Source organism: Camelus dromedarius, chromosome 30 (assembly GCF_036321535.1).
Source record: "Camelus dromedarius isolate mCamDro1 chromosome 30, mCamDro1.pat, whole genome shotgun sequence".
Taxonomy (NCBI): domain Eukaryota; kingdom Metazoa; phylum Chordata; class Mammalia; order Artiodactyla; family Camelidae; genus Camelus; species Camelus dromedarius.
Window position 1 is genome coordinate 14,460,451 of NC_087465.1, and position 288,358 is coordinate 14,748,808.

At 41.6% G+C, this 288,358-nt stretch overlaps 2 protein-coding genes and 1 long non-coding RNA gene across 11 annotated transcripts; 2 read left to right on the forward strand and 1 right to left on the reverse strand.

The window, feature by feature from the left end:
* The first annotated feature begins 257 nt into the window (after nt 1–257).
* On the forward strand, nt 258–135,695 carry LOC116149631 (uncharacterized). Of its 4 annotated transcripts, XR_010378484.1 has the most exons (8): nt 258–915; nt 1,357–1,565; nt 76,452–76,601; nt 78,076–78,156; nt 128,456–128,576; nt 128,690–128,837; nt 130,882–130,983; nt 135,555–135,695. It is a non-coding gene; the product is annotated as an uncharacterized LOC116149631 (long non-coding RNA). The 4 variants fall into 4 exon arrangements; XR_010378485.1 differs by lacking the exon at nt 78,076–78,156 and having other exon boundaries at nt 260–915; XR_010378483.1 differs by lacking the exon at nt 78,076–78,156 and having other exon boundaries at nt 128,456–128,837.
* On the reverse strand, nt 116,985–190,687 carry JPH1 (junctophilin 1). Of its 4 annotated transcripts, none has more exons than XM_064480891.1 (6): nt 190,111–190,687; nt 184,084–184,843; nt 135,657–135,775; nt 125,943–126,577; nt 119,448–119,543; nt 116,985–118,837 (listed from the first exon to the last, which is right to left on the reverse strand). In XM_064480891.1, exons 1-5 carry the CDS (start codon nt 190,487–190,489, stop codon nt 119,463–119,465), a joined length of 1,974 nt encoding a protein of 657 aa, XP_064336961.1. In that variant the 5' UTR covers nt 190,490–190,687; the 3' UTR covers nt 116,985–118,837; nt 119,448–119,462. The 4 variants fall into 4 exon arrangements, with proteins under 4 accessions (XP_064336961.1, XP_010977719.3, XP_064336960.1 ...); XM_010979417.3 differs by having other exon boundaries at nt 116,985–118,983; XM_064480890.1 differs by having other exon boundaries at nt 116,985–118,986.
* Nucleotides 190,688–210,157: 19,470 nt separating this feature from the next.
* GDAP1 (ganglioside induced differentiation associated protein 1) lies at nt 210,158–236,824 on the forward strand. 3 transcript variants are annotated; one of them, XM_010979414.3, is made up of 6 exons: nt 218,984–219,173; nt 219,873–220,065; nt 228,674–228,847; nt 230,200–230,294; nt 232,371–232,485; nt 233,509–236,824. In XM_010979414.3, the coding sequence occupies exons 1-6, from the start codon at nt 219,057–219,059 to the stop codon at nt 233,889–233,891; spliced, it is 1,077 nt and encodes a 358-aa protein (XP_010977716.1). In that variant the 5' UTR covers nt 218,984–219,056; the 3' UTR covers nt 233,892–236,824. The 3 variants fall into 3 exon arrangements, with proteins under 3 accessions (XP_031297305.1, XP_010977716.1, XP_031297304.1); XM_031441444.2 differs by having other exon boundaries at nt 219,151–219,173; nt 219,873–219,920; XM_031441445.2 differs by lacking the exons at nt 218,984–219,173; nt 219,873–220,065 and adding an exon at nt 210,158–210,228.
* Nucleotides 236,825–288,358: the final 51,534 nt, after the last annotated feature.

Genomic DNA, 288,358 nt, shown 5'->3' on the forward strand with positions numbered 1-288,358 from the left:
AAGCAACAAGTTCCGCCTTCTGCAAAACCCACCAATCAGCATTCATCCTTCAGCATACCTCATCTGCATAACAACTGCCGTCCCCCGGACCTGAGTGAGGACTATGGGCGGGGAACGTTCATCCCTGCCCCTCTCTCTTTCAGACACACCCCTTTCACGTTCAGTATACCCACCAATCAAAACTTACCTCTCAGTACCCCTCATTTGCATAAGAACCCACCAATCAGCTCCCACCCAAGGAGAGAAATAACCAAGCCGCTGGAAGGTTCTGGAACTCCAGTGTAAGTGCAGGCTTCGTCTCGCCGTTTTTCCGAAGATTGTCACGTCTTTGTGGTTGAGCTGTCTCATTTTTTTCTCTTTGACTCTGACACTTCTACGTCCAGGCTGTGGAAAATGAAGGCGGGATAAAGGGAAAGAGTAAAATCAAGGCGCGTGAGCTGCTTCTTAAAGTTCACGACTAACATCACAATAAGCAAGAAGAGATTGCGCCGGCGCACCAGAGATGAAGAAGGGAAAGTGCATTTCTGCAGAGGACGTCGGGAGTGATATTGCCGCTTGCTCCCAACCCCTGTGCCCAGCTCCAAACCGGAGCCCGCACCACCGGTCCCACTCCGGAAGGGCTTGCTGCAAGTTCTGTGCGTAAGCCGCTCTGTGGTTAGCCTGTTGCACACTGGTTTATTCCCAAGGCCTCAGCGCCTCGTCAGAAGATTTTTGTGTTTGCCCCTTACGGTCTTGGCTGGAGAACGCGTCAAGGAATCCAGGGAGGAGGCCACCAGTAACAAACTGACACAAAGTGCTTTTAGATAATTTTGCTGAGTTAGGGCGGTGCTAAGAATTCGGCTTTGAAATGCAGTTACGTGGCGGTACACATGCACTGAGAGAGAAACTGCAGTATGATCTGGAACTGAGGTTTAGGTAAGTAGGTTTTCAGGATGTTGATACGAAAATCTTTCCACATGGGATACTCTACCTTATCCCCTATCACTCTGTCGCAGTTATGTTTATTCCTTTCACATTGCTGATTTCATGCTTTTCAACATTCCTCCAAAAATCTCCTTATAGACTTTTTCTCTGCCTAGTTAAAGAGGTAAACAGTTGATGGAAAAGGCTGGAGGTTCCCAGCAGGAAGTGCTGGGGCCCCACTTTGCTGATGTGGTTTCCGCTTCTCTTAGGACGGTAGCTCTTTGCTGCCCTCTGTGGGTATAAGTGTGGTTTCCTTCAAGGTCCTTGAGTTCCGGACTCACCAGAGGGTGCCTGGCTCATGGGGTAGGAAAGAGTCAACCAGTTTAAAGTCGTAAAACACATCCCTTGGTTGCTAATTTTCTTACGTAGTTTTCTTGTGTGGTTTTCTTCCAGATTGAGCCCAAGCTGATTGGCTTCAGCTTCCTGTTCCCTGCTTCCCTCGCACTGTATCTCCGGGTTTTACCTTCTTCCTCACTTAATCATCTGTTATGTTGCTAAGTACGAGGCTTCCTGCTAGGACCCCGGAAGAGGAAAGTGAATAAAACGTGGCTCCCTGAACTTCAGCGCACAGTGAGCTGGGGGAGACAGAAATGTAACTCATGGTGAGTGACTCTTGTCTTATCTTCGTCGTCTTTTTTTTTCCATTTAGTGCGACGGCATCAGTTTCCTGGCTGGGGCATGTTCCTGAACTGGTTTTAGTCGATGTATAGATTATCTAGAAATGTTAGTCATCATCATTATTAGTTAGTATGCCCCGTGTCTGAAGCTTTTGAATGCCTCTAATTCGTAGAGCCCTTGGTTACCAGTGAAATGTGTGTGGGAAACAGTAACCTTAAGGACCATTAGAAAATTATTTTTAGATCATTCTGATTTTGAGTATGTGTAATTTTTGTGTTATTCTTAAAAAACCCTCCCATCTCAGATACTATACATATTTCACATGTGTATATGTATTTATAAATATCTATAAACAAACATGTAAGTATGTAAGTATGTCACTATATATTTCTAAAAGATAAGGACTCTTTAAAAAGTAACCATAGTACCATTATCACACCTAAAAATTGACCAGTAATTCCTTAATATTATCACATATCCAGTCAAGTTTCACTGATTTTTATCATAAGCTTTTAATTTTACAGCTGATGTGTTTGAATTAGGATCTTTTGGTAAGTCCATATGTCAAGGTGCCTCTTAAATCTTCTTTTTAATCGACAGTTTTCCCCTCGTGTTCTTTATTTTTCCTTGCAATTTATTTGTTGAAGAAACTGAGTAATTTATCCAAGAGGGTTTTTCATAGCCTGGGTTTTGCCGATTGCTTCCCCTTGATATTTGATCTGTTCCTCGGTCTTCTCTGTATTTCCATAAAACTAGTAGTTAGAGTAAAGGTCTGGACTTGAGTTTAAGGTAGAAATACCTCCTGAGTGATGGCATGTACACTGTGATCAGGAGACGCAAAATGCTTGCTTCTCTGTTACGTGAGCAGCCCTGGATGGTCGTTACCTTGACCCACTGGCTCGTAAGAGGTTGCTAATGATAATATTTAATTCCATCATAACTTCTTATGGCTTAGATAGAATACTAAAGAGAAACTTTTCTCATTAACGTTTGGTTACCATGAAATGCAGTTTGTCCTGGAAAGGCAAAGTAAAGGCTTGATTCTTTTATTTTATAAATAGTTTTTAAAGGATGTAAACACTGAAGATTTCAGAGGCTGTAGGCCCCCTCACCCATCTAGTTTTCTCTTCCTTCCTTTGGTTCCTCTGAGATCTGGAATTTCACTCATTCATATTCTCTCTCTTTCATCCAACTTTGTGGGTTTTGGAGAAAGAATTGTAAACTCATTCACACTAAAGTGCAAATGACTAATAACAATTTACAGCATGACTTTTCCAGAGAGATTTTCTGTTGAATTTGCATCAACGTCTTAAATTAGAGAAATGAAATGAAGCTTCTTGGAGAAGACTAGCATTTGTATGCACTTACTATTCTGTGTCGGCTGCCATAGTAAATGATTTACATGTGTTGTCTCGTTTAGCGCCCACAGCGGCCCTATGAGTAAGGTATTCGTTTTACCCCCATTTTACAGATGTGAAGAACAGGGCTCAGCTAAAAAGTGACAGAGGTGAACCTAAAGCCTGGGTTGTCTGGCTTCAAAGCCAGAGCTTTGAGCCTGCCTTTAGATGTAATGTCAGGCATCTTGAATAGGAGAAGAGGGGTGGGGGGAGAGGAGGGCTTCCCAAGCTTGAAATCATCAGCCTGACAGATCTGTTACTTTACTGGGTCCGTGTGTAAGGCAGAGCCTGGCAATCACCCACAAAACCAAAGATGTGCCTCCAGGGGTGTTAACTGTGGAACTGTTCCCAGCAGCAGTGATGTCTCTGCCCGTTGGGATCCTGGTTACTTTCCCGGCTTCTCTTCCCTCTCGTTCACGTGGTCCAGCCACACTGGCCTTTTTCCTGCTTCTCAAACATGCCAAGCTCCATTCATCGCCTGTTCTTTCCCTGGGTTTTTATAGCCTGGCTTCTTCTCGACATTTCGGTCTTAGCTTAAATGTCAGCCCCCCAGAGACATTTCCTCGACCATCCTGTCTAAAGTAGCTACTCCCTACCTCCCAGTCACTCTCTTTCCCAGTTCTCAGTGTCTTTTCTCTTATTACCCCTTGAAACTATCTTCTCTTTTTCCCTATCAGAACATGGGGAGAACGTGGCCAGTTTTGTCCCTAGCTGGAACCTTCTAGCCTGGCACATGATAGGCACTCAGAAAGCCTTTGTTAAATGAGTGAGTTGGTTCAGGCAGCCTGTGCTCGTGGCATCCTACGTGGCGTCCTGTCTCCCCACCCCAAATCCATCATCATTGGTTCCAGTTAACCACAGGAACTGCCATAGCTGTTACAGTCTGCTCTTCCATCTAGAAAGTCAAAGGTTTCTGCCTTTTGTATTTATAACCAACGCTTAACAAAAATGGCCAGACTTAGTTCCAGTTATAAATTCGGCTGAGGTCCAAGATGATTCATATTTTAACAAAAACCTGTTTGCTTAAGCTTTGTCTGTTTCCCCTGACACAGATTGTGCTGGGAAAAGGAAAGACGTGGGGGAACCTGTTTTTTGGCCACTTTTTTCTTTTTTTCTTTTTTTTTTTTTTTTTTTAGCAGAGAAAGGTTTATTGCAGGGCCAAGCAAGGAGAGTGTGTTGGCCACTTTTCATAGCAGATCCCCAACTCTTCAGTTTTGAAATGGGGCATCTGTCTTAGCTTGTGCTGCTATAACAAAACACCTAGACTGGTGGCTTACATTATAGACATTGATTGCTCACAGTTCTGGAGGCTGGCAAGTCCAAGATCAAGGTTCTGGCAGATTCAGTTTCCGGTGAGGGCTGTCTTGGCTTGCAGATGGCTGCCATCTTGCTGTGTCCTCACAGGGCAGAGAGACAGGGAAAGAGCTTTGGATGCCCTTTCTCTTCTCAGAAGGTAAGTAATTCTATCACGGGGGTCCTGCTTTCTTGATCTCATCTAAACCTAGTTACTTCTCAAAGACCTCACCTGCAAAGACTATCATGTTGAGGGGTTAGGACTTCAATGTTTGAATTTGGGGGTATACAAACATTCAGTTCATAATAGCATCTCTCACATTCTTCTTTCTTGATGTGAACATTGAATACCTCTAGGTGAAGATTACAACAGAAGTGGAAGCAGCTCAGGCATTATTTTTTGTTCGTTTTTTGCATTCTTTTTTTAATTGGAGTACAGTTTACAATGTTGTGTCCATTTCTGCAGTACAGCATAATGTTTCAGTCGTACAGATACATACACTCCTTTTCATAGTCTTTTTCATTACAGGTTATTACAAGATATTGAATATAGTCCCCTGTGCTCTACAGTATAAACTTGTTTATCTATTTTATATATAGTAGTTAGTATTGTATATAGTAGTTAGTATCTGCAAATTTTGAACTTCCGATTTATCCCTTCCCACCCCCTTTACCTAATAAGTTTTGTTCTCTATGTCTGTGAGTGTTTTTGTTTTATAAATAAGCTCATTTGTGTCAGACATTGTTCCAAAGCTGGATGCCAGAAGCACCCGCTGTCCTACCGAACTAAACCCGAAACTTGTGGATTTGCATCGGAGTTCACTGACGGTTTGGGAGGCAGTTTACAGGGTGCTACAGCGGGTGGTCCTAGCATCCCCTGCATCAGAACCACCTGCCTGGGGGTGGTGGTGTTTAAAATGCAGATTGTTAACCCCACCCCAATCCCCTAGTCAGGTCGCCTGAATCAGCGTCTTGAGGGGTGGGGGTGGGGCCTGCGACCGCATTTTGGAGAGTACTCAGGTATACCTTATATTCCCTAAAGTTTGAGAACCACTACCACTAAGAAGTGAGATTATCCTGTACCACAGCCTGCTTATCTCAGGGAGCCCGAGGTGAGTCGCCTGTCACTTCACCAGTTCTCCCTGGGGTTTTTGCCTCTGGCTTGCTTACTTTCTGTTTCACAGGAGTGTGAAAAGTGAGACTTCCTGACAAAAAGTGAGACTTCCTAACAAAAGATATCTCCAAACATTGCTAGAAGCCTCCCCTGTCACAAGAACTTCCTTTGCTCTTTAAAAACAAAAAATTTTTTTTTAAATGTAGGTACTGGGGATTGAACCCAGGACCTTGTCTTTTGCTCTGTTAGATGTTGCTTTTAATTTTTTTTTTTTTAAACCTGAGGAAAGGCATAGTTTATCTTCACCTTGATGTAAACATGGTTTAATATTCAAAGTTTGGGCCTCAAACATCTCTCTCCTGTGTTTTTGTTTTTGTCTCTATGGGTCTTTCTCTGAAAGATTTCCCCCACACCACTCATTTCTCTTTTTTCCTTTTCCTTTTCCTTTTCCTCATCTGAATCCTCTCCATCCTTCAAGAACAAATTCAAGTCTGTTTTCATCCGCTAAACTCCATCTACCCCAGGCTTTTTTCCCTTGAATTCTCAAAGTAGTTGTACCACATTGTTGATTATGTAATTGTGTTCTCTCTGTATTATAAATTTAAGGACAGAGTCTGAAAGGCACTTTTTTTTTAAGTTGAAGTATAGTTGATTTACAATATTGTGTTAGTTTCAGGCCTGAATTGTACTTTTGTTGAATATCTGGTAAGCACCTAATAAGGCCAGGTTGATTGATTGGATCTGTAAGTGAGCATTGCAGAAGCATTGGAAGGGATACAGCTAGATTGAATATAATCACTACAGCTCATGAAGGAGGGAAATTTAAAAGGAAACATCACAAAGTTTCTGGTGTATATTTATACTATTGATGGGAGGATGGATTTTTGGTAGGTATAGACTTGCTAGTCTACCCAATATATTTAAAAACAGGTCTTGTCCTAGAAACACAAATCTTTATGCCTTTGTTTATTAAAGTTTTTTTGGAGTGAGAAATGCCAATTTGTATTGATCAAATTGTTTTTCAGATGGAAATGAGGCAAGACTTTTTAGAAAACTTGAGGAAGGAGACAAAAATGAATCCCTGTGTTGTAGAAAAGGTTACGTACATTTTCTTGTTCCATACTAAAAAGTTTTAAACAGTTTTCTGCGGAATTCTTTTCAGATAAATCCCTTTGGATCTAATAAAGATGAAATCTAATTTTCACCTTATGTTTGATGTGGCTAGGGGCTGGTTAAAGAATTTACTAGTAACTGCTTTGAAGGTAAAAGCCTTTTTTATCTGGCTACTTCTCATGACTGCGTTCACTCAGGGAGGGAGGAGAGGAGAAAACTGAGGCAAAGTATCTTAAAAGTGCCTCTTTTTTCTCTTCAACGATTGCAAACTGCAGCCTTCTAGTCAGTACTTAAGGGATCCAAAGAGATGATGCCGTGGTACCATTCTAGCCCCCTCTAAAAATGTGAGCTGCTCTGTTCCTTTTTTATGTTTCTACTGGGATCACTAGGTAAGTACTCTGTTCAGAGGTCTGAGAGTGTTCCCTCCCCATGTCTTAACCACCTCCCCCACTCCCAGGAATCTGGCTTGTTGTGTGTGCATCCGTCATTCTGGAAAAACCCCCACTAGGTTTTGCCAGCTCTGAGCACACAGACGTTTCCTTCGGGAGCCAGCAGGGGTCAGCTGGAACGCCGGCTGCCCGGCCACGTCTCTTGCCAGGACCAGGACGGCACGAGGAGCCATTTGTTGGTTTCTTGAGCTGAGACAAAGTCTTCGGAGGCATCTTACATGCCTTCCCTATGATTACGTACCCGCTCCTGCTTCGCACCAGGTACCCCTAAGCATCTGCTCTTTCCTGGGCTCGGTACCCTTTCTCCCCTCCCATCAGCCTCTAAGCTGACACCACAAACAATCTCCTTTCCCCCCTGGAGTGGAGCTCTTCTGTTTGTTTTAAATATAAGCTCTGCAGGAGTTGCTTATCTGTGTGAACACGCTCTGGCCTCTCTTGCCAGTTGCTGACACTGACCCCGGTGGTGGGGAATTCCAGCTTGTGGCCTGGTGGGAGAGGGATCTGGGGGTGAGGAAGGTGCTGAGGAGAGAACTGCTGGGAACAGTCCCATGACTCACCGAAGGGTTTAGTTGTCCTTGTCTGAAGAGAGCGAAGATCCCGTATGTCTCAGGGACCAAGCTGATGGAAGAGCTGGTGGCCATTACCTGCCGGAAGGGTCCTGCATTGTGAGAACTGTCCACCTTTCAGTGGCTGGTCTACGTGTGCTATTTTCCTGAGACATCTCTTACCCCAGATCCTCAAAACAGGGCTGGCTACATAGTTTTGTGAGGTCCAGTGCAAGAAGAAAATGTAGGTCTCCTTGTTCAATAACTATTAGGAACTTCACGTTGGCAACTGCAGAGCGTTAAACCAAGCACAGGGCCCTCTGAGCGCAGAGCCCAGCGTGAAGCCTGGCAGGACTGCGCGAGTTCTATGCACATGACGCCAGCCCTAACCCCCAGACATATGGAGGGAAAGCTCTTCCTTGTCCCGGTCCTGAGGGTCAGTGTGAGGGCATCCCAGGCATCCCACATTTGGCGCGTTCCCCATCCTCAGGAACCGGGGTCCTGGAGAGAGAGACCCAGGAGAAGAGGGCTTTTATTCAGCAAATGTAGGACATACGCTGTTTCAGGCGCTGGAGACTCTGCAGTAAACAAAGCAAGGGCCCTGCCCTCTTGGAGCTCAGAGTCTAGTTGAGGGAGACAACAGCAAACGGGCAAATACTTGCATGTAGGGAGGGTGTCAGACAGTGACAGGTACTTCAGAGGAAGGTAAAACGGGGCAGGGAGGATGAGGGCTGCCAACCAGGAAGGGTGGGGTCTTGTAGTTTCATGAGACATGGTCGAGAGGGGCTATTTGAGTTAAGGCATTGAGGGAGTGAGTCATGTAAGTGCCTGAGGGAAGAGCATTCAGGCAGTGGGTCTAGCAAGTGCAGAGGCCCTGAGGCCTCAAGTTTGAGAATGAACAGAGAGGATGGTGTGGCTGGTGTGGCTGGTGTGGCTGACGGGTTTGGAGAGGTTAGAGATGGAGAGAGGCGATGCTGGATCTCATGCAGTAATGACTCTGGATTTTACACTGGATGAGATGGAAGCTTTGGGCGTTAAGACGAAAGTAGGCTCCTCATCTGACTCAGGTTCAGGGCTCCCTCTATACTCTGTTGTGAAGAGACGTGGGGGCAGAAGAGAGAAGGTAGGGTGACCAGGGAGGAGGCTTTTGGAATAATCCAGGTGGTTTTGACCAAGCTGCTTATGGTGGAGGTAATGAGAAACGGTCAGGTTCTAAAAATATTATAATCTTAAGAGGACAAGGAACCAGGTCGGTCTTGTTTATCACGTAATGGTAACACATGTTGGTGCCCAATAAACAGGTATTTAATGAACCAGTGAGTGAATGTAAATATTTCACAAAATTTCTTACAGTAGAGGTGATAAGAAAGAACATTACAAGAATGAAATGAGGCAAAATACCTTGCCAGTGTTTTATAATTTTTTATCCCCCTTTTTGCTTCAGTAAAATCTGGAAAAATGTTAAAGGTCAATTCGTATGAAATTATAACGCCTTAATGCCATACAGCTTGTCAGCCTGAATACGCTAAAATGGACAGTAAGACTGTATTTTTAGTGTGTGGTCAATAGGTGGCGCTGTATCTTGTTAGGGCTTCCTCCGCTACGTCACGTGTGCTGAGGCCACTGGAGTGTTAAACGCAGTTTTAACTGGAGTTCATACTTGGTTTATTGAAAAGTAGATTTGACTTCTCCAATAATTTGGTAGGACCCTCTTGGAATTACAGGTACAAAACTAACATTTGAAAATGTCATTCTTTCTTAAGGTATAACATTTAGGTGTTACTCAAATGATAGAAAATTTCGTCTCAATGTTGGAAACATAGCAGGGCCCACTTGCTGCAGAGGCCTTCACTGCTTGATGGCAATTTAATTTTATTTCCTTCTCCATGTGATTCTATTATATGTGTGTATTTCATATATATGTGTGTATATATATATGTATATGTATGGGGGGGTTGCTACTCTTTGTAAAAAGACCATATACAGTCATTAGATTTATTTTCCTTCTTGAATTTGTGCAGGGAGGAGCCATGCAGGGATGGGTGGTGGAGGGAGGGAGGATCCAGGGGGAAAAAAAGCTGCAGTAAAATTAGGAGGCTGTGAGGTTTTGTGCGAAATTCTATGGACACGTTTCAGGTGGCAAGTTTCTTCCAGCCGTGGGCCTTCTCCAGCTGCTGGGCCGTCTTTCTCCACCCAGAAAGCTCGCTGAAGCAGCCCCACCTCACACGATGGCTTCCCCTGGAAGTGTGAAGCTGGCTCGTCCTTTCTTGTCCGATGCCCACTTTCCTGCCTTTGGAGTTGGTCATCACAGACAAAACCGACCCCTAGTCAGGTATTCTGAGACTCCTGTCTTGTCAGGCTTGAAAGATCAGATGATCAAAGATCCTGATGGGTCCATGGCTTTCCTCTGAGTCAGGCTGAGTAGACATCCCCTTGCAAGATGACTTTTGTCCCCTAAAGAGTCCTGGGTGGTTTTAGAGCTGTGGGTCTCTGAAAGCGAGACTGTCCTTCACAGCGTTAGGGGTGTAGAGCTCCTGAGTCGGAAGGCCTTCAGAGCTGCTCCTGCCAGCGGACCTGGAAAAAGTGCTCAGGCCAGTAGAGTGGCTCCGATTGTTTTCTCTCCAAGCAATAGATTCAGCAAATGTGTGGTGTGTGCCCACTGTGTACCAGGCGTTGTGCTGGGGAAACAGCAGGGAACCATTTCTATCCTCAACCTTTCCTTAGAATGCGTGTCCCTCTTCTTGGCCTCATCTGTAGCCTCGTTCCCTTCTCATAATACTGCTTGTTCTTGGTTCTTGCCTAAAAGTTTTCTAAGAGTCCAGGGCTGGACAGTGTTCTGTCTTTTCACCTCCCCATCATTCATGTATTGGCTTTTTGTCATCCCATGGGTGACAGGCTGGCTCCAAGAACCTCTAGGCATCACGTCCTTGCTCAAGGCAGACAAGGGGATGCACCAAGCACTTCTGTTTCTTTGATCAGAGGAGTGGGTTTTCCCAGAGGCTCCCAGCAGAGTGCCCGTATTGCTGCACTGCTACCTCCAAAAGAGACACTGGGAAAATGAAGACCTGACTTTAGGAAGAAGAAGATTGGGAGTGGCGCCTGAGTTAGCTAACTGCAGATGCCTGCATCTGAGATCCACACTATCCAGTAGGATTAAGCTCTTCCATACAAGTAGCTGTAATATATCAACATCCAGATCATTCTGTCACATCCATTTGCTTTGGGGCCACTGTCTCTCTCTTGTCTCTATCACCTGTTTTCAGACTGGCTGACCTTAACCAGAATCACTGACACCTGGCCTTAGCGTTGCCTGACCCCCACCACCTGTTCAGCCCTGCCTCCTCCCCGACCCACCATGCTTAGGCAGCCCGCTGAACAGCCAGTGCTGAGCAGACATCCTCCCCAAAACGTGCTCCTCCTCCTGCTTTCCCACTGTTGGGTCATCTGTTGATGTCTGTCTCATCTGTCACTGTCATTGGGATCACTGGATTCATCCGTGCTCCCTTCCCTCCTTCATCTCTGACACCCAGAGGTCCCTGAGTCCTGCCCGTCTTATCTCGGGAATACCTCTTGCCTCCTCTCTCTTTGCACGTCCCCAGGTCCACTTCAGGTCCTGATTTCCTCACCCCATTTCAATGCATCCTCCAAACTACCATGATTATCTTTAGGTAACTTGATTGATTGTTCTTTCTTGACCCAAGAGCATTCATGGTTCCTTGTTGTTTCTGTATAAAATAGAAGCAAGGCATTAAGACCCTGTCCTGCCCAGCCTGTCATTCCAGCCCCATCTCCTCCAGGCTCTCTCCCTTGTTCTAGGTCTTTGCTTCCCCAAAGAGGTCTCAGGGCTTTGCTGTGTCGGGAACACTCACTCTGCCCTCCTTCGTCAGCCACCACCTCCTCATCCTTATGAACCCAGCTCAGATATCATCTCTCCAGTGTGGTTTCTCTCCAACCGGATCGTGCCACCTTCCTTTTCTCCTGTTGCACTGTTGGTATCACACTCGTGACATCATTTTTTCACATTTACATCCACCTCCTTTAAGGGAGAACGGGTCTCTGATTTAGCTTCCCATGGTTAGTAGCTGCCGCAGGGCCTGGGACACAGCAGGTGCTCAAGAGATGTTTGTTGAACAAATGGTTTTGGACTGTTGTGGATAGCAGCGGGGGAAATTTCCTGAATGTTGTGCATTTGGTACACTCTTCACATGTGGTCAGTCTGAGTCCTGAAAGTTTAGTAAAGAAAACTTCAGAGAACAAATGTTTACTGCAGTGTAGAGCTCTTCAGTTTCCAGGATTGGAGGTGGTGAGTGTGTGGTTGGTGTTTTTAGAACCAGGCAATGGCTCAGCCCCGTGGGAGCAGATTGCATGAGACAAGCACCCAGAATTGGGGAAATCATGCCAGCCAATCTGTCAGATTTCATCATCTGCTGGTCTTGGGCTGATGACATTCCTAACACACGCCTCTCAGACTTACATCTTGTGAAGGACTGCCTTCAGTTTTCATCTTTTGCCGCTTGCTTATACAACCCATCTAAAAATAATATTTTAAGAAAGCGTCTTACTTATTTTAAGTTTAGTAGATGAATCTTGATGTATTAAGCACAGAATCTGATCCTTTCTGCTCTGTGATGAAATCTTCAGGCATGGAGAAAAGGCAGATCTCTTTTATAGGTTATTTCTTAGCCAAGAAATAACATTTTTTTTCCTTTTAATTTTACACTCCTAAAATTGCAGTTATATAATTGTGAAAAAGCAGTTTGGGGAGAAGTCCATTTAAGACTCAGGGATAGAGGGAGCTGTTACTGTGGACAAAAAAAAAGTTCGGTTATTTTATTTTATCTGGGAAACCTACTTGCTGGCGGGGTGTGGGCATTGGCAGATAAAATGTGTGGGTTGGTAAGTTGTTTGTATATACTTGCGTGGTTGCAGGGGTGTGTGCGCGCGCGCACACCCGTGTGCTTATGTGCATCAGTAATTATGATAAAACCTTAAGTTGACAGAAACGGTGGGAATGATGTAGTTAACTCATGACCACATATCCATCATATGTAAGTGTATGTACTGCCGCCTTGTACCAATAGTGTACAGATAGGTCTCCTCTAACAGTTAGATAATATTTGACACACATTATGTCTTAAGCAGGTTAGATATCTTTCCTGAACACTGTTTATGTTATTAATTTTCTTTGCACTGTTCCCTTTTCAAATTGCTACAAAAGTAATCTTCAATCAAGTTTTAATTACTGTTATTTTCAAAGCAGTTGGATCTGAAATAATGAGGTTTCACTGAAATTTTCTTACTTTTTAGTCCTAGAAGTTAATGATAGTTCTTTCCATCAAGTTGAAACTAAGCAGAGGATAATGTTAATGTCTGAGGTACTTTCCTAGAAAAATATTGCATCTTCCGGTTCAACTGGTGAAGTAAGCATTTGGTCATTGCTGATGAGTTGGAATTTTTGAGGCGATCTCCCATTTTTGAGTCAACAAGACATTGTTCTGATAGGTTGAAGTATAACGTCGCTTCTCCCTTCCCCATATGGGTTTGTATGAGGAGGAAAAAGACACTTCTGAATGGGTGCCTTGGCAGGAATACAGGGATCGGGGATGATTGTACGGGAGACGGAGTGTGTGATCGTGATGAGCCAGTTTGGCCTTGAACGCAGAACTCTGGCCTCTTTGGACTGAATGTTGAGAAAGAACAGCGTGGGTTTCCCAATATTGTTCCAAAGGTGCGGCAGCAATAGTGAAAGCAAAAATCCATTGTTGGAACAATGACTCTCAAGTGGGAGGAGAATGTGGCAAGCCTCCCTTTCTTGTAATGAATTAAGTCCAGGTTTCATGTGAGCGATGGCTTAATTGCTGGTAGGTGACCTTTGATTTTTTTTCTCTTCCACTTAAAAGATTAAGCTTTATTCAGGACCAAGTTGAAGGGAGAACAAAGAGTCAGTAAGTTAGCAGCATAATCTGTTGAGTCATGAGAAAATAAAGGCTTATGCACACACAGAACAGCTCTACTTGGCTGACACACGAGTCGGTCCCTTCAATGCCAAAGGTTCTTACTTCTTCCTCTTTCCCTCCCTGAAGGCTTCGTGCCAGGCACTGAGCCCCTTTCCTTTTCTTATCATTGAGGATTTCCTATCCTTTTGGTAGATAAAGAGATTCCTCTCCTCACTCCCCTGAAACTGCTCGCAAAGGTTGCCCGTGGCCTCCACTTTGCTAAATTTAAAGCTCAGCCTCCGCCTGCATCTTACTTGACCTTTCTGCAGCGTTGACCCCCTTCATTCTTCTCTCTTCTAGCAAACACTTTCTTCTCTTGACTTCCAGGATGTCACAGTTGCCTGGTTTTCCTCCTGTGTCCCTGGCCACTTCTTCCCAGACGCTTGCTGCCTCCTCCTTTCTCCGTGGACACATGCAGGCTGGGACCTCAGAACCCCTGTTCTTCTCGACTTGACTCACTCCTCAACTTGACTCACTCCCTTGGAAGCCTCATCTGGGCTCCTGGCTTTCTACACTGACAGCTCCCACCTGGACGTCTCCGGTCCTCATCTGTCCCTGAATTCCAGCCTCACACAGCCAGCCACCTCTTCCGTGTCTCTACGTCTTCACATGTCTGAATCCGTGGATCTTTCCTTCAAGTTCATGTCTCTCAGAGTCTTCTGCGTATCAGTTAAGGACAGCTTCATCCTTTGAAGTGCAGGAAACATCCCTGACTCCTCTCTTCCCCTCCCCTTCTACATCTCACTCTTGGGGAAATCATGAGATCCAGAATTTATTACCACTTCTCACGACCTCACTGTTACCACTTTAGTCTGATCCACCACCAGCCCCTTTGCGTGGGGTAGTGTGGTGGCCTGGTAACTGGTCTCCAGGCTTCTGTCCCCGTTCTCTGCAATCATCCCTCCCGAGAGCAGCCAGCTCAGTTCTTCAGTACATCATCAGATCATGTCACTTCTCTGCTCCAAACCCTCAGTGACTCCCCATTTCCCTCCAAGTCAAGGCAGAAGTTCTTACCAAGGCCTACAGGGCACTGTAAGTCCTGCCCTTTCCCCTACCCATGACCTCTCTGACGTCCTCTCCTACTACTCCTTCACTGCAGTTCCGTGGCCTCTGATTTTCCTCAGACATTCCAGGTGGGATCTGTTTCCACCTGGGTCTTTGTACCTGATGTTTCATCTGCCTGGAACGTTCTTCCCTGGACTTGTGTGTACTTAACGGGCTTCATTTCAAGCCCTTTCTCCAGTATCGCTTCTTCCTGATGACCCTAGTTACTCCTGCAGTCTGCTGCCCCCAGCACTCCCGAGCTCCGTTTTTCCTCTGTAACACTTCTCATCTATTAACATGCTGTATATAATACGCTTATTTATTATGCTTATTTTTTTATTGTCAGCCTCTCCTACTAGAATGTAATCTTGAGGGCAGGGGCTTTTGTGTTTCATGTCCTAACACCTAGTATGGTATGAGGCACAAGTTCTCAGTAGATATGTGTTGAATGACTAAAAGAAAGTTGTGGATGCCAGGAGCCACAGGCTGGCTTCCTCCCACGTACTGTGACTTGTTCTCTCTGAAGCCTCTTTTCCCTCAAGGCCCCACTTTCTCTAGTGCTTCTTGGGGATTCGGGGCAAGAGTGAAGTCTCCCTTGAGATGGTTTTTGGGAGAGGGAAGCAAAAGAGAAGGGAAGACCTTTCCTGCTCTTGCATGAATGAGTTGGCTTGTACTTACTTGAATGATGGGGCCAGGTAATCAGAGGGCCTGGCCTAGGCTGATATATTTTGTATTCTGATATTTTTACTTAATGTTTTATCATGAGCACTTCCATCACTTTTTCTCTCCTAGTTTTTGTGATTATTATTTTAATGGCTACATATTTAAAATACAGTCCTAGGGAACTATATTGAATATCTTGTAATAACCTTTAATGAAAATGAATATGAAAATGAATATATGTATATATATGCATGACTAAGACATTATGCTGCACACTAGAAATTGACACATTGTAACTGACTATACTTCAATTAAAAAATAATAAAGTAAAATAAAATACAGTCCTAACGACTCAGCCCTCAAGGTCAACCTGTATAAGCCCGGGGATGATCTTGGGTTGCTTTTGAGAACCTCAGGGTGAGGGAGTAGTTAAGGGCACAGGCTAGAGTTTGGCCCTCTGGGTGCAGATCCTGGCTGTGGCCCTTCCCCACCATCTGACTCAAGGCAAGTCATTTAACTGCGTCTTAGTTTCCTCCTCTGTCGAATCGCAGTGGTAGCAGTACCTGTACGGTACCTGGACCTGTGACAGTAACGGGCTTATTTTGGGAAATGAGAGTTCATGTTTACAGAGCACTTGGAACCTTGCTGCTCTGTGTCATATTCAGACCAGCATGATCAGCAGGGCCTGGGGGGCTGGTCAGTAATGCAGGCCCCAGCCCAGACCTGCCGAATCCGATTCTGCATTCTGACAAGCCCCCCAGGTGCTTCCTGTGCCCCCTCAATGTGCAACAGTGACTTCAAACAATGGCTGGGACATACCCCACACTATGTGATGTTGGCTAAGTTTTTTTTTTATTATTATTACTTTTTAATTTAAATAATTAATTTGTGTATTTTTTTTTAAATAGGGTACTGGGAATTGAACCCAGGACCTTGGGCATGCTAAATAAGCATGCGCTCTACCACTGAGCTACACCCCCCTTGCACCCCTCCGGCTAAATTTTAGAGTAGTTTCAATTTTCACAGGTCGGACCTCTGAAACTTGTGTCTTGTCTGTGTCAAGTAGCATCTCAAATAAGTGCCTCTGGGAGCTCAGGCCCCTCACTGCACATCTCAGGGCTTTAGTGTCCTTGTCTGTGATGTGAAAGAGTCAAAAATGAGTGATTTTAGAAGCACCTTGCCAGCTCCGGCCCTATGGAATTCAGTGTTCCTCATCAGTTCATGTTTTACTGAGCAGGGAGTTTAAAAAGACCACGATTTCTTTTGGAAACTAGATAAGAGTAAGGCCTTGGAAAAATGTTCCCAGATATTCTTGTGGTGCAAGCCAACCATACCAGAGTTATTGGTCTTCTTTTTTTATCTCCCAGGTACGTCTTACTCTGTCTTAATGTCTGATTGACATTAAGAACTAGCAGGATCTTGGAGCTCTTGGTGGAAGCTACTCAATCATTAACCTTTTAAGAATAGAAAACAGTGGTCCTTAAAATTATCTATTTTTTGGTGACATAATTGCTTCATAGGCCATATATGAGAGAGAGCAAGATATTCTAAGAGACTAATCTTCTAAAATGCAGTCAGTAATCACGGTCTATTAGTCTGGAAGGGCTCCTAGAAAATAGCTCTTAGTTTATGGACCAGGAAAATGAAAAAGGATGGTGCCTCTCTTGAAAACGTTTTCCATAACCACTTTCAAGATACAGCGTCTTCCTACCATCGTCGGCACAGAGGTCAAACCCCTTGGGCTTGTTGGTAGTCCTGATTCATCTTGATTTGGCCTCAGATCATCTGTTGTGGGCTGAATTGTGTTCTCCTAGATTCATATGTTAAAGCCATAACCCTCAGTGTATTTGTCTTTGGTTGACAGGGCCTTTAGGGGGATAATTAAGGTTAAGTGAGGTCATACAGATGGGGCCCTAATCCAAGAGAACTCTTGTCCTTATAAGAAGAGGAAGAGACACCAGAGAGCTCTGTGCACACACAGAAGAGAGGCCATGTGAGGATACCTCGAGAGGGTGGCTGTCTGCGAGCCAGGAAGAGCAGTCTCACCAGAAGCCAACCCTGATGGCCCCTTAATCTTGGATGTCTAGACTACAGAACTCTGAGAAAATAAATGTCCCTTGTTGAAGTCACTAGTCTGGCATTTTATTAGGGCAGCCTGAGCAGACCAACACAGCATCCTTCCAACTTCCTTACAGCTCCACTTGGGTGTCTCTCTCCTCTTGGATACCCAGGACTTGCCTTCTTCCATATCTTTGATCCTGAATCCTCTTAGGATATCTTTCCTCTCTGTTGTAGATGTCAAAATCTTAACAGGGGGTCTTTGCATATGTAATTTAGTTAAATAGAGTCTTTGCAGATATATTAGTTAAGGTTTGTTTTTTAAATTGAAGCGTATTCAGCTTACAATGTGTCAATTTCTGGTGTACAACATAATGTTTCAATCATACATGTACATATGTATATTCCTTTTCATATTCTTTTTCATTGTAAGCTATTGCAAGATACTGAATATAGTTTCCTGTATACACTGGAAACTTGTCGTTTATCTATTTTGTATATGGTAGTTAGTATCTGCAAATCTTAAACAGTTAAGGGTCTTGAAATGAAATCATGCAGGAGAAAAGGCCATGTGAAGATAGAGGCGGAGATTGGAGTTGTGCTGCCATGAACCAAGGAGAGCCCGGAGCCACCAGGAGAGGGAACAGGCAAGGAAGTCGTCTCCTCTGGAACCTTCAGAGGGAGCACAGCCCTGCTGACACCAATTTTAGCCTTTGGCCTTCAAAACTGAGCGGGGAAGTTTTTGTTATTTGAAACCCCCGAGTCTGTGGAATTTTGTTCCGGCACCCCCGGGAAGCTAATACGCCTTTTCTGATACTCCCAGGGAGGAGTTCCCAGCGGCCCTGTACTTCTTTTCTAGACCCTCTACCTTCTGGTATCAGCTATTTAAGTGCATCCCTTGGTTTCACAAAGACTGGCTTCTGGAGCCTTTGAGCAAGAAAATGCTCATGACAGAGCCTCGGATATTGCAGCCTTTGTGGTCCACAAAAATGTCAGTACTGGACTGTCAGCTTTCCTAAGGGAAATAATGTTAACTTTCCAGGACACAAATCTCAGAATGATGACACCTGCATGTGATACTATCCAGATTAGTTTATAGAGAAGTGTATAGTAGAGAATGAGAATTTCTTAACAATTAATTTAGTGGCAGTTTATAGAAACTTTATGAGGAACATTACTCTGTAGTAGAAAGGGCACCAGACTGGGACTTTAAAACTAGGGTTTTGTTTTTTTTTTTTTTTAAATTGAAGTATAGTCAGTTACAGTGTGACAATTTCTGGTGTACAGCACAATGTCCCAGTCATACATATACGTACATATATTCATTTTCACGTTCTTTTCCATTAAAGGTTATTATAAGATATTGAATATAGTTCCCTGTGCTATATAGAAGAATTTTTAAATCCATTTTTATATATAGTGGCTACCGTTTGCAAATATACTCCCAAATTTATTCCTTCCTACCCCATTTCCCCCTCTAGGTTGGTTTTTGAGTCAAGGTCTTGCTTATTCATGGCTGTGATGCCTTGGGCAAGTCACTCTCTGAGGCTCAGGGCCAGTATTAGCAAAGTGAGGATAAAATTGCCAGTGCTGCCTGCCTCATGGGGGTGTTATGAAGCTTCTATGAGGTAGGTTGTAAGAGAAGGCTCTGGAAGCTGCGGAGCCTCTAAGATCATGAGCTGGGTTGATGATTATCAAGGTGTCCTTTTGGAGTCATGGTCACAATCACAGAGATGCAGGATTTAGACCCATGAAGGAAGTAAGGGACCGTGTAGTGAACTCCCTCATTTGCCACGAGGAAATTGATGCCTGAGAAACTGACTTTTCTGTCTGGTTTGAATCAAGGGGATACACAGTGGGAACCTGTGCCCCTCCTCACTAAGCTGAGAAGCTGTGTGTACAGAACCAACGGCCACAGTGAGAGGAAACCTGCAAAACTTTTGCCTTTGCAGAAACTAACCCAGCTGAGCTCACCTGACAGAATGGTTAGTGAGAACAAGTACACAGTTCCCAGAAACACAATGAAAACTTTGTAGATAATGTTCAACTTGTTTCACAAAATGATTCTTTGAAAGTCATTTTGAAGAATGTGATAAAAATTTTAGCAGTCACCATCTGGTAAGGGCACGCTTTACAATGGCATTTATTCAGGGCCTAGGTTGTAGGGTAATGTTGTGTACTAGATTATTTGACAGACAAGGGTGTGGATTTCTAAAGCAAGTGGATTAGATGGAGATGCCCAAAGAAGACACTGTCAAGTCAGCAGCTCTCAACAAAAGAGGAAAATGAATGATTGTGTCAAAGATGTGACGTAGAGATTGACAGTCTAATTCTTGGACCTGACACTTAAAATGCTAATTCTGGTAATCCTACATGCTTGCCGAGGAAGGATAGAAACATGCTATAAGGCACTGTAGTTGCAAGTGATCTGTTAACTTTAAAATATCTTTTACTGTGGGAAGGAAATAACAAAGATCAGAGCATAAATAAATGAAACAGAGATGAAAAGATGAATGAAACTAAGAGCTGGTCTTTTGAAAAGGTAAACAAAATTGGCAGACCTTTAGTTAGAATCACCAAGAAAAAAAGGACACAAATAAAACAAATGAAAGAGGAAATAATACAACAGATACTACAGAAATATAAACAATAATAAGAGAATACTGCAGACAGTCATACACCAACAAATTTGACAACCTAGAAGAAATGGATAAATTTCTAGAAACATACAACCTACCAAGACTGAATCATAAAGAAGTAGAAAATCAGAACAGACGGGTTACTAGTAAGAAGATAGTCAGTAGTCAAAACCTCTGAACAAGCAAAAGTCCAGTACCAGGTGGCTTCACTGGTGAATTCTCCCAAACATTCAAAATATATAAAGTAAAAAAGAGGAAGGAACACTTCAAAACCCATTTTATGAGGCCAGTATTACCTTGACACCAAGATCAGTCAAGGATGCCATAAGAAAATAATAATATAGGCCAATATTCTGATGAACATAGCTGCAAAAATCCTCAACACAATATTAGCAAACTGAATTCAACAATACATTTAAAGGTACCATACACCACCAAGTGGGCTTTATCCCGGGGAGGTAAGGATGGCTCAACATCTGCAAATCGATCAATGTGATACACATTAACAAAGTGAAAGATTAAAATCATATCATTTCAATAGATGCGGAGAAAGCTTTTGACAAAATTCGCTATCCATTTATGATAAAAACCCTCAGCAAAGTGGGTATAGAGGGAACATATCTGAGCACAATGAGGACCATACAGGTTAAGCCACAGCTAACTTCATATTCAATGGTGAGAAACAAACTTTTTCCTCTAAGGAACAAGACAGGGATGTCCACGCTTTTATTCAATATAGTATTGGAAGCCCTAGCTGAGCAGTAAGGCAAGAAAAAGAAATAAAAGGCATCCACATTGGAAAGGGAAAAGTAAAACTGTCACTATTTGCAGATGATGTGATATTATATATAGAAAACCCTAAAGATGCCATCAAAAAACTTAGGACTAATAAATAAGTATATTTTCAGGATACAAAACCAACATGCAAAAATCTGTGGGTTTCTATATACTAATAACAGACTATCAGAAATTAAGAACACAATGCCATTTACAGTTGTATCAAAAAGAATAAGATATCCAGGAATAACTTTAACCACTGAAAATTAAAAGACTGATGAAAGAAATTGAAGAAGATATGCATCAATGGAAAAGAAATTCCATGCTCATGGATTGGAAGAATTAATGTTGTTAAAATATCCATACTACCCAAAGCAATCTACAGATTCAATGCAATCCCTATAAAATCTGTATTTTGCAGAAATAGAACAAACAGTCGTAAAATTTGTATGGAAACACAAAAGATCCTAAATAGCCAAAGCAATTTTGAGAAAGAACAAAGCTGGCGACATGCTTCGTGATTTCAAACTATATTGCAAAGCTCTAGTAAAACAACATGGTATTGGCATAAAAAGAGGTACATGGATCAATGGAACAGAATAGAGAACTCAGAAATAAATGCATATATAGTCAATTAATTTGAGACAAAGCAGCCAAGAATACAGAATGAGGAAAGAACAGTTTTTTCAATAAATGGTGTTGGGAGAACTGACAGCCACATGTAAATGCCTGAAATTGGACCACTGTCTTACATCGTACACAAAAATTAACTCAAAATGGGTTAAAGACCTGAACTTAAAACCTTAAACCATAGAACTCCTAGAAGAAAACATAGGTGGTAATCTCCTTGACATTGATTTTTTGTAATGAATTTTTGGATTTCACACCAAAACCAAAGTCAGCAAAAGCAAAAACAAGTGGGGCTACATCAAACTAAAAAGCTTTTGCACAGCACAGGAAACCGTCAGTAAAAGAAAAGGCAACCTACAGAGTGGGAGAAAATATTTACAAATCTTATCAGGTAGGGGGCTAATAATCAACATATGTAACTCATACAACTTAATAGCAAAACCAGACAATTTGATTAAAAAATGAGCAGAGGATATAAATATTTTTCCAAAAAAGACATACAGATGACCAACAAGTACATGAAAAGATGTTCTACATTACTGATCATCGGGGAAATGCACATCAAAATCACAATGAGATATCATCTCACATCTGTTAGAATGTTGGTTGTTACCCAAATCACAAATAATGAGTGTGAGAATGTGGAGAAGAGGCAACCTTTATGTCCTCACTGCTGGTAGGAATGCAAATTGATACAGCCATTATGGGAAATATTGGAAGTTCATAAAAAAAAGTGGAACTACTGTATGGCTCAGCAATACTATATCTGGTTATTTCTCTGAAGAAAATGAAAACACTTGAAAAGATAAGTGCATCCCTGTGTTCATTGTAACATTTACAATTGCTAAGATATGGAAATAGCCCTCATCATGAATGAATATATATATCTCTACACACACTTATACATACATAGGCACGTAATAGAATATTCAGTCATTAAAAAAAGTGAAATCCCGCTATTTGCATAGACATGAATGGACCCTGAGGGCATTATGCTGAGTGACAGTGAAGACAGAAAAAGATAATACCTTATGATCTCACGTGTGGAATCTGAAAAAACAATAAAACAAACAAACAAAAGAACAAAAATCAGCTCATGGATATAGAGAACAAGTTGGTGATTGCCTGAGGCAGGGAGTGAGGTGGTGTGCGGGTGGGGGTCAAAAAGTTACAAACTTCCAGTTATAAAATGAATAAGTTGTGGGGATGTGACGTAGAGCATGAGAACTATAGTTAATACTATATTGCATGTTTGAGAGTAGCTAGGGAGTGAAGCTTGAAAGTTCTCATCACAAGAAAAAATATTTTGTAACTACGTATGATGGTGGATGTTAACTGGATTTATTGTGATCCTTCTATAATCTGTAGGAGTATTGAATCATGTTGTACATTTGAAACTATATAATGTTATGTCAATTATTAAAAAAAAAAAAAACCCTTTACTGTTGCAGAAGATTCCATGGCTCATGAGGTGAAAGAATGCTTTATTTGTTAAGGAAATAAATATGAAGGTGAAACATGGGTGATGAGAACATACTCAGAGGGGAGCTTATTTTATTTTTTAAAGAAAACATTCTGTGCAGAGGTTCTGTGACTGTGGCAAGGCATAGGTCCCAAATTAAGGTTATGCTTTGCTAGATGTATGAAGAGCTACGTCTTTAAATGACTTAACAGGACATTTTCAAGCAACTCAGCACTTGGCAGATTGAATTTTGACGAGCAGGAGCAGATGGGTGGCTCAGGCTTCTCAACTTTGAAGAGATGACCCCAAATGACTTTGTTTTTTTTCCTGATAGTTGCAAGGGAAAATAAGATTTAATTAAGGAATCAGGGAAAGGTGCCTCCATTGTTAAGGTTAAAGGGAGAGGGAGGTGTGACAAACTGAAGGAAGCAGGTGTAAGGAAGGCACAAAATGACGTAAGCCCCGGGGAGCATGCTGGTGGGGAGTCCCTGGGGTTGGTGGTAACTTATGAGAGCAGTTTCTGCTTAGACGAAGAAATGAAACCCAGCCAGCAACAGGGCTCACGCAAGCACGTGTACTTTTATAACTTCTGAGTTTGAAATCCCTTTATTGTTTTTCTGCGGTTGGGTGAGGAGCCTCAAGGCTGGGGGAAAACCCCTCCCTGTAGGCTTGTGCCTTTTCTGAGGTCTGAGGGGCTTTAAATGCTGTGAAAAATATGTTATTTTTCTAAAATGGTTTTAAATTGTAACCATTTTGACTCCATCTTTCATTTTTTCTGATGATTCTATTTTCTTCGTTCGCCCCCCTCCCTCTTCTGCTTCCTCTCATCTCTTTGCCTCTCCATCTGGGTAAAGTTTCTGGCACCTGGCTCGTTTGCCAGGAAAAAAGACAACTGCTTGCGAAGGAGAAAACCCTTTCCTGCGTGCTCCGTGCTTGGAACCGACACCCCTCGCTGGGATGGACAGCTGGGCCATGCAGTGGTTCCGGGCTCTTGCCAAGGGAAATGCCCCAGCTCGTATCCCTCTTTTCCAGAATGTGGGCAAGTCCAGGGGGCTCGTGAAAGTCTTTGAAATCTGTGAAGTCATTAGTCTCCCTGCCTGTCTTTCCAAATAAATGCTTTGGTGGGTTAATCATTAACTTGATGTCTTGTACTTGGGAGCTTGCGATTATGGGGATGGAACATGCTCAGTTTCTTCTCAGAGAAAACTCTGCACTGCAGTTTAGGGACGTACACAGAGCTGCGGTCAGGAACCTGGGAGAATCCCCACGTAGGACTGAACAGGGTTAGAGGGAGGTGTTTGGTTTGGTTTTGTTTATTTGGTATTAAAAAAACCTTTTTCTTATATTCATATCTCCCACTGAATTCATAAAAGTTTTGTAAACCAGGATAAAAGGCATATATTAATATTTGTCCACACTCACATTTGGTTTTAAAAATTATGACTCTTATTCAATTTGTACTGTTCTTTCTTCTTTCACATCACTTTCTGCCATTGAGAAGATATTTCTTCTTAGATATTTCCATGAGTCTGTCTACACCTATGAAATAGAGAATTAACACTAATTACTTGTATAACAGGAATCCCCCAAAGACTTACACATGAAAGATGATTTTTAAATTGTTACTTCAATTTTTACCTTTTATTTCATCTTTATTTTGCTTTCTCCCCTCCTCCTCTTCTTACTGCTCCCCCTCGTTCTTTCTCTTGATATATCTATAAATCTATATCCACACACATATAAATATTATATATAATATTCTTCTAAACCTTGGTCATTGATTTAAGGGGGTGTTTGCTAGGCTTCTCCACTGTAAAGTACTATTTTTCCCTCTTTGCACTGACACAGTTTGTGAGGCGATACTTCATGACTCCATAAAGATCCTGTTTCCTGTGACATTTTCACCCACTCGTGTTAGTGTCCACTGATAATTTCCTGCCTCCATCATGCCAAGTAATACATGTAGAAGAAATGATGGAGATGGAAAATCAAAACTGTTTTTGTAAAAGATAATCTGCAATAATCATTTTACCATTCTGCAATGTGTTTTGTAGATGACAGGACCTATGGACACCTAACTTCCACTGTAATATGCAGGAGAAGTTAAAGGACAATGATTTGTAGTAAAAATTAGTATGTATTTCAGTAGGTGACGGTGTGGGCACTTCTGCAAGAGAGGACATGTTGAAGGAGTCGGATGTGAGAAATCGTGGTGATGGGGCAGCTACACATGCAGAGGTGGCTCACCGATGCTTACGTTCAATCCGTGGCATTTGGTTAGGAACATGGTTTTTGAGAATAGTGAACAACTTTGATAAAATTTGGAAGAAAATAGGGCAAAATGTTCCCTCAATTTATGCCGAAGTAGTAATCCCCCCAAATCCCCAAAACACATTAAAATAGTGCAAAAGTTGAGTTTATATCTAAAACATATGCTGAGGATTTAGACCCAAAGAAATAGGGTTTTCCCCTACATGGGTGCTGGGAAAGAGTTCAGTACACTGGGGCACCAGCCCGCCCACCTCAGGACATCTGCCATCTCCGGCCTGCACCCACTGGCTGTCTCTGGCATCTCTCACCATTGAGACAATCAAATAACCCCCACAGACAATCAAAATGTCCCCTGGAAGTGGTAACATTGCTTGAGAAGCACTGTTTTAAGGTTTCTCATAAGCACAAATTGCTGCCCACCCCCGCTTCAAAAAAAAAAAGAATGAAAAGAATCAGCACATAGATTAATTTTTCTCTTGGCATTCTGTAGCACTTTCTCATCCCTCACCTGTTTGCTCTAGACTTCTCCATTGCATCTTCTAGGTCTTGGAAACACAAGACTGTTTCTGCAGATGCATAATGAGTTGATACGAGATTTTGGAGAAGAATATCAAATAGCACCATCTATGCAACTGACCACTTTGGGGGGATGAATACACAGATTAACATCCCCTTCAGTTAAGACCAGAGAGACAAGAGACACTTCGAGAACTCAAACCAAGTCTCCAAACATTCCACACATTTCTCCCTCTCACATTCTGCGGGTATCTTTAACTTCACTAGAGAAGTTATTGCCCCTCAGTGTTCCTGATTGTAGATTAACATCTGGAACAGAACAGTGATTAGATAACAGGAGGGTCTGGTTTTAGAAGACTCTTGCCATGTTGGAACAAGCAGCGTTACAAACAAGTGCTTGAGTGACCAGCAGTCCAATCATGGGGAACCAGCCTGTCCCTAATCTTCTAAGTAATTGAGAATGTTCTGACCAAGGAGAGCCTGAACCACCTGATTAATGACTGTTATAAACAGCAGTAGTGTAAACTAGTGAAAGGAATCTTACAGAGAATTCTGTTTGATCCGAGGGGTTTTTGTTGACCAAGTTTGGACGGACATATTAACAAGAATGTACCATGTCATTATTTGTCATCACTGGAGTAGCACATGAGTCCGTTTGCACTCTCTCTCCATCTTTCTCTCTCTTTTGCTTTCTCAGACCTCCCATGATTTGCTTTCTTTAACGCTTTCATGTTTCAGCTTTTCAGGCTTGAGTCTGATGTCTAACTGAGGTGACCAAATGGTTTCGTGACCTTCACGCTCTGAAATCACATGGACACGTTTTCATAGGTCAGAGAGAAGCTGGAAGTGCCTACGAAGTGGCGATGGGTTTTTAAACTTTGTGGCTTTCTCTTTGTTCTTGCTGATTGTCTTATGCAACCTTCCCTATTGAGAATCTTCTTCCCTGGGGGTGTTCCGGGTGTGTTGGTCCGGGTGGTTACTTCTTTGGCTTGTGGCAGCATGACAAAGTGACATGACAGGACAAAAGGGAGTCGATTATTTCAGCTGTATTTGCTGGGAGCTTCATTCATGATACAAGAGAGGCAGAATGTGTAGAAAACTGGAACACGTAGCTCCTCATTTATCCCTTTGTTGTACCAGCCATTCAGCAATTGTTTACAGAATTCCCTGTATGCTTTGTCATGGGAGATCACGAGGGAGAGTGGCTGGGTTCCCATAGCTACAATAGGAGGCAGGGAGGTGGTGCAAAGAATTCGGGATGAGGAGTTAGATGGCTTAGCTTCTCCTTCTGGTGCTGCCTCTTACCAGCTAATGTGTCTGAACCTTAGACTCCTTAAAAAATACCCATATTGCCCACGTCCTGTGTGATTGTGATGGTCAAGTGAAATGAGAAAATTCCAAGTAAGATTTAAAGCATTTAAAAAAATTATTTATTTTTATTTTTTTTAAGTGGAGGTACTGAGGACTGAACCCAGGACCTCATATATGCTAAGCGTGTGCTTTTACCACTGAGCTATATCCCCACCCCTAAACTTTTTTTTTGTACCAAGACCCAAGGCAGCTTTTTTGAGACCACATAGATGGGAATTACATTTTGGGGAGTGTGGGGTCCAAGTCTAACAGGCACCCAGATGGTAGCTCTGCTCTGCACTTCCCAGGGCTGCTGAGAGGACTGCGTGTTACAGAGCGAACCCTTTGAACGAGGGTGGAGGGGCCAGGGAGCAAGCTCGCTGGCCTGTTGTCTCTTCAACCTCAAAATGTCAGCATTGAACTCATCACATCTTTACCTTGGCTTGAGGCCACCCCTTGCCCTTCCCGGTCTTCTCTGGTCCTAATACCCCAGCCTTTTGAAGTTGATGGCACAGAAGACAGCCATGTCCTCCCCCGGTTTGATCCTTGGCTGCACCAGCAGGGACAGACCCAGGGCCAGAGTGGACGCGGCTCTGACAGCTCACGCCTCTCCCCATTGTAGGCTCACAGTTCTGTTTACCGAGCCTGCCAAGGATGGAGACTACTGAGAGTAGGTTCACTAAATAATTCACAGCTTGTTGAGTAAAATCAACTGGCAAGTGATAAACTTAGAGGAAAAGAACCGGGTTTAGGGTGAGGAGATCCAGCTTCTAGTGTGGGCTCTCTACTTAAGTCTTGTAAAGGTTTTGGGAAAGTTCCTTCATCTTTTTGCACCTTAGGTCCCCAACCTGCAGAGAGAGGTGGTCATGTTCCAGAGTCAGGTGGGCGTGTCCTGCCGCCGACTGCGCTGTCTCCTGTGGCAGAAGGAACCCAAAGCAGACTGGGTGGTTTTGCTGTGAAAGCAAGGAAATCAATTGGGAGGAAACTAAACTTTACTGAACATTTATTATGAACATGACAATGTTAGGCATTTTACACATACAATCACATTTAATCTTTGTAACAATCCTGTGACATAGGTATTATTAGCTCCATTTTTGTCAGAGGTTAAGTAACTTGCCCAAGATCACACACTGCCAAGTGGACTTACTGGAATTCAGAGCCAGGTTAGGCTGACTTCAAAGGGATTGTTCTTCGTGTGACACCTGCTACCTCAGTAGCAGAACAAATGTATATTTTGACCCTGGGCAGTACTTGATGGTTTCTGTGCTTGGATATACAGAGGTAAAAAACCAGGGTAAAAAACCAATCAGAAGAATCCAGTGTTTGTATCTTAATCCTACTAGGACTTTTGTATTTGAGAAAGGAAAGGCCAGGCTAACTGCATGTATTAGAGAGATTAAAAGCTGAGGGTTCTTCAAACACCACACCTAAGTGGGCGTTTAATCTGGGCGTATTCGGAGGAGAAGGCCGATTGAAGGGACTGTCATGAGATCCCACAGGGAGTGTGTATCCATTGTGATTTCCTGAAGCCAAAACACATGCTGTCTGCAGGTGGTTGAATTGACAAATCCAACTGAATGTGACTGCTGGCAAGCGTTTCCCATCATGCTTGCTGGCCAGAGCTAAAAATCGCCAGATTTAAATGAAAACCACGGACAGGACATGCAGAGATTTTGTGGAGGAATGTGTGAAGAGGAAACTCAAGTGTAAACCTCTGAATGTTTTGTTTCTGGGGATCTCTGAGGAGGTTTACGAAGCTGGGTGTTTTTGATTTGTGGCCTTAACGTTTAAAGTCACATTTTAAAACTGGGCCCCTGGATTGCAGGAAGGCAGGAAAACAATATAGCCATTTGGTATGACTTGTTATAAAATGTAGCTAGTGCTTTTTAAAAATAGTTTCAAACCAAATTAGCTCTGGGCACCTGCTGGAGCTTAGTGTGTTTTCAGATAGACTTGTTTGCTGTCAGCCAGAAAAAAAAAAATCAGCCCAACAAAACCCTCCACCCACATGGTTTGTTATAAAACCTGACACTCCTAATGCTTTTCCAAGCCGCTTCTCTTGGATCAAATCATTCAAATAAGGAAAAAAGACATTTAACATCTTGAAAGAATGGGGCAAACTATGTGTTGTTAGTCTCAGAAGGGGTCAGGGAAAGAAGAAAGGTGGGTATTAAGTAATGTGATGTATTAATCACACTGTAAAAGTTTTTCTAATGTGAAAAATTTCAACACTGATAGAATACGGCTGGAATTTTGGGATTTACAGTTCTACTGAATAGGCCCCTTAAACCATGTCTGTTTTCATTCTGTTTATACAAGATATATACATGGTTGGCTGTTTCCAGCGATGTGGACATTTTGTTTGTTTATTACACAGAGGAGATACAGATGATGTCATGATGTCTAAATGAACAATGGCAACAATTATAGCAATAAAAATGGCAAAAATCACTTTGTGGAGATTTTGCATTTTAGGAGATAGCAAAATCTGTCGATTGCTCAGAGGATGCTGAAATCCCGACTTACACTGACAAAAGAAGAACTCATTTCTGAGTTCTGAGTGCTCTGGGAGGGACTTAGGCTTTGCAGACCTCACCTCAGTTTTCACCTGCACTGGTTCTCTGACTGCAGTTGAAAAAAGATTCTGTTTGATTATACGTATGTTTTCTATAGTAGAAAGGCTGGGAGAAGCCTGTCTTACCATCACTAGGTACATATCATTGACTACAATGCAGCTGACTTCCTACTGACTCACCCTGCTTTCCTGAATGATCTTTTGTATCATTTCTTCCCTGAGCACTGCAGGTTCTTGAAGTCGAATTGGTATCTTAGAAGTCCTGATGGGGTAATTATAATAACAACATGGATAATGATGACTGCTCTGCTGCTCCCATTTATTCAATGCCTGATACTGAAATGGATACTTTTGAAAAATTCTTATTTTTTTACTGAAGAGTAGTCGATTTACAATGTTGATTTCATATGTACAGCAAAGCAGTTCAGTTATACATGCATATATATATATTTTTCAGATTCTTTTCCATTACAACTCATTACAAAAAATTGAATATAGTTCCCTGTGCTCTACAGTAGGTCCTGATTGTTTATCTATTTTATGTATAGTAATGTGTATCTATTAATCCCAAACTCCTGATCTATCCCTCCCCTTTCTTCCTGCCAGTAACCACAGTCTGTTTTCTATGTCTGTGACTTTAAGAAATGGATACTTTTATATGCATTTTTAATATACTTGATAACAACCCTATAAAACAGTTATTAGCACAATTTTAGAAATAGGGAAACTGAGCATCTTAGAGTCCACACAGTATTAAAAAAATGGGTATATTAGAATTTGAATTGAAGTCAGCATGACTTAAAACAATATTATTTCCATTATATGGGGGAAGGAGAAGGTCAAAGGAGATAATTGCTCCAGGAAGTGGCCCACAAAATAGCAAACTTATTTTACTCCTCTTGATAGGGTTCTGAAACCTGAGACATAAACTATCATGATATAGAAACACACTCCCGTTAACTGTAAATGAGATGCAGGTCTAAACTTGCAGAAGTTCTGTAGATGCCCTTCTAAACAGGTGTGGTTTAAATTAACCCAGTGTAGCAGAGTAACAAAAGCTGCCTAATTTGTTTGCTAAAAGGACTGGTCAGATATACCCACTTAAATATGTGAGTTCTCTACTGAGTAATGCACTTTTGCCATGGAAATCTTAAAATAAATTATTTTTTTTTAATGAATGGGAAGGCTCACCAATTCTCCTTTCACTAATCCCCACGCCCCATAATTTTTACTAAGTGCCTAGTCTCACAAATGCTAACACTGGAACATTTTAGTCTTTCACATAGATTTTATGTAAATTATCACCATAAAATCAGATTTGGTATTTCCTACAACTATTTGAAATGAATCTAGATACGCCAAATAAAGAAAAGTATTTTAGTGAAGTTAGTCTCTCATCTGTCCTACTGATAGCAATTGAGTTGAACCTTTGGCATTGTTAATCTGCACTGTTGTTAAAGGTTAAACAATGGTGCCGAAGCATAGCATTGTTACTTACGTATTTCAATTATTTATCTCACAGTATTTAGATACTGGTTTAGCAACCTGAAAAAAAGTGTTTGGTCTTGGACTTTTTTCTTTTCTTTTTACAGAGAGAACTCAAGTTTTGTGTAAATCCTTGTCTGTACACCTGTGGCCAAATCAGAACACGTGAGAGGCGTGGTGGCTCCGTTTGCCAGCACTTACTCACAGGGCTGAGTCGTGTGTTAAGTGTTTGGAAGCGTCTCCCACTACTAACTAGCTCTCAACTAATTGGACCAGAGTTAAAAAAAAAATCCTATTATGATTTGTCTGAGGTTACGTAGCCTTGGCTAAAAATACTCCGTTTCACCCTTATTAAAACATTGTAAGTATCATATAGGTAAATAACTGAATGGCAATGCATTTATCTCACGGTACATGTAATCATGAGACATCCCCTAGCTGAAGTCTTTCCTTACTGTCCCCTTTCTTTACTGATACAAACTTTTTCTCTTACTGTCCAGATTGCTTAGGTCATAATCTTTTTCTTACTCAAGACTACCTGCTGGGACATAGCATTTCTTCATGCACATTACCAAAAGTTACCACGTTGGTTGGACTAATTCCATAAAGGTATCACTTGCTCTGGATCAGGCTGAGGCAGCTCAGTGCCGACTCTGTGTAGACTAGATCTCAGCCCCACTTGTCTTCCCTTGTGTATGGTGGCCTATTCTTAGGCAATGTAAAGTCTGTCCTGTATTAGATACTTACATTTTATCATTCACTCAATCAACAAATGTTTAATGGGCATCTATTATGAACCAGGCAATTGTTAAGCTCTGGAGAATATGACAGTGAATAAGACTCTGCCCCTAAGGAACTCATATTTTAGTGGGAGAGAAAGATGCTTGTGTCAGTGTGACAGCAGCAAGCAGGTGGCATATCCACTGGATAAACTCAAGAGGATCTAGTAATGAGATATTCACAGGTCAGGGGGGTGTAGGGCACTTATTAGAGACAGTGTAGGATCTAGAATTTCATCATGCAGGGCTTCGGAAGGGTTGATGGGAGGAAGCAGTTCCTGGAACCTAGAGACAGACAGACAAGACAGAGACAGAGAAAGAGCCAGGGTCCCGGCTGGAGCTGAAATCTTGGAGGGACTGGGGGCTCTACAGTGGGAAACAGGTCAAGAGAATAAATACCCCATCTCACTCTACTTCTGTCCTCTGATCTTCTGAGGTTCCTCAACCAGAGGTCCGGAGGCAAGGGAGTTCACTGATACAGTCCTTAAAGATCGGCTTTCTGAGGGCAGAGAATGGAGTGAAGAAGAGGGAAGAATAGACCTGGAGGGACAGAAGATGGTCAGCATGGTCCATTCCTCTCCCCTCCCTCGATCCACTCTTGTCCTTCACTCTGGTGAATATGTCCCAGCGCAGGGAATGTAATCCCATTGGCACCATCAGTTCATCATTGATACTAATGTCATCAACCTGGTCATACTCCCAGCTGAAAACTAAAATGTTAGCAATCACCAGAGTTCTTTACATAAAGTCATGAAGATGTGGGGAGGAAGAGGGGAAATAAAGTATAGCTGCTATGTTTTCTGCTTCTACAGCTCATCACAAGACTTAGCTGGTAATCACTGTTGCCTTGTTCAGCAGCCATTCCGTGTTTCCTCTGCTGACATCTCACCTGTATGGCATTAGGATGAACTAGTGAGGTGATCCAAACCTTCATTCCTGTGAGATCTACATCCTTGGATGTCTGCCTTCATTAGTTGCCACAATTTTCCATTGACCAGGGCAACTGGGCAAAGAGTACCAAGAGATCCTCTAGTGGGTCTCTGTGTTTCAAACATAATACTTCTTACCTCCGTTACGAAGCAACAATCCAATTTCTTCCTGGTAGTTGGGATCAGTCACCCTGGCCAGTAGAGCAACCGTCTTCCTCTCTCTGTTGACTCAGAGGCATGCGAATTTCGAAAAGATGAGAGGACAGCCTCAGAATTCCTCAGAAGAGTACATGTGTTTCTTAGTAAAAGCATGCTTTCCTTAGGCTCTGAGACATCTAAATCCACTGAGCTCAAAGTCACGTGAACAGGACACAAAATTTCTTTGAGACTCAGGGACAGGATGAAAAGATTCACTAGATATAGTAGTGAGAGGAAGTACTTTTACCTCCTCCCTCTGGTTCCTGGACCCATGAATTCTCATTCTGGAAGACATAGAACCACCTAGTGGAAACTGGCTTAAGGCATATACTGCCTCCTGTAGGATGGCGCCCTAGCCTCACAGTGTTTCCCAGTGGTCTCCCAGCTGGTGCAGCAGATGACCTTTAAGCAGCCCATTCTACCATCTGTCAAGCCAGTCACCTTTGGATAGAAAGACCAATCAATGATACATATGCAAAATCATTGCTCTTTTTCCTTTGCCTTAAAATATTTCCTCTGGATGGAGCGTGTGTGTGGAACACCAATGGCAGTGATTAAAGCATTCTGATAGTCCATGTATGGAGGTGCTGGAAAAAGCACTTCAAGCAGGGAAGACAAATCAGTACCCAGAATATGAGTCTAACATGTGAGAGCAAATTTTCACTCCTTCCATCGTGGAGGAAGACCAGTGTAACTTCCGGTGATGGCTGGACCCTGGGAAATCAATTTATATCAGGGGTTCAGTGTTGGCTCCTGCTGTTGGTCAGTTGGGCACTCAGCAGATGTGGTAGCTGGATGAACTTTGGTGAGTCCACATGGCCTTTATCCCTGTTACCATGGCTACTTTTTACATGAGCAAGCACTGAGGATGCCAAGGAAGGAGGCTGCCTGTCAGAAACTGAACAGGCCCTTTTGTTCATCTAATTGAGAGCCTCCCTCAGAGTGATCCTTTTGGTGAATATCTTCATACTTCATGCCCATCCTGAGAGTCCATTTGCATATCTCTTCCCAGTTCACCCTTGCCACCAATTTCCCAATTTATTTTCTAGTCTCTGACCAGTCAGCCAACACTGTTACCCCTGCCCCTGAGTCATTGTAGAGCTAGACCTCAACGGCTTTTCCCTTCTCATGAAGCAGACAACCAGATGTACTTCCCAAAGTTCTGCCTGCTATCTTTACACTAACCACTATCTTTCAGGGATGGCCTGAAAGACATACAGTGTAGACTCCTCTGTTACCAGGACCAAACATTTTCCTACTCTCTTACCTGATCACAGGAAACTCCCGATGACCCCACAGGTGGGTCGGGGGAGAGATGTCCCTTCCAAACATGCTGAGGCTGATCCATACTGTAGCATTTCTAATGTGTAATGAAACACTGCTGTGCATAATTTTATGATTTGGTGGATCAGATAAATACCCAGTCCATGATAGATAATTCAGATTATCATACCACTTGATGCCCCATGGTCTGGCCTTTCACTCTCTACCAGGGCTTGGGAATAAGCTAGAAGCTGCATTTCAGATGGAAAATCATTGCTGGCAAAAAAAGACATAGCTTGATGAAGGCACATTTGTGGCACCAACTAGAGGACCACCTGCAAATTCTTTTACAGAAGAGGAGGTACCTGAGTCAAGTTGTGAAGGATGACTAATACTGGGTGGGTAGAAAAGCTATTGAACAGCATATACGAAGATATGAAAGAGTGAAATAACAGAATACCAATGCAGCTCGGTATTCCGGGGTCATGGGGTATAAGGAGGCATGCTCAGGGTCCTGGTCATGGAGGCTCATTGAACTCTGCAGAGAAAGTTACTGAACTCTTTTAAGCAGAGGAGTTATCTCTTTAAGAAAATGGACTATCCTTTGTACCTATTCTGGTGCCTTGTACAGTCCCTTACAATCATTGATCATACAGATTGTTTTGAATTTTAATTGGAAATATAGTTAGTTATGTATTATATCAATTATTACAGTTAAGTTCACAACTTTTTTTCTACTAGGCCTCTAAATCGCTACCCCCAAACTAAAATTTTTTCTTAATCCTGGCATCCTCTTAAATCAGTTAATTTCACATGTGACTTAGCACGTGCTCGCTCTCTATCTCCTCCCTCTTGCTCTCCATGTAAATGAGACAGCATGGAGGCACTTAAATGAGAATTGGCTCCTATTCTGCTGTTGGAGTCTCATTACAATTTCTAATTTTTTTAGGTTCTTTACCGAGTAACTTCCTAAGAAAAAAGGTTTCACCTCCTCACTTCTGTGAGTAAGATGCTCATGCAGATATATCCCATCTGTTAACCTTTTTGTATTCCCTTCCTGCATGTAAAAGTATTTTGCCTAAGCTACATGAAATATTCTATGGATAATGAGCCTTGTGTTTTCCTAAGTGCATAGTGTTTAAAACATGAGTGAATCCATTGCTAAAATATTTATAGTTTAGTGAACATACACAAACTTGAAGAATGATCAGTTGTGGTAACAGACATCCAAATCTTGGAAATATTTTGAGAAGTATATTACCTTACATAGAGGAATACCATCAATTGTGAAACATTGCTTCCATATTTGGAAATTAAAACCTTTGTTGTTCTCTGACGGCAGTGGGGCATGGCACCAATGAAAAGTGCCATTTGGACCAGGATCCCAGGAGAGAGGGAAGAGAGAACAAATGGCAGATCCAAAGTTTGGATGAGAAACTCATGCAGCAATTAGAGTCGGTCTGGGCATGATGTGCCTTTGATTTCAAAGGCAATTCCGTGCCTGGATAAGTTTTGTGGACTGTGGAACATGATGATAACTGGCCCTAAGGGAACACACGGAACACTGGGTAATAAAAGAGAAGACAGAGATCAGGTCTGCAAAGGAAGAATAAAGTAAGCATTAACTGGTATACCAGGATTTGAACTCCCTTCAGCAAGCATTCTGAAAACGCACAGATGACATTCAGTCATTGAGCAGGGCTTCTAATTTTGTGGCATTGGAGTTGAGTCTCTGGAGAGCTGGGGGTTGATAATATTGTCTCTAAAGAAGAAGAAGGTGAAAATTGAATTCTTTTCACCTTTATTTTATCCCTTCACCCTTTAGAGAATGGCATGGCTCTAAAATGACTCTCAGCCCCACTGAGGTTGTCCAAATGTTGGTATCATTCCTGAAAATATCAACGTAATGACCGCACTTTTATGTTTAAAACAAGATGTTAATTAAGAAATTTTAGTATCCCACAAGGGACATACATTAGAATTTCTGTTTTGAAAACTAAATGGGGTCGTGATAGTGATCAAACATGCGTCATTTTCTTCAAGTATCATCTAGAAATATTTAGCAAGCCTAAAATTACAAAGTCTCTTAAATAGGTGGTATGCAAAGAAATCGCCACAGACTCAGCCCCTCCCTTCTAGTATCTTACACCACTAGTTTGCTGTGAATACTTAGTTACAGAATAAAGAGGGAAAGAAAATAATAATCTTGAATTAAAGATATAGCTGTCTTGGTCAAGACCGTCAGGACGGCTATCCCTGATGGAATAACAGAATTCATCATTGTCATTCATCCCGCTACAATACTTTTATTTTTACTGTACCCAATAGAAATGTGGTTTTTGTTACTGTATCAATTTATTATCTAGCTGTAGATTTTTAAAGTTTTAAACTGTTTTTCAAGGGTTACATTTGGAGATTACAAAGCTGCATATAGCTATAACTAAATAAAAACTTGATTTTACATTAAGGTGCTTACATGTCTGGACTAAGAGTGCTTTTAGGATGAAAAGAAAGATGAAGTCCCAGAGAAGAAATTGTGAGACCCCTGTGTAGGAATGAGCAAAAGGCATCTTACTGTCATTTATAGCTTCCAGACACTGCACATTATTCGATATATAGTTTTTAACTTCTTGAATGACTCCAGGTGCCTATAACAATTAGTGGAATAAACAGCTAGAATGTTTCTTTTTTTAAATTTTAAAATTTAATTTAATTTTTTTAACTTTTTTTATTGATTTATAATCATTTTACAATGTTCTGTGAAATTCCAGTGTAGAGCACAATTTTTCAGTTATACATAAACATACATATATTCATTGTCACATTTTTTTTCTCTGTGAGCTACCATAAGATCTTGTATATATTTCCCTGTGCTTTACAGTATAATCTTGTTTATCTGTTCTACATTTTGAAATTTCAGTCTGTCCCTTCCCACCCCTCCTGCCCCTTAACAGCAAGAATGTTTCTATGTATGGTTTGTAGCAAGATTTGCTCAAGACTGTTTTTCTGTGCTTTTATCCAATAACTACAATGTACACTAGAAAACTCAGGTGTCTGGGAGAGTAAATTTTAGTTTGTCACGTGAATTGAAGAAAATGTGTTGAGCCTACTCCACCTTTCCAACAATTTAGATGCTAAATATTTAATATCTGAGCCATAAGTAATTAAGAAACCAAAATTTAAATCTCTGAAGACTCTATTGACTTTTTCACAGGTAAAGAATAATACATTTATCTTTGAGTCAAATTCAGCTAATGAATCTAGCGCTTATAAGTACTTAAAATTAAATCTATAGGTAACAATACAATTTATTTTAGATCATTTACTCCTGGCATTTATGAAATAACGCTATATGCTTGAACTGGGAAAAGATTGTTGAGGCCCATGCGTGTAGACGGGGAGACAGGGCTCTGAACAGGGCATTGCATGATTGGTGCTAAAACTGTTGAAATTTTTTAAATTTTAATTTTTTGATTTGTAATGTGTTAGTTTCTGGTGTACAGCATAGTGATTCAGTTTTACGTATACATCAACACACTCTTTTTCATATTCTTTTCCATTACAGGTTACTACAAGCCATTGTATATAGTTCCCTGTGCTATACAGTAAGATCTTTTTTTTTTTAAATTTTGTTTTATTGAGTTATAGTCAGTTTACCATGTTATGAGGACCTTCTTTAAAACTGGTGAAATTTTTGTTTCTTTAGTTACTTTTTTTTTTTTTTTACAGCAATAAATGCAACTTGAAAGTTTTTAGTTGAATGCTTTGTGTGCACATCGACAGTAGACCACTGTCAATTAAGTACCACTGGAAGTTACTAGGGGCCCTGAGAAGTGAAAAATGTGAAACAATTCACAACTTAAAAAAATATATATATATATATATACACACACACACATACTTACTTTTTAAAATTTTAATTATTTATTTATATACTTATCTTACAATATCATATTTTTAAAATTATAGTTGATGTACAATATTATGTTATAGGTATATAATATAGTGATGCACAATTTCTTTTACTTTTTTTATTGAGTAATAGTCATTTTACAGTGTTGTGTCAAATTCTAGTGTAGAGCACAATTTTTCAGTTATACATGAAAATATATATATTCATTGTCACATTTTTTATTCTCTATGAGCTACCACAAGATCTTGTATATATTTCCCTGTGCTATACAGTATAATCTTGTTTATCTGTTCTACGTTTTGAAATCCCAGCCTGTCCCTTCCCACCCCCTGCCCCCTTGGCAACCACAAGTTTGTATTCTACGTCTATGAGTCTGTTTCTGTTTTGTATTTATTTATTTACTTATTTTAGATTCTGCATATGAGCAATCTCATATGGTATTTTTCTTTCTCTTTCTGGCTTACTTCACTTAGAATGACATTCTCCAGAGACATCCATGTTGCTGCAAATGGCGTTATGTTGTCGGTTTTTATGGCTGAATAGTATTCCATTGTATAAATATACCACATCTTCTTTATCCAGTCATCTGTTGATGGACATTTAGGCTGTTTCCATGTCTTGGCTATTGTAAATAGTGCTGCTATATGAACATTGGGGTGCAGGTGTCATTTTGAAGTAGGGTTCCTTCTGGATATATGCTCAGGAGTGGGATTCCTGGGTCATGTGGTAAGTCTATTCCTAGTCTTTTGAGGAATCTCCATACTGTTTTCCACAGTGGCTTTCCTTGCTTCCCTCTCCCACTCTTAATGATCTAGATGTCTTCTTTCACGATTTTGTGTTTATTCTTTTTGTAATTCATGGCAGTTATCTCCTTTCCAGTTACGAGTTTCTCATTTTTGTAGCATCCTGCTTCTTTTCTATTTAGAGTAGACCTGTCAATATTTCTTTTAGCATGGGTTTAGTGTTGCTAAACTCTTTTTAGTTTTTGCTTGTCTGTGAAGTTCTTCTCTCTCCTCCTATTCTAAAGGATAGCCTTGCTGGATAGAGTATCCTAGGCTGCATCTTTTTTTATTCAGGACTTTGAATATATCTTGCCAACTCCCTTCTGGCCTGTAGTGTTTGTGTAGAGAAATCAGCTGAGAGCCTTATGGGGGTTCCCTTGTAACTCACTCTTTGTTGTTCTCTTGCTGCCTTTAGGATCATTTCTTTATCCTTGACTCTGGCCATCTTGATTATGATGTGTCTTGGTATGGGTCTGTTTGGGTTCTTCCTGTCTGAGACCCTCTGAGCCTCTTGTACTTGGATATCTGATTCCTTCTTTAGGTTTGGGAAGTTTTCAGTCATGATTTCTTCAAATACCTTTTCAATCCCCTTTATTCTTTCTTCCCCTTCTGGAACCCCTATTATGTGTAGCTTGGCACACTTTATATTATCCCATAGGTCCCTTATATTGTTTTCATTGATTTTTATTTGTTTTTCTCTCAGCTGTTCTGATTGGGTGCTTTCTGTTGTCCTGTCTTCTAGGTCACTTATTCATTCCTCTGCATGATCTAGCTGCTTTGTACAGCCTTTAGGTCAGCTCTCATCTCAGCAAATGAGTTTACTAATTCTACTTGGTTCTTCTTTATAGCTTCTATTTCATTTTTGACATATTTTATATCTCTAAACACTATTTCTTTTAGTTCCTTCAGTACTTTGATCACTCCTTTTTTGAAATCTTGATCTAGTAGGCCATCAGTGTCTATTTCCTTGATCGTGCTTTCAGGGGATTTCTCTTGATCTTTTAATTGGGAGTGGTTCCTCTGCTTCTTCATGTTGCTGATATCTCTCTGGCACTGTGGCTTAAGGAGTATCAGTTACCTAGTTCTCCTGGAGACGGTGTGCTCTTAATGATTTTATTGAGAGGTCTTTGTGTCTTCGCCCTGTTTTGCAAACTCAGCTTGCTGTTTCCAGAGGCCCTCTGTTGGTACCCTTGTCTGTGTTGCTCCCAGTGGCTGTTGGCTAGCAGATCGTGCTCCCTCCCACCACTGGGTCAGGTGCTGAGTTCTTACCTGGTGGGTGGGCCAGTGGGTCACTCCCCCTCCCGATGCCGCAGTTGGATGCTGCAAGCTTGGACGAAGCAGGTGGGCATATCGTGCCCCCTCCCAGCACTGTGGTCAGGTGCTGCATTCCTGCCAGGAAGGCGGGTGGCTGCCTGCCCTCTCCTGGTACCGGCACCGGCCACTCAGCTGCTCTGTGCCTCTGCCCGCTCCGCCTCGGATCGGCGCTCCAATGGCAGGCTCGGGGAAGACCACGGAACTCCCCACCCCTGCTCTGTGCCAAATCTCAGCTCCTTGTTTGTCTTGATGGCACAAGTTCTTTGAGGTGCCAGGGCAGAAAGATCCTATCTGCCTCGGGCTGTAAACAAGTCTCAGTCCTGCCTAGGAGGTTGCGGAGCCCCCAGATTCAGGAGGAGATGGCAGCTGTGGCTGCGTCCTGCCCCTCTTCTCATGAGAAGTGCTAGTAATGACGCCGCGTGTCTGTGGAGACAAAAGCTATGGCGCCCCTCTCCCCCAGGGCACACCAGCTGTGTTGCTTTGCTTTTTTTGCAATTTATGGGGGACAGAGGTGGTTCTATTCCATATCCCCTCCCAGCCACGGCCCACAGCACCCTGCAGTCCCCTGGGGCTGCCTCAGTGCAGCCACCCCAGTCCTCTTTCTGGCTTGGCTGGCCTGTCCCGGCCCCCAGCTGCCGGCTCATGTCTTGGGGCTGGGTGTCGTGGGACCCTTTGTGCCTGTTTAACTCAGTTCTGTCGGTCAGGGGGTGCTTGGGGCCAATCTGAGCCTCGGAGGCTCCCCCTCCGTCCCGTTGGCCTCTCCATTGGAGTGGGGAGACCCAGCAAACAAGTGCCAGTCATCCTTTGCCGCTCCCTCCCGGCGGGATCGGTCCTGCACTGTTTTGCTTTTTCTTGTTTCTTTTTTCCTTTTCTCCTACCAGATTTTTGGCGTCTTTGTCTTTCGGAGTTCGGCAGGTGCTCTGGTTGGCTGAGTAGGTCTGTAGACGTGAGTTTTGGTGTATTTGTGGGAGAGGGTGAGCTACCAGTGTCCTTCTACTCTGCCATCTTGCTTCTCTCTATGATTCACAATTTTTAAAGATTATACTCCATTTTAGTTATTATAAAACATTGGCTACATTCCCCATGCTGTACAATACATCTTTATAGCTTGTTTTATATCTGGTAGTTTGTACCTCTTAATCCTCCCCCTCCATCTTGCCCCTCCCTCTTCCCTCTCCCCACTGATAACCACTAGCTCCTTCTCTACATCTGCCTGTTTCTTTTCTGTGATATTCATTAGTTTGTTCTGTTTTTTTAGACTCCACATGTGATATCTTACAGTATTTGTCTTTCTCTGTGTGACTTATTTCACTTAGCATAATGCCCTCCAAGTCCATCCATGACGTACACCAAATTCACAGTTTTCTATTAGACTTTCCCTTTTGTATCTGATCATGTATGGGGTAGGCTTCTTGGTCTCAAAATTTACTACAAAATAGTAATGAAATTATTCTGTGCGATTCTGTCTCTAGAGGAATAAGAAACCTCTCTAGGTATGTCATCAAGTCCTGTTTTATTTTTTCACCTAAAAATCTATCTCCATGCTGTAAAGAAATCAGTTTCCTATCACATGAGAGACTCACTCCATTAAGCGTGGCAAGTAAATCATAAGCTGATATTATTTCTGGATTTTCATTGAGTACTCAGCAGTGTCTTATGCATATTGATCGATGAACTGATGTTATTTAAACATTTCTCTAAAACCAATTAATTAATGATTAATCCATAATACTGATTAATGATGGATTAATTAAGAATTTCTGGAATTGCATTTTTTAAATAAATTATCATTCAGCATAAGATGGGATGCAATGCAGCCATTGAAAACTGCATTCTAGAGCATTTTTAAGGATATGGGATTAATAAACATGTTATATTACTAAATGAAAATGCTATATTACTGTATGGTACAAGCTGTCTATTCTCAGTTTTGGAAAAAAAGAAATGAATGCATATGTATCAGACTAAAAGGATATATTACAACTTGTTAACAGTATTTCCTCTCGTTTCCAAATATTACATGATGTATCTTTTTACTCTTTTCTCCCCTACTTTAACTCTTAAAAAGCTTTTTGGTTATAGAAGTTTTATATCAAGAGTAGAGAAAACATAATGAATCACCATGTATCCATTTGTTGGCTTTAACAATTACCAATGTTTTGCCAATTTCTTTCAACTATCCCCTGGGTTTTTTGGGAATGTTTTAAAACAAATTTCTGACACTATGTTTTTTTCATGCAAAAATATCTTCCTTTCTTTTCTTTTTTTTTTTTTTAAACAACATTCTTGCTGACTATAGACATCTGGGCCAACAGTTTCACTTTTCGTTTTTTTAAAATGTCACTTTATTTCCTTCTGGCTTGTATCATTTCTGATGAGAAGTCTGTTGTGATTTTGGGGTTTTTTTTTGTTTGTGTTTGTCTTTTATCTTTGTTTCACTATTAGTGTCATTTCTTTTCTCTGGCTGATTTCAAGTTTTCCCCTTTATCTTAAAAAAAATTTTTTTTTTCTTACGGAGGTACTGGAGACTGAACCCAGGAACCCCTGGCGTGCGCTCTACCGCTGAGTTATACCCACTCCTCCTCTTTTATCTTTTGCTGTGAGAAGTTTGCGGCTTGTCTAGCTGTGGGTGCACGTGCATTTGTGGATGAATGGTTGGGTCTTTGTGCTTGACGTCCATGCAGCTGCTGCCGGTCCTCTCACACCTGCAGGGAGACTCATCTCCTGCCCCGCCCCTAATCTTTCTGTGAGCCCTTGGTGGGACCCGTGGAGAAGAACTTGAGAGTTAAGTGCAAACTCCCTTTTAGTGTGGTGGGCCCCAGCTATTGCAAACTGCCACACTAGCCCGCATTTGGCCTTTAGGAGTTCATTAAAGTCTACCTGATTTTTCTCACCTATCGGCATGATGGTCACCTCTTCCTCCTACACTTTGCCAGAGGTGAGACAGTTCATGAAACCGTTTTTCCTCGGACGGGATTGTTTCTCTTTCGCGTTTGGTTTACTTGCTTGTCTTGTGTTCTCAGCTTGTGATGAACTCAAGAAACGGGTTTTGTAGGTTTCTTGGCCTTTTCTCCTTGTTAGAGGAGGAGGAGTAATGTCCTTTGCAGCTTTCTACGTCCTAAGCAACACAAAGGAAGCAAAAGAAGGCTGCTTCAGCCAGAGTCACCTTTAAAATATGTAAATTCAACTGTCCTCTGCTTAAAATCTTCTGATTACTTCCTGTCTCGCTGAGAATATAATCCAAACCCCTTACTTCTGCTTACAAAACCCTGGAGGATGCGGCTCATACCGACCTTGTTGACCTCACCCTCCACTCTCCCTTTTCCCTACTGTGCGCCGGCCTATTTTCAGTTCCTGAAACACACCAAGTTACCCCTGCTTTAGGGAGTTTAGCTTAGTATATCAGTCTTCTCTTTGGATGTTTTTCTTTCTGATTTAAATGTCCAGCTTTCTTCTTTTTTAAGTCAGGCAGTGGCTTAAATGACTGTCCCTTCCCAGAGAAACCTTTTCTAACTATCTCCTCAAAGAAGCTGCCCAGTCAGTTGTTTTTCTATTGAGTTATTTTCAATCTTTGCTTTGCATTTAACACAGATTTTCACCTTTATTGATTTATTGTTTTTTTTTAAACAGCAGTAATGCTTTAAACCTGGGTAAGCAATTAAATTAAGATTGTTATCATTTATATATAAGCATATTTTGGAATCGACATCTGTAATTAGTTAATATCTGCATCCTTTCCCTAACCAGATAAGAATAGAGCCCACTTTTACGTCCACCATCCTTTCCCAAACATTCCTGTCACAGTCCCACTTTCCTCCACTTCCCTAGCCACTGTTTTCCACGTCAACATCATCTGGAATTGTCACTTAGCAGTAAAGTTTTTTAGCTTTTCTTCACCATTTTAGATGTATTACTTCTTTCTCTTGGGTTAGATTTGTTTATTTGGTTTTGCTCGGGGCTGATTTTCCTGTATTCTTTCAGATCATAAAATGTGGATGGAAAACTTCCTGAATCCTTGCATGTTTGCAAGTTTGTTGTTTCTTAATGATACTGTGACCAGATGTAGAATTTCAAAATCATGATTATTTTATCACATAAAACTGAAAATACTTCATTAGTTTTGCATTCATTATTGTCTATGAGAAAACTATAATCTGATTTTTTTTGCTCAATAAGAATATTTTAATGTAGTTTTTTCTCCATCTTGATAATTAAAAAACAACTTGAGTATATTCTGCATAATACAGCATTTGAGTATGTGAAATTGCTAAACAGTCCGCTTGTAGTAGTAAATTCGAATTCTATTGACTTTTTTTAAAATCTATTTTTATGACAATCTGATTGTTATTTCTTTGTAGATACTCTCCACCTCCAGGCATTGAACTTGGTGTATTTGTATACTTTCATTCATCCCTGACATTTGTTCTTTATTTTTATTTTATTTTTTAGTGTCTTTTGTTGTTGTTGTTGTTGTTGTTGAAGTATAGTTGCTGTACAAAATAAGTTACAGGTGTACAATATAGTGGTTCACAATTTTTAAAGGTTATGCTCCATTTATAGTTATTATAAAGCATTGACTATATTCCCTGTGTTGTACAGTATGTCCTTGTAGCTTATTTTATACTGAATAGTTTATACCTCTTAATCCCCTGGCCCTGTCCTGCCTCACCCCCTCCTCTCTCCCTACTGGTAACCACTGGTTTCTTTGTATCTGTGAGCTGCTGGACATTTGTTGAACCTGTTTACTCTGAAGATATTTTTATCTTTTCTGGGAATCTTTTTATTTCTATGAGTATTTCTTCTCTCTGTTTTCTCTTTTTGGAATTCCTATAGGCAGATGTTGGAACTCTTGAATCTTTTTTTTTTTTCATATTCACCTTTTGTTTGTCCTCTTTGAGCTGTGTTCTGGGAGGATCCTCAGTTGTATCTTCTAGCTAAGTAATCATCCTTCAGTTACATCTTTTCTGCTATTCAGCACATTTATTGAGTTTTTAAAAATTTTTCAGTAATTGCAATCTTCCTTTCCAAGGCCCCTCATCTTTGTTTATAATAATGTGCTTTTGTTAAAAGGAGACATCACCTTCTTGCTCCTCCGAGGATGTTAACTGCAGGTACCCCACATACTTCTTTTACAGTCTCATTTGTTATCTTTGTTTCTTTGGATATTAGTTTATCTGTATGGTGACCATGGTCCTTTTCATTCAGAGGATTATTTTTCCTTAAATATTTGCCAGGTTTTCATGCTCATTGGAATCTGAGCTCCTAGGTTTGTCTGTCTCTGCCTTATCTGATTACCTGGCCTGTTTCCAGGATTCCAGGCAGAGATGTGGCCGTGGCCTCCTTGGTGATGGAGAATTCCCATTCCTTCTGGGTGGCAGTGAATACTGTCCCAAGTCCTGACTATCAGGAGTGACATCTTCCTGGTTGTACATTGCTCCTATCTTGGGACAGAAGCCTCTCCTGAACCTACCTGGTACAAGCAGATGGACAAAGGGTTCAGAGTACCTCAGCCAGTCACCCTTCTGGTTGACCCTGGATCCTCTCTTGTTCTTTTCATCTATTGTCTCTCAACTTGGAGCCCAAAGATACTCTCATCAGTTCTCATTCCATCAGTTCTCTCTTTTGTCTCTTTTGGCTATTACTTCTTCCTTCAATATAAACTCATCTGCCTTTAATTTTTTAGGAATTTTAATAATTTCTGTTCTGTTGAGGGCACCACATCTTATTTTCCAGTACTGTTTTCAATTAAATATTTTTTTCTTGTCATTTATGGGGATTTGAGATGAGAAAAAGGTTTTAGGGTGCTCTTAGTTTGCAGTCTTGATCTGATCTCCTCCTGGTCTATTGTAAAGCATGTTAACCCAGTTTAAAGGAAATACACCCGTGTATCTGGCAAGTGATGTTCATTTCTGTTACCAAACCAATCTTGGATCCGCTTGCCCGTGGGCACAGTAAAGCCGATGTACTGACACTGGGTTGTGGTGAAGGAAAATGAAGCATTTATCATAAAGGCGCCAATACAAAGAGAAGGGGTGGCCCGTGCTCAAAACCTTGACCTCCTTGAAGGGTTTCAGCAAAGCAATTTTAGAAGCCAGAGGACGGACTGGTGTCTCAGGGTATGTGGATCAGCTTGTGCACAGTTCTCTGATGGGTTGATGGTGAGGTAACAGGGCAGTGTCACAGGAGTTAACATTATCAATCCTTAGGTGCCAGTAGTTCTTGGGGCTCGTGGTCATCAAATAGTTAATTTCTTCCATTTGGTGGGTGTTTTAGCATCTGCAGAACAACTCAGGAAGTGTCCATCAGATATCTAGGTATTTCACAGACTCACAGACATAGAAAATAAACTTGTTGTTACAGGGCGGGGGAAGCGGGTGGGAAGGGATGAATTGGGAGTTCGAGATTTGCAGATACTGACTACTATATATAAAATAAACAAGTTTATACTGTACAGCACAGGGAGTGATATTCAATATCTTGTAGTAACCTATAATGAAAAAGCATATGAAAATGAATATATGTATGACTGAGGCATTGTGCTGTACACCAGAGATTGACACATTGTAAACTGACTATACTTCAATTAAAAAAAAAAAAAGATATCTAGGTATTTCAGAGAGGAGCAGGGGATATGGTGGAGTGGTCTTTCCTAGGAGGGCCCCATACAGTCCTGCTCAGTTACATTTCTACCTCTGAATACTAGTGGAAATTATGCTGTGAGTTTATGTAAAGTATATTAACATTAATTTCCTGCTTGTTAATACCTTTAGTATGGCCCTCTAAAAAAAATCCTGAGAAATACCAGTTCTAAGATAGGAAAATGGAGGCTCAGAGAGGTGAAATAACTTACCCAGAGTCTGCCAGATAGCAAGAGACAGAGGCAGGATTTATACCTGTGTCTTGTCATGATGACAGCTTCCTTCCATTAAAGACAAAAGGTAAGAATAATGAAGGATGTCCTCACTGGGGGGGATGCCAACGAAACGTAATTAGCACTCATTAGAGTGGGTTCTGTTAGAAATCCTGAAATCAAGAATTATTGATTATCATGGATAACTTGTCAACAGATCACTGAGCTGACAGCATTTTTCCATTCCATTTTGTTGCCTTGTCAATAAGATTTAATCTTAGAGGAATTTGTGAACTGCTGGCGCTATTTCAGTGGGCAGCGCACATAAACGGGGTGCACATATCGGTAAACATCTCCACAGTGTTGGCAAGTTAGAGGTGCTATTTCGTATTGATATTTCTCGTAGCTTTCAGCTGAGGTTTATTTTCATATAAGCAGTAATTACAAAGAATGAGTGCCTGCGAGGGTAAATGTAGTTATGCTGGTTAAAGAGCATTATATGTATTGTGTGGCAGGCTGTAATTATTTATTTCACAGGAAGCAAGAAGTCTTTCTCAGCAGTTGTGATACACAGGGTTCAGGTCAATAAAGGCAGAGACTGTAGACGATTTAAGCTTTTGTAAGTCTATGTTGTATTGTTCAAGAGGCATTTTTGGAGAATCTACGATAATAAACATTTGGGAAATTAAAAGATAGATACAGAAATAAAAAATACTTAGTATTTTAGATTTTAGTTTTGTGTGGGACAGGGGAAGTAATTAGGTTTTTAAATTAATTAATTAATTAATTATTTTTTTTTAAAAATGGAGGCACTAGGCGTTGAACCTTGTGCATGCCAAACATGTGCTCTACCACTGAGCTATACCCTCCCCACAAAACCTTGTATTTTAGCTGAGAAGTTTTAAAGACATAAGTGCCAGAAGACTGAAAAATAAAAATGTTGTCGGAGTGCAGTGAGGTCCATCAGGAGCTGGGTGGACAGTGGTATTGAGACCCAGTGGAACAACTTTCTTTGCTGTTTGGTTTCCTTGATGTGGAGTGTAGTAAAATGTGACCTACCTCCCAAGGCTGTGAGTTAAAGATGCAAATTCTTTAGCATTCACCTTCAACCAGTTGTTTGAGACAAGTTTCTTTTTTTGTTTGTTTGTTTTGTTTTGTTTGTGGGTGGTGGTGGTGGTGGTGTAATTAGGTTTATTTTTAGAGGAGGTACTGGGGATTGAATCCAGGACCTTGTGCATGCTAAACATGTGCTCTACCACTTGAGCTATACCCTCCCCGCTGAGACAAGTTTCTTAAATCAAACACACACACTCTTCTCACTCCGCTTTCTGGTTTCCTCCCTGCCCCAAGACCAGCCTCTGTGGCCGATGTCAGGGCAGACCAAAGGAGAAGAGCCGGAAGAGCCATCTCTGAGGGACATCAGAGTCAGTTGTTGCCTTCTTTGGGGCTTTGGTCCAGATGGGACAGGACTCATGTAGATGATGCTGTGCCTAAAATTTGAAGTTCCAAAGTAGTGAGCGTGTGTCACCTTCATCACTGTTCATGCTCTTTTGCGTGGCCTTTCTCTGTTTAGGGAAACCTCTCTTATAATGACTTTTTACCTCCCCAAAATAGAAGATGCAAATTTCAAATCTTTTTGCAGGGAGGATGTAAGTACAGGACCCAGACTCTGCAGTCAGATGCATCTGCATGAGTCTGCAGTTCATATGTGAAGAACATGAGAAAACATGCTGGGAGTGGAGCCTTGATTTTTGGTGGCCCTGGTGGTTGTGGCAGCATTTCCTGCCAGTGCTTAGCGCATGCTGATTTCCTCATTTGGCCTGGTCTGTGGTTTGAAGTTGGGCTTTGTTTTTAAAAGGTGAGCCTTGCATCTCATTCTCCAGACCTCCTAGAAATTTATGTGCTACCCAGTAACTCACGAATATTTCAGAGTCGTCATAGAAAGTGAACCCAGGTGGTTGAGGACAAAGGAAAGCTTGTGTTAAACAGGATATCTCACTACAGAAGGCACAGTATAAGCTGCTCAACAAAACACCACTATTATGTACCATCTGCAGAATGTGGAGATACTTGTCGGGCAGAGTGATTTACTGTAATGATACCTGGCATTGTGAAATTTCACAATGTTACTCTGTTACTCCGCTGCTTCACTTCGGTGTATCTTCTGTAAAGTTTCCTATTTAGAATCCTCCAAGTAAACGTAGATGATCTAAGGGTTTGACTGAAGAGAGGGTAACATTGTATTGGGCACAGACATGAATCCCTATGGGATGAATCTCATAAACACATTTGGATCGAGTGGTTAAACGTTTCTATCCTGACATTCTTCCCTCCAAAATCATGTGACAGTCTCTTGTCCTCTCTTGTGCTAAGACTTCATTCTTCTTCCTGATTTTTAGGACCCCTAGCAATCCACTCCTCCCTTACTTATTGGTCATCATGCCCCTGCTCTTTATCTCAGCTTCTAAGTTTCCACATGGTCATTTTACTCTTTAACCCAGAGTGAGTCCTGTTGGGATTGATTTGAGAGGAAGCCAATGGGCAGTTAGGAATGCAAAGCAAATTTAAGTGCTGATCTAATCTGTCAGAATTCTGAGTAGCCCAAGAATTTCTTCAGTCACCTCCCAGCTCTTATTTGGTTAAGGTTTTTTCTTGATACCAAATGCCAACAGCCTTCACACTACTGCTCAGCTGGCCTAGAGGCCCACCCCCAGGCGTCCCCTACTTTTCTCTTTCTGACCTCAGTCCCATCCAGAATATCCCCAGTGCATCACTGACTTGATCACTTTGCTCCTGCTTCGGGGTTGCCCAGCTCCGGGGGCACTGCTCACACTGGAGTCCCTGGGAGTGGTGCTGGTCTGTGCACCCGGGGGGGGGGGGTGCCGGGGCCCCTGGGCCCTAGGGGTTGCTTTCCTCTCTTACTTGCACGTTCACTTAGGCCTTTTCCACGGAATTGGTCCCACAGAAGGGGTTTTAGGTTTCCTGGCTGATTGTGAAGGAAGTATTTTTTGAACAGGGCCAGTCTTCTCAGAAGCAGCAGGATTCTGCAGTTCGGAAGTATATGGGCTTAGGAGCAAACCTGTGAGTTTAAATCCTGACCACCACTTAAAACTGTGTAACAGGGACAAACGGCCTGCTCTTTGTGTCTCTGTTTCCTTTTCTGGAAAGTGGGGATAGTAATAGTACTTAGCTCACTGGGTTGCTGTGAGGATTAAGTGGTTTAATGTGACAAAGCTTTGAAAACAGTGTCTGTTTATATAGTAAGCACTCAGAAACCTTAGCTGGTATTATTTACTTGGTCCTTTTTATACCACGTGCAGCCTCCTTTCTACACCACGTGTAATTTCCTGCTTTCCAGGAGTTGCTGGCTGTTTCTTGTCCAGGTATTACTATTAATTTGGCTACAAAGAGGAGAATAACTTAGTAGCAACCTTTGGTTTAATTGTGTTCCTGAATTACACACAACTTTGGTAGTAATTCTTTGCTTTGCTCTGTTCTGTTTGGCAGACCCTGAGGAGGTTCACAGGAGGATGAAAATTAATTTCATGGAATCTGTTCCCTTTTGTTATCAGCGTTCTTTGGAACATATTCACTTAGAGGTTATAAAATGATGTTCCTAAAGTCAGTCTAGAATATTGGTGGAAAGACAAGCATCAAACCTTCCCTCTGCCCTGAAACTGGGACCCTAGACTCTAGATTGACATTGTGGGTGACCTTTTATTTTACGGTAAATGCTTTCGTTTAGGCTTGTCCTGATTGATACCTTGCCCGAGCTTAACAGTGCTTCCTTATGCGCTGATGTAAGAAGCATGGATTTGAAGAAGAAATCAGGAGCTTCCTGCACCAGATTAAACCTTAAAACCAATCAGAAGCAGACCTAGTCAGGTCTCTGCAGACTGCATCTTATTGACAGTTTGTTGCCAAGAGATCTGGCTCTGATTTTTAAGCTTATGTTAATTATGGAATGCTGTCTGATGTCAGAGGGCGCAGACCAAATATTTAACCCATTTTTAAAAAGCAGGTCAAATTCAGCATCTGGAGGATAACTTGCAATTTGGTTGAACTTAATTGAACAAGTTTAATGTGAAATTCAATAAAAGGGGTCAGGAATATTCTAAGTTTAAAATTCTGAGATAAATGGCCCAGGGCTCTTGTCAGTTGTCTATTAATGCCACGTCTGAGAAGGTTCCTGGGTTTCCTTTTTTTTTTCCCCCAGAGTGTGTCTCTCTTGTTAAAAGAAGATTGTGCCGAATCACTCTTCTTGGTACTTCTTTAGAAAAACATTAAAAAAATAAAAAAAACAAAAAAACAACCCAGTGGTCTCTCCACTATAAGAAATGAAATTTGCTGAACTGCAGTAGAAAGAATGTAGATTATAGAAGGGGTTCAAATTCACCCCTTCCAGGAAAAGAAAGAAGAGAGGCAGAGGGAGAGTGACTTAAGTCATGTACCCAGAAGCGGACCTGGAGAGAAAGTTAACGTGCAAGTGATGTAGTGAAGTTAGCAGCCAGGGAGACGGGCGAGGAGGTGGGGCATCAGTACATGGAGGGAGCCCGGAGAATAGCCTCCCCCCACCCCCTGACCTAGAGGGAGCTCTAGGGTACAGGTTGCGTTCCAGAGTTCTCCCAACCCAGAGCAAGGCTGCTGAGGCTTTCATGCTCCAGCCCTATTAGCTATTGATAAGGACCACGAGGGGGAGGGGGCTGGGCGTGGGGGACAGAAATTCTGACACTTCCACTTTCCAGGTATGCGAGCAAAGCGGGCTCTGGTAGCACTTTCAGAAAAGACCCTTCGTTGCTGGCTGTTGAAAGGAAAAGCCAGGGACCTGGCTTATGCACAAAATGATAGAAAGGGACCCAAGGGGACCTGGGCACAAGCGCTGACCTTGTCCCCTCTGGAGAAGGAAAGGTACTGGGGCGCCTGTACTTTCTCCCTGCTTCCTCCCTCCCTGGGCCACGCTTCAGTGGGAGGCGGGGGCTCTAGTAACATCTGGAGATGAGAGAGACCTGCAGGGCAGAGTCAGGGCTAGGGTTCAGTCCTGAGCCTTCTTTGTCTTCTGTAGAGCGGGAGAGATGTCTGCACATCAACACGTGCAGGTAGACTGCAGTGGGTCAGGGCCGACTGGGGGGGCAGCAGACCCCATGGTGCAGCATGGTTCCTGGGGGAGCCATGCTGAAGCAAAGGAGCCAGCCAGGTCATCAGGTCAGGGGCGTGAGATGCCGGTGAAGTTGGTCTTGGGTGGAAGGCATCAGCGGAGTATAGACAAGGCCAGCTGGAGGGGTCCCTTTCCTGTTCTCCTGCTGTTCTTGTTTGGGCTGCTGTTTGAAAGACTCCTCTCTTCCCTGGGCGGTGACAAGCTCCAGGGCAGGGCCTGGAGGAGGTGAGACAGGGAATCAAGTGCTAGTTCTAGACTTGAAATTCAAGGTGAGAGGTGAATGGGGCTTCAGAAATCGTCAGAGGAGGAGAGGCAGGCAGATGCCCAGCTGCGCACAAAGGGTGAAAGAGCTGTAGGCTGCGTCTCCTGCACGCCTTGGGGGCTGGCGGCCAGGGCGGTGAGGAATGAGGTTAGTGCATTGCCTCTCGTGTCCATTTTTGCAAAGCCTTCCTCCTCCTGTTGACCTTGGATGCCTTGATTGTAAAACTCTGGCTCCTTGACCATGGCCCGCTTCACCTGATTTTAGAACCCTTCCCACATCTCCTTTCCATGGGGCTCCGAGGTCTGCTGGCTAGCTTTCTAGCTAATTAACAATAGAGTATTAATCCCTTCGTCTCGCGCCCATAGCTTAGTGGGCTCCCCTTCCCGAGGTTATTTGTGGAGGAGATGGGTACAGGTCCTTTATCTTTGAAAAATCATTTAAACATTTTCTTGCTTGTTATAAAAACACCTCAGGCTTATTTTAGAAAATACGTACGTAGGAAAAGAAAGAAAAGAAACACCAACAATTCTACAACCCAGAGAAAACCACTGTTCACATTTTGGTGTGAGTTCTCATCTTTTTAATCAATAGGTAAATATTGAAGATATATATATCCCAAGATGTATACCAGTTTACTTGCATTTTAACAGAGGATGCTGAGGGAGCAGGCAAAGTTCTCAGCCAAAGGACTGAATGAGTGCCAGTGAGATCTGTGTTAACCCCTCTGCTTCCATCGACTCTGTCACTGAGTGGAGCCGGAGTGAGCCGGGCAACAGTGACTGTACCCCCTAGGCCTCAGCCTTAGACAGGTTAGGTTTTTGGCTCCGAGCCTCAGAAAGCAGGCATTGCAAAATAAAGATGTAGGGAAGGCAGGTGGGAGCTAAGGTTGGAGCAACTCCAGCCTGGGCTCCCAGTAGGTTTTCTTGCCTGGAAAGGAACCCGAGTTAACTTCTGTTCAGCTGGCAACTGAGGCCCTCTGAATTTGCTTTTGTTTGTATACTAAGGTGTCTAAGTCTTAAAGATCCAGAAACCCTTAAGACAATGCTTGAGCCTTTTGTAGACGTCACAATTCACTGTGTTCAAGGAACAGGCAGGTTATGTAGCACAGGCTGGGTCCTCCAGGAAGCAGACTCGGGGTTGGAGTTTAGTGAGCAAAACATTGATTGGGAAGCCCTCCAGACAGTCACACCCGTGGAAGGGAGGGAAGGAAGCAGGATTGGGAAGAAGGTGGTGAGTTGTGATGCGTGCTGACTGCCTCATTGATGCTCACTAGGGCTCTGAGGTTGGGATGGCCCCTTAGTTATCCTGTGTTGGGCCAAGATGGCCTGTCCCCTTCTTACTCCCTGAGTCACTGAATGTGAGCAGCCCCGGAAGAGGTGTGATCTTGGGGGAGGCAGCTCTCTGCAGCTGAGGCAAACCCTGAAGGAGCTGTCCTTTGGGAGCTGGACAGTTCATCTCAGTGTCCATCACCTTATGTAGGTGGAATTAAGACAAAATGGTGTGCCAGGGGAGGGTGGTGAACTTGTGGAGTGGGGTCTGGATTATGGCCAAAGCCATTCAAATTTAATTTATGAAAGTATCATGCTGGTTAAGCAAAACACATTTTTCGGGTAGATTGTAGACTTGTCCTCTTGTTTAGAACCTCTCTGCTCCAGAGACAGGCAGTGTCCCAGCTCCAGCACTTGCTGGTTGCAGGACCTAGGACAAGACAATCTCCATATTGTGCCAGTTGACTCATCTGAAAAAATGAGGATAAAAATTACACCTACTTCAAAGATGTGTTATGAGAATTACATGTAATCCATATAAAACACTATGCAGTGCCAGGCATATTGCTAGCAATAACAAGACATGTTATTTGCTTTTATAGTAGTTATGATACTGGTTGTTACTTTCAGATTATCCCAAAGTTCCTGGTGTTGATGACTCTGTGACCCTCAAGTTTTAATCTTATCGGCCACCCCTCCTGGCCTCACAACTTGTTCTCTTTGCCTAGTGGGTTTTCCCATCTGATTCCAGCTAGTCTGAAAGTCAGTGTCCCCAAACAGAACTGATGACCCGTGTCTCTTTCCTAACCCCTGGCTTTCCACACTCACCGTCTCTCAAATCAGACTCTCCATGTCTTTCCGAGTCACTCAGCTTGGAATCTCTAGAGCTATCCTTCATGTCTTCCTTCCTCTCCCTTTCTTCCCAGATTCCATTAGTCACCAAGGCCTCCCTGCCAATTCCATCTTTTCCCCAAGAGTTTCTGAAACCCTCCTCTTTTCCGTGCCTGATTTTGGGTCTCATCCTTGTAGCCATTCTTGATGGACTCAGTTCCTTTTTCCAGATGGAGCTAAGGAGATGATTTCAATGTACGACTACAACGACCCCCTCATGGCTTCTAGCAGAAGTGCTAACCTCAGGCTGCTTCTCGGGATCTGGATTTGACCTACACTCCAAGCCTTGTCTTTTGCCACCTCCCATTGCGAGTCCCAGCTGCAGTGCTGATCTGTCTGCAGTTCCATGACTGTGCCTTTGCCTCCATCCTTGTCCATCCTCCTGGGGAATTTTAATGTATCCATGAGTTCTTAGTTCATATATCACCTCCTCTGTGATGTCTCCCCTGACCCAGTTCAGACTTAGGCATTCTCTTTTTTACAACTCTTTATCATTCATCTATTTAAATTTTACTTAAAAAAATTACTGAGTTTCCATCAAATGCCAAGCAAACTGATCAGTGCAGCTTTTATATTGAGTTATTTGTTTCATGTGTAGCTAGTAAACCTTTGAGGGCTGGGCACTGGCTTTCTTGATGTGGTTTTCCTAGGATCTAGGTTAGCCCCCTGCATGTAGTACGTGCTCAATAAATGCTGACTGTATAAATCAGGATAAAATGGTAGTATTTCCTAAACAGAAAATCAGGACAGATGGTCTGGCAAAGCATTCTTTTCTTATGAGTGGATGTATTTATATAGATTCTTATTTAAAAATTACTTTTTCCCCCTTTTGGTTATGTTGAAAACAACGAAAGGACATAGAAGAGGACAATTCCCCCAAAGAGGTGTACTCTCATCATGGAGTCGCTTTCTTTAGGCGGAACTGGGGCTCCCCTGGGACCTTGGGTTTCCACAGTTCATGAGAATTAGGCTTCTTCCTCACTAGCGCCCTGTTCCTTTAAGGTCTGAAGTTCTGTCCTGGTCTGGAAGGAGTAGAGATGCTTTCTCCTGTGGCTTTCCGAGAATCCGCCTTTATGTTACAGCATTTTATCGCAAGCCAGTTCTGTAACAAGAAAGCATGTCTCTATCCTACTTCACCCTTTAATCCTTCTGTCCTTGAACTTGTTTTTTGACATGCAGGCTATTTCCAGATATGCTTTCATCCAAGGTTTGGGTTTGCTGTGGCACACGTACACTGGGCAGCCCTTTGAGGCAGAATGGCTGGAAATGAGCAGTGATGAGCTCTATTTATATTCTGAACATCTCCGGCCCCAGCCTCAGGACACAGAGCTAGAGCTAAATGGATCCTACCTGTGATCACTTTCAAGACACTATCTCATTCTTCCCTGTGGTCAAAGTCCCAGACTGAGGCCTGGGGGTGGTTTATTTCAACTGTGAGCTCTTGTGTTTCTGGAATGGAGGTGTGGCTGAAGCCGTCCCGCGGGGTAGAGAGTGGTATGCAAGGACCCAGAACTTTTTTTTTTCCCCAACAGAACTATCAGTATGGAAAGATACAGAACTTGGAAGTTGCTATTAATGTGGCATAACTAATTAGTGATTTAAAGAACTTTGAAAGCACAGGGAGTTCCATAACAAGATGATGTTTATAGTAAAAATGATCTTGGGCTGCGGAAATGTACTAGACATGCAGTTTATATAAGGAAAGAACGTCCTTCCCTCCCTGATACAGGCCTCTGCTGCTTTTAGAAAGTAGTTGGGCTTTCTTTGATGGGCAGGTGACCAGTTCATACACTATCCGTGATGCTGTAATCAAGACCCAAAGTCTCTCCCTAACTGATTTCATCGAATCATAGTGTGCACTCATCAGGGAGCTCACACCTCACAGACTAATGCGTTGACAGCTCAGTTGTTCCGGCTGAAAATGAGTAGCTGCGTCACGTGGTGACCTCATCTTTTCCATAGACAGTCACCACCGTCAGTTCATTTCAGACCAAGGTCTACTGACTTTGTCTCTGAGTTTAAAAGTGTCCCCATTTGGAAATTTTATTTCTATGCCATGATTACTATATCTTTATAAATTAAAAAATGTAAGTCATATGTAAATATATACAAATATATAAATATATACATACAATTTTTAAAAGTCTCTTCTGGGCTCACACATTCCTTCTGGGAAACTTACATCCTTTTATTCACGGGGTGGCAAACTCAGATAAATGTCTTATATTGCCCTTTATTTATGGGAGCTGGAAAACTGCCCCGTGTGCCCTGCTGGTGGGGGTCTCTGTTGTGACACTGAGATCCTCCAACTCTTTTGAGAGGGTTGGGAGTCAGAGGTGGAGTTTTGCCAAGTTCTTTCAGCCGCCTCCGACCTGAAATTTGAAGTGTTCTCTCTGAGCTACCACCTTGGGGCCAAGAGAGACGTTTCTACCGTGCAGCATGGATTCCCAGCAGAGAGACCTCTGGGCAGGAGCTGCTGGGTCAATCAAAACTTGCAACTGCTTCTTAGCCTTACAACCCCAAAGTCCACTTTACATGCACACATTTCCTAGCATTTTCAAATGCCTTTCAGCTTTCCACTAAACCTCGAGTTGAAAGCAGCTGCTTAGTTTAATATGCAGATGCATTTATTAAAAAGTTAATTCTATTTGGTCTCTATTTAAAGTGTGAGATTTGTGATTCACTGCAGAGTCCTGTTCTGCAGGACTACACGAACTGGAAGGCATATTCTTCCTCCAGCGGTGGCATGGCGTCTTCAGTCACAGCATGAGAGGAAGCAAAAATTAGCCCCTACTGTGAGAGCAAGAATGCTGCCTGTAGTACAGCTGAACCACCCTGCCCGGGGAAATGCAGCTACAACTTAATTGAACAGTTGTTTCAGCAACTGGTGTTTTACATTTTCGGAACAAGACCATCAATTACCATAAAAACAGAACATCCTGTGTTTCTCACATTTGAAGCAATATATAGCAATTAGGGGATGGGCTCCATTGTGTGCAGAGCTCAAAGAAAGTGTGAAACCTGAATTCTGATGGACTCTATGGGAACTCAGCTCATTTCCTTGCAAGGATCCTCTTTGAGGAAATTGATCACTGCTTACAGGGCTGCTTTTCTGTGCCTTCAGAGAATTTGAGGAGATGCCTTTGAATTTATGCCCTCTTACCCAGTCCCCTTTATTCTACTTGCCGCTTTTATTTCTGGCTAGCCTCTGTGCTGTCCCACACGGAGACTGCTACCCAAAGCTACGGGCTCGAGATGTTGCGTGCAGAGCCGGTGTGATGTGGATGTGAATGAGTAGATTATGGAGCAGGCGATTCTCTGAGACCAACAGCGATGGAAATCTCAATGGCTTCTAAGTTATCTGGGAATGTCAGTGCTGTCACACCTGTAGCTGGCAGCTCAAATAACATTTAGCTCGCAATTCACCAGTTAATTAAAGTATAAGTTACATGTACATAATTATTTAAGATGAAAGGCGCTGAGTGCATAACTAACCTCAAAAAGAGCTCTGTTGAACTGTCATGATGGATGGAGTTACGTTGGGCTGTTATAAGACAGCCAGATGTTTTGCTCTGTTACCATCATGGATGCCAAAATTGAATCTCACACAATGTTTCTGTTTCCATGTGTACCATCACCTTCATGCTCAAATGATAGCCAACATGTACTGACTGTTTACTATACACTTGGCACTGGCTAAGTGTTTTACAAGTGTTCGTTTAGTCCTATACCAAATCTGAGAGAGAGATACTGTTACTAACCTCATTTCACAGAAGCTGGGGCAGAGTGCTAAATAACATTCCTGAAGCCAGGCAACCGATCAGTAAGCAGGGAAGCTGGGATCTGAACGCAAGCTGCCAGCTCCAAGGGTTTCCATACTCCACCACGAGAGCACAGCCACCCTCTAGCTGACAAGCATCCCTTTTGCTGACTTTGCCTGAAACTCTTTGCTCATGTTGTTCTGGCACTGAGCTAAAGATGCCGAGGTCATGGGGATAATCCTCCTGTGTGTCTGTCCTGCTTTTCCATAGCCGTTGAGTGCATTGTTAATGCTGGATGTCTGCTCACCCCGAGAGCCCGAGTGAGAGGGTGCGGATGGTTTGAATGACTCCATCTCCATTACTGGAAAAGCAGCTCACATGATTTGCTCAATGAGAGGAGGGAGGGTTGACTTTATCTTTGTGTGGATCTCCTAATTCCCAAATTGAGCAGTCAAGTGAGACCCCCTTAAGCTCAATTCCTTCTGCGTCACAGGAAGAGGATGAACTCACAAAGGTACAATGTGAGATGAGACAGGCATGTGAGACAAATGGGTTTGGATGGAGAACACAGTGAGAGTGGATGCGGGGGCTAATAAAATTCCAGGAATTCGAGTTTTAAGACATTACAATTTAAGACTCTTTTTCACCCCCTGTGCCAGTTCCAAATTGAGTGAAGGATGGAACTAAGAGAAAGGCAGATCCCAAGAGCCACCCTTGAATTAGACAGGCACCTTCACCAGCCACTGGACCAGCAGGACAGGGCTGGCCTCACCTGCTACTTAGGCTCCTTGCCATGCCCCCAAGAGAGCAGCTTCAAGCACACCCGTCTGCGGCCAGGCTGGCTCCGAATGAGAACCCAAAGTGGGTTGAGTGGAGCATGCCCAGTTCATTTCTCCAAACTCACCAGACACACTTCACTTCTTCTCCAGGGTATGGGCTGGGTGGGGTGGGTGAAGAGAACTGTTAGTGCAGTTGACGTCCTTCTCAGGGGGGGCTAAAAGGAGGTGAGCTGTGGGAAACAAGGTCTCTGCTAACCCCAAGCCAAGTTTTATATAAATGTGGACATGTACAATCAAATAGGGATGTGATTACAGATACAATAAAATGCACATGAATGAATGACTGAGGAACAAACACTGGGAGGCTGTCAGGGCAGCAAGGCTTTTTGATGTCTTCCCCGAGGAGGTCCAGAAGTGACCCTCTGTGTTACATAAAAAGTTATGACAATAGATAGGAAGGTGCAATGGCCCAAAACTATTGCTTTGCTAGAGAAAAGTCGTATCACTTTTTTTCCCTCCTTTCCAATTATTGAAAACTGTGGAGGTACAAGCGAAAGTTTTAAAAGTAAGACCACGTACCAAATGTCCAGTGGAGGACAGGCCGTTAACAAAAAGATCCTGTGGTCCTAGATGGCCTGGCCTGGAGATGATGATCCAACTTAGATCCCGAGGAAGATGCCCCAAGAAGATGTTTGAATTCTTCTGCCTTGCGCGTGAGGTAGAGGACAGATACAGATTCGTTACCTGGGGAATTTGGGGTTCCCTTTGAAAATACTGAGATTTTAACTGTAATTTCTAAATTCTTATTGCATTTATTTCCCAAAACTATGTAGTAAGGTTGTAGATATTTTAGCTATTCCCAGGGGCACTGCAGAAGAGTGTGTTGAGAACTGACACATCCCCCAAAGCCAACCGTCTGGAGAATGCAGGTAAACTGAAATCGACACAGCTCTTTACAGCTATGCTGTTCACATGCCATTTTGTTGATCACACTGAGACGGTATAATCTTGTTTATCTATTCTGCATTTTAAAGTCCCAGCCTGTCCCTTCCCACCCCCTGCCCCCTTGGCAACCACAAGTTTGTATTCTACGTCTGTGAGTCTGTTTCTGTTTTGTATTTATTTATTTACTTATTTTAGATTCTGCATATGAGCAATCTCATATGGTATTTTTCTTTCTCTTTCTGGCTTACTTCACTTAGAATGACATTCTCCAGAGACATCCATGTTGCTGCAAATGGCGTTATGTTGTCGGTTTTTATGGCTGAATAGTATTCCATTGTATAAATATACCACATCTTCTTTATCCAGTCATCTGTTGATGGACATTTAGGCTGTTTCCATGTCTTGGCTATTGTAAATAGTGCTGCTATATGAACATTGGGGTGCAGGTGTCATTTTGAAGTAGGGTTCCTTCTGGATATATGCTCAGGAGTGGGATTCCTGGGTCATGTGGTAAGTCTATTCCTAGTCTTTTGAGGAATCTCCATACTGTTTTCCACAGTGGCTTTCCTTGCTTCCCTCTCCCACTCTTAATGATCTAGATGTCTTCTTTCACGATTTTGTGTTTATTCTTTTTGTAATTCATGGCAGTTATCTCCTTTCCAGTTACGAGTTTCTCATTTTTGTAGCATCCTGCTTCTTTTCTATTTAGAGTAGACCTGTCAATATTTCTTTTAGCATGGGTTTAGTGTTGCTAAACTCTTTTTAGTTTTTGCTTGTCTGTGAAGTTCTTCTCTCTCCTCCTATTCTAAAGGATAGCCTTGCTGGATAGAGTATCCTAGGCTGCATCTTTTTTTATTCAGGACTTTGAATATATCTTGCCAACTCCCTTCTGGCCTGTAGTGTTTGTGTAGAGAAATCAGCTGAGAGCCTTATGGGGGTTCCCTTGTAACTCACTCTTTGTTGTTCTCTTGCTGCCTTTAGGATCATTTCTTTATCCTTGACTCTGGCCATCTTGATTATGATGTGTCTTGGTATGGGTCTGTTTGGGTTCTTCCTGTCTGAGACCCTCTGAGCCTCTTGTACTTGGATATCTGATTCCTTCTTTAGGTTTGGGAAGTTTTCAGTCATGATTTCTTCAAATACCTTTTCAATCCCCTTTATTCTTTCTTCCCCTTCTGGAACCCCTATTATGTGTAGCTTGGCACACTTTATATTATCCCATAGGTCCCTTATATTGTTTTCATTGATTTTTATTTGTTTTTCTCTCAGCTGTTCTGATTGGGTGCTTTCTGTTGTCCTGTCTTCTAGGTCACTTATTCATTCCTCTGCATGATCTAGCTGCTTTGTACAGCCTTTAGGTCAGCTCTCATCTCAGCAAATGAGTTTACTAATTCTACTTGGTTCTTCTTTATAGCTTCTATTTCATTTTTGACATATTTTATATCTCTAAACACTATTTCTTTTAGTTCCTTCAGTACTTTGATCACTCCTTTTTTGAAATCTTGATCTAGTAGGCCATCAGTGTCTATTTCCTTGATCGTGCTTTCAGGGGATTTCTCTTGATCTTTTAATTGGGAGTGGTTCCTCTGCTTCTTCATGTTGCTGATATCTCTCTGGCACTGTGGCTTAAGGAGTATCAGTTACCTAGTTCTCCTGGAGACGGTGTGCTCTTAATGATTTTATTGAGAGGTCTTTGTGTCTTCGCCCTGTTTTGCAAACTCAGCTTGCTGTTTCCAGAGGCCCTCTGTTGGTACCCTTGTCTGTGTTGCTCCCAGTGGCTGTTGGCTAGCAGATCGTGCTCCCTCCCACCACTGGGTCAGATGCTGAGCTCTTACCCAGTGGGCAGGCAGGTCACTCCCCCTCCCGATGCTGCAGTCAGATGTTGCACTCGGGTGAGGCAGGTGGGCATATCGTGCTCCCTCCCAGCACTGTGGTCAGGTGCTGCATTCCTGCCAGGAAGGTGGGTGGCCACCGCCCTCTCTTGGCACAGGTCGCTCCGCTGCTCTGGGCTGCTGCCTGCTCCTCCTTGGGTCGGTGCTCCAAAGGCGGGCTCGGGGAAAACCGTGGAATGGCCCCGCCCCTCCTCTGTGCCAAATCTCAGCTCCTTGTTTGTGTTGGTGGCAGTTCTCTGAGGTGCCAGGGCAGAAAGATCCTATCTGCCTCGGGCTGTAAACAAGTCTCAGTCCTGCCTAGGAGGTTGTGGAACCCTCAGTGCGGATTCAGGTCTTGGCCCCACCCCCACCCGGGCGCTGCACACGGGAGGAGATGGCAGCTGTGGCTTCGCCCTGCCTCTCTTCTCACGAGAAGCGCCAGTAATGGCGGCTTTGCGTCTGAGGAGACAGAGGCTACGGTGCCCCTCCCCCTAGGGCACACCAGCCGTGTTGCTTTGTTTTTTTTGCAATTTATGGGGGACCGAGGTGGTTCTACTCCGTATCCCCTTCCAGCCACAGCATGCAGCCCCCTGCAGTCCCCGGGGCTGCCTCAGTGCAGCTGCCCCAGTCCTCCTCCCGGCTTGGGCAGCCCATCCCGGCCCCCAGCTGCTGGCTCGCGTCTCAGGCTGGGTGTCGTGGGCACCCTTTGTGCCCATTTAACTCAGTTCTGTTGGTCAAGGGGTGCTCGGGGAAGATCTGAGCCTCGGAGGCTCCCTCTCCATCCCACTGGCCTCTCTGTTGGAGGGGGGAGACCCAGCAAATGAGTGCCAGTCCTCCTTTGCTGCTCCCTCCCAGCGAGACCAGTCCCACACTGTTTTGCTTTTTCTTGTTTCTTTTTTCCTTTACTCCTACCAGATTTTTGGTGTTTTTGTCTTTTGAAGAGGGCGATGTTCTGTCAGAGTTCAGTAGGTGCTCTGGTTGGCTGAGTAGGTCCGTAGATGTGAGTTTTGGTGTATTTGTGGGAGAGGGTGAGCTACAAGTGTCTTTCTACTCTGCCATCTTGCTTGTCTCTCCTCTTAGTCTCATTTTGATGATTAATAATAATAGTAATAAAAATATTTGTTGGGTTTATGAACCTTTTTTCTTACGTTATTTCATCAGATCCTCTCAATGACTCTAGGAGATATTTATAATTTTGGGGGTGCGTTGGAGAAAATAATTGAGATTTAAAGAAATTAAACATCCTAAACCATATAAGCTGGTGAGTAAAGAAACCAGGACTGGAATTCAGGTTTTCTGATTCCAAATCCTTCCTTCTTTCTATGAAAATCACCCTCTCCCTTGCCAGGATAATTTGAAGTAATCGAAAGTTTTAGGTCATGTTCAGTTTCTGGGAATGGATAATGGATATGTTTTGAGCACATACCATGTGCCTGGCAGTGTGTGCTTGACCTGGATTATTTTGTGGAGTCCCCACACCCACTCTGTGAGTTATGCACCATCACCATCCCCGTCTTTCAGATGAGGAGGTAAATAACTTGGCCATAGTCACAAGGCTTATAAATGCAGAGTGGGGATTTGGAACTGGGTCTTGAGCGCCAAAGACAAGCTCTTAACTCCAGCATTATGTTGCCTCCCTGAGATCTGGTTTAATCTTGATGACATTGAGAGTGGCCTCTGAAGCCAGTAAGTGAGAAATTGGAGGGCCGAGTCCCATAGGTGCCTGGAAAACACAGTAATGGATCCTTGAAGGACGGGCAGAGCTCTCTCGCACCACGTGTAACCTGATCTGCTGATGCAGGAAAGTGTGCGATGTGCTGTCCTGGGGTGAAGCCCAGGGGTTTGGAAAGACTTGGCTTTTACTGTTGGTCCCTTTAAAGGCAATTAGAAGACAGAAGGACTGCTTAGGAAATTATAAACTCATGCACTGAGTTTAAAATGTCCAAGGTCGAACTGCTGTGTCTGAAAGGAGACATAATGTAATTTAGCCCCTCTGGTCAGCTCCTTCTTCTCATGCAGTTGTCATGCTAGAAAAAAATAACACAGTATTTTTTCTTTTTTCTAGGATTCAAAAACTTACAGTATTATCATGGGTTATGTCTTGTGTATGTGTGATTTTTCAAAAGTGAAGTGGCTTCTTCTCCAAATTTAGTCTCATTATGATAGCAACCAAGAGCTCTAGCAGTAAGATATTTTCTTTCTGTCTCTTCCCAGGGACATTGCTTTGGGAAAATTCCTAGGGAGCCCTGATTACAGTGCACCTGGGGAAAGATGATTTGCTGTTTTGTTCACCAACTTGAAAATACTGAGAAAGTGCAAATTCCACTGGTAGTCTGGCCTCTGCCCTTGTGAGTTCCTGACATTAGTGTATCGTGATGCACCTGTTTGATCAAAATTGCTGCTGCAGTGAGGTGTTGGGGTGTCATAGAATGTGGGAGAAGCACTTGGTTTAGAATATTATGTGTACAAATTTCTGTATGGAGGGTAACTATATGATTTATTGTGCAAGCCAGGATGCATTTGAGAGTAAAAGAGGGCACCATGCCTAGTTGTACCAGGACAACAGCCTAGATTACGACTGTCCCAGAGAAATGGGACATATGTTCACCCAGCTTTTCTGAGTCATGCTTTGCAAGGAAGAGGTTTCTATAAGCCGCATGCCATGTGTTGTCAGTGATTCTCCTCCCACCCGCTTTCTTTTTCCCCAGATGAGCCACACAGTTACCCAGGGACCATCTAGACACAGAAATACCACTCACTGTTTTACTAACTTGACATCCTTGCAAAGCTGTCCTGGCTTTTACTTCTTTGACACACAATACGGTGCTACCTTCGGAGTCAGAGCCCCTGGGCAGCAGGCAGCGCTGGCTCTGGGAAGTCAGAAGTCACAGGCTCACCCCTGACACTGTGCCTTTCCAGATGTGCTAGGTTAGAGAATTTACTTTTCTTCTCTGAACCTCAGTGTTCCATTCTGTGGTATGGGAATAATAATACCTATTCCAGTTTATCTTTTGGGTTTGTTACAAGGGTCAAGGAGCAGAAGGGCAAGATAAACAGTTTCACATTATACAAATGTTGGTTATTCATTAAGTATTGCTTTGACTATTAACTAGCTGGGGAATTGGGCAAGTTATTTCACCTCTCTGAACCTGTCCCCCCCTTTAATCTGTAGAAAGAGAAAGAGGGAAATTGTATCTGCTCCTCCAAGGATGAGTGCAATATATAGAACACCTAAATAAGCATGAATTAGTATCTCTTTAAATTGGGCTGTTCCTGGAACTTTGTAACTAGGTGATAAATGAATTCTTTTCTCAGCATGGTTGTCAAGGCGCTGAGCTCTTGCTGTCTTAAATATCCCCACATCAGGCAAAGGAACCCCAGTAAGCCGTGAGGACCGCTTCATCGGTTCCAAGGCAGGGGTGCAGATGATGACTGGTGCAGGAGATGGAGTGACAGGAGGATTCAGGGGACAGGCTCGGGAGTGGCAGACTGTGAGCCTGCCAAGAAGCAGCACAGGGAGCGCCTTCCCTCACACTGCTAAAAATACTGCCGGGAAAGTAATTTCTCTGGTCCTATTTTAGAAATCAGAGACAGATCTACCATATTCATGTTTGGATCCTGGTCAGACTTCTGGTTTGAGTTTTAAATTTCAAGATTTTTTTTTCTGGGGAGAATTAAAACTGTAGTCTGAGAATTAAAATTTGAAAATCCTGTTAAAGAAGGTACATGTTGGGCATTATTTATGTAATTACTAGCGATTTTTAAGAGGGGCTTTGTTGCAAATAATCAAGATGTCTTAGTGACAAAACCCTTTCAGGTGTGACTTGCCCACGTACTGTCAGTGAGTATATAGATATATAATTTCTTTTACTTAAGATAGATTTATGAAAGGATATTTTCCTCTTTCTCTTCCTTTGCTTCTTAATTTTCCCTTCTTGTTTTCTTTCCTTCCTCTTCTGAAAGCTTCCTTCCACCTCCTTCCTTCCTTCCTCCCTTCCTTCCTTTCTCAGTGACTGTATCACCAGGAGAGAGAAACCCTGACTGTCTCTGTATAACAGTATATTCCTGATGGATTCAGTCTGTCTTTGCTTCAGTGTTTCATTGTATCTTTTTTTTTCATTCCACTTTCTTTCACAAACATTTACTGAGGAGCTGTTTGTGCAAAACACTGTGTTGGGCCCTGGCAGAGGGCTGGGGAAAACACAAAGATGAGAAAGAAGCATGTGATTCTTCCCGGTAGATGATCCTACACTGTAGTGGGACAGACATTCAATTTAAACCAAAACAGCAAGGAAATGCACATGGGAGGGGGAGTACTGAGGGTGGAAGATCACTTTACCAAAAACCAACTTGCCAAAATTATTGTAGCAAATGACCAATATGCTGAAAGGCTGATTGATTGAAAATCAATTTGCCATTGGCCGCAAGCTGTGGAGTATTGCTTGGCAGAAATAATTCACCCTAAGGTTCTGCAAGTACAACCTCGGTATTAGGAGAGGGGCCCCTTTTATGTTCAGGCCTAGGGATAGAGTCACGGCGGAGATGGTGGGGAGCACCTGTCCGTGGGAGCGTGTTCTGTGTACAGCGTTGCAGTGAGTGAAAGCTTGGTTTGCTTAAATAACAGAGACTTTGTTTTAGTCTTACTCCTGTTCTATCAGTCATGGTTCCAGCAGGAAACAGATGGCAGCTGTGAACTTGGAAATGTGAAGATAGTCTAGAAAAGGGGCATTTTTCAAGGCCTGGGCAGGATTAGGGAGACCACCAAAGACTAGTGCAGTGCCCTGGGGGTAGCAAGAGCAGCTAGAAGCTGGGAAGGGGCCAGGGAGGGCCCAGCCAGCTGGAGAAGGGGTCTGTGGAGGTCAACGCTTGCCTCTCACCTCTCTCAGGTGTGTCTCATTGGCCAAATCCCACTGTGAACTGAGAAAGAGGATTTCCAAGCACAAAACAAAGGGGGAGAGTGGGTCTAGATGGCATTCGGCAGATTAGGTGACAACCCAACAATATGGCACCAAATTACCATGTTGTTCGGTTCAGGAAGAATGTGATTGTCATTGCAGACTTAAAGCTCAGTGCCCTTCCAGAAGGTCCTTAGCGGTACCAAATTTATTAATCTTAAGAGTTGAAATGCAAAACAGGGTGTTTGATACAATTATTTTTAGCAAGAGAAATCCTCAGTAATTCACTCTGTAGGTGGATGTGGCAAACAACCGTGGAATAGATCTTTGTTCAGAAAAGAGTCATTTGAGTGAAACTGTCTAGTATGCTTAATGCAAGTTCTTTTTGAAGGGTGGAACAGAACCTTTTGTTTGGCTTAACAAGGCAGCCTTGTCAGGGAAGCTCACGGAGTCTGGTGGGCCAGTTTGCATTAGGCACTCTGGACTCATCACAGAGGCTCACAGGGAGAAGTTGGAGCACAATGCGTGGCTGAGGCTGGACGCCCACTGGCTTGATTCTGGCTCTGGAGAACTGTGCCTTAATGTGTGAGTCTGAAGCAAGGGGGCTGGTTATAAAGCAGGGTTATAGGGGACCAGTTGAGTCAGAGCAACTCTGCAGTGGCAAACTGTTGTGTGCACCGCACTGCGCGGAGCCAGCATTCAGCAGAGACACCGTGTGGCGGGCGGGAGCCTGGGACCAGTGGGGACCACACTTCTCACTTTCCGCCTGGACTCACTCCCTTGGGATGACGTAAATCCTTGGATTCTTGGGAATCTCAGTGAAGAGGGAAATCTTAGAGTTCCCGGGGGGTGGGAAGGGGGAGATAAATGGGGCTTTGAGGAGTTAGAGTAATAAACAAGTGTGATTACATTTGTATCTTAAGTTGATCAAGCAGATCGTACTTGCTGCAGGAGAATATTTCAATGAACAGAGAGAGGTCTGTTCACTGCTGACTAGATGTTCCAAGTGTCTTTTTTAGGCAGAGGCAGGAGCAGTGGTTCAAGTGGGAGGAGGAAGGAATAATTTGGACTATTTATATTTTCTCCATATTCATGGTTTTTATCCCAGCACAGTCACAGCTTCAACTTAGAAGGTACAGAGATGAAGACAAAGGCAAAGTACCACTTCGGGGGTAATTTGTGGATATAAAAGGTGGCCAAATCAATTTGGGACTTTTAAAGAAATTTCTTATTAAAGTGTTACTGTATTTCCTTCTAATCTTAGCCTTGTACAGCAACTTGAAGCCCTGGAAAGGAGTTCTGAAGAAAGGGGTTAAAGTCTGAGGTGTGTTTAAGGGAGAGTATCGCAAATGTAGCTTACTTCTTCATCACTGTGAACTGGGTGGGGAGCAGTTTTCTTCCCCTCCAGTCACTGCCCCACCGTGCAGTCTCTGCTTCTGCCTGGTCCGGAACCCATAGAAACATCTTGGGCAGATTAGATGTCTTCCCAGTCGTTTTCGGTTATTTAAACTCAGGGCAGCCTAATCTAATTTAAAGCTACATCTTACAGTCAATTTAAATCTCTGCCTGCCCCATCCAGGGTTTGGTTCAGGACTTGGAGAGGGGGAGGGGTGGGTCATTTTCCATTCTTCCTCTGAATCCTGTACTTTGGAGGGGTGTGTGTGTGTGTGTGTGTGTGTATGAGCCATGGGTCTGGTTCTAGTGCCTCCCCCTCTCCCTGCTCTGTTCTAGGGTCTGCCTACTCCCTTGTATTGGGGAGGAGGAATGGAGAGATGGCTGGGCTCAGCTTCCACAGCAGGAGCCCATGTGAGGAGGGAGGCTGCCCTGATCTTGTCTGCTCAGTTGCCTTCCTGTGCTGCTGGTGGCTTCAGTCAACTAGGGTGGTGTGTGCCAAGGTCAGTTGCATCCCACTCCCCTCCAATGCTAGGGGGCCAGCTGTGTCTCTCTTTGGTCCCTGACAGTGGTCCACACTCGTAAGCATATTTCCAGGTGGGACATCCCTTCATCCACGTCCTTGGGCACATTCTGTGGCTTGTGCTCTCTCTCTTCCTCTTTATTTGAAGGCTGCAGGGATCTGGGATGGGGTGTAGGGCCCCTCTTCTTTTTTGCAGGCTCACTAACTCACTACAATTCCACGTCATCCTCTTGTAGGTAACACCTCCAAACCTCTCATCTCCAGAAGTCTCTGGATGAAAGCAGACTTTGTGAAGTTTGGGTGTGTTTTGAAATGCTAAAGACCTCATGTGATGCTCTTCTCCAAATTTATGGTGCTCTGTTTCCCTTTGATGGAAGCAGTAAGTGGTCCTGCTGATTGTTCAGGTCAGCTGATGCTCACCCAGAGAATGAAAAACCACTTTCCCCTTCTTGCAGGCACCCACGACTTTATGGGTGATTTCCCTGGATCCCCTTCCCTTGTCTCGGGGGTGAAGGGGCTTGGGAGGCACAGAGAGCAGCTTGAGATGAGGAGGACCTTTCCTCAGAATTCAGAAATGTCGGGGCAAATTGGAAGGTGTCTGTCAGACTGAGGAGCTGAGCCCCTTTGGAAATACATCATCTGAGGGAGGAGAGAATCGTTCAGGCCCAGGCTGTGGTCTGCTGACTATGCCTCAGGTGCCGAAAAGAAGGGGAGGCTTCAAGCTGGGTTTCTACCCATCAGAGTCTCCTCATTCAGCCCCCAAAGGACTTGTGCCTTAATTCCAGGGTGGGGGTGGGGGTGGGGAGATCGATTTAAATAACAAAAGAAGAGCTGTTTCTGCACAAACTCTCTTTGAAACATTGGGAGTACAAGGCAGCATTGTTTTGAGAGCCAGGCAACAGAGTAACAAAGTGGGAGAGGCATCCGCACCTGGGCACCACGAGCACCTGCAGAGTGACCTGGGGGTCGGAGCTGTGGCACTTTGGGGGATCCGGCACACCAGCAGGGCCTCCAGCTCTGAGGGTGGCCCCCAGTGCCACTGACTTCTTCCACAGTAGCAGGAGGAGTAGGGAGAGGAGGGGAAAACCTCACCAGTGTCGAGGAAGGGCATCGAAAGCTTTGGAAGCAATGGGAGATGGTACCCTTGGCCCAGGCACCAGCGACTTTGCCCTCAGGTAGGGGCAGAAGTAGCATCCAACGTCAGCTATGTTGGTGACCTGACCCAGTTCCATGGCTTTGGTCCATAGAGGAGGAAAGCTCATTTCTCCTCTATCCTTCGGAGTGCTTAGCTGATACCCCTGTAATAAAAGAGAGATTAACCAGAGAAAACCAAACGGAAGTTTATTGGCATGGATACCTCCTGTATACATGGCAGATACTCAGGGGAAGATGAGTAACTTGTGAGGTGGATTAGAATTCAGGATTCAACGCCATCTTTAAATTTTTTTTTTATTTTATGTTTTAGTTGTGATTTCTTCTTCCAAAGGATTTCTTGAGAGGTAATTGACATACAACCCTGTCTCAGTTGAAGGGGGCAGCATGATGGTTGGATGTGCACATACTGTGAAATGATGACCACAGAATCAGCACCATGTTAACAGGGGAAGGCAGCAGGGGTGTAGGCCTCTTCCGGGAGAGACAGTGATTTTTAGGAAAGATGAAAGGGCCCTGAAAAGAATAGGTGGCAGGCATGACAGTTTGTGATAGAGTTTGCCTGGGTGTGGTGTCAATTTCTGGTCTCCTCCCCCGTGATAGAGATCAGTCTCCCCTGGTTGATGAAACTCCTGTGGAGGGGCTTTATGACACCTGAGTTTCTCTTAGAGGCTCTGTCTTTGGGCAGATAAAGGGAATTCAGAGAAAGCCTTTCTCTGCATCTGCTGGTTTTCAAGTGTCTATAGTCCAAAATAATCAGTATACGAGAGCACTGTATTTTGGGGTGGTGTGTCCTGATCTCCTCTGCTCATGCTTTTGGTGGCATATTCTGCTGTCCTTCGGGTCCATCCCATCAGCACTGATGCCTGGCCAGCTGGTGTCCACTCTCTTGGCTAAGTGGGACACACACCTCAAAAGCGGAGGGGTCATGTTGCCTGAGCAGGGAAAGGGGAAATGGCTGTGAGTTGTTCTTGAAAACTCCAAGACACAGAAATAACTACAGGGAAGAAGAGCTTTGCAGGAAACTGGAGTTCCCAGTTTTTCTTGACTGGGGTTAACGGGGTCTCATCTACAGAGAACGATGATTAACAGTGGAGTTACCTGTGCACGTGAAGAGAGTAGGTATTTATGTACACATCCGTATGTCTGCGCTTGTGATTTATCAGGAGAAGAGGAGAGAAGAGAAGATAGATAAGGATTTTTTGAAAGGAGAAGTCCTGGAGATTTATCACCAATAAATATCCCAATGGGCAATAAAGGAATGGGGTGACAACTCTTGGTAGAAATTTGACGTCTAAGACACTTTCTAAGGTTATGACGCAGATGAAACCATGAGCAATGTGCCAGTGAGGCTTGTTCCCTTAAGGCAGGAACTCCGTAAGCAAACCATTTTCACCTGCCTTTGTGCGTTGGCTTGGCAAACGTTAACAACCAAAACAAAGCAACAAATCCAGAATTCACAGCTTCTCTCTCTTTTTTCAATTGAAGTATAGTTGATCTATAATGTTGTGTTAGTTTCTGGTGTACAGCACAGTGATTCAGTTACACATATATTTATCTATTCTTTTTTGTAATAGGTTATTATAAGCTATTGAATATAGTTCCCTGTGCTGTACAGTGGGACCTTGTTGTTTTTCTGTTTTTCTTATAGTAGTGTATATCTGCAAATCCCAAACTCCCAATTTATCCCTCCCCCTCCCTTTTTCCCTTTGGACACCGTAAGTTTGTTTTATATGTCTCTGAGTCTTTTTCTGTTTTGTAAATAAATTCATTTGTGTTATTTTTTAGATGCCCACATACAAGTGATATCATATGATATTTGTCTTTCTCTGACTTACTTCGTATGATAATCTCTAGGTCTGTCTGTGTTGCTGCAAATGGCATTATTTCATTCTTTTTTATTGCTGAGTAGTCAGAGTTCATAGCTTTTCTTAATTGCTATAGAAATACTGGCTACTGGAGTTCTTAGCCTGGAGTTTCTTTGGGCCCACAGTGATCCAACTCAGTGGGAAAAAATAGGATTGATCTGCAAGAAAAAAAAAAAAAGAGGTTTTGTAGATGCTTGTAAATACTGTTGTACAGTATCTGAGGAGTTTGGGAGAAATACTGTGAGGCCAGTGAGGAGGAAGAAGGCACTAACCCGGGGAATGAAAAACATGCATATTTCAAGTAGCTAGAAGGCTGTGGGAGGAGCAATAGACACAGAGATGATGGAGACTCCCCTCCCACTTACATTTTCTCTAGAAATATGGGAAAACATGGTGGATATTTTTAAAATAAAGATTAAACAGGAATAAGTGAAATAAGAAAGAAACACTCGTTTCCTGCTGTTGATTGAAAAAGATAAAAAGAAAAAAAAAGACCTAAAAGTTGAGAATTACGTTTTATTCAGTGGACATACTGAGGACTTAAGCCTGGAAGACAGCCTCTCTCAGAGCCCTGAGGGACTGTCCCTAAGGGGTAAGGGAGGAGCCAGGATACATAGGAGTTTCTGCAACATAAACCAGGTAGTTGGAACGTTGAAATGTTACTGTTAGTTAAAGAAAGCCAGACATCTCAGGTTAAGGAATTCAGTGCTTTTCTCTGTATGGGAAGATGCCAGCGTCTAGGCTCATTGAAACCATTCCTTTGATGTGCCCCTTAGCTGTCTAGGGCCAGTATCTTGTTCTTTCCCATCCGGATTCCCTCAGGATGCACAGTCAGGGAGGCTGCAGTGGCTGATGGCTTGATGACCACAACATCCTTTGTTTACTGACATGGCAGGTGACTTTCTTCATCCACAGCATTGTGCTGAAAACACATGGGAGTTGTCCATTAGTCTGGGCTGAGAGAATGATAGGGAAAAAGCAGGTTTGAGGACTAATTTCAAATTTGAAGTCCCTCTAAGTCAACAAAAATAATCAGAAAGGATGCTCAAAAACAAACTAGAAGCATACTTAGGAGATCAGATTTGGATTAAGGAAAAAATATTTGATTAAAAAATGTTTTATTTGTCTTTCCCTGGTTGTGAGGGTCTTAGAAATATTTTAGAAAAATGCAGCACTAACACTGTTCACTGTACTCCCTTGAAGTCATTTTTCTGCTTGTCTCAATACAGTATCTGCTCTTCTGCAGGTCAAAATATCTTTGATGTTAACTCATACTCTGATATCTCTAGCCATCTGGCTTTTCTAGACTCAATAAAATTGTAATGAAACATAAAGGATGAGAAGTAGTGGTCTCTGGAGATAGTCAAAATTGTCTTATTTGGGTGAAAGTTTGAGACATAAAATGCTGAAAATATTTAAGTTTCCAAACGAACAGGCACCCATCTCTGCATATTGCAAGTTAAACCTGGAACATTTGCTTTCTTCTGGCCAGAAAAAGATCCACGAATGACTATTTATAGATGTAATAGTCTGGTGTGACGGCCATCCACCACGAGATACTCATTCTCCAGCAAGAATGTTCAAGGCGTCCAGTTGCTTCCCAAAATTAGAAAGGTTCTTTGAATTTAAAATGACTGCTACTTACGAAGGAGTCATAAAATCTATAAAAAGCTATCATTCATGTATCTTAATCAACAAACCAGGAAGCCACAGCCGCAGCCTGAGTTCTAAACTTGGAAGCCCTGAGGGTTTGCAGTGTGACTGGCCAGGCTGCCTTCTCAGCATCCCACCATTTCTCTCTGAAATAACTATACTCAGAGGATCATCCAGCTCCGAGGAACATCCAGAACCCAGAGGTGATGAGACAAAGAAGTGTTCTAATTATCAGTGAGCCTAATTCTGACATACCGAAAAGGGACCATGAATGTTTAACCACATGAAAGAATTTGCAGACGCCTGTCCTTTAGGAGCTAAGCATCCCAGCAGCGGATTGTCTGTCCTACAGTTTCACTGTGCTGCCTGTTTTTTTTGTCTGTTTCCCTCAGTGCAGTTTAGAACATGGCCTTCACCTGAGGCACATTTCTTTCTCCTGGCGATGGCTTTCAGGCACCTTTCCCCCTAGTCCGTCTCTGACCGTGACCCCCCACTGATTTCACTCTCTTGCCTCTCCCTGGCTCTTCTTCCTCCTCCCCACAGCCCCCAGGTGAGTGATCCCAAAGGGAAAAGGATCCTCTAGTTACTTGTGCCGGGCTCCCTCCCCATCAGCCCTCACTGACTGCCCCATCATTCTGGCTCAGCTGGTCCTTCCTGGGGTCTCCCTGGAGCCATGCAGCTTTGCTGATCTCTCAGGGAGCCTCATGTTGGTAGCGACGCTGGTCTAGACCCCTTTTGGTGCAGTTGAAAAAGTGCAGTAATTCAGAGGGCGTTTTTACTTTAAAAATGATAAAGAGGAAAAGGTTTTAAGAAATCACTGAGTTTCTACATTCTAGATTTTCATCCCGACTTAACCACAGAATTGCTTGGTTGGCAGAATTTCTGGGCACTTCTTCCTGGATCCTTTTCCTTTGTCCATCCCGGCCTGGGGTGGATGCTAGTCTTTGATACCTGACTTTTTAGCCCTTATGGATTCCAGGTGACCCTGCGGCTGGGTCCAGAGATTTAACTATTCTTGATTTTGTTTTTTTGTTTGTTTCATCCCTCAGCTTGATTTTGGTCTGTGTTTCTCAAGAGCTCTATGAGTTTTCTTATTCAAAACAAAACAAACACAACAACTCAACACTTTTCTTGATTACCTACTTTAACCCAGGCGCTGTGCTGCATGGCGTAGGGCATACAAAGAAAAGCAAGATAATTGCTAGAGTAGCTCACAGCTTAGTGAGAAAGAGGGACAAAACCCCACATAGTTGCAAAGGAGTGGGGCAAAAGTTTTGGCAGACATTTGACTCTTTTTTTTTTTTTTTTGATACCCAACATCCAGACCTCCTCCCTATTCTTGAGAATCTGCCAAAGATGCATCTTCATGCCCATATGAATTCTTTCATGTCCCCTAGAATAAAGATGCACGCATGTGACTGTAGACTGAAAAAAAAAAGGTACAACCTACAAGTTGAGAGGTGTGTTTTATTCAGTAGACTTTCCAAGGACTCGAGCCCGGGAGGTGGCCTCTCAGATCGCTTTAAGAGGCTGCTCGAAAGAGGCAAGGGAGGAGCCGGGATATATAGGAGTTTTTGCAACAAAGACCAGGCAGTTGGAACATCAGAGATTACTGTTAATTAAAGAAAATCAGATATCTCAAGTTAAGGAATTTAGTGCTTTTCTGTTTGGGGAGGTGCAAAAGTCTGGGCTCATTGAAATCATTCCTTTGATATGTACCTTAGCTGTCTAGGGCCAGTATCTTGTTCTTTCCCATCCTGAGTTCCTTCTGGGTGCACCGTTGGGGGTGGCTGCAGAGCCCGGGCTGCCTGCTTGTCTCCATCCTGAGTTCCCTCTCTCCTTTCGGGGCGGCAGTAAGGGCTGATGACCTGATGGCTGCAGCGTCCTTTGTTTACTGATACAGCTGGCAATATTTTTCATTCACATGACCGTGCTCAGCCAATCCAATGCTCCTGCCTAGGATTTTGAATTCTAATGAAAAGAGATAAAGACACAGAGACTATTGAGAAATGTTTTTCAAGTGGTAACCTTGGCGTGGAATCCAGAAACTGCATTTGGTTTCAGCCTATTTACCAATGTCCTCTAGCGTGGCAGGCACCAAGTATTTTCTAATATTTATTTATTTTTGTGTTAAGTCATCCAGAGTTTTGTTTCTTCGTGGGTTTTTTTTTTTTTTGCGTTTTTTTGTTTTGTTTTATTTTCATTTTTCCTTGAAATCAATTGATAGAGAAACTAGTAGTGAGGAGTGCGATGCAGACATCAGATGGTCAGAGAGATGGGAAGAACTCATGTTGCGGAGCTAGGATGATGTCCCAGGGCAGTTTGGCTCCAGACTCCTATAGTCCATCGCTTGGAGGCCAGCTATGCCCAGAGGTGGATTTGCCCTGAAGCTATTGAAGCTTAACCCTCAAGGACCCTCTTCTGCATGCCCCCCTCCGCCCCCAGGCCCTGGGAGGGCCGGAGGGATGTGCTCACATGGTCGTATGTTGTAAAATTTGCAAGAGTAACTGCAGTTTGTTACGACTGCTGTCTTTTTACTCTGACTTCTGGATCTCGCGTCCCCAGCTGTCAGGTGACTTTGGAGGGGCTGTGTGCATTTTTGAGATCCAGCTAAGGGAAAGTAGAGTTGGGGATTCATGCAGGTAAGTTTACTGGGACATGTTTCTGTGGTTTACAGATGCTTTGCTGACTACCTGGTATAGTGAAACTGACACCACTGTCCTGGTTGTAAGCCTTAGGGCCAGATGCTCTGAACCTATGAACGTGCACTGCAGACCCCAAAACAGGAAGCATATGCGCTGTAGAGGTATGCGGTCAGGCCACTCTGGGTGGCTGTTCTCCCGCTCTCTGTACATCCCCTGCTGGACCAGTGCCTGCTTCCCCTATACTCTCCTCACAGGCTCTTCCTATGTACTTGCCCCCGGCCCCAGCTAGTGACTGCTGTCAAAAGGGCAGTGAGGGGCGTGCCCCCTCTGCTGGTTTTCCTGGTAACAGTGAGCCAGCCTGAAGTAATTCCCCCCTTAAGTGGCAACGTTCTCTTCCCCCAGGGAGCGAAGACTGCTGCTGTCCTGCCTGCCTTCCACCACCCATGGTAGGGAGTCGCCCCAGGACCTTATTTCAGACATGGAAGCCCCTCCATCTGTTAAACCACTGAGGTCTCTGTCACTGACTCTGGGGCTCTTTCTTCGGTCCTGAAGGTGAGTGGGGACAGGCCTCCTGGGCCTGTGGGGTGCAGCCCAGCAAGAGGGAAACAAAGTTTAAGGTGGGGCCAGAGCTCCACAGGGAGTCAAGAGCTAGTCTATGGAAAATTCTTCAATCACCAGATGCATATAATTAGAAGTGGGGACTTCAGTTTTCATAGATGTTTGGTCAAAAATGAAAGTTCACTTTTGTTCAGGCATGTATTTGATGATACAACAGATAGAATTATAAACACACCACTTACCTTTTTCTTTTTGAAGAAAAGAAACAACAAATAGGTTATCAGAATTCCCATGCCATTAGGGCACAACTTGAGAAGTGTGTGTGAAGACATTATGTTTAACGCAGGATCCTCTGCCTGAGACAAGCAAGTGGAGAGGATTGATTTACCAGCCTTCGTCCCGCATCCTCATTTGGTCGAGGGTTGCCGCACAGGCGGTCCCTTCCTCAAAGTTTTAGGGTTTGGTGTGAGGCAGAGAAGTCCAGGCAGAGAGCCCACCCGGTATTCCACATACTGGCCCACAAACTTCAAAGATTATACAAGATTAATCTGTGTGATACAGGAAAAATGGGTGAGAGGATGGCTGTGTCCCACATCTCGGTCAAGTCCCTGTCATGCACCCCACCAAGTGAGGGTCCTTGGCTTCAGGCAGGAAAGAATTCAAGAGTGAGTCATAGTAGAGGGCTCTGGCTGAACTAGTTATGTTTAACTGGAAAATTTGTCAGACAAATAACCACACTCACCTATGAAGCACCTCCTTTCTTATATTTTATGGGGATTAAAATTTCATCTTTTGAAATTAGTAGAGTATGTCATTTGTAAAGGGCCCATTTCTACAGTGTAAGGGAAGTATCTTTTGGCTGCAGTGTGAAAAGAATTAAATATATGTGGTTCAGTTAACAAGTGTGTTTTTAGATGTTTAATAATATGTTTCATTTTTTCAAGGCATTTCTTAAATAGAGATGTAACTGATGTGCATTTGTCATCACTGGAAACCTCTCACAGTCCAGCTCCTTTCTGAATTGCTCCTGTCAGCAATGAGAGGAGCCCTGTGGGTTCAGGTGCCCTTTTGGGAGGGTTAGTGTGATGAACTCTGTGTAGATTTAACTTTTTCTATAATAGGATAGTCTGTATGATGTAGATCTGGAATTGGCACAGTTTTTCTATGAAGGGCTAGATCGTAAATATTTTAGGCTTTTCGGGCCTCCTATGGTCTCTTTTTCTCCCCTTTCCCCCCACTTCCACATACACCCCACCTTTTTCCAATTAAAAATGTACAAATCTTTCTTAGCAACAAGATCATACAAAAATAGTCTGCAGAGTGAATTCGACCAATGGGTCATTGTTTACAACCCCTGGTATAGATTATTACATTTAGTGAGGGTGGGTTGGGCTGTGCTACAGTAACAACTCAAACTCAAAAATCTCAGTGGCTTAACACATTTAATATTTATTTCACCCTTACCTAGGGCAGCTGACCCTCCTCCATTTTATATCATCAGCCATCCTCAGAGTTCCCTCAGAACAGGGCTGGCACTGGGATGAGGCAGGTAAGGTCCCTGGGGGACAGATGTTAAGAGGCCGTCACTCTCAGGTTCGTATGGGTCTGTCTTGGAAGGAAAAAGGAGAGCTGGGGGAATCATGAAAAAAATTTTTAAAAAGATGTTATTTTTCGGAACAGTTTTAGATTTGCAGAAAAATTGAGATGCTACATAGTTCCCATAAACCCTGCACCCAGTTTTCCCTGTTACCGGTATCTTACATGAGTATGGTACGTTTATTACAATTAATGAATGAATAGTGATAGTTCGTCAACTAAAGTCTATAGTCAGATTTCCTTAGTTTTTAACCTAATACCCTTTTACCAAAGAATTTCAGGATCCCACGTTATATTTAGTTTTCATGTCTCTTTAGGCTCCTCTGGGGTTGTAACAATTTCTCAGGCTTTTCCTTTTTCTGATGACCTTGATAGTTTTGAGGAGTACTGGTCACGTATTTTGTACAGTGCCCGTATATTGGATTTGTCTGGTGTTTTTCTTACGGTTAGACTGGGCTTATGTGTGTTGGGGAGGAAAAACCACAGTGGTCAAGGGTCATTGTCATCACATCATATCACACTCCACATGACTTACCACTGTTGATGTGACTTTGATCACTTAGCTGAGGTGTGTTTGTCAGGTGTCTCGACTATGAAGTTACTCTCCCCCCCCCCCCCTTTTTCATGCTGCACTTTGGAGTCACAACGTACAGCTCACACCTAAGGGTGGGGTCTGCTCCTCCTCCCTGGGGGCGGAGCATCTACATAAATGATTTGGAGTTCTGCAGGGGAGGCATCTCTTCTCTCCTGTTTGTTAATTTATTCACTAATTCATTTATGTAAGTATGGACTCTCACATGTTTATTTTATATGATCAATTCTGCCTTACTTATTTTGTGGCTCGAATTGATCCAGCTTTGGCCATTGGGACTCTCTCAGTTGGCTCTTGTGTCCCTGTGACATATGTAAGAACTTCCTTCATTTCTGGTACAACAGTGCCCTTCAGGCTCATATTTTCTGCCCCAGTCTTAGAATCAGCCATTTCCCCAAGGAGCCAGGGTTCCTTTTATTGAAGAAACCAAGATTTGGATGTTAGGTTTGCTCATGGCTACTGGGGTGTCATTGCTTTTACATGCACAGGTTTTAAAGGGTTGATACTGAAGAGACTTCATAGGTGGGTCCAGAGACTAGAAGCATTATCCTCATTTGAGAGCTTGTTAGAAATACACAATTGCAGGCCCTAGACCTACTGAATTCACATCTGCAGCTTAACAAGAATGCCAGGTGATTTGAAGGGACATTCAAGTTTGAGAAGCACTGGCTAGAGCTCAGTCCAACACCCGCAACTGCAAGAGAAGCTGGAAATGTGAGCTCGGGGAGAGGACATAACGTTGTCAACATATTGCACTCATCTAGGACAACCACGCACTCATCTATTTACTCAGAATTGGTGATTTGTTTGGATAATTTATGCTTAAAGCACCTATTTTATTTTCGTTTTTGCTCTTCCATTGTATTTTTTATGTAAAACATTTGTTTGTTTATTCAAATACTTATTTGTCAAGTACCTACTACTTTTCTGGCACTGTTCTGAGTACTAGGGTTGCAATGTGAACAAAAAGGTAAATATTCCTACCTTCATGCAGCTTACAATTCATGTGAAGGTGAAGGGCACAGAAAAAATATGTGTATGTTAGATGTGGTAACTGTTATAAAGGGAAATAAGGCAAATTAAGGGGTGGGGAGTAATGGAGGGGATGGGGAAGGTGCTGGTTTAGATAGGATGGCCAGGTCTTCTAAGTGGAGATTGGAGTGATGTGAAAAAGTGAGACTGGCTGTTGGGACTAGGCAGTGGTTCTCTTAAAAGCCAAAGGACACATTTAGATTAAAATGTTAAATCTCAGCTCCAGAGTCAGGTATCTAAATATTCAGATGTTGAAAATTATTGGACCATAGACTGATTTTTATTTATTTGTTTATTTTTCCATCAATATTTTTGACAACACACAGATCCTGCTATGTCGTCATCACCTCTTCTGTCATCAGTGTACGTGATGTTTTTTTTTAAATGTATGTGATCTGTGGATGCTTATTTTATATGACGTGAAAGATGGTGCTTCAGTTGCTCTTAAGCTTTTTGATCTGAGGACTCTTATACATTCTTACAAATTGTTGGGGACCCCATAGTGCTTTTGTATATATGGGCTACAGCTAGAGGTATTTACTACATTACAAATTAAATCCAAGAAGATATAAACATATTTATTAATTCATTTAAAAATAAGAATAATAAACCCATTAAATATTAACATAAACAATGTAATTTTTTTTGTGAAAATAATTCTGTTTTTCAAAACAAACCCAAAAGTTAGTGAGAAGAGTGGTGCTGCTGCATTTTTGCATACCTCTTGAATGTCTGGCTTGGTAGAAGCTGGCATGTCCACATGTCCGGATGCAGTCTGTTGCAATGTCATGCATCATGTAGCATCTGGAAGACTCTGCTGTATACCTCTGAGAGGGTGAGAGAGAAAAAGGCAAATAGTAGTTTAGCTTTATTACAAAAGAGTTTTTACCTCTTGGACCTCTGCAAAGGGTCACAATTACCTCCAAGGGTCCCCAAATCACAGTTTGAGAACTTTCCCCTTATATTTCCAACCTCCTCACTTCACCTTGGACGAGTCCTTTAACTTTTTTTGCCTGAATTTCTTCATCTTGAAAATGGAATAACAGTGCATATCTCCCTGGGGATCCAGTGACAATTCCTGTGACGCACTCAGAGCCATGCCTGTGCCGAGAAAGCTCAGTAGTCAGTAGTATGATTGTTAAATACAGTAAATTATGACTGTTTCTGATCTGTGATGTTGTTCATATATAGGATTGCATTTTATGCTACTTCCTTGGTCAGAAACCCACCCCCTACTTAAAATCTTCTTGTTATGGAAAAATAAGGCACAGGGGTGAGATGTATTAAAAACTCACACATGGCTGTTTTCTTTTTTGAAAAGGATTTCTCTCTCCCTACATTCTAAGTTCCATTAAATAGTTTTTCATATTAATAATCCCTTTGTGAGCATGTCCCCCACTCCCCAAGATGAAATATGTCCCTATATGACAATTCCACAGATCTAGATCTCATTTGCTATTTACTAGCATCATTGAATTGAATTCCTGAAAAATCCAAGAAGACTGCTTTCAACCACTGTAATCATTCCTTAGGGACCATCAACCTTCAGCGCTTCTTTCATTTGTAACCATTTTGCATGTTGATCTACTTGTCGTAGTAGTGTGAATTAAAACAGCCAATCAAGAACATGGAATGTTGACTTTGCCCCCCATGTTCAAATTGCATGATTCTCTCTTAATTCAGGATGCATGGCATTCATATTCTGTTGCATTTCACCCCATGAGTTAAAGTAACTTCCCATCACTTAAGCAACAGATGTACTCTGAGTGCAAAGTCGGGCAGTCTGGCAGTAACTCTCTTAAATGTAAAAGAACTTCAAACGACAATAATGCTAGGTTAATCCAAGAAGCATTAGCAGTCTCCTCCTCACCCACCCTTGAAAAGGGAAGCATTTATGCAGCTAATTAGTTTACCATAGTAAATAATCCCCTGACATTTAAAAGAAGCATTCCTATTGGAGCCTGGAGTAAATATTATGTTGCACGTTAAGCTATAAATAGGGTGAATAATGGTGCCAGGCCCAGTTTTTAAATGCTATGGAAAATAAGTGAGCTCCATCTGGGTAGAAAGGGTGTTACCCGCCCTCTATACACAAGTGTCCAGATGCCTGGCTCGGGTTCCCTATAGCTGCCCTGGAAACTTGATGAATCATCTCACTTTCCAGCATGACTCTAGCAGGTAGCTAAAAAAGTGAGCAAATGTTTCTCTTGGAAAAGCAAACGTAGAAGGGAAAGGAAACAAAATTTGTAACTGCTTTAGGGAGGTGACATCTCGCTTTAAGGAGGCTTTCTACATAATGGAATTTTGCAGTTCCTTGCGGCTTAGATGATTTGAGGAGTTTAGAGGAGAAAATCTTCTGATGCTCCAGATCATTGTATTATGGACGATCTTTGCCTCCAGGTCAGTGTGTTGAGTGTTGCCTCCAAACTGCACATCAGGGCTAGCAAGCGTGAAGTCCAGAATAGAATGGTGAATGGTGAAACAGAATCGTGACATGTACAAAACATCTCAAGCGCACGGATTTGGAGGGAACGGAAACCAGGGGCTCAGTTTAAGGCCTCATTAAGGTGGGTACGAGGGGAGAACCATGATTTTTAGGGCTCATCCAGGCAAAGCCAAAGAAGCAGCTGCCTTTCCAGAATATAAAAGGAGCCCCGAGATTCTCACTTGCCCCATTCCTGAAATTCCACCAACAAGAGCCACACAGTCAAATTAAGTCTCTCTCTGGGGAAGGACCCCATCCTGGGTGTGACAACAGATTCATCCATTCAGTGCATGGATTCAATATTTCCTGTGACTGATGGATTGTTCTAGAAATGTGAAGGTGCTGAAACATAAAGAAAAAAGTTACATTTCCTGTCTTGAGAAGTTTATAGTCCGGTGGAGTAGAGAGAGAGAGAACAACAAATGAAGACTGTCATAGTTTGGGCTGCTGTCATAAAATGCCACAGACTGGGTGACTCCAATAGCAGACATTTATTTCTCACAGTTCTGGAGGCTGGAAGACCCGGATCAGCGTGCCAGCCGGTTCAGTTCCCGGCGAGGCTTCTCCTCCTGGCTGGCAAATGGTCTCCTTCATTCTATGTTCTCACCTGGCAGAGAGAGAGCGAGCTTTGATGTCTCCTCCTCTTCTCATAAGGACGCTGATCCCATCCTGAGGGTGCTCAGGAATTAAGGGAAAAAAATCAGATGTTCAATTCAGGACATAATTAAAGGGGGAAAGAGGGCCATGTCAGTGGATGCTAATAGCCAGGGTGCTATGGTCTGCTTGTGTCTCCCCCAGAGTCATGATATCCAAACCTCCAAAGATGATGGTATTAGGAGGTGAGGCCTTTGGGAGTTGCTTAGGTCATGAGGGTGGAGACTTCACGAAAGGGGTTTGTGCCCTTATCACAGAGGCTCCTGAGAGTTCCCTCACCCCTCCCTCATGTCAGGACACGTGGGAAGGCTATGAACCAGGAAGAGGACCCTCACCAGAATGTGACTATGCCTTGATTGTGGACTTCCAGCCCCCAGAACTGTGAGAGATACATTTCAGTGTTTATAAGCCATCCAGTCTGTTGCATTTTGTGACAGCAGACTGAGACACAGGGACACAACAGTTATGAGGCCCTCAGTGGGTGCCAAAGCCCTTCTCCTAAAGCTGGTCAGTGAAATCCCCTGGAGTGAGCAGCTTCCTTTGCCATCTGGCCTCTGTTATCCCTAAAGAGATGGCAGGGAGACTACACCCAATACTGTTGGCCTCAGTTGACATTCCTATCCTATCAAATGGGCTTAGAAGAAGATAAAGAGTGATAAATGCTCTCCTGCTGGAAGACTAGCTCCAAAACTCTTCCCTAGGGCTAACATGCCTCCTGGGCTAAGGCCGCCCCCTGTCTGTTTCTTCCCTCACATGAACCCTCCTGGGGTGTGGAGCCGGCTGAGTGTGGTCAGCGTCGGGACCCCGTTGCGGGATGCCCTTGGCAAGCCCTGCACTGGGCCGTGTGTGTCATCTGCACAGCTGTGATTCACTCCCTGCATTAGGAGCTGATGGGGCGGGGCTGGGCTGGAACTCACTGACCAGAGCATCAGCTTTAATTCTCTGAAGGTGCTTTTGGATGTCACATCTCTCTGAGGTTGTTCAAGGTGGTGGATGTTTAAAAGTTCCATTTCTGTTTTGGTTTCTGTGTTAGGAGGAGTTCTGGGTGGTGGGGGTGGGCGGAGATACAGACTTCCATCAGGAATACACAGGGTACCCAGGGTTATTCTACATCTGGCGGTTTTGATGAATGTCACACACTACCAATGCCAGGGCCCTTGATGACTGAAGCTGGGGCTGGGAAGTCCTCTTAGTGTCCTGCTCCGGGCCTGCCTCTGGTCCTCCAGCCGTTCTGCTCATCACTGCTGGGCCACCACACCAGCCAGGAAGGCAGTGAGGATAGGAGCCCCATTTTCCAGGGAGCCCTGACCCAGTAACCTATGCCTTTGGGATGGATGTTGCAGGACAGCACCTCTTCCCTCCAGAGGTTCCCATCTGGGAATAAAACCCAGATTTCTTGCCGTGGCCTCCGGGGTCCTATGCGCTGCAGCCCCTGTGGGTCTCCCTTCTGTCACTCCCTCCGCTGCTTAAATCATGGCAGCCCAGCTGGCTTCTTTGTCAGTTGTGGATCCTGGATGGAGGCAGGAGTAATCCCACCTCTAGGCATGTGCTTTTGTTCTTCCTCTCCCTTGGATTGTTGGCCAGTCTCCCTCGTTCAAGTGCTTTATTCAAGTGTCTGCTCAAAGTCTTCTCTGAGACCACCTTGCTCGCCAGACGACCTTCCCTCCTCCTGCTTTGCCTCTTACTCGCTGCCACCTCCCAGCTTCATCTCTTTTCCTTGCACTTCCTGCTGTCTGACATATGCTGTGTGTTTGATGTGATGTGCTAAGTAACTTTCTCCCATTGCCTGAACACAAGCTCCCTGAGAACAGTTGCTCGTGACCCCCAGCGCCTAGAACAGTGTGTGGCACATTATAGGGACAGTCAAAAATATTTTGGAGTGTTTGTTGAATGGGGGAGGGCAGTTTTCTCAAAAAAGCTACTGTCCCTTCCCTGTGTCTGCGTTCTCACCCCACCTTCTATTCACGGCACCTCACCACAGGGAAGCCGCACCCTTAGCTGAGTGATGACTGACATTCATTCAGCCCTTTTCAGCCCTATTTGACTTTCTGAAGCAATTTATGCTATAAAAAGAGTCTTATGGACTTTGGAGCCAGATAGGTTTGGCTTTAACCCTGTTTCCCTACTTGGTAGCAGTGTAATCCTGGGCAAGTTACTGCACTTCTCTGGGCCACAATTTCCATTTTAGTTAAATTAGGATACTAATACCTCACTCGTGGGCTGTTTCCAGGAGCGGTAAGTGAGAGAACATGTGTGAGACTCCTGGGCTAGGGCTGGGGGCATCATCAGAGCTCAAGCAGTGTGAGCTCCATTGCTGTCTTCCCTCCCCTTCACACTTCTGTGACTCCACTTTCTTCCTTATTCTCATCTCTAGTCACTTCTCTGTGTCCCTTACACACGTGTCTTCATCCTTCTCTCCATCCCTGGAGCTACTGTTGCTCCCCAAGGCTGTCCTGAGCCTCGTTCTGTTTTTCTGATACTGTGTGTCCCCTGGGTAATCACAGCCACATCCATGACCCCAGCTGCCATCGGTATATTGATGATTTCAAAGACTTCAGACCCGTTCCAGTCCTTGTTCCCGGGCCCAAACTCATATTTCCCACTGCCTGCTGACCTCTCCCCTCACCTGGCCTGCTGGCATCTCTAACTCAACATTTATCAGCTCAACCAATGAACTTCTCTGCTCCCCCAGCCTCTCCTCCTCTGTCTTAGACAATGGTACCTTCTTCCCAGCTGCTCACGGGAAATTTGTGAGTCAGTTTTTACTTTTCTCTCTCCTATGTCCTGAATCATTAAGCTCTATCATTTCTAATTCTGAAATATCCTTTACACATTTTTGTGCCCCCTGCGGCCTCTGAAATTCCAACTCTCATCATCTCTCACCTGCTTTGGACTGTCATGTTTTCGACTGTCCCCTCCCCGCCCCCTTCAGAGTCCTCTATTTTCTAAATAATCTTCCAGTGGGAACTTTCCTAAAATAGGAATGTGATCGCATTATGTCCAATGAAAAACAAAATCCTTGGTCGGTTACCTGTTACCTTCAGGTTCAAGTTCAAAGTCTTTGGCACGAGAGCAGAGACTTGTCATGCACTGGCCCATTCTCAGCTACACTTGCAGTGTCCCCACAATGCTGTGTTACTACAAGCCCCCCCGCCTTTGCTCAAGCTCTTCCCTTTGCTAGGAACACCCTCATCTTCCCCTTGTCCATCGGGTAAACCCTGCTTAGCTTTGCAGTATTCAGTTGAACACCACCTCCCCTTTGAAGCTTTGTTGACCTTTCTGAGTTGGGAGAAGTACCAGCCTCTGGAGTCCCTTACGCTGCACAGATACCGTTCTTGTGAGATGTACCACTCTTCACGGTAACTCATTGATTTTCCTGTTTCTCGTGCCATCCTACAGACTGGAATGTGGTGGAGGCTTTCATGTCTGATTCCCTGGCATTAGTACAGTGCCCCGTCCTCAGTAAATAATAGGTGGGTTAGTACAGTACACTGGTTCATCCTTTATCTATTTAAACTTATTATATATTTATTTATTTTAAACATTGAAATATGGTTGATGTGCACTGTTACGTTAGTTTCAGGCGTGCTACGTAATGACCTGACGTTTGTGGGCGCTGGCTCACCCTGTACAGTATTAAAGCTGCTGATGAGTTTGGCTTTGCCTTATTTCATCATTGTCTCCCTACTTCCTGCTGCATGTGAACCGTTTCTACTTACTTTAGGCTTCAGTTTTTGTTTCTGGTTTAAAAAAAAATCTTTTTTTAGAACTAGCTCGATTTTTCTCCTGAATCAAATTTGAAGGAGTACACTGGACTAGTTCATCTGTAAGTTTCTCTCCAATCCTGATGTCACAGTCACCTCCAGTGCAAATAGAAGCTAGGAGTCCCCGAGCCGTGTCCCAGCTCGTCACTAAGAAGCTTGTCCAAGTCACTGAGCTTCCTTCAGCCCCCGTCTGCTCTCCTGTAAAATGGAAGGAGAGTCTTCTAAATATTTGTGACAATGAAAGGTACCGCAGTCATCCAGCGCAAGGCACTTGCTTTAGGGGGCTGTGCCGCACATTTCTACATTTTATACCAGCTTGAAATAAAGGGGGACACGTGCTATGTGGATGCCTGGTCTTGCTATTTTGAATCAGGAGAGGCTGAATCAAAAATTGTGGGTGAAGTCGTGAGGAAATAATGTGGAGTCCTTAAATAACCCAGAGAGAGCATTCAGAACATACCAGAAGACTCTCTCAGAGAAGTGGTCTAAGAATCCCGCTTTTGAAACCTGGACAAGCTGAGATGGAATTCCTGGGGCGGGGTGTGTCCGCCTTGCTGGGTCTCTGAGAGTCCTGTGCTGGCTGAGTTCAGGGCATCGCCCTGGAACATTCTGCTGATGTCCTCTTCTGAGACCACTGACAGTCACAGATGAAGGTGTCTCTGCTGTGATTTAGAAATCCTGGAAGCCCCCAAAGAATTTTCCAAACATAGGGCCCCAGAAGCTGTCTGGTGTAACAGCTCCAGAAGTGGACAGGTGGGCAGGGGACCAGAGTAGGGATGGAGCCTGTCTGTGGATAAACCAGTCTGTTTGAAAAGACTTAGTGAGCACCTGGTATGTGTCAGGCTCTGGGAATACAAAGAGGAATAGGAAATGGCTTGTGCCTGTAGTGGAGGAGGCGGGTGAAGGGGTTTGGCAGGGTCTGTAGGAGAGGAACGCCCCAAGGAGGTATGGTCCTTTCCTTAGTAGCTGAACAGCACTGAGCTCTGCAGAGATCAGGGATGAAGTCTGCCCTGGGTTAGGGTGTGTGAGGAAGCCAGGCTTGACACCTGCTCCAGCAGCCCCTTCCCAATAACTGTGAGGGTGACAGGACATCATTCTCCCATCTCTACACCAGAGTGGTCTGGCTGCTGCCTAGAGGCTCGAAGGGAGAGCCACGAGTGTGGTTGGAGCTTCAGGCAGCCCAAGAGAATTACTGCCCACACAGATGGTTCAATCTGATAGACGCCGAAGGCCCTCCCACTTACAGATAACTTCCCCCGAAGCCCGTATCATTGGACTTTTCACCATTACAGATTCATTCCTTCAGACAATTGAGGAGCATTTGAAAAGTGAATAATTCTGCAAATACTATTGATAGCTCACACCTACTGACATTTCCTCCATGAGACTCTGGTTTAAGTGCTTTACAACTATTAATGTAGGTAATTCTCACCACAACCTAATGAGGTAGGTATTTTTATTTTCCCTGTTTTACATCTGAGGGAATGGACGCACAGAGCTATTAGGTAACTTGTCCAAAGCAGGTCCCATAACTAGAAAGTGGTAGAGGTGAGTTTTGAATCCAGATAGACTGGCTCCAAATTCATGCTATGAATCACTATGTTACTCTAGAAAGAGCAGCACTGAACCTTATTAGCAGTTAATTCTTTAATTTAATGACATTGGCTTATATTCAGTAAGTATTTATGGTGTTCCGGGCACCAAGCTAAGTGATTTTTGTTTATTATTCTTTTATTGTTAAGAAAACCCAATAGGGTAGGTACCATTATTATGACCATTTACTGGTAAGGAAAATAAAGACTCAACTTGAGGTCACGTAAACAGTATGGAACCAGGAAATACGGAGCCCGGACTTAAAATCAGTCAGTTGAAATCCAAAACCCATGTGTCCAACAGCACACCAGACTATGAAGTACAGCTGTGTGGGAGCAGACACCTAGCAAGAAGAAGGCCCAGTAGGAACGTTTTCTAGGAAGGAGAGCTGGCCCTGTGCAGAAGGCCAGTTTGAGGAGCCTGCAGCGTTGCTGGGGAGAGCGGGATGTGGGGCTGGGTGGAACCCACCTCTCTCCGTCCTCAGTTGCACCTGGGGCTGACCTGCCCTCTGCCCAGCTGAGAATTTGGAGGAATAATTTTATTTACTAAAACTGTACTTAATGGGCCAAACTTTCTATCATTAAACTTTAAAATAATTAATTAATTTAAAAAATTGAAGTATAGCTGATTTAGTGTTGTGTTAGTTTTTGGTATATGGCATAGTGATTCAGTTATACACACATATATATATATATATTCTTTTTCATGTTCTTTCTCATTATAGGTTATTACAAGATATTGAGTGTAGTTCCCTGTGCTCTACAGTAGGTCCTTGTGGTTTACCTATTTTATATGTAGTAGTTTGTATCCGGTAATCCCAAACTCCTAATTTATCCCTCCTGCTCCCCTTTGGTAACCCTAAGTTTGTTTTTTATGTCTTTGAGTTTGTTTCTGTTTTATAAATAAGTTCATTTGTATCATTTTTTAGATTCCACATATAAGTGATACCATGTGGTATTTATCTTTTTCTGTCTGACTTCACTTAGTATGATTATCTCTAGGTCCATCCATGTTGCTGCAAATGATACTATTTCATTACTTTTTTACAGTTGAGTAGTATTCCATTGTATAAATATACATCTTCTTTATCCATTCATCTGTTGATGGACATTTAGGTTGCTTCCATATCTTGGATATTGTAAATAGTGCTGCTATGAATATTGGGGTGCGTGTATCTTTTCAAATTAGAGTGCCCTCTGGATGTATGCCGAGGAGTGGGATTGCTTATTTTTTTAAGAAACCTCCATATTGTTTTCCATAGTGGTTGCACCAACCTGCATTCCCACCAGCAGCGTAGGAGGGTTCCTTTTTCTCTACACCCTCTCCAGCATTTATTGTTTGTGGACTTTTTAATGATGGTAATACCTCATTGTAGTTTTTTATTTGCACTTCTCTGATAATTAGCGATGTTGAACATCTTTACACGTGCCTATTGGCCACCTGTATCTATCATTAAACTTTAAAATCAGAACAGTTAAGGATCTTCCATCCCAACATCTCACCTCGTGCCATACATACATTTTCTGATCAATACCGACTCTCTTTCTGCTTGTATATTCTCATTCACAGGAGCTCATTGCTCCTCAAGACCACCAATCCTTTGTGAATGTCATGAGGAAAAATGCAGTCCTTAAATAACCCTAGAAAGACCCTCTCGGAGAAGCGGTCCAAGAATCCCTCTTTTGAAACCTATCTGTTGCCAAATTAATGAACTGGAGTCTGCAGCTCTGTAACTTCTGTCTGTACCCCCTTGGAGCCAGACAGTTTGGGCTCCTCTGTTCCTGAGCCCGACTCTGTGTCTCATCTCACACCCGGCTCCCTTCAACGTGTGGGCTCTTGACAACCAGCTTTCTCTCAGGCAGTTGAGAAAGCCTTGCTCTCTGCTGCTACAGGTCCTTTGCTCGTGCTTTGTCCTCTGTCGGGGGGCTTTCACCTCTCTTCCAGTTCGTCTTGTTAATTTAGACTCTTCCTTTCTCTTTAGCTCAATCATTCCTGTAGGAAAGCCCCTCTGACTTGGTCAAGTCTCCCAGTTATATACTATTAGAGTATCATTGTCTTAGATGAGGCTCCCCAAAAGCAGAGCCTGAGGCAGGGATGTGTGTACCCGTGATTTATCGAGGGCGGGAAGGAGGGGAGTGAGGGAAGCAAGACAGGGAAGGAGAAGTTGCTGCCCAGGAATGTGTTCCTGCTTTGGCCTGATCTGGAGGGGAGCTCTGGAGGGTAAACTGAACTGCAGAGTCTGTCCTGCCTTTAGGAAGATGTCGGGAGCTCCGGTACTCCCCCCCACTGCTGTACTGACTGGCAGGGACTGGTCGTGGGCTGCAGGGGTGGGTTAACTCCCAACCACTTCCTGCAGGAGATGCCCATGGGCAATCCTCAGGAGAAGGTTCCACGTCGAGGCTTTAGGTGAAGACGGTGGGGGTGGACTCACCAACCAGACAGGTAAAAGGCATCTCAGAAGTCTGGGTGGGTTGCCAGCCGTGGGTACTACAGAACCTCCTCTTCGCTGAACTTGCCCAAATAGAACTTTTATGTTTACACGCGTGATTATTTGACTGAAATCCTTCTCTTCCATTGGAGCATCATCTCTTTTTACGAAGGACCTGCGTCTTTGTTTTCTCACAAGGTTTCCATGTTCCAAGCACAGGGCTTGTAGGTGGTCAGGATTCAGTCCACACTAGTTGAGTAAACAAATCCATCAACAAAGGAATGAGTGAAGCTGTAGATGATAACCGTTTCTTTTACTTCCTTTTCTATTTATCAGCTTTGGGACACTTCCAATTCCATTCTGTCCTATGGAATCTCTTTCTTTCTCACCTCCTTGAGTTACTTTTTCCATCCTAAGAATCGTACTTCCTGGCAGTTAACCAGCCAGAGTTTACAGAGATGTTCTTCAAGCCCTTGTTCTCAAGCCTGGGGCTCTGCCTGCATCTGTAACAACGCATAATTGTCAAGAGCCTCAAGGAAAGAGAACACAGCAGGTCTCATTTAGATCCAGGTTCCCTTAAGTTGTCTTAATTAGTGTTCCTTTCTGGGTCTCAGGGGAAACAGTGGTGAAATATTTTTTTTATTCTCTTGGGAAGGTCCATGGTCAGCTTCCCACTGACTTTTTGCTGTATCTCACACTATTTAGATTAATGAAGATTTTTATTAATTCTTCTAATCTGTCCATTGGCTTATTTAATTGGCCAGACCCCGCTTGTTGCCATATAAATTGTTGAGGGGTCAGGGCCCAGAAGCAATGCTGAGAGAGAAGACTAAGCTTTTGTCGTAGTGAAACTGGAGCCTAAAAGCTTTCAGAATCTTGAAGGTACTGGGCACTGGACAGAGGGGCTTCTAACAGCTGAGGCGAAGTTCTAAGGCACAACTAGTCTGGCTTAAATCTAGAACTGACTCTGTCTACTGGACTAGGTGGTAGAGTTCTAATGAGTGCTCTGCTTTGCAGAAGTGTGTGTGTGTGTGTGTGTTTCAGTCAGTCAAAAACATTGGCTAGTCAAAAATACTATCTTGGAAGCAGTATTCTAGGCCCTGGGAATACAGCAGTGAGAGAGATGAGAAAGCCCCTGCCCTCAAGAAGAATTCTGATGTGTGTGGGTGTGAGCATGCCTCTCTGCGTATATCCAGCCCTGAGATTTGCAGCTCTCTAATCTGCTCCCGAAGCATACTTTCTCCTCTGGACATCCACATCCACTCCTTCCACACATCAGAGCAGCGTTGTGTATGGAACAGCATGAGGCCATGCGTGGAAAGAGCTGGTATGCTTTCTTGGCTCTGTAGGGCCCAGCTGGGTCACCTAGGGAACTATACTTCACCTTTCTGAGTCTCAGTTTCTTCATTTATGAAACGGGTTGGGACAGATGGCCTTCAGGTGTAGAATTCTGTGGATACATTTACTGGGGGTCTGCTATGTGCCAGGCACCTCTGTGATATCTCATTAGAGTTTCTCGTTTAATTCTCTGTGGCACTGGTGACGTCCTTGGTTTATTGATGAGGAAACGGAAGCCAGAGCAGTGGAACTACTTGTCCAAAGTCACTTAGCAAATTAGTGTCAGAGCCAGGATTAGACCTGTTAGACCTGAGTCCACGTTCAGTGCTGTCTGCAGTCACCACAGCTCACCCCGCACCGTTCTTCAGCCCTTGACCTGTCAAATCATTATGTAAGTATGAGCAGTATTAGGATTTAAAGGTTAAGCTACGCACTGGTAGATTTAGAAAAAGAAGACTTGGCCACAAAAGGAAATTCTCTACATTCAACTTTTCCCCCTAAAGTTACTCTCATCTCTTTCCTAATTGTGTGTTCTTGGGCAGGGGTTCATTTAGCTCACTGACCTGTATTTTAATACCTATAAAATGGGCAGAATAATACTATCTCCTGGGTTTCAGAAAAAATTAGGTAATATCTATGGAAACACTTTGTAAATGGCAAAGTGCCAAACGTTAGTTACTGTGGTGGACGTTGTGTTATCCTGGTTGCTAGGACTATAAGGATAAAGAGGATGTAGTCTTGGTCTGTAAGATGCTTTTTCTTGAAGCTCTGGTGGGGGCGGCCAGGCTGCCTTTGACACACGCGTTCTAGTTGCCGCAGGTCACACAGGTTCCCGTTTCTCCCACCTCCCTGGGTTAATGTTACTCAAAGAGCAGACCGAGTTTCCTTAAGGGAGTATCTTCTTTCCTCCCGTGCAGAACTCCAGTCTCCTAGTGTAGATTTTCCTGACAGCAGCGTTGATTTGTCAGTGACTGAAGCACAAGCAGAGAGGATGCTGGCGTGGGCTGCTGAGGGGAGGAGATGTCCCCTCCAAGGGGCCTGGCCCAGCGGAGACGAGAAGCCAGGGACCATGACTAGCTTTGCCCAGATGTAAGGTGCGTGTAGTGGAGACTTGCCCCTTGTGCATTCATAACAACTGCCCTCCTTCTGTTGTCCAGAGAGCCTTCAGTCTGAATGGAGCAGGTGACCGTCAAGCTCTGTTGCACCTGGGTGTGGCTGTGCCGCTAAGTTCTGTGATGTGAGCAGAAGTGACGCGTGCAACTTCCGGGTTGTGGCCTTAAAGGGACAAGGGCTTTCCTCAGTCCTCTCCCCTGGACTGTTGGCATCATGGCTGCAGCTGTAACAGTGAACTTGGACTGTGAGATGGAAGCTGCCTGCTGAGAATGGCAGGACACCAAGATCGACAGAGCCAGTGTTCCCAACACCACAGGGACACCATGATCAGTAATGGAGTAATGCTTGCACTTCGTGTGACACAAGGGAGAAACATGTGCCATCTTGTTTAAGCCTCTGTTACTTTGGCATTTGTTATAGCAGTGGTCTCTTTGTGTGTGTGTGGGGGTGGTGGTGGTGATTAAGTTCATTTATTTATTTTTAAGGGAGGTACTGGGAATTGAACCCAGGACCTTGTGCATGCTAAGCAAGCACTCTACCGCTGAGCTACACCCTCCCCCCAGCAGCGGTCTCTTAAGCAATCCCATGAGAAAGGATGGACACCTGCATACACTGTGGGAACTGTTTGATGAGGTAGCTTTTATTTAGTGGAATGGGCTCAGATGTTGATATTGAAAGACTGTTTTGGCATTGCCACATAGTAATTGTTGGGTTATTAACCTCTATGAGTCTGTTTCCTCATCTGTAAAATCATAATAATGACAGACACAGTGGTTTTATTGAGCACATCACTTGGTTCCAGCGCCACACATTGTTTGGGTTAAGTGAAACAGGAGAGTCTTAAGTAAACATAATACAAACATTAGTTATTTGTTACATGAGCATTTGCTATATGTATATAAGCATTATTATTATTTGATTTTTTTTCCCATACTGATTACTTATTTACTTCAACTGCTATTTGGCAGTGACCATTTCTGCGGCTTCAAATCCCCCAAAGGACCCAGTTTAAAACTGAGCACTTAATAGATGCTTAATGCATACGTGTTGAAGGCATGGCTTATTTCTAAGTGGGATACTTCTAGTCACAAGAATGACATTTTCTCTTGATCTAAAACATTTTAATTGTTAAATAAGTAACAAAATGTACCATTGTAATAACTTACAAGGGTGCAATTCAATGGTGTTAAGTACATTCACACTGTGTAATCGCTGTTACCTATTTCCAGCATTCTAAATAGAAACCCACACCCACTAAACAATGACTCCTCACTTTCTCCCTCCTTCAAGCCCCTAGTAAACTGTTTCACTTTCTGTCTCCATGATACTGCCTATTCTTGGCCCAATAAGTGGAATTACATAGCATTTGTCCTTTTGTGTCTGGCTTATTTCACTCAGCATAGTATTTTCAAAGTTCATCCATGTTATAGCATGTGTCAGGATTTCATTCCTTTTTAAAGCTGAATAGTGCTCTTTTGCATGTATATAGCACAGTTTGTTTATCCGTTCATACACCGATGGACACTTGGGTGGCTTCCATCACTTGGCTGTTGTCAGTAATGCTGCTGCGAACCTGAGTGTACACGTCTTAATCTGATGTTAAAGCAACAGCTTTGACCTCACATCTGGAGTGGACATCTGTGTTTCTCTGTGCAGCACTGGGACCTGGCTCCTGTGTTTCTGTCACAGGCATGCTTGGAATATTGGAAATGTCTCGTGGATGCCTAGACACAACGTCCAGTCCCTGGCATAGCTGTAAGAATGTGCTGCCATCTTCTCACTTTGCACGGAAAGACACTAAGGGACAGAGAGAACACAGGGAGGGTGACATTGGCGTGTATGGGCCCAACGTGGGTTTGCGCAAGTGAATTTCTCCTTGTCCATTCCTGGATATGACATGTCTAAGCTGATCTTGGCCAGCTGGATGAAGGGGGTACCTCAGTTTGCTGAAGGATCTGAGGTTGGCGACTTGGAGCTAGAGGTCAGGCTTCTATACCCTGGTCCCGTACGTGCTGTGTGTTTGGCTGATAATCCTTTGGTTGTTGGCTCCCTGCTGCAGAAGCAGAAGCCTATGGCTCTGAAGCTGTGCTGTGGCAGAGGAGTGCCTAGGCAATGTGGCCATTCCTCCGACTTCTGAGAAATGCAAACAGGAGGACTCTAGGTCATCCAGCTCCAAAGACACAGCTCCCCAGACCTGCAGGTTTTATACGGGCTGCCAGTGACTTTTAGAATCCGTGTCAACAGAAAAAGCGCTGCGCGGCCCTGGAGTCGCTCTGTTGATCCTGTGGTCTGCGTGAGATCAGATTCCAGGGTGTTGGGATTTTGAATGTCTCTAAGTCTCAGACAGAGTCAGATGAGGACAGTACAGGCAGGTGTTCTCATATGTCCTTGGTTTTGGGATCTGTCCCTTTGGGTTTCAATCATTCAGTAAAAATGCAGCTCCTTTTATGTGTTGTGGTTTTAAACTTACGGTGTTTACTGCTTGCTAGACTGTGTAAAAATCCTAATAAGATACACTAAGAAAAATAAGGATGTTGGGCTGTTAGAAAAAAAAGGGACTTAAATTTCATTTTTTGGTTGACTGTAGAAATACAAGAGTTTATGGACTAATATGCCTCCAAACCCAGCGCCTGGGCTCTGGTCCCCTTATTTGTTTTGCTTGCTGGGTTTCTAAAAAATTAACTAATTCACTCTCTTCTTTTTTATTAAATTATAATTGATGTACAATATTATATAAGTTACAGATGTACAATATAGTGATTCACAATTTTTAAAGGTTATGCTCCATTTATAGTTATTATAAAGTATCTTCTATATTCCCCATGTTGTACAATATATACCTGTAGCTTATTTTATCCCTAATAGTTTGCACCTCTTAATCCCCTACCCCTGTATTGCCCCTCCCCACTTGCCTCTCTCATGTTTCTCTTACTCTTTTAATTGAAAAGAAATATATGCCTATTGCCTGAGCCTTGGAAACAGAGCTTGGAGAAAAGCTTAAGTGCTACTGGATCATTGGGAGGTTCAGTGACGAGGCGGCTACTGTGAGGGAAGCGGAATCACGGAGGTTGAGAGGAACAGGAAGCAGATAATAAGGTGATGTGTTAAGTGATGTGAAGGTGGCTGCTGCTTCACCACTGGATCTGGCCAGTTTCTCACCCCCGAGTGGTAGCTCTGGACAAGATGTGCAGAAACACCATGCCCTGGGGCAGTCCCTTGGGGGCTGAATGAGGAATAAATATACGTGTTGGCTCTCTCCCATCTCCTGTCCTCCCATCCGGTGAAGTTCACCCCACAGAACATTATTTCCCCTGCACTGCCAGGTTGCATTACCTGACCTCTTAGCAGCTGCTGAAAAGTCAGACCCCAGGGTGTGGTCCTTCATCTGAAGCAGTGGGAGGAGTCAGAGATGCTGGCCATTAACTTCACCTGGTGGAACCAGTGTGTCACAGAGGCAGCAAATGAGAGGAGCAAGCATCAGAGGGTAAGGACAGCTGAAGCTGGAGAGTTGAAGGCAGCCCCTAAGATGTGTCGATACAGACATGGTAAACATTGAAGCAATAGCAGAGAATACGCAATAAATAAGTTTCCTTTCCATTGCAGGCCTTTAAGTCGCTGTCTGTAGTTTGCCACAACTTCCCTCACGTATCAAATTTTCATCTATGTTTATATGATTGTATCAGTTAGGATAAGCTTTGCTGCTTGTAGCAAAACCCCCAAATATATGCCTTAAACAAGTTAAGAGATTTATTGTTCTCTATCGTACAGAAGTCAGAGGAAGGCAGAGGAAAGGTAGCTTCCTGGTTATCATTCTGTTCCATTACAGTAGCATGACTTCTATCCTCAAAGTAGCTCTATGTTTTCAAAATAGATACTGGAGCTCTAGCCAGTACCAGGCCAAGAGAAAACAGAAAGGCCAAAAGGGTGTGCTCTCCTAGCTGAGTTACCCTCATTTAGGCAGTTTTCTCAGAGGCTCTGCCTGACAATTTCCACTTATGTCTCATTGGCCATCCCTAGCTGCAAAGGAGGCTGGGAAGTAAGGCCTTATTGGCAGGTACTCTGCAGCCCGGAATAAAATCGGGGTTCACTGAGTAAGGATGAGGGAAAGAATGAATACTGGGTAGGCAACTAGCAGCTTCATTTTACATAGATTCAACACCATGCTTGTAAAAGTTTCATGCATCTTGGATATTGCTCCAAAGTAAGGCATGGAAACTTACTTTATTAATTTGACTACCTGCATTGCATTCCATTGTGTGGAAATACTAACATTTACCTAACATGTCCTCTGTGGGTAGATATTTAAATTACTTTCAGTATTTTGGCTGTTATAAACAGTGCTACCGTTAACATTCTTATACATATGTATTCGCTCATTATTTGAGTATATGTCTCCAGAATACATTTACAAATAAGGAATGCCTGGGTTAAAAGGGTAACTGTATTTTATATTTTACCATATATTGTCAAATAGCTTTCCAAAGTGTTAGCATTAATTTCTATTCTACCCAACAGTGTATGAGTCCTTATTGCCATCCAGATAAGTACTGTGAAAAAAATACAGGTAACACTGTGTACTATTAATTAACCTTTATGACTTCCCCCAGCTTGATGGGTAAAAATGGTACCCTGTCAATTTGAATTTTATTAATCGTGTCATTAACTTTTTGAGCAGTCATAGAAGTTGTCAGTTCTACTTATTTCCTGGCCCTAAACAAGTTTAGATCAATGGGTATTTATATTACTCTTCAAGATTCAGAAACAAAGATTTAAACTTTTAATTTGTAGTCCATTCTAGTGGATGAAAATTTTTTAAACATTAAAAAAAACATATTTATTGATACATAATTCACATACCATAAAATGCACCCTTTTAAAGTGCACAATTCAATGGGTTTTAGTATAGTCACAGAATTGTGCGACCATCACTATTATATCAGAATATTTTCTTCACCCTGAAAAGAAACTCGGGACCCATTAGCAGTCACTCCTCATTCTCTCCTCCCCACAGTCACTAATCTACTTTCTGTTTCTGTGGCTCTGCCTGTTTGTCTATTCTGGACATTTCCTATTCATGGAATCATGCAATACTTGGGGTTTTGTGACTGGATACTTTCACTCAGCATAATATTCTCAAAGTGTATCCATGATGTAGTATGTATCAGTACTTCATTCTTTATTCTATTTTTGGTAAAATATATATAACATAATATTTATCATTTTAATCATTTGTAAGTGTACAGTTAAGTGGCATTAAATACATTTATAATGTTGGTTACTCATCACCACTGTCTATACCCAGGGCTTTTTCATCATCCCCAATGTCAATTCTATGCCCATTAAACAGTAACTCCCCTTTCTGCCTCCTCCAACCCCCAGTAACCTCTATGCTACTTTCTGTGTCTGTGAATTGCTCATTTTCGGTGCCCCATATGAGTGGAATCATGCAGTAGTTGTCCCTTTGTGTCTAGCTTATTTCCCTAAGCATGATTTTTCAAGGCTCATCCGTTTCATAGCATATGTTAAAATTTGACTCCTTTCTATGGCTGAATAGTGTCCCATGTATGTACAGAACATATTTTCTTTATCCATGAATCTGTTGACAGGCACTTAGATTATTTCCGCTTTTCGGCTCTTGTGAATAATGCTGTCATGAACATGGTAAACAGATGTCTGTTGGAGTTCCTGCCTTCAGTTCTTTTGGGTATATACCCAGGAGTGGAACTGCTAGGTTATAAAGTAGTTCTGTGTTTGACTTTCTCAGAAACTGCAGACTGTTTCCCACAGGGGCCACATCGTTTTCCATTCCCTTCAGCAATGCACGAAGGTTCTGACTTCACATTCTCACCAACACTTGTCCGCTTTCTAAAAAAACCTTTAGCCATCCTAGTGGGTACAGGTGAGGTGTGCATTTGCCTAATAACTAATGACGGTGAGCATCTTTTCATGTGCTTATTGGTCACTTGTATGTCTTCTTCGGAGACGTGAGTTTTCAAATCTGTTGCACATTTAAAAAATTGGTTTGTCCTTTTCTTGTTGGGTTGTAAGCATTCTTTATCTTTCTAGGTAGAAGTTCACTTGCAAGATGTATGACTTGCAAATATTTTCTTCCGTCCTGTGGTTGTTTTTCCACTTTCTAGATGGTGTCCTTGAAGCACAAAGTTTTTAATTTTGATGACGTGCAAGTTTGTTGCTTGTGTTTTTGGTGTCATGTGTAAGAAACCATTGCTTAGTCCAAGATTATTAAAACTTATTTCCATGTTTTATTCTAAAAATGGTCTAGTCTTAGCTTTTATTTTTAGGCCTTTAATTCATTTTGAGTTAATTTTTATATATATGATGTGAAGTTGGGGTGAAATGTCTTTAAAACCATTTTTATAAAACAAGAAGTTTTTCATTACACTTACGTGGTATACAACCTCCCTCAGTTTTAGCTCATTTTCCTTCAGTAGAGATTTCTTCATTCACTCACCTATTCAACAAGTATTTATTGAGCAATTGCTTTGTGCCAGGCTCCAGCATAGAAGAATGCACAGGGGACTAAGGGATAGTCTATTTCCAATGAGCCAGCAGTGGAGAAGGAACACAAACAAGGCAATCAACAATTAGTGGATGCTACAGTGATAGAAGGGGCACTTAATCTATCCCGAGGAGGTCCAGGGAATGCTTCTCTGGAAAAATAATGACTGACTTGAGCATCGAATGATGAAGTCAAGCTTGTTGGATGAAGAAGTGCAGTGGGAGAGAGATGACATTCCAGGTAGGGTGAAAGCAAATGTAAAGAAAGTCATGGCGCCCACGAGGAACTGTGGTGCACGTGCAGACGTAACCGTGAGGTTATTGTGTGAAGTACCATACTGGAGGTCTCTATTATAGTTCTGGCAGCAAAGAACAAATGTGAGTAGACCTTGCTTCTGGAGGCCTTTGCTATCACATAGATAAGAAATTATTAGAGGCTCAACTAAATTAGAGGTGATGGAAATGAAGCGAGAAGTAGATTCAAAGAATATTTCAGGAGGTTGAATTGATGGGAGTCGATGGATTAGATTTGGCCAGTGAAAAGAACGAGGTGCCTAGGATTATAGCTTTGGGGACCTTTGGGGACAGGGGTGCAGTTATTAGTTCACTGAAATGATGAATTCATTTAGGGACCTAAATATGGTCTGTAAATAACTACTACATTTTAAGTAAACTTGGACCAGGTTCAAAGCTTCCAGAAAGCGTCAAAGAAGCTGGTTGAAGTGTTCTACTCTTTCTGCAAAGCCTGATTCAGTTTCTTCCATTTGAGTTCTTAAATGAGGAGTTTCTTGTATTAGTGCTGACACATTACTGGATTAAGCCCGTGTTCCTTTCCCTCCCTCCTTCTCTCCATCCATTGTCTCTTTCCTTTTCCAATACTCTTGCAAATTTGTGTTAAACTAGCCCACTGCAGGCTGGGGTGAGTAGGGGTGGGGTGGGGGTGGGCAAAAACCCAGGACTTCCCAGCACTGCTCTTTTGCTCTCTGTGTCATGGTCCCTCTGTATGTTGGAGGGCTCACCAGATCCCAGTGGATGTAAAGGAATTTGCTTTCCTGCTGGTTCCCTTGGTAAGAGCACTGTTTGAAACAAGCAGATGTTTCATAAGGAGGAAAAGCTGTTGTTAGAATAGGAAATGTGGATAATTGGCGTGCCTCCTTCATCTGCCAACGCTGCCCTGAAAACAAGCCTCCACGGAGCTCAGCTTTGCCTCCGTGCAGCTGTGGCTCCCAGCATGCAGAGTCTGTTCTTTGGGAATTAGAAACACGTTGATCTGAGCTGTAAGAGCTGATGGCTAAAAACAGCCCAGTTGCCTCTGTCGTCCGACAGTTCAATCGGCGGGGCTGTCAGGGTGCCAGCCTTTTGCTTTGCTGTGACCCCGCTTTTCCAACAGCCAGATAGTGGGCACGTGTACCTCCTCAAGCTCAGGCAATCCAGGGGAGCGGAGAGTCAGCGCATGTCTGTCTGAGGCCAGGGGAGTGGAATTTAATTTTGTATTTCCCATGGCCCCTAGCAGCGTTCTTCCAGGAGCAAAGGTAGTTCAAATCATTCACTCTCAGGTGAGCTCACGGGGCTTGGAGCAGACCTGTGGGCCACTGCTGTCCCAGGATCTCTAGAGAGAGCCGACACAGGACTGCCTTCCCCTTGGTCTCTGGGGAGGGCAGGGGTGCAGCTGAAGACAGAGAGCCTGCCTCTCCCTGGGTCCTGGGACAGACACTGACATTGTATAGCTGCCCGCGAGGCTGAAGTTCCAGAACTCTTGCCTACAGGACTCTCACCTGGAATTCCTGAGGACGTCAGAGGGAACACCCCTTCCCCGAGCCACAGGCAGGTGGTACTAATTTGCTGGTTTGCTCATCAGAGGCTCACCTTCAACCCAGTATTGGTTTGCTCGGGTGCCGGAGCCCACCGCAGCCTGACCAGTCGGCTTGCAGAGCTGGGGTGGGGGCACGGGACCCGAAATCCCCAACAGGAGAGTAAGAACCACAGCCACTGGACACAAAAAGCCAATGTGACTGGCCCAGGTGACTCCAAAGCAAAGCTCTTTCTGCAGACAAGGTAAGAAAGAACTTTAAACAAAAAAAACATGAAAATTCTTAAGGAGATGAAATGAGAGCTTTTAAAGTCTTTCTGGAACTAAAGAATTATGGTTTTTTTTTTTTTTTAAAGAAATTCAATCAATAGGTACATTTGGAGCACTTATTACTGTTAAAATGACCTTATGCTGAGTGCTGCGAGGAATACAGTGATGGCTGAGAGTGTCCCTTTGCCCAAGGCCTTTACGCTCTATTAAAGAAAAGACAACTATACTTAAATGAGATGGTGCAAAGCAGGGTGATGTAAGAGCTCATATGAGGGAGGAATCTGGTGTTTTTGCACATAGAAGGAGCCGTTCATTCTCACCAGCAGATGAGTTTCACAAGGGAGCGCGCTTCCAGCCGGGCTGCGGGGAGGGTCTCCGCTGGGGAGGCCACGGGACCGATGGGGCGCGGGGTGTTGAGGCCGGAGCGATGTTGTGGAGATGAGGTTGGAAGGTGGTGAGCAGTCAAGTCAGGGCCTTGGCTGCCATGGTATGAAATTTGAGGGCCATGACGGTGGATGAACAAAGCAAAATTTAGCTACCCTGAGGGGTTCTGGAGCAGGAGAAGCCGTGGGAAGGACCCGGACTTCAGCCTCAGGCCCTCTCAGGTTTAAAGGCATATGCCCCAGGAGGCATCTCACTGGTGGCCCTCCTGTGCTGGTGTCGCTTATGTAAGAAGAGAAATGTCCTAAGGAACAGGAGTAAGATACACGTGTTCGGCGTGTCAGCGCCTCTCAGTGTAGGTCTGCTGCCTGAGTCAACAACTGAGAGGAAAGGCTTGGCTACGCTAGAGTCAGTTTATAGTCGAGGTACTTGGCTGCTGAAAGTGGCTTCTCTAAGCTGCCTGAGCCAGCAGGAATTTTAGTCCTGATTTGAGCCCAGAGCCCACATTCTTCCCCTTGAAATGCACTGCTCCATGGAGAGAGAAGCCAACACAGAGAGGGTTGTGTAACCGGTGCCTTCAAGGAGTTTACCATCTGGCTTCTTTAACACAGGAAGTTGGCCTTCGAAAAGCCAAAGCTGCTGCAGGGCTGTGGTGCTAGTAAAATCAGAGGAAGAGCAGTTCCTGAGAGAGGCTGTGGTCATGGGGGGCTTCCTGGAGGAAGCAGACTTCCCCATGGACTTGGCTGGAGAGAGGGAATTCCAGGCTGGTGGATGCTGGGAGGTGCTGCCCAGAACGCTGTTCAGGAATGAGGGACTTCCTACCCCCCACTGTAGGAAGATGGCCCTCAGTTGTCACGACCCTTTGGGGATTGCCTCAGCTGAAGAGAACTATCTCATTCAAGGTCCCAGAAACTGCTAGAGGAAGTCCACGCCCGGTGACTGATCAAGGTCGGGTGATAGACGTGGTTCTCCTCCCCAGCTTGGGACAACTCGGAAGGTTATGTCAACCCTTGGTCTCTCCCCAAGGTCAGCTGAGGTCCTTCTCAGGGCTGCATCACAGCTGAGCCTCCCCTCTCCTGCTCCTCCTCCTCCTCTCGCCCTTCCCTGGGTCCTGACCCAGGAGCTCTCCCTAACAGACGTCTGCATGCTAATCCTCGTCTCTATCGGCTTCTTGGAGAACCCCACCTGTCACCGCTGGGTTCACACAATGACTTGTTGCTTTGGGCTGCAGCTGAGTCTATCTGATTCAGACCATTCCTGGGGTGCTGTATGGTGGTGGGGGGCAAGAGAGCAACACAGAAGGTTGCTGGGTACCCAAGAGCCCTCCCCCCAGTGTGTTCTCTTATAGGACCTGTGGCCTGTCCCTGTCCCCTGCCTTCTACCTACTCCCTTAACATTCTTGTCTGGAAGGGACGCATTCTCTAATGCCTGGTGGGACGGAGCTGAGTGTGTGTACATGTCTGTGTGTGGGTGGCGGTGGTGGTCAGGGTGGGAGGAGTTTTGGGAGAGGGGGCACCATCTTCTAAATGCCTTTGTAGCTCCTCTGTTGTGTGGAGAGAGGAGCAGAGCACCAAATGGGAAGTTAGGAGGGACTGGCTGGGAATGAGGTCTAGCACTGAGTGGGAAGGAGAATCCCAGCCTAGGAAGGATGCTTAAGTGGTCTCAATCTTTCTCACCTGTGCCCACTTTCGATGGCTATAAAAATAAATACTTGGCTCTAAAGGATCACTGATACGGAGAACAGAGAGCCCAGTGTCTGCACACCACCAGGGGAGTTCCATGGGGATTTATTTTCTGTAGTTTAGATGATGCAAGCAGCTTTATGCATATAAAATTATAAATTGTAATACTGAGATGCCCTGTCTTTGTGTAAGGCTGTGTCCAAGGGAACCTGGAAAATCTGGTCCGCCAGGGCTCTGGGTGCCCCTTTCATGCTGAGCAGCTCCTGGAACTCGGGGGCCCCAGGAACCCTCTTGCCCACCAATTAACAGGAGGGTGCACGCCTGACAAAATCTCTCCGGGCTGCCGGGCTGGCCTGTGGCTATTCAAACACAGCGCTTAAGTTTTCAGTGAGTTTTCCGATTGGCTCTCTGCCCCTTCCCTGGCTGAGTTCTCATGGCCAAGTGCTGGCCAGTTGGCAAGCCAAGACCCAGCAGGGGGCTGGCTCCCACTGAGGGGTATACCCACCTTCAGACACTGAGAATCTTGTATTGGAAAGGGTCCTGTGAATGTGTGGGGGCCTGTTTCTTGTAGTTTTTAGAGCTGTGAAGAAGCTGGTATACATTCTTTTAATAAGGAGGTCATAGGCTCAGAGCAAAGTTTTAGACTTGGCTTTGTATCTCTGGCAAGTCCTAGCAGCGCGCTGGAAAAGGCGGACGGGGGGCAGGGAGACCGGTTTGGATCCTCCTGTGATGCATCTGACCAAGCAGTGGTCATGAGGAGGCGAGCTGGGAGGGCGGCAGGGGGACTGGGAAGGAGGGAATCACTTGAGACACCCTGGAGGCAGCTGTGTGGGAGGTAACAATGGCTCCAGCGGTGAGAAGGCCGGTTTCAGCCCTGGGGGAATGGTGGCTGATAATGCCGTGAAAAGACACTAGGAAGTCGGTTCTCATCAACCCTTTGGGACAGTCTTCAAAAATAGATCTGGTTTCAGATTCTCGCTCTGTTACTACTTGCTGTGTGGGTGCCATTTCATAGACATGTCACCTGAAGGAGTCAGATTTTTGCTGCTGTTCTTTAAATGTTTGGTAGAATTTTCCTGTAAAGCCACCTGGTTCTGGACTTTTGTTGGGAGTTTTAAAATTACTGATTGAATTTCGGTACTGGTGATTGGTCTATTGTGGTATTATCTATTTCTTTCTCATTCAATCTTGGGAGAGTGTACTTTTTTAAAGAATTTGTCCATTTCTTATACGTTGTCCATTTTATTGGTGTATAGTTGCCCATAGTAGCCTCTTAGGACCCTGTGTGTTTCTGTAGTGTCAGTTGTAACCTTTTTCATTTCTGATTTTATTGATGTGGGCCCACTGCCTTTTTTTCTTGAGTCTGACTAAAGGTTTATCAATTTTTTTCTTTTCAAATAACCAGCTTTTAGTTTCATTGATCTTTTCTATTGTTTTTTCAGTCTCTGTTTCACTTATTTGTGCTCTGATGTTTATGATTTCTTTCCTTCTACTAACTTTGCCTACTCACTTTGGGTTTTGTTTTTTTCTTTCTCTCATTGCTTTAGGTATAATGTTAGGCTGTTTATTTGAGATTTTTTTCTGTTGCCTTTGCTTTTGGTGCCAAATCAAAAGACTATTGCCAAGACTGATGTCAGGGAGCTTACCACTTATGTTTTCTCCCGGAAGTTTCATGGTTTCAGGTCTTACATTCAAGTCTTTAATCCATTTTAAGTTAATTTTTGTGTATGGTGTAAGATAGTGGTCGTTTCATGCATTTGCATGTGGCTGTCCGGTTTTTCCAATACCATTTATTGAAGAAACTGTTCTTTGCTCATTGTGTGTTCTTGACTGCTTTGTCTCAAATTAATTGACCATATATGCATGGGTTTATTTCTGGGCTCTCTGTTCTGTTACATTGATCTATGTATCTGTTTTTATGCCATAAAATTATTTACTTTAATTGCTATGGCTTTGTAATATAGTTGAAAATTGGGGAGCATGATGCCTACAGCTTTGTTTTTCTTAAGATTGCTTTGGCTATTTGGGGTATTGTTCCATGCAAATTTTAGGATTGCTTGTTCTATTTCTGTAAAAAAAAATGCCATTGTAATTTTGATAGAGATTGCATTGAATCTGTAGATTGCTTTGATTAGTGTGGCCATTTTAACATTAATTCTCCCGATTCATAAACACAGAATGTCTTTCCATGTATTTGCATCTTCAGTTTCTTTCATCAGTGTTTTATAGTTTTCAGTGTACAGTTCTTTCACCCCCTTGGTTAAATTTATTCTTTTTCATGTAATTGTAAATGAGATTATTTTCTTAATTTCTTTTTCTGAGAGTTCATTATTAGTGTATAAAAATGCAATAGGTTTTTGTATATTGATTTTTGTATCCTGCACCTTTACTGAATTTATTTATTCTAACAGTTTTTTGGTAGAGTCTTTGGGATTTTCTGTGTATAATATTATGTCATCTGCAAACAGTGACAAGTTTTACTTCTTCCTTTCCAATTTGGATACCTTTTATTTCTTTTTCTTGCCTGATTGATTGCTCTGGCTAGAACTTGCAATACTATGTTGAATAAAAGTGGCAAAAGTGGGCATTCTTGTCCCTTGATCTTAGAGGAAAGAGTTTCATCTTTCCACCACTGAGTATGATGTTAGCTGTGGGCTTGTCACGTATGGCCTTTCATTACTGTGACATACATTCCCTCCATACCCACTTGGTTGAGAGTTTTATCATAGGTGGGTGTTGAATTTTGTCATAAGCCTTTTCTGCATCTATTGAGATGAAACATAGTTTTTATTCTGCACTTGGTTAATGTGGTGTATCACATTGATTGATTTATGGATGTTGAATCATCCTTGCATCCCTGGAATAAATCTCACTTGATCATGGTGTATTATCTTTTCAATGTGTCACTGAATTCTGTTTGTTAATATTTTGAGTACTTTTGTGTCTATGTTCAGAGATACTGGCCTATAATTTTTTTTTCTTCTGGTATCCTTGTCTGGTTTTGGTATCAGGGTAATTCTGGCCTCCTAAAATGAATTTGGAAGGGTTCCTCTTCTCTACTTTCATTTTTTTGAGAAGGCTTGGTATTAATTCTTCTTTGGATGTTTGATAGAATTCCCCTGGGAAGCTGCCTGATCCTGGACTTTGGTTTCTTGGAAAGTTTTTTGGTTGCTGATTCAGTACTAGTAACCAGTCTATTCAGATTTTCTCATTCTACATGATTCAGTCTTGGTAGGTTGTATGTTTAAGGAATTTATCCATTTCTTCTATGATGCCAAATTTGTTCGTATAAAATTTTCATAGTTGGCACATAAATTGTATCTCTTACAATAATTTCTATGTTTGTGGTATTGGTTGGTCTCTTTTCATTTCTGATTTTGAGTCCTCTTTCTTGATGAGTCTTTGCTTAAAGGTTTGTCAAGCTTGTTTATCTTTTCATATACATACGGTTGAAATTATTTTTGTTACCATTTTAGTAGTAGCCGAGATTTTTAAATGGGTATTTTTTAAATGGGCATTAAATGATAATAACACTTACTGTTCACTCAACAAGAAAAGTTCAACAATGTTAAGGATCCAAGCTCTTTCCAACTTTCTGCTCCCCTAATCTTGTTGGTTTTTTCTCTTATACTTGTTGCCTCATGGTTGCAAAATGGTTGCCATAGCATAAAGCATCACATCTACACTCAAGACAGAACAAAGGGGCATGTTGTAGCACCACTGAGTTCTTTGCTAGGGATCTTTATCAGGAAAGCAAAAAGTTTTCCAGAAGACTCAGCAAAGTTTCACTGACCAGAATAGGATCACATAGTCGCCTCCAGGGATTTAAAAAAGGCCAAGAAAGCAAAAATTCAGCAAAGAGGAGCAAGATCTCCTGATAATCATTCTCTACCCTAGTGGGAACTTTTTAAGCAGCTGAGATTTTGGAATTTTTGGCAACTGAGAATTCTAGTTTATCCAGTGACTTATCATTTAACTGTAGATCAGTAGGTAGTCTGTTTTCTCAGGGGTAAGAGAACGGAAAGACCATTTGAGAAGAAGAGATGTTTTGGCCATTTTGGTATCCTAGGGCCTACAGAAGCCTTAATTCCTTTTCTTTTCATTCCTTTTTTCGCTCTCTTTTAAAATTTCAATAAATAGTAGACCTCTCCAATTAGATAATGATGAAAAATGACTGGTGGACTTCAAGATTAAAGTTTTTTGTTACTTTTTAAATTTATCTGTGAGTGCAGCAGTGGGCTTAATTGCTCAGGAAGCTGAAACAACAGGAAGGAGGACAAAGAAGCCAGGGCCACCTCGTGCAGGAAAGGGCTTGTGCAATAGTGATTAGCAGCTGCCCCTTCGCTGCCCTCGGGCCTGATGGCAGGGCCCAGGCTCCTCCTTGTGAAGAAAAACTTTTCTTGACTCTTCATGGGAGATACCTTGAGCATTCACAGACATTCGCAGTAGTTTAGTCATCTAATTCCTTGTTATAAAATGAATTTAAAAATTGTACATTTGATGATATTCAGGGACCTCAGACTCAGTGATAAAACAAGTTATTATACTAACTTCAAACACCTCTGTATAAAAAACCTGAAATTAGTAAAATTAATTACAAAATAGCTATTTGGGGGGGTAATTGGGTTTATTTATTTATCATTTAGTTTTAATGGAAGTACTGGGGATTGAACCCAGGACCTTGTGCATGCTAAGCATGTACTCTACCACTGAGCTATACCTTCCCACCTAAAGTATTGTTTTTTGAAGAGGTGCTAATTTTAAATATCTCAATTTAAAAAAATCTGAAGATGGATAGTGGTGATGGATTTACAACAATGTGAATGTTCTGAATACCAGTAAATTCCATGCTTTAAAATGGTTAAAATGGTGAAGTTATATTATGTATCCTTTACCACAATAAAAAAAAAAAATCTGAATGTAGTCTTGTTGAGGGACCTGCTCTAGTGAATAGGTAGAATAATTTGTAAAGAGAAGAGCCAGTCATTTCATATCAGTGAGTGTTTTCTTTACGCTAAGTACATATCTTTTTAAATTGAAGTATAGTCAGTTTACAATGTTGTGTTAATTTCTGGTGTACTGCATGCTGAGTCAGTTACACACATACATATATAAATTTCCTTTTGTATTTTTCCTTATAGGCTATTATATGGTATTGAATATAGTTCCCTGTGCATATTTTTTTTTTTAATTTAAGTATAGTCAGTTATAATGTGTCAATTTCTGGTGCACAGCATAAGGTCTCAGTCATATATATACATATATTCATTTTCATATTTTTTCATTAAAGGTTATTACAAGATACTGAATATAGTTTCCTGTGCTATAGAGAATAAATGTTTTTTAATCTATTTTGTATATATAGTGTTTAACATTTCTAAATCTCAAACTCCCAAATCTCAAACTCCCAAATTTATACCCTCCCACCCCCTTTCCCCTGGTGACCATGAGCTCCTGTGTGTATCTTGATCACGAAGTGCTCTCTTGAACTTTGGGCCTGTATACCTGATGGCATTCTCTCCATTTGGCCCGTGTCTCTAGCACCTCAGGTCTCAAACAGAATTCTGTGTCTTCACCTGTGCATACCTGCTCCTCCTACCACCTTCCCTGGTCTTAGTTAAGGGCCCTAAAAAGCACCCAGTTAATTGCTCAAGCCTGAACCCCAAGTGTCATTCTTGAATCTTACTTTTCCCTTACCCTCCACCCCAAATCAAACACCACTTCAAGTTAATTCTGTCTTCTCAGTGTTACCCTAATCTGCCCACTTCTCTTCACCTCCACACTTAAGGTAATAAGGAGTCAGGAACTCTTATCTACAAATGAGTTCCTCGCATCCATTCTTCACCCACTCATCCTAAATGCCTGAAAAATATTCAGTGTTAAAACAAATGTTTTAAAAAATTATTTCTTATGGGAAGACCATTTAACATAAGATCTGCCCCTTAATAGATTTTGAGTGTACAGTATTGTTATCTACAGTACAGTGTTGTACAGCAGAGCTCTGAAACTTGTTCATCTTGCTTTACTGAAACTTTATACCTGTTAATTAGAAATCATTTTCTTAACCAAGATGGACGATCTGTTGGCTATCTTGAATACATTATCAAATTGCTCAGTAAATTTTACAAAGGCACTCAGCCATAATTTTTGCCAAATGGAAACAAGTGCTGTCAGAACAGGATTTCTACATATGCCTAACACTTCTTACTCTTCCACAGAATAGCCACCAACACCCCCCCCCCCACCTCCCCTGCCATTAGCCTAGTAATATTAACACTGTAAGACAATTAATTGGGTTGGGGGTCATGTCCGCAGGGCAAGTTGCGGAAGCCAGCTGCCTTACGTCAGTGTGTGAGCTGCCCAAGTGGACAAGGTTGTTTCAGTTTTATTAACGGGCTCATCAGTCTTACTGGACGTATGTGTGTACCAGGCATTGTTGGGGAAGAGATGTGGGACAAATTCCCTGCCTATGAGGAGCGCACAGCCTAGCAGGAGACACAGATTTGAAAAACAGATGATTTTTACAGTGAGGTGTTAAGAATCAAGCAAGGTGGTCTGGAGTCACTCAGGAGGGACATTCCATGGAGCCCGGGAGAGCTTCCCAGAGCTGGAAAGGAGCTTTGGATCTGAGATCCAGTGCTGACTCCAAATCAAGCCATTTTTCCATTTCAGCTGAGAATGTCATTGGTGTGACAGGCACTGTATTAAAAAAAAAAATCTCCTTATATAATTTGCATTTCCCTGGCTACCAGTCAGGTTGAGCATCTTGTTATGTTTATTGACTGTATTTTCTGTGTATTGTCTGTTTTTGCCACTTGTAGAAAATCTTAATGTTGACAGTAAACGCTGAGACATGTTGGGGACTTGCCTGATGCTGTTTGTAGGACTGGTTTCCTAAGTCCTACACACATCTCCTGATGAAAATAAGGATCAGGATGTTTTCCTAACCACCCCTCTCCCCTCCCGACTTCCTATCAGTATGTGCCTTCGGTCTGGTAATTGGCTTCCTCTTCTAGCCTGGTAGTCACTGAGGAAGGTCAGCTGGATGGGATGGAATCTGTATGTGCAGACACTGATGTCATCTATAACTGCAGTTTTGTTCTGTCAAAACTAGAGGAAAAAGTCTACACAGATGGACAGAGGGAGTTATGTGTAGGCTTGCAAATGTGGGCACTGTCTGATGAAACAGAAGTAATTGAGCGTGCAGATCTTAACAAGGTCCAATTTCATATCTGGTTTGAGAGCAATATCTATACATAAACTACTACATGGATTTGAGAATGACTCCCAGTCATGTAATGGAAAATGCATTGCCCGCAACCTCAGATATCAGTTAACCCTGAGGACTCAGCCTTCATGTTTTACCTGCTGGCAGCCAGGACCCCCCAGCTGTGCCTGTGCTCTAACCTCTTGGGGCCAGAGGACAGAGCTGCTGAGAGGTACGGGAAGGAGTATCTGGGACTTGGAGCCAGAGGCACCTGGGTGGGAGTCTTGGCTCTGCTCTTCATCAGCTGTGTTTTAACAATTCTCTCCACCCCTCTTGGCCTTGGTTTTCTCATGTGCAAAATGGGGAAAGTGCTTCCTAGTTCACTGTTATTTTAAGGATCAAAAAACATGCCTGTGATACACGTGTTAGGTATGTGTGTATTCTTTTTCACTCTTCTTTCTTCTCTTTACCACATTGCACACACAGCGAAGTGAAAGGCCTTGACTGTGGTTGGTGCTTGCCCCTTGTGTACTGCTTGACTGCAGACAGCAGTGGTTCTCAAAGTATGGTCCCCGGCATGAGTGTTGCTTGGGAACATGTGAGAAACAGAAAAACTCGGACCTACTCAATCAGAAACTGCTCTGGGGCTCAGCAGTGTTTTACTTCCAGGTGGTTCTAAATGCTCCTTAAAGTTTAAGAACCGCTGGAAGAGTCTCCTTCCTGTTGTGGTCAATACAGAAAGAGATTTGGTGAGATGGGAAAAAAAGAATGTGTTTGTTTTAATGATATAGAAAGCTATTTAAAGTCCCAGAAGGTGACTTTCATCTAATGTCAGGTTTCCCTTAAAATAGTGAATGAGATGATTCAAACAGGAGAATTGTTTCCTGTTACCCTCTGAAGACAAGCCACCCAAGTTGAGCTTAATGCAGGACTTGAGATAAGCTCTCTGGACGTGGAGATCCACTGAATTGGAGCAGATAACTTCTTACCTTCTTTTCCGGTGTTTTTTTCCCCCTGTAATGACAGAACTTATAAATAAATGGCTGCTGCATTAACTGTGCAGCTCTGGCAGGTCTGATGTGATGATATTTTGCCATGCTATTATTTCTGATTAAATGTATTTTAATTTAAAGCCAGAGCCATCTGCCTGTGTTCATGACCACAGTGACTAAACATAATAGCCAGGCCCATCAGCACACCTCTGCACATCAGTGGGAGTCCTGAGGCTCTACAAGCATCAGGAAGTTCGCTCCTATCACCAAGAGTGTGATCATCGTGGCAAGCCTCTGTCAGGCTCGTTTCTCATACACTTAATTCTCTCTCTTTATTATATAGTTTTTTTTGGTGAGTAATAGACATTAATTAATAGTTGTACCTAGTGTATATAATGAGTGTTCTGTATTATTAAATATTCTCAACCTGCTTATGAGAAATGCATCAGTACTCACCAGTGTACCTTCTGATGATCATTCTGATCTTTGGTTTTTAATTGCCCTTTGCTTTTGAGAAGCGATTCATTTAATTGTTTAAAGTAGAACTGATTCTGTATGCAAAATACATTCCTTAGGGCAGGACCTGATGCGTACTAATACTTAATTAAAAGGAATTTCATTTCAGTGAATTCATTAAGAATAATGAGAGGAGACAATTGAGGTGATACAAACTTTCGTTTACACTTTATGAAGTAGACAGTATCCTTTTGGAGATTTGCAAAACAAGCAGAAGGCAGGAAGCTTTTATAGGATAAAGAATAAAGAACAAGGACAAGATAAATAGAAAAGGTCTACTAGGCTGGGGCTACCATCAGCCTTGTTCGGGGCAAGAGGGTGTACATCGCATTTCTGGCCAAGCAGAGCCAGGAGTCCTTTGCAGATACCAGAAAGTTATCTATGGTTTGGTTTTGCTAAACTGGCACCCCTGGCAGCAGAGGCTCCATCTTGGGCCTCAAAATTTACTGATGAAGGGATAACCAAAATTGCTAATAAAAGTGAGACTATTAAGTGTAGTAGTACTTACCATACGTTCAGACTCTCCCAGGTGCCAGATAGTTCACTGAAGTTGCCTACTTTGATTCTTACAAGAATACTATGAGGCAGATATCAGTCTTCCCATTTTATAGACACCAGAACTATCCTTAGAGGGTACGGAAATGGACAGGTGATGTTTGGTGCTGGCTGAGCCAATGCATATGGGGATGACTCAAAAGGAAGTGGGTGGCGAGTTTCATAAAACGGCTTCCGAGAAAGGGTCATGCCTGTATGAAGGCTGCCTTATGCTCCTCTACTTGAATTACTATCCTCAGTGAAGCTGATACATTAGTCAAACTGCACTGGTGCACTCTGTGTGTCTAAGTCTGCTCCTGGTGTGCGGAGACAGACAAGGCACCAAGCTCTGGTTGGGTGTGATGGAGAGCTTGGGGTTCTCCAGGGCGCTGGGCATTCAGGAGTGTACTGAACACAAAGGCAATGGTACAGTTCCTGAAAGCTTGGACAGGGTGGCAAATAGATGCCTCCTTTTGAGTGCCTCCTTTATAACTTAGTCAGGTCGTCTTTAGGATATCAACACAAATATAGGTAAATCGTTAAGTTTGAGTGAACCTATGAAAACTAAAAAATACAGTCTGCTAGGATCTTTTCTGCAAATAATACTTTTTTGTAAAAGGGAAAAAGATGGACATGATTATTAGAAAAAAATGGAAAGATTTCTATGCACAAGAATTCTAATAGAAGAAAACCAAATTGTAAAGGAAATATTGGGAAATATTCTGAGAAATCAAAAAAAATTATGAATTCCTCCCATTACTTACTGTCTCATGACAAACCAACTGGATGTAGATAACACCAAACCTTTTAAGCACAAATACATTTCATTCCTGGGTGCTTTCTTGGGTTGAGATTATTTCCCAAATTCTTGCTTGGGTTTAGTGGACTAATAGGTAACAAGAAACTTAAGTGATCCTTGTTTATCCTTTTGACTGTTGTATGGATTTGGAGGTTTCTGACCTTTCCTAACTTGTACTTGGCCCAATTATCTGATGTAAAACTGCTCTTAAAATGCCAGGTCTAGTTCTCAGGTGGTGGGAACCTGTTAGTTTCACAACAGTGCTATATTTGAGCATCTTCTTGGCCTTTATCAGCTTCAGAAGCAGTTACCTGACCTCTAGGTACTTGCTCTGGTGGTCAGAAGTGATTGAACATGAAAAAATTAGATGGCTTTTGGCTTCTTCTCACCTTTGCTTCTGCTTTTACTGCACTAGGGACATGATACTTAACTATCAGATTTTTTTCCAAATATGTGCCACAGGTGGCAGGAATGTGATATGGTCTTGAAACTAAAGCCCTCCCCTCCACTGCTTTCCCTTAAGCAAATGTCACCATGAAATTCCACTAGAATGTTCAATGTTGGTCTTGATATTCACAGATGAGTTTGCTTGGGGAGAGGATGGGGATAAGGAAAGACTTGTATGTCAACATTATAATCATCTTCCACTGAATTTATCTCTGCCTTCAAACCTTTTCTTCAAAATTCTTTTCAATCACTAGCTGACCAAATCTCAGGCCCTCACTTTTTGTGTTAGTTCTACTAATAGTTTACCTAAATCAGACTTGGGATTCAAGAGAATAGTAAGGAAGCTTTATGGAACACTGAGATAAAGTATCAAAAGAACATCACGATGTAGACCTAAAAGATTTAGGCTTTCTAGGCACTATGTAATTTCTGGGTTAATCCTAGTGGTCAGGTTCAAAGACACACATACACACACACCTCCAAGTTCCTTCACAAAGTGCCTCTTACTCCAGTACCAATCAAGACAGCACTTAAAAGCTAAACTTTTGTTAGTAATATTTAGCATTTTTTAAGGTTCAAAAATAAATGCCATACATAAAAACACCTTACCAAAAGCCATGAGACTTTTAAATACATTTAAAATTTGGGATTTTAAGTACATGATTAGACGTTCTGGATAGATTCTGCTACAGTTACATCAACTGAGGAGCCTAATGACAATTGAGTTCAATCCACACTGTTACCTTGAATTTCATCTTATTTTCTGCCTTTTCATGGCTGATGAGTGTGACAGTGTGGAATAATGCTAGCCACAATCTGAACTGAAAAAGTGTAACATTTAGCCAGCTCTGGGGCTCTGATACAAATATTTATAACTTTTTGGCTACATGGCCGTGGGCAAGTCATTTAAAGGCAGGGAATCTTTCATAGGGATCTTGTAAGACTAATAAGATGGGAAAGTTCTTTGTAAACCAAATGTCTCAAATTCTACACTACAAAATCGTATTTTAGTGCAGGGAAGGAGGTCTGTGAGCGTGGCCTTTGACTTTCTCAGCGAGAGAGGCTGATTACCACTGCAGAAGGAACATCGCATGACCTATGGTGTAATTAACCTTTATTAAAGAGGCTTTTAGTGGGATCTTATTACTATACTTGTTAATGTTTGAGAACACTTATAGGAATTACAATTTTTCCCCTAGTTCCTCCAATTAGTGAAGACTAACACATACTAGGCAGTCCCAGTGCACCAGGTACTGTACTGAGCACTTCGTATAAATAAGCTCATTTCGCCCTCAGAACTGCCCTGTGAGGTCAGCGCTCTGGGCACGCCCATTTTACAGATGAGGAGACCAGGAGGCACAGATTAGAGAAGACTCCACAGTCAGTCAGGACCATGGCCAGAATCTCATCTGTATTCACTGCATTCTATCCATTCTGCTCTTTACTTTGGCTCCCATGAATCAGACCCCTAAAGCAACTACAACAAAGTAAAGTGCTTTCCAGTGCTCTGGGATGAGGAAATGTTGGACACAGATAATTCATAAACCTGGGCAATGAAACACAGCCGGATGAGTCGTCACACTGCACTGGCAGAATGTACCACGTCCACAGCTGCCTAGTCAGTTGGAAAGAGGCGGCTACACTGCCTTCCGCAGCTGGGGCGAGGGCTGCAACCGCACGGGGGGGCAGGGGGAGTACTCCTGGGGAGCTTTTTACCACAACTCTTGAAACAGTTTTTGCATTAAAAGGGCACGTAGAATATTTTCCAGATTTCTCAGCCACACGGTCTTCACCCTAGCTCTGGCTTCAGCCATTAAAACGTGTGGTTTGGACACGAATCTGGAGTCAATAATCTTTCTAGCACCCTGTGCTTTTCCCGCCGGCTCCAAAATAGCCTGTTCTGGGTTCTGTTCCATTAGGATTTGCTGGGGGGTTCATCATTCAAGTCGATAAATTTGTTAATACCTAGTGGCCATCACTTTGTGCGTTATTTACGTGGGGGTCTCCAGTACCTTAGCTCCAACAGGACTGAATACTTCAGAAATTTAAAAGCACTGTGGCAGCTCCCTGGGAAGCTGTTTTGGAGAAGGTCCTTTTATTACACCTCGTGGGCTGCTTGCTAGCTGAGGCCAGCGCTGAGGATGGCTCCAAAGGCTGGAAGTTCCAGTGGAAGCAGGTTTATTCAGCTGCACGTTGAGCCTAAGCCGCAGAGGCCATGGCAGCATATGCATTTCTGTGGAACACTAGGGTCAAAAATGTACCCAGGCAGGAGAGAGACCTACTCCAACTTTAAGTTTTCCTTAAAAACAGGAGCAAGACTTAAAACCCTGGATACAGCACTAATACAGTTAAGGAAGCAACTAAGCAGAGCAATGCATCCTATTTTGCAAAATGATTCGAAAGGCCCAGGATGAAAGAAATGTAGAAAAAAATAATGGTGTGATATTAATATGACCTTCTGCCATGCAGATTCTTTGAGTACATCCCCCCAATTTCTACTGTTAATTTTTCAGCAGAGCTTTCAACACCATCACCACCAAAAAAAATTCCACAGAACTCGACAGTAATTTACTCTAAAAAAAAAAAAAAAAAAAAAAAACACACCAGCTTTATTAATAACCAACTTTTTTATTAGAGCAGATACAGTTGTGAAAACTGTACATTATACATTTTGGTTTCAAGGATTATAAATAAAGGAACTCACAGGTAGGGAGTTCTTTTTCACAGCAAGAAACTTTAAATAAACAAAGTCATGTTTTATTAAGTACATTGGCAGACTTCATGTGCTGTCCAAAATGTAGAGTACAGTATAACAACCCATTAGAAAGAGCCTTTCATGTAAAATACAGCTGTGCACATTTTAGAAAAATACCAACAATTTGAGCTTTGTTTTAAAAAAGCTTATAAATCATACATATATTTATAAATGGAACCAACATGCTCACTTTATAAACATATCCTTTTATTATCTGTTACCCATTATTTCCAAAGCGTTACACATTTGAAATAAACACTTGAGATTAAATATTTTATTTTATTTTTTTTTTAAAAAAATCAGCTTTCCCAGCATAAAGAGCTACGGGGTTAGGAAGGAGCAGTGGGAGTACTGGGGCTGACACAGGAACTTAAACATTTCTTGGGTAAAAACGTACTTCCTAAATTTAAAAGTCAAAGCAAAATGTAAAAAATAAATAAATATACAAGTTGTAATTTTCATTTGCTCTCTTTCTTCATTCCATATTGGTCACACCCAGGATTCTCAACATATTGTACTTCTGCAAAAAACACCACTGGGTTACTCCCCTGCAGGTGAGAAAACAGAGTCCACACCTGTGCTAACATGTGAGGTGTCTCTTCCGCATTGAAAGGGTAGCAAATAAGATAAAAAGAACCTGATTAAACCATGCAGATAGTGGAAATATTTAGGAATAGCTCCCTCTCCTCAATGTAATGTTTTACAGAGATTTAACAGATACCGTTCCTCCCCTGATTTCCTTTTTAAATAATTATTTTCATAAAGACTATGTAGTTTCTCTAAATTAGCATGCTTCTGCATAATAAAGAATAAGTTACAAAACAGCAAAAAAATCAGATTGTGTCAGAAAAACAAAGGACTGCAAAAGACGGGTACTTAAAACAAAAATGTCTAAGCCTTTAAAATGTGAAATAAAATTACAAAAGGACTTTGAAAAACATGAAAGGCATTAAATCGAGAAGCACTCATTTAACAAAGCTTTATGCTCTACCTGAATGTATTCAACAAAAATTTAAGTTGGAAAAAAAAAAAAGAGAAGAGCAGTTATTAATAGCATCTTGCTTAACTTTCATGGGAATTAACATAGCCACTGACAAGATTTTATTTGGTTGGTGAAGTACGTCAGCAATGAAACTGAATCCTTTAAACACCGATTACTGCAATCCATGCAACGTTTTGACTACACTTCTTAGAATTCTGTTGTCTTTCAGCTTTTAAAATTTAGCACCTCCTAAGTGCATAAATAATTCATCTCAGTAGTGTTAAAAATGTTCAAAATCAAACGATTTCTTAGGAAGGTATAATGCCTTCGCACTGCTAAATTGTAAAGATAAATAGCCTTTTACAGGTTTAGGAAGACTAAACAACATGAAGAATGATGTATTGCTATCAAAATAAACACATTTTCCTCTAGAATTTTGTTACTTCTTTTCCTCGAGATGCAACGTGTGTGCTTCATCCAGCCAGGACGGCACGCCATAGACGACTATACGTCGTATTTAAATAAACAGCAAAAATGAACAGTCGTGCACAAGCAAACGAAACGTTCTCTCCTGGGACATCCCAGGAGATGTGAGAGCAGCAGGTCGTGGCATAAGACTGGTGAGTGATGCTGCTACCTGTTTCTTCTAACGAGACAGGAGTGACTGTTGGAACCACGGCCACAGCAACACAATCCTCCGACCGCATTCCTTGGGCAGTCGTTTGTTTCCCCAGCTCCCTACTAAAAACGTCAGATGGTAAAATAGTAAGGCAGCTGTTGACTTCCATCAAGAAAAAAAAAAAAATGCAGCTCCATACATTTCCAGTTTAGTCACACTCTGCTAGGACAGATGGAGTAGCCAATGCCAAGAGCTTCGCCGGATGGGGCTGCTTCAGCAGATTTTAAAAAAGAATGATTATTAAGTTTTGCTCTCCGACACGGCCGCGTGCTTCAGCTCCCAGAGGACCCCAAAGCCACAAAGCATCCCCAGGGGGGACCGCACAGGTCCTCTGGCTGGGTTTTCCAAGTTTCATCTCTCTCAACGATCCCATCCTAATTCCAAGCCTCCTTCCCCGTGTCTGAGTCTGCCTGGGGCGCACCATTTAAAGGGCTGACGACACCACTGCAGAGAACTGTGGGCCAACACCACTAGCGGTCATGACTGCACCGAAGGGTCAAAACAGTTATCTCATTAAGTAACTATGTTGAATCACATTCAGGCACAGCCAAAGTGAAAGTGAAGGACAATACGGAGTTGTTAGGAGAAAAAAAAAACAAAAAACGTAAATTTGGACATGGGAAAAGAACGTTATAGATGGTGATTCTATAGAGGAATTAAGGCTGTTCTTACCTTTCTTAATTCCGATCAAGTTAGAAAGTGAACAAAAAGAATGGCCAACCCGATATTCAACAGCATGACAAGGACAATCATGACTGAATTAGGGCCCTGGAAAGGAGACGGAACGGAACGAGTGTCACTTTTCCATGTTAATATCAACAGATACATTAGCTCACAAAACCAATTACCAAAAATATTAAAAAAAAAAAAAAAACCCAACACAGTCGCAGTAAATAAGGCATGAATGACGACAGCAGTTCCAAAAGGTATGAACTAAAAATAGCTGTGCTGTATTTAGATGGCGCTGCCTCTGAACTTTCACTTAAAAATGAACCCGGTCTTGATCAAACCTAAAAGATGACTTAAAAAATAACTTACTTCCTTCACCTCAGAACACTGGGCAACAGTCCGGGTGAGACACATCTCGCCGTAATGGGTGTAAAAGCAAATGGGAATTTGATAGGCATTTTTTGTTAAGGTGTAGTTTGGATGAGCAAGAATCGCTTCTTCATAAAGGCTGTTAGAACAGTGTCTTTAGGATAATGAGGCTGCTCAGGAAAAGTTTAGGAAAAACTCAAAGCGAGGTTCTCTGACTTGCTTTTCCTGGTCTTCTTTATGGATACCACTCCTCCCCTAAAATAAGGACCACAAGTAGGAAACTGAACCTTTTAAGAAATTATCGTGTGGGTCTACTCTTTAATTTCCCTGCTCACAGCCGTGACATTTCAGATATCAAGTTACATTTTAACAAATCACAGAATCCTATTTTGATGAATACCGCTACAGTAAATACCATGTAGTCCAACGTACCCAAACTTTCTTGTTTAAAAAAAACCCAGAGAAAAAGAACCTTATATGACCCATCTTTTCAGACCTGCCCATACTTGGCCATCTTTATTACTACAAAGATGCGACCTTGGTATTTACTATTAAAATAGTGTCTAATTCTTTTCTTGTTTTTTTGAGTAAAAGTAGATTTATTTAGATGTACATGGGGTTGGGAGGGAGATGGTGGTGGTTAAAGTAAAGGTACACACTCCGTAGACAGAGTGCAGGCTGTTTAAGAAGGCAAGAGAGAGTGACCAACAGTATCTAATTCTTAAGTGGCATTAAAAGTGTTCTAAACCTTGCCTTATGAGGGAGGGAGGGTAGGTCTCATTTTACAGATGAGGAAACAGCTGGATGATACCTGACTGTCCAGTGAGACTACAGTGACAATGTGTCACCGAGTACTCAAATGCTGTACTGGTGTGATTTTGGTGGTGAGTGGTAAGTGAACAGGGAGATTGGAGCCACTGTTGGTCCAGTTCTCATCTCGCAGGGTCTAGGGCTTGGGTCCCACATTCTTCAAGGAGGTCTCCTTTCTGGATGAGGCCAGCACCCCCTGGTAGAGGTCAGTGTCCTGTTCTTTCTCTAGGCTAATACTTCACACTTGGTTGTCATTTCTTGTTAACTGTCATCTCATCCTTCCTCCCCGCCCCACCCCGGGGCCCTGCCTTGCTCACCACTGTGTACCCACATATAAGGGTTGCCCAATTCATTCAGGCAACCAAGAGTTAATGAAAACCTATCTCCTGGCACTTTTCCCGGTGCTATGGGAGGTCGTGGTTGAACGGATATATTTACTGTGTTAGACAAAGAACAGGGTGATTAATCAAATCAGGGTGCAGGAGAGGAGGAATAAAAATGGGTGCCCTTGACATAGTGACCATTAGGAAGAAGAAAACCCCAAGTAAACGGGAGGAAAACACATACATAATTCTTCACAGTGATGACTGGTTCCGTTCTCCAGAGCCCTGAGAGGGTAAGTGTCTCGCCCAAGGTTACTCAGCTAGTTTGAACAAATCAGAACTGGGATTAAACCTCAGTCTGTTCACTTCAGAGCCCCATATTCTTGCTTCTGTTTCTCTGTTAAAGCCACAGGCCTTAGTTTAATCATTTCCCAACAACTTCTTTAAAATGGTGTTTTTCATCTGTATCCTATGCTTCTGTAGTAACAAGACAACATCAAATCATGATAACGACCAATGGTTCTTTTAGAACAGTTCTGTTCTAAATTACCAAGTAGTAACCTATGTAACTCCAACCATGGTTAACTTAGAACATACAAATAATGTAGGAAACTCTTATAACTCAGAAGAGAATTGAGATGATCTTCCAACATTATTATTATTCAGCACGGAAATTAAGGAAGTGCTATTAATATACAAACTTTGATTAGATTTTGCGCATAAATGTGTTAAGAATTTTGGGGGTCATGAACTCTTTCAGGTCAGTGAATTTCATTCGTAAGTCCCAAAGCCAGCAATATGAAAGATGAGAAAAGGTAACAACAGGGTCAGAACCACATGGTGTAGCTTTCAGTGACTTGCATTGGACCCTGGGAATGCAGACTGATAAAGTTCCTTCAGTAAAGTTTCCTTCAAAAACACGGTGTGGCTGGACCTTTAACTCCCATTTCATAAGTCCTTGTAAGGTTCCATGAATTTATCCAACCTTTTTGAATTGGTTAGTATTTGAGGTTTGTGTGTTGATGAGTGTGTATGTGTTTTATATATAAATATACTTTCTATTGAATGCACATTTAGCCTATATATATATACTAATATACACACTTACGTATATTTATCCTACCAGTACAGCTCCATTTATAAAGCTGTTTTTGAGACTAACCCAGTGAAGATGAGGGTAAACCAGCAAAAAAAAAAAAAAAAAAAAAAGGCTCAAACAGCAACCAGGTAAAAAATAAATTCTGGGACACTATGTTTAATAAGGCAGAGAGCAAGACGTGACCTCTGTGTTCTTCAGATACCTAGGCTGGGTACAGGGTGGAGAGCTTTAAGATGAAGTCTCATAAATATGACTGTGGTGGCCAGTTGTAGCTTAAAATAGCAAAATGAAAAAAATTCAGTCTTGCTTTTCAAGACTGACTGGGACAGGTGTCATAAAAGAAGCTGTGCATGGCGAAGTGCAGGTCTTGATGGGAAGAAGCTTCCCGGCAGTGAGAAAATAAAGGTGCAGGAAGTACACATACAGAACAAGTTGTAGATTTTTTTTTTTCTTCAAGAAAAAGATCTAGCACTCATTTAAACCTGTGAAGAATTTGCTGAAAAGTTAGTACAGTTTCTTTATGTTAAACCTAAAACTTCTCCAAAGACATGAAAAGAGCAAAGTATAATTATGGGTACTTATTGTATGTGTGCATGGGGTTCAAACCTGATCTAGCAGGGCTGCCTTAGGTCTTACAGTGATTCAGAAGAAAGGTAGGGTACGTCTCCAAGTAAACTTGGCAGGTGATCACAGTAATGGCTAAGAAAAAAGCGCAGGTGGTTTTCAGGAGTTGTGATGCTGAAACAGAAGACCGCTCGCTGGTCTATTTGTTGCTATTTGTTGATAAGGTTCTAGGATACCTCTACTGCCACCACCCAAGCTGCCCTATCGCAAAATCCTGCAGAAATGTTGGTATCTCACAGAATGCGCGTCTCCTGGAACATGAGCCCACGTGCAACCACTGCCCGCAGGAGCCCGAGATTTGAGGAAGGCTGCAGGATAATCCTTGCTGTCGCTCCCCTTCCCCCACCTCTTGAATACAGGTAATTAACTTGCTCTAGTGTCCACTTATGTCCCAGAAGACTCTCTGTGTTTCTAGGAGATCAGTATCCAGGGTGATCCTGAGGATAGGTCAGAACCTCCTGGAATATTCAGTGTTGAACTTAAACTTAGTAACAGCCAATGTTTCTGGAAGACTTACTCTGGGCCAGGCACTGTGCTAAGAACTTTCTAAGTATCAACTCCCAACAATCTTACCCTACAGGTTACAGACGAAGAAACCAAGGCCCAGAGCAGTCAGGAAACCTGCCCAAGGTCACACAGCTGGTGAACACCACAGCTGGGATTTGAACCTAAATCTGGTGTCAGAGGTCATTAGCCTCTACTGTCCCAATGAGCTGGCCGACTAAAACTGCAGATGACTGGGCCAGCCACCCTACAAGTGGTGATTCTGACTCAAAAGTAGATCTCTCACAGCTGCCCACCGAGAGCACTCACAGATTCAGTCTGGTGTTCCCTCTAATACCTGCTTTGGTGGGAATGTTTCTGTGACCTTCCAGGTTGCTGTTGGTACACCTCTAACTTACAGTGTCTTTTTATTTCAAAATTGTATGTAGTGCGCTTTTGTTTGTTTGAAAGGTCATTCGCTGCCTTTATAATGATTCTGTCACATCCTAACTCTAAAGAAAACAGTTACCAGGGGTGTGAAAGGCAGCTTTCTGTTACTCTTAGGAAGAGGAAGTTAATTGTTAAACTAACTCAGCCTCGACTTAGTTTAACTTAGTTGTTAAACTAACTGAGGTGCCCACTCAGCCTCGACTCCCAGGTCCTGACAGAGGTACAGAGCTGCCTGGCCTCCCTTCTCCCTCGGGGTGTGTAAGGGAACCCGAGAGACCAACCTACCGAGCTGGAGGATGCTGGGCTAATTCTAAGAAGCCAGCGGTTGTGCACATCAGTGAGACAGATGCTGTTGCTAAACACGAAGGCTGTGAACTTACCAAGAATACCTATTACAGAAAAGAGCTCGGTAACACCTAATATGTGGGACATGGGGCATGCACTTTCCCCTGGGGAGTACTGGAAGTCAACTGGACCCCACTACTGGGTACCCAAAGGTATACACAACATGGCCTTGCATTGTTTGAAGGTCCCCCTTGTAAGTCAGGCAAACTAATACTAATATTTATGTGAAGTTTCATTAACCTATGGATATAAATGCTGAAAGCCAAATGAGAAGTGAGTTACTACATTTAACAAATTCAATAGTGATATTATCATCATATATATTACAGTTATAATATCAGGATGCTGATAGATCAATGTTAATTTTTTTTTAAAAGAATGCTTACTGAACAGCCTCATGTTCTGCTTTGAAAACCATTTATCCAGACTGTCAAACAGTTAATCATGCTAATCTGATTAATTTATATTTAGATAATTAAAAAGATGAGAATTTTTAAAAAAGGTGGGAACCAGTGTTAGATTTATCTAAATTTCAAACATAATTTAATCCACAAAATGAATTTCAATGCTTAGCCTACGTGTAGTTTGAACAGACAGAAGAAACTGATGCCAAGTCACTAATCTGTGCACCAGAAATTAACACATCTTAAACTGACGATAATGTCAGTTAAAAAATAAAAGAAACTGGTTGTATTATATTCTTGTTGGCTAGAAATACTAGTCCACACCTTTATGCAAATATGTCTCTGAAATTACTAGTAAATATTTGGGCTGGCTCTGGCTTCCTTACAGTCTGTTCCAGGTCAAGAGACAAGTCATTTTTTTTTTAAATAAAAAACTAGGTAGCTTCAGATTTTATAAATTATACAGAATTAGTACTTTATCAAATTCTGTAGATCACTAACAAGTATCACTGAATGAGGACGTAGACATTTACCAATAACTGAAAACTTTCTGGTTGACTACTAAAAACCTTAAATGCTCAAGACTGATAATAAAAACCAGCATCTACCAGAAAACTGAAATTTAGGAGCATTTATACCCTGAGGAGTTAGAAGACCAAGGGAATTTTCTTAAGCAGTTGAAAAATTTCAGTTCTCTTTTGGGAAAGAAAAATGTTCTGGCTGTAAAATCTGGCTATCAAGTAAAATCCAAACTAAATATTTATGAGAGTAATTCACAATAGCTAGAAAAGATGTTCTTTGGTCTAAAGATGCTGGCTGTTGTTGGGGTGGAGTCAAAGGACAGGTTAAGAACTGAGCAAGCAGCAGCCGCGCTGTCTCCCCGGCAAGACCTCAGAGTGGCTGGCCCTCCACAGGGGCCGAGATTCCTTTCTAGCCATCAGTCAGCTACTTCTGTGGGCTGCGTGTGTGTGTCCCCTGCTCCCACCTTCACACACTGAAGCCCCAACACCAGATGCCATGGTATTTGGAGGAGGGGCCTCTGGGAGGTAATGAGGTCATGAGGATGGAGCCCCCATGATGGCATTACCGCCCTTGGGAGGAGACAGCCTGCTGCTTTCCTCTATCCGCCCTGTGTGGCCACAGTGGGAAGGGGGCCTGCATTCTAGGAACCATGGAGTGGGTTCTCATCAGACACCAAATCTGCTGGTGCCCTGATCTTGGGAATCTTCAGTCTCTAAAACTGTGAGAAATACACGTTTGCTGTTTAAGCCACCCAGTCTATGGAATTTTTGTTACAGCCATCAGAGCTAAGACAGCCACGATGAAGCTCAGCCCCAGGTACTGGTAAAGCCATGCTCAGTGTGATGCTGTAACCTGCAGGTCAGGTCAGCCTGCCTGCATGAAGCCAGTAGGGAGGAACTTCTGCCCCGAGGGCCCTGTGCTGGCCAAGCTGCAAGGGCTAAGCGCTGCTCTAGCCCGTGCTCAGCAGGACTCTGCTAGCCTGGGTGCCACCCCGGTGCAGGTCACCTGAGCAGCCACCCCAAAGCCCAACCCCAGGAAGGGGAGGGCGGGCGCATCGTGCACAACTTACTGAATTGGCTTCTTTTTCCAAAGGAGGGCACGGGTCGTTGCTCGCTGGGTTCTTTGGTATGGCAAGTTCAGACGTCTTAGATTTGGGCTCAGCTTTGCTTTCTTTGGCAACTGGTTTTGTCACAGATTTCGGGGGGCTCCACTTGTTGGGCGATGGCTTGTGCGCCAGCACGGCAGGAGGGTGGCCGGGCCCCTCGTCGTCCTCCACGGGCGGGTGCTGTGGGGCGTTCAGTTTCACGTAGTAGCCGTGGTACTGAGAGTGCAGCTCCCCGTTACTGGGGTTGGGGACGTGGTGGCGGCCAGAGTACTTGGAGTGGGGCATGACTGCCCCCACCTCCCTGGAGGGAGCCTTGGATGCCAAGGGCTGGTTGACGACGGCCGTCACCTGCTCATTGACCGTGCTCCTGCCGTCCAGGTTGAGTCTGGCCCCCGAGCTGGGGTTCTGCTTCCTTGCCGGCTTGGGGGAGGGAGGGCGGCCTTGTCTGGGGCTCGGCTCTGGGGACCCTGGCGGTGTTGTGCCTTTGCGATAAAAGTGAGGCGACTCCTTTGGCGTGGGTGGCTTTTCCGGTACCTTTTCTTCAGGCTTCTCTTTAGCATCCACACCTTCCTGTGATCTCTGTCTGATATAATCTGGGCCTGGGGAGAAGATGGACACAGAAGGGGAGGTGACAAAACAAAAATAAGGCACAAAGGCTTGTTCCTCGTGGTCGCTACTGACATATTTTTGCTCAATCAGCTTAGCCTTTCCTCTTTCTCTCTTAAATGTATTTACGAGGCTTTGACTAAGCACCAGAGCGTTTCCTTCCCCGGGAGAAAAGATTATTTATTGCTGAAAAAGTTGTACGTTAATATATGCCATTACTTATACTATTTTGGTAGCTGTAAAAGTTACAGTTCTGACTTCCCTGATAATTACACTGTTTCTTCCTGCCAGCAGAATTCACATGGATGGAGTGCTGGTGACAACACTGTAATTAATCTGCACGTTTAAATTGCATGGTATAACATAAACACATAATGTATACACTCATATACAAAAAAACTGACTCGTGTATTTGATGTTTAATATATTAGAACATTTAAGTGTATTAAATCAATGTTTAGTAAAGTATCTACACTGTAAGAGGATGTGCAGATAACTTTTTTGGTGGGACAGATAACATTTTTAATGACAATTCATCAAAGGATCATTTAAACTTCCTAGTTAGGAATAACCTCTGACACTTAGGTTACACTTTACAGAGTAATTTACTCGGACTCCCTTCACCGCCTGGATTTGCATCAGCAGTGTTTCTGAGGGCCTCAAAGTCAAGCCAAGGCAGTTGTCTTTGGCTCTGTAGTCTCAGGATTTTCCCCCCTTTTCTGAATACTTTAGAATTGTATAACAATCATATGTTATTTTTATAAACGGAAAAAAATTCATTTAAAAACCAGGACCTTGGTGCAGTTATTTTATGGGCAGATTTTGGGAGGAATGAGGTGTAAAGAGAATGTGCACCACAAGCTGGTATTGGCAGTGACAGCTTAAGGAGGGCCTCTCCGGGGCTCTGACACATGCTCCCCGGCAGTGCCCTCCCCGCTTGGCACTGCCTCCCAGCCCCTCCCCAGGAACCAGGTCCTGCACCAGCTTCAGCTACCACTCCACCCATCAGCCACTTTTCATCTCAGGAAGGTGAAGTCAAAAGTTACACAGTCCAGTTGGCGCTCTTCTCTGCAAATGGGCAGCAGCTGAAACGTCATCTCTGGAGCAGAAATCACCCACTAACTGCCTTACAGGAGGCTGCACCTCTGGTCAACTCCATGGCATCGCATCCGCTGACTTCCCTTCCTGCCCCGCCTCCAAGCCCTAGCTCAGAGGGGCTGGAGAGCAATTATCCTTAACTGTTTAAAATGTAAACTGCCTGCTTGTAATTGCTCTTCCTGGGGTGGTCTGAGCGATGGAGCAGTCACTGCTGTGAGCCTGCTATTTATCACAAAACATATTTTCCAAAATTTAAAGCCTCACCAAAATCTTAGGACGCAGGCATTTTCCAGTTTGCGTTGATGTGGGAATAGCTGTAGCAGCTGAAAAAAACCAAAAGTCACATAGCTCCTGTGTATCCTTAAGATAAAACAGAACGTGACATGTAATATAGTAAGCCTAGAAATGAGAATTCCCGAGAACCCACATTTGTAGGTTGTACTCGGGGCCAGAAGCGTAATAGCCAAAGCATAGCAGCATTATCTCCCATGCCATCCTCCAGAAGCCACATCCACCCCTCGGGGTTCCGACTTCCCCAACAGGTCAAGATTGCATGCTAACAAGTGAGATTTCCTTTCCGGTCTTGGTGAAGTGCTGCCTTTTAAATGGTTGGCAATTTTCTTTTAAATGCTCCATCAAAAATGGCAGTATGAATTCTTGGAACAGAAGGATCTCACTTGAGTAGCGAAAAAGAGGAAATGGCAATTATTCAAAAGGTGCTTTCTGCTTCTGAATTCTTTCTTGGTGCGCTGACGGGACCACACCGCCCAAAGACGCATCAGCAGGAGCGCAGGAGAGCGATGCTCCTCATCGGCAGGCGTGCCCCTGCCTGTAAAAACCCATTTATGGACATTTACACTGGTCTTGCATGGAGAAGCCCCTCATCTACTGCAAGTATGTTTTTATACAACCCCAACTCTGCCGTGCCTTGTTTACATATTTTTCTCTCTCCCCTCTACCCCAAATTTCCTCAGCCTTGGTTTTATTTGTGCTTTACTGTTATCCAGTGTTCCATCATCACTGAAACACCTGTCTAGGCATGGGAGCAAATGTTCTGTGCAAAGGTAACAGTCAAGAGCCAATGGATTTTTTAACCTAAGCAACATAGCTCTGAAACACAAGTTACAAGAACTTTTAATGTCTTCAATCTATGGGGTAAGTGCAAAAGGTATTTTGCAAATCTTTCTATTTTAGGATTAAGGCATATTAAAAACTAATGTTTAACTTAAGCACATGCACAGAAACGAATGGGAGAACAGACTCTGGCAAACAGGACCAGTTCTACATTCTTAAAGTTAGAAGGAAATGACAGTCACTGAACCATGAGAAATAAAGCTGTCACACAGCCCAAGCGCTTCATTTTGAAAAAGCGAGACCCTAACAGTGACGCTTACAAGTTTAGGATTTATCCGGGTGACTGCTGGTCTCACCTGCATTTCCTGCAGAAAGCAGATTAGAAGCTGAAACGGGAGCTGCTCTGACAGATCCCAGAAGTGACAGCGGCCAGCAAAGGCTGACACTGCATAGCTACGAGAGAGCGTTGATTTGGGAGGAGACTCAAGGCAATTCAGTAATAGTGGGGCCAAGAAAAAGAATTTTTAAAAAAGTGATAGGCTTTAGTTATCACTGGAAACCCCTATAGTACTTGGACACAAAGCACAGTTTCAAACACTTTGTAAAGGACAAAGCTCTTCCTACGTCTTCATTTACACGGTCGTGATCAGGCTAAGCAGAGAACGATGTAGCCACTGGAGGAATTTTTATTAATGGACTTTCATGAAGCTACTCTGTATTCCAATGAATGTATTCATTATGTTTATTAACTCTCAAATACTCCTCTAATCACTCCTTTTAGATCTTTAGAAACCTCATGTATTGCTCTTCTGGACAGTTTTCCTGTCCTAAGTGTCCTAGGAAAGGCATTTCTTACATGAGTACTTGTGCCCGCCTCCGAAGACCAGATTTTCAGGCATAATGGTTCAGATTTATCTACAGAGCTTCTGATGATATTTGAAATCTGTTGAGGTCAAAGCATTTACCAGAACAGTGGAAGCATATTCCAGCACCACCTTTCAGATTACAAAAAGAAAATTCCTAGCTTTATTATAAAGACTGGCTGGATAAGGGAATAAACGTACTTCCAAAGCAGTGGCTCTGTATTTGCTGCCTAGCAGAGGCACCTGGGGTGCAAGTCCCAGAGACTTCAGTAAGTAGGCATGGAAGTCTAGAAATACTGATGGGTAACAGTTGCTCCAGGTGTAACGCTGGTGTACCCAGTACAGACACTGAACAGCACGCCAGAAAGCATGCTGCCTAGAGGCAGACCGAACTCCAGCCCTGCCCAGCTGCGTCCAGTGGGAAATGGTTCCACCATGGCGGAGTCGGCTGAGGACTGGCCAGTTAAACGAAGACAGATTTTCCAGGGGAAGATAAAGTGCTTTTTAAACAAGATATTTAATATAATGCAGAGGACAGAAGTTTTTCCTGGACAACATTCCTGGAAGGCACACGTTGTGCCTGCTACTTGTTCTGTGTAGTAACGCGTGTCAGCACCGCAATGCCAGCAGCAGAGGCTTGATGCGACGCAGCAGTTCATTAAAAAGGCGAGTCAGGATGTTGCCAGGGAGGGAAATTATGACAAGTGTTGATAGTTGTTGCAGTCAGCATTTTTCACTGTTTTGTAGACAGTATTTATGAATCCTAAGGGATTTTTCTTCCCCTCTGGGGATTCATATTGGGAAGAAGTCAGATACAGGTCACCTGCTCACTGACATGCCACACAACACGGAACAACAACATTCAGCACATGTCATCCACCCACACGGAAAGGTTACTCGTTCCAGTTGGCACGAAGGCTCTGAACAGAGACAGCAGATGGTAACAGCCGGGTATCCAGCTAGTTCTTCATAGGTGAGCCTCAGTGACATGGCTGGGCCCAGAAGGAACACCAGGGAGACACCCCAGGACAAATGTCTACAAGGGCAGTGCTGCTAGCAAATGCCTTGTAGCAATACCAGAAGTCATTACATAGAAATTAGATATTTTTGAGGGAGCCTGCCAATCAGTAAAAGAGGACCAGACTGAAAGTTTTTGTGTATAGTTGCAGGATCACTTTCATATGCTATGTGGAAAGAATGCCACTTTCCTGGAGGACTTTAGAGTCCTGTCTGTAATAATACTGCAACTTCTGTGAACACAGCCATAGCACTCTCGTCTGCAAGCCATGGGGACGGCCACCCAGAGCACTACCCACGGCAGACGTTCAATCCACATGTGTGCGGAACTGAATCCACCGGAATGGGTAAGTGGCAGGGATAACCAGCAAACCTATGAATTACTAATTTCATGTCAACTGGTGGATTATTCCATTTCCCTTTTTCTATGAAAAAAATTTACTCAGAATTTTGGGTTTGGAAAGTGAGTTTAGAAAATCATCTATTGACAGGATGCTTGTCTTTTCTTAACCAAAAATATTACATAGTAATGGTTAGCACAATTATATAATGAAAATGAAAATATAAATTCTTAAGATGTCTAGTTCATACCAGAAGTGTGAGCTTAGTCATCTACCGACTCAAAATAACCTATACTAAGACTTCAAGTGATCGACATACTGTGTGTGTGGACATACATGCTGTTACACACTGAGTGTCTCATGTGCTGAAGCCCCAACCCCAAGGTGATGTTATTTGCAGGTGAGGCCTTTGGGAGATAATTTACATTAGTTCATGATGGGCTTAATGCTCTTACAAAAAGAGGAAGAGACAGGAGAATTCTCACTCTTCGGGTACATGTACTGGGGAGATACCACGTGAGAACATGGTGAGACAGCCATCTGTGAGCCAGAAAGATGGACATGACCAGAACCCTACCATGCTGGCACCCTGATCTTGGACTTCCAGCCTTCAGAACTGGGAGAAGTAAACAGCTACTGTGTAAGCCAACCAGTTTAAAGTACTTTGTTATAGCAGCCAGTGCTGACTAATACACACATACTGCAACACAGGAAGACAAGCTTGTTGGGGGGGGGGGTGGTGGTTGTCTCCCCAGAGGGCTCCAAATGATACACTTACCACATTCTCAGTCTTTTTAAACCCATGGACCAGTCATCCCCACAACTGATAAGTAGCACTTGGAATTAAAAACAAAAGCATCTCGATGGAAAGGAAACTCAAAACAGTGGAGCAGCACTTGGAATTAAAAACAAAAGCGTCTCGATGGAAAGGAAACTCAAAACAGTGGAGCAAAGAGCCATACATACGGTTTTCCAATCCTCTTCCCCCCACGTCCCACTCCCCCTACCTCCTTAGTGATCATCCAGTCTCACCTCATCCTCCCTGGCTCAGACACCCAATTGCATCAGCACTTTGAAGCACAGCCATCCCTCGGGGCAGACGCACATCACCCACACTCACAAGACTGATGTATGACACCAGAAGGCCAAGTCATTGGCTTACAATGGGCAATGTAAATGTCACCGAGGCCAGAGACTTGCCCTGATACCACCACTGCATGCTTTCCCAGCTGGCAGACCTCCACGAGGAGCTCAACCAAAATTAGAAGGTTACTGGCCAATGTGGAATCGGGACAGGAGCACGAGATGAATCAAGTATCTGATGGCATCGGGCTGAGCAAGCCTGATGAGTCCATTGCCTCAGTCGGGTGATCCTGCCAATAAAGCCATACACGGCTGGCTACGGCTCCCTGCACCCTTCTCCATAACAGAAATGCCCTTGCCAGTGCAACTGCACCACTCCAAGGTTTTGGCCATAGCTTCACCCTCCTCTGCAGAGTGGGTGGATGGGCACTGCCAAGTTGTTCGTCTGTGACTTTTTTCTATACTGCTTTGGGTGACCAAGTCTTTAGAAGTTTTAAATACACGCAATCAGGTCACAAGGAGATCTTGCTGTACTACAGCTCTGCTGTCACTTATGATCACTTGCTACACCTTGGTGCAGTCTCATGGGCTCTTTTTAAAGTTTAACTCAGAATATTTCCTGGGGGACGATGCACTGTGTCACTCATACTCTTGGCAATTCAGGTTTCGGTGTACGTATACAGTTATCTACGTGCATTCACATACATCCATTTGTCTGCTTTTTATTATATTAGAACTCGGCCCTTTGACTGATAAAGCCATCACACGTATTTTTCCCCTTAGTATTTAATTGAACTGTAGAATAATACAGTTTTAAACCAAAAGTGTAAGACTGAACTAAGATGGTAAATATCTGAAAATTCTGCCAGCTCCGGAACAGAGATAACTTATACTTTGAGCACTTTCATGGTAAACTGTGACAGACATCCCTTTTCCCAGGATTAACAACTTCTATGCACGGCACATCCATTACAAACAAAGGCAACATTGATATCTGAGATACGTAAATTAAACAAGCAGCCTGACTCGGAAAAAGTACTTGAAAGCCCTTTTAGAAATGTCTCTCTGATTTGATCACCCTGTAAATGCAGAGTGGAAAGCATGAGTTATGCTCCCTTGAGAAGATCAATAATACTCTGTACAGAAAGGGCTTTCTATACTGTTGCTGAAGGAAGTGTTGGCTGTGGGTCAAAGGGGACTGCAGCCGTCCCTCTTAGCTCTTGTCTCAAATAGATCCCTTGTCATCTCCTGCAACTGTGATGTATTCATTACAGATGGACAACTTGCTTATGTGAAACTGTCTTAGCTAGGAAAGGGTGGAATTACATTTTCCCACAATACTTTCCCCCCCTCAAATGCTTTCGCACCATAAAAGGCTTTTAAAACCATTTAGTCTGGAAAATTGAGATGACCTCCCGTATCATTTACCTCTCGTTAACACCTAATGGAAATCTCCCGGGGGACACTATATCCCAACAGAATTAACAACAGAATCAAGGAAATACCATCTGCAGACAATAGTAAATTTGTCTGCTTCCAAATCAGCTCTGGCCCAGGGCTGCTCGGTGAAGCTGCGCACTGTCTCCTGACCACTGAGCTGCCCCCAGCGGCAGTGCTACTGGGGAGACATCCCTCCCCGCTGGCTGAACCCTCTCCCCAGCTCTCACCCCCTAGAACACGTAGTTGCCCTAGACTTACGTCCAGGGAAGCATGGGTTTCCAGGAGACCGTTTATTTCTACTGCAAAAACTGGAAATTTCCCCTTTCCTGAGAAAATACACGTATGTAGTCAATGATTTAATCCCTCCTAGAGGTTTAAAAGAGAGATGTGCGCGCCCGCGCACACACACACAACCCACCGTTCATCACGCTGGTTACCTCCCTTGAACTATTAGAGCAGTCACTCTGTGACAACTCAGCAACTAGACTGGGCCCCTCCCCAGACTCTCATAAAACTGAGTCTTGTTAACATGACCTTTTACTGTCTTCATTCTCTGCAGGAAAGACAACAACAAAACCGAACAACCCGTATCATTTCCTTCTCATTCTCCCATCCTTTATCTCACCAAGTTTCTAGCTTTACACGGATTCTTGCTCTTCTGTTCACCTTGACTTACCCTGTTCATGTAGTCACACTAATGCCCAAATATACCTCCACCACTGGGACCCAACAGGTATTGGATACATACGTTATGCAGGGAGCTGGTTATCCAGCTTGATTTAATAGAAACCAATGTGGGAAAACTCTTTACCAAGAAAATGTAAATTTCTATATTTATAAATTTAGAACATTTCTTTTGGCCTCTGCCTAAAAATCTGTTGATCCCTCAATCAATGGGAAGATGTTGTTTCTAAAACAACAGAGAAACATACATAAAAAGGTAGGGACTGCCATTTCATTAACACCAGTATATTATAGAGAGGGATGGAAACAGTCTACTAGGAAATCACTAAGAAGTGAGTTAAATATTTAAACTTACTGTAAATATTTGTTTGTCGCTGTTTTATAACATTAGAGAGGCAGATGATCTGGACTGATTTTGTGTGTATTGGTTGTTACTTTCATTTCTTTTATCATGACATACATTTTCGATCTGTGCAGGCTCACCTGTTGTTTAAGTGGCATATACTTCCTTACATCCTAACCGAGATAGGAGGGAAGGGGCAGGGCATAGCCACTGAAGGAATAACAGGGCAACTGAAGACAGGACAAACTAGTTAGAACCAACTTCCAGTAGACCTTGAGCCTCATGGCACACCCACAGGCACCAGGACAGCTCCTGGGCTGACCATAAAAGGTCCAAAAGTGGGTGAGGAGGCCCAGTTCCTGGAAATCCCTGCCCCTTCCCCAACATAGCTGGAGTAATCCTCTTACTCATTAGCGTATGAACTTACCCAGCCCCTAAAAACAAACAGCCCTGCACCTGTGGTCACTTGTTCTCTTGCCTCCTGAGACCCCCGCACTCTATGGAGTGTGTTATTTCTCTAAACTTGCTTCCACTTTGCTGTGCCTCACTCCTGAATTCTCTCCTTTTCAAGCCAAGAACCTACTCTCGGGCAACACAACCACATCCCTTTGAGATATATTTAAAGGAAGGTCAGAGCACTAATTGGCTCTTCTTTTACTGCTAATGGGGTTGTTTACAGGTGCCTCTGATTTTGAGGTATTTGTTTTAGCATCTGCAATGGTTCCCTGACACTCCAATACGATTTCTGAGATACTTTTAGATTCTCGTCTCCTTTACTGCTATCAGCTCACAGTTGCTGCTGTGGTGACTGTGGTTGAGGGGTGGGAGGTTTGAGGACGGTTGGGAGAGTGGGGGAGGTGGGGGTTGGAGAGGGTTGGGGGGAGTGGAGGAGGCGGGGGCTGGGGAGTTGGGAAGGGTTGGGGGTTGGGGGGAGTAGGGGGAGGTGGGAAGGGAAAAGAAGGTCACTGGGGAACCAGCCAAATATCACTTAAGATGTGATGACTCTATGCTCCCACTTGTTTTGTAGTGTTCCTGAAATTCACCAGGCACAGGCCTTGGGGTTAAACAAAGGAGAGCGGGAACCGGAGGCAACGATCCCACCTCCCCCATCACAGGACAACGGCCCTACCTGGCTGGTAGAAGTCAGGCGACAGCTCCCGGGCCACGGCTCTCGCGATGTCGCACTCCTGGCGGGCCGCCAGCGCAGCCTGGTCGGCGGCGTCGGCCTTGGCTCTGGCGTGCGCGGTCCTGCAGGGGCACAAAGGGTGGTCAGCACGCGGGGCTCCTTGCTAATTACGCAGGCCCAGCGAACAGTCTCCCCGGCAGGCGCAGGCGGGCGGGGGGCGGGGAGAGAAATGCTAATTGTGATCCTGGCCCCACACCTGCAGCAGGAAGTGTTAACAGCCTCACAGCTGTGAGACATCAGTGATAATCACACAGATGAAACCACCTGTGAATTGACTCAACCGTTCTCTCCAGGTTCATGAAAGTAAAAGTAAGTTCGGTGCGGCTTACTGCAAAGCTTGGTGTTCAAAACTTCGGATCAAATTCCCTGTTTACTTTGGTTGGCATTCCCCCTTGCCTACCACAACCATGGAGAGTAGAATTAGAGCCTGTGAATTAATACAGAGTTCATGGGTTTAATTCCTATGGTGGAGTCAGTACAAGACTTTGAATAAGAAAGCTCTGCCCTGGTGTGCTGGTAAAGTAGCTGTCTGGGGGAAACAGTAAAACTGATCTGTAGCACTGACTGGTTTCCATGGTGTATATACAGTCCCGTCAAGGCCAATTCAAACTACCAGCGTGACACTGCAGAATGTGTCGCTGGGACGAGATGCCCGCGGTGGGCTCTCCCCAGCCTGCAGGGGCAGACCACTGGGTCTGCTTGGAGAATGTGCAGAAGAGGGTTCCAAGGAATCTACGGAGTTGCTCTGTAAGCACGTTTCTGTTGGGAAACAAAAAGAGGGCAAGGCTGGAGAGGAGGAAATGGTTCTCTTCTCCCTGACCCCTCCTCACTCACTGAAACCACCTACCTTTCTAGGGGACCAAGGCCAGGGAGAAAGCGGCAGGGTTAAGAATGGGGCTTCTCATGGCAAGACAGGGGAACCGATGTCTGTCTGCCCAAGGAGAGGGGATTGGAGAGTAAGACCCTGGGTCATCCACTTCCAAAGATCTTGTCCAGTTAGTATTTAGATGATGATCTTGGGCACGTATTTCTTGTAATTCTGTGAACTTTTTATTTTCTTTTTGTACCACTAGGCAGGGCTACAGATAACTAGTAGTAAAAGCTTAAGAAAAGTCTTAAGAGGTGCTGGCATAAATTTCAGAGTCAGCAGGAGACGAAAAGGTGCAAAATGGCATTACACCACAGCTGGACTCAGGAGAGAAAACCCAGGTGGCACCTAGAGGCGGCCAGCAGATGGGATTCCTGGGACCAGACTGCACGAAGGAAAAATGGGGAGGATGGGGTCTGGCCTGAGACCACAGCTAACTGGTAGGAGGCTCCATTCTCAAATTACATTCTCCAGCTACCTCCTCTCATCCTGTGCTCTCTGGGGCCCACTTCACTCCTACTGAGGACCCAGCTGAGCCTGGCGGCTTAATGTACTGGAATGTGAATGTCATGGAGTTTTTTTTTTTTTTTTTTATTCTTGGGATTTTTAACTTCTTATCCTCTACTGTATTCCCAAGGCAAAGGACACTGCCTGGCACATAATATTTGTTGAGGACCTACTTTATAAATAAAGGAATGAGTGATAACTTCCTTAGTCAACAGCTGTGTAGTTACTTAAAAATGAACAGATTGACAAAACTAGAGAGAGACGACCAGTGATTGCCGAGGGTTTGGGGTGAAAGTGGTGAGGGACGAACAGGCAGGTCACCGGGAATGCTTAGGGAAGCGAAACTATTCTGTACAGTCCTTCAATGGGGGGATATGTGGCATCATACATTTGTCAAAACCCACTGAACTTTACAATGCAAAGAGTGAACCCTAATGTAAAGTATGGACTTCAGTTAACACCATTGTATCCATGCTGGTTCACCAGTTGTACCAAATGTACCAAATGTACCAAATGTACCCACTGATGCAGATGTTAGTAACGGGGGAACCTGCGCGTGGGGGCGGGGGAAGAGGTGTACTGAGACTCTGTACTTTCTGCTCAATTTACCATAAAGTTAAAACTGCACTAAAAAGTCTATTAATTAACAATAAATGAATCAAATTCCAATAATCAAATTTGTTGTTTCTGAATCATGGAGGATGTTTTAGATCTCTGTCTATAGGGTATGGAGACAAAATCAAGAGGGTAAGAACATATTCCTAAAGACTCAGCTGTAGCAAGCCCCCCCAACCCCCCGCAGGGGGCCATCACTGATGGTGCTCTAGTCCCACGTGTTGTACCTGCAACTCAATGGATGCCGTCCGATATGTTCTTTCAGTTTCTCAGAATCTCAACTCTTTTTTTCCCAGAACTGTTTTCCATTTTACCTGCTATTCTTAGCTAGAGCCTAATTATGTAGGGGTACCATAATTAATGAAGCCACAAGAGAACAGTTATCTTGCCTTCTAATAAGATCTGCTAGCCCTTCAATGATAAATTTACAAAACTCAAAATACCATTTATTCTGACACCATCAGAACCCACCACCCCAGAGTCAAATAAAACGGTAGTAGGATTTCCACCACTTTTACAGCATGCTCAACTGGAGACCAAAGACAGCTTGACCTTTCTGCAAATGTATTTTGGAAGCACAGCATCAGTGAAGCCTTAACTCTTTGCTTTTTCACTTGCTCCTTCCTGTAAGACCATATAAGGGGGGCAGCTTTCTGTCTAGATCCCTTCCCTGTGTTGATGCTCCTGCACGGCGGGCAAGATGAGTCCAAACCACATTCAAACCTGAAGCCAGGTGTCTGCTCAGGAGCCCTGGTCCTGACAACAGGGAGTAGAAGAGGACCCATCTGAGTTTGCTGTCACAAGCTCTGTGCAGCCCAGCCACTGACACATCTCGATTTTGCCCAGGGAAAAATCTGGGCTTGACCCAGATTTTGTTATTTTTGTGTTCAAATCCCAGGCTCGGTTCTAGAGCAACACACGACCCCTTTCATCAGCCAACTGGTAAGACATGACACTGTTCATGGGTTGGGCGGATGGGGGCTCGGGCTAGGCGTTCTCGGGAGATTGGCAGAAACAACTAAGAGTGGATGCCCCGCTGCGGTGGCTGGTCACATGGAGGACCTACATCCGTGCAAGGAGCATGCGCGCCTGAGAAGCCTTTCATTTATTCAGAAGACTGCTGACTTCCATAATCTTCAGACCCTCATGAATCTCCAAATGCCATTATTATCACCTATACTTTCTCCCACAAAATGTAGAAAAAAACTAATGAAAAACATCTTTCAGTTAGGCACCAGCTGTTCACTTTCTTTTAGGGTCTTTTTTTTTTTTTTTTTTACAAATAAACCCAAGTTTTGACTCGAAAGAGTTACTACACGTGGGTGAAGAGACGCAGGGAGACCCGGGCAGCTGGCAGAGCTCACCCAGCAGCCAGCGACGCCTTCTGGCAAAGAAGCCCTGCAAAGATCACTCATGAGGAGTCGAAACAATGTGGAATTTCTGAATGTAAAGCATCACCTGTACTTAAGAACTTAATTACGACTTCTTTTTCCAATCAGTAGTTTGATGAGAATCTGAGATTTTTGTTTTCCTTAGCGACTAAAAATAGTGTTTCATGAACTCTCAAATCACCTTACTCAGAATATAACAATCTGGCTTTCTCAACTTTTCTTAAACATAATAATGCTTTTACCAAAAAAGCATATGAACAGTCCACACTGAACATGCCCAGCATATACTACTAAGGTACATGCTGGCCCCTTAGATATCTGTCCCAACTTCTAACTTCTTTTATACACTTACTCACTCACATAGCTGATAAAGATTTTAGTCTAGAGTGGACAGAAACTTTGCTAAAGGTAAGACTGTTTACAATATTTATAATTTTCTATTTCTACTTTTTAGAGATTTTCTTCCCAATGATAAACTGCTTCAAGAAACATGCTAATTCTGATGTCTCAAAATTTGTTATATATCAAGTCAAAGTCAGTTTACTGATGTGACTCTGAAAATTGGATGGTAGAGGCTATCACCTAATTGGTTCAGGAGTTGGACATGTGATTTACTTTGACATCCAAGTATGCAAAAAAAAAAAAAAAAAAGCAACATTTAAAAGTAAGAGCAATTGTCCATAAGAATCCAAATCTCTGTCAATGGCAACCCCCTGCTTCCAGCTGCTGAAGCCGAAACACTTTAAGTCATCCTTAATCCCTCCCCTCTCTTTCACACGCCACATCCACGGGCAGCAAAGGCAGCTGACACCACCTTCAAAATACACCTGTAACTCAAACACGTCCCGTTCTCATCACCGCGCCTGCCCTGGTCACACCTCGTCACCTCTCACGGGGTTACTGCAACAGAACTGACCTCCCTGCTTTTATCCTCACAAGATGACCATTCTATTTCCCTTTCGGTTCTCTTGAAATTGCCTGACAATAACCAAAACTTCCCTGCGTTATGGCAACGTGTAAGAAAATGCAAAAAAAGACCTGTTAGCCTCCCTTTTGGACGATGACACTATTCACTTATGAGAGACCTAGCTATGCAAAACCCACTTATCTCGTGCATACAGTTGTAGCCCTTTTGGAGAAGAAATCAGTCTGTTAAGTGAACACTATTCTTGGCAGGAACAAGAACCAGGTAGCTCCCCAGGTCTCAGCCAAGAAGCAAAGGCATGATTTCCAAGTCACTGTACCTGTAAGAAACCGGGTCTTTCAATACTGATTTGGTTCTCTGGTAAGACCAACTCGACAAGGCTCAGCATATATACCCCTCCTGCTTAGGTACGTGTGGGCCCCTGAGATGTCTCTCCCAGCTTCTAACTTTCCATCTTTTATACGTCTGTTCACTGCCATAGCTGACAAAGATTTTAATCTGCAACGGGCAGTGATTTGGTTTGGGAAGACTGCTTCTTATGGGTCCAAGCTTTACATTGATTAGTTCTTGAATGTTAATTTCCTTCCTAAATTGCTGCTTTTGTTGTTTAAAAGACAGAACTTGGAATAGTAACTTTGAGACTGCATTCTTAGGTCCTGGCTAAAACAAGTTACATCATCAGCAAACAGTTGTCTTTTTTTGCCAGAGCAGTTCTTTGCTTCCTTTCCGAAAAGCATGAGCAAGTTATCCAGATATAAAGTGTAAACTAAGGGGTATGGTATCCCCATGAAACTTCGGTATGTGCTCGTTCAAGGGCCCAGGCTTTGCCGAGGTAGGATGATACACAGTCTGAAAGTACAGGTGGCCAGAGACCAGGCTGAGGCCAGTCTAGTCACAGGTGACCCCGTCCCTGAGATCAGAAGGCTAACCCTGTCACTTTAGCTGTCTTAGAGATGCCTTCTTGGACTCATAATTCCTAGCATACCCTTGGCTTTTTATCAGAGGGGAGGTAGGAGGAACCAGGACTCATACAAAGAATGTTTCCTTCCCTTTTATGAAGTGCTGTCCATTGAAGATCTAGGTGATACGTTCCTCTGAAAAGTTTAGTGCCAGGAAAAATTTGGCCTCGGATGACACACTGGTGTGCTTCCTTGCATCATACAATGAGACCTGCATTGTCTGCTGTCTCTATGTCACAGCTACCCAGAAAACAAGTAAATTACCCTCCATCTATGTGTGTGCTGATCCTCTAACGACATGGCTTTAACGTTCCCTGGTGTCAGGAATGCTATTATGTATGTGACTTATGATGCCCTGTAAAGCCTGTTTGGAAACTGGCAGGATATTGGGGGAAAAAAAAAAGGCCGCAACAATAAGCTCTTGTTACACTGAGTTTTCTGAACGTTAGCCCCTTGACAGTGTGTGATGCTTAGGGACGTATGTGACATCCTGGGGACAGCAGAGATGACGACTGAGCATCTTTTATAGAATTTTTTTTTCCCTACATCCAGAACATTTTCAAGCTTGGAAAATAAGTCCTTGTTCTCAAGTACTTTACAGGCTTTATTCCCTAATATTTGGTCAAACTTAATAAGCTTAAAGGCTGTGTTCTCTGGACAGGCCAGGTCAAAAGCACACTTCTAATCCTTGGCAGGAGTACACTAAATCATTGGCTACCTTCTACTTTATTCTGAATTTTATAAAATTTATCTAAAATTTACCTTCTTATGTAATTTATGCATTGAGAACAATCTGACATAAAAAACAAATTTAAGGGATGTCTTATTCTTGAAATAATTTTTAGAGAAAAGGCCTTTTTAATGAGGGCTCTTCTACAGTTCAAAAACATAACCACTAAGTACGATCAAAACTTTACTTTGAAATATCACCTGCAACTCACTGAATGGGAGAAATTATTTGCTGATCATGTATCTGATAATGGTATCCAGAATATATAAAGAACTCTTACAACTCAATAAGAACAAAAATAAGAACTGAAAAAATGGGAAAAGGACTTGAATAGACAGTTCTGCAAAGAAGATATACAAATGGCCAATAAGCACATGAAAAAGTGTTCATCACTCATCGTAAGGGAAATACAAATCAAAATCACAATGAGAGCAGCCGCCTCTTTCTCTCCTTCTTCGGAGACGGACGGCCTGCACTCTGTCTATGGAGTGTGTACCTACTTTTAATCTGAGCACCCAACCCCCACACTTAGTGGCCTTTCTCTTGCTTTTCAATGTATCTCTCTGAATAAATCTACCTTCACTCAAAAAAAAAAAAAAATCACAATGAGATGCTACCTCACACTCATTAGGATGGCTACTATTAAACAAAACAAAACAAAACCCAGAAAAGCACAAGCGTTGACAAGGATGTGGAAAAATTACAAACCTTGTGCACTGTTGGTGGGAATGCAAAATGGTGCAGCTGCTGTAGAAAACAGTATGGTTGTTCCCTCCAAAATTAAAAACAGAATTACCACATGATCCACCAATTCAACTCTAGGGTATGTAACCAAAAAATTGAAACAGAATCTCAAGAGATATCTGTACACCCATGTTCACAGCAGCATCATTCGCAATAGCCAGAAGGTAGAAACCACCCAAGTGTCCATCAGTGAATGAATGGAAAAAGAAAATGTGGCACATACATACATGGAATATTATTCAACCCTAACAAGGGAGGAAATTCTGACACATGCTACATCATGGATGAACTTTGAGGACCTTATGCCAAGTGAAACAAGCCTGTCACAGAAGGACAAGTTTCCTATAACTCCATTCATAGGCGGGTCCTATAGAACAGTCATATTCATAGAGTCAGAAAGCAGAGGGGTGGTTACCAGTGGCTGGGAGGAGGGAGAATGGGAAGCTGTTATTCGATGGGTATAGAGTTTTAGTTCTGCAAGATAAGAAAATTCTGGAGACTGGCTGCAGAGCAATGTGAAATCACTTAACACTACTGGACTGTATGCTAAAGATGGTTAGGATGGTAAATTAATTAAACTTAATTAATTAATTAAACTCAATTAAACTAAAAAAAAATCACCCATGAACAAGTAATTCTAGAACATCTCGTGTCCAGAGGAAGTGAGGAGAAAACCACAGGTTGGGCTCTGAGAGGAGAAGCTGCTTCACTAACCCCAGCCAGGGCAAGCCAAGTCTGAGGAGGGGAAAGGCGGTAAGAAAAGGACCGCCTGAGGGACATTTTAAGGGAGAAGTGTCAGGACTTTGAAACCTGAGAGCAGATTCCAAATCTGTTCTGCCAGCCCTTAACCTGCAGCCTAGCACAGAGACTGTCCTTGACAGATACTAGTGGTGGGATAAGTACATAGGAAAGAAGGAGAGAAACATAAAAGATAACCGCAAGGTTTCCAACATGGTATCCAGATGAATGACTTTTCTACAGAGGGAGACTGTGCAGGTGGGAAGGGAGACGGTTTGAAAGTGATGACAAGTTCAGTCTTAGGAAAGTAGGATTTTACATGACACGGGCGTTTCTAGTTGGACTTAACAGGGCTGCAGTGCAGGTAAGGGTCAAGGTCCACATCAGGAACAGGGGCAACTTGATCACAGATGATGAGTTCACAGAAGGTGGATGAACCCATCAAGTACATGAGTTGAAAAAGCAAAGAACTAAGGATGGAGACAAAAACGTCCCAGGGACCTGCAGAAGGAAGGCAGTAAAGCGAGAGGCAGGCGCGTGCAGGTGGAAGGTGAACTTGCAACAGAACTGCTCAAAGTTCTTGTTCTTGGATGACTTCCACGTGCCTCTTAGGAGTCAGGTGGGTCGGAGCTGAATGTATCGCTTCTCTGGGGCAGCTGTACTGATTGGCTGAGTTTTGGTCAGTGAGAAGGAACAAGCTCAGTTAGCATCTGAGAAAGGGACGAGGGTGAGGGCTGAGGGGAGGCGGCTGAATTTGATAAGAATCAACAAGAAGGCCACTGTGGAAGCCAGACCGAAAGGGGTCGGTGAGGAAGGAGCACAGGAAGCAGAGGAAGCAGGTGTGGGCCACATGCTGGTGACTTGTGACCCAGAAAGGAAGGAGGAAATCTGGACAGTAACCAGAGGGATCAGCTGCGCCAAGGGAAAAGATGTTTTACTTGTATCAGTGAGAGCTGATCCTTTTGGAAGGTGGGAAGAAAGATGCTCAGAGAACAGAAGAGAAGGAAGAAGCTTTGAGAAGGTGCCATATTCTAGATAAAGCAAAATAAAGGAAATGGGAAAAAACCTGAGAACCAGTGCCGGGCTGCTCCAATGTTTTCAATTTGAAGGCTCCTCAGCTTGAAAGAGACAGGCAGTTCTGTGAGCTCTGGAACCAGACAGACCTGGGTTTAAACATCCTGGCTGTCACTTTAGCTTCAGTTTCTTTACATGTAAAATGGGGGTGACATTACCTTGTGGAGATGTTCTGGATCAGAACTGAATATGAAGTACTTAGTACTAATGTAAAGAGGGTATTTAGTTGATAAATGGCCAATATTAGTCTTCTGCTGAGATTTAGGGCTGGCAGGGAAAATCTAGGGGCTTAAAGAGGTGAAGATTTGGAATCAGCACTGTACAAAAGCTCTAAGGAATGGAAGAAAGGAAAACTGGAATTGCTGAACAGGACTGGACCGGGAGAACCTGATTTTAGGTCAGCATGATTCTGCATCTTCATCTGGCAGGGATCTCTTTTCTGGGAGAAGTAGAGAAGAAAGAAGGGGGCCTTGAAGCAGGATAGAGACTCAGCCAAGAAGGATGGAGATGTACCCATCACAGAGCTTTGGGGAGGGAGGGAGGGCACACAGCCAGTGGTGGGCATTGGACCGGATGAAATACAAAAAGGTCAGGACCCAGGGAACAATGTGGAGGCAATCTGATAACTGTAAAGTCATATAAATGCAGACTATTATGAGTTTCATGTGCTTTTTAACTGGAATAAGGCGTTTGTCTTTCCTACAGCAAATTTCATAGAAACTGCCTTATTCTGATTAAACGTGGCTTACGACTAAAGGGTGTACTAAAAGATGTATCTTTAGTTCTGGTTCCCAGACAGATTATTTTAAAATGGATGCATATTCTATAAAATGAAACCACATCTAATCATGACTACATTTCTTTCTCGTGCTGTAATAGAACCATCTGGGTGTATCCTAAAAACACTTTGCAACCTTCAGGATCTGGGAAGACCCTCTGGGTAGTCATGAGATCTGTCATGTCAATGCTGTTTTTATTTCCACACTAATGTGGTTATGCTTCTTGTCCTTTGCCGGTGGCCACTGTGGGTACAGATTCAAGTATGAGTAAGAGTTAGAGCAACTGAAGACAATCTAATGGTCGAGACACAAGTGGCAGCTAGCAGGGTCCAGCTGAGTGACAAAGTGGCCCAGGGCCTGGGACACAGGCAGGCCTGCCTTCCGCTGACGGCGGCAAGTGCCCACTGGATGTGCGCTCGGTGGTGCTGAAGCGATTCCATTTCATAAACGCTCGGACATTAAAAAACGAAGCAAACGTTATTCATGCCCTTAAAGTGGTGTAAACTATTCAGAACTCCTTCTTGAACTCACAGTTGAAACACAGTCTCTTGGGTAGTAAAAGATCCACTTTGTGAATTTTTGTGTATTACCTAAAGAGGCTCCCTACAAATCCCAAATCTAGTGATCCAGACCTGCCACGACAGTGAACAATGAAGGCGTCCATTCCTCTACTGGGCGTTTGATACTGAACAGTACGAACGAGATCTTGCTGGGGACTGGCCCTGCAAAACCATTCTGTGTCTTAAGCTCTGTTACAGTCAGCGGAGCTTGTGGAGTGGGGGAGTTTTCAACAGGACTGCTTCGCAAGAAATGCCAGAACAGGAGGGAAACAGTCATTCTCCCAGCAGACCAGCTTCACTCACTCGCTTCACGTTTCCTGGTAGGAACTGTAACTCCGTTTTCCCAACTGCTTCACACCTGGTCCATGACAAGGAGTCATTCAAGAGTTCAATTAAGAAGTCCCTGACTATTTTTACTTTAAATCTTTAGTCTTTTGCTACAACAGCACAAAGGATTTTCTCCGATTTACGTTAACCTTCTGGTTCTGAGGAAGTAGCTCCTGAAAAGTTCTGCTTTACCAGACAGATTCAAAGCCACAATTAGAACTGGAAGGGCCTCTGAGAGACCACAGAGTCTGTCCTCTGTGGTCAAATATGTAGTCTCCCTTCTGTAGGGATTTAAGACTCAGAGAGACCAATGAACATATTCCAAGTCACACAGCAATTCAGTGGCACAAACAGGCAGAGCCCAGGTCTCCTAAGCTTTAGGGCAAAGCTAGATGGCTGTGCTGTGGAAAGAGATTTCTGTACCACTGTCTTCTAGATTTTGTTTTAGCAAACATGCTGTTATTTATTTCATCTTCTAGTTATTTTTCTTTATTATTTTTCTAGTTAAATTTTTCTTTCTGCTATAAATATTCTTTCATACCCACAGTCTTATCCTCCTATATTCATGCTTTCTCTTTGAGACTGTTGCCTTCCTTATTTTTCTATTCAATTATCTTTAATATTAATAGACTTTCAATTTCCACTGAAAAAATGCAAATTTTGAGCTCTTTCCCTATGTATTTTTTAAACCAGTTTTGGCTGACTTTCAAATGAAATCCAGCTTAGAAAACATCTCACTAAAGACTATGGGAAAGATGTGATTTTTATCAAGGTTATTCTTTACTAGGAACATTTTAGGTGGTGTTAAAAATACTGCAGATTCATCTAGCTCATAGTTGCCGTCCCCAAATCACCAAATTAGTAATTAACGCCTCCAAGTTTAAAAGGAAATATCAGAAGATTATCCAGTTCTTCCTGAATTCTTAAAAATTTTCTTTTTTCCTCATGAGGATCTTAAAAAATTTGTTGTGATTTTACCTGTTTTAAGCATTTGCTATGTTAAGCTTGAGAACAGAAATTTTTCATTCCAGTCCTCAATGGATACAACAATAGCTTGCCCAAGGACACTGAGGAAAAACAGAGGCAGAAACAGATGACTGGCTTTCTGTTTAGTACCTTTGAATAAAAGTAACACTTGGTACAGTCTGGGGTGGGGAGTGAGCAAAGGCAGTTTCAAGATGAATACACGTAGGCTGAGATGAAAATGTGTGCCTCTCTTTCATGAGAGATGAAATAAGTCAAAGACTCATGTTAAATTCTGGCTCAAATAATAATACGTTTGTCTCCTCTCAGTCCTGATAGGTGGGCAACGATCTGCTTCAATACTGCATCCTTGTGGGACTTACAATACTCAGGATATTCTTGACCAGGAGGCTGCTGCCAGCCTGGGTGACTACTCCAGACACACTTTGATGAGCTTTTAAGCTTTTTCTTCTTGGTGGGATTAACTGACTCGGGGCCTGGGATGCCACTGCTGTTGTGTGATGGATGGACTCCTGCACCAGCCCCTGGGGAATGCGGGGTAGGCCTTCCCGGACTCCATTCCTCAGTGATAGATGCACTGACCCGGACGGAACTACCCTCACCCATCTGAGATTCAGACTGAGTCCAAGGAATGTCAAGAAGCATTCCAGCCACAGAGGGCGTGCCGCACATCCCAGGAACAAGGTGGAAATTTTTAGGTTGTGATGGGCACTCAGGGAGGGATTGCCTTTGAGATCCAAGAATTCAAAGTCTGCTGACCGTTACTGTGTCACCGGGCATCAGACTCAACTCTGGAGAAGTGGGAAGAGTTACCTGCCAAACCCCAAAGCCCACTGCCCCCTGGCTGAGAGCTGTCCGCTGTCGGCATAAAGGCCCAGGGCCTCACCTGGTGCTGGCTGGCCCCTCACAGCTGCTCTGCAGGCCTCCGGGTTGACCTCGCAGCCTGGGCTGTACTTTCCGAGTTAGCCTGCCTGAACATGCTAAGTTTTTAGACAGTGGGAGGAGTACTGGAAATAGTTCTTTTTTCCCTTTCAATAGAATCATAATATCCACTGGAATGACAATAGGCTTGGTGACCAAAAGGACGTGCCCTCACCGTAAGGCTACTTGGAAAGAAGAATGTGAAAAATCCACTTGCGCTTAGGGTAGAGAATCCCGGAGCCATGAGAGGCTCTGGCAGGTTCTGGTGGACACCTGGGAAATGTATGCATAATTCTGGACCCAAATAACGCTGTGGCGGACACACTGGAGTATGAAACTTCACACTCTTCCCCTGCTCTGCATGCATGAGGTGGGGCACAGACAGCCCTCTCATAAGCTTCATGGGGAGTCCCTGTGGGTGGACCAGCCACCCTGAAGTCAGCAGGGGCATCCAGGAAAGGAGAGGCCTGTGACAGCCAGTCATCGCATCCAGAACGAGCCTAGCCTGAAGAGGCCACCATTCCTCTGGGAGGACGTGGGGAGTCCTGCAGATCAGGCTCCTCCCAAGGAGGAACTGGAACGCCCTGGAAGATGACATCTGTTCCTCAGCGTTAAGGAGGAGACTTAAGCCTCTTTCCAAGCAAGACAAGGCACAACTCTGCTGCAAGGAGCGTTTACTAACATTACTCACATCCTGCTATCTGTCCCTTGTCTTTCTACTGACACGTCTCCAGGTTTCAGACCACTTGAGTTTGTTCTAAAATAACCTCCCCTGGCCCATCCCCTTTCATTGCTGTCCAAATCCTCATTTCATGATCAACTAATGTCTGCTGCCTCCAACCAAACCTCAACGTGCGGAGTGATTCACAAATATCTAGAAATGCTTTCAAATTGTTTACTACTTTGGGCAGGACACATAATCCTCCTTAATTCTAAATGCCATGCTCATTTTTCTTCCCCTACTGACTATTATTTGTCTTGCCCACATCACCATTCTGCTCTGACCCCTCTGCAATTCTGGTGGTGAAATTAAAGCTTCTTTCCCCTTGAATTTCTCTCTGGCAGAGGATCACTGTTGGCAACAGTTAACTGTAAATACGGAACTTCTCTGCAACGTGCTTCTGAGATGTTGCAGGGACAGCAGCTCAGAAGCGTGAGCCTGCACGGCGAAGTGAAATGAAAAAGGTTCCCATGCTGGTCTAAGAGAGGCCTCTGTCATACCCTGAGCTCTGAAACACTGCAATTAAAGTCACCAGAAGTGACATATTTTAATATGATAAATAACGTCTTGCAATTTAATTGTTAAAATATCTTTTTCGTGGTGCCAGCATAATTCTACAAAACAGCTGATCGACTCTGGGTCTCAGAGTCTGAAATTTAAACGCTATAAGATGATGAATCCCTCACATTGTATTAAAATTTTCTAAAGTAATATTAAATGTTTGTTTGTAGGTCTAATATAACAGTGAATTTGGAGGGAATACATAAATATATAATATCCACACATTTTAGTATGTGTATATTATATGTGACTGAAATATTTATCTGCACCAACAAACGTTAACCACTGTTATGAGTGTCCAAAGGTTTTTTTTTGTTGGTGTTCTAGTTTGGGGCAAATACATAACTATACTTACTAGCCTAGAATAAAATGTTTTTTAGTTTTGTTGAATCCAAGGGAACATGACAGAATTACGAAAAACCAAAAATCAATCAAATAAAAAGATTTCAGGAATGAATAATTTAACTGAAATATTAGCTGAAACTCTTGCACTGATATTGATCACTGCACTGGCAATTAGGTAAGTCAGGGCCGCTCGTATTTTAAATTATAATTTCATTATGTGTGGCACCAGGCTCAAATATGGCTTTACTACAGGGATATTATGTAATTCAATTCACGGGTTAAAAATGTCTCCTGTGCCTGGAAAACCTAATGGCAATGCTATTGTCCTTCCGATGAGAAGTCACAGAAGTGTAACTCAGTGACTGGACTTTAATTTTAAAATATTAATCGAGCGCATCTGAAGTCACCTTCTAAGCGGCTGTGCGTTTTAAACCAGTCTTCTCTTTTGCACTCTGGGCATTCACGTTGGCCTGAAATCTAAGTTATGAAGCAGGATCCCAGGGTATCCTACCTGCCGCTGCTATCTGAGCCGGGACAATCCATCTCAAAAGCCCATTTTCCCATCCCTTAGCCATCTGTTGGCAGTGAGCCCTGCTCCCCGCCATTTGCCACTTGTTCTGGGCTATTTTAATTCTGGACAAGCTGTGGTAGTAGGCTATATTTAAATTGGCCTGCCCTGTGAAGAAACACGGCAAATTCATGTGGCACCTTTTCCCTTTTCGACATAATCCAACTGTGCTTTGGCTCTGAACAAGCTGCCTGGGTTTCTACATCACACACACTGGCTTAGCTCCCACTCCCGGCTCCCCAGGTGTTTGCCACCCAGAAGGTGGGTGGGGGTGGGCTTCTGGGAGGGATGAGCCAGGGCAGGGACCCAAGGAGCAGTCACCGAAAATTCTAATGGAGACACAGGAACAATAATGAAAGGAAAAGGAAAGCCGCCTCTAGCTCCCGGCTGTGTGCGACTGGGATATTCACAGAATCTTTTCTCAAGGGCTGATCTGCAGATAGGAATTTTCGTAAAGCAGGATGCATCTCCTAAGAGAGCCTTACGAGAAACTGCATGCCCATAAAGGGCCAGCTCTGTCCAGTTTCTGAGCTTTGAGAAGAGGACATTCGCAGAAACACCCAGATCTAATCTGTCCTTCCCGACTGGCCCCACCCCTGTGCACCACCATCCGTTTACACACTCCTGTGCCAGACAGAACTACACGTGCTTGCTGGGGTCACGCTACTGCTTCAGAGAATAAGAACAGGCCGGAAATGCCCCCTAAAATCACTCAGAGCTAAATGGAATGTAAAGACCACCTTTCTGGAGAACTGCTGCTGAGGTCTTGTGAACGCTAACAGTTCAAAGCCAGCCGAAAGCCAGAATCTACTATGAAGACTCTGAAGACAGTTGACTTTTAAGAAAATAATTGTACAAGTCCAGGACTTTTGCCTTGAGACCCTAATACACAAATGCTGGTAAGGACGTGCTCGTTTTGCTGGCAGTGGAATTAAAACCCAGACCAGTTACATGATCCTCTTCGTCTAGCCGGTCTAGGGAGCTGAAGCACAGACACCAGGATTTCTGCCTATTTACTTTTGAGATATTTACTTTGACTACTTGGGCCATTAGACTTTACCTGTGGTCGGCCAGGATTCTACTTGATTTTCTGGTGAATAAACCTGACCACCCAAGCAGGGAGCAAATAACAGACTGGGCTTTTGTTTTCTGCAACGAGCAAGAAAACCATCTTAGAAAAGGTGTTCACCCGCACGGACTCGTGAATTAATATGAAACCATTTTAAAACGTCCCTAACAAAGGAGGGGCTGTAGCAGACTATTTGGTTACGTGTAGTCAAGGCTACAAGCTTTCAAGATTATCTACATAGTAGTGAAACGGAGACGAAGAAAATGGATCAAAACAGAGATGCCTGTTTTTACTAGAAGGCACACAAGTGTTACTGAATATCATTATTATGCTCTGACTATCTTGAAAACACAACTCAAAATAAATCCCATTTTATCCTTAGTGCTCTAAACTTTTGGAGAGCTAATTCCAAATTTCAACAGATAAAATGCCATTTTCTTTCCCAAATACAATTCCCCCAGGCTCCCTGGTATTCTTTTAGGCAGGAAAATCACCTACGATCTTCTCAGTTTTTCTTTTCCTAAAATACTGTCCACGCTCATTCTTAAAGACAACATGGCGATGAAAAAAATGTGAGGGACTTTTCCACCAAAACTACGCACAACCATTTGGACTAAATCATGCATTTACAAGTCAAGAACCTGCCGTGGAAATACTGCCAATGGAGTATAATTTTGGCTACATCACAACAGATAACCAGAGCACAGCGTCCCTAAAGGAACTTCAAATCCTTTAATGTGACTGCTCTCACAGTCCTCAGGACTGTCCTCACATAGCAAGGAGATGAAGGGGCTCTTCTGCACCCCCTGCTCTGAGAACAGAGGGACAGAAGGGTCCTTATGAGATGCATCTTCTTAGGTCAGAATCAAGGCAGGAGAGACCAATTCTGGCCTTAAAAAAATTTGATTATCAGCTGTTTTGAAGACCTATTTTTAATAACTTGCTGATTATTAGTTCAACATTATATCATGTGCTTCTGTGTGATTATTACCAACTAAAACACACATATAAATCACCCACACTCCGAGATTACAAAAAACCCAAGGGCTTAAGTGTCATTATTTCTAGGAATGACAGAGTAAAGAAGTGAAGGAAAACTATATCACATTTCTTAAGGAGCCTGGGAGAGGAACTAACATTAAACAGACAAGTAAAACCACAGGTGGTACAAGCTGGAGGTAAAGGGGCAGAGGCCCAACATCTGGGTTTTGGGGGATAAAGAGGGGTGACTGCATGGGACAGTCCGTCCCAGAGCTGACAGGCCCTGGGCATGCTTCACACAGCCTGAGCAACAAGCTGAAACACTGAGGCTGGGAAGGGGTGAGCAGGGAGGTGACCTGTGAACTCTGCCCTCTGTGGCCTAGAGGTCAGCCCCTGCCTCTGGTCATTCCATGGCTTGACAGGACAACATACAAAGGAGGGGTGCAGGCTCCTCCTAGTTGATTCAATGACTCAGTCTACAGAGCATCACCACTGGGCAATATAAACATCTGGGATATACTTACTTCCTCAGTTAAGCTAGCAAGTACTGATGATAATGATGATGATAATTGCTCTTAACATTTACTAAGTGATTTTTTACATGTCAGGTTCAACCTGCATGATCTGTTCCAAGAACATGACATGCAGCACCTCCATCATCCAGACTGAGTCACCAGCTAGTGAGTGGTGGGAGCTGATGTGAACTGACGGCAAGAACTGTGCACGCACCCCCGCCCCCAGGTCCTCGCCAGGCTGTGGTCTGCTCCTCTGGCGGGCTTTCAGTTCATTCTCTCCGGGAATTCCTGGTGTTCCTCGTCATCTGCATTACCGAAAAATGAACGTTCTCTTCCAGATATGACTTATGTTAACACATACGTTTCTCTTTTGCATGAGTTGATTCTTGTATACAATAACGTTTTAGGGATAAACAATTCTTGGTTTAAATAAAAGTATAATCGACACTATCAAGTCATGTGATTTTCAGCTGCCCTAGCTTTCCCCATGATTTTACTCCAAGATAATGGATTTTTTTTTTTAATCAGGTTGCAACATCTCCCTTAGACCTTGGTAAGACATGGAGGTGTTGCTGTCTTTCACTGGGGTTTCAGTGACACACACCAAACCCTGTAAAGTGGGTGCTTCATGCCTGTGGTGGTGGCACGGGAAGCCCTCTGCCGGGCGGGCCCCCCTGAGGCCACCTTGCCACCCATCTTGGTCTCTGCTGTCTCCAGCCATCTGGGGGCTCAGACTGTTCCCTCCCTACCACTGCCCTCGACATGTCCTTAGGTGTCCCAGCATTTGTGACATTTGTTGGCTCTGAAAACCTGATACTTCAATCTACAACGTATTGTTACAACCACAGCATAAATGTAATCCTTGGATTAGGCTGGCATAATGGAAACTGCCTGGTCTCCCTGGACGTGCTCTATAAAAGTAGACACATTATTCAGGATTCACAGACTTCGAAAGTGCCAAACTAAAAATATGTCTGACATCACACTGGAACACACTCAAAGTTGAGCGTCTTGCTGTTTGTCTAATCCCTTCCTATAGCGGTTACCAGCATGAGTTCTAGAATCAGAGCGCCTGGACGTGAACTAGCTCTCGCTGCGCACCAGCCTGTAACCCAGGGCAAGTTACTGAGCCTCGTGACACCTCGGTTTCTTCACATGTAAATCCAGACCAGCGGTGGAACCTGCCTTGCAGAGTTATTATGAGGGTTACAGGTGATACATGGAAAGCCCTAAGAGCAGATAATGCAGACAAAGCTGTGCACAGAATACCCAGCATCACTACAGATAATATCTATCCACTTAATTAACTGAATAATTTAAAAATATATTGTTTCTAAATAAGCAATCTATTCAAATGGTTCAATAAAATATAAAAAAAAAGCAAGGAATGTCTCCCTCTTCCCTTGTCTCTCACTCACCCTGGTACTAACCCAGCACAGCTAACCAGTGTTGCTGGTTTTTAAAAAGATTTTTTTCCAGAATTTCTTTAAGGATATAACAGGAATGTAAGTTCCGGTTTTCTCCTCTTCTACACAAAAGGCAGCCATACGGACACGATTTCTGTACCTTCAAGAAAGGCAACCAGGTAACAGTGACCAGACAAAGCACTGGGCATCATATTGCGCCAAACTCTTGCACCTCCTGACCTTTGTGGGAGATGACAGTTGAGTGTCGCTACCCAGGTGATGCAGGGGCAGCAGAGAGTTGCTGGGGGTTCCACTCAGAAGACCTATATTTGTGTCCTGGTCCCAGCACTTGTAGGCTGTGCAACCCTGAGCAGCTTACTTCAAAGTCTTGGAGGCATGGAATTGGTGGTCAGCATGTTTGTTGGGGGAGCTGAAATGGGATGTGAAGGTTTGGAGACACACACATGGTGTGACGACCAATTAGAAGCTACCACAGCCCACAAAGGCCTCTCCTTCTACTCCGGAAAGACCAGCAGGTAGACACGGAGAATATGGCATCTCTATTTCTGACCTGGTACCTGGCCGGCCAGAGGACGTTCCTTGTCTCGGGTCACAAAGGCCAACTTTTCCTGGAGGAACACAGAGCTGGTATGGGGTGTGCTCTGGGCCGTAGATCTACCTGGTCCAACTTGCCCCACCTGGATCTGGCTTCTTTGAGAGCTGTTCTAAAATTATGTCAACAATATGTTTTTACCTGACACTAGGCCTAAGGTCTGCAAATCGTTGAGAGGTAAACCAGGAAGGACAATGGAAGGTGATACTGAAGACTCCAGTGGTTCCCACGTCCTCAGTAGCAGCCAAACGCGCTCAGTCCTCTAGAAGCACGGTGACAGGCCTGTCCCTCTGTGCTCCCAACACGGGCTGCAGCCGGTCCCGTCCCTCCCCAGGGGTCTGGGCCCCGGTCGAGGAGAAGCCCTGCCCAGGGTTTCAGGGCTGTGGCTTCTACTGCTGATTCCTCACTGCTGGTACCCGGAGGCCTCCCACCTCCCAGGGGCAGTCTGGCTTCCTCATCCTTACAATGGATTAGGAGGAGAATTCTGATCCACTCTTCTAACAAAACTGAGCATACCTACCCCCACTCCTATCAAATCAGACCTCTCTCCACCTCCTCTGCTTTCTCCTGCCTCTTGTCTGTCCTAAAACCTGAGACCTCCAGGTCTGAAACGCTAACCTGAAGACCCCGGGAAAGTAATGGGTCCTAAAGTTCCCTTCAACTCGAACATTCAGTAACTGTGGTAGCGGCACTTCCACTGCAAGGGAAATCCGCTTATTATGTGTAAGTAAAACCCAGGCCTCTCTTGATTAATTTTTAATTATTTTAGAGTGATAATAGTCTTCCTATTGAACCTGATGAATTTTTTCCTTTGGTAAATAAAGTTAGAGGTATCAGGTTCAAGCAAGAGAGGTGAAAACACCTTCTAACAAACTTTCCTATAACTTGAATGATAACCCTGAGTAGTGGTCTGCACACAGCAATCCCTTCATCTGTGGGCAGTAAAAAATGAAGTTGTATGTCTTTTGCAACAACATAGATCAAAAAGTCTAGCAACAGACGTTCACACATGAGCTTATATAAAGCCCGAACACCCTCAAGGATTCACGGCTGATTATTTTTATAAGTGAACCTCTAACACAAGCCGCAGTCTTCAAATGCCCTGTAATCTCCTAATTAGCCCTGGAGTTATTAATCATTATATCAACATACTTCACAAAATCTGGAAACTAAGAAAGACCTCAGAGATCATTTATTTCTAACTAATTTATGCAGATCAGGAAGCTCAGGCCCAGAGCTGTTAAGGTTACACCACGCCCACACCTGCATGCACACCCACGCTCCTGTGCACACCCACGCTCCTGTGCACACCCTCATGTGCACACCCACACTCCTGTGCACACCCACGCTCCTGTGCACACACTTATGTGCACATCTATGCTCAAGTGCACACACACTAATGTCCACAGTGGTGGTGTCTGCATTATATGACCCCAGCCTCCCCACTGCCAGCACTCATGGTGACAGCATGGTGGGAGGCACGAGAACAGAGCCATACAGGATGCAAAGTTCTAACAGTCCTAACGACTTGGGCAAAAGGGATCACGTCACCAGCCATAAGGCGGTGAAACTCGGGGGGCGTGCCGTCCTCCTGGGACCAGCAGAGCGTGGCCTGTTGGATGGCTGCTTTAAATCTGATTGCAGAGAACTGGGCTACTCTTCAGCAAAGCAGAATGTCAGATGATGTTCTCGATATAGATATATTTTTTTCATGAATCATACTACTATGGCACTCACTTCCCTATTAATGATGAAATGTATGGGAGGAAGGAGAGGGAGGGAAGCAACAGCCCCGACAGAGGCGGGTGGACAGGGAAGCGAGGGGGAGAAATACAGCGATGCCTGGACTACTCCGTGGGTGCAACACACAAAGGGCGACAAAGCAGTAAACGTTCCAGGGTTACATTTAACATGGACGAACTGCCTTAAGTCCCTAAGAGGAACATGAAAGTTAAAATCTTAATATTTATATACTACTGTAGTGTGAGTATAGACACACACAAATACATTCTAATAAAAATAAAAAACGTACAGCACCACCCTGCAACTACTGAACATCTATATTCCAGGAGCTCAGTGAAACACTCTACAAACAAAATTATTGTGCTGTATTGTGCTCCCTACAACCCTTCAAGGTTATTATTCTGTTACGTACAAGGACTCATACTCCGATAGGTGGTGGCCAGTCCAAAGTACGCAGCAGAATCAGAAGTGGCCCTGAGTATGTTTTATGAAAAAGCCTGTGCTCTTTCCTCCACATTATGCTGCAAATAATTAAAATGTTGTGGGATGAAATCTGCCAACTTGTGGTAACTATTTGCTTGTTACACTGGTTTTTGTATTTAAGTCACACATAATCCTGATAAAATGAACTTTCACTAAGTTGATCATTCACATGAAGATTCTTACCAAATCTGTGGGCTACAGATAAAACTAAAACTGCAAACGAAGTAGCAACCCTAAACCCACTCTGCCTACCGCTGTCCTCCCCGGAGCAGAATGTTACCAGTGGCCACGTGGGCAGTTAAGTCTTGCCTTAATATAGTAGGAGCAAAACCCTACTGATCCCTCAGTGAGCCAATCTGGTTAAGAGAGTCAAAAATACTAAGTGGACAGATGTGTTTACCCAATTATTTCAGGCCAACAGACCCAGCCTTAGTCTCCAACACACTGAAATAACCCCATTCTTCTTTGGATACAATTGTCTATGGACAAGTTTCTAACCGAAGTTTAATAAGAACATTCTATTTTCAAGAGACTTTGCATAGGATGCTCAGCGTTCTTCTGGTCGCCAGAATCCAAGTGTCCAGCCAAGATCCGCTCTCTTCTGTCCCGTGTGGTCAGCGGGAGCCACCCCAACCCTGACTTAACACAGCCCACAATTATCCCCTCACATTCATACTTCGATGATCTTCGGTCATGGGATAAATCTTAAACACAGTCAGATTTCTCCCTCCTACACCCTGCCCTTTTCTTACAACCCCTGATGCTGCCCCTGGCGGCCTCAGCCTACCAGGAGTGTCCAGGGGCAGTAGCCATCTCTGACACCACAATGGCCTGGAAGACAGAAGAGGCTACACAGAAATGACCAGGCTCTCAGGAACCCTCAGAAACATGTCTGCGAAGCTGTCTAACCCAAGCAGAGGTGAGGACACTTTCCTGGTGTCCCCAGTTCTCCCTCACAGAAGGCTCACTCTGTCAGGCATCACACAAGCTCCTTCTCATACATCAGATCGCTTAATTCTTGTGCGTTCCTGCTGGGGAGGTCTCCGTAATTAACCCCGTTTTTCCTGATGAAGAAACCAAGGCTAAGAGAGGGTAAATAACTTGCTTAAGGTGGAGTAGAGACTTTGCCTGACTCCAAAGCACGTGCTCTTCCCACATGGCACGACCTCAGATTACAGAGTAAATAAGATCGGGCCCCTCTTACTAGTCTAGAACCTTCCTCCAAGTTTCGTCAGTCAAAGACCCAAGCTATTATTGGGGAAGATGTGTGAGTATCTGATTCTAAAACAGAAGACCCAGAGGCCACCTGCCCAGCCAGCCACAGACTGTACTTCACTCTCTATCAGAAAGTCTCACTTTTTTTGTGCCAAGAGGATGCAGACACCAAGAGTATTCATGCTGTGGTGGGTACCGACAGTATTCTAAACTGTAGGAAACCATCTGGAATGAAAAACTTTAGAACGTATACAACATTGGAATTTAAACAGGTACCACAAGCGTTTACTAAGGGCACTTAACTGAACTGCATCTTGGTTTTTAAAAGACAGTTGAACACAATGTTGATTACAGTGCCACGGGTGATGTGGGGTGTTATAGGCAACCTAAGTGTCCATCACTAAGAGAATGGTAAGTAAAATGGGGGGCATGCACCCCTGGGAATACTGTGCACCCCTGAAAGCCAACAGACCAGGGGCACATACAGTAGCCTGGATAAGTCTTCACACGCTGCCCTGAGGGGCAAACAATGTATACACAACTAAAAAAATTACATAGAAGTGTTACCAATCTATTAAGTATAATTCTAAATAAAAGAAAATGAGCTGTGGGAGGAGGGTGTAGCTCAGTGGTAGAGCGCATGCTTAGCATGCACGAGGTCCTGGGTTCAATCCCCAGTACCTCCAGTAAATAAATAAACTTAATTACCTCCTGCTCCCCTCCCCCGAAAAAAATTTTAAAAAAAATGAGCTGTGCAACTTGGTGCCATGCATATAAACTAAAAAGAGAAAGAAAATGACACTTCATTTATACAGAATCAGTGACATATAATAAACATCTATTACTGAGTGCTTCTAGCGGGAAGGGGCTAGGCCTGGGAAAACAGAAAGGGGAAGAGGCAAAGAGGAGAGCGGGCCTTGCACATACAGGCCAGCCCTGAGGAATGCAGCTACTTCAACCTTCCACACTAAGCGGTTAGAAAAGGTGAGAGGGGGAGAGGGAGGGAGGGCAGAGAAGAAGTCAGAGGATGGGCAAGAGTCATGAACCCAGCTCAGGGCTTTGTCTCCATGCTCATTTAACCTTGCAGTCCTATTTCATAGTGGTATAAACTCCACCACCAGTTTTGGGGGCCTCTAATGTGCACATGTGCAGTCATCCACCCCGCCCCCTGTACAACCAAGCCTGGATCAGACTGTAGGCTTGACTACGAACGTAAACTGAAAATGGCATTTGTTGGCATCAGACCTGAACCCTTGGATTGATTCATATAAAAACTGCTCCACTTTCTTTTTATAAATACACAGACTGGCAGAGTCTAAACACCACAGAACACAGAGACCAAGGAAATGAAAAGAGATGTGAGCTCGTGACTGGACATGATGAAAAGCTCCCTTCTCTCCCCTCCACCTGTGCCCATTGAATCCAAGGTTGGCAGTGACCGCACCTCTTCTTCCCTGGGGCCCCAGCCCCGGGGAGTCCACCTGTCTCCTAGCCTCAGGCCGGCTGGGGAGGCACAGGGGTGGTGGGGGAAAAAGCCTTCGGGAGCCAAGAGTGGTGAATGAACTCCTAAACAAACTCTCCACTGACACATCACTAAAAATAAGTATGCTTACATGCATAACACATTTCTGGAACAGCACACTGAACTCTCTTTTCTCCTCTCTAGAGACTTAACGTCTTCCACTCAGCTTTATAGGAAATAAAATGCAGGTGCAGCAAGTCTGAGAGCAGTCGGGAGGAACTTCTGATGTCTGTGATCCGTGCACATCTGCCAAGACGGGAAGGAATCGCGGAGAGCGGACGGGCAGCGTGTATCAGCCGCTCGTCCGTCCGCATTCCGGGCGGACGCTGATAAGGTTCACTTGGGCATTGCCTTATTTAGTCAGACTTCTCTGCCCGAGCACCGGTGCACGGTGACAACTGCGCATGCTGCCACCAGCCTCTCCCCTCGGGCATTGGTGCTGACACACCAAATACAAAAAGTGTCTCCATTATTTAAAACAGCCTCTTGCCTTTCCCAGTAGCCACCTTCTACAAAGAAAAATGGTAATGATGTTACAAATACACCTGACCATGTTTACTTGGCAAAGAACTCCCATAAAGAGCACTGAAAGTTAAATTCTAATTCTTAAGGCTCCCCACACCTCCCCCAACACTGAACAAGTTACAATGCTGTACATTAATACTCTATTGGCTAAACTGCTTAGTTTTTTCTAGTGCCATCTGTTACTCTGCTTGGCCAAACTGCGTGTTTTTTCATAGACCAGTATTATTTCTATTTTTAACTATATTAGATTTTAAATTTTACAGGCATAGTATTGTAAAAAGCCTTAGATTAGATGTCAATTTGATCTAGACCCGATTCTGCTCTTACCATATCAATATATATGAATCTTGTATATCTATATACACACACCCTTATGTATATGTACGGAAACCACTGTTAAGTATTTAAATTATTTTCTGCAAGAAGTCTAGCTTATGAGTACTTTTCATTGCTTATAGGATGAGGGAGCTCTTTCTGTACTAATATGGAATGAATTTCAATACATACTGTTAATTTTTAAAAAGCACAGGGAACCGACAGAATAGCGTGGATCCCACTTACAATTATTGTCAATTCCAAGACCTAAAAACCTTTAAAACTCATAATTTTCCTTTTGTTAAGTTTAGTACCAAAACTTATCTGATAGTAACACCTGAATGCAACTGACAGGAAGCTATTTATGGTTCTTATTTATCCTACTTGGTGTGAACATTCAGTTTCCCTGGAGAATTAATTTCTTTTCTTACTCAGTGTTGCTCAGACCCCCTGGAGGTATTATGTAGTTTATGCTATATGCACCAGATTGCTTTTCTAAAATCCAATCAATGCTAATTTCTAAAACAAATCTGGACCCAAAAGGTCTGGGAAAGCAGTTATGAACTTGTGGTATGTAGCCATCTGCATCAAAGAGAATTAAACGCATATCTACATGTATAAGTATCAGAGAAAATTTATAATGTACGAATCACACTGGCTGTCTCCAGGCAGAGGAGCTGATTAGCTGGAGCCAGGAGTGAGAGGGAGACATCACTCAGTCAATACAATTTTCTAACTTTAAGAGTTTGAACCATGAACATGTATCATGTATTCAAAAAATAAAGAAAATTTAAAAAATTTACAATCACCAATTATAAGCGTACAGCAAGACCCTGATCTATTTAAAACACATCCTGTTAACAAGTCCTTGGAAAGCAATGTTTTACACCCACGGTCAGTGGGTCCCTTTGACCAAACTTCCTCTGTCACCGTGAATGCTGGCTTCTTTTGACTCTCATCTTAAGCATGCCCAGGCCTTCCCAATGCTCTCCTCTCTTCCTTCAAAATACCATTTGCAATCTATTTCTTAACTGGTGCTTTTGTCTCCCCAACCCACCTGTGGTTACTTCAGTTACATCTGTAACTCTCTCAAACTCATGTAGTTGGCCCGATGCCTACTTATTTGTCCTAACTTTTCTATGGCACTGGAATCTCACGAAAGGAGGGATAAAACATCTAGCTTTAAGAATTTTACTTGGCACAGTTTTTCTTACATGGATGGTTAATTACATTGTGTGTGTATCGGGTCTTCCTAACGAGCCTTCCGGGCCCTGGCCAAATAGTAAGCGATAAATATTAGCTAAACTGAATTAAGCCAAGAAAACAAAAATTGTTTTCCAGGAAAGCTTTGTAATGAAAATGAAATGGGAAAAGCAATCAAGGAAGGCTTCTGAAGACTCAAATACCACCTGCACTGACAATCAGAGGCAGAGCCCCGGGCTGACAGGGAGCTATTCTGAATTTACAGTTTCTAAGCGTTGATAACACATGCTGATGGAGGAGAAACTCAGTTACGTTTTGGTGGCTCTTGCAGACGTAAGAAATGGTCTAATAAGAATATTTCAACGTGAGTTAAAAATTGTGTTTGTTTCCTGTAACATCAAAGAAAAAAAGTTTCTTTGACCAGGATGAGTCCTGAGGACCCAAGAGTCAAAATCTTTAAAAACAACGGGCTACCAAATTTAGAAACAAACCAAATCCTTATCTTTCTCAGACTCCTTGAAATCACTTCAAAATGATTTTCGAAAAGGTCAATACACTGCATTAGTACACATATACAATTCAACAATTTGTCCAGTTTCTCTTTTTTTAAATGAAAAGCATAGACTTTTGAAGAAGGACAAAATTCCACCCAGCGGAGTAAGATTTCCCTCTAATACATTTCATCCAAGTCCACTGTTTGGCATCAGTAACAAACCTTTGCATTCAAAACCATTAAAAAATAAACCCATCCAAAATAAAACCTATATTTTCTTTTATTTTTCATCCTCAGAAATTAATCCTACTGAAGAAATTCACATTTTAAAATTTTTAATAAATTCACTTCTAAACCATGTCTGTGTAATCAGAAAATAAAGTCAGAATGTCCATCCAAATATGTACTTAACTGACAATCACCAATTTCTTTTAAGCCAGAAAACCATGGTAAGAATTCTAAGTCACTGTTCTCAGATTACACATGAAAAAAATCAAGTCCAGAGAAGTCACAGTTCATTGGATGTGTTCTAACTGCTATGCACTGTGAGGTGTGCAATTATTAAGAAGAACTGGCTGGACTTACTTAAAGAAACAAGTACATCCTTACAGCCTATTAAGTTCTGAAACAGAGGTCTGGACCCAAGGCCAAGGGAGGAGAGAGGCAGACAGAAGGAGCTGGAGAAGGCAGCTTGGGCTGGGGGGGGGAGCTTCGCTAAGAACAGGTTTCATTACCCCCCGCCCCCCGCCTCCTTTGTGGGTCGCTAAGCCTCCTGCGACCTTCTGGGCAGAATTTCAGCTGCACCCGCACTTCTGCCCTGTAATCAGCTGTTTACTTGTTTGTCTCACCCAGAGGGTGAGGGCTGCTTTGGAAGACCCATTTCTCAGTTGTGCATAAGGCTGGCATGGAACAGGCGCTCAGTTAGCATCCACCAGATGAACTAGATCGACAAAGGACTTTAGGGTAAAAACGGGCTAATCCAGAAAGGCAGTGGATGGTAAGTCTTTTAGTGGGAAAGCAGAAAAAGCGGGGGAGAGGGGAAGGCAGATCTGAGCAGATGGCAAGAAAAAAGCAAGAGGCAGAAGGCAAGAGAGGTAAGGGGCCCATGAGCACCCAAGGAGATGTTTTCTGGGGAAGGTGAAGCAGAAGGAAAGTTAAGCTCGTGGACAATTTCTCAACACAGGTGAATGTGTGCCATTTGCAGCCAATACTAAATAATCAGGTCATGAAAGGAAAGACGTCTTGGTTATTTCAATAGTCTTTTGTTCCCACATTTCTGATGAAGAGCTAGTAAATATTTTAACTGTGTACAGCTGGCTCGGCCTTAAAACTGACTTTCAAACTATGCACTTCTTTTGTACATGGAATGAGGATGTTACCTAAAAGTCTGCTGCTTGGCAAACACTGACTCACTCATATGTGGCGGGAGTGGATGAGCTCCCGGAAAGGAGGCTGCTGAAACTCTGAAAGATACCAACAAACCAACCCAAAGAAATCCACCTACACTAAGACCACAGGGCCCACTAAATGAAGACACCGGCAATAAAGGGGACATATATTTTCTATAGAAACCGTATTTGAGAAGATGGTGCAACAGTTCAGTTAAATCTGATTTTCATTTCTTTCCAGGATTGAAAGGAAATAAGTGACCATCAGGGACTAACATCACTGCAGTCATGGCAATGGGTGTCTGACTCCAGCACAAACATGGCGCCAGGCACAGCACGGTCCTCTTTAGAGAAAGATGCTCACACACCTCTGCTTACAAGAACAATCAGACAACCTAGCAGATTTATAAGGTAATTAAAGCTTTGATTTTTTTTTTTAAAAAGGATATAACCTCAAAGGTATTTAACTGAAAAATGCACAACAATCACAAACCTTCAGTAGCACACCAGGCACTGGGTATGTTCCAGGATGTTCATCATCGTGCCACGTCTGCTTCTGTGCCCTTTTCTCTTGCTCTGTGCTCTGCTTAGGACACCTTGCCCACTCCCATTTCTACTGCCCAAATCCTTCTCAAGGTTCAAGACCCAACTCTAACCCCCTCCCCATCAGGCCCTTCCTGATGATCCCAGAAGGGTAAATCCCTTCGCTCTTTCAAACTTTATACAGAGCTGAAAAGATTCTGAAAACAACAGACTCTAACAGGGCCCTCCCCCTCCGCCCTGCAGCGCAGGGATCTGTTCTGCTCCACCTCCTGCAGCATCAGCGGCCTCAGCGCCGGGATTATCTCATGTTCACTTCTGAGCCCCTTACTCGTGGAAGCATCAGCAGTCTTCTCTGAAACAAAGAGGTCTTCCACCAATTGTCACAGTACGAGTGGCACATGGGTCTGTACTGACTTCTCCCTACTTTTCTTCTGATGTCATTTTGCAAATGGCAAATCTACCCAACTTTATACAGGGAGAAAGCTGGTTTTGGTCGTTTCCCTAAAGACTAAGCAGACACACTTAGGAAAGGATTTGATGAAGATGTCTTAATAATCTTAGGATAGACGTTTTCATATTCTTTTTTCCCCCTGATTAAACAGGTAAGTCATATAGGGAGAATTTTCTATCTAACTGTAATGTTACTTTCTCATCCTTTCAAGCCTCGCTGTTTCTTCTGAAGCAGGTGACTGGGACAGCACGAGGCAGGAATGCAGAAATGCAGGCACGTAGGTGGGCAACTGCATTGAACAGAGAAGTCCAATCGAATCCTGCTTAGCAAGGCAAGCCCAGGACAAAGACACAGGTGTTCAGCTCAAAGCTGTTTAAACTTCCACAGCAGACAAAACACAATGGGGAATCAGGCTGGTCTGAATCTCAAAAAAGAAACCTGCCTCACAAAAATCTGTTTTTACAGCCACAGTTTGCACACACCCTGGGGCGGCCTCCAGGCGCCTCACGCAGAGGCCTGGCCACATTCCCCACAGGCTGGCGTTTCTCTCCACAGTTCTTTGTACTGATGTATGAGGAGAAAATCACTCATCCTGTGCTAGAATTTGGGTGAACATCTCCACAGTCCTCTTTCTCAGAGACCTAGGACTGCCAATGAGCTTCCATAAACCCAATAACTGAATATGCCTACTACCTGAACTTCACTAAGACCTTGGATAGTGCCTCAAAGGCATCATATCCTCAGATATGCCCCACAGGGCAGCAAGAGAACAACTCTACCAAAAACCTCTCTATGAGCCCATAAAGAGTCGTAGCTCAGTGGTAGAGCACATGCTTAGCATGCACGAGGTCCTGGGTTCAATCCCCAGCACCTCCACTAGAAAAAAAAAAAAAAAAAGAAAAAAGGGTAAGAACTCACTCCTGCACAGGGCCTGCTGGGGCCAGGCACTGTTCCCAGAGCTTAACACACAGCAGCTCCTGGGAGCACCTGTTCCATTCCTGTAAGGAGGCACTACTGGTCATCACACCCATTTCACAGATGAGGGAACTGAGGCTGAGAGGTAAAGTATTTGCTTGAGGCCACTCAGCTGAAAAGTGAAAAAGCCAAGACCTGCAGTTGCTTTGGCTCTGATGTCTGGGCTCTTACCTACTGTTCCACATGACAGAACAATTTCAGAACAATAAAAACTCAGGATGTCGTGTTAAAGATTTATGGGAAGTGCTTCCCCCTTTCTTGCCTTCTGAAATTCTCTGCGATGTGGCCAGCTCACATTCACCTCTTCTTGGACTTTCCACCAAGGAGAATTGAATTAGTTGACTCACAAGCCTCTCTTTCCAGAACCAGACTGACCAAAAAGAGGAGACAGCACTTTCTCTGAGCTCTAACTGTGGGACAGAGCCAGGCTCACGCCACCAGCCACAAGATATTTCTGCCAGAAATAGAATTTGCTGGAAGACACTGGGGGGCCAGGAGACACCTACCCCCACCGGTGATGGCAGCCCCCGAGAGACACCGGGACTCTTGCAGAGAACAGAGAGGTCCCCCACCACAGGCAGGGCTGCACCTACCCCTCTGCCTTCTCAGATCAGGCTTCCCACAATGTAGGCCTCACTCTGGTCTGACTGGGGGAGCACTGGGGGCGGCAACCTGCAAATCTGACAGATCTCCTTCGAATGTGGGAGTCAGTGGAGCCACCAGAACAAGAACAACAGAACAGGTGCAGCTGAAGGGCTGGGATGAGGATTCCATGAATGGGCGCGAGAGCCCAGGGCCTGGGGCTCACCTGTAACCCGGCTTCTCCCCTTGGAAGATCAAGTCCTCGGCCCTGGCTCTTTCTGTACCCCTTTCAGGCTGATCACAGAAACCTGCCTTATGCAACTCTCCCGCTTCGGTTCTAAGGGGAGCATCTGAACGCCGTCCAGGTGGACGGGAGAGGAGCCAAGGTGAAGTTGGCCACAGGAAAGGAAATCGGACCAAGAGTGGGCCTGGACTGACCTGCCCTGATTCACACATGACTGAGCCCAAGTAAGCCAAAATAAGCAGTGGTCAAAAATTCTACACCAACCTCTCTTCTCCCAAGAATTTGTCTTCTTTGTTGGAACAAACCTCTTTAAAAGGAGACTTTTTAAAAAAATTATTTAATGGAGGTACTGGGGATTGAACCCAGGACCTCGTGCATGCTAAGCATGGACTCTACCACTGAGCTCGACACCCCTCCCTGCCCCTAACCTCCCTGCTGGTGACGCTCCCACACACTGCCTCAGCCTCCACGTAGCTCCTAGTTAATTTCCGGCTGCACTGCTGGTTGTTTACACAGCCATCTCTGTCACTCGGTTACAAATTTCCGGGAGGATGGAGCCATATCGTTCTCACTTTGATTTCTCTGAGGGAACCAACTCTCCTTGCTTTACACAGAGCACGTTTTCGGGAGATGGTCAAAATGATTACAACACTGACTCTAACATGAAACAGTTCTCATTCACTTTCCAATTACCTCGTCAAACTCTCCCAACAACCCAGTGAGGCACTAGGACATTCCCGACATGCAGCTGAAGGAGCCCGAGGCGTGGACAGGTCAAGCCACTCACCCGGGACACAGCACTGGACTGGGGCTGCAGTGTGTGTCCTTAGCCACGAACAGCCTGGACTGCCCCACTGCGCCCTGGAACCACATGATATAAGTGATGACAGTGTTTTTTCAGGGAAGAAACGAGAGCTCTTAATTCTCCACGCCTTCGCCCATGCTGTTCCCTCTGCTTAGAAAGCCTTTCTCCCCCTTTCTATTCCTGGAGACTCCAGCCAGTCTTCTCAAGAGCTGCCCCTTGAAGTCTCTCTGGGTTCCCTCCCAGGGTCCGAGGACCCTCTGTCGGGCTCTTACACGTACTGTCACAGCATGACCACCTGCAGGTTTTCTCAAGCTCCTGCCCCAGCCCATGAGCTCTCTGAGAACAAGATCTTTTCAAAACACCCACCATGGGCACATTCGACAGCTGTTGGCTGTGTCAGTTCATTCAGCTGGGTCCCAGGAAATCAGTGTCACTGACCATGAAGGACTCTTAGTAACAAACGGTCATTTCCATTAAATGGAACTACTTTTATGCAGTAATCTCAGTACAGGGATTTAAAAAAAATACATGTAATACACGTAGTCGTTAGCTGATTTAGGAACTGTCAGAAATCTGACTAGCTCTTAGCCTTGTACTGCGGATTCTAAACCTTCAAGGAAGAACACCAACCCAAAGATGACAAATCAATCAAAATCAAGTATTTCAAGTGCCTACAATGTCTTGGCACCTGTGCTAGGTTCCATGCAAGGTATAAAAATAGAATTTGTTATATAGTATATATTAGTAAGTATGAAGTAGGCCACTGAAGTCCAAAAAGGACTTACTCATGATGGTCATTTTCTTTCCAGGTGTGTAGTATAAGTAAACATTTTATTCTGGAACAACACTCAGAATTCTTATTGAAAATGGCTCTAGCTAGCTTTTTTCTTTTTTCAACTGAAGTTTTAGCTAATTTACAATGTTTTGTTAGTTTCTGGTATACAGCATAGCGATTCAGTTACATACATATTCTTTTTCATTATAGGTTATTACAAATTACTGAATATAATTCCCTGTGCTATATGGTAGGACCTTGCTGTTTATCTATTTTATACATAGTAGTTTGTATCTGCTAATCCCAAACTCCCAATTTATTCCTCCCTGCTCCTTTCCCCTTTGGTAACCGTAAGTTTGTTTTCCATGTCTGTCAGTCCCTTTCTGTTCTGTAAATAAGTTTAGCTAGCTTTAGATTGGTGCTTAATTAGTAGAAAAAACTTTCAGTAGTCCTGTGTGGCTTTCGAGCTCATTAGTTCAGTGTTTATTAACTCAGACTTCTAAAGATTATTTAGAATTTAAGTGAGCAAAACTGTATACTCATTAGAGATACAATGGATAGGAGACAGGAGGAACAGAAAAATTCAGAGAAAAAAATCCCAAAAATGTCATGAGAAAATTCAGTTCCGCACAGACTATCTCAAGTTCCTAAAGGTCTTTACACCTACTTAGTGTAGGGATTGTAAATATATCAATTTGCCTAAAAATTTTATTTTTATCCTACAAAGAGATCCCTTCTTAACCTCCATGGCTTGAAAGCTTAAACTTTCACATCTCTGGCTAATTCAGAGTCCTCATAGAGACAAACTGATCATGCGTGATTCAACGTGATCCACGATTTACTTATACCTGAAGAGTTGATGATATAAACAACTTTATATTTTGATTCACCTAAGAAGTACTTATCATTTAGTTAAAAATATTTATTCTTTTCACACTTTCCTGTTTAAGAGCAGTAAGAAAACCTGATGACGGAAGAGAACCAGTAACCAGTTTCTTCTTAATGGAAAAATCAGACTGTTCAAGAGACCCCTGTACCTCAAGCACCCGCACACCTGCTGGTGTTCTATCAGGAAGGGTCACTTCTCAAGTGGTTGGTCAGACCCCGCTGAGCAGAAGGCCCTTTCAAGCAGGGACTTGCCACTGTGAAGGATGTGCAGGAAGCTTGGACGTTGCTCTCGGACACTCTCGCTCTTGGAGAGCAGACGGATTCTCTACTACAAGTCAGAGAGGAGATCAAACAAAACAAACCTGCAACGAGTCAGAGTAGGGACCAGAGAAGGAAAGGATGTAGATGGTATCATGGAACACCATAAACTCAAAGCAGACCCCCAGAATCAAAAACCTTAGGTTCTGATCCTAATGTGAACCCAAGTGCTCCTCCCGGGACAGCTAACTCACTCACTGTTCTGTGTCCTACCTACTCCACGTGGGTAAGATGCCTACTCATGTTCTTCCAGAGGCCCCCCTGGGACGATGAATTTGGGGGCCTGAAAGGAGCCACTGTGACATTTCCACTCTCTTTAACTAGTAAGTGGGACATATCTTCATGACAGTCATGGGCTTATTCTCTTCATTCTGTACACATGATCATGAATAAAAAGTGAAAGATTCCTTTTCTAAGCAACTTAGACAAAGAAAGTCATGGATGCTAATTTCATTCTTTTACATGGACTCAGTCAAAGATGCCAGGCGGCATGAAGAGGTCATGAAAGCTATGACTATGGCTCATCACCCAGATACTGTGATGACTATTCTCTTAGTAGAGTAATAAATAAATAAATAAAAAGGATTTGCTAATTTGATTTTAGACAGTGGAATTGTGCAAATAGAGATGTCAGCTATAACCACAATCAAACCTTGTTCAGCACCTTGTCTTAGTTTATCGTATCTTTGTATAAAATAATTCCCTGCTTCTTCCTACACGTGGCTGTCTCTGACTCAGAAATTTCTCTATCCCAGCCCTCTCTAGTCTTTTTTCTAACAACTCTTTATTATAAATGGCAATGCAAATCTTTGATTTTGATGTTTACATTTCCTCTGGAGGCTCTTAAATGCACAAGGCTTCAAAGTGCCCTTCTTACAGGAATCTCATCGGCTTTGTTTTGTTCCTCCTCTAATGTCCATGATTTGAAAGCTCCTCCCCAAAGTATCTCCATCATCCTTCATGGTCCGCTTGTGCTCTTAGCTAACTATGCTCAGACCCTTAGAGCTTTAACTTCCTTGTGCACAACCACTTGTACACAAGATGAGTTCTCCTCCACAAATTTTGAGGATCTAATTCTTCATGCCTGGAATGATTTATTCACGACCTGATGGTTCTGTCCCAACTTCTGCTGCTTGCAATCCACCTTGTGAATGGCAGCTACAAACATTCTCCTCAGATGTTGTTTTGCTCATGCCAGTAACTCCTCAGAACTCTGAAACGGTTTCCACTTGTGTGCTGTTGCCTCACACCTGATTAGTACTTTTAAGACCCTTTAATAGTCGGCACCCATTATCTAACTGTCCTCTTCCCACACCATGATGCAGCTGTGCTCCAAACCACTGCGAAGCAAAACACTGAGTCTTAGATTCATACATACCAGAGCGGGGTGCAAAATCCAGAAGGGGTGCGAATATATTTTTGTACACACATTTGTAGGATTTCTCAAAGGGGATGAAGCTCTGGAATCTGAGTCTGACAGCAGGGGGTCTAACCAGCATCTCTAGCCTCCCTCTTTCCTATTGTTTTTATTCTTTCCTACAGACCAACGGCATTAATTTTCAGGAATTTCAGAGCAGCACCATGACTGTCCCCCTCAAATTTACTGTCTTTCTGGATCATGTGTCCTGGCGGTAGGACGAGACTGAAAGGGAGGCGTCTGCCCATGAAAGAGCCTTGTTTTCAGGTTTTGTTGGCAATGGAGTCATTAGGGAACATCCATACAGAACATCCGATGATTAATAAGGATGTGAAACTAAAAGCAAGATCTACTCCAGCAAACCACAAGGACAGCACTGCCCACAGGTAAAGGTCACTAGTGACCCTTACTGCCATTAAGCATTTTTATTTCCTCTTTGGGCTGTGAGTCATCAGATACACTACTCTTCCCCCACCTGGCAAAATCTCCGTTTGCCTCTGGGACAATTCATGCTTTTGCTTCCATTTAAAATGTGGCTCAAGGCTCTAATTCTTTATGAAATCACCCCAGAACCCTTCCACCTGGCACCAGACACGCCAGTTACAACAAGAACCCCTCTTTATTCATGCCATCTAATTTTCTCCTTTTTTTCATTACTGGGCATTTCTTTAGGGCCAGCATTCATATGCATACACGTTTACACAGTCACTGTTTATGAGGGGGGATGCTTCAGACATTTTATTTTCTTTCCTTTGTTGGCTTACGCCTTCTGCTTCTCTCGAAATATCTTTAAGGTCTTAATACTGGGCGCCAAATACAGAGGAGCTCAGTAAAGATTACAAATATAGCAACTGTAATTTGAAGAAAACTTTTAAACGGTGAAGTTTAGTAACTGAACCTCAATACCACAAAATTAACACATTACTGAAGATTCCAAAGCAAGGAAAAAAAGGAAAACTTTCTTCTCTTTTCATTTATGAAAATAAACATCAGTTTCTGCTCATGGTATAATCATATTTTAATCATTCCAACAATGAGTTGAAAGTCATTCTGATCTAATGCGGAGTAAGAGGAACAACAATTTTGAAAAATATTTTCACTGTCAAGCTTATACAGTAACATTAAAAAAAAAACAAAACCCCAACACATTAGTAGGATATGTGTGGCCAAGTAAAAAGTCCTTGTAACTGCTTTTGAAGAATCAATTTACTCCTTTTTAATACCTGTAAGACTGACCATTTAGACATTTTAAACTACTTCAAAGCCTGTATAGAATGAGTGCTAACACTGGGCTGGATGAGTTACTCTGTGCTTTATTTAACTACTTCCTATGAGTACATGTTACCACCCACCAACCCGAAGCTGGAGGAGGGCCAGACTCACGCCTCTTCTCTTCCCTATAGGTCGAGCGCTGTGCTAAGTGCACAAGCATCTCACAGTGCGTCTAAGATGATCAAGCATGACTAGTGTGCGACCTGTGCTTCTGGAATGCGCAGGGAGCTTCAAGGCAGCTTCGATCTTGGTGAGACGTTCCTAACAGTGAACACTGGTAGGATGTTCTCCCTCCCGGCCCACCACCTTCTGATTGAGGACAAGTCTGGAGTTGGAAAAACAAAACATCAGTGACGTTTCTTCACGGGGTAATTTCCACAAGAAACATCGTTGGTCCACTTATGTGAAGGCAAGACTCAAAAACAGGCAAAGGAAGTGAATTCACATGACAGCAGAGACCCAGATTGGGGCTTTCTGTGACCATCTGTGTCTAGTTTCCCACTTCCTTGCTCCCATTTTATTGATAAGAAAGAGAGACTGACTTTAGTAAGTTTGAAATAAGTCACCCATATTCCGGGAATGAACGAACCTTGCTGCTAACCTTACCGAGGGGCATCAGAACATCAGACACACAAACATCTTAGATTTTTGGTTCCTCACCTACCATGTCCAGCCCATCAATTCCTGCTAGGTTTATCCTCTGTTTCTTTCCTACTCTGGTCCTAGACTGGGTCTTTGTCATCCCCAAAGACCTGGCGGCCAGTCTTGGCCCCATTCAAATCCATCCCAAAGGTAGAAGGTTCCTTGCTCAAATTCCTTCAAAGACCCCCAAGGCCAACAGTAGGAAATCCAGCCCCCAAGCCTTCACAATCTGTGTCCTATTATATCTCAATGTACTAAACTTTAGTGAGCCTGAGAGTAACCTGGGAAGTTTGCAAAGTGCAGACTTCCAGGCCTTTGAATTAACAAAGATGTGTCAGTTCAACATCGGGTGGAGGACCAGGAATTGTTCAGCATCCCTTGCGATCTGCTGTGGGGGCAGATGGGCACACCTGGAGGAGCACTGCTCTTCCATATGACCACCTGTAGGAAACCACCCGGGCACTTTTACCCCACCCTGTCTTCTTCAGGATGTCCCTTTCATCTGGAACCTCCCTGCCACTGTTTGTCTCCTGCCTAATCTCGACTCACTCTCCACAGCTCACCTGCATTTGGTGTTTCTCCTTCTCTTGCGTGTCTACTCAGAATTTATGATATTAAACTGAGATTACCTGTTTATGTTTGTCTCTTGTGCAAGACTTGTGGCTGCTGAATGAATAATGTCTGTTAAATGAATCAGTGGCAAAATGCAGCATATGACTCAGTAATCCTGCTCCCAGACAGATCTTCCTAAAGGAGCCTGTGTATGCAGGTTAAAGGAAAAAAGTCCTACCCCAAACCTCAGAATCTAGTGGAGGTTAAACACTTGAGCCCTGATGGTTGCAATTCACCTTGCACGGCAGATGACAAGTTCACAGCACACGTTCAGGCACTGGTAACCCTTCAAGACGTGTCAGCTCTGTTTGCATTGGATCCAAAGGCAGCGCCCCAATTCTATCCTCAGGATGAAAGAAAGGCGCTTGCACTAATGCATAATCAACATGAGGAAAACCTTTAGCAGGGTCCACCCTGCTTCCATATCTGCAAACAGCGCCAAAAAATTAAACAATAGCCAAACAGCCAACTTTGCTGTCTCTGTTCCCAAATGGTGCTGAGATTCCCGCTACCAACAAAAATCCTATCTTACAGACTCTATGCAGAAATTTTAATTAGAATTAGAAAACAATTTAAATTCAAATTATTTAAGTATTAAAAAAATTTTTTTTAATGAAAGCATAGTCATCTTCCCTTCAGCATTATGAAATTCTTATGCACTTGACATTTTATTGTTAGCATTCCTATTGTCAGGGGTAAAATTACATATTTAATGAGACATTTTATTTAAGTTTTCTTAATTTAGTCTGGGCCTGCTATGGATCTTGGGAGTGATCACAAAAGACTAACCGTATCGGGCAAAGGAAAGGGGCCCGGGAAGGAGGGCGTTCCAGGCAGAGGGAGTTGCCTGTGCAAAGAGCACAGGAAATCATCGGCAACAGCCCCACCCCGCTCACCGCACTGGTCCTGTTGCACAGGACCTGCAGCCCATCTGATCTTAACGACAGGTTTCGTTTCTTAAGCATCTCTGTACTCCCGGGGCCTAGTGCCATGTTTGGACAGAGTTGGCACTAGGTAAATGTTTGCCAAATGACGTTTCTTTAGCACAATAATTTGTGAGAGTGATATTTTGTTCCAGTGTGTTGCCAAGAAAGAAAACGGGCTGACTGAGCCTACTCACCAGGGTAGGTCCCACAAACCTTAGCATATTTTCACAATTTCGAGAGCAGACATTCTGATACATTTTCATAAGGCAACAGATTCCCAGGCACTTAAGGTGAGAATTGCTTTGTTTGTCATTAAAAAACAGCTGCGTCCAGTATCACGTACATATAATTCCTCTTTTGTGGCATGCCTCATCAATGTCTCTGCTCCTCGGAGTCTGTGTCTAACCCCTCTTGACATATGGTACAAATCTTTCTGATTTCCAGGCCTATGGTCCCTTTTGTCTTTTAGGCCAGTATCTCAAAATTCAACAAGTCAGAAGTCCAAACTCACCTTCCTCTCTAAACCTGTATCTTCCTCCCCTGTCCCTGTCTGGATAAACAGGCCCGCATCCATCCGGTTGGCCAAGCCAGAAACTCGAGTCACTCTGACGCTTCCCTTCCCAGGTTCACCGCACCATCAACCATCCATCAGGTCCTACGGAGTCTAGCTGGGGGCTCTCACCCCTACACTTACTGCTTCCCACGTCCCCTGCCGCAGGTCAGCTCAGTCCATGGGCTCTTACCTAGATTACAGGTTAGCCAATTCCTACTAATCTCTCTCCAGTCCTGTGGCCTGCCCCTTCCACTTGCCATTCTTTATACCACCTGCAAATAGAGTGATCTTTCTAAAATTTAATCATATAAGTATCATGCCTAAAACTCTCAATAGCTCTTCCCTGTCTGCAGGAAAATGTCCAAATTCCCCGTTTTGGTCTGTGAGCCCCTGCCTGCTTCTCCACCTCATCTCTCAACAACCCCTGCCTAGCACTCTCTTTTCCAACCAACCCAAACATTCTGCAGTGCCCCAAATACACATGGGCCATTGTCTTTTGCACCCTTCTCCACCTTCTTCTGGAAAACATCTACACATCCTTTGGATCCCAGCTGGATACCGCCTGCAGAACTCTCCTCCAGCCCCAGAATATGACTAAACATCTCCTATGCGCTACGTAAGCTCACAGCAAGGTGCCACTCATCCGATAGGTCACTGCTTTTTTATCTGCCCCAACCAGATGCTGATGGAAAGAATTGGGTCCCAATCATAATTTTACATTTTCATAGTATGCAATTAACTAACATTACAAAGAGTGATTAAAATTAACATTTCACAGATGTAAGAATCAAATCTTATTAAATTGGGCTGGTAACCAAGTGTTTTTTTCTGAGAATCCAGGCCAGAGTGTTAACTGATGACGAATAAGGGTTAAAGGTACCACTCTTTGGGGCACTGGCATCTTAGCAAGGAAACCTGTCAGTTCACAGCTCAATGGACTTGCAAATCCCCGGATGAGCGAGAGTGGGTGGGAACAAGTGCCTAGGGCTGGTAGAGGGGGGGTGAAGCCCCATTCCGGGACACCTCGCCATCCTCGCTCTTGAATCGTGAGTTCTAGCTTCTGTGGGGTATCTCCTCAATGTGTTTTGACTAAAGGCTCCCTCATGTGAATTTCAAACTTTTCCCTTAACAGATGGAAGTAAATTATGAAATCTTGAAGTATTAATTCAAAAAAGCTCCTACACCAATATAAAAAAATCAGACAGGGGCATCTGGATTAAGCAATTTAGATGAAAAATTTGACTTGATATTGTAAAAATCAGCAAAAATTTAAAAAATCACTTAGAAGTTTTTAAAAACTAAATACTAAAAGTTATTTGTTAATAGCGGGCATAACTGATTATTGTAAAAAGAAAAAAAAGCTGGAAGGTGAATTAATTGTATTTTACTTGGCTTGAATCAGTTTCTGCTGGTGCTCAGGGAAATCCTAAGACAATCTGACTTCCAAGAGCTGCACCACTTTGGAGGCAATCTTGATTCCTTCCACATTAATTAAATTTCTGATAAAGCAGCTTATTCTGAATCGAGCATATTATACAAATAAATGTGGAACACCCACTGAAACAGAAGGGCAGAATTATTAAACGCTCATTTGGTTTTATTCTTGACAGGCTGTTGTACGCAAGCTGAGTGACTTACATAAATACCTTTGGCATTTGTTGGATCCTGTTCCTAAACACAATGTTCATATTTCATCTATAATAAGAAAAGCATCTCAAAGATTTGCAAGGCACCAGTCTTGCGAGCGTCCAGTTCGGTGTCTTGAGTAAAGTGAGATTGGCAGAGTCAGCTTAATCCATAATGGAAAGTTGCGAGCGGGGTGCCGGGGCGGCCGGGCAGCTGCACTGGGGCGCCTCCCCGCTCCCCAGCACGCACACAGCGCTCGGCCACCTGCCCAGAAGCAGCTTCCTCGGGGCAGGGCGAAGGTTCACACGTGGCACAGGGGAGGGAACTCCAGTGCAACCACAGCTTTGGTTTCCCGGAAAACATGACAGGGAGGGTGGTTTTCGTTACAATGCAGCTATACTGAAAAATGCATAACGGCTGCCTTAACTCCGCATATCCACAGAATGAGGAAAAGGCCACAGCTAAATGAGATGGAATCTGCTGAAAGCCGCACTGTCTAAAGCCAACTCAGACTTCTACAGGGAAGAGCAAGGCCAACGTGCGTCCCCAAAACCTAGCTCATCGTCACCCTGGGTTGTTCCTTCCCTCCAGTCTTTGCGGCTAGTGTCCACCACACGGGTCTCTGCAGGACTTAATGAACCCCCTTGTCCCGCACGCACCTTCTCCTCGCCCTCGTTGTTCAAAGCGGAGAGCCAGGCCTCCACGACGCAAGGTTACAGAGGAATGTTCTCAGCGGCCCAAGAGTCTGGGTAACCGTGTGGCCCTTCCATGACTCCGGCCTAAGACTTGGGGTTCATTAAATCTGCATGGCTTGGACCTACCGGTTAATCATTAAAACACAGGCTCACCTCCATGCCTCCTGGTTTCTTGGGAAGGCTGGGGGAAGAATTTTTTTACAGGAAGATCTTTAGAAACGATACAGCCTAAGAACCTTTTACAAGGTTGTCAATATACAACGTGTTCCCATGTTGTGTGTAATGACCTGTTCAACCAGGAGGGGACGGAACAGCAGAGTGTGATGAGGGCTCCCTGGTCTAGCCTCGGGAGCCACCTTCTACCCAAGCCATGCCCCATGCTTGTGGGCAGGACAGAGCTGACACCTAGGTCATCTCTGTGGTGTTAGCTGGTCCCTCCACACACCCACAGGATTCTCAGTGATTGCTCGGCCCATTAAGAAGTCCTGGGCCTCATGATATGAAGAAGCGAGTCTTTCTTTCATCATCCTGGAGAAGAACATGAGGAAACAGGTGTCTCACTTTCCCCCACGGGAAATGGGCATCCTTTGGTAAAGAGGAGGGATGTGCATTTAGAACTGTTGTGTGCAATACAAAAACTGTAACATACGTAAAGGATAGTGGTGACCTGCACTAATATATCCAAACAATATGAAGTTTTACTATCTTATATTGTCCCCAAGATCACACCCCAGCCAAGCTTAATGTCAACACAGGTGCCACTTCCTTGCTCAGTAACTGCCCGCTGACAGTACAATGACTCCATACAGACTGAGGCTGAGGCCTGGACACACAACCATGTCGGCACACAGGTGGTCAAGCTCGGTGGACTTAACTCCTTTCCCTTTGTTTACCCCATTTCTGCTTCCCAAGCCTGCCTGCCTTCCCTTCCTCCCTCCATCTGTACCTCCATCCCTGTCTGGCATCTTGGGCACAGTACTTGTAAGATGGACATATTTTCTAAAACATTAACTCTACATGGTGATTTACATTTTAAAGTCTCATGACAACCACTCTCTCCAACCCCTAAAACAACCTTCCTATGAAGAAAAAAGCAAATATCAGTCTCCATTCATAGTAAATTTTCTGCACCTCAGGGCCACAGTATTTGCACTGAGCCTCTGGAATCTGTTCATAGAAGGGCCGGTGACAGGCAGCAAAGGCAGATGTGGAGAACACAGGGGGCAAAATGAAAGCGTATAACTAATGCTCTTCTCAGCCATAAATTCCCACATTTTAGGTGATTTCCCCCAACATTTCTTATATAACAGCCTTTTCATGAAAATGACTTACAAGACATTACAAGGAAGTCACCTTCCTGTGAAAAATCACTTATACCAAACTAATAGTTGAAAATTAACCAGAACCCCAGTAGAACAAAATAAAAATTCATGGAAAAGGTAACCTAAAATTGTTTTTAAAGATATGATACGGCCACTAACATTAAAGAAATACAGATAGAATATAAACTATAATGATATTGACTTTCAAAAGAGAAAGAGAACCCTTTTGTCCAGGAGAATTTAAGAATCTCAAATTCCCTGCCCTCCACAATTCCTTGGCAGAGAATGAGCTTCTTCCTAAAACTGGTGGTAATAGGTTTAGTTGGGATCCACCATGTGCCCTCACTCACGGTTGACTTTGGGCTTTGATCACTAATAAGTGAAGTGTGAATCAAGTCAAGCAATCTTGTGAGGAACTGTTCTACTGAATATTATTTGAACCAAAGGAAAATGACCCCCTCCCCCCCAAAAAAAAGGCTGGACAAGAAAAACTTTCAAAAGGAAATAGACAGCTGACTGTTGAGCAAACTTAGATTTTTTTTTTAAAAGATAGTAAGCTCTTATGTTATGCCTTATTACAGATTTTGGTGATGTCAAATATAAAGGAGGAGCCAATGTTATCACAGTCAGTAAAAGTGACTTCCTGGAGATTCCACATCTGGGAGCACTCACAGGTACCACTGGACCAGCTCAGGCCTCTGAAGAATGGAATTAACAGTTCGCCTTAACCAGAAGCTCTTCTTCCCTGGCTGTGCTTTAAGTTCTGACACTTTAATGATGCTGACTTAATCAGGGGAAAGGGTACCTGTAACCCATCCTCTGGCATTTTCTGTACTTCCTTGACTATTGGCCGGATTACAGGATGATGAATTGCGAGAGCTATGTTTCCTGCCTGAGAACTGTGGTTTAAAAAGGTCCGGCCAAACAGAATTAGAAGCACTGGCAGTGTTCATACCCAAAGTAGTGAGGATTTAATTCACTCATTCATCAAATATTTACTAGAGCTCTTAAGAAAGTGCCCTGATCTAAACGAGCTGCTGGGAACACAAAAGCGAGCACAGCTGCCATCAGGGCCTGGTGCTCCGAACAGGTTGAAGATGTTAAACAAATACACTGCAAGACAACGACAACGTACACTAATGGGGGCGTCTGCGCTGAGGGGGTGGCAGTGGGGCGGGAGGCGGTGAGGTCAGGGAAGCCCTCTGTGAAGAAGAGACGTTATGCCTAAACCAGAGGGGGCAGCCACCTGCGGGGGAGGGAAGAACAAAGACTTTCCCAAAGGAAAGCTGTCCTGGCTGAGTCATGCTGGACACGGAAGAAAGAGGGAGTGTGGTATGAAACTGTAATATATCCTTTTGAAAGAAAAGTCTGGGAAATAGATTTTTCCTGTACGATTTTTAAAAAAATGATGTCACTTTCAATATGTAAGTCCCAAACTGGCAAACATGGCCTCCACTCTCTAGTTGTGCAAACGGACATAGCAAGCTCACCAGATCCCTTGACCCTGAGGTCCTCCCCAGGCTACCAGGCTGCTCCCCCACCCCCCACCCGGTCTGGCTATCCCTGTGACAAGTACAGCAAAGCGGGGCTGGGTCAGGGAAAACATGGGGCTCCCTCCTGACACGCCCTGTCCAGGGGCTGCTGTTACCACCTGAGGCAGCACTGAGGGCTGGGGAGAGCCTGGGAGACAGCAGCCCAACACCACTGGCTGGCCCGTCCCATCCCATCACTGACCCTTCGCAGTGGTACCAGGAGCCCGCCCAGCCAAGCACCCTCCTGGCTGCAGCGAGGCTGGCCACAGAGTCAGGCAGCAGTGATCACCACCCACCTCCACGCCATCTTCCCTTCCCAGCTTGCTTTCTTCTAATCTGTCTGATACAACAAAACCGGCAAAAGCAAATGCCCCAGGTGCTCACAACTGCTTTCAGCCAGAGCTCTCCCATCCTTTTCCCCAGACCTCTTCCATCCTTTAGCATGACAACCACTTCCTCTGAGGCCCAGATTTGACAAAGCTCTTCCTTTGCCTGCACTCCTACCTGAATTGTCCATTTGTATCTATGGAAGTATGGTTCTCTGAGGGCCACTTATTTGCTGTCTCAACCAAATGCCTCACCTTAAAATTCTTCCCTAAAATAGTCTTCTCAAGGAACAGTTAAACATCTCTCTCAAGGAATTATAGGAGACAAGAGTTAATGAAGTAAAAAGTGACCAAGTGAGAAAAGCCCCTAAAACAACAGGGACAGCGGGGTGACCCTGGGCAGAGCCTAAGCCCCTGCTTCTGAAAATGAGGATCTTGAAATGTTCAGAGCTGCACCCCTTTTTCTCTTGAACAATTCTTAAAAAACAAGGTTGAGACACTTTCTCAATTCCATGGGATGATTTTCACCCTCAGGACCAAGACAAGAGGGGAACCATATGTTTTGTTAAATCTTATAAACGTGGTACTTCTGGAATTAGGACAGACACCTAAAGAAAAGCTTTATGGGTCGGCAAATTATTAACTTCCCTTAAAGTTTTAACTCATTATGTACTGACTGGCTAGTAAACTGGCAGTATCTACCGAGTCTGCTGTGTTATTTCTACCATCTACCTACTGTTATAACATCCTCATCTTCCTTGATTTGTAAGAATTAAGCAGGGCCCCATAATAAGCTTTCAGAAATAAGCCTCCTGTGTTTACTGGTAAGATACACCACACTCCATGTTCAAAGAAGCAAAGGAAAAATCCACAGATCTAACATGCTTTCCTGAATCCTTGGGCTGAAGATGGTTGGTTCCCTGTTACCTGATTTTCCTGAGGCGCCATTATTGGAGAATACAGTATTTTCCCTCAAAGCTAACTTGAAGCTTTGCTTCAAGATAAAGTAAAAGCAGACCCATTCCCCTGGGACTTTAGAAACAAAAATCTCTGTAGCATCACAAATAGTGATAGAACAATAATGCACATTATCAGGGAAGTGAACTGAAATGGTCAATAACTATTAACTCCCTTTGTTGCTAAGGGTGATTTCAACAGTGGCCACTGCCAGGAGTCTTACTTTTTAGTTCTTATTCTGCCATTACAGGGGCAGGAGGTGGGGAAGAGTGTCATTTTATGTTCTCAAACTTCTGATACTTTTAAAAACCAAAACATTAATAACAACCACTAGAGGGGCCAGGGAGGATGGAGCAGATACTCAGGCATTATAAGAGCCATGCTTTAAGATACTGATAGAGCCAGAAGCTCCCCGCACCCTCAGACACCAATCTCCAAAACCTTACTAGCATCTTTTTTTCTCTTTATTTTTTAAAAGTTTTAAAAAGCATGTTGAACTCTAAACTCAGAGCTGTTGTAAGTCCATCCTTCAGCTACTGTCTACAGAAACTAGTTGCAAAACTATCTGAAGTCACTGAAGCAGGGAAATCTGGAAAGAGACCAATGAAGTGGAAGTAAAATATATAAGGAGAATTGAGAACTGAAACATTTTTTTGCCTACTGTGTCATCTAAACAGTATTTTTTTTTTTTATTGTGCTATGAACACCATGTGAGATCTACCCTGTTAAGTGCACAGTACAGCCCTGGTAACTACACGCACAATGTCAGTGAGCAGATCTCTACAACTTACTCATCTTGCTTAACAGAAACTTTATACCTGTTGAACAGCAACTTACAATTTCTCGCTCCCTCCAGCCCCTGGCAAACACTATGTTACTTTCTGTTTCTAGGAGTTTGATAGATATAAATATCTCCTATACATGGAATCCTGCAGTATTTGCCCTATGGCTGGCTTCTTTTATTTAGCATAACGAACCGGACATTTTTCAAATAGCTATGAGAAATCTTTATGAGGTAGCTAACAAGCTAAAAATAACAAGCCTCTAAGTTAAATATTTGTTGATTATAAACTCTTATAACAGAGTAGTGCCAAACTACCTAACACTACCCCAAAAGGATTTTGACAGAGAGGAGGTGGCTAGGACTGGGAGAAGAGCTTTACAATGCTAGTATAATCAGAGATCTTGGCATCACAAGCACTTCCCTTTCATCATGGAGTTCATCCAATTCAAAGTAATCATAAAAGTCAATAATTAAAGCAAGAGGAAGAAAGTCATTTGCTAGAATGTCCCACACATAGGCTTATTTTCCATCTGCCAAGAGTGAATTACCTCTAGTATATCACCAGGTGAAAATAAAGCGGAAGTATTCAAGAGTGCATTTCAAGTTAGAGGCTAGGGGCCTAAGGAAAAGTAGCTCATTAGCTCTAAAAGTTCACTGAGGGCCAGGACGCTGGCAAGACTGGACGTGCCACAGATCCTATCTACAAGTAGAGTGAAAAGCAAGCAGTTGCAACTCTTGGTGATCAGAGAACATCATGACTTAAAATAAAAGGTGCTCAGCAGAGAAGAGAGGGGAGACCCTTCTTGAAAGTTTGTGCCAATTAACAAAAACATTAACTTTAAAACAGGGTTAGTTTGGGATAGGGATGGAAATCCTGAAGACTTCTGTGTCCAAAAATAATGTGAAAACCAAGACTGCTTCCATTTTCCAATTAGTGTTTCAGACACTCAGAAGTAAACAGCAGGCATAAAATAGGGGCAGTTTTTAAAAAAGAAATTTCAGAAACCTGTAAGTATTAAGTTGAACCACATGCAATCGCCATTTTTTTGTACCTCAAAAAAGTTCAAAGAGCAGAAATTTCACATGGTTCCACCAAAGACAAGGAAGGGCTCAGTAATTCAACGCTAAGGATAAAAACCTGAAGACACGCTCATCTTTGTGGTTTGAAAAGTATTTTGAAATATTCAAAAATATTTCAATGGGACATTACTGAAACAGGAAAAGGATTTTTAATATTCTATGCTAAACATATGCCTCAAATCACACAAAACTGGGGCCAGTTAGTACCTGCTTAAATAAAATAAATAATACGTATTTCATATTAAAAAATTGAAAAAAATAAATAAAGCCTAAGAATAAAATCTTCCATGTACAACCATCCCTTTTTCTTTTTTGTCTCTCATATGACAACTACCCCTAGTAAAATTCTATTCCTAGCAGATTTCACTGGTCCCCTGGCTAGATGCTGGAACCCAGCTACAGTGGTAAAACTTCAGGCCTGTAGTCCTCTGGGCCCACATACACCCCACTTCTCAATCTATTATTCACTGCTTTCTCCTACTCACTCCAGCCCTTCTCTTTCAACCTTGGCACCCTGACAGTCCCATCTGTCCGTGGCAGGTTCTCCCCACCACTTTCCTTTTAATACACCAGTCATCTAATCTTTCCTGCACAGAATGTAGTGGGGAGGGTTCTCCTGAGCCTGGGACCCTCTGCCTTTCCCATGTAGATGAGCTCCATTGTTTAAAGAATGCATGTTAGATTTTGCCGTGAACCTTACCACTTCTGCCATATCTAGATCTTGACTTAAAACCAACTTTACCTATAAGGCATCACCAAACAGATTGTGAATTTTATAAATTAGGATAATTTTCTAGCAGGAGTTTGTGAATATCTCTAACTTTAGCATTAGAATAAAGGGTCTCATCCACACTAGGTAGGTTTCCCTGTGGATAGGCTATTTTTTTTCCCCGCACACAAAGCACCATGCTTTCTGGGGCAGTTTTTCAGAGGTACTTTTAAAAAGAAGGTAACTTTCTGGACTCTGCAAAATGTACACAGGGTCTCTGGGTGAACAACATCACGTTCGTATTAGGGAAGTAATTTATAAGAGGAATGAGACCTCAGTGTGCCTTCAACATTTTTTGATGATGGACAGTTTCAGAAGGCTACAGGTATGTTTCTGACTCATTCTAGTGGTCTTAATCGTTTTCCACCTTCGATTCCGTAAATTGTAAAACCTATTTGGATGACGTCACCAAAGGACCGATAAACATCCGATATTCCACCGTTCCGACGGACCCGGGCAGAACCGCCACCCAGCCTGTATTTACATACCTTGAATTGGCTATTTCCACTTTGGTTCTGGCCATGGCGGCTGCCCGTTGCGCGCCTTCAATCGCTCTGTCCACCTTCTCCCTAGTTTTTGTATTTCTTATTGGTATAAGCTGCTTCCTTATTCCACGGACCAGAATATTATTTTTGTATTTTCCCTCTTCCTTGGAGCCGTCGGGAAACACGGTGCAGCCGTATCCGTGCCTCTTGTTATTTGCCCACTCGCCTTCGTACTTCATGCCATTGGAGCGCTCGCTGATGCCGAAGCCGGTGCGCTTGTCGTTCTTCCACTCGCCCATGTAGGTCTCCGTGGTGGTGGCGTCCACGTGGTCTTCCACGGGGCAAAAGTCGCAGTCGACGTCGCCGAAGCTGATGGTGGAGTTGGCGTCGCTGGAACTAATTCTGCTCATGGCCGCGTCGCTGCGGACCGAGCTGCGCTTGCTGGAGATGGAAGACTTGGATTCGGACTTGCGCAACTTCATGCTCCCCAGGAGGGAGCCCCGGCGGAAGAGGCCGCCCTTCTTCTTGCCCACCAGCTCGGCGTCGGCGTGGAAGTTGAGCACGAAGCCGCCGCGGGTGCCGGCCGGGCTGTCGGCGGCGGCCGCGGCGTCGTGGAGCACGCTGCCGTTGCTCTGCTCGCTGCGCAGCGAGGCCAGCGACGTGCGCAGCGGCGAGCGGATCACCGTGGCCATGCCGTAGGGCACGCTCTGGCGCACGCCGTAGCCGTGCCGCATGCCGCCGGCCCACTGCCCCTGGTAGGTACCTTCGAGAGACCGCAAGAGAGCACAGCGTGAGTCCGGGAACGCAGGGGGCGCAGGCCGGGCGGCACCCCAGGGTCCAACCCCACACATTTCCTAGCCCACTCTAAGGGATGCTTTCCATCCATTTGTGAATTCCCACCCTGAAATGTCCTGTCTCTCCCTTTTATGGAACTAGATAGGCTTTACCAATAGTCTGGCAATTTTCACTTAAAAACTGATACGACTGACTTTCTAGTACAGAGAGAGTGATCATTAGAAAATGACTTCTTTAATGAAATGCACCTATCAAAAACCCCTCTAGGGGAACGCAGTGCCACAGGATGAAATGAGTTCTATTTGTGAATTGCATTTTAATTTTACCAATTCGGCTGAAAAACCAAAGACTAAGTCTGGAACTACAACATTCTAAGAAGCTCAAAGACTTAAAATTATTAGCGCTCTGAATACTTGCGACATGGGTTGGCAAACAAATTATCTTCCATTTTCTTTCTACCACGTTCACCATCTTCTTTTAAGGCAGGAAAAACTGTTTAATATTTAAGATTATTATTTAGATTTGGGTGAAACTTTTTGAGCTAAGAGGGATTAAGCTGAATATATATTCTGAATATAGTGAACCATTATGAAAAAAAAATGGGCAATCTGCTTTAACATTTTGTACTTCAAATGAAAAGGTCAAGATCTGCCCCATATCACTTGCTAAATTTCTGCATCCTGGCCATTCTCTTCATGGTTTCCATAGCTTCTGCCACTGCACTGGGAATTATGAACTAAAAGCACCCTGAAGGCAGGCACAACCTCACAAGAGAACACATTTCCAGACTCCTGTCTGTGTGTCCTGTGGTCTGTAGGTGTTTGATGACTTTATAGTAAACAGCTGTGGTGGCTAAGAAATGTGTCTTATTTACTTTCAGGAAAACTGAGATAGAGCCAAAGGAAAACTTCCACTCTAAACATTATGGAATTCATTTCAGAGCAAAGGTGTGTTTGACAGTATCCGTTAAAACTTTGTTGACACCTGATCACTTTTTCAACGAATATTATGTCTTGTCAGGGATAGGATAATCTCTAATCATCTCTAATCTAAAGCATTTGTTTTCAGTAAGCTTTTCTACTCAATAAATTAGCAAAATGTTTAAGAAAAAAAACCTGGAGCAGCTTTCTAAATAATCTTAGGGGGAACTGAAGGTTAAGATTAGGGAATTTAGATTTTCTTTTTAAATCAAGTCCACTTCCTTTTGATGAAAGGCAAAATTTTAAATTAAAATATTCCCCTAAAGAAGCTATGTGGAAATTTTAAGATGTAATTACTTCTCTATTATTCTTAACTCACAATATCATAGAAAATAAATCATGATTACAATCTGTCTTGACTTCTTTCAGTTTCTGATTATATAGAGCTACCCTGCAGTCACATTTCATTTTATATTACCACGAAAAGATTTCCATTGCATGGCATACATTAATTTTTTAAAATACTGAGCAATTTTGCTCATGGTTTATATCTATCACTGAATTAACGACTGATTATTTCATTCACTTAAAAGTTAAAAACCATAATGGGTCCAAAATCAAAAGTTTAGACTAGTTTCAAGACTACCATCTCTTTCTATTCATCCTGATATATTTACGGTATATAAATAGACAGTAGCAGGGAACCAACAAAATACTAAGTAGGTCTGGTATTGTGAATGTCAGATTCTGGGTAGCTTTTAACATCTTAACCTGACATTTATGAACTTCTGAGGAAGTGCGTGGGTCATGGCTTTCTGAAAAGGATAAACCCAAAAGGATAAGATGGTCAAATAAAACATTTCAGATCAAGAAGCATTCTGCTGAATATTAGCCATCTCCAAAAACCACCATTTTAACAGGGAAGGAAACTGAATTATTAGGAAATTGCAACTGACTTTCCCTTTGCCTGGACAGATAAAAATGTAAGTCTCAAAGTTATACAAACCGACTAATGTGCACTAAAACAAACCACCTTATTTTTAAATATTTTGTTTGTTGATAGAAACAAGGAATGCTGTAATCATATCCTTCTAGCATTTCTACATAATGACAAATTAATTTTGCTAGAACAATTCCCAAGCATACTGTTTGATATCAGTAAGTATTTACACATTTAAAACACAACCATCCTGTCTTAGGAACTGTTTAACACTGAGGGGAAATCAACAGCTAGTTTCCTTAAACTGCTATCTCCAAAAGTAAGACGAGTATTTAGAACTTCCAAAGATGTATTGCTTGAAAATCTAAGTGGTTTAAGGCAACAGCAATAATTAGAAAGTTTAAGTTGTTGTTTAACTGTTGAGTAACGAAGGCAGAACAATGGCATTGGCTAAATTCCCATTCTATTTTGTTAAGGAACAGTCTATAGAAGAATTCCTCCAGAGAATTGCTAGAAACCAATTTACAAAGTGTTAGTAGTTCATCTGAAATTTAAAATAAGTTTAGTGTAGTCAATGAACCTAGAAAAAAGGGCCTCTATTTCTTTATGAAGCAGGTGGGTTCCACCTTCTCCCTGCTGCTCAAGTAAAGTTCTTATTAGTTCCTCTCAATGCCTGAAATATGGATGCCTAGTTCACAAGTTTAAACACTATGTTTACAGATCTTAAGTTATGTGCCGTGATTTTTCATTTGGGAGCTGATTTTCTAGATACAGCCATTTTCACTACACAATCTTGTAGCGGAAGGCATCCAGTTCAGAAAGAATTCTAGTCAAATTTAGACTTCATTATGTCAAACATATCTACATGCTATGAATGCAGGTCTTCAGATAGTTAACAAAACAATGTGTCTTCCTAGATATTTTCAATAGTTTCATGACAGGTGAAAAAAGGGACTACAGCACCCATCAGAATTTGCACAAAATCTGGGTTTCCTGAGTTCAGTACTAATGTATTCTTAATATTCGGGGGTTTCTATTTCAGCAACACTTCATGTACAAATCCCTAATAAAATAAACCAAGTGATACTTCTCAATGAATATTACGACTTTTTTTCTCCTCTAGTCTCTAATATCACCACAAAATACATCGAATCAGATGCTCCTTAAGTCCGACAGAAGGTGGATAGGGATGGACATGTGGGGGTGCAGAGGCAAAAAGGAAAAATAGGGGAAGTGATATTTCTTATCTTGGCCGAAATCTTTGTATGAAATAAGTTATAGCAATATACTTCCACTGAGATGCCCATTTTATGATTAAGGACTTTCTAATTAACTGATTGACATATGAAGGAAAGCAGAAAATAACAGCAGGAATTCAAAAGTGATTTTTAAGAGTTTTTTTTTTTTTTTTTTCCCTTCCTAGTTGGTAGCATATTAGGGTTTTTTTTGTTTGTTTATTTTGGTAGAAAAAGAAAACCACAGTCCTATGGTGATGCCAAATTTTGAGGTTTTTAAAAAAATTCTTTTAAAAGTTACTTTTAAAGCATAAGGCAGAATATCCATAAAGTCATCCTGGACACTTAGTGGAGCTTCTACAACACATAGATGCCCTTTACTGTGCTATATATATTTTTTGATTGCTAGATATAATGAATACTCTAAACCAAGAGATTTTGTTTAATGAGTAGTAAGAAGTGGAAAGAAGACTAATTTATTTTTAGCCTTCCAAATACTGAAGTCAAAGAACTACCCAATGGCCTGCTTAAAAGTTTATAAAATAATGCACACATTTGAAAAATAAATTTTGATTCCACTTTTGAGCGTGGAATTAATTATACTGTAGACCTGGGGCCTCCATAAAATCCAATCACAGGCTAACATGTTTATAGGGCTGTCATCCCAGGCACTCTATGCCCGTTCAGAACATTTAAGGGCCCTAATTAACGACTGTGGAACTTGAAACTCCTACAGCCTATATACAAGTATTAAAGTTTTGTTCCCCCCTTTTAATCCATGAGAACCATATCCTTTATTTATACTGTAAGACGAAAAGATGTCTTTTTAGCAAATCCTACCATTCTGCTGTTTTGCATTTGAAACATGGCCCAAGTGTTCTGAGTAAGTGAAGTGTACAGGCTTTTACATAAGCAATGGCCTGACCAGGGTTGCAGTGGGCTGCCGAAACTTTTAATTGGATCCCTTTAATATCCTCCAACTCTGAGATGCATTAATTCTGAAATGTGACATTGCTTCCTACAACCCTTTTCAATTAACTATGATTATCTTTCTTATCAGAAAATGTATTTTGCCAAAGCATTAGCCATTCATCCTTCTCAGTTTATTACACACGGAAATTCATCAGGTTTTGACACCTGTTTCAGTAATATATACTTCTCCCGATTGAAAAAGAAGGGGAACTCTGCCCTATCATATACACAGTTTCTTTTGCAAATATTGTTAAATATTAAAATAAGGTGAATTTTGCTCGCAGACAGCACAATGTTTAGGTCATACACCTTAGAGCAAACCAGTGAATCCGTAGCGCCATTCTCAGGAGTAAAGTAGCTGTTAACTTAGCAACTATAAGAATATAGCTTTCAATTGTATTTTTTAAAAAGCAAACTTCATTGTTCACTTCTAAAATGTTTCCTAATAATTAGTCCAAAGACTTCCAGATCAACCATGGCTACCTTCTTTGGATAGAAAACCAATACATTAAGAAATCTAATGAAAAATAGTAAGAAACCCCCACATTCTCTGAACCCCACCTGCATCAGGTGGCCTCTCCACGCCTCTAACTAGGATGTTTCCAAAAAGCACCTCAAGTAAGTAACAATTCTCCAACATCCTAGTTATAGGGTTCTGGCTTCTATCTTTAGGCTACTAGAGGACCAGAGGCGAAATACGACTCCACGTGAAACCAATCCGGGGAGCGGTAGGCAGCGACCGCCAGCCTCACAAGCCCAGGGCGCTCGCTCTAACTCCACGGGAGTGGCGATTTCAAACCCGACCTGGAGAGGAAGGGATCAGGAACGTAATGTGACAGGCTCAAGTGACAGCGCCCTCTCTCCAGCCCAACCCTCCCGGTGACAGTGCGGCGCTGGCGCCGGCCAGGTATAGTCACGCCTGGTTCCCTCGGGTGTAGACACACCGCCCTCTCCGAGAACCGGGTCAGATCAAACCCTCGCGCCCCAGTCGCGGCCCAGCGCATCGTCCGGGGGAGGGCGGGCGCGGGAGGTGGGTGGGAGGCTTCCCCAGGTGTTTTGGCGGGTTTCCGGACACGTGCGCCTCGCGTCCTCCCCGCTTCCCCGCAATCTGGGCAAAGCCCACAGCACCAGCTCGCGGAGCAGCCGAGCCGCCTGCGACGCCGCTCACCTCCGTCCCCGTAGGTCTCCACGCCGTACCCGTCCTGCAGCCCGTTACTCCAGGTACCCTCGTAGCGAGCAGGGGTGCACAGGCTCTGCCGGACCCCGTAGCGCCCCTTGAAACCATGTGACCACTCCCCCCGGTACATCCACTTGCCCTTCGTCTCCACCCCCAGCCCGTGCCGCTTGCCCTGCGCCCAGTAGCCCTGGTAGGTGTTGCCGCTGGGCCAGGTGTAGCCTCCGACCACCTCGAAGCCGTGCGACCAGGAGCCCGAGTACTCGCCCTGGCCCTTGGGCCCCGTGCAGATGCCATGCCCGTGCGCCTTGCCCTCCTCCCAGCCGCCGCAGTAGGTGCCGCCATCGTCGAAGTCGAACCTTCCGCCCGTCATTCGGGGGGCAGCCCCGGCGCGCTCCCCGCGGGGGCACGGACGCGGGCAAAGCTGGGCACGGCAGGGTGTAGCTCGGGGGTGGGGGCCCGGCGGGCGAGCTCACGACAGCGCCCCGGGCAGCTCGCGCCGCCGCTCGGCTCCAGTCCGACGCCGCCCCCGTCCTCCCCTCTTCTTTCGCCGCCGCCGCCGCCGCCGCCACCGCCGCCGCCGCCGCCGCCGCCTTCCTCCTCCTCCTCCTCCTCCTCCTTCGCCGCCGCCGCCCCGGCCAGCGCCGCGCGCGAGAGGACAGCCCAGGCTCCGGAGCGGACCTTCAGCTGCTCCCGCCCGCCCACGTGAGCTGGGCGCCGCCCCGTGCCCGCCCCTCGTCCCCTCCCCGGGCGCCGAGGCCCGGCCCCGCGGCGCTCCCTCCCCACCGGGCCCTGCCCCCCTCCTCGGGAGCCGCCGCTTCTGCGGCGGGCGGCGGGCGGCAGGCGGGCGCGGGAGCGGCCGGCGCGCGAGTGTTCGCGCAGCGGGAGGCGGGTGGGAGAGCGAGTGCGCCCAGGGACGCGCGCGAGGCCCCGCCTGGACGTGAAGGCGCGGCTGCACGTGTGGGGGCAGCTCGCGGGCGGCGGAGGCTCCGGTGTTTGTGTTTGGGGTTTATCACTGTGGTGAAGCGTCTTGTAAGTGTGGCCACGTGTGTGTGTGGAGGAAAAACTCATTTGCGTGTTTGCGGTTGCATTTTTTTCCCGGCATTCCAACTTGTGTACCGTTGGGTTTGCCATGCTCAGCTGTCATCGTGAATTCATGTCCCCCAGATATATGTATGCATGTGATATAAATCTGCGGCAGCCTAGATAGAATTGTGCAGAATGTTCTTTTACACCTACCCATTTCGAAGCACATGTGTTTGCATTTATTTAGTGAAGATACAGGGGAGAGAAATGCAGTTTGAAAAAAAGCACAGGATAAATTGGGTAGTTTTTTGTTTGTGATAATGAAGAGGATGTTTTTAATCTACGTTTGCAGGAATATAGGATATTGCTTTTACATCAGAGCTTGCTCCCTCCAATGCCTCATTTGTTCTAACAACCCTAGAAATTCTTCAGCCCAGAGTTGTGTACCCAACAGGCAGACGGCTCCGTCTGTGTATATTGTGTAAGTGTCTGGAATGTACACCTGGTACCTCTCCACTGGCATCCACAGTTTAAGAAAGTAAATAGACGCTTTCAAGGAGGAACATGGTAAGTAAAACACTGCTCTAAACTTACAGAGTCCGTGACCTACAAAACCGGCGACAGGTGTCAGCTGATCTGCTTTCCAGCTACCACACTGCTTTGCTGAATTCACTTTAGACAACTCTTTTAAATGTTTGAACCTCTTTTTCACCATCTTCCAAATGGGAATAACAAGATTTACCTTTCACTTTCTATATTAAGTAACAACTGAGTACACTGGGAGTGCAGTAGAAAGCCCACCATTAGAGATTTGTTAATAGGCAAGTTGAAAAGTCAGTTTTGCCTCTGGTGAAAGCAGGCATCAGTCTCAATTTCGCCCTTAAAATACCCATGGGAGACCCTTCTCTGTGGTTCATAGCCAGGGGTCTTAGGTTGGCCTCTTAAGGACACTGCTTTGCAAGGTACTCACTGCATTCCTTAGGCTAAGAGGCTTTTGGCTGAGAGTGTGCACCAGAGGCTGCCAAAGGGTCTCTCACTGGGTTTGGAAAATCAGAGAAAATATATGTGGACAGGTATCAGGGAAGGCAGCAGGCAAAAAGTAGACTAAACTGCACAGAAAAAGAACTGAAACTGACCTTCATTGGCTCTTGATTGGCTCTGCTTTTCTGGCTGAAATACTGAAAGAAAAATCTCAGTTTACACAGAACCAAATCACCAAAGAGAATTAGAAACCCTCATCCATGGCGCTGCCCGCAGAGTGGCCAGGAATAGTGCTTACCCTAGTGGCCTGAAATAATTACACACCTTGCTCAGCATCTTGTCCTGGACTGGGGATTGATTTAGGCCACTGGGAAAATGAGGGCCCAGGATTTTGCCGCTGAACCATAATTCCATTTTTCTGGTACGAGATACAGCAAGATCAGGAGCTAGTGTAGCTAGACACATTTCCATCTAATTTAGGGTTCTGTTTGATACGAGAAAGTGTGGTTGCTCAGGCTAACATTTTTTTTTCTCATTTTGAACTAGCTTTCTTTACAGAATAACCTCTGTTTCTTTGCTGTTTTTTTTTTTTTTTTGACCCACCCCTATGGGTTAGGATCCATAGATAAGAACATTTAAGGGCTAAGCTTTTGTTTGCAAGCATGGTGGAAACATTTAATGCTTTTTACTTTTTCTAATTAGGCAAATGATAGATTTTCTGAAATGCACAGCACAGAGCAAGTTTCCGGTGTCTGTAATGGATGTGTAGTCTGTCTGTGATAGATGGACCAAGGGTGGAGGTGCGCACACATCTGAGTAGAATATGGAGATTTGGGGAGGATAAAAGATAATGGTAGTTTATCTCTTAATCTTTTCCTCTTTCTATCCCTAGTAGCTGTCTTTCTTGGAAGGACCCTTCAGTGAAAGAAAGGATCCACCACCACCTACTATGAAATTGCAGCTCACCCATCCTAACCCGACTCTGCCACTGACTTTCTTCAAGGATGGAAGTTAGTATTGAATTTTTGGTAGTTCACTGAGCAAGTTTTGGCAAAGTAACCATACAAGCCATGCTTCCATTTACCTGCTGTCATCACTGTGGAATGTTTCCCCAGTCACTGATGTGTTTATTGACGTAAGTGTTCAGGTTTAACGGTAAGCTTGGAGAAGTCAGGGCAGGAGAACTCGGAAGAGTACGAGGTGCTGAGAATGATGGCACAGGAGGTGGGAGGCAGTGGAATAATGCTGCAGTTCACTAGTTGGGGTTAGTAATGTCCTTATTTTCCCTCTTACTCTGAACATTTGCCCTGGATAAGGGGGAGTTGAATTAAGCTTTAAGAAGGGATTAGTAAGAAGAGAATGTGAATGTTGGTTTGACAGGTGGGGTTGAGGAGGCCATTAAAGCCCAGGGGCCAACAGCCATGCAAGCACTTTCCTCCACGTTCAAAACCAGGCACTTATAGATTTGCATTCTGAAAAAATCTGTAACAAAAGATAAGCCATTTGAGCATGAATGTCTGGTAACAACATGCTGGAGAGGCTATTTAGCTTAGAATTTTATCTTTTTTTCTTTAATGAAGGTGTGTTTAAAAAATTACTGATGATTTCACTTTTATTTACATGTTAGAATTAGTTATGGAGACAGAAACAGACTCAGACATAGAATACAAACTTGTGGTTGCCAAGGGGGAGGAAGGTAGGAAGGGATAGACTGGGAATTCAAAATTTGTAGAAACTGACAGGCATATGTAGAATAGATAAACAAGATTATACTGTATAGCACAGGGAAATATATACAAGATCTTGTGGTAACTCATAGCGAAAAAAAATGTGACAATGAATATATGTATGTTCATGTATAACTGAAAAATTGTGCTCTACACTGGAATTTGACACAACATTGTAAAATGACTATAACTCAATAAAGTTAAAAAAAAGAATTAGTTATTGAGGGTTTTTAATAAAAATATCTACAAACGACAAAAATCTAATCTGGGGGTGTTTATTGTCTAAAGTGTGTTTATTGATTCAAAGTGTGTAAGAGAGCAAATAGAGTTAAAATTACTTGATTGACTATTTAAGTCAAAACAAGTTTTACTAGCACATTTGTAATAAAGCATTCATAATTTAAGAAATTTATCCTCATTAAATGCAAAAGTTAAGAAATATGGTCAGAAGCCTTGCAGACAACATAAAGTCAGAAGAGGAAGTGAATTACAGAACTAATGGCCTTCAAAACTTTGAAGGAAATTACGGTATGCCAGGTTGTGTGCTAAGTTCTCTACATGCATTAATTCATTCAGATCTTGTAATAACACATGTGATTAGTACTGGTACTGTATCCATTTTACAGAAGGAGAAAATAAGATTTAAGACATTTATGTGCCCAAGATCATTTAAGGTGGAAATGGTTGAACTGGGATTTAAACCAAGGCTGCCTGACTCTCCTCATTACCACTCTTTATGAGAGTGAAGGCGAGACCTTTCAAATGGGGGAAGGAAGCAGGCTGGATGGGGAGCAAGAGGATGACTTTTATTATTTTTTAGAATAGCTGCACACAGATGATGGTGATGCCACTGTCTGGAACTAAAGAAACAGAAGAAGAAGAAGAAGAAATTATAGAGGTTGGGAGGATAGATTCTTATAGGAAAAGGTGATACAGAAATATGTCCCAGAGAAGGTGTTCAGTAGGCAGCTGGTAATGCAGAGCAAGAACTAAAAATAACTCAGTTGACAAATAAATAAATACAGTTGACCTTGTTATCTGTAGAAGATTGGTTCCAGGACCGCCTCCGCCAATACCCAAATCCACGGATGTTCAAGAGCCTTATATAAAATGGCATCGTATTTGCACGTAACCTACGTACCTCCTCCCATACTCTTTAAATCCTATCTAGATTACTCATAATAACTAACACAATGCAAATGCTGTGTAAATAGTTGCCAACATGTGGCAATGTCAAGCTTTGCTTTTTGAAACTTTTTGGAATTGTTTTTTTCCCAACTATTTTCGATCTGCGGTTGGTTGAATCGGTGGATGTTGAATCCGAGCATGGAGGGGCCCCCTTAATCATTGAGTTTCAACTCTGACAGCCGTTTTTTTGGTAGCCCCTCCTTTTGAGACTTGAATGCTTCAGGCCATCAGTGGCCCACTCTTTAGGAACCCAGAAACTTGCTCTGTGCTGTGTATTTCAGGAAATCCATCTTCTCTAGGTTACTCCCCTTGTTCATCCAGGACTAATGGCTTATCTTCTTTTTCCCCACCCACTGTCATCTGCTGTTGTCCCAGGCAGTTCATCCTGGCCTCACAGGCCATTGCCTTTTCTTAAAGTCCTGGCTCTTACTTTGACCCATATGTAGGCCAACTCTGAAAACTGGAACTTTTCAGTCTCACTTTTTGACAACACTTGCTAGTCTTTCCCATTCACTGGACAAGCCATCAACTCATCAAAGTCTTCACTCCTTTGATGCCACTCATGTCCTCCTGGCCCTTCCCTGGTCTAATGCATCCTCTGCACCACATGGTCCTTTCCATACTGACCTCCTTGTTCATCTGCTTGCCCAGTCCCCCGTCCTAAGCCACAATTTCTCATCCCCTGCTCCTAAGAAGCTACTTTTGGAGATAATCACATTTACCAGTTGCCATTGCAAATCATGGGTGGAAACCCGCAAGCTAATCCCTCCACACTGCCCAGCAGATCTCTTTCCAGGCAGCTTCCAGAAGCCTATGACTGTCCCCGAGTCCCTCTCAGCCCCAGTTCTTTCCTACTTGTCTTCTCCCTTGTGGAGGAAAGGAGCTACCCCAGGAGAACACCGCTTCTCTCTTCTCTCCAGAACTTCCCATTTGTTCCCACGTTCTTCCTCTTCCTACCACCTCATCCCAAAGGAAAAGATGTCTTTTTTCCTCTCCAAGTTCTGAGCCAGTTCCCTCTCTTGAATATGTTTTGATTTCTTTTCTTCCACCCAACAGATCTGCTCATGTGTCCTCTGTGTGAAAGCAGTCCTCATTTCTGGGTCCTGCTTTCACCTCAAGTCTTCTGTCTGTTCTTGGAGCTGCAGAGCCCCCAGAAAGAGTGTGTTACGTTCACATCTTCCCCCACCACCTCTTATTCTCATACCACTCGGTTTGGGTTCTGTCCTCACCAGTCTAGTGAAGTTGTTTGGCTACTAGGGACCTCCTGGTTGACAGATACAATGGCATCTCTTCAGTTCCTATCCTGCTGGGAGTGGCAGCTGCGAATTTGATACTTGTGAACACTTACACCTCCCTCAGCTTCTGTAAAACCCGCGCCTCTCGCCTCTCCTCTCCCTCTTCCTCTCCCACCGCTCCAGCTGTCTCATTTCTTATGTATTTTCCTTCTTATACCTTTCTAGGCTCCTCAATTTAGGCTATCCTTTTGTTCCCAAAACATTGGCTTCATGGTGTCCACATTTTGTGCTAATTACTGGATACTTGTTGGCTTATTGTATACAACTAGACAATCCTGCCCTAGGGGCTGAGAGTCTGATTGAGAAATAGTCTAATTCTGATGTACGAACACCAGCTGAGCCTTATTTAAGTCTCAGGTGCAGTTTGATTTGTTTGATTTCTTCCCATGACTCGCCCCTTGTGGCTCTCTGCCTCCTCCTCTTAATGGGCAGAGGTCTGCTAATCTTAGACAGCTTATGTGTCCAATGATGAGGCTCACAAGGGGTTTCAGGAAAGTTCTAACAATGAAAAAGGGAATGCCATATAAAAGGGAGATTTAAAAGAGGTAGTAAGACACAGAGTGAATTGCTTTAGGTACTAGGTCTGTGCGTTGAAGACCTCATACCCAAAGCAAACCATAAAATATATATGTATGTGTGTGTACATGTATATATATGTACTTATATATATATACATGATTACTGGGTTAGGTTTGGAGACAGAAATAAAGCTCAGACCTTGCTTTTAAGGGTATAAAACATATCTAGGAGGTAGGAGATAAAAACTTAAAAATAATAAAAGTGCAAGGAAGATGACTACAAGTAGCAAACAAGCACCGAGTGCGATGAGGGTTCAGAGGGCAGGACGGTTTGTGGGCTGCTGTGGTTGAAGTGATTCCCAGGAATCGTGGGCACACTGTGTAACTTCATCGATAAAGTGGAACAGGCATCTGTCCTTCCAGATCTCTCTAAAGCGATGATCTTCTCACGTTGAGATACTGCACAAGAGGGAAGGAGCCAGGGGGAGTCCATGCCTGTGACTGGGAGATCAGAGGAGACCTTCTGGAAAAGAACAGGTCCCTGGAATTGGAGGAGACAAGAAGGATGAATCCATCTCTCTCATGCGATGATGAAAATCATACGCTTTATTCTGAAGACATGGCTGAAAGGCAACTCAGAATTTGAAGGAGCACAAATTGAGGGTGGCAAGGGACTATAAAAACACACCTGAGACTGTTGTTATTAAGATGGTAAAAGTTGTGAAAATTCATGGGATAACCCTTTCCTAAAGAGGCTGAATAAAAAGAGGTGGCCAGTGTTGCTGAAACCACAATTAAAGAGTGAGTGGTTGTTGAATGGCTGATCGCTGAAGTAGAGAAAAAGAGATCAATGATTAGGCAGGAAAAACATGTAAATTATAATTGGGGAATGAACAGTTCCAAGAGCTCTGGAATGGGACTGAAACAATGACCAGTAACAGAAAAGGTTCCCCTCTGAGTGACACTGGGGAATGTTGTGTCCTTGCCAAGTGCTGCAGTCCCACACCACATGTCACCTCAACATGCACACCTCAGGGGCCTTGTTGGATTCTTCAGATACTGATTACATTGAAAATAAAGCTTACATTCCTCTTCCTTTCCTTACACATGCTCTAGAATGTTTGTCATCTCTTGCATTTCACTTATTACTTTCACATGCAAGCACTTTTTAAAGCTTACTGAGAAGGAGGAACACTCCATGGCATGGCCGGGGAAGTGCTCTGCTCGGAATTCCCCCAGGGAACCTGCAGTGAGGAGGGTGCTGGGCAGACAGCCTCCAGCTGCCGCTACTTCATATGTGTTGGGGTGTTCACATCAAGGTCGTGCCCTGCCCAGGACATCCCCTGCACCACCCCTCCACCCTGGAATAAAAAACAAATCACTGCATCCTGTGGCCTCTGATATCAAAGTGAGAAAAGAAAAAGAAGAAAAAAAATCAGAGCACCTGGTAGGCATCTTGGGTTTTGGAAGCAACACATACCACACTTGGAAACTGCTCCAGCCTATGTGCTGAGTGACATGGAAGGAAGGCTGCTAGCTTTTAGAAGGTTCAGAGCAAGAAAGAGTTTTGCAGCGGCCCAGGCTGTGGTGCAAGCAGCCCTGCCTCTTGGGCCACATGATCGGACAGATCCTTTGGTGTTGGTATTTGGTGTCAGTGGTGAGAAAAGATACATAGAATGAAGGTTACGGCAAGCCCCAGGGGAAGAATCCCAGTGCAGATCTACCAGGAGCTGAAGAAGGCCATAGCGTCTGCAGAATAGAATTACAGATCTTTTGGGAAACAGTTCCTGGTAAGTTACTTGACCTTGGCAGAAAAGGAATGCTTGACTGTGGGACACCAAATGACCGTTACTTTAGAATTTCCCGTGATGAGCCGGGTCCTGTTGAACCTGCCCAAACCAAGTCAGACAGACCCAGAAGCAGTCTATTCTAAGAAGTAAAGCTGGACCAAGCTGAGCAGAACCAAAGGACAGAAGTCAGCTGGAAGAGCAGGTTCCCCAGGGCCCCATGTCCCCTAGTGATGCACCAGTACCCCTTCCCCAGCTTCCCTATGGGAATCTTCAGGTTCCTGCAGGGACAATTGACCCAGATGAGCAGAAACAGGCTTTTAGACAGCAGGGACAGACAGGAATATGTACAGAACCCAGGTGCTTCCTGGTACTCCACTGAAACCCTGGCAGCAACGAATGCACGTGTGCAGCAACGCCGGTCTGAGAACGGCCTGACTGACCAAGGATTCAGACCCTCCACGAAGGAAAGTTTGGGTCACACCACTAGGTGAACCACCAGAAGCTGCTACTATGCTAGCTCAGGGTGAAGAGAACTTAGAATGGACAGAGAGAGAGGTGAGAACCATTGTTAGCCCCCAAACCAACTGCAGAGACAGATCCTATTTGTCCCATGAATTTTCCTTTTCTAAGCTTTCCCTCAAGAAGAGAGACCCCTGGGAGCTGCTCCCCGAGCATGTGTGAAGACGATCTTTGTAATGTAAGGGGAGACTGTGTCGGCCGGGGCTATGCATGGCTCAGCAATTCCTGCAGGAGAGCTTGCTGCAAGCAGGCAGACTGGCCAAGAGCCTCAGGCTTTGGATGCTGGCAGGGTGGTTTGTGTTGAGGTCTCACTCTCCCTAGACTGTCTCCCGCCAATGGCTGAGCACCATGGGGCTGTTAGAGCTGGACCATCCATTCTCAACACAGGCTTCCTGTGACAGGCTCAAATTCTCCCCAGTGACCTGGCTGCAACTTTCTTAGGGTTACACTGCAGTCTGAATTTCCCAGTCCTCCTTCCTTCCCTCCTTCCTTTCACAGGTTTCAGACCTTCATTGTGAACCAAAAGCTCTGCCCACCTATTCCTGCTTCCTTTGGCCTTTATCCCTCACATGTGTTCATCCCAGTAAATCTCTTGTATGTCTAATTCTGTCCTGACATCTGCTTGTTGGAGGCCCTGAACTGACACAGCCATGGGGCCATGGTCAAAGAGAGAGAAAAGTCTGCTTTGAGACTTAATAAAATTGAATTGAAAATCAGATTTTGTGGTCCTTAAGAAAGAAGGAAGAAGCTCTCTGTGTACTGATCCCCAAGATCTATTAGGTGGGAAAAAAGCAATGTATAGAATAGTGTATGTAATATGCTGAATGTTTCTGTACTTGTATGTACGTTAAAAACCTGTAAAGATACAAAGGAAAGTAAAGAGGGTTGGGGTGGTAATGCTCACTAAAGAACATTTTGATTTGTTTTTATTTTGCACATTGAAATTGTGCTACCTATTAATAATTAAATCTTCAGCATCTTTGCATATCATTACTTAAAAGATCAATCCTTTCTATGTGATGGAATAGAGCTGCCAGTTGGCATATGATATAGTAACATGTGTAAAGCGGTGAGTGGACCTGGTAAACTTAGGGACCCTCAAAACTTAGTCTCCCAAATGGAAAAAGACTGCTTGGGTAATCCAGATGGCATGAGTGATTTCTGACTCAACTGATTGAATAATACATAGACTGTCTGCCTGAGTGTGACGGAGCGGACATTTAGAAGCTTCCAGCTGTGTACTGTTGTGCCGGTCCTGCTGAGTTTGCTGGTCTCAAAGTTTTGCAACTTTTAGAAAGAAGTATGCATCACCACTTCCTCCTTGAATGTTACAGCCTAGGCTAAATTATGCCTCATTTCAACACCTCAGTCCACATTAAATATTCCTTTAGTATAGATACTCCATCCAAGTGCAGGTAGCAATCCCTTGGCGAGCATTTCCAAAAGATGTTGGTCCAGCCTCCACCCTCCCCTGGCAAAATCTCTGACAGAAGCCCCATCGCATACCTTCTGAGAGCTTTCCCAGTGATCCTAATGCATTGCTGATGAAAAATCATCTCTGTAGGGCAATTGCCAAAACTCCCCTGTTGACAATCACCAGGGGACATGTTAAATATATGCATGCCCAGGTCTCTTCCTTGGTGAATTCTGATTCAGTGAGTTTGAGTTGGGGCTCAGAAATCTGTGTTTTTAATAAACACTCTGGGTCTTCAGGGAAACATTACTGTAGTGTCATCCCCTCGTGTGGGCTCCATTAGATGCCATAAACTGACGAAATAAATCCAAAGGTTCCTGATACTAGTGATCCTAATGTTAGTCCATCTTTCTTGCATAAATTCTCTCTCAAAGTGCTTTGATGATTATAAAAAAATCCTCCTCATCATTTAAAAGGCAAAATTCAAAAGTACCATGTAAGGGCATGCTACCTTAGGATAAATGCGCAACAGACAGTGAATACTTCCATAAAAGAATAATATGCATAATAGACATAAGAATAATAAAAAATAAAATGCAATAACAGAAGCCATTCATGAGGTGGACTGGAAACCCAGAACTTAACAAAAGTCTGATAACTCTAGACCAGATCACTTGGCAGACTTGTAAAATCTCCATTCCCTGCCCATTGTCTCTGGAGTGTGGACTCAGGGAGCTGTGCTGTCTTCAGGGAATACTAGCCTTGAGAGGTCTGTCTCCCTCACTCATCTTGGAGAAGTGGCAGAGCATAGGGCCTGGACTAAGCCGGGAAGAGACTGGGGTCACTATGCAGCAAGGTACCCCTAGCCCCAGCTCCTGAGGTTTCCAGTAGTTTTGAATTGTAGCCTTGATCCTGCTGGCAGGTTTTGCATGATCCTGGACTAGCCGAGCACCATGGTAGCTGGGCACACTGGCCTGCCCCTTGCTCCTGATTAGGGGCACCTGGATCAGCTGGTTTTCCTGTCCATCACTCCTGGGCATTTAGAGCAGTGTTGAGATAAGAGGGGCTTAGAGTTGAACACACAGCGGGAGAGTGTGTCCAAGCAATCCTGGGGCTCTCTCTTTCAGATTTTAAAAAATAATGTCAGATAAATGAAAAAAAATACATCTTTCTTTTCTATCTTTATGAGCAAATGGTTCATTGACTGCTGAATCATACATTTGTTAAGAGCTATTCTGTCCAAGAAGTAACTAAATTTTGCTTAAAAATCTGTAGACTTTAGAGTCACTTTCATATTGATAATGACATATTTTGTCTTTGATTAGTGTCTGAGGAAACTATATGCAAGTGCATTTTCATTTCATGATTCTCTTTCATCTCAAAGGCCACATTACTTTTCCTGAAATGTATCATTCCTTTAGAATGTACCAGGTTAATGTAATCCATTAATGAAAAGACTTTAAAATGTTAGGAAAGGTCTTTTCCCTCTTTATAGCTATCTCAGTGACATGAATGTAGTCTTCAGCATTTCCTTTTGTCCTTTTACTGAACATATATACAATGAGTGTCTTCTAACTGGAATGTCCTATAGTGAGTATGAAGTCATGAATGGCCTGCCCTCAAGGAATGTATAGTCTATTGTGGGGGATAGATATTACATCAATATGTAATTGCAATTTGCTGTGCTATAGAAGAAAAATTAGTGCTATTAATAAAGAATGTCAATGGACATTTTCATTTAGATTGCAAGGTCAGGAAAGACCTCCCCATCCATCCATCCATCCATCCATCACTACAGCAGATATTGCTCAGAAGCTTCTCCAACAATGTGACATTTTAAAAAATTAAACTGTAGTTGATTTTCAATATTATATTAGTTTCAGGTATATAACATAGTGATTCAATATTTTTATAGATTATACATCATTCAACATTATTACAAAACAATGGCTATATTTCCCTGTGCTGTACAATATATCCTTGTTGCTTATCTATTTTATACATAGTAATTTGTATCTCTTAATCTCATTCCCCTATCTTGCCCCTCCCCTATTCCCTCTCCGCACTGGTAACCACTAGTTTGTTCTCTATATCTGTGAGTCTGTTTGTGTTTTGTTATTTTAATTCGTTTTATTTTTTTAGGTTCCACATATAAGTGATAACATACAGTATCTCTGTCTGACTTATTTTATTCTAAGCATAATAAGCTCTAGGTCCATCCATATTGTTGCAAATGGCAGAATTCCACTCTTTTTTATGGCTGAGTAAGATTCCAGTGTGTGTGTGTGTGTGTGTGTGTGTGTGTGTGTGTGTGTAAGACACTTTATCCTTTCATCTGTTGACGGACACTTAGGTTTCTTGCTTCCATGTCTTTGCTATTCTAAATAATGCTGCTATGAACACTAGGGTGCATATATCTTTTAGAATTAATGTTCTCATTTTCTTTGGATATATACCTAGGAGTAGAATTGCTGGGTCACATGGTAGTTCTACTTTTAGTTTTTTGAGAAACCTCCATACTGTTTTCCATAGTGGCTGCACCAATTTACATTCCCATCAACAGTATAGGAGGGTTCTCTTTGGTCAGCAGAATTTATTTGTGGTCTTTTTGTTAATAGCAATTCTGACAGGTGTGAGGTGGTTTCTTATTGTGGTTTTGATTTGCATTTCTCTAGTGGTTAGCCATGTTGAGCATCTTTTCACGTGCCTCTTAGCCATCTGCATGTCTTCTTTGGAAAAAGGTCTCTTCAAGTCTTCTGCCCACTTTGTTCTCTTCTAGAAGTTTTATGGTTGCAGGTCTTACATTTAGGTATTTAACCCATTTTGAGTTTATTTTTGTAAATGGTGTGAGGAAATGTTCTAATCTCATTCTTCTACATGCAGCTGTCCAGTTTTCACAGTGCCACTTATTTGAGACTGTCTTTTCTCCATTGTATATTCTTGCCTCCTTTGTCATAGAATAATTGACCATAGGTGTGTGGGTTTCTCTCTGGCTCTCTATTCTCGTGCATTGATCTATATGTCTGTTTTTGTGCCAGTGCCATGCTGTTTTAATTACTGTAGCTTTGGCATATAGTCTGAAGTCAGGGAGAGTGAGACGTCTAGGTTTGCTCTTTTTTCTCAGGATTGCTTTGGCAATTTGGAGTCTTTCACGATTCCGTACAAATTTTAGAATTATTTCCAGAAAAATTTAAGCTAAGTTCTGAAGGATGAGTAGTAGCTGGTCTGGACTGTAAGTAGGATATCAGCTGGAGAAGAGGGAACAACTCTGAGGTAGAAAGAGCTTGGCACATAGAAGTAACTGTAAACAGGACACTGTGCTTGGATTCATTGAACAAGGAGGAGGATTTTGGTAAGAGCTGATCGGCAGGGAGAGAGGCAGGCACCAGGGCCTGGTTGTGATCTTATTCTAAGAGCTCAGTAAGAAAGGCTGACTGTCCAATCACTTCCCCCATAGCTGGGGGTGGGGCAGAGAAAGGAAAAGAGGAAGAAGGGTAGCACTGGAAAGAAACTATGAAAAAGGTGTTAAAGACCAGCCCGTCCTTCCTGATTCGAATACATACCCTGAAGCAAGATGCAACCCCACCCCCCAACTACAAAACAGTGTTTTTCAAACTAGAGAAATGCACAAATAGTATTTGAAGGAAAACAAAAATTTATTCAGACCTCTTGCCCATGGTGGTTTCAATAATTTCATTTCTCTTTAAGTATACAACTGTTGTATATATATATGTACCTATATACATAAGCCCTAAGGTAAGGCATACCTCTGCATGCTTGTAGTTTATTTACAATATAAAACCCAAAACTTTAATAATTGGAAACAAGTAATTTTGAAATTAACAAGCTGCATTTAATGTGACAGATGATGAAATAAAAACCACTGCCTGCATTTTTTAAAGTTACAGCACTACACTGTCCACAGAGGCACAGCTTCTCCCGATTCGGCACATGTGTCCTGCTTCATGCTGTTGAGGACGCCTCCGAGGGATTTCATAGGAAGTCTTTCTTTGTGTGGAATACAAAGAAGTGTGTGAGCGTATCACTGGGCTGTTGCTTGGTGAACGTACATCATTTACATATTCGGTCTGCCTCTCTTCTCATTAGTCAGAAACAATGAAAGTAGAAAGACTCAGTGGCAAAGTCTGCCTAAACATAAACACAAGATGAGCCACTGAAACCAAGCAACAGTCTGCAGAGATGAAAAATCCAGAGAAAATTACCAGACCTCTTAGAGTACATGGGTGAACTCCCTTAGGTGTGAGGACTTTTGTTTGGGAAACAGTTCTAAATGCAGAGAGTGGATTATTCCCAGAGACTTCCTAGAGGAAAAAAGGGAAATGTTCCTTCTCACACAGAGCCATGGAGACAGGATAAATTGTTCCTTCCAACATTCTAAAAAGGGATTGCTGGAATCCAAGGTTCGGTAGGGTCAAGAGAGAGCAGTAAGATTTGAGTGTAAGGAGAGACCAACTTGGGTGTGGTCACAAGTCCCTGTGGTTCCTACTTGGGGTACTCAGGACAGACAAGATTAGAAAGAGGTGACTGAGATGTCCCTGCTTTCCTGGCCAGTTGGCTGAAAAAGGCTTACAGCACTAGCCTCCCAAGTCAGGTGCGCAAACCTATCCATTGGAGTCTGGGAAGAAAATATTAAGAGCCCTGGGAAATGTGAGCCTCACTCTCAGGCGTATGGAGAGCAGCTCTCAAAGAAATTTGAGTGGTGGCTCTATCAAACTGAGAGCTCTCAACAGTTTGTTTAATTTATTAAATGCAAAGAGTAGCCAGTAAAAGAAACGTGTATTTTCTGATAAGGTAGAAAATGGCGCAGTCTACAATTGTTAAGTTGATCAGGTTGATTTGTATATAAAGTTAAGTTTTACTGTTCCAAGGTGTCACAAGTCTTCCAACCATCAATAAAGTCCATTACTTCAGGGAGAGGGGTGGGCAAGGTACAAATGACTAAACTTGAGACTTTTGGCTCGAAAACAAGTTTTAACTTTAGAAGAAAAGATATATGAGATGCGAAGGCCAATATTTGTAAGATTCAGTTTTTGCTAAGAGAAAGAAATGATTTGTGGGTTTCCCGAAAAGCATCAGCTGGAGACTTGGACACAGGGGTCTTACTGTGGAAGATGGATTCGAGAGGATGTAGGAAATTATACTAGCAGTCTGAAGAGGTCTGGGAGAGGATGAGTGGGAACAAAAATTCCCTGACGTATTCCTAGGTATACAGAGAATCTGAGGGCGGAAGGGTTGCACAGTCTACTTCCCTCCTGGGCATCTGGGGAGAGGGGTGGCAGTGCCTCATCCAATAGTTGGAACCAACACAGGACAGCCATGTTAGGACAGAGGGGATGGGGTGGGGACTGAGGCAGACAGCCTGAGATGGCTGGGCAGTGGACCTGAAGCACTGCCTGGATCCCCCTCCTGGACCAGGAACTTGTCCTGGCTGCTGTGAGTGCTGCCAGCTGATGCCTTGCGGCTGAGTCCTTCTCCAAGTACTGCCTTGAGCCAAGGAAGGCCTCCTAGCCCAAGGTTGTGTGAAGTCCTGGGGCAGCACATGTCCAGTGATGGGTCCTTTCTAGGGAATATAAAAGTGCCTCAACTGGAACAACTCTAAAATGCACCCCCAAACCCACCCTGCCCAGTCAGCTTCTCTGCAACTGCCTGGCTGTTCTAACTTCTCTCTCCTCAACCCAGCTGCCCTCACTTCTTTACAAGCGTTGTTCAGGAGAGCATTTGCCAATAAACCTTTTATAGGCAAATCTCAAAGTCTGTTTCCTGGGGAACACTAGCTGCAACAGGTCTCCTAGTTCTCAGGCGCTTGGGGGGTTGAAATATGGAGGAAACCAGAGATAAGTTCCCCTAAGTTGATATTGATGAGAATCATGAGCAGGTTGGCTGCTTGTGGGTTTCTGTGGTGTGGTGAGAGTTAAGGCTTTGGCTGGATGTCACCAAGACAGGGACTGGATGGAAGATGTGCATGAATTTCAAAGGATAAGTTAGAGCAAAGATTGAGTCAGCATTACTGGGATGGGGGTGGATGGCCACCCCCTGCCTGTGCCTGACAGTGCTGGAGGGACTGGCCAGGCAGGAACCCTTCAGCACATGCAGCAAAGCCAGAGGTCAAGCTTCAAAGATTCAGCTGGACAAGACACTGCAGGGAGGCCAATGAGGACCAGGGGGTTGTTTTCAAACCGGGTGCCCCTCTCTTGAGGTCAGGTGAACTGAAGCCACCAGAAAATCAGATCCATTCCCCACCCTCCCTGCCACCCCCAGAGGGAGGGAGAAGAGTGACTATTTCCCTAAAGAGATTTGTATTCGATTAGTGTAGCTAAGTTATCCTGAGAGGGACAAAATTAAGAGTTTTTCCATCATCAATGGAAATGGGTCTCTAGAGCTGTTAATTGTGGTCCTAGAGAAATAAAACAGTTCCATTTTTATACATCTGAGGTGGAATGTGCAGAAACACGTGAATAAAAAGAGAGAAGAAAGATGAAAACAAAATCAAGGCAAAAAGCCATATATGTGATATGTATTTTTTTATATATCACTGTCTTAACACGAAGAACCAGACCTTGTTGTAAGTGCTTTTACTGAAATACTTCTTTGGTTTACGGACATTTCAGGTGAAAATTAGCCGAGCTGCCAGTGGATAGTGCACTTTAAATACTACCCTGGATATTGGAAAGGTATTTCCCAGGCAGGCAGCCAGAAAGCTCCGAATCTGGAACACAATTGCATATTGTCATTTTGAGAATGAACAGACAGCTTGAAGATGAACTACAGCTGATCCAAAGGAAACAGGCTAATTCCCCTGCTCTAAAATGACAACAAGACTCCTGTTCTCAGACTCTTAGTTTGTCTGTCTTTACACATATTTTTTTCCACTGAATTCTCACAACAGGTCTATGAAGAAGTTACCATTATCATCCTAATTTCACAGAAGAAATGGAGGCTGAATGAGGTTCACTGGCTCTCAGTATTCAAACTCAGGCAGCTGGCTCAGGGCCCATGCACGCCACCTCTGTAACCCACCGCCTCCCCTAAAATGTCCTGCTGTCTTGTATGTTACAAAGAGGATCTGCAGCAGGTTCCAGGACATCTGAAGAGTCATTTTAGCAAAGCTAGAAACACAACTATTGCCAAGTGCAGACGATCAGCCAGGTGAGCCCAAACGCGGAGGAGTGATAAGCCAAGGTGGAGGATTTGACCAATTGGTAATGAATAGGGGTCAGTGGTAAAGTCAGAACCACTCTCATTCAGTGCGTCGTGACCTGCATGCGGTAATTAGTTATTTATATGTATCTAAGTTCTTCATTTAGAAAGTCTGTATATAGTTACTTTCTAGGAGCCGGGTCACCTGTGCCCTGCACCATTGTATCCTTAATAGGAGTTTCTGAGCTTGTCAGTTAGTCCCTTTCGCGTCACTGAAGAGGAGTGTCTCAGTAAGGAGAGTCTGAGGCAAGTGAAAAGCTTCAAGTGTCCTGGTAACATTTGGACATGCCCAACACTCAACAGTGGAAAACTCAATATTTGCCAAATTTCCAAGCCGTGTTTATCAGCCAGATTGTCCCGCCACCCTTTCCCCATGTTTTCTTTCCTTAGCAAAGTCACCACCAATAGCAGTGGATGAGAATAGTGGAATGCCACCCAGTACCCAGAAAATGTAGGGCTGCAGAATTTATAGCTTCTCATGCCATACAGCAGATAGATTTGGGAATACTTCAGAACTTCTCATTTTAACTTTCCTCCTGATGGCATCTATTTGTATCATCGGTTTCAGTCTTGCAGACTTGGAGGGAGTGGTGAAAGATGAACGGGCAGTGCTCAGCCACAAGGGGAGAAGAAACGTCATCCAGCCCCCAGAATAGCAACAGCAATAAATATGGTCATGTTGCTCTTCTGCTGAGACCGAAACGACAGAGAGGATCACATTTGCAGCACCCAACAGGCCTCCTGGCTACATGGGGCTGGCTCGGGGGTTTGGAGGAAGCATGCACCAGAGCTGATATGGATGGAGAGGCTGGATTTTGGAGCTGTGACTCAGCACACAGAGAAAGGGGGCAGAGACCCCACCGCAGAGCTAGCGGGGACTCAGCACCCTTCTGGCCACGGGGAGTCCGTTCTAAATCGGCTTTCCGGACAGCTGGCTCGGGGCTCATGAGAGCTGAGCCCAGAACTTCCCTGCATGTCTGCCTGAGAACTTGCTGCTGTCTGCAGCTGCCACAGCCATCAAGGCACATGCGTAATGAGGAAGGTGAAAAAAAGGGCTCTCGTTGGTCACCAGTTATTTAAAGTGGACCCATAGGATTTCAGCTACCTCATTGCACAGAATCAGCACCTTTACTCTGGGAGGTCTTGGAGGAAGCGGCTTCTTCAGAATTCCTGACGTCTCCCTTTGCAGACCATGACTCCTGGTGCTTCATCTAACTGTGCCCCTTTTCACATATATTTCAATTTCCTATAATGTATGGCTGTGTCTCTGGGTGGGGTTGTGATTTCTCCAATCTTTACATTCTTTTGCCATTCAACTGGCAAAGCTGGGCTTTTGCATTTTCATAACTTGCATACAGCAGTAGTTTTTTAGGCTGAAAACATGTTTGGTTAATAGATGTGCCTGATTTTTCCCGTGTGTTTTGAAAACCAAAGCATCACCTGAATTTGACCAGTTTTTCTTTTTCTGTTAAACCTCCCTGCTCTAAAAGGATCATTTCTTACAAAGCCCAGCTCCTTCTCTCTGGATCTTTGTGGTTCACTTGGTCTCTCTGATCAGTCCCCAATGTCACGGAGGGAGTCACTGGAAACAGGTTCACTGTGGCCACATGTCACCTGTCTCCCTCACATGGCTTTAACAGGCACAGATTCAATTCCATGCTTTCATCTGTTTTCGGTTACATACTTAGGATTTAAATGAATCTTTCCTCCATGCATTACGATATTGCTTTCATTTGGACAGTACAGCATGTAAGAAATGCTTTAGGCTTTGAGACCTCAGTGTAAAATTCAGCACTGTGTTTCCATGTCATTATTATCTTATGCTTCTTCAGAATAGTACTAAGACCAGCAAGATAAATGAAGTAGTTTTTATAGCCCTAGCTCTTATGTTTGTTCTCTCAATGTCCCTGCTGACGTTGGGTGGTTAAGAAAAAAGACTATGCCAGTGTGTTGAAGTTGGTGCCAAAGGAACATAGATGACTATTTGGTGCTTGGGATCCGCTGCTGCCCAGAACCTTATCTTGTCCTATTTATACATTCACAAAGCAAACTTTTACTTAGAGCAATCCTTGCAACATTAACATTTTCTTTTGTTAAAGCTTATGCCTCTGAGTTTTAATGCCATTTTTCTCATGTGGCCAGGGACAATGCAGGCATAAATTAACTTCTCTGCTTATTATTTAGTGACTAAAAGAATGCAAAAGCAAGGACATTGGAAAAATAAATTCCAATATATTACTAAATATTCTAATTTGAATTACCAGGATAAATGCCAAATGATCTTAAACCCCTGGAAAGAGTCCTTTAAAACTAAAACAAAAGTGATAAAAGATGGTGTCCTGGAAGACTACTTGAGTCATCTACTGGGAAAAAGGAAGAAAAAGGTATCTTCTGCTGAGAGGATGGCAATTCTGTGGTTACGATAAAGGCTGAATGGTAGGTACATATGTACATTGTAAATTAGTAAGACTATATTAACCTTAGGAAATGTTAACTAATAAAAAGCTTCAATTTCAGACATAAGCAATAAATATCCTGGGTGCTTTTTTCATATATAAATATCCTAGGGGTTTCATAGTTGCAAACATTTATAAGTAGATCTTTTTATTATTGTACCGTTAAGGAAAGAAATGTTAGTGATACTATTCAAATACAAGTAGGGCTGGGAAGTGACTCCTTTTCTTTCTTCTTTGATTTCTCTTACTCTCATATTATAAGTGATATTTGCACATTAATGTAATCACCAAAGTGTTCTTTTAATGAACTACTCCAGTGAGTACAGTGTGAAGTCCCAAAATGAACCTGTGGGGTTAAGTCCTAGTTTCAACAGTTACTAATAGTGTGAGTTTGGGAAATTTCCTGACCTTTCTGTGCTTCAGTATCCTCACCTATAAAACAGAGATGATATTTCTTCCTGACTTAGGGATTTTGCAAGTGTTAAATACAATTCACTTACAAAGTCTTCAAAATAGTTCCTGGTGCACAGTAAACCCTTCAAAAAATATTAGCAACCACGTAGTGCAAATGAATCTTTGTTTTAATTGAATACTGGTCCATATTCATGTATTTATTCTAAAATCTGTACCATTCATCAAAATAGAGACGGGTGAGAGAGGATGGACAGATATGTCAAATCCTTTGCACCAGAAATACGGCTCAAAGAGAATTCTCTACCAAAAAAATAAAGAATTCAGAGTACTGTTAACATTAGTAGTGATCCTTTGAGAAACTAGGAAATTAACCAAATATAATAATTTAATAATTTGATATGTAAGTATACAATAACCTCACAGCAAGAGCCTCCTGAATTAATAAATTGCATTTAGTATTAAACATGACTCTTTGCTCTGGGATGCAAGAAAGACCAGAAGAAAGATTTTAGAATTTCAAAAGCAAATCTGGGCTATTATTCTAAGGTTGTTGAGGCTTTTGCCTAGAAGCCCGCCGTGGGTAATCTACATTTTTTGAGGGGGAAGTGAAGGAGTTTTGGTGTCCTGAGCCTGTAAACTCTGACTGGTGGCTTGGCACCAGGGGGTTTTTACCAGGCTGTTTTGTGGAAGTGGTTCCAAGTTATGTAGCCTTTTCTTCCAGATACCATGAGTTAGCCTTTGACTTTCATGCACTGTTCTGCTCTACAAATTTTACAGATGGGGCGGACTGGGGACTGGGAATTGAGATGGCTCATTAGTTATACACTAAATTGGTAGTTCTCAGACTTAATGTGCTTCGGAAAAACCTGGAGGGTTTTTAAAAACATCATTGCTGCGTTCCACCTTAGAGTTCCTGATTAAATAAACTGTGCATTTTAAACAAGTTCCCAGGTGATGATGGTCTGTTAGGGGATTACACTTCGAGAACCGTGGTGATAAATATAGGAGTCAAGATGATCAGAGCGCTGGTAAAGCAGTTGGAACCATGGAAATTACTTCATCAAATCAATGTATTTGAGGAGCCATCTTTCATCTCATTAATTAGATAATTAGTTTTGTAGATGTCTGAGAATATTAGAGAACAGGAATTTTTAACATTTGAGATAAAAATTCTCAAAAATGATTTCTAAATAAGGACCTTCCCCCACCCTTTTCTCTTATGTGTATACCAGTTACAAATCTTATGCAATTCACATGGGTCAGATAACTGGCCTGGGTCAGGTAAAGCAGGCAAGACAGCTTCTTGGTGCTTAGTATTAATGTTGCTGTTATTAGCAGATTCTATTTTTTTTTACATATGCATAAAAGATTTTTTCCCCTAATTTTGGAAAATTTGATTTTTTAACCAGATAGCTTAATTAGTTAAATACATTCTCTGGAGCACATTACCATTTCTGTTTTCTAATTTGTCAAAGGAAAAAAAAAAATCACAGGGGATTTCTTATTCTTAAAAAAATAGGGACCTCTTGTGGTCATTTGTAAAAGTACTTAAAAAAACAAAAGCCGAGTATTTCAATTTGTCAAAAGTTTTCAAGATCTCTGGGTTAGCTGACATACATTAAAAAATATTATATATATGTACATATATATATGAATTACCCATTACTCATCAAAATAGGTAATATCAGTAATAGAACTTTAGACAATGATAATTTTTATAAATATATACATCATTCAGCTATAAAAGTTCTATATGATAAATTAAAAGTTGACTGAAGCATAAGACATAAAGAAAAGTGCACAAATTATAATTGTTTAGCTCAAGGTATTTTCCCAAACTGGATATACCTGTGTATCCAGCATATCTGGTAGATTTTTATCATAACTGTAGGTAAACTGATCCAGGCTGATCTATTATTTTAGCATCAATCAGATCCATTTTAACTTCATTCACTCACAAATATTCAAATGAATAAAGAATTTCAAAAAAATTAAGATAAAAATAATCAATTTACTAAGCCATGATACACAGTCCAGATTTGTAAGTATTTAATTTGTCAAATGAAATTGCCTTTACACATTGAATTTCTAGAGCAGTAGATGAAATAGGCTATAATTTGTTATTATTGTTGTTTTTCTGTCACTTTTTGTTGTCGCTGCTGTTGGTGGCGGTTATCTACCCTTTTTTCTCCATTATTAATAAGCAGTTTTGGAGCATCTTTTACGTACCAAGCACTATTTTGGATTCTCGGGGATACTAAAATGAACAGTATTAGGTCTTCGACCTTAAGAGGCTCAGAGTCTAATTCACAAGAAAGACATATAAACAGTAGTTTGTTACGGTAGTTTGTGTTCTGATAGAAGTATACATATCCATGTGGACTGCTTTTCAAGAGGGTGGCTATATTTTTCCCAAAGTGTACCCCAGTCTGTATAAAGCTTGAAAGTCCACAACTTTCTGTTTTTGGTTTAAAACTAGTGTAGTGTTGTAGAAAATAATACTCGACCAAGAGTTAGAAAAGTCGTGTTGGAGTTATAGCTCTTTCGCTGACCAGCTCTGGGACTTTGGACCAATTGCTCAGGTATTATGGATGGTAGCTACCTTACAGGCTATCATGAGGATGAGATGAGAGTGTAAGAAAGTGGTCTGTGATTTTCATACACCAAAATTCCACACTATTCCTTTTGTTTATAAGGTATTATTAATGTTAAACACCAATGCAATGATCAGTTCTTTCAGTGTTTACTGGTTCATGGTTTTGTTGCTGGGGAGATGTGCTAGACAAAGTGCTCGGTGTTTAACGGTGGGCAGACAGATGTGTGCACATTTATTTTCTTCCTAAAAAGAATGTAGAGGCTGAAAAGGAAATAAGGATAGTGGGGTCTGAGAAATGGAGAAGGAAGCAGAACTAAAGCTGGGTGGGACAAGAAAAGGTGCCCAAAGCAGATGAACATACAAACATACTCATTCACAAATTGACCCACAGTTCTCCTGATCATCATTGTCATCAAAACCATCTATTAAATACTAAATAAAATACATGCATTCGTGGTGTGCTGGTAAATATTTAACAACCAACTCTCCAGGAAAAAAACCCCAAACACATGGCAGATAGCACTTACAGATTTCCGTAGTGTAAATACTCCTACCACGGCCAGTTTTAAGCTACTAATATGATGTGGCTGAACAGGGAGTTAAAAGAGAGGCACACAGCCCACCCCTATTATGATTTCCATCACCCAAACATAATAGACATAAAAAAATAAACTCTAGAGTATATTATAGATAATGATAAACACAGCAAAATAATTTGAAAGGCTGTTTTGAGTATTTGCTAGCTTTATTTTAAAAATAATTTACTTAAATACAATTTAATCTTATTTAATCTTTAATACTGGCTGTGTTGAACATCCAGCTTGCCAAATTCCTGAAAATTAAACAATCAGCTCTGTCGAGGCGGTATGAACAGGTGAAAGCACAGCACTGGGAAGACTGGTAATTGCATTAGTGGTACCAGTTGGAATAAAGAGCATAACCTCTTCTGGAAAACCTGTCTATATTAGGTGCCTTTCTCTATATTCCCATCATAATCTCTCAGATATCAGAGCAATTACGGCACTGTGTTGAAGTTTCATTTTTCTCTCTCCACACTTGAGTCCCAGTGACTGTGACTTTTAACTTCATATCTTCTAAATCTGGCACTGTTCCCAGGACAGGTAGAGCTCAACAAATGCATATTGAAGAAGTACATTAACCTGGATCTGGCTCCTGTTTGCCTGGAGCCCACAATCTAATGTAATGATGTACAAAAACTCATAGCTGCAGAACACACACACACACAGTTTAGTAGAAGCTCTGAATAATGATGTGAATAGACAATAAGGTTTTTATATTACCTCAGAGTGGCTTTTATGAGGATGGAAAATAACAGAGATTATGGATCAATGGAAGTAGATGGAACAGTTCTTTTTCTACCCCTATCGTGATTTCGAAACCAAACCAAATCAAACCATCATGCTTCCTTACCTCATCTGTTTAATGACATTCTTGTAATATTCAAGTCTTTAAGAAGTAAAAGTAGCACATATTTAGTATAGAAAAATTACAGTATATCGATGCACAAAGAAATAAAAGCCACTTATATTTCACAAGGTTGATGTAGTAGTGAGGGTAGGTTAAGACAATAGCACCCAGAAAAAGGACCAAATAACAGTGTCTTAAACAAGATGCTTTATCTCTCCCGTTTGGAGGTTTGCAGACAGGTTCACGTGGTCATTCTGCTTCCCAATGCCCTAAGATTCTCAAGGTCAGCTCAGGGCTCGCCATCCGTAGGGTATGGCCCCATTCTTCATGGTTCCAGCCAGTATTCACTCTCCTGGTAGCAGGAGGGAGGGATGGGATGAAGAAGAAGCACAGGACCAACCATCTTCTTTAGGAGGATTCCCAGAACTGGCCCTTTGGCATGTCTATTATATCCCATTTGTTAGAAACTAGTCACATGCCACGTTTATCTGCAGTGGAGCCTGGGAAATGCAGTTTTTCTTCTCAGCAGTCATGTGCTTAGCTAGAATTTCTACCATCATCAAAGAAGGGGGAAATAGATTTTTAGGACCAGAATTTGCTCCAGTTATTTCCTTGGTTAAATTGCAAATAGAGGAACTGTTGGAAGTTACGCCCGCTTTCAAGGTTATTGATGTGGACTGATAAATTTCCTTTCAGAAGCTCTATATACACTTACACTTCCAAGGACATATTCAATACTTAATATTTAACACCAACACGGTAATCAGTCAATCCACTGATTAACATGTGGCTTTGCTGCTGGGAATATGTGACAGAGAAAGTGCTCAGTGTTTGACAGACTGGGGCTTTAATGTCAGGACTCTTTCAGCTGCAAGTGACAAAGGACTTAACAAGAATGTTGTTTATTCAGATATTGAGGGGACTTGGGCACATTAAGGAAGGGGAACCGACAGTATACATTAGAGTCTGAAGTTGGAGAATTAAAAATGAATCTTCTGAAGAGGAATGGGAGAGGAGGATTATACAGCAGTAGTAAACATTTTAAGGCCCAAAGAGAGACAAGCAAGAGTCATATGACGTCCTCTTAACATCACAGAGGGGCTTTTCCACGCATGCTTTCATCAACTGCTATTGCACAGGCACTGTGCTAAGTGCCTTGTGCACAGCCTCTCATTGAATTCCTGTGCAGTCATATATTCTTATACACCCATATTTTGCACACAATGAAGTGAAGGTTCAAGAGAGGTCAGGTTAAGGGTGGAGCTAGAATCTAAACCCCACTCTGTCTGATGTCAAAATTTTGCTTTTTCCTTTATTTCTCTGAAGAGTGAATTGATAAAAAACAAATTTGGTAAGGATCACTTTTGCTGTAGCATTTGAATTCATTGAAGGGTATAAAAAGATATAAAAATCCTGAAAAATTATAAAAGAATCATAGAGAACAACAAATGAAGTGTTATAAAGGGCAGGAAGGACCTCATGAGATTTTGTTTCTTCCGGGGGGCACATTTTGACCTGAGTTGGGTACCTGCCTCTCTTTTCTCTGAGTACCTGTGTTCACCCTAAGATTGACAGTTCTCATCTCCACTTGGTTGCCTACTTATTTTGTTGTCTCTGCCACCAGACATATCTTGGGTGCCAGGTATCAGGTCTTATACATCTTCATATTGGTGGGGCCCAGTACAATGCTTGGAACATGGTAGGTACTCAATAAATATTTGCTGAATGAATTATACAAGCAGTCATTTCATGGTCATATTAATACATATTTCCTGAAAGAGAAATTTTATTTATTTACTATTTATGCTAAGTTTGAGAGGTGTACAATAATAACTAGATTAGCATAAAATTATGATCTTGACTATGGTTATAAAAAGAATGTTTATAAGGCAACTGAACTTGTACATAATATTTAGTGTCTAGAACATTTTAGGTTGTTTTGAGTGTTTAATACTGTATTTAGTTACTTATTTCTCACAAAAAAACCTTAGGAAGGAAATAGAATTATCTCCACCTCAAAAATTGGGAAAATTGAAAAACCAGGAAATGAACCCAGGTAGTTCTGCTCTAAAAATTCTGTGTTTAACAACTAAGCTATTTTATGGCTATACTGCCCAAGGCAATTTACAGATTTAATTCAATCCCTATCAAATTACTCAGGGCACTTTTCACAGAACTAGAACAAACAATCCTAAAATTTATATGGAATCACTAAAGACCCAGAATTGCCAAAGCAATATTGAAGAAAAAGAATGAAGCTGGAGGCATAACCCTCTCAGATTTCAGACAATACTACAGAGCCACGGTAATCAAAACAGCATGGTATTGGCATAAAAACAGACATATGGTTCAATGGAACAGAATAGAGAGCCCAGAAATATACTCACAGACCTATGGTCAATTAATCTTCAACAAAGGAAGTAAGAATATACAGTGGAGAAAAGAGAATCTCTTCAGCAAATGGTGTTGGGAAAACTGGATAGCAGCATGTAAATCAATGAAGTTAGAACACTCCCTTACACCATACACAAAAATAAAGTCAAAGTGGCTTGAAGACTTAAATATAAGACAAGACATGATATATCTCCTAGAAGAAAACATAGGCAAAACATTCTCTGACACAAATCTTAGCAATGTTCTCCTAGGGCAGTCTACCCAGGCAATAGAAATAAGAGCAAAAAATAAACAAATGAGGCCTAATTAAACTCATAAGCATTTGCACAGCAAAAGAAACCATAAGCAAAATGAAATGACAGCCTATGGAATGGAAGAAAGTATTTGCAAATGATGCGACTGACAAAGGCTTAATTTCCAGAATATATGAACAACTTATACAACTTAATAACAACAACAAAAAAAAAACAACCCAATCCAAAAATGGGCAGAAGACCTAAATAAGCAATTCTCTAATGAAGACATACGAGTGGCCAGTAGGCACATGAAAAAATGTTCAATATTACTAATTATCAGAGAAGTGCAAATCAAAACTATAATGAGGTATCACCTCACACCAGTCAGAATGGCCATCATTCAAAAGTCCATGGACAATAAATGCTGGAGGGGCTGTGGAGAAAAGGGAACCCTCCTGCACTGCTGGTGGGAATGTAGTTTGGTGCAGTCATTATGGAAAACAGTATGGAGATTCCTCAAAAGATTAAAAATAGACTTATATTATGATCCAGCAATCCCATTTCTGGGTATATATTCAGAGGGAATGCTAATTCAAAAAGATACATGCACCCCAATGTTCATAGCGGCACTATATGCAATAGCCAAGACATGTAAACAACCCAAATATCCATCGACAGACGACTGCATAAAGAAGCTGTGGTATATTTATACAGTGGAATACTACTCAGCCATAAAAAAGAATAAAATAATGCTGTTTGCAACAACATGGATGGACCTAGAGATCATCATTCCAAATGAAATAAGCCAGAAAGAGAAAGAAAAATACCATATGATACCACTCATATGTAGAATCTAAAAAAAAAAGGACACTATGACCTCATCTGCAAAACAGAAACAGACTTGCAGACTTAGTAAACACTCTTATGGTTACTCGGGAAAAGGAGTTTGAGATTTATAAATGTTAGCCACTATATGTAAAAATAGATTTAAAAAGTTTCTGCTGTATAACACAGGGAACTATGTTCAGTATCTTGTAATAACCTTTAATGAAAAAAATATGAAAATGAATATATGTATGTATATGCATGACTGGGACGTTGTGCTGTACACCAGAAATTGACAGTACTTCAATAAAAAAAAAAAAACAAATAAACCTAGGCTATTTTAACTCAGCATTGTTAATGAGATTTATTATTATTAATTATTAATAATAATAATTACTACTACTACTACTACTACTATTATTATTACATGACGCCATAGTAGCATCTTCTAATGAAAACTCTTAAATCCTTAACCTGTTTGTCTATCAACCGGACTTTCCCTTTCGCCAAAGGCACAGGCTCTAAATATCCTGGGAAAGTGATGCTTTTGTACCTAAGCAACCTCTACCTGCAAAACCGATGAGTAATTTGCAATCAGCATTATTCATTATTCACTTTAATAATCAGGGACTCATATTTTAGATTGTTTTCCCTAACAAACGTCCACTTGCACCTTCCAGGGGACTTGCGTACCCCAGAGGCTTTCTGGAACGCAGACGCCCCCGCGTCTTTGCAGACTCGGCCCCGGCGCTTTCTCCCCCGCGAAACTACACTTCCCAGTGTTCCGTTCGTCCGCGCGAACTTTCCCAGCTCCGGGTGGCATCGCGGGAAAGCTAAGGATACTCTGCAGGGCAGTGTGGGTGGGGGAAGTAAAGGGCGGACAATCGAGGCCCTCCCGCGCTCACGCAGCCCGAAATGGCTCGGAGGCAGGACGAGCAGAAAGGGGGCACGCCTTTGATGGCGGAAGGCAAGTCGGACGCAGAGGTTAAGCTCATTCTGTACCACTGGACGCATTCCTTCAGCTCTCAAAAGGTAAAGGCCTCGGCCCGGCAGGCGGCGCAGATCAGGTTTCAGCACCGGGACAGCTCCCTCTGGGTGTCGCCCGGGTAAACCAGCGCACCTAGAAACCGGCCTCCACGCCCTAAGCCCGGGGGGCGCTCCCTTGTGGGGCAGGGATGCGCCTTGTGCAGGAGAAGGGAGAACCAGGCTGAGCTGGCAAGGGATGAGTCAGGCACTGCCACTCATGAAATGCGACAAAACTTCCCATCACTTTCGGTATTTGGGCTGGAGGCCTTGTCTCGGGGCCTTGGAAGAGGGAGGCAGGGAGGGAAGCGCCTTCCTGCAGCCGCATAATCTACAGTTCCTTCTTTTGCTCTGGGTCGCATTCGCTCTCTTCCACAGGCCTGGCGTATCTGTTTCAAGGCCTTGTCAGGAGAAGGCACATAAATAAGGTTTAGGACACAAAGAAAGTAGTAGTGATGGAGAGGGTGACTGTGGAATGAATATAGCCAGAATCATTTTCATTACTTATTTTATTATCTTTTCTAACGTATAAAAGCAAGATCCTAGAATACGTTTCACTTGTCAATACCAGGTATAGGAATAATTAAAAAGAATGTTGAAAATATTAATAACTCAGGGTAGCACCAAAAAAACTGCTTAGTGGTATCCAGGGATGCCATTCAATTAAAAGCCTGCACATGTTGTGGTAACCAGTGTGAACTCTTCCAGGTGCGCTTGGTAATTGCTGAAAAGGCATTGAAGTGCGAGGAACATGATGTAAGTCTGCCCCTGAGTGAGCACAATGAGCCTTGGTTTATGCGTTTGAACTCAACTGGAGAAGTGCCTGTCCTTATCCACGGGGAAAACATTATTTGTGAGGCCACTCAGATCATTGATTATCTTGAACAGACTTTCCTGGATGGTAATGTTAAGGCTATTTGTGATTTCTTGGATTTACTTTCAACACAAATATATGTATTTCCTCCCCCACCTTCCTTCCCTCCTTCCCTTCCTTCCTTTTTCCTCCCTTCCTTCCTTCCTTCTTTTTGGTTTCATGATGATGGTTTAGTGCCAAAAACCTTTTCCATTTCCATAAGCACACAAATATAAAATGGAAAAAATTGCGTAAATTTTGTATAAGCCAGTATAACTCTATTTAAAAGATTTAATGTAAACTACCAATTTTAATGTTGGAAACTCCCTTTTAAATTCACTTGCAATAAACCCTGCAGGTGTATGGCTTGTGGGGGTGATCTATTAGCCTTGAAGTCAAATTCATAATGTTGATTCTAAAGGTATAATGTGAAGATCAGTTTCATCTAGTCTATCAAATGGTTCCACCTTAAAAAACAGTAGGAGGGAAAAAGAGGAATAAATTCTAGGCAAGGGAGATTAGAATGTTGGTACACTCAGAGATCTTTGCCCTAGGTTACTTCTGTATTGTTTGAATTTTATACCCTTTGTGAGGAATTACAGGGCTTAAATTTGTACAATGCTTTTAAGTAATAACTATTTATTGACAGCCTGTTTTATGTCAGGTATTTTATAATCTGTTTTAGTCCACCTTCAAAAAATCCCACCTGAGATAGCATGGTAGACGAGTTATTCCCATTTGGTACATGAGGAAAGAGAAACAGAGGGGTTGCCTAAGGTAAATGTTGCAGTTTTATGGCAGAATGGGGCTGGAATGCAAGCCTTTCAAATCGAAACCTTCATGTAACATTGACTGTCTCCCACAGTCATTGCTGCTTATACCTTGTCTCACTTCTTCCTAACAACAAGGCTTTGAGATGAGCTGCAGCTTCAATATTTGCCCAAGAGTACACAGCTGATCACTGGCAGAATTGAGAGCAGAACAGAGACTCCTAGCTTTCAGCTAAGTGCTGCTCTGAAAAAGAGGCTGTACGAGATCCAGTTACTCTTCATCTGCCACCAGTTACGTTGATGTTAACTGAGCAGGATAAAGCCAGAATGTGACCCCCAGTTATTGGAAGCTGAGAAAGGAAATTATGAGGTTCCCTCCCAGAAAAGTCTGAGACTTAGAAGGAAAATAGGTATAAGACCTAAATAGTGGGATGGGGGTGGTGGTGGTTTACACCAGGGAACTGGATCAGCAGTGGGCTACCCTTGTTCTTAATCCAAGTGTTTAGTTCCCTAGGATTCTTACTGGAGGTGGCCATCAATCTAAACCAAAGAGTTTAATGAACTGCTTTTACATCTGTCATTACTTGCAATTCCTGATAAGTCTAAATTCTGGGGACTGTACAGAAAATGGTGGCTAATTGACTTAAGACAGTTTTTCTCAATCTTGAGCTTTTTGGAAATGGACAAATCTGTTAAATAATAATTTGTATTTCTTGGGAGAAGTGATTATAATACTGTGAATAAGACAAAGTAATTGCATAAGAATTCTACTTTAAGTAATCAAAACTTTAAAAAGATACAGTAAGTGGGAAATCATATTTAAATGTTTTGTTAGCATCTCTTGAACTACTACTGCTACCACCATTCTCCTCCTCCTCCTCTTCCTTGCTTTGTTTCTCCTCCAAGATGTTCAATAACATAAAATGTTACTTTACAATGTAACAATCATAATAACAATGTTAGTGAATATTAGGCTTTATTACATTTTTCTTTAAGCTTCTTTTGCTTTGACTATATACTACACAAAACTGAAATGCATTCTGAGTTGTGTTCAAGGCAAATACTAAGTTCTTATTACTATTTATTGAATCAGAGGAGAAGGCACTGTGGGCTAAACATTAAGATTAAAATAGGGAAACTAAGGACTTTAATTCTAGTTGTACCAATAGAATAAGTAAATAATCAAGAATCTGAGCTCTAAGTCTGAAGCTGTTGCACATCCTTGGTAACTTGACTTTTTTGTTTGTCTTCTTGGACTAGGTGATAGCGTTTTATCAGTTGCAGAGATAAAGCAAGTTCAGTCAACTCTTATTTCACTCTTCCTGTTTCCCAAGGAGAGTAATCATTCAGTCAGAAAGAGTTAAGAGATTAAGAGAACTAAAACCCATAGTAGATATGAAGACAGCAAGAAAACAATTATATAAATGAAGGTTAGTCTAGTCTCCAAATTTTCCCTCAAATGTAAGCATTATCAAAATTATTATTATGATAATTTATATTTATCATTAAGAACTCATGGAGATTAGGAAAAGAGCCAGACAAGAAATCGACAAATGTTATCCCAATTGTCAGAGAAGGGGAAAGGTGAATTCTACTTTCTTACTTAATCTGTATTCTAGTGATCAGCAGCATTAGGAGCTTGTCAGAACTACAGGCTCCTAAACTCTCCTGCAGATCTCTTGAATCAGAATCTGCATTTTAACAAGATTCCCAAGCAAATCATATATGCACTAAAGTTTGAGAATCACTACTACAAATTACTGTGCATTAAGTATTTGCTTAAACTTTAAGCATTTATAAAATACTGTCTTTCATAAGTGTGGCAGAGTTGTAAAATGGATTGTTAAAAATTAAAAAAAAATATTTTGAGTATCTCAATTAAAAGGAACTGGCCTAAATTTTACATTACTGGAGAATGTCTGTAACACTTAAAAAATGAGCATTATGTGCTGGGCAGGGTTCTAGATATTGTGTATCTTGGTTTAATGAGAGCATTTGAGATTATTTCATATAATACTCCTGTGGAATGAAGGAGCAAATGTGGCTAGATGAGAGTAATGCACATTTTCCAATGAATAAACAACATGTTGAAGAATATTCATGAATTAATTTCTTATGCCAGTTTGCTTGTTTAGCCATGGACTCTCATTTACTTATCCAATGATAATTTTATGACACTTTAATTATTTCAATTGTAGACCACAGTAAGCACAGTGAGGTTAGAGACAGTATCTGTCTCATTACCAACTGTATTCCCAATGCCTCATGTGTGAATGTTCTCTAACAGGAGTTAATAAATATTTCCGAATGATTAAGATGAATGAGTTATTGAAATAGATGTCTGCCTGGACAGGGATCTCTACTAGCATCCCTTTAGGCTTCTATTTTCTGACTTGAGCCTAACAATTCTATAAATGATTTGAATAAAGACAGTAGAAATACTATTACACTTGTGGATGTCAAGCTGTGATAGATAAAGTGATGACTAGCTTATGAAATGCTTCTCATGGAGCAATAAAATGGAAAAAAACCACGATTAAATTTAACAAAGCTAAAAGTAGTATATGACTTTTGCATTAATGAAGGATGGGAGACCTGGCTTGTTAGTAAGTTACCAACAAAAGCCAATAATGAAATAAAAAACGAGTGTGATCTCAAGTTGCTTCAAAAGTATAGGTTCTATCTAGAACATGACAAACTGTGACCTGCTACATTTGAAATGTTTGGAACATGCAGCATTTTGTCCAATAATGCATGGAACTTTCAGGAAAGTTGACAAATTAGAATGATAATAAATGAATGGATTTATGAGGTGTATAGTGGCCCATGGTTATAATAAGAGGCTTTAAGTGTATCCATTCATCTAAAGACCAGAGTGCAGTCAACTGGCATCTCCTTTGCTGTTATTTGCTATCCTTTACTAGCCTATTGATTAGGGATTGTACTAAAAATGATGCTTGCTGACCTGTTCTTCTTTCTCAAACTTTCTATTTGATCAGGATTTACATATTTACATCCTTATGCTTTTGGGATATCACAATCTCTTTTAGTGAACTTTAATTTGGCTGCTAGATAATAAAAAAAATGAGCATGAAATAACTATAAAATACTAGAATACATACTATTTATTACTGCCAAATAACTCAGTGATGACCTAGAATCAAGGATGTCATATGGTGAATGTTGAACTTCGGTAATTTAAAACATTCTGTAACAGTTCTCTGAAGCTCATGTCCCATGTCTTATATCTATATATATCATTTTAAGTATTCTTAGGAAATAGAATGTTGTTTGGAAGTAATCCAGGTTATCTGGTATATTAATGTAACATATGTAAGTCTGATTAGGAAATATAAAGTTATTTTATAGATACAATTTTATCAATATATATATAGAAAATCAACTCAGATTTTAAAAAGAACATTAATTCTAAAATTACTGTTATATTAAAATATATACAGTTATTTATGGAAGGAATTTCTGATTATTGTTAAGGTCGTAGAATAATCAATTTTGTGTCTATTAATAAAAGGCTTTCATATATAGTTGAATAACATTACATGCTTTTTAGTACATCTACTGAAATTGCAGATTAGCACAAAGATTGTAACTTGAGTGCAGAGAAAATATGGTATATGGTAAGGAAAAGAAAATGAGTCTTTAAGACTCATGATTGTGCCAATAAAAGTGGTTTTAAAAAGTAACTTTCAAAAAAACTTTCTGTGATTTGTTAAATTTTAGTGGAAGGAGGGGGTGTTAAAATTCAGAAGTCCTGATTATACAGGATGTGTATACAATAATTGAAACAAACTGTCTGATAAAGGAGTTTTTGCCCCCCAATTATAAATGTTTCTGTAAAAGTCTTAAATATAGTACCGATTCAATAAAAAGTAGTTAAACATCTAAGGTATAAAATTTATTGAATATAATGCTATAAATTTGCTGTCTCAGAAAATTCTGGATGCATATGCTAAACATATAATTTGACACCATGTGTTTTTTCTCATCTGCATTTAGATATGTTCTTTCTAGTTCTAAAGTTATGACAACCTTGAATTGTAGTCAGTTTGTAACCATATCTTTTGCTTTAGGTAACTTAATTGCTTATCATTATTATTATATTGTAATAGCCTGGTGTATGACTAGTTGAAAGGTACAATTTTGTTCAGCTTCATGCTACATATTATCTTCTATTCCAACTTCATCACTGAGTGATCTAAGTAAAATAAAAAATCGGCAAAGGGCTAGAGATAGGACTGAAGTCTAATCTGTTATCATTGAGCTAATAAGGGAGACCTGAAAATTACTCAAATAGAACTATGGGGAGTCTTTCTTGAAAACAGGCATAATAATGTCTCCTTTATCTGCCATCACTAGGGAGTGTAAGCAGTTAATTTAGGAAAATTATAAAATTATCATCTTTTCATTTTTTGCTCTTGGGGACATGGAATATGATTTTTTTTTTTTTGATGGCTCAGGGCCACTGTTATTCTACCCAGCAATACAGGGATTTGAGACTATATGGAACTACTTGTCCTCATTAAATGGTTGCAGAATGCTTTTATTGTTTCTTTCTGATTAAAAAAATTTTTTTCTTTTGTTTTCTCTGGATGTTCTTTATCATATTTTTCTGCTTTATGTCTGTTTCTAATTTGCTGCCTCAGTTTAGGTTCAACACATGACCTGCCTTTGTCTCTACTCAGTTCCTCAATGAAATCAGGTCTTATGCCAATGTATTCATTTATTCTTGTTTATTCTTCCAGCTTAGTCACTAGTCCTGGCTTCCACTCCTGTAACCCTGCTCCCCAGTGCTGGGAACGCCTCTCACTGCCTGCTTCTTAAAAGTCCTCTGATTCCTTGTCCTGCCCCCGTAAGCCTCCTAGTGCTTTCCCACCCCTGACTGAGGTAGAACACCGAGAAAAGGTTTTCCTTCTTCAGTATCATAACAAAAATGCTTTATGGAAGGATTAGAAAATAAGATAAGCATGAGAGGGAAGATTTTCTGTATAATTCAAAGGAAATTCCCAATTGTCTTTTGAAAAGCTCTCTCTCTAGAGGCAGTGGACAGTGTTGTGCGCTGCTGTCAGGAGGATGCTGGCAGCACTTGGATGTGTGACCCTGGACAGGGTGTCCTTGAAGGGGGAGAGTCAGCTTGGAAAAGAACATGGGTTCAGTGGGTACATTAAGCTGTGTCTGACAAAGTGTTTTAGGAGACAGTTATATACTAATGATGCCTTGAGTAGAAGAAGATCCTTTTCATGCATTTAAACATTTGGATTCAGACTTGGCCAGATGCACCTTCCCCAGGAAGCAATTAGACGTTGTTTTTCCCACTCTCATTTACTTTTCCAGGAAGGAAGTGGTGTGGTCTTCTGAAGGCAAGCCCCAGGCCTGGCACCAGAAAGCAGCCTGAGCCAGTAGCCATAAATTTAACCACTTGGGAAGCATTTTAAAATGCTGTATCATTGATGGTTGTTAACCTGTGGTTCTTGGACCTCCAGAGCAGCAGTTCTTAAACTTTTTGGTTTCAGGGCCCCTTTCTCTTAAAAATTAATGAGGACATTTGAGAGCTTTTGTTTATGTGGGCTACCTATCAATATTTATCAAATGAGAAATTAAAACTGAGAAAAGTTGAAAACAGAAGAATAGTCAAGCCCCCATTCCATTAACTATCAGAGTGATGGAGTGATCATGTGTCGTGTAGCCTCCGGAAAATACCAGCGGACACTCGAGAGAATGAGAGTGAAAAAGCAATTAACATCTTGGGATGAGTATAAAAGTAGCTTTGGCTTGTGGACTCCCTGAGTGTGTCTTTGAGAAGCCCCGGGATTCTCAGACTATACTTTCAGAACTGTTGCCCGTCGTGGTCTGTGAATAGAGTTCAGGAGATTTGATATCTTAGAGGGGAAAAATTACATCCTTATTTTCACTGATTTCCAATAGAAATCTATCATTTCCTTTCATTTTGAATGTAGCCATAATCCACCACCATCTCAGCAGTGCCTGTGACTTTGCTCATGTGTTCATGTGATGGTGATGTGTTCACAGCATACCAAGGTATTGCAGATATCTTAAAATATCACTTATGGCCATCACTACTTTGAACTTATCCTCGCTATTACATCTGCTTCTAGATATTGTTAATGTATCAATAAAAGGCACCCATCTTAGTATTTTATAGTTTAAAATTACTTTGATAACATATTTTTAATATAATAAATTTTCCTTTGCAAACTTATGTCTTGTGTTTTACACATTTAAGGACATTATACTGAGAAGAGGCCAGTGTCACACCAAAGGTTAAGAATTCTTTAGAATATCTGGGACCTTAGAATGCCTCCAGTCTGTTATCCTCATGGAAATGCCTAGCATGCATTGGTTAGGAACCTGGTAATATTCTGAGATCCTGGAAGTTCAGCAAGGAGGTGTGCTCTACTTGGGCAGACCCACTGTTGATGAACAGTGTGTAGCTGACATTTCATTCTTGGTTATTCTAATGCAGGTCTCAGAATTGGACTCCCCAGCAGGGAATTAGATATTTGCCCTCTGGTTTGAGGAGTAATCCATCTTTTTAATTAGAGAGTCAAAAATAGCCCATTGGCTTAAAGAGCTTGTTGGTCTGGCATTAGGAGATTTTGCCTGAAATTCTCTGCAACCAGCTTTGAATTGTCAATGCTTATGAGTGAGTGTGGGACGCTTAAAAGGATTCCAAATTAAATAAATAACCCAAGCTGAATGAATAAATTAATAAGCAGACATAAATGAATGAAGTTAAGGCTTTTCTTTTCACCTGTTGGATCAGCAAGTTCGTTGGCATTTCTCAGGGGCAGTTTGGGAGTCAGAAGTGGGAACTGATTTTGTAGGAACCTTTGGATTACCTAGTTCATCTTTATTCTTCTTGGATTGGATGGTCTCAAAATATGAACCCTTTGAAGATGTTAGGGTGATGTAATGAAACAGAGCACTGCATTAGGACTTAATGACTTTGGTCCTTGTTCTGCCTCTAATTAGCTGTGGGATCTTGGGAGAATGTCTCAATGTCCTCATTCACTACTGCAGAGCTCAAATATTCTCTAATAACTAGCACTTTGAGACTATATTCATTAATTCACTCATTAATTGGAATTTACCAAACACCTACGATGAGCCAAACATTGTATCAGGCACTTAGGATTCACAAAGAACAGTACATGGCCCCTGCCCTTAACAAGTCTATAGTCTAGAGTTTAACCAGCAAATGAGGATTATGCAGAACTCACTTTCCACAGATAGAATGTTAGGAATTCCTGGTGAATTCCATGAAGACGGTCAGTGCACATTCAGGCTCACTCTTGGCATTAATTGGAACCTAGGAAGGAGAGGTCCCTGCTCATCTTCTCATAATGAGTGTTCATTCACTTAACCAACCTTTACCAAGGGCCTAACGTGTATGAGACACTATGCTAGACCCTGGATCATAGTTTCCTTGCCCCGAAGAGGTTCGTGGGGCAAAAAGATACAAATAGCTAATTAAAGTGATAAGGGCTATAATGAAGTATGTACAGAGTATTTTGTATGTACAGAAGAAGAAGGCACCCTTGACCTGGTCAGATGTCAGTAGTTGTAGGAGTTTGGGGAGGGTTCCACTGAGGAGTTGGCATAAGTAACAACCTTGAGGCTGAGTAGTGATTTGCAGAGTGGAAAAGTGTGATCGTGGTTTGGCATCTGGTCTAGTACATCAGTCCACTTCAAACTTTCAGAATCTGGGCTGGGGAGAGAGCATCCTTTACATGCCTTCGTATAATATTGAAAGTCTTAGTGATGAGGTTAGGGTTTTTGTTTTTTTACCTTTGGATATACTATCTCATTGGTAACTTTTTTCTCTAATGTTTGTGTGTGTGTTTTAGAAAAAACACCCAGGTTAATGCCTGATAAAGGAAGCATGTATTACCCACGGGTACAACATTATCGAGAACTACTTGACTCCTTGCCAATGGATGCCTACACACACGGCTGCATCCTACATCCTGAGCTAACTGTGGACTCCATGATCCCAGCTTATGCAACAACAAGGATTCGCAGTATGTAAAGATCTTAAAGACCTAGAATGCTGTCTAGAGCTTCTTTTAATTTATTTTTGAGATCTAGCACATCTCATGAAGACTTGGGACAGGGTTGTTGAGTTTGCTTCAAGGACAGGCACGTTATACATCGATCCGTGCACCAGTCAGACTAATGTGTGTTTCAGCTGTTCACCTGGACATCTGTTGTCTACAGGACCTGATTTTTCCAGCTCTTGGCCTTGAAGGCCAAGCTTAGATAAAGCTCAGAAGAGTGGCCTGTAGAAAAGTAAAGAACGTAACATGTTCTCATGGACAGATGGACTAGGAGTTAGGAAAGCTGGGGTCTTCTGGGAGTCATGGACAACTAGGTTCACATTTCTGGTCCTTAATTTTTATTTCATTGTGTGAGGGAGCGGGACTACAGGCTGTCTCACCCTTACTCCACCTCTAAACTCAGTGACTAGAGATTCACTAAGGTTGAGTTGTGATCTCCAGCTGTCCTGTCCTCCTGTCCCGTGGACAGAGAAGGGTCAGTGCAAGGGATGAGGAGCCAGAGGCAGTGTGCACTGTGGCCCAGGAGGCTGGGAAGGAAGGGAGGTACCTGTGGTCAGACCCTGTGGCTGTTTGACCAGAACACTCACACCCAAGTCTCCTAATCCCACAAAGTGCGTCCTTTCTGTCACACCAAGCCTCACCTGTGTGGTTCTCTGACTTAGGCTGTTTACCTCATTTCTGATACTCCCCTCCCCTCCCCTCGCCTCCTCCTTCCCGTCGCTGCTCCTCTCCTCTCCGCTTTCCTCCCTGCTCTTCCACCTTCTCCCCATCCATACTCATTATATGACTTGACACAAGTATTGTGACTATACTTCTATCACCTAGAGTAAATATTTCTTTAAATAAGGCTTTTCCCTCCCCTTCACGTAAAAGTTCATTACAGAAAGCATGAAAGGTACTGGAAGGTAGAATGACTGCTCTGCGCTGAGCATTTCCGACGCGCTGGGCTGGGCTTTGCCCTAAATGCTTCCCATTTCATCCTCCGCCTGTGCGGCAGATACTCTGATGGCTGCATTTTAAAACTGAGCTCACAGAGACAAAAATGTGACAGTGAATATATACATGTTCACGTATAACTGAAAAATCGTGCTCTACACTAGAATTTGACACAGCATTGTAAAATGATTATAAATCAATAAAAAAGTTAAAAAAAAACAAACTGAGGACACTAAGGCACAGAGAGGGCAAGTCTGAGGCAGACCCAGGGTGTGGCCTGCAGGGCTCAGACTCTCACCATCCAGTTTCCCTGCTTCTCCTTGTTTCTTGTGTGGAAGGGAGGAAATAATTTTCTAATTCCAAAATGATTTTATTATCAGGCCAAATCGGTAACACAGAGTCGGAACTGAAAAAACTTGCTGAAGAAAACCCAGATTTACAAGAAGCGTACATTGCAAAGCAGAAGCGACTTAAAGTAAGTAAACTGGGCTATCCTCCACTGACATCTGCTGTTTGTATTAAATGCACTACTTTTTGTAAAGTATCACTGTTTCTTAGAACATCTTCTATTAAATATTGCAAGTCACCAGTACTCATGTGACCTTTGGCTTATGCTCTGCTTTTAGAAAGAATTTTTCTTTATTAGATTTGCTATTCAGGCCAAATGACTGTTGTTTAAAAAGCAGGTATCGCTCAGGCTTGTTGTCAAGGAAAGTTATAAAATGTAAAAGCAAGTTAATAAAATATTCTAGGAACCTGTCATTTCAGGTATTTTGCCCCTTTAAGGCAGCTAGACCTCTGTCTGTGACTTTTGTTTTATACCAGTAAGGTAATTGGTTAGTTTGCTTTTTTAATATATACTCTCTTGGCTCTTCTCAATTTTTTTCCTTTTTACCTTTTGACCATCTTCATCCATTTCTCCACTTCCTCACCTCCTGCCTCTGGTAGCCACCAGTCCATTCTCTGCACCTATGAGCTTTTTTGGGCATTTGTTTTTGGATTCCATGTGTAAGAGAGATTATACAGTATTTGTCTTTCTCTGTCTGACATTTCACTTAGCATAATGCCCTCAATGTCTATTCATGTTGTCACAAAAGGCAAAATTTCACTCTTTTTTTTGTAGTTTAATAATATTCCACTCTCTCTCTATATACATCACAATTTCTTGATTGATTCATCTGTTAATGGACACAAGCTGTTTCCATGTCTTGGCTGTCATGAATAATGCCCCAGTGAACATGGGAATGCAGGTATCTTTTTGAATTTGTGTTTTTGTTTTCTCTGGATAAACACCCAGAAGTAGAATTGCTGGATTGTATGGCAGTTCTATTTTTAGTTTTCTGAGGACCCTCCATACTGTTTTGCCTAGTGGCTACACCAGTTTACATTCCCACCAACAGAACACAAGGGTGCCCTTTTCTCCACATCCTTGTCAACACTTGTGATTTCTTATCTTTCTGATAAGAGCCATTCTAACAGGGGCAACATACCTTATTGTGGTTTTAATTTTCTTTTTCCTGGTGATTGACAGCACTGAGCATCCTTTCACGTACCTGTTGGCCGTTGTATGTCTTCTTTGGAAAAACGTCTGTTCAGAACTTCTGCTCATATTTTAATTGGATTGTTTGTTTTGCTATTGAGTTGTGTGAATTCTTTATATATTTTAGCTATTAGGCTCTTATCAGGTGTATGATTTGCAAATATTTTCTCCCACTTAGTAGGTTGCCTTTTCATTTTGTTGATGGTTTCCTTTGCTGTAAAGAAGCTTATTAGTTTAATGTCGTCCCTCCTGCGTATTTTTGCTTTTGTTACTTTTGCTTTTGGTTTAAGATTTAAAAAATCATCGCCAAGACTAATGTCAGCGAGCTTCCCACCTATGCTTTCTTTTAGGAGTTTTATGGTTTCAGGTTTTACATTCAAGTCTTGAATCCATATAGAGTTTATCTATTTTGTCTGCCTTCTGAAGAGCCAGGCTTTGCCTTATCAGCTAAAGTCAGCCTTTTCTTTCTGCTGATTCTTTCCTGGTGTTCCAACAACACGTGTAAGCTTCTCCCACATTAAAAATGTAGCAAACGTCAACACTCCACCGCCCCTCTATGCCCCATCTCCCTTTATCTTGCGTTAGCTAAATGAGCTTCTCAAAAGAAACATCTGCACACCCACGGTCCTTACTTTCTTCTTGTCCTTTAACACTGCATTCAGATTTCTGTCTCATTCCTGACCCTTCAGTTATTCACTCACTCACTGAAGGCTGCTGAAAGCCCATTCCTGATCTGGGTGTGACAGGAGTCTCTCCGTGCCCCTCACACTCTGCCCTCTCTGGTCATCCGGTCCCACTGAGTTGCCGTGAGCAGTGGGTCTGGCCCCTGGGATGTTTCCACAGCCACAGCATTTCCCCTCTGCTTTGCTTCTGCTTTCGCAAAGTAATTCTGTTTCTTCTCATTGCCTGGAATAAACAGGCTCCAACTCTGTAAGACCTTATATCTGCTTTCCTTTACATCGATTGTTTTTACAGGCATGAGTAACTTACTTAGTTATTTTTGTTGATTAGTCAAAGCTCCTTGACCATGACAATGTCAAGTATTTGAAGAAGATTCTTGATGAATTGGAGAAAGTCTTGGATCAGGTTGAAACTGAGCTGCAGAGGAGAAATGAAGAAACTCCAGGTAGGTTCTCATTTGTATTCTCTTTCTCTTCTCCTGGACACCAGGAGTATTTATGGGAATTCTCTTCAATTTCACCGAAAACATTCTGTAATCTGCTTTTAATTGTTAGTACTCATGGGCAGTTTAAATTATGATAGCCACAATAACCTTGAATTCAGCAAAATCCAGGTGCCTAATTGTAACTCCATCTGCATCTGTGTAAAATGTGACTTGTGAAGGATTTTTCTGCACAATTTAAGTTATGGTTGAGCGATTCCTACCCAGCCTGTTCCACAGGTTTTAATTACAGTAGTTAGTTTGGTTGAATAACCTGAGTAATTTCTTGAACACTCCGTCTAGTTTTTCCCTTAGGCAGGGAGAGAACGTCCAGTCCGCAGTGCAGTGCACAGTGGGAGCCAGCTGGGTCTGCACAGGCTCACTGCTGAGCACCCACCATCGTGCCCGTGAACCTGGCCTCATGGTGAAGCCACTGCCCAGCTGCACACACACGGACCATTTGCACTCTTCTCACTGGCAGCAAAGTTGACCATGTCCCTTGAAACTTGCTTCACCATAGGGACTCTCTTCCGTTTTAAAGAAGTAACTAAAAGCAGCAACCACTGAGTGACACTGCAGGCCCAGCTTTAGGGATTTTCCTACAGCACACCTGCCGTTTTCTGAACCCAGAAGGAAATATCTGTTAACTCCTTTGGCTTGGAGGCTCCCAACTCCTTGAAATGATAGATGCCTTGAGCTCAAGTGGTCAAGTGCCCCAGCTGCACCTAGGGGCTCAGGTACCGACAGATGTCAAGCAAGTCTCCCTTAGCCTGGGATACACTTGCAAGGGTTTTTTTTTTTGTTTTTTTTGTTTTTTTGTTTTTTTTAAAGCATAAAACTACTCACTGAGTGTGATTGCCAAGAAAATGTAGCGCGGCCTTTGTCTCTTGCTACACTCACACTTGCCCTCAAGACTGAGACAAAAGATGCCAACTAGGGTGTGTACGGCGCTTGCTCCTAACCCTCCATGTCCCTATCTCTGATTAGAAGAGGGCCGCCAGCCGTGGCTCTGCGGAGATTCCTTCACCTTGGCGGATGTCTCGCTGGCTGTCACGCTGCATCGACTGAAGTTCCTGGGGTTTGCGAGGAGAAACTGGGGAAATGGAAAGCGACCGAACTTGGAAACCTACTACGAGCGTGTCTTGAAGAGAAAAACATTTAACAAGGTTTTAGGACATGTCAACAATATATTAATCTCCGCGGTGCTGCCAACTGCGTTCCGGGTGGCCAAGAAGAGGGCCCCCAAGGTTCTTGGCACCACCCTTGTGGTTGGTTTGCTTGCAGGAATGGGATATTTTGCATTTATGCTTTTCAGAAAGAGACTTGGCAGCATGATGTTAGCGCTTAGACCCAGACCAAATTACTTCTAGGCTTGTGGGGAACTAAGGGTGGCAACTCATCCAACCATTCAGCTAGACACTTCTCCACTCTGCCAGGCCCAGTGAAGAATGACCCTGGGCAACTAGTAAAAAGCATAACTTACTTTACTCTTTGGCTACTTTATGTGTGGAGAGGAGGGCATGAAGATGTTTTTGTGGGCTGGTAACTTTGAGATTACTTATTTGCAAGCCTGAACTAACTTTGAGATTACTCATCTGCAAACCTGAACTAATTCATCCTTAACACATGGATGAGGTCAAGATACGTGTGAATGCTGACAGGTAGAGGAGAACAGAACTTTAACTCAAAATGCCAGTTCAAGTTCTGGCTTCTTTTTTGGGAGAAGGTTATTATTATGAGCAGACCATAATAATAACCTGTGATTGCCCAGAACCCTTCATCTGAGACTACCTGGATGTGTTGAGTGTTGAGTAGTTAGCAGTATTGTCTCCTGGCATTCAGAATTCATCTCTGTTACACAACACGGGGTCCTGACAGCAGCAAGGCACCGCGGTGCTTCGTACTTCCACTGTTAGCTCCAGGCAGAAATAAGGTGGGGCAGAGGGACAAAGGCAGGGGACCAAAGGGAGAATTAAGTCTTTATAATGATGGGCAATAGAATGCAGCCTCCAGGTGCCACCAGTACCACTTGTGGCTGCCTGTCCCCTTAGTAAACATCACCTTTGACTGCTAGTGGCCACAGCCCTCGCATTCTCCTGTAACTGAGGACCTTTGGGAAAGAGAACTAGGGAGTTACTATGGGGAGTGGGCTAGAGAAAACCCCGGGCTTTGTACTTAGTATTAATGTTATGGTTATTATTATTAACACTAATGTCAAGGTTATTGACCTTAGTGTTAATATTAGATGCATGGAAATCACAGTCAATAATTTAATAAGATTAACTGCTTATGTACTTGGGCATGAGATGCACACTGGATCATGTCTGACTGTGTATTTACATGAAAGTCTTATGTGATATTAAAGCAGTTCCTTTCTTTTTCTCATGGTGCCCCAGTTTGAAGGTCCTGTGAGATACCACTCCTGTGGACTGTCGTGGACAGTCACGGGGGGTCTTGGCCGCTGCAGCCCTTCTGTGCACATGAGTGGTCTTTAGGTGAATGTCTGAGGTCATCACTAGTGTGGCACATGGCTGGGCAGTGGGTGTTTTGATGACCTGGGAGTATTAAATAGGCTTATTTGCATTTGGGGAGGCTGGTGTATTAACACAAGACTGTTGTCTAGGCCTCGCATCTGTTTACTGTCATCCGCAAAGCCTTACAGGGTTACAGGGGAAGAGAAAGCCTAGTCTTAGTCCTTGGCAGTGAGTTTAGGGGAGATGAAGGAAGTCGGCAGATAGTGATGTCCACCTATGTTCATTCACCTTTGAGCACTCCGGGGGGCTGCCCCTGTCCATCTGGAGCTGACAGCCAGTGTGTTCCGTGAACAACCATGACACTGCATGATACAGTTTGTGTTCAGGAAGAATCTCTCCTGGTGACAGGAGGGTAGGGTTTCTGTGGAGTTGGCTGGAAAAGTCTTGGGAGCAGTTTTAGGTCTCTGACGGGAAGTAAGTATAGGGAACGATGAGCTAAGGTTCCAGTGAACAGCAAATGCTTGCTTGGAGTGCCTCTGATGGGCTCTGCAAAATGGCCAAAGAATGGCCCAACCTTTTCGTGAATAGGGAACAGTCATACCTGCTAAACGATGATTTTTTTTGATGGTAAAATAATTCTATAATTCACGAATCAGTTGTTTTAGAAAATCTCGATGAACTGGATATTCCTTGTTTATAAAAATTTAATAACATTTCCAGTGTAAACTCAATCCAACAATAATTAGCAGACTGGCAGCTTTTACACTGTCTTCGTTTGGCACCCCAGTGCATTGTTGTATGGTATACAGTGTCTGAATTTGTTGCTGGGACATTCCAATCCATGTATTCATAAAAGAGCCACAAAACTGATTATTCAGAGTGTTTCAGAGTTCCTTCTATCACCCTGTTATAATCAAGAACTCAGACACGAAGAAATCAAAATTGGATTTTTATAAAAATCTACAAAGGATATTTACCTATGTAAGTGTTGTTGATTAAGAATAAAGGTTTGAAGACCAGTGCTGGATTTTCCTCAAATTTATATTATTACTGAATTAAGAGAAAATTTACTATAAGTGTTTGTGATTTTCAGATACAGTTTCATTGGAAATAAGCTTCTGTCCATATTAAAGGTGATGCATGCTGGCAATTTCACTTATTTCATGGGTGCCCGTGAGCTTGTACTTTTGAGATGTTTGTTTAGGGGTTTAATGACCACAAGATGTCGCTGTTCATCCAGTAGTCTGAGATGGGGCTTTCTGTAGGTTCAGCAAGCCTTCTGCAATGTTTCAAGTGAAGATAAACATTGATGACCTTAGTTTCTGAAATGAGGGCATCTTCATCAGATCGTTCATCCGTAAAAGAGCTTGAGGCACATGTAGTATTGATTTCTAATGCTTGGAAGGGATAACTGTACCACACAATGTCAAGCTAAAGAGCTGAACATAATACACTGTTAGCAAGAGAGGTACTTCTTTTGTATTTTCTTTTTCACGATCATTGGTGGACTGTCAAGTGTACTCCTCAGTTTCCAAAGTTTGTATAAATATCACAGTTAGAAAAATGCCTGAGGTACTACATTTATGTTTTACCTTTATGTTGGCTATTTATGTCTTATCACAAATACTATTTTACTGTTATCGCTATTCTATGCCTTTTGGATCCAATTTTCCTAATCGCAGATAGTAACAAATTGCTTGCTCGAGTTTTAGTAATTATTGATTTTGACACCGGAGTTGTAGCTATTTTGGTGTTGTTGAATGTCATAGAGAGATAAAGATACTATTCTGCCTGTAAGATCAATAAAATTAATTGGAAAATAAATATGTGCCCTGAAAGTACTAATTTTGTAATCTTGTTTGAGAAATCAGATGTATTTTTTTCATTTAACATCACAGCATAATGTCGTAATTGGAGTAAAATAAGAAGTTATGTATTCAAAATACTTAGCTCTAGGGTATCATATTTTCCTTATAATGTAAAAATTACTGACTTATGATTTACTGAAATACATATAATTTTATGGTTAAAATGAATCGTAGCTTAAAGAAGAGCATACTGATTCTGATCGTTAAAGGAGTTCTTTCTCAGGCTGCCACCTAACAGGGTATACAGCATGAAAATGATAAACACTTTTTTTTTGTAAATATTTTTGTTCCATGTTTATTGGGCTTCAAATATTATTCTTTTTATGATACTTATGTATATTTTTGATAGAGCTGATTCTCTTCCCTTTATTGAGTCATGGATTATGAATATTCAAATTCCCAACCATATTTCTAGCCTTGGTGAACTTAGCCATGATTCTAATCATCAAATAGAAATTGAATACTACTTTTGTTTTACATTGAACAAAGCCAGTTAAGTAAGAACCAAATTGACCTCATTTCCCCTGAGTTTGCAAACAAAAGGCAACAAGTTTGAATACCATGGAAAGTCAGGTGCACATACAAGAGAAAAGCACCATGGTAAGGACAGAAAAGTCAAATCAATACAATGAATAAAGTAGTATTTAGACATCACCTTCATATTTTTTATGCCAAATATTTGGCCCACTTATATTGTTATTCTCTACTTAGTCATGCCAGAATATCTTGATTTTCTAATTTTCCAGAACTCCCATGTTTTACTAGGTAGAGTAGTAGATTCCAAACTGAGTCAAGAGGTGTAATTTCTAGAGTAGGCAAAATAGTTTTATTTTAATTATGTACTTACATTATGAAAATGAAGAGAGGGAGAGAGAAGGAGAACTCACTTTCTGGGTTAGAAACGCAGTGCATCGATGAAAACAATACTCTGTATTACTTGTGCCTGAGTTGAGCCTAAGATTTTGTCCAAGGAGGAACACTGACATGTGGGTCAGGAGGCAGCTGGGTGGGGCAGGCTGTGAGGTACAGGCCAACACCACCACTTGGAGTTTGAGACAACTCATGCTTATGATGGGCCTTAATATACGCTTTCTTTTCTTTCTTTCTTTTTTTTGGTGGTGGTGGGGGATATAATTCAGTTTGTTTGCTTGTTTGTTCGTTTATTTATAGAGGACGTACTGGGGATTGAACCCAGGACCTTGTGCTAATAAGCAAGTGCTCTACCACTTAGCTATACCTTACACCCCACCCCACCCCACCCTAATATACTCTCTGATTCAAGTCAGGTGGCGTATCTCATCCACAGTACCTTGTCATAAAACTCCTTTGAGAAGGTTAGAATTTTTTTTATCTTAAGCCTTTACTCTCTATTTATATATTGGCTACTTAATTACAATGTGCTGTCATTAAGCTCGCTTACTAGGAGAAACCAAGATTATGTGTGAAAATGTAAAGATGTTAATGAAATGTAATTCAAAGGGTCAGGTAATTTTTCAGGCATATGGCCAGTACGTATAACTTTTTGTATCATCAGATTAAGCTATCTTTTGAATTTAAGAATCTGATATTCAACAAAGTCACACATACACATCATCAGATACATATCATACTAAAAATGTAATATGATATACTTTCAGAGGTTCTATATTTATTAAGTTTAATACTCAAAAGAAAGGAAAGGTTTGCATTAAGAAAATTACATGAACTAGAAATTACTAGCACTAAAAGCAAGGGTGGCTATGTTGTAAAAATGGCCATAAATTCTTCTCATTTCTCCACTCATTTCCTTGAGATGTGATGTTACAAATCTTCCCTTCAAGAGAGAGCTTCTTAGAGCATGACCGTAGTAAGCTCACCATAGAGGAACTTGCCAGAAATGTTTGACATTAAGTAGTGATGAATGTCATTGGAGGTCCATTCCAGGCAGAGTGGAGGGCCTCCTGAGCACCTACTTCGCCAAACCCACCCCTCCCCTGGCAGAACCAGGCCCTGGTGCAAGTCCTAAGTTAGACCAGGGGCTTTCAATCTTGGCATTATTGATACTGTGGGTCAGATCATTCTTGCTATGTAGCGCTGTTTCTTGTGCTGTAGGATGTTATTGGCATCCCTGACCTCTACCCACTAAATGCCAGTAACTCCCCTTTGCTCCCCTGTTGTGACAACCAAAAGTGTCTTCAGATATTGCCAAATGTCACCTGGGGAGAAAAGCATCTCCAGTCAAAGATCATTGCTCTATACTCACCCCAACATAGCCTAAAACTAAGCCTGGACAAGATCTGCAGGGGAGACAGATTTTGGAGGTTGGGTCCTGCCAAGTTAGAGGTGCCTAGGAGAGATCTTTGGTTTCCACATGTCCTCTATAACAAAGCATAAAACCAAACCTACCCAGTATAAAGGATATAGCCAGTAAATGAACTGCCTTCTAGAATAAGAATGTCCTTTAGAGGAAAGGTAACAGAATCCAGACACTATAATGCATCACTAACAATGTCCAGTGCACAGTAAAATAATTATATCAAACATGCAAAAAGCAGGGAAATAGGGCCTATAGTCAGACAAAAAAGTAATAGTAAACAGAAATAGAATGTGATATGACTCAAATGTTGGATTTACCAAGGATTTTAAAGCAAGTAAAGGACAATGTATGTTAAGAGAATTAAAAGAAAAGGTAGTCTGATTGAGTCAACAGATAAGGAATCACAGCAGAGAAATCAAAACCAAAAAAAAAAGAACCAAATGGAAAATCTAAAATAGAAAAGTATTGTAACCGAGGTGAAAAATTCATTGGATAGGCTTCACAGCAGATGGGAGATGATAAAGGAAAGATAAAGGAACAGAACTTCAGGAACCCATGGATAATATCAACTGGTCTAATATATGTGTTATAGGAGTCCCAGAAAGAGAAGAAAGTGAGGATGAGGCAGGAAAAATATATAATTAAATAATACCAAATTTCCATCTCTTTGGAAATGTAATCATCAAGAAAGACAGGGCTTGGAAAACAGTATGGAGATTCCTCAAAAAACTGAAAATAAACTTACCATATGATCCAGGAATCCCACTCCTGGGCATATATCCAGAGGGAACTCTAATTTGAAAAGATACATTCACCCAGTGTTCATAGCAGCACTATATATAATAGCCAAGACATGGAAGCAACCTCAATGTCCATTGACAGATGACTGCATAAAGAAGTTGTGGTATATTTATACAATGGAATACTACTCAGCCATTAAAATGATAAAATAATGCCATTTGCAGCAACATGGATGTACCTGGAGATCATTATTCTAAGTGAAGTAAGCCAGCTAGAGAAACAAAAATACCATATTATATCATTTAAATGTGGAATCTAAAAAAAAGAAAAAAGAAGACACTAATGAACTTATCTACAAAACAGAAACAGCCTCACAGACATAGTAAACAATCTTGTGGTTCCTGGAGGAAAGTGGGTGGGAAGGGATAAATTTGGGAGTTTGAGGTTTGCAAAGATTAACTACTATATATAAAAATAGATAAAACCCAAATTTCTTCTGTATAGCACAGTGAAGTATATACAATATCTTGTTATATAAAGAATATGAAAGCAAATATGTGTATGTATATGTATGACTGGGACATTATGCTGTACACCAGAAATTGACACTGTAACTGACTATACTTTAGTTAAAAAAAAAGTTGAAAAAGAAAGAAAGACAGAGCTTTTATCTCCCAGCCAGTCTTTATAGGAGGGTAGGAGCCTAACTTCGATAAGCACCAATTAACCAACACAGATGACCTAATCCCATTAACCAGACTTCCTCCATCTTCCTCTAGTACTTTTCCACTCACTCACTCCAGGGCTTTAAAACTCTCCTGGCTTCTGTTTCAGCGAAGTTGAGTTCTTCCCTATCGAGATAGTCTTTACCTCTATTGCAATAGTCTTGAATAAAGTCTTTCTAGCTTGTTTAACTCAGTCCAGTGCAATTTTCTTTGACAAATGACAGAAAGGAGATAGCGATTGCTTGGGGATTGGGGAAGGTATGAGAGAGAAAGATTAGAAGGGGCTTGAGAAAACATCACATGGGGGTGATGGATATTTTTTGCATGTGTGTGTGGGTGGTGATGACTTCATAAGTGGATTCATATGTCAAAAATTTTCAATTGTTCATTTATATTAATTACACCCCAATAAAGCTGTAAAAATTGCATATAACATCTGACCCAATAATTTGACTTTCAAGACTTCATTTTATTAAAACAATTGCATATGAATACAGAGACATGTGAATAAGAATGTGTATGGTAGCAGAGTCTGGAACAAAAAAACTGGAGGCTATTTTGTTTATCAATAAGAAAACTAATAAATAAATTATGGTACATCCATAATACTATGTAGCTACTAAGAGAGTAAGCGAAACAATCATATCAAGAGCAAACTGGAGATTAATTTGTGTCTATTACCATGTGTGATTCCATACATGTACAGTAATATGTAAGCACACATGGAAAGATTTAATACTAAAGCTCTTAATGGTGGTTGAATCTGGAGAGGCAATTTGGAATTGTGAAGGGGTATGTGAAGGAGAGGACTTGAAATTTTTACTTTATTTTCTATATGTTACATCAATAGCTTGCTTATTTTTGAGAGCTCCATCCTGTGCTTTCTCCTTCATGTCCTCTAATATTGGCTACCATGCTGGGGTGTACATTAAGGACTAAAAGCTTGGTCCTTTTCTACATTTTTCAAAATGGTGGATTCGTTGCCTAGTATTCTCCAAGAGTGACCAGTGAGGGATTTGGGGGTAATATTCTGCAGGTATTTAAACATATTACATATGTTTCAACCCATTGCCCATATTATCTTACTGTTGCTCATATTATTCTGTCTTTGGCCACTATAAGCCCATTCAAGTTGGCTTCTGAGTTCTTGTGTTCATGACATAATTTGACAGCTTCCTTGATTTCTGGTGTGATAAAGTGCTTCAAGTACATGTTATACATTTCCTGCCCCAGATTTGGAATCAGCTTTTTTTTTTTTTCAAAGAACCTTGACTCCAGTTAATGGGAAATTGATGTGAGGGTTGGTTATTGTTATTGGGATAATATATATTTTTTCTAGATCATTTCAGTGGATAGAACTTAGTATGTTCTAAAAGCATGAAACCCTAATAGGACCTACTCTCTAGCTAACACCTTGAGTACTTTAAAAAGAGTATAGAAAATACTGTCACTGGACTTCGGTGAGTTTACAGTTTATCTGGAGTTTCCTGATTATGCCTAAGAATAAAAAAAATGTTGAGTAATATGCTTTGAATTAGTCCTGAGTCTGTCATCCTTTTTTCTATAGTTGAATACTACTTTCTGAGTTCTCTTTATCAGTGCTGGTTCAGATGATTGTACTAAGTAAATGATTGGGACCTTAAAATAGTTCATTGAGAAGAATAATTAATGAGGAGAAAACGGCAGATTGGAGTTTTTGTGTCATCAATAATCTAGATAAAATTGTAACAAATATTTGCTGTTTAGAATTTCTTTTTCCTTCTGTGTATGTGTCTGCTTGGGAGTTTGAATGAACCAAGTGGAGGATTTTTGGATTATTAATTCTGTTTACCTTTTATTTCAATTACTCTCTGGAATCTCTTCTTTCCAGCAGTTCTAAGCTGTTCACCCCCAATATTGAATTAAAATCTGAATTCATGGAATCTGAATTACATTTAAACTAAAAAACAAAACCAAAAAACCAAAAAATAAGCTTCTTCCTCAGTTTGCTTACAAATCAATCAGCTTACAAAATGTAACACTTTCCAGTGCTATTTATAAACCTGGGTTAACTCTGGGTCTTTTGAAAGCAGGATATAGCTTTCAAATTAAGCAAAGTTTCACAAAACATGACACTTTGTTTCCTTAGGTGTTTGCATACAGACTTATTTAAACAAATTCAAATCCAGAACAACAATTCAACACTTATGTTGGTCCCTCCAAAATTGGTTCAGGGGAAATCTTAAAAATCAATTCAAATTAGCTTGCTTTGATAAATTTCACCTGTTCGCAGGTTTCTGATGGCTTTTATCCCAACCTTCAACCAGTCTAGGTTTATTTGAAGACCAGATTGCATTGGCTTTAAAATTGACTGGGCTTGTTCCAAATGTATCCCACTCAAATTGCAGCCCTGGTTAGTCCAAAACTTATCTCTAGCAATCTCATTTTTTCCCTTGGGAGGGAAGAATCTGACTGTCTTTTGAGGAGTAGAACTGATTTCAAAAATTTTAGATTTAATAGTCTGTTTTTGAATTTTTACAACTATTTCCATCCTTAATTTAAAAATGTGTTTTTCTTGCAAAAGAGAATCCAAAACTGTGTATAAACCTTGACAGAAGTCTTTGCTTTTTTAAGTCTCTCTCTTCATCTTCCCCAGGTCTGGGGCTTAATGACCCCTTTAACTACATCCTCAGACATTCATGATTCCTACCTCTTTTCCACACTCTCTCCACATAATTGGAAGAAGTTATTTTTTCTCTTAGTTTTCCAATTTACCATATATTTTTTAAAGCTATATCTCTGGCAGATTCACTGCTTCCATGAAGTTTCCCAATAAAAATCTATAAAAGTCCAAAATGAAAAGCATAAGCTCACAAATATAACAAGTTTTCTTCAACCTTGAGAATCAACCCTGGTCTTGGTTGTAGGTGGTGTCTGAGCAGTAAGGTTCTAAGACTCATATTATCATCACATAGCACACATGAATCCAATGCTTAACACCAAATTGCAGATTTCCTGCCTCTGAAATGATGAGAATAATGATTTCATTTATTAACCTCCCAGGAACTTCTTATTTGGGCCACAATTCGCTGAATTCAGACAATGCACTGATAATAGTAGTTTGCTTTTTAAAAACATTCTGTTGTTTATTTTAAAAGCAACTTGTTGAATTTTGTCCACTAGTATATGACTTAACGTTAACATTTCTTGCCTAAGATTATGTGCGTTGACACCTCTTACAGCTTCTGGGAATTCATTTCAGTAGGAGGAATAACAACCAGCGTTAACATACTGTATTACACAATTTCTTTAAATTCCTCTCAGGCGACCTCTTTTCAACCACTATGTTTTGTTCCAGAGCCCATGCATGAACAATTTTTATATTTTTCCAAAGTAAAAGTTGTTTTCTTCAAGTCATTCCACTAGGAAGTCATGTTTTTCCCTGTGAAAGGAACTTAGACCCCAATTGTTCAATTCTAAATTCAAAACCCACAGAATTTGGTCTAAAGTAAACAAAGCACATTCATTCTCTTGTTTCTAATTGCTTGAAATTCTATCCAGGTTTTCTAAAAGTTGATTGAGTCTTACCAACATTTTCTATGAACCACACATGGATTTGGAGTTTATAGACAAACCCAAACCTCTAGAAATAAACCCCACATCAAGAAAGTTTCATTTGGTTTCAAGTTTCACTACAAAAATTTAATATTACCTTATTAAAAAAGCACCAAGCAACCCTGGATGGAGATGATCTCTGTTGCCAGCAAAATGTCATGCTTAATTACTATCGCATACTGGTCCTAATTTATGTCTTTAAGTCTTGAATGAAGTCCATGCTATGTTTTGCAGTAAATACAACTATGCACATCTTATTTGTAGGTAAAATTTGAATATTGGCTTTGTGTCTTGAAATTACACAAAACAGTGTACAAAAGAACAACATTATATGGATGTGGATCTATTCTAAAGCAGAGCTGAATGACAAGACTAGCAAGACAAGTGACAGGGAGGCTAATTAGCTAAATGTTAACCTATCAGCTTCCAAGAGACCTAGAATCACAGAAGTGAAAGGGATTTAGGGATTTTTTTTTTTTTTTTTAACCACAGAACTTCTTCTGCAGGTAGGAATTAGATATTACCAAATCCAACTGATTTGTGCCATAAAGAGAACTGGCCCTTACAAATCATCCCTGATCCTTCCCGTGTAATTTCTCCTCCCATTGGAACAGACACAGATGTCAAGCTCCGAGGATGGCAGAGTCAAAAGACAGAAGGAACTACAAGGCCTGGAAGAAATTTGCTGCTGAATCAGGAACACCCATGCTGAGCTTATCGAAGCAAGAAAAAGCGACCGGGTTAAGACGTGGATATTTTGTCGTCCATTTGTTGCCAATGCCATCATTCTTACTAATACAGAATGCATTTTGCACTCAGTCTCTGTGTGTTAGTTTTATCATACCAAAAAATATTAAGGTATTAAAAGGAACTTTAAATTTACAGGAAGAAAATTTAATATATTCAGAATGTCTTAGAATCGCATCATGTAAGGTAGTACTCTTAACAACCTCGAGAATTATAGCACATAAACCATCTTTAGATTTCCTAGTTGAGGTTATATAATTTAAATGATTTAGATAATTGTTCCTTTCTCATAAAAAGACTAACCAAAAACACAGAAGAAAACCTGAAAATTTCTGGCTAAAGACAAAAAAAGAGAAAAACACCTATTTTTAATCCCTGCTCTCCACTTCCTCCACCACTGGCTTTGAAATCTTGCCACATTGCTTTTCTCTTTTTTTGCTGTGAGCTGAGTAACTTTGGATAAGGAATGATGGACATAAGATGTGAATAAAAGCCCTTAGGGAATTTTAGATGATGAAAAAGCTTGGCCCCCAATTTTTGTTTAATGTGCATAAACTATGCAAGCTACCCTCGATTAAAATATCCTGAACAGCCTAGAAAGATGATAAGGACTATTTTATGTCTTTTTATTGATACCAAGGAAAGAAAAAAATATGGAGGCAGAAACAAAAAAAAATTCCATGTATTTTGACTACTGAAGTGTCTCATACTGATCTGGGAAATAAAATACATGTTTGGTTAAAAATGCAAATTCCTGTCAACAAAAGGCAGATTATTAAATATCACCATAAGCTCTAGTTTAGAAACTACTATAAACCTCTCTGTTAACACGTAAGTGCAATGAAATGGGGGCAAATGTCAGCCAACAAGACACGTGTATTTATGAATACTTTTAAGTGCGAAATAACTCTTTAGCTTCTGAGAGGTGTAGTGAGGAGAGCAGAACCAGCAAGTGGTGGTCACACTATTGGATAGTTTCTGAAGCCTATTTTTCCCTTCTTGTCCATCCCCACCACCACCCCATTCTTCTATAATCCGGCTCTTTCCATAGCAAATTTTGGTAAAATCCAAAATTGGTGAATCTGTGCCTTGTGTGATGTGAGGTAATCAACCCATTTGGACAGAATCTTCTAGGAGTTGCGCCTCCAGTGTATCTTCTCATAGGTCCTCAGCTTCTCAGGCTCAGTGTTCAGGTTAATTGCACTCTTTCTCTTCCCCAGAAAAAGAATATGAAAGCAAATACATGTATGTATATGTATGACTGCGACGTTATGCTGTTCAACAGAGATTGACACATTGTAACTGACTACACTTCAACTGAGAAAAAAACCTACTAAGGCTGAAAAAGGCAGATTAAAATTTGGGTTTCATAATAAAAAAAAAAAACCTTTCTTTGCTCACAATTTTGAAATTAACTAGAAATAAATTGGTAAAAAGAAAAGTTAATGGAAAAGAGTTAACAGATATGTAGAAATTAATAGAAACTAATATGAATAGAGAAACCTCTATAATAACAGTAATAGACCTATTTCATTACAAATACATATTTGACTGTAATGGCCAAAGAATGTATTAAACTGTAAGTTAAGTTTATACCTTGAAATCATGGAAGAAAGAGTCATTAGTGGATGTGTTTTATTTTTTAAAAACATTTGAATATTTTAAGTTTGATTACATTCAGGTGTTTTTTTAATGATACAGATGACTCATCTTAATTATTTATGTTTTATTAGTATTGAATTTTTCATCCTACCATTTTTGTGATAGTATTGACTACATTTTATTGTTTCATTTGAATAAAATTTAAAAGAATTTTAAATTAAATTTAAAAGAACATTTAAAAGAAGAGGGCCTTACAAAGCGGTTTAAAAGTTTAATTTCCCATCCCGTTAGAGAAAAGCACAGGGCATGTTTACATGTTTTATTTGGGTGACTGTCTTAGTCTACCATTCTACACAGGAGAGGGATAGAATTGCAAATGGACCCAGATGGTGGAATTTTCCTTCTAAACAAGGCTGCCAAATATTTATAAGTTTTACATGATTACATTGTTGCTTTTGCTGATGAAGCACATCTACTGAATTTCACCAGAACTTCCAGGCAGAGTGTACGGATGATGGTCAGGAGTATTTGGGTAAGACATTTGGGCGCGTTTCTCACGTTGCAGCTCTCTGTTGTGTATGCTTCAGTAACTTTTAGAGACCACTTGATAGAATGATTTGCCAGGAGGACTGAAATCTGCTGACTGTACTGCCTATGTTTGAATGGGAAACTTGAAGGAGCTGCTTTTTTGTTTAGATTCAGTTGAGATTTAAAACTCAATACCTGGTCTAGTTGGGTGCTGTGTACAAAATTTTAAGAGCTGTGGTATCTGGAAGGCTTTAGTTTTTAGTCTCTTTCCTAAAAATTTGCAATGACCAATCTTTACATTTACAATGAACCATTAAAAAAATAGGATAGTGTTTTGGGTTTGTACAGCACAAATTACTCAGAATGTAAGAAATCTCTATGATAATAAGGAGATTGTGAGACATTAATTTCTGATTAATACATGTATAATAAGGGCCATTTCTTTTTTTTAAATTGAAGTATAACTGATTTACAATGTTGTATTAATCTCAAGTGTAGAGCAAAGAGATTCAGTTTCATATTTATATATTCAGATTATTATATATTATAGGCTATTAAAATATTAAATGTAATTCCCTGTGTTACATTAAATCCCTGTTGCTTATCTGTTTTATGTATAGTAGTTTCTATCTGTTAATCCCATATTCCTAACTTACCCTTTTCCTCTTTGGTAGATATAAGTTTGTTTTCTAAGTCTGTGAGTCTGTTTCTGTTTTGTATACAGATGCATTTATATTTCTTTTTTGGATCCCGTGTATAAGCAATATAATGTAATATTTGTCTTTCTCTGTCTGACTTACTTCACTTAGTGTGATGTTCTCTAGGTCCATCTGTGTTGCTGCAAATGATAATGGTCATTTCTTGAGTGCTTACCATGCACTAGGAGATACATTTAGTGATATGTACATACTCTCATTTGATTGTTAAGTGAGAATTATTTACACTGTGCGTTAACTAAAAAGAAATTCTCTTAGGCTTATTGATGGCATCACTCTAATAACAATAGCAAGGAGCCATCATTGTCTAGATAATGACCATGTGCCAGGCTGTTTATATGAATTAACATATTTAATCATGAAAAAAACCTCTCCAAGGTATAAGTTATTATTGTCATTCCTATTTTTACAAGTGAACGTACTGGTACCTAGTGAGGTGGAGTCACTCACCTAAGAGATTTGAGGCAAGACTCTAACTAATCTGTCTGACTTCAGAGATTTCATTTTTGAAATTTTTATTAGTATTTTCTTATTGAAGTAGAGTTGATTTGCAATGTATTCATTTCTGATGTACAGCATAGTGAGTAAGTTATACATACATATATATTTTTTTCATTACAGATTATTACAAGATATTGAATATAGTGCCCTGTGCTATACAGTAGGACCTTGTTCTTCTATTTTGTATTTAGTAGTTTTTACCTGCTAATTCCAAACTCCTAATTTATCCCTCCCCCTTTTTCCCTTTAAAGGTAACCATAAGTTTGTTTTCTATGTCTGTGAGTCTCTTCCTGTTTTTTAAACAGTTCATTTGTATCATTTTTTTTAAGATTCAACATATAAGTGCTATCATATGATATTTGTCTTTCTCTGTCTGACTTACTTCACTTAGTATAATTTCTAAGTCCATCCATGTTACTGCAAATGGCATTATTTCATTCTTTTTTATGGCTGAGTAGTCTTCCATTGTATCTATCCACCCCAACTTCTTTATCCAATCATCTGTCAGTAGACATTTAAGTTGCTTCCATGTCTTGGCTATTGTAAACAGTGCTGCTATGAACACTGGGGTGGCATGTATTTTTTTGAATTAGAGCTTTCTCTAGATATATGCCAGAGAGGGATTGCTGAATCATATAGTAACTCTATTTTTAGTTTTTTAAAGGAATCTCAAAGATTCCATTCTTCACCACTGACTCCAGTGCTTCTCAAAGCTCTCTATTCCTCTGAAGTCCATGCATATTGGTATTGTCAACTGATCTCCAGGGAGAACTTGTTCTTCCCTCAATGACTTCTGAACCTATATCAGAGTTATCTCTCTTCCCCATCCTCCTCCCTCATCCTTTTAAGATATTCTTGAGATACTGAGGGTGTAGAGTGTTTGTTAAACTGAATCAAATTAAAGTTTACTGTTGCCCATGATGGCCTAGGGGCCCTCCTTTATGATTTGCTAGTGTCCTCTTCACGTCTCTATACTTGCATTATCAAAGATTGCTATTGCAATGGTGGACTTCATTTTTTTCGGATTTACAAATAATATGCCTTTTAAGTAAATAGTCACTCACATTATTTTCAAAATTGCTATACCATTATCGACATAACAGAGTTGCAGACTTTTAGTAAATCCTGACATTAAGCAAGGGAGAGGTTGAGGGACTAAAACATGACTGAGCTTCTTAAGGGTGAAATCTACCCAAAGGAGTAGAATTTCAGTATTTCAGCACTGGAGGCCAGTCACAAATATGACATTGAGAATATTAAGGGGAGCTGAGCTGCTGGGGTACAAGATGGTGTGTTCTGGCAAAGAATAGATATCTGAGGAGAAATTCCGAATTGTGAAAGTTTCCACATGGGACATTTCCCAAGGAGCCAAAAATATATTGGAATCAATAAATGTCAGTTGCTTGCATAGGCTTTTAAGCCACTTTAATGTAGGAATATAAAGCCCTTGGCATAAACAAAAGCTAACTGCTCAGCCAGACCCACATGCCTGGGATCTTCCAAGACACTCACCTGACCCTGTCTTTGTTTCAATCCTGTTTCTAATCACTGCTGAGCTGCAGTTCTTAGATGCTGAAAGGCAGATGGGGTAAAAATGTGTGGAGCACACGTCTGCTCCGCAACATGGCAATACATTGAGAATATTTGTGGCTCAAATTAAAGTTTAGGATGGTCAGTGCCATTTAATGAATTTTGGGTTAGTCATGAGAAATAAACAGTGACTCAACAACACTGTTTATTTTCTGTGCTTGAGACTTTACTTTGGAGTGGGCCCTATAAACACACATGCACTTCTAACAGGACTGACATTAACATAATACTCTGTGATACCAAGAAAATCTGGTCTGAAACAGCTCCACCTTAAATGAACAGCTCCCTTCACTTCTTACTGCGGGAAACCATGGAAAATCATACTTACAGCAGCAGTCTCATTTAAAGAGCTTCTATGCCAGGGACAACTTTAAGATGGCTTAATAAATTTTACAACTATTACTCCTACTTTGAAACCAGCAGATGGGAGATAGAATGTGTTGTCTGTCTCCTAATTGTTTTTCTACTTGGCGAAGCTTATAAACGGTGGAGAACTCTGCATAATAATTCAATACTGCTTCATCCTTTAGCTCTACCATTGATTCCCATAGTGAACCGTGACTTTTGACTAATAATTGTTCAAACTGGTACCAGTGAAGTTGCAGAAATTAACTCACATGAGATAATTGATATTTCAAAGCTATAGTGGGGCCTTCATAAAGTACCTGTTGGTAGCTGTGTACAGTTAACTCATGAGAAGTTTGGCTTAGAATAATGGCTGTAAATCAGGCCCACCAGGTATATCTTAACTGCCTATACTTAGAAAATTTATCATAATTAAATTTTGTCTGCTGATGTAATGTTTCATTGCAGCTGTCATAAGTGAAAAAAATTCTGTATCAGTTCCCCTTGTGTCACATTTTTAGGCTTTAACAATAGAAAATATCAAAGAAAAGTGTATATGTTCCATCAGTCAGAGAGAAATTGTGGCTCTCAGAGAGAAACAGCTTTCTAGAGCAACTACACTGGTTATACCTTGACCGAGGCAGGCTTTATCCCCGGGAAAAACTTTTGTCCTCATTCCCTGCTCCTTTATTCTACTGGCAAACTGGTCTAGACAACAAGAAAAGTACTTATCTCTTTATCTCTCTTCTTAAAATCAGATCTGATTGTACACCCGAAAGATTCTCATTTCTCCTGAAGACTTAAGCCTTCTCAACTCTGTCAACTTTCCAGAATTAAATGGAGTTCCCCAAACTAAAATACTCGGAATCCAAATTACACCTCCACTCAGACACAGCCTGCTACGTATCTTTGATTTTTTGAAATCTTCTACACTTCTAAGCAACCCAAATCACTCACAGGCCTGTAATGTTTCAAAATAAGAGGAGGAGGGAGAGAATACACCTACTTCTTTCTCTTTTTTTAATTGAAATATAATTAACTTACAATAGTATGTTAGTTTCAGGTGTACAACATAGTGATTTGGTATTTTTATAGATTATGTTCCATATAAAGTTATAAAATGTTGGCTATATTCCCTGTGCTGTACATTACATCCTTGTATCTTATTTATTTTATACCTAGTAGTTTGTACCTCTTAATCCCATACCCACATCTGGCCCATCACCCTTTCTGTCTCCCCTCTGGTAACCACTATTTTGTTCTTTGTATCTGTGAGTCTGTTTTTGTTTTATTATATTCATTTATTTGTTTTATTTTTTAGATTCCACATATAAGTGAAAACACATATTATTTGTCTTTCTCTATCTGACCTATTTCACTAAGCATAATATCCTCCAGGTCTACCCATTTAGTTGCAAATGGCAAAATTTCATTCTTTTTTAATGGCTGAGTAATATTCTATTGTATTCCATATTCCATTGTGTATATGTATACACACACACACACACACACACGTACCACATATTCTCTATCCCTTATCTGCTGATGGACTTAGGGTGCTTCCATATCTTGGCTATTGTAAATAATGCTGCTAGGAACATTGGGGTGCATGTATCTTTTCAAATTTGTGTTTTCATTTCTTTATATAAATACCCAGAAGTGGAATTGCTGGATCATATGGTAGTTCTAGTTTTAGTTTTTGGGGAACCTTCCTACTGTTTCCATAGTGGCTGCACCCATTTACATTCACCAGCAGTGCACTAGGGTTCCTTATTTTTTCCACCTCCTTGTCAACCCTTGTTATTTCTTGTTTTTGTCTCTTTCATTTCTTGGAAGATAAACTTAAAAAGAATTCTTCTTTACATCTGGACAATGTCATTTTACATTTTGATGGTGGTTTGTTATGCCCTCTCCACTGAATGCTGTGGAATTCTCTCAGGGTGTCTCCTGGTGGAAGTGGGTGAAAGGGTAGAATGTGGCATCATTCTCTTAGTTCTCTGCCTTGCATTGATTTCAGGACTTTCTTGTTAGTGGTATCATTAACAAGAGGGCCAACCTGGACCCCAAATACTTGAATCCTTCTAATGTGCCATGGGTATCTCCAGTAGGATCATGAGGGATATACAGCAAGGCACTAAGCAAATGCACCCTTTTCTTTTTGGCTAGAAATTTGGTCCCTAATTCCTGTGATGCTCTTCCCAGGTGAAATGAGAAAGATCCCTTGTAGAGCTTCAAGGTCAATGTCTGGTCTCAGGCTACTTGCATCAGAGTCATCTGGGGTCCTTGTAAATATGAAGATTTCTGGACTTTATCCTAGACTTACTTAACCTTCAGCACAGGAATTTAGGAAATATAAGCTAAAAAAAAGGTCTCACAGGCAATTCTGATGGGCAATAAGAATTTTGAAGCTTGTGTAGGAGCCAAAATTAGAAGCAGATATGATTAGCTACTATAATTAAGCAGCAACAAGAGACAAACAGAAATCTAAAGCTCCGAGGGCAGGACTCTTCCTCCCTGATTAGAGACTGGAGAAGTGGTAATTCCAGAGGGTAGGACAAACCCTTGTTGCATTTTTTCCCTCTTTCTATTCTCCCACCATTTGGCCCCAAAGCAGGTGCAGTCACGGGAAGTATACAGCAGAGCAGTATAAATAAAGCCCCAGTTTTCTGGCCAGAGGACCAGAGAAGGGGAGCATTAGGGAAGAGCAAAGTACTAGGAAGATTGCAGAGAAGGACATCATTGAGAAAGGGACCCTTTAAGTCATTTATGAATTTCCTGGGCTCACCCTTGAGTTGTGCTAGCCCAGATCTAAAACAGCATACATAGACTTTGAGAACTGGACCATGGGATAGACCACTACCCAAATCCCAGTCTAGTCAATGGCAAACACACATGCAGGAGAGATCAGAATAGCACTGCTTTGGAAAGGCTTTGGAAACTGAATTGATCCTGGAGCCACAGCTGAATATCTGAATCCAATTGGTGGACTGAACCCAATTGGTCAACTGCCTGCCTAAATAAAACTTTCAGTATTATCCCATAGGGTCCTAATGTATCATTCAAAATGTCTAGGATACAAACCAAACTACTTGGTGGATGAAGAACTGGGAAAATCTTAATTCACATAGGAAAATATAATCAACAGATGCATAGGTTGAGATAACAAAGATGTTGGAATTATCTGACAAAGACTTTAAAGCAGATATTATGAAAATGCTCAGATAAGTAAGGATAAAGATCCTAGAAATGAAATGAAAGATATAAATTCACAGCAAAGTAATGCAAGACATAAAAAACAACCAAATGGAAATTTTAGGACTAATTAACATCTAAAAAATCCAATAATAAAACAAACAAAAAAGGCCAACAAACAAACCCATATATTTATCTTTTTCTTTTTTTTTGGTGGGGGAGAAGAACATTTAAGTTTTACTCTCTTAGCAAATTTCAATTATGCAATACACACAATACAGTGTTGTCAACTATAGTCACCATGTTTTACATGAGATACTCAGACCTTATTCATCTCATACCTGGAAGGTTATACCCTTATACCAATCTTTCCCTACACCCCTAGCCCCTGGAAACCACTTTTCTAATCTCTGTTTCTATGAGTTTTATCTTTTTTTTTTTTTTAACATTCCACATATAAGTGATACCACACAGTATTTTTCTTTCTCTGTCTGTCTTATTTCACTTAGCATAATGGCCTCAAGGGCCATCCATGTTGTCACAGCCATTGCATGAGGTATGGCCTCACAGCCAGTGGGGCTGGGGCCAGCCCCACCTACCAGTGTACCCATGGTCAGCCCTGACACTACAGAAGGCACGCACAGCCCATACAGGGGACACCTCTAGAGCATTACAGAAGGGAGCCTGTTGCTGGGCCCCAGAGGACACCTCCTATGTAAGGCCACTTCTCCAAGACTGGGAAACATAATGGACCTAACTAACACATAGAAATAAACACAGAGACTTGGGCAAAATAAGCAGGCAGAATAATATGTTTCAAATGAAGGTACAAGACTTAACCTCAAAAAAGAACTAAACCAAGTAGAGATAAGCAATCTATCCAATAAAGAGTTCAAGGTAATGATTACAAAGACAATCACTGAATTTGGGAGAATGGATGAATACAACAAGGATTTCAACAAAGAGTTAGAAAATATTAAGAACAATCAAACAGAGCTGAGGAATACAATAACTGAAATAAAAAATGCACTAGAAAGAATCATCAGAGGATTAGATGATATAGAGGTATGGATTGGTGATCTGGAAGACAGAGTAATGATAATCACCCAAGCTGAATAGAAATAAGAAAAAAGATTTTTAGAGGGGGAAGGTATAGCTCAAAGTAGTAGAGCACATGCTTAGCAAGCAAGAGGTCCTGGGTTCAATCCCTAGTAGCTCCTCTAAAAAATAAAAAAAACAAAACAAAACAAAAAAACCGTAAGTACCTCCCCCCAAACAAAACAGAGAAATAAACTTAATTAAAAAAAAGAAAAAAAATTTTAAAAATGAGGATAGTTTGAGACTTCTGGGACAACAGTAAGCGTACTGACATTCACATTACACAAGTCACAGAATAAGAGAGAGAGAAAAGACAGAGAACTTCTTTCAAGGCATAATGGCTGAAAACTTTCCTAACCTGGTATAGGAAGCACAGAGAGTTCAAACAAGATGAACCCAAAGAAGTCCAAACAGAGACATTATAATTAAAATAGCAAAAGTTAAAGCTAAAGAGAGAAACTTAAAAGCAGCAAGAAAAAAGCAACTAATTATGTATAAGGGAACTCCCATAAGACAATCAACTGACTTCTCAGTAGACACTTTACAGGAGTGGCACAATATAGTCAAAATTATGAAAGGGACAGACCTACAACCAAGAACATTCTACCTGGCAAGACTACCTTTCAGAATTGAAGGAGAGAGAGATTTTTACGACAAGCAACGCTAAAAGAGTTCAGCAGCACTAAATTGGCTTTGTAAGAAATGTCAAAGAAACTTCTCTAACTAGAAAAGAGAAAGGAGCAATTCCCATCTCATTCCCTGAGGACAGCATAACTCTGATACAAAAACCAGATAAAGTGAAACCAAGAATGTCAACAAAACCACAGACCAACATCCCTCATTAATACAGATGAAAACTCCTGAATAAAAGGTTATTATCTGAATAAAACCAAATCTAGCAATATATGAAAAGAATCATATACTATTACCAAGCGGGTTTAATCTGTGACTACAAAGCCTACTCGATATTTGAAAATCAATCAATGTAAAGCAATATACTAACAGTGTAAAGAAGAAACACCACATCATTAAATGAAATGATGCAGAAAAAAAATTTGACAAAATTCAATACCCATTCATGACAAAACTCTCAGCATACTTAGAAAGGAAATTCTTCAGCCTGATGAAGGGCATCTCCAAAAAAACTAATGAGCTATGTCACATTTAATGGTGAAAGACAACACTTCTTCCCCAAGATTAGGAACAAGGCAATAACTCCTATTTAATATTGTACCATAAGTTTATATGAATGTAAGGAGGAAAAAATAAAAAGGAAATGTATACTGATTGGCTATGAAAAAATAACACTCCTCCTATTCAGAGATGACATGATTGTCTACATAGAAAATCCCAAAGGAGTAAATAAAAACTCCTAAAACTTACAAATGAGTTTATCAAGGTTACAAAATATAAGATAAATACTCAAATATCAATCCTATTTTTATATAAGAGCAATAAATAATTACAAACCAAAAATTTAAAACTACAATTTACAAAAGCTTTGAAATATTTAGGTGTAAATCTACTAAAATAAGTACTGGATCTGTATATTGGAAATGACAAATTGCTGATAAAAGAAATGTGACCAAAATAAATGGAGAGAGATTGTTTCCATGAATTTAAAAACTTAGTGTAGTAAAGATGTTAATTGTCTCAACTTGATCAATAGATTTAATGCAATTTGAATCAAAACCCTGGAAGGACTTTTCATAGATAAAAATAAACTTTTCTACAATTTGTATGGAAAAGCAAAGAGACTAGAACAGCCAAAAACATTTTGAAAAAGAATAACAAAATTGGGGAGATCATATTACCCAATTTTAAGACTTACTATAAAGCTAAAGTATTCAAGACAGCATTGGCAAAGGGATAAGCACATGGGTCAATGTAACAGAATAGAGAATCCAAAAATAGAACCACAGACATATGGCCAATTGATTTTTGGCAAAGTTGCAAAGCAAGTCAGCAGAGACATGATAGTGTTTTCAACAAATAGTGTAGCAACAATTAGAAATCTTTATTAAAGAAAAACTCAGCCTAAATCTCATGCCCTTTGAAAAGCTAATTCAAAACAGTTTACATATGTAAATAAAAACAAAATTATACAGCTTTTCAGAAAAAAACAGGAAAAAAATCTTCATGTCCTGGGATTAAGCAAAGAAATCTTAGACATGACACCAAAAGCATGATCATAAAAGAAAAACAATAAATTGAACATCGTCTAAAGTAAAAGCTTTTGCTCTGTGAATGACACTGCTAAAAGGAGGAAAAGACAAGGTACAGACCAGTAAAAAATATTTATGAACACATATCCAACAAAAGACTTAAATCCAGTCTATATAAAGAACTCTCAAAACTCAACAATAAGAAACAAACCATTCCAATTCAAAAATGGAGAAAAGACTTGAATAGGCATTTTATCAAGGAGGATATACAGATAGTAAAATAGCCAAATTATAGTTGCTTTATACCACTAACCACTAGAGAAATTAAAATAAAACCATAGTGAAATACTGCTACACACCATTATTGTAATGGCTAAAATTAAACACACCAAGTGTGGCAATGCAGAACAACTGGAAGTCTCATAAATTGCTCATGGGAATGCAAAATGGTATAGCCACTCAGAACTTCTTTGACAGTTTCTTATGAAGTTAAACATGTACTTACCCACGTGACTCAAAAATTCCACTTCTAGATATTTACTTTAGAGAAACAAAAACTTGTGTTCACGTAAAAACCTGTATATAAATGCTCATAGCAGCTTTCTTTATTATTACTCCTAAATAGAAATAACCCAAGTTTCTTTCAACAAGTGAATGATAAATTGTGGAATACTCATAAAATGGAATAATTCTCAGCAATCAAAAGGAATAATCTACTGATACATGCAACAACTTGGCTGGATCTCAAAGGCATTCAGAAGGAGAGAAGCCAATCTCAAAAGATTACATTCCATTTATATGACATTCTCAATAGACAAACCTATAGTGATGGAGAAGAGAACAGGGATTAGGGACCTGCCCAATTTTAACTGGTTTGCTTATCTTTTATAAGAGTTATGAGTTCCTTGTATATTCTGGATACTAGCCTCTTATCAGTACATGATTTGCACGTGTTTTCTCTCATTCTATTGGTTGTCTTTTCACTTTCTTGGTAATATCCTTGGATGCATCAACATTTTTAATTTGATGAAGTCCTAATTTATTTTTCTTTTGTTGCTTGTGCTTTTGGTGCCATATCTAAGAATTCGTTACCAATCCAAGGTTATTAAGACTTATGCCAATATTTTAAGGTTTTTAAAAATTTCTTATATTTAGGTCATCAATTCATTTTCAGTTAATTTTCATTTATGGTCTGAGGTGGGGAGGCCAACTTCATTCTTTTGCATGTGGAAGCCCAGTTGTTCCAGCACCATTTCTTGAAGAGACTACTTTTTTTTCCCATTGAATGTTCTTGGCCATAGATGTATGGGTTTATTTCTGGACTCTCAGTTCTTATCCAATGGTCTGCTTCTCTATCCTTATGCCAGTGCCACACTCTTTTGATCACTGTAGCTTTTTAGTAATTTTTGAAATTAGGAAGTGTGTGTCCTCCAACTTTCTTCTTCCTTTTTAAGATTAATTGAATGTAATCAAGTGCCCAAGTGTATGGTACAGGAAATACTGTACTATGTCCTGTTATTACACAGTAAGATCAATATCAGAAAAGATGGCACTTGAAATGGGTCTAGGTATGAAATGTGGCACAAATTCTCATTCTCCTTGGTCTTTATCTAAAGCACATGGGTAAAATGGCCAAAACTTTTCAAGATAACTTTGCTCATGGATGGAATCAGGTCTTATACAGTGCCCTCCCCATATACCTTCCCAGTGATAACCAGAATCTTACCAATTGCTCTCATCATCTCTAATTCCACAAGGAATTTTGGTCATCTCATGACATTTCTTCAAAGGTATGGCTAACTTCACCAGCGATGCTTAGATAGCTTCACACAGAGAGTAGAAGGTGACTTCACACAAGTGTGAAGCATTCATCTTCCAATGGGTTTGAGCTTAAACATGGATATTCCAAGTTTTTACCTTTTCTATAATATATCCAAACTTCCATTCTGCTGTTGGCAGACAATGAAGACTTTTTTTTTCTACTTTTACATTTCTTCTCAACCATTAGTAACCTCTCCTAAAATCAGATGTTTTTAAAACAATTTAAATGGCAGTCAATTTTTTTTTATAAGACACAACTCCTATTCTTCTGACATGAAAGTAATATGAGTCAAAATTCCTTGGAAATAAAATAAATAGGAACACCACTTACTAGAAATTATTTCTTGGAAATCTCTTCCTTCAAAGCGTTATGGTATGATACAGTATGGAATCCAAGACTGAGAGATACTAAGTAAGGAAAATACATAATCTGTAGTCCTAAGGAGCTTACAAGTTGAAGCAGGAGAGAGGAGTGAGGTGTAAAATATTACGAATATGAATCTTGACACAGGTAGACTAATACTCAAGAGTTGACCCTGCTATTTCCCAAGAGAACTAAGGAACAACCCATTAGAAAACACAGGAGTGTATTTTCAGTGGCAATTCAGAGTCAATATACTGAGTGATGAAAGGGCTGAAATCATTTCAACACGGTCTGTGCCCGTCTTTGCTTCTTACTCCATCCAATTCAAATGAGGAACTTGAATTATAAAGAGTATAATTTGCATGGTTGTAAAAATTCCTGGAACACATCTGGATTTTAAACCATACAATTAAAGCAGGTTGCATCAAAGCAGAAGAATTCTGGGACTCTAGAAAAGTAAGCAAACTCATTAGCTTTCAAACTGAAGAGTAAAAATCTTCAGTGGCATATAAACGTTAAATTTGGTTGCTATGATTTCTATGTTGAGTCTCAAAAAGAGGCCTTTAGAAACATTTCTACTTTGCTTCCCCTACATATCATAAATCAATTCTTTGATTTCACTGCATAGTTTCTCCAATTAGGCTGGAAGGTTAAAAGTGTGTTGTAATCTTTTAAAGTAATCGTCAAATGTTCCTAGACCCTAAAAGTAACAAGTGTATTATGAGACCAGTGGGAGAAAATACTTAAACTTGTGGCTTAATATGAGCACATAAATATTAATGAGTTCCAGTCATCCCCAGGGTGTCAAGAATAGGAGAAATATTTGGAAATATTTTCAAAATGCATCCCATTGTGCTGATTCCAGGGTGAAACTCTTTAAGCTGTTAATGAAAAGCAGGCCGACACCCTCTCTGCATCTGACTCATGTGAGGGCACAGACTGTTCATAGGAAACTGCTTCTGGTGTTGCCTTCTTACCCCTAATGACTGCTTTCTGGAAACTGGCATTACTACTCAGTGGTAGACCCCCAATGCTCTTGTCTGTAATACATGGCTCTGTCCACACAACCAGTTAAACAAATAGTATATATTTGACCCAAGCTGGACCAATCAGAGTCTGTATCTGGAATTAAAGAATTGGAAAAGAGAGACTAGAAGACTGAAGGTATTTGGAATTGAGTTTTTTAAATGGTAGAGTTCTTGGGAGAAAGCCAATGGCTTGACGCAGAAATCCTTGAAAGTTCCCCTTTTTAAATTTTCTCTTCCTTTGATTCCAAGAGTCATTCCAATAACTGTCTTTCTCCTGGCCCCTAGTCTCCAGGATCCAGCCAGGATCAGTTGCTGTTTCTTGCACTAAAAGAACCTACATGTTAGACTATGATTAAATCAGGACTCAGCCATTTCACAAAAAGTAAGATTATTTAAATATCCCTCATAACACAGGAAAAGATGAGTCTGCCCAGGCTGGGAATAATTGGTGTGACAACAGAAAGAGAGGTGATTTTCTGCTAATAACCAGGTTAGAATACAAGGTGGATATGGTTGAAATGGAGGAAAAACTGGACACTGACACAATAATGGCCAAGAACATAGGGGTGAACAAGTTAACAGTAGAAGAAGTCATGAAATATCCAAGTATAAGTTTATGTCTTTCAGTTCAAATTATACTTTAAAATCCAAATTATTATTTATCTTCCCTTACTGTACCATCAAAGTGTACAACATTGTCCAGATTTAAGAAAGAATTTTTTTAAAAAAGTTTTAAGTGATTTGCTTATTAAAGCTTTACAGCCATCAATCATAATGAAGCTAGGGGTCCAGTGTTTTTATTTACTTAGTTGTGAATTATATGTTTTTCATGCTAAGTTGACTGGTTTTAATTAGAACTCACTTTGTAATTTGTTTTAAATTCTTATTAATTTATTATTTATTTTTGTGCTTTAAAATTTTTTAAAGAAAAATAAACCATTACAAATATACTTGAGTCTCCTGTATGTGGCTTCCCAGTTTTATTTACATCTTTTCTTCCCAGGATGAATTTTCTTGTTTATCATTTCTGATATGTACTTTTTTTCTACATATGTATACTGTATGTCAATAAAATGCTATTTAAACATGTAGCTTATTTTTACCTTTTGATTATGGCTTTGTATATATAATTTTTTGTTCAGTAATCTTACATTTTAATGTCATCAAATTTATCAGTCTTTTCATTTGTGGATTCTTCCTTTTTTCTGATCTAAGATATTCTCTACAAAAAATGGCATAAAATAGTTTCTTCCAAAATGTTTAGTGCTTCTTTTTCATAAATGGGTCTTTAATCCACTTGAAATCTTTTGTTTGCTGTGTTTGTCTATCTGCATAAACAAGGAAAGTTGTAAGTTCATTTCTTATATCCTGTGGAAGAACAATTATTTTAGCACCATTTCATATTTCATCCTTTACCCACTGGTTTTCCATGGTATCTCTGGAATACGTCAGGTTTTCCTATGTGTGTATGTCTATTCATGTGCTTTCTATTCTGTTTCATTGGCCCATTTTCTAGCTCTGAGCCAATACTACAGTATCATAATTACTGCATTTTGTAATAGGTCTTGGTATCTGATAGGGCAAATCCTTGCAACATTGTATTTCTTCAAATTTATTTTGGATCCTAGACCTTTAAGTCCATTTTTTTTTCATTCATTAATGCCATTTCATTTTTTTTTTTTTTGCCCTAAGCCAATAGTTAGAGGTTTTTCCTTTTTAGTTATCTTTTCAAAGGATCAACTTATGGATGTAGTGATATTATTAGTACATTGTTTCTTTAAAGAAAATAATTTGCACTCTTCTCTCCAACTTTATCTGGTTCAGTTCTGATTTTTTCCTAATTTCTTGAATTGAATTAGTTCATTAACTTTTTTCTTAACATTTTGAAATATTTAAAGCTATAAAGTGACATTTAACTGCACCCCATAAGTTTTGAAGAGTATCTTATTTAGGATTTTTGGGGGTAGATGGGTAGGTAATTAGATTTATTTATTTATTTTTAGATGAGGTGCTGGGAATTGAACCCAGGACCTTGTGCATGCTAAGCATTTTTTCCATCTTTTCTTTTTAATCTTTCCTTGTTTTCATGTTTAGGCATGTTTCAAATATCCTATTACTGTCTCTTTCCCACTCAATCTATCATTAATCACAATAAAAAGTGAATTTATAGGTTAAAAGATAGAGGTCTAAATTACATGTAGAGATTTTGATTTCTTTGAATTTCTATCATCTTATTCTATACTTTCTCTTTATCCTGCTTTTTCTGTTTCTTTTCCCTTGTCCTTTTATAGCTTTATCTGGATTGATTAAATTTTTAAAAATTTCATGCCCCTCTTCTGTTTTGGAAGTTATATATTCAGTTTTTGTTAATTTTCAGCTTACCCTTAAAATTTTAAAAACATAGTTGAATTAGCAAAGTTAATGTCTCTTCTGTCTACACAAATTAAAAAAAAAAAAGACTTCAGATGTTTTAACATTGATCATCTTTCCTGTTTTACTTCCCTGTGTTTTTCATGCCCTGCATTTTAGTCTTATTTCACTTTTATACACCTGTTTACTAATTTTATACACTTCCATTAATGTTGATATTGCAATTCTGCTTGATCAGTTTTTTAGGATTACCCACATGCTTGCCAATATTTTTATCAATTTCTTTGCCTGGTCATTTCTCTTTGCATTATCCTCTTTCTCGTGGGTTTGACTTTCTTCTTCTTTAATTAGATTACTGAATAAATGAGTAGTTAATACTTCCATCTTCTGTCTCTGGGAAAATATGTTTATATTGCCCCTACTCTTTAATGATATTCCAGCTGATTATGTGATTCTAGAATGCCAATGATTTTCTTTCATTGATTTAAATTATTTATTCCTTTGTGTTTTGGCTTCTATTGTTTTGAAGAAGTCTGATTTCACCTTAACTGTTGTTGACGTCCAAGGTGAGAAACAGTCAATTTTAATGAAGGTTAAAAGTCAAGTGACTTTAGATAATTTTACATTTCCATGTAGTCCCTGTGGCAGTGTCTATGGAGAAAGCCCTGCCCTCGGCACCAGCGAGTGTTCTGAGGTTATCTATAACACTATTAGAGCACGTGACCTACAAGAGCCCTTTAAGAGTGAGTCGAACCCTTTTGTATTTCAATGGAGAGATTAAAGTCCATATATTTAAGGGTTCATTAGGGGACTGGACATTGAATTGATCAAGATTAAATTTCCTCTGTCTTGGTAAAGGGACCTTAAAAAAGAAAGAAAATTTAATTACAAAAAAAGAAAGAAATTTATGCTTCTTGCATTCTTGAATTTATAGCCAGGGATTTTTACCTAATACCCTTACACATCTAGTAATATCCTTCCTCTCTCTGCTGACACAAGGCTATTTTCCCCTTTAAGTGAAGATACATTAAGCATAGAGAGAATGTGTGACATTTAGCATAGCCCAGTCCTTGCATAAAATTACCAGACGATTTCTTGATATTAAGGATGAAGTCTACATGAAAACCCTGGGGTTTTCATTAGACTTCTCTTTAAACTTCTCTTTGAGTTCTAGGGTATTACAAGTCCAGAAGTTCTTAGAGAGCCAATACCAATAGCTGTGCTCAGTTGATTGGGTAAGAATTAAACAGAAGAATTACAGAATGATGATTATACAACTAAATAACTTCAGACTTGAATTTTGGTCACATTTATTTCAATTAAAGATTTGTAAACTTTCCAGCTCTACACAATGTGAGAAAAACTCAGCCCTAATTTAAGGGAAAAAAGAACAAGAAACAAAACATACATTGGGCTATGGTTTTGTATAAAGTGTTTTGAAAGTAAAAGTGCTAAACAATCTATTTTAGATGAATAGCATTTCTTCTTTAGGACTCGAAGTAGGAAAATACTTAAATTAGACTGCAAATTAAACTAGTGCTAAGGATTGGAAATCTTTGAGAACATCCTTAAAAGATAAATATATATTCCATATCCTCTATTTAAAAAAAAATCTTCTATTGCTCACTCTTTTTAGAAAGCATAACTTGCTATTTCTAGGCAGGCAATAATTAGAATAGTTTGATTCTGGGACTCCAGGTTTCCAGAAAACTGACTTTGGCCAATTTCTCTTCCGTGTCATAACAAAATTTCCTTTGTTTTTCTTTGTGTGTTTTGGGAGTGTCAAGTTCAATGCCTTAGTCAACAAGTAAGTCTTTTGGGGATCTACATTAAGCTGCAATGAATCATAGAATCATAGAGTTGGTATGGCATCCATAATCAAATCCTATCCTCAATTCCCAGGCCAGATGTCAGAATTATGTTTTATCCTGTTTGTAGAATCTGAAAGAAGGAAATAAAGTAATCTAGAATAGATGATTGAAATATTCACCATCAGGTTAATTGTTGCTTCTCCTGTAACCTTTCCTGGACCAAGACCAGTAAGTAAAAACAGGCGAGACTGTTTGCTTTGTTTCTTTTGCAAATTGTGTAAGTCTATGTAAGAATTAACATATTTAGCTTGGGTCCTTTTTAGCAGTCCATTAGCAAAACAATGTCCTAGTGTTATTATAGCCAGAGACACCACTAGCCTCCTAAAAATACATACTATCATTGCTGTAGTGGAGTAGTCCACATTCTCATCTATACATAACCAGCTGTCCTTTAAACCAGTTATAACTTCTTTTAGGTACTGATCCTATACACACATGCTAATTTATACACCATTTAAAAAACACTAGCAAAATTTTCTCTATCATTCCAGTTATTAGAGAATTTATCTTTTTATTTTCACTTTCTCTAAATTGACTGAAAAAAAGTATCTAAGGAAATATGCCATTTGATATAACCCCTGGAAATTGAACATTATTCAGTAGATTAAGACACTTTGTAGTCACTACAGATTACATTTTAAGAAGACATTAGATCAGATACTATTCTGAATCAGAGAGAGTCCTGAGCTGTCAGTCTTCTCAGCGTGGCACCTAAATATGAGGAGTGCCGCATTCATTCACGTTGTGTGAAACAGAAGTATTAGGGTTAGTTTTAAAAGAGATTTTCAACCAGTTGCCCCTTAGAGGAAACTTGCTGGTCTTTAGATTCAAGAAAACCTCAAATTTCAAATATATCTGTCCAACAAAATGCAACCCCCCTCCACCCGCCTTTAATGATGGAAATAAGCCTCCTGCTGTCCCCACCCTGGACAACTCAGTTACTACTGGAAGACTGTGATCCAAATTGTTGATTACGAGAGATGATTGCAACACCAATGTCCTGGACACTTTCAAAAAAGTAATTCCTTTTTCTTTTATGCTTTAACATGGAAATAGCATGGAAAAAGCCCTCACCAGAATTTCCTAGGGTAACATGATCAACAGAGAAATAATAAAACAATGGAAAAATAAATCCATTTTTTCCCCTATTGTGATGCACTTTTTGGCTGCTAGAAACGTCCTGGGATCTGGAATTTGTAATACAAAAATGCTGAATTATCTGTGATGGGTGTTGGAGACCAGGCCAGAGAACATGAAGTATCTACTTGTACAGACCACAAAGCATCCTTTGAGAGAAACTATTCAGAGGACTCTTCTCTTAGAAACAGTTTAGCTTGTAACATAAAACCTCCTGAAATTGACATTAAAGCACCTGCTTTAAAGGTCAGAGTGAAATCTTCATCAAAAATACATCTATGTGTGGAAGAATTCTCACTAAAAACTAACTGGAGACTGACAGGAAGACTCCTGTACAACCAAGGCTCTAAGAAAGACCCACACAGAATCAGGCGAGAAGGGACGGGAAGCAGTCAGGTCAGGACTTGTGTCCCTGGGAGAGGACTCAGAGGAAAAGGGAGATTACACGGGTAGAGATCCTCCCTGGAGAGCGAGTGGTTCAAGTCACATATTGGGTGCCCCACACCTGGGCTCCAACACAGGGAAGACTAGTCCCCTTGGCTGATTGGAGGGCCTCTGGGACCAACAGGAGGGCTGTGGGAAACTTGGACTCTGCTCATGAGGAGCACATGCATGCTTGCTTGCTTCTGAAGCAGGGTGGAGAGGGAAGATTGAAAACTGCACAAGTGGCTTGTTGGTTTCCTCTGTTTGCTTCAGTGTGTGTCCCAGTCTGAGCCAAGTGAATGCTCCAGCCCCATGTGGGAGCTCTATAGTGAGACAAAGAGACAGCTCAGACCAAAGCAGCACCTGAGCAGGCTGGGAGCAGCCATTACTGGTGCTTGCAGAGGCAGCACATTAGAAGCAACCCCATGTCTGTCCGTGGCCAGACGACCACAGCCCCAGCACATGCCAAGAGCACATACAGGACCCACCTGCTCTGCAGCGCAGCTCCAGCCCAGAGCAAGTGTGGCAGAGGTTCAGGGCAGACCCCAGCTTTGAGGGAAAAAGCAGGCTCAGACCTGAAGTGGCACCTAAGCAGTGCAGGGGCAGCCATTACTGGCACGTACACAGGTGCCAATGTGCATGAGAAGCGGTCTTGATTGCTGACTCACACAGCAACACTGCAGCCTGCTCCCTGCTCCCATAGCAGTCCATCTGGTTCCAGCACTGTCCTTCTGTGGCAAGGATGCTGGTCAAGGAGTAGGGAGAGTACATACTTAAAGGGGATGAAGCCAGCTCAGAGCTGATTCTCAGGACATCTGCTCTAGCAGCTTGGGATTTGCCTCTGTCCCTGACAGAGCAGTGACTGCCACAGAGCAGAAGGCAAGCCCTGGCTCATATCTGGCTCCAGCAATAACCCCCCCATTTCCATCCTCACCTCCTATGAAGGTGACAGCTGTCAACAAAGCTTGACTGAGAAAAACTGACTTGTGTTCATGTCAAATTTAGCTCCCACCAAAGCCACTGGGCGCAGGCAGACTGTATAGGGACGTTCCCACACAAGGACACCCATTTAAGACCACAATAGGTAGCCGTTTCACCTAACTTTATAAAGATAGAGAAAGTTATGCAAAAAGAAAAGACAGGAATTTGTCTCAATTGGAAGAGCAAGAGAAAACCTCTGAAAAAATAATGAAGCAGAAATAATTTACAAGATAAACAATTCAAAGCGTTCGTAATAAGAATACTGAGATAGGGAAAAGAAGAGATGAACACAGTGAGAATTTTAACAAGGACTAGAAAATATAAAAAAAGAACCAATCAGAACTGAAAAATACAACTGAAATGAAAGACACACTAGAAGGAATGATACAGAAAAACACATAAGTGATCTGAAAGACAGAATAATGGAAATCATTCAATCAGAACCACAAAAATAAAAATAAATAAGAAATGAGAACAGTTTAAGGGAACTTAGAATAACATTAAGTGTACCAACATTTGCATTATAGGGGTCCCAGAAGCAGAAGAGAGAGAGAAAGAGATCAAAAATGTATTTGAAGAAATTGTGGCTAAAAACTACCCAAAGGAAGGGGATGGAAAAAGGTCTTCTATGCAAATGAATTAAAAGAACGCCTGAGTAGCAATGCTTATATCAGACAAAATAGACTTTAAAATAAAGACTGTTGTCAGAGATAAAGATGGACACTACTTAATGATCAAGGGATCAAGCTAGGAAGAAGATAGAGCAATTATAAACATATATGCACCCAACTTAGGAGCACCTAAGTATTTAAGATAAATATTAACAGACATAAAAGGATAAATCGACAGTAACACAATAACAGTAAGACATCAGTGAAGCGCACAGATCCTGAAACTACAGTTCAATGAGTTTTGATAAATGTAACCACTAATCCAATGTATAAAATCAGTCCCTCATGCTAGAAATTTTCCAATCAGTCATTATCTCTCATAAGCAACTATTGTTCTGCTTTGTCACTATCACATTATTTTGCCTATTTTTGGATGTTGCATTAGTGGATATACAGTATGTCTTCTCTTATGGCTGGCTTATTTTGCTCCACACAATAGTTTTGAGGTTTTCCCAAGTTGTTCTGTGTATCAGTAGTTCATTATTTTTTTTTTTTTTATTGCTAAAGGGTATTTTATTAAGTGAATATGTCACAATTTGCTAATCTGTTTTCCTATTGATGGACATTTGGACAAGTTTTAACTAGCTTGAAAAGAACTGCTATGTTATATTCCAGTACAAGTCTTTCTTGTGGACACATATTTTCATTTCTCTTGGTATTTAAAATGAAACTGCTAATACTTTTGCAAAGTGTTGTATCAATTTACAATCTCACCAACAGAGTGAATGAGTGTTCTATTTACTCCATATCCTCACTGACATTTTGTTTTGTTAGTCTTACTTATTTTAGCCACCTAGCAGGTAAGAAATGGTACTTCATTATGGTTTTACTTGGCATTTCCCTGATGACTAATGATTGTTAGTAGCTTTTAATATACTTATTTGCCACTTGAGTATCTTATGTGCAGTGGTTTTTCATATGCTTTGCTCCTTTTAACAATTAAATTTGTCTGCTATTTATTTATTTATAGGCATTCTTTATACATTCTAGATTAATTTCTTTGTCAGGTATATGTAAGTATTTTCTTCAATGTGTGGCTTGCCTTTCATATTTTTAATTACATTTTTTGATGAGTGGAAACTTTTTATGAAGTTCAAATTAGCAATTAAAAAAATGTTCAGTGTTAACTAATCTTTGCCTAACCTATGTGACAAAGATTTTTGCTTTGTTTTGTTTGCTTCTAGAAGCTTTATAGTTTAAGTTTTCCACTGGGGGTCGAGGTAATTTCAAATTATGTTTGTAGATTGTATTTACTTTCCTCTAGCCAGCTAAATTGAAGTCAAGAGATGTTTTAGTTCCAGGTTGGCCACTTTTTCCTCTCTTCAATATATTTTGTGACAAATCACTTCCTCTCTTTAGTTCTCAGTTTCCCGTCTGTAAAATGAGAGCATTACAATAGGTGAATAGAGTCTGATTATTTTCTAAAAGTTGAGGAAGTCCCACATATCTAGAAACAATTTTACCTCCACAGACTTACCAGGATGTTATTTGAGGAGTTAGATAAAAAATATTACGGTTATCCTCATGTAGACAGTCACTGCTGTCTTACTATCTACTCACATAAAGAAAACACATCCATGAGAAAGTATTCTAAAGATTTAAGAGAAAATTCCTTCTATAGCCAAACCCATGAATCAAGATATTTATTAGGTATAGTATGTGAGTAAGAATTACTGGGGCTAACCAGCTAATTCTTTTTTTTGTCCTGTTATTTAACAAATATTTACTTGGTATTTGGGCCTATGGTTAAACTTGTTTTTTAAGAAATAAGAGTTGGACCAGGGAAAAGGTTTGCCAAAGCATAAACTACAGAAATGCATCTAAACACTTTCCAAATGTGCTTACTTGGGGGAGGTCAGAGTAGTGAAAAAGAAAGATGGGGGTGAGTGAATCAGAGATGGAAGTAGACTCACTGGACCAGAAGTGTGCATAACTTGGGTTTGGCTTCCACTGACTGTGGAAGACAGGGGTCAGGTTGAGAAGAATGAGCCAAAGTGTGAAGATTTAAAGCCAGAAGCAAGCTAAGTTTAGATGGTAGACATTAGAGACGGTAAAGATCCACAGGATAATGTTACCAAACTCATTCCCTGCCAGCCCAGGATACATTTGAATAGAGAGATCAGATATGGAAGTGATCGCGACCAAAGGCCAGTGCTCAGCCAGTGCTCTGTGATGTGACTGAAGTTCAGATACCATTCAGATTGAATCAAACACTTCTGCCTTATAAAAAGAAGCTAGGATACAGTGGGAAAAAAAAAAGTGACAATGAATATATGTATGTTCACGTATAACTGAAAAATTGTGCTCTACACTAGAATTTGACACAACATTGTAAAATGACTGTAACTCAATAAAAATTGTTTAAAAAAATAAAATAAATATAAAGAAGCTAGGATAGAATTTTTTTTTTTAATTTTTGAAATCAAGGAAAAGGGTTCTGGAAATGTCTCCACATTCTCTAGATAGCATAATTGCCATGTTTTTGCTCTGAATCTTCCTCATCTACAGGAGTGGGCTGTGAATGAGTGTGCAATAATATCCTAGAAGAGTGATTCCAAAATTTCAGATCATAGATTGATACAAATCAACATGGTAAAAGGGGGAAAAACAAGGACAATGTGAGTTTTTTATATAGCTAACTTTACTAAAAGTAAAAGATTTACCTTAATTCTGAGATTAAGATCTTCCTATGTTTTTGCTTTTAGAATGTCCTTTTTGAAAAAGAAAAGATAATATTGGTACATGTATTTTTAATCACTTAAATGAAAATTGATAAATAACCCTATATAAATCCCTCCATTAAAAAAGTGAACACTGGAATTTGACACAACATTGTAAAATGATTATAAATCAATAAAAAATGTTTAAAAAAAAGTGAGTCTATGGTATTTAAATTCAAAGTACAACTTTTACAGAACAGCATGGAAGCATTTTAAAAATGAAACAGGTGTGTCATCATCAAAACTAGGCCTCTGCTGACCATAAGACAACCCATTGTTTTAGGTACAACTAAGCTAGAAAACATACCACCGAGTATGCCATCAGTAATAATGTGCATCCTGATATCAGAATTGTTAATATATATGAAAAGATGTGACTCTAAGAATCTGATTTAGTAAAAGATTTGCATAAAGAACAGTAATTCACTTAGCATATAAATAATGATGATCAGTGTTTTCCCTGAGTATTTATTCATTGCACAATGAACCTGAGTCCAGGCTCTGAGTGATATATAAAATTGTCTCATATTCTTCACTCTTTTCTCAGTGCAAAATTTTCTTAACATTTTGAAGATATTTCCAAGTTATCACTTTTACACATTTCTTATTGGATAATTATGTATTTGGCTATGCCAATTACTATAGCTGTGCGAACACTGTTCTATAGCCTGAAACAGTCATAGCTCAGTGGACAAATAGCCAAGCAAAAAAGTACCATAACATATGTGATGTGATTCTTAACATTGGCAAGAGGGCCCTGGTGCTGCTCCATGCTTTCACAAGGATGGTGTTCTTTCCAATGAGCTAAATAAAGGGTAACAGGGGCTATACTTAGGGGTCATATATAGGAAAGATAAATTCAAATTTCTCCACACTCTAAATATCTTCCGAAGCATTTCTCAAAAACAGGTGCTGAAATTACTCTGTCACATTCTTCAGAAAGCAAGGTGATCTCTTTCCCAAGATTAATCCTTAAACTTGTCTCATTAGTGTTTTACCAGTGACTTCACTGTTTCATCCCAGTGACAGACACTTTTATAGATTTCAATGCTCTAATTCCCTAGTTAGTACAATGACAATTTTTGGCATTGCAAATGCAAAGAAACCCTCAAAGTGCATCATAATTCTGTCACAGGGAGAGAGTAGGAGGGGCTGGCTGATAAAGAGTCAATTTTGGAATTTTTTGTAAAGCTGTTTCCCTTATCCCTAAAAAGCCTGTATGCTAGTAAATTGTTTTAGTGAGGTTTCATTGAATTAAGAAAATTTCTCTGCCAGAAACATGTTAGTTTTTTTAATCAATTTTTGGATTTCCCTACAGCTTAGTATCCATTGTACATATACAGAGAAGCAGAGCATCTTAGGGCAAATGAAACGAAGATCTGGATTGAGAAAATTGGGTTATGACCCACACTAGAAAAACTCACTTTGGCCCCTTCGTTTCTAAATGTCTTCTTTGGATGGTGCTGACACTTCATCAGAGATAGAAGAGAAACACTTAAAATGTTTTGTGGAAATGTTAATAGATATAAACAGGAAACAGAGCCTTAGCTGTTTCTTGGAGAGAGTTATAATTACTAGTGTATTTGTTCTCAACTGTGCACATCAACACTGAAAAACAACTGATAGGAAAACCACGAGGCAATTATAAAATAATCACGATACTGAAATAGCAGTCTTGTTTGTACCACAGGTTCAGGGGTTGGAAAGAATTTTAATATGCTTAGGAAGGGGGTTTGACCTAACGTTCTGATGTGTGATGAAGTTGAAAATATGTAACTTGGGGTAAGAAAGCGGTCTGTAAGGAGAGTGAAAGGAAATTTGTGGCTTTTTTCCATTGGAAAATAATTATTGTTTCCTTTAGCCAACTCCAGGAGAGTTAATCACTTTTTGTACTGGAGAAGGGTGGCCTCTGCCAGATGGCTACCCCCCTGCTTCTGTGTTCAAACTACAAATAGCACAATTTTGGGGCCCAGGACAGTTTGTTCATTGTAAATTTATGCTGTAATTCTTCTTTATGTCTTAAAATTACATTCAAGACCCCTTTCTGGCTCTTGAATTGCCTCAAAAAAAAAAAAAAAAAAAAGTCAACTGGCAAGTGTCTGAGGGAATAATTTCTAAGTAAGTGACAGAACACTGTGCCCTTTCCGCAGACCATTTCAAAACAGCCTTCGATGAGTCTGCAATCCATTTTAATTACCTGTGCAAATATCCCATTTCTAATATTGGGAGCAATGAATGTCCTTGTAACTCTGTGCAGTTGCTTGGAATATTGCTACATAGATATAGAATGCTTTATAAGAGACATCTATTCAACCACAAAATTTAAGGCCATAGCATTTTGAATTTTGAACTAAAATTCAGCCATTCAGTCTTGTATAATTCCAGTTTTCCTCTTAAATCCTTTCTTTCTTTGTATAGAGAGAAATAAATATACAATTTAGAATTTTGTCATATTGTTTCAAGCGATTTATCACATTATCCAATTTGTTAATGCAGAATAAACATCGATTTCAACAGATTTAATAATTAAGGAAGTGGTTATAATATTCTGCTTGATATAAACAGGGAGATATGTAAATATATGTTACACACCTTTTTTTTTTTAAACAAAGAATATTTAAGGAATTGTATAGAGATTTCTATTTTGTCTCTTTTCCAGAGTAGACTCAGGGGAAATTTATGGCTACTTGGTAATTTACAAAAATGTTTAGAGAATGACCACAAGTACTCAGATTCACTTTGATACTGAGTAGTGTTTTAGCTGCTGGGCTAAACTATAACTCAGTAATCAGAAACAAGTATCTTAAGTTATCAGTCTTTTAATATTTGTTTTTCCAAACATGTTATAATGATTACCACTAGACTATCTGTAAAGCCTTTGTAGTCCTTGGAAGTAGTGTACTACTTATTTGAATTATGATAATTTCTTCTTCAAATGACAACATCCATTTTTATTTAAAAAAAATTAACTGTTTACTGTCCCTAAATGAACTGCTATTGTTACCTCGAAAACATGTAGCTGAGAACACCCCTACAGTTTTAAGTGGAGATGATAAACACAATAGTGATGTCTTATGCTCCTATTTTTCCTAAAGAATTCTATTAACTCATTGCAAACTGTCTACTGAGATAGTGAATTTAAATGAATGATTATATCTTAGCAATTGAATCCACAATCCAGATTAAATTATTTCATAACACTGAAATATTCATGTGCTTTATGTTAGGAGTAAATGACCGTGCCCAAATCATTTCAAAACCACAGCACTCAGTCTAATTTTGAGAAGCCATTACAAAGGACACACGCAAAACGAGGACAGTGTTTACAGCGGTTGGCCCAACAACACAGTAACACATACACACTGTGTCATTAGGGTACAATGAGTGTCCTGGTTTGATCTGACCATGCTGGGATAGCCAGGGTCTAAATGAGGAAGAAGTACGATGTTCATTCACTACTTAAGAGGTTGTTTAATAGTGTGTATTGAAAGATAGTTTGATGAATTGAGTTGGTTCATTTGAATTTAATAAGATATTGGTACATTTCAAAGTATTAGTTCTTGAGTTGTAGGGAACAGTTTGCACAGAGGTGACACTAATATGATTTGGGGGACCTTCTCTAAGAAAAAGAATATAAAATTATAAATACAAAATTAGGAACAAAGGGGATATTTATTTAGAATAAGAAAAGAAACAACTAATTACATATTTTAAATATTGTAATTATCTCAAACTTTAAAGACACTTGGAAGTTTCTGCTTGTTTTCTTTATTTCAGCTTACATGTTTGGCTTTCTACTGGTATACTTCAAAAAGTATTTGGTTTTTCATATTATCAATGATTCTGAAAAATGTACAAAATTAATCTGAAATTAAGGAAGCTCAGGAGACTTTAATGCATTTAAATTGTCACTACATCTTATCGAGTCACACAATTGTGAATAAATTGCTCTAATGCTACCATTGGATGACTTCCCTATGAACATGTGTAGGAGTTTTGTCATTGGAAGTTTTTAAATCAATTTCTCTGCACTGGTGGCAATTATATTCATAGCTTTGAGTGGAATATCTAGTCTTTTATCAGGAAAAGATGTATCAGATATGCTAAGATCCTGCCTAATAATTTGGGATAGATAAATCATATTAATTTAAACACAGACACATCGACTATTTGTCTGCTACAGATGCGTGCCCTACAGATGGGAATTCTGATTAACTTCATTCATTATGACCTCCATTAAAAAGGAAAAAGATATATAGTATATTTTATTGTATTTCTTATAGTCATCAAGAACTTTCCGACAAAAGAGAACATCCATTCTAAGTATCAGTGAGAATTGACTCTATCTTCCATTTGTAAATTTCCACAGACTAGCCAGCTTCTGGCTCTGTGCCTTCCAAATCTTGATTCTCCCGCATATCAACGTATTCTGGTGTCAGTGCCACAGTGCAGTACAACCTCTGGTCCTGCAACTTCATGCCATGTTGCAAATTTTACCAAAACTTATGTCAGTATGAATACGCTGCTAGGGCCACTCCCAGGGTTACTCCCTAAGAGTCATTAGCCTAATGGAAGATCTAACACTGAATAACAGGTACAGAGCTGGCCTGTAGGGAGCAAAGCAGTGGCTGGTGGATAGACACTGGAATGCTTATAGGAGCCTGAGAGTTCGGAGACACTTAGCCGGGAAGAAAGAAGAGATGGAGTGGTGGTTAGAAACAGGCATAGTGTTGCACAAAAAGGTTCTGTTTGTGGAATTGTGGATTGCATTTTTAAGTTTGGGGATGTGAATATACAGAGAAAGTGAGGAAGGGAGGGAAGAAGGGAGAGAAAACAGAAAGAGGAAGAAAAGGAGGGGGAGAAGGAGGGAAAAGAAAAGGAAGAGAATTAGAGTAGCCATTTAAATTTCTAGTCACAGATGCTAGTCTCTTCTTCCTTCTTTAAAATTGATCTAGATTCCCAAGGGCTTCCCAACATGACTTCCATGCTGTCCTTGTACTGAGGGAGGGTATCTCCATCCTCCCCAACAGCCCCTAAAGAGCATCTCCTGCCAGCACGTTGCTGTCATTTATTTTCCTTCCGTGTCTCAGGTTGTTGCCAAAGCTTTATTCCATTTTGGCCTCTGGGTGTCAGACTTTGTCATTTTTCTTCTCCCCATCACTGTCGCTCCTGGAGAAACCTCTCAGACAGTGAGGGAGGGATCACAGGAGGCACAGTAACAAGATGAGTTAAAAATGGGGCACATGGGAAGCTTAGCGCAGATTATCTCAATATAGATATATTTTCCGCTGGAAAGTAGACCATTACTGCTCTGCTTTCTAAAATCTATTGAATAAACATACCGATTCATGTAATGGGCCAAAGTTTTGCCATTATAAGTGTTCAATATAAGTTCTTCATCAAAATGAATCGTAAAAAATGGTGCTCTAAACAGGTTTTCTTTGGAAATTGAAGGGCTAGGACTCTTAAGACATTTGGGAAACGCATGACTGAAAGTAACAACATGATCAAAAGTGCCACACTTGGCTATGTGCATATGTTGCCAAAAAATTCAGAAGAAAGGTGAAAAATTCACTCACTTATCTGGACATGTCCAAATACCCAGATATTTGGCATCGTGTGGATTGTCAGGTGGCTGATTGATGGGGTTGTCCATATTCCACATGTTTGGTACCGTATGGACAGGTTCTGGTTATGCTTTCAGGTAGGGAAATACGTGTTTCATGTGCTCTCTTGGGACCCCAAAGCTAATGGTGTCAAATGGATTTTTCCCATTTGATCCCTATGAACACTTTAGTTTCACTTATATTTTTTAGTCCCACAAAAATGCAGGTGCAGATATTTTATTGCTTTTAAATCTCATAAAGTATTAAAAGATTTGAATAAGAAAAATAATTCTGTTCCAACAGAAAGCATTTCATCCCAGGGAATAAAAATTTCCTCTCTTTATTCCAGCAAACGAACAATAAAAATACATGAAATCATAACATTACTAAGTCTGAGAACAAACATCAACACTTGACAGTTTTCTTTCTTTTAAGGCAGAACTAGAAGATGAGATTAAAAAAAAAGACTTTTAGTTATATTGTCTCTGAACACACTTTATTACCTTAACATATCAGAATTTAGAAGAATGGCTGGCTAATTTTCACTATAAATAGTGACTCTTTGAGTTCTGTCTGCCTAGAGTTAATTTTTTGTCAAGTATGTCCCAGCTGAATTATGCCATTCTTTTTAAATTGATTGTGTGTTCTGTATAGAGCTCAAATAGAAAACTGGAAAAACAGATCAATTTAGGGACTGAAGACCTACCATGGAAGAGATACTTACATTAATTTAAAAGACTTGGGCTTGTAAGCCTTTTCTTCAATATGTCTAATGACTTAATTTAACAAATATTGACAGAGTTTTTTCCATTTGAAGAACACTTGCCTTAGTGCCATGAGACCACGGACTAGAAGAGGTTTAAAAACCTTCCATTTCAATTGACTCTAAATTAGGGAATATAGGGCTGAAGCAAGAAATGTGATTAAAAAATACTTATTCATAATAACCCACACTTGAACTAACCCAAATGTCCATTATTAAGAGAATGGATTAATAATTTGTGATATAATCTTATGGTTGCTATCACAATTACAGGAAAATTCTTCAGTAATTCTAATATTAAAACATGTCTTGGCTTTATTTGCTTATACAAATAGAATCTGGTGTGTATACATATAAATCAATGCAAATGGCTAAATGTGGAAGTTTGATTCAGTCAGTAGAGACCAAATTACTGAAAGATCTAGGGTAAAGGGAAAAATCCATAAATATGCATGCATACTACTACAGCAAGAGAAACACCACAAAATAACTAAAGGCAACTTGTAGCAAATATTCAGTTCTAGTGCAGAGCTTAACTCTTCCAGGGAGGAAGAGGATAAATCTGGTACAAAGACACGGAGAGTCTGATCAACAAAACAGGCTTGGCTGAGGCATTCTGGAAACCCATGTGTGGGATGACAAGTGAAAGCAGAGAAAACTGGGACCCATAAAGTGGTAGGTAGTATGAAATATAGTGACAATAGAGGAGGGTACAACTTCAGAATAAGCTGCTGAGATCCAAGTTTGATTTGGTAAGTTGTACCAGTATAGTAGAAGGACCCAGGCTACAGTACAATTCAAAGTCAGGGAATGGTCTTCCTATTATGGTGGTTTGCTTAGTTTGCTATACGATCTGCAACACTGGCTATTGTAAAAAGGACAGTGCAAAACCCTAAGGGAGAAGCAATTGGAAGAGGCTAGGAAGGCTGCCAACAGCCAAGCGAAGCAAGTTTGTTTTCAAGGAAGTCAGGAGACCAAAAAGCACATGGTTGTCTTTGCTTCCATCTAAGCACCTGAATACTGGTTTTATGATAGTAGAACTAAATTTTGTGCGCACTGACAGATGGAGACCCTAATGTGCTGCCTGCCTTGGCAGGATACATTTGAGTTGAGTTTGGATGAGATTGTATATGCTAAGGGTATTGAGTGTCTGCAGTTAAGATCTTAGTAAAATGAGGAATGAATAATCAGGCCATTTTTAGGGAAAGGGATATTGATGTCATGTTCAAATCCAAACATCAGCCTACTGTCATTTGTTGCTTGTTTTGTAGATATCTTAAGTTTAAAATGTCTAAACCTAAGTTTCAATATTCTCCTCCAATAGTTCCTTTCTATCTTCATTTCAGGTACAGGCACCTCGTTGTTCAAGCCAGACATTTCAAAGCCATCTTTGATGCTTCTATCTCCTTTAATCCTTGCATTCAATCCATCACCAATTCTTGTTAATTTTACCTACAAAATGCTCCTGGTCTCCAACACTTCTCTCTCTGCCTGCCAGGTTCCTCGTGTCTCCTCCTTTACCAACCCATTCCCCATGGAGCAGCTTTATCATGTAAAATTGTAAAGCAAATCTAATTACTCATCTGTTTCAAATAACTTCAAAGATTTTTCATTGCTCTTACTATAAAGTTAAGTTTCTCAGTATAGCCTATGATGTTTTGCAGGACCTGAGCCTTTTCTGCCTCCCTGGAGTGTTTCTTGATCATGTTCCCCGACGCTTACCATGCTTCAGGCTTACTGATATTTTTCAGTTTTCTAATCACACCAATTTTTTTTCTCTTAACTTAAGGCTACTGTATCCTCTGTGTAATTTTTGCATCATACTTCTAGGCCAAAAGCAAGACCTGAAAATTTCATTTATTAAGTAGTTATGGCCAAAGACCTTGATAAGTATTTATGTCCTAACAACTTAGTAGAATTTTTTTTAAAGCACATTGATAGAAAAAAGAAGACAGAAAAAGAATAGAATTCTTAATCACAATTATGAACAGGATGTGTGCACTATCTGCACACACAAATTCTCAAACTTTTGAATCAGATTAGAGACTGCTACAACTTGTTTTCTGTTCCATGTTGGTTTTACAGCGATACTTGCTTTTTATTATAGCAAGTGTTGAAACTTATGAAAATCTGCTTTACAAAGATATCACATCATGAAAAGAAATGTAGCATGGCTTAATATTGAAATTATCAACTAAGAATTAGTAGTTCACCTTGTGTCCCTCACACTGGAGGTTAGTGACCATGACTTAAAATAAGAACAATGGCACGATTGTATCATTTTCTGAGCCAGGTTCAGTTTCCCGGACGCAAGCTTGGAATAGGTAGACAGCTAGAGTTAACAAGTGTTTTTTGTTTTTTAAGTATGATGATGAGAAAGAGGTCAAGGAAATTGAGGGTTTATATAAAGCAGCGATTATAATGACTGATTCTAGATTTTAAGCTGGTTAATGAGGACAGTGAAGATATTAGGGAGGTAAGGATCAATGAAGAGATAGTAGAATCAATAGTTTGTAGGACCTGGTGAGTTCAAAGGATTGTTGGGATAAGGGTAGTAGAGATACTGCTGGTCAGATAGTAGGTTCTCGAAATTGAGATTTTGGAGAGGCTACAACTATTGGAAGTTACAGGTAGAGATGTATCCATGGAGTGAGTGGCTAAGTTAGGGTGTTAATAAGATATCTGGAGGAGCGGAGGTCACAAAACTGTAAACTAAGGATTGGAATGATCACTAATCAGCGTTGCTTTTATGATTTCTGGCTTTTAAGTCATTCTTAGAAAGGCCTTTTGCACTCCACTGTTATAAAACAATCCTATGTTTTCTTCTGCTACTTTTAGCATTTCATAGTCTACATTTAATTTTTCCATCTCTTAGGATTTTTTTCTTGGAAACTGATTTGAGATCACTTATTGAATAGCCTTTTTACCACTGAGATAACACCTTTATCATATATGAAAATTACATAATTTTTTTGACCATTTTGAACCTACTATTCTATTTTTTTTGTCAATTTATATACTACTATCACACTATTTAAATTATTGAGGTATTGTGTTGAATATATTTTAAGGCTAATCCACCCACTCATTGCTCTTCTCTTTCAATGATTTCTTGTCTATTCTTACGTGTATTTTCCCATAAACTTTGGAACCTGATTTTCTATTAAAAACTATTAATATTTTACTTGCAGTTGTGTTATGCTTATAAATTAAGAATAATTGACAACATTATGATTTTGAGTGTTCTGATTCGAGACGCCTATTTGTGCCCCTTGGAGGTGCATTAGTTTTATTCTATAGGCCTAATAAATTTCTTGTTAAATTTATTTATTTATTTATTTTTAAGCTTTTTTTTTTTTTATTGAGTTACAGTCATTTTACAATGTTGTGTCTTGTTAAATTTATATTAAGTACTTTTATATATTTTGTTGCTAATGTGAATGTGGTCTTTTCCCCCATTATATATTTCAATTGGCTGGCTTTTGCATATGTGAAAACCACTGATCCCCGTATACTAAGTTTTTACCCTGTGACTTTAATCAGTTTCTTTATTGTTTGTAATAATTTTTAAAATTTAATTTCTGTGTGTATTAAGGTATATACTAATATCATTTGAGAAAAGTAAGTTTATCTTCTCTTTTTCAAATTCTGTATCTCTAAATTTTGTTCTTATATCTAATTGCATTGGCTGCAAATTCAAGTATAATGTTAAAAAATAGACATACTGATTGTTTTTCTCTTGCTCATGTCTTTAGTGGGAATGCTTCAGTTAAGCATAATGCTAGGTTTAGGCAAAGAATATATTCTCATCTATACTTATGCTATTAATTATTAAAAATCAGTTTTGAATAGTTTTGAATTTTGTCTTTTTAGCACCTAAGGAGGTGATATTTTTTCTCCCCAGATATATTATGTATAATGATGAATTATATTAAGAAGTGAATTATATTAACAGATTCTGTAATTCAGGATCATTCTTGCATTATTGGAATTAGCCTCTTGGTTTATCATTCTTTTAAATGTACTGTGTTGGTAATATATTACATAGGTAATTTTACTACAGTCACAAGGAAGATTGGTCATTTTAAGTGTCTTCCAGGTTTTGATACCAATGTTATATTTACTTCATTGAAAAAAACCTGAAATTTTCTTCCTTTTTAATGCTCTGGAACAGTTGTACGTCATTAGAATTATTTGGTCTTAATGAGTTGTTACAATTCCCCTGGGAAACCATTTGAGCCTGACGCTCTATTTGGGAGGTTTAGACGATAGCTCTTAAATTTATTTATTCTACAGACATTACTCTACTTAGGTTTTCCTTAAGTTGTGAAGAAATTATGCTTTCCTAGAAAATTACTCATTTCATTCAAGTTTCCAAATTTGTTTGCCTCGTGTTGAGTAAAGCAGCTTCTTATGAGTCATTTAATTTCTTCTGTTTTCAATGGTTTTATGGTTTAGCTCTTTGTAATAATTTCATTTAAAAATATTTTCAGTTCATCTCTTTTTTCCTGATTATCTTTGTTAGTGGTTTATTTATTTTATTGATATTTAAAATATTAATTATTTTAAGTCATTTTTCTGTTTTCTTAGAGTAAATCCCTTTATTTTTATTAATTTCTTCCTTTTGCTTTCTGTTGTTTATTTTGATATTCTTTTTCTGAAATTTTGAGTCAGATTTTTAATTTATTTTTCACTGGCACAAATTTTTGATGCCAAAAATTTCTTCTAAACAATGTTTTAGATGAATTTATAGACTTGATTTCTAGTGTTTTCATTATTATTGCTTTCTAGAAATTATGACTATGTTTTAAAATTTCCAAGCAGAAAAACCTTACAGTACTTTATTTTGTATTGAGTTTCTACTTTTATTGCATTTGAAACAAGGTGTATTCTCTATTTTTAAGATGGAGAGTTCACTATGTGTTAATCAAGTCTACCTGATAATTATGCTATTTAGATATTTTATATCCTTATTTTTTTCCCCACTTGGCTTTCATGGACTGAGAAGGGGAAATTAAAATCTCCTATTTATAATGGTTTCTATTTATCTTTGTAATCTTTATGATTTCTCCTTAACGAATGTTACTTCTATGTTAATTGATATTATTATCTGCAAATTTTAAAGCACTAAATGGAATCTCTATCTGTACTCTCTTGCCTCACAGCAAATTACCTCAAAAGCTAGTGCCTCAAAACAACCACTATTGAATTTTCTATGCTGTGGGTCCACTGGCTGATTCTTCCTGTCTGGGCCAGTTGAGGTAATCCTGCTGGGTTCTCCCCTAATTGTGCAGCCAGCTGGTAGACTGAGTGGCAGCTGAAGCATCTAGGGTGACTGGCTCCCAGCCAGGGTGTCGGGGTGACTGGGCTGGGTATCCTTCATTGTGCCGCAGGCTGGCCTGGGGTTCTTCACATGGTAGGCACAGGACTTTAAGAGCAATAAGAGTTGCAAAACTCCTTGAAGCCTAGGCTTGGAACTCACACAGTATCACTTCCACTGCTCTCTGCTGGTCAGAGGCAATTCACTGGGATATCCCAGATTCACACAACTATCCAACAGTGGAGAAACAGACTCCATCCCTTGATGGGAGGAAGTGAGAAGTATTGTGGCCATTTTTGCAATAAACACATTAAGTGCAGTTACTCAAGAGGTTGGATTGTAGAATAGAGATTCTTTCCCCCAGGAAGACTAGTCAGATGTTCAGGAAACGGATACTAACGGCCTGAATAGCAGCAGCATTAGCCAGAGAAGTATTATCTGTTAAATGTGGGAAGTGAGGGAGAGTGAGGAACTGAAGACTCCAATCCATGATTTCTTGTTTGGATGGTGTGTGAATGATAAAGCCATTGCTGGCCATGAAAAGGAGTATGTTGTCCTGCAGAAGCTAATAGCTCCCCAACTCTCTTCTTCTGTTGTTAAGGAACAGAGTATATCTGTGGATTGGTCAAATTTGAAATTACTTAATTGACTCACATTTCAAGAGCTGGGCTCTTTAGTGAGAATTACAAAAACAGTCCTGGACTAGAGGATTACATTGTCTATTGCTTACTGTGGTCATTCCTCACATTGGAAAAGTAGATTTGGGCTTTGTGGTGGAAATTTGCAAAACAGAATTTTTGCCCTACATTTGTTTTAAGTCTTTCAGGAAATAGAATTATCCTGGACCCAGCAGAGCTCTCTGGGACTCTGAGACTGAGTACCTTGATTGCAAATAAAGCATATTTTTGTCATAACTTGGTCCTGGGAAGAGACTAGCAGTTGATATTCATTGAGTACATAAATGTGTCTGGCACCATTCTAAGTGCTCTTTGCATTTGAAGTAATTTAATCCTCATAATAGTCTATTTAGGAAGCTGATGGATTATCATTACCATTTTCATTTAACATTTGAGGAAATGGAAACATTAAGAGTTTAGCAAGCTGGTGAGCCCTGGAGTCAGAATGCCTGCATTTGAGTTTTCGTTCTGTCGCTGCCTAAGTTACCTTTCCCTTGGGGGCATCCAGTGGCAATAAAGCAGAAGAAGTTCCTGTTCTCAGGCCGGTACTGTCAGTCAAGGGTGGAACTAAACCAAGTGAGCTCTACCTCCCCTCTAGAGTGGCACCAGGAGTAGCTCCAGTGTTGGACCTATAAAATGTTATCACTAGTATAGAGAATCTGATATATCATTTCCGATATTCTAATCCCCAAATCTACTCTTTGACTATGTCAACCTTCCCTGGTGAAGTTCATACCTTATTATAGTTATTTTTCGTCTTTTAGCTAAATTTAAAAATGATTATTCACCTGCATCAGTTTAATACATTTCTGTCTTCTTATCTGTAGTTTTTTTCGTGCGTGTTGCTGCTCTCCAAACAAACATTCATTCTGGGCAATAACACCTCCCTTTCTGATGAGTTGCTCACCCCTGTGGCTTTGTTTTGGTCTGACTAGATTTAGGCCATGGTTCAGATTTGATCATTATTCTGGAGGCAGAAACCAGAAACTGGCTCTTTAGGGTACTATTAAATAAAATAAGCTTTTCTTCTCCTGAATAATTTTCCTCTCAATAATATAAAACATGAATGCACAATAAGGAGAAGAGGAAAAAGAAAGCATGAAACTGCTGGGAAAACACCCAGACTTTTGTTTGTTATGTTTGGGGAGGGAAACCGATTATATAACTTGCCATCATTTGTTTCAAACAGACTATAAAAAGGAACAAAACAATAGGGATTTAAACACAGCGGTTGTTCTTTACCAGGAAAGCTTAGACAAGGAACGTGGTGGAATGGAGGTCATATTTTGTGTGTTTGGAAGTGAAAGAGGAATTAAGAAGCAGGAAAGGGATGGAGGTGGAAGGACTTTTCATTAGATTTTTCAGTTTCTCAAACTAAACTGAGTTTTATTGGGGATGCCCTTTCTTCCAGGATCAGGTTACCTAATAGTGATACTACTTATCTCCTTGCATTTTTATGTTGATCTCAGCAGCCAGCACCAAACTTGTGGAGTCAGGATCCCTTTACCTGGAATCCAGGTAAAAGCAGCTGGGCCCCCCAATAAGGAATGCTTCCTTGATATTTGGCCTCTATGAAATGCTAGCAAATTATCCATTGGCAGCAATCCAGTGGGCTTTCCAGAGGCAGCTCCCCCTCATTCCCTCTTCTGTTCCTGCAGAGTCACTGGGGGTTTGTTTCATTTACTCAGTTTTCACCGTATTCCAGATTCTGTGTCTGCAGATGGGTGGGTAGGGCATCAGATGCTTGAGTGAGAAAATGTATGTGGCATGGTTGGAAAATGGAAAAAGGTAATTTCGATGAATGAATATTTCTTCAATATGTCCACATCCAAAAATACTGCCTGGACTAATTTTTCTCTCTTCTTTGAGGAGGTGCTCATTTGCAAGTATTGTCTCAAGATTTCTTTTTCTACAACACATGCATGTGATGGCCTTCCTGCCATCATCCTAAATGAGAAAGAGGACCTCACAGGGTGGAGTGAAAGCTTCGGGCCTGCTTTTATCAGAAATTTGGTGTGAGATGGCCTGGTTTCCATCACCATTAGTTGTCCTTCCATACTCTGTGACCGTAAGTACCCCATTCTTTTGTGTTCCTTCCACTGGTTTCACAAATGCTCCCAAAGGCAGGAGAGTGTGGTACTTATGAGCATGGACTTTGGAGTCAGAATGCCTGGGCTTGATTCTGGCTGTGCCATTTGCTGGCTGTGTGACCTGAACAAGTTCCTTACCTGCCCTCAGCCTCAGCATCTGAACCTCAAAGTGAAAGTAAAAATAGTCCTATTTCATGAGATCGTTACTGATAGCAATAAATAAATGAGACCATGGAACTGGCATCCCGCTGGACAGACAGTTAAAGTTCTGTTAATGTGAATATTTATTATGGGGCACTAACTAGGTCTATAAGACACGGATCCAGGGCTCTGGAGAATACAAAGAATTATAATGTTCCATCAAATACTCAAAGTTAATATTATTACAGGGGAGAGAAGAATAAACACACAATAGCAGCAAAAAGTATATGATGAGAGTGGACATTTGAATGACAGATTTTCAGGAGAATGCTTTACATAGAATCTAGACTTAGTACTGAGTATTGAAGCATGAGTACTCTTTAGGTAAAAAAAGCCATTCCCTTTTCCTCTTTGCCAAAGTGCACTTTCCAGAAAGAGTATTATATAAAGATCTATATTGCTATGCATTTCTTGGAAATCATCTTTATAGACTCATACACATTTAAAATACTGTCCTTACTTATGTTATAAGAAACTTCATACCATTGCAGGCATTACTGAGCAGTGAATGGGGACACTGTTTTTGGGCAGAAGGATTTCTAGAATTCCTAAAATGATGTTATATATTGGTAATGTATAATGTACATATATACAATGTATGTAATATATAAAATATATTATATGTAAATATATAATATGTCCAGTGACAAGGGACATGATTAACTCCAGTCATATTGGAAAAATAGTTTCCACTTAGGAGAAATTGGCAAGCTAATTCTTTCCTTTTACTGAACCAGCGCCGGGGTCCTCTTGAAATGTAGTGGTTGCTCTTTCTGCTGAGGGGTGTTTGTCTTGAGGCCACGGTCGGGAAAAGTAGGAGTCATAGATTTCAATAGGATCAAGTGACTTTAGGACTAATATTATGAGGAGTACATGACTTCCCTCACAAATGCTCAGGCATATCTATGTTGTCCCTTTTTCTTAGGAGGGAAGAGAAAATTGAGGTCAATACGCAACTGTGCAAAATGATACTTGGAATATACACCAATGTTCATTTTAAAATTACTAATTAAAATGATAATTTGATATGGAAAACTTCTATAGAAGTAGCTTTACAAACACTGGAAGATTCTAAAATGTGAAGTCAGGTGACCCAAAATTATACCAAAAGCTGAATATTTCAACTAAATTCAGGTTGAATTTTGGATACTATTTCTCACTGGGAGACCTTGGCAAGTTGTACTGGCATCAGTCAGCATAGACATCTATGTTAGTTGCTCTTTATGGGACTGAGCGTGCATTTATGTATTCATTCATGGCCACGCAGTAAAATAGGCACTATGCATACAGAAGGATTCTATTGTGTGTACTTTCTTTCTTTTAAGGACATTAGAAAAGAATACCCACTTAACACTACAAAGCACATTAATGATTCTGCGATAGTCTTAACGATGCGTAGGTATGAAAGAGGGAGATTTCTGCTTAGCTTAGATAAGCAAAGCTAGCCATGATGTGAGCCTGAACCATGAAATGAGAATATACTTCTCCCACCCGAGAAGAACGGTATCTGTCAGTGGATAGTGGTTAGGAGATACCTGATACTAGATGCACATTCCTGCTCCTAGTTTTTTTGGACCAGGGTTAGGAATCTCTAGCCCTGCCCCCAAATACTAGGAACTGGCAAAAATGAGCTTGCTAAGCAGACACACGTGGAGGAGCAGTAGAGATGTCTAGTTCCTCTGAATTCTGCTTGTTATTCTGTGAGGCAAACATTATCATTCTGAATATATCCATTGACTTTCCTGGTAAGTCCAGAAACCTAGCCATCTTGATCCTCTTTCAACACCCATGCAGTAAGTCTAAAAATCTATGAAATCTCTGTCATCTCCCATTGCCACTGACCAAGTTCAAGCCCTCATCAGTTATTAGACTATTGTAGCAATTGACTAATGTCTCCTTGAATTTATCTTCAGACATTTCAGGTTTGTGCTTTACCACTTCAAAAACACACATTCAGATACAAGCTGCCCAAATCACCACACTACTTCAAAGCTATTGGTGATACTCCACCACATGCTGAACAAAGTTAAACTCTTTAATATGCAATGCTCTTTATAATTCCTTCCTTTTGGAAGGAATTCCATCTCCCTCTTACTTTCCGTGTTTCAGCTCTATAAAACTGACAGCAATCCTTGTGCAAACAAACAAAAAAATTGGCTCCAAAGATCTACAGATAAAGTTCTATTTGTCCTTTGGAGAACAGTACAGCAACTCAAATCAAGAGGTAATTATCAACTACCTGAGTTCTATGCTAGGGACTGCGACAAAGACACATGATACAGGGTGACCATTACTCCTGGTTTGCCCGGAACACACTCTGTTTCTGTCTGAAATCCCAGAAGAATTATTAATACCCTCTTTTCACTCTCAGTTTGAATGGTAAGTTAGGTGGACCCCCACCATAAAAGGCTCAAATCTTGCTGTTACAGAGGTCCCATTTGGACATGCACACCAGAAATTACTGGAGGGTAATACAAGATTTAATGCAATCAAGCATTTAATTTTCTGATGAAGCCTAAAGTATTATGCTCAGGAGGGACAGTGAGGGAGCTGACATCATTAGGAAAGGCTTTAAATGGGAAGAATCTGAAGGCTGTATAGACCAGGAGGGAGGACTGACACTCCAAGTGAAGGAAAAAGTCATAGGAGTGGGAGTATGTGCCCCACTAAGGAGACCAACTTGAACCTAGTGGGGAAAATGGTTTGTTGGATAAGGTCTGCCATCTGATGGGGAAGCGTAGCCTCTGCCTGGACTGTAGACATTGTCATGGCATCCCGTACACAGGAATGAGAAAACATGGCAAAAGGCCTGGTTCTGGAAAACTGGCCTGAGAGTAGTGAGTGGGAGACAGGCACTTGTCCTGGGCAGGGAGAGAAAGTTGAAGCACTGAGCTCAGGGGCAGAAATTCTCCTGATACAGAGCCTCACTTGTGTGAATTCACTGAAGGGGAAATCCAGGTAAGTAAGCTGTGCTCAGGGCAGGCTTCCGTCACCCCACAGCACACAGTTACCTGGTACAGACTGATCGTGCTCTTGTCACAGCGCTAACTGGACAGGAAGTAATTTCCTGAAGAAAGTAATTTCTTACTTTTGTGTAAGATTTTGTGAAATCTTCTCTTCTCTGGGTCAAGAAATCTATTGAGTTATTAATACATTTTTTGGGTGAGGAAGAATAGAAATAGAAATGCAGCGATGAGTCCATGTGGTTTACTGCCACGTTCTGCGACGCGCTCACAGGCTGTCAGTCTATTCTCTTGCCCCTGCTGTACTTTGCATGCTTACCACACACAAGGCAAACGTTTCTTTTACTCTTCCAGCTATCCTGCTGATTCTGTGTAGTCAGGATCTCCTTTTAATAATATTTTATCCCTAGTGTTTTGCATAATGTGTTCATGAATAAATTAGTGAATAGTCAGATGATGCTAGAATTTCTGTTTCTGATGATTCAGTTTTCACTCAACGAAGCTGAGAAATGAACGCGATGTGTTCTTGGGGGCTAAACACAGTCGGGAAGTGTGAATGGCTCCTCTGCTTAGTGTGGGCTGTGTGATTTTTATCTGGATTTAACTATACATAAAATTATTATCTGAAGGGCGACAACCACAAGACATC

Excerpts from the sequence above, each read along its gene's own strand:
- JPH1 (XM_064480891.1), bottom strand. The coding sequence starts at position 190,489 with ATGACGGGCGGAAGGTTCGACTTCGACGATGGCGGCACCTACTGCGGC. Across the intron at positions 135,776-184,083 it reads GTGGAAATAGCCAATTCAAG|GACCGCGCACGCCAGAGCCA; the intron begins GTATGTAAATAC and ends GTGCCCCTGCAG. Across the intron at positions 126,578-135,656 it reads GCCTGACTTCTACCAGCCAG|GCCCAGATTATATCAGACAG; the intron begins GTAGGGCCGTTG and ends TCTTCTCCCCAG.
- GDAP1 (XM_010979414.3), top strand. The coding sequence starts at position 219,057 with ATGGCTCGGAGGCAGGACGAGCAGAAAGGGGGCACGCCTTTGATGGCG. Across the intron at positions 220,066-228,673 it reads TGAACAGACTTTCCTGGATG|AAAAAACACCCAGGTTAATG; the intron begins GTAATGTTAAGG and ends TGTGTGTTTTAG. Across the intron at positions 228,848-230,199 it reads TGCAACAACAAGGATTCGCA|GCCAAATCGGTAACACAGAG; the intron begins GTATGTAAAGAT and ends TTTTATTATCAG.